The following is a 220,220-nucleotide window of genomic DNA, read 5'->3' as shown; positions in this document are numbered from 1 at the left end:
TTTAAATTTACAAACACGCGCGGCCAGCCAAAGACTGCGGAGTTTGATATGAGCGTATTTTACCCGATGACAGCTTGACGACGTTGACGTTGACCTTGTGGGAGGGTTATGAGCTTTTATCTCTTCTATTGTATTTTAGTTTTGCTACTCTGTCAAATAGAATGTTTGAGCCAAAATTTAACTTCTCATTCAAAACATCATATGGAACAATAAAAGATATAAACAGCTGACACCTCTCTCCCAAGATCAATGTCATCAAGCCGTCATCGGCTACCTACGCTCACATCAAACCACCATCAAAGCACTTGGAGTACAGTTTTATCCTTGGCCGTCCTCGTGTGTTTTTAAATTTAAATGTTTTTTGTTTGTGTGTATTAGGGGTGTGCAAAGCAACAAAAGGTTTTCGATTTGAATCGATGCAACTCGATTTGAAGCAATGCGGCATTTTTCTATTCATACTTGTCAATGGAGTGAAGTAACAATTGGCTAATTAAAATTTACCACATTTGTGTAATGCAATTTTTTTTTATGTGGTACTAGGCCTATTCATACATATAAAATATATTTTAGATGAAAAAAACAAAAAAAATTTATTTTCAATCAAATTAGAAGAACATGTATTGCTGGAAATGTCAGTGAGCTGCTTTACTTGCCTATTTCATAAGTTTTACTTGCAGATTTATATTGCTAAGCATGTTACCTATTTTATAATATTGATTTTACAAATAAAGATATGTTTTTGTGTAAACAAATAAAAACATTTGCAAGATTTATATTGAAACTTTCAATTGGTTCAAATTGAAAAATGAGAGGATAGAATCAGACCTACAAACTACAAGGAATACATAGCAGACAAGAAAAATACCAAATTTATCAGTCTAAAACATCAAGTATCAAATAACAATTTTTCAGACCTGTATTTATTTTTAGAATGATTTTGGAGTGACTTGTTTTAGCTATTACAGTAGTAAAACATGTCTCACACTGCTTACACTAAACAAAACTTCTCATCATTTGCAATATAAAAAAAAAATTATAAAACAATTAAAGCAATATTTTAAAGCAACAAATTAATTAAATAAGAACGCCTTCGTAAAGGAAACGCAACATCAACGCGCTCCTGTATTGCGGGTATTGCGTTGACTTTCTGCAGACGTTTTTCGTATATGGATACTGAATCCCTCATGAATCGAATCGTTTTTTGATCACCACTAAATTGAATCGAATCGGAATTTCGATGCATCGCACACCTCTAGTGTGTATGTTATGTATAAAGAAAGTAGGTATTTGTTGACAACTGCAAGTGCTGAAAGATTATTTTTGACGATGAATAGGGTTTCAAAATAGGACTGAAAACTTGAAATTAGTCAAATCAAAATAAATTTTATTTCCAACAAAAAGTAATACAATAAAAATCATGAACATCCACTTCCAGTGAACAAAAAATAGAAACTTACTTACTAATGCAAAAAAGTAAAAATGTACTTATAAACTAGAAATAATTCACCGAAAGCAATGTTCAATACAAAACATTGGGAAATAAGCCTACATGGGCTGGAAGCCTGTGTATATGATTAGTCGCTATCAGTGGAAAATTATCAGTCATCCACGATAAATATGATTGATTAATAAGAGGTCAGCAACCTTATTTATGTCATTTAATCAATCCTGGAGATGAATGGAATATTTTTTTACAAAAGGAGGTTTGATGTAGTTGTGTTACTATACTTTAATTAGGAATAGGTCAGTTTCAAAAACTGGTTCTGAATTCTGAGCCTAGAAACCAGAAATTAGAATCGATCAATACGGTTAATTCCTACATAAATTGTCTGAAACCCCCTCTCTTTTTTAGCTAGAATAATCGACAGAATTATTTTGTGTTTTTATTCCTTTAGTCAACAAAAAAATTAATTTTTAGTGTGGACTATATTTGATGTTTGTGCAAATTATTATTTGAATTCAAAGGAATACATGTAAGGCTATAAATAACAATTTATACATAAGTGACATTAGTGTGTCATAATGATCATCTGTTAAGCAGAGTTCTACTAGTCATCAATTTCATCAGTTGGTACTACTGCTGACAACACAATAGTTTGCAGATGTTGGTAACAATACCTCTGATACTGCAGAATACTGTAACTTAATTACTGGCAATAGCTTCATGAGAAAAATTCTAATATTCATATATGGTCAATTTCATTGTTTATGCCAAAGCTCTTCATAAAATCTATCTATATATTAATAGGCAAGCATGTTTCTTTAAAAACTTTTTTCTCAGCTCGTGTGCATCACAGGGAAAAACTATGCATACTGTTGAAAAGATATTTTCCTGTAGATGTGCAGAATCCCTTTAAAAATTAAAATAGGCTCAAATATAAGCACGAAAAATTAATTTGAAATTTAAAAAATATAACATGGTCTTTATATAAGCGTCTAGGCAGCCAGTGCAACTCCGAGGATCATGGATCAGATCGGAAACCCCCCACCACCGCTCCGTGCCGATGGCGTGACGTCAACCATTACCGCAACGATACGGAGCCAAGTCATGAGCCTTGGTGGTGTAGTGGATAGCGTGTCGGGCTGATAATCGAAAGGTGCCGGGTTCGAATCCCGCTGGTAGCACTAACTTTTTGTCCGACATGGGTGGTGGGGGATGTTCTGATCCACGATCCTCGGAGTTGCACTGGCTGCCTAGACGCTTGTGGGCTTTATGGGTTGCCATGCTAGTGACGAAAATTACAAGGAAATATAAACAGAAAATCAAAACAAATGGAAGAAATTAGAATCACATGTTTTATTTACGGTGTGGGATAAAAAAAGAGAAGCCTGTACCTTTGTATTACAACTAGACGTTTATCCCCATGTTAAAGTTGTCGCCAGTTTTTTTTTATTAAATCATTGACTATTGGATACAGAAGATTAAATTCATCGTAGTTGATGTGAGCCACCAACAGATTGCGCTGATCTAAATGACTATTTTTTGTCAAATAAACAATGTTTTTACCAAGTCAAATTTTGGAATGACTTATTATGATCATGGCAACTCTTATGACCCATCAACTTTTTCAGCAACAAAAAAATAAGGTAGAAAATATAATTTTAGACATGCATTCTGTTATTAGCTCACATAACTGCAGGTTTTTTTGTATAAAAAAATGCGACAGCTGGTCCATATAGATGGGTATTTACTCAGGGGAGGTATAGAAGAGGCTACGATGACAGCTGTGGGCTTCTTATTAGCTGACGGAACGCCATTACCGTAACAAAACGGTCGGTAGCCATCGGCCTCGGTGGCCTAGTGGTTAGCGTGCCGGGCTGAAATACTGTAGGTCCCGGGTTCGGATCCTGCTGGTAACATTAACTTTTTGTCCAAGATTTTTTTATTATCAGCAAGTTTGGTTGGTTTGGTTCGGTTATTACAGTTTAATTTTATTATAAAGTCATTACAAAATTTTAATTGAGCAAATTCTAGTTTTATTTAATAAACAGAATTATTTTTCCGATTACTAAACTTTTGTTATATTATTTCTTTATCAGCAAGTTTGGTTAGTTCGGTTAGGTTATGATAGTTTAATTTTATAATTAAAAAATATTAAAATTGAATTTGAGACATTTATAATTTTATTTTATGAACAGAACTATTTTTGCGATTAGTAAACCTTCATTGCCAAAGTGCTCTCTACTACAGCGCTGTTCACGGAGGAATTTTGAACTAAATGCCTCATTCGTACCTCCCCTAAGTCAGACCCATATAGATGGGATGTCTACTTCAGTATACAATAGTCAATGTGTGTACATTACATATTTTTGGTCGATTTTCGACCACTGGACACTGGACAGTTTCAATGGTAATAATAACTAGTAATACAGTAACTAGTAATAATAAATCAATCCAATGTTAATTTTGTATTTTGTTTTGTTGTTGTTTGTTTTAAAATGCTGGAAAAACCTTTATTATTGTAAAGTTTTAATAAAGCAAGCCTGAACATGTAATGTGTACCATTTAAATATTTTAATGGTAGGCCAACTTAATTTTTCGGAATGGGTGGAACTCAAATGGAATTGATTTGTTATGGTTAAATTGAAACTGACCCATATCTAATTTATTATTATAATTCTGCAAATAATAATTAAGTTAATTTGTCTACATGGTATGGAATATTGTGTGAACGTGCAGGTGGCTATTTACCTTTAAAATTCCAAATTAGATTAAAGAAGCTTGTCTTTTAGCAAACTCCATTCAGGCTCTTGATACTCTACTGTTATTAACTATGAATTGATAAGTTATTTATGCTATGCCATTGACATGTATTTAAACTCAAACCTACATACAAAGCATAGTGATAAAAATCTATGTATACATTCTTTAATTTGTCTTACATGTGTGTACATTTAAACTGTAAAAATGTTTTGTGGCTTTGTATAGTATTTCTTATGTGTTGAAGTGCAACAAATTGTTAAAACAATTTTTTTCTATAAAGATTTATTTTTGACATACTTAAAATGATTGCGAGTAGGTTAAACTATTATTTTAACATTGTATGTTTTTATTTTAGTTAATATATTTTAAGTGGTCATGCCAAGTCATCAAACTTTGATTTTTCATTATACAAAATAAATACCTATTATATAGGCATTAAAGTGTTCCTCATTTACTTCTTTGTTGAAAAAAAAAACATTCTATAGTAAAAAAGAATTAAGATATTTGTTTTCTTTTTGGAACCCAGTATATGTCTTGTTCATAGATTAGTAAATAAATATTGGTTTATTGTAGTTGAGGATAGAGCACACAGCACAAGAGCCTAGGTTATTAGGATTTTTGGAAACTCATTGCATTTAAGGCATCTCGAACCATGGGTTTATAATGTGGAGGGGCTCAATACTGCTGAGCCAATGAATACAAATGAAGAAGGTTTGCATTTCCATTCCATCAAGTTGAGGTAAACAGAGGTGCCTAGGAACAACCTTCCCTGCCAATTGCAAACTTTTACGACATAGTGACGTCAGCTTTGCCCAGGGGGGTAAAATTCAGGCGACCCTATAGAACACCTGAAGCCAATTTTATTATTATTTCTGTCCAGTGCACTGTAGATGGCTGTTTGGTTTGCAATTTGTTTCTTTTCAGTCATTTAAAACCTTGTTTAACCAAATACAATGATCTAGTCATAAACAATAACTCGTCCCCTAGTTATATAACCAAACAGTAAAGCACAAATAATTAATTTAACCCTAAAATAATATAAACAAAATTTCGTCTACACTAGCTGTGTCACCAGACATGAAAAACCACAATGGGATGAGAAGAGAAGTCTAGTGTTGGTTTGTTTGTCTATGATATTGATATTATCAGGCAAGTGCTTTGCTGTATAAAATTTAGCAAAATTTTTTACATGTAACCTTACTCATTCTGAAAAAAATTAAAAAATGTTTTCATCACTTGTCAAATAATACCCCCGTCGCAGCAAACCTACAGACTAAGCGAATTTCCATTTAACTGGCTGGATTGCTACTACAATATTCCCTTAAAATTGTTAGATTTATATCCTATTTAAATATTAACATTAATTTTAATATGAGCACTTAGGTTTGCTGCTACAGGGAAGGTATTTTTTTATTGAAATGTTGATAGCTTGGTATGAAATAAATAAAATGGTCGAATTTGATTAAAATATATCCATAAACAAGTGAACTAACATTTGATTTATTCTCCAAAAGAATAGCATTTGGATTTTAGATTTAATTTTTTTTAATTATCTCCGTAATTGTTAGGCATACAACAACGCTCCAATATACAACATTATTTCTTTTTTTAAGCTCTACAAAATGGTGTGGAAAGAAATTATTTTTAAAATTTTGTATTTTTAGGGTAAAAAAATGGGGAAAACCAATTTTCACCCCTTAAACCCACGTTCCTACAGTCCGATCATGCTGGTTCACGAACACGTTCGAATAAACGTATGTTTTCATGTTTGTACCAAATTTCATCAAAATTGGATAATTTTTTCTCGAGCTATCGCCCTAACGGACACATATATAAATATGATAAATATATATGAATTTGAACGGATGGTGTTTTGGCTTATTGGGACCTCAAAACGGAAAAGTAAATTTGTCCCGGGCCAGCTTACCATGAGACCTACGGTAATAGCTTATTATATAATATTATTTATATAGTACTAGCTGTAACCCACGGGCTTTGCCCCGTTTAACTTCTTAATTTTCAAGATGATCTCGTTCGCATGGCTCAATCACGTCCTGGTTGAAGTTCGTTCGATACGCTCACTTGCCTTCAGGTTAGCTCGTTCACTACGCTAACTCGCCTCCAGGTTGAAGTTCGTTCGCTATGCTCACTCACCTTTTGGTTGCAAATTAGCTGTTGTCATAAATTAAAAGAAATAATAGTGCTGCACCCTGTTGGTAATCCTTGTAACCTTAATGCTATTGAACATCATAGAACAGAACCAACTTGTTTAATTGAAACAGCTGTTAAGATTCATTAATTCCATTTCTCATAAGGTTAACATGGGAAACTCCAGAGCCACTGGGGCGGAGCCGATTGGACGGATCACGAAATTGATGGTGTATAAACCTATTCCATGAAATTCTACACTTATGTACCAAGTTTCGTGGCAATCGGAGCGGTGTCTGAGTTTATCACTGCCAAAATATATACAAACATCCTCTTTTATACTTAGATGGGAAATTCGCTAAAATGTAGAATTTTTTTTTTTTAAAGAGGAGGGGAAATGCTCTTACGCACACAGGTAGCCAGCCTGTAGTGTGAGACTCCTGAAAATTGTCAGACTACTCACTAAAAAACCCCCTCTACTCTTTTGGACACAGACCTGGAATTGTTTGTCACATTACTTCAAGTCAGGCCAACATGTGACCTAAGCCCTCAGGGCTCGCACCGTTTCTGGCATTTCGATTCTTAATGACCTACAACCGCATCCCGGTCAAGGTCGATCTTCTTGGCGCGGAGAATACCCTGGATATAATGTGACACACAGGTCCAATTGTCCTCACCCTCCGTCATAATCGGTATGACCGTGTCCACCGACAGCAGTCCTATTAATTGTTGAGCCTCCAGGCGGGGCCTTTCCCAGCGCTGGCAGTGGAAAAATGTATGTTCCACGTCATCGAGAATGCCTGGGCAGTATATGCAGTCGGGTGACACGGCTTTGCCCATCCTGAACAGGTACGACCGGAAAAAGCCGTGTCCCGTCAGAAATTGGGTGAGGTAGAAGTCCACCTCTCCGTACCGCCGATCAACCCAAGGTTGGACTTGCTGTATCAGTCGCCTGGTCCAGAGTCCCCGTGTCTCCTGTTCCCAGCCCTCCTGCCACAGCTGGTAGGTGCGGGTGCGTTCCTCTGTTCGTGCCTCGTCCTCCCCACGGCGCCGGTAAATTGCCTTTCTCTCCGCCGCCAAAAGTTTGACGGGGATGACTCCAGCAATCACCAGGACGGCGGGCTCGGACACTGTTCGGTAGGCAGATGCTACCCTCAGTGCTGCCTGACGCTGCACTCGGGCGAGCCGCATCCTGTATGCCTCCTTATTTAGTGCGTCTGCCCACACCTCCGCACCGTACAAGAGTACGGACTGGACCGAAGACATTAACAGCCTTCTACGACTGGACCGAGGCCCTCCGACATTGGCCATCAACCGGCTAAGAGAAGAAACCACCCTAGCGGCCTTGTCCGCTGTACGGAAGATCTGATCCCGCCAGCTAAGCTTGCTGTCTACCATGACCCCAAGATACTTGGCAGAACGAACAGTTTGAACCTCGACGGCTCCCACCCTCAACGGCACGATGGTGTCAATCCGTTTTTTTGTCAAAATCACGATCTCGGTTTTGCTCAGAGCAAGCGAGAGACCGTGGTCTGCCATCCATGCGTTTATGGTACGCATAACTCGGTTTAGCTTTAGCTGAGCCAGCTCAACGCTACGTGCAGCTATCAAAGCTGCAACGTCGTCTGCGTACCCAACCAAGACTGTTTCCTCAGGCATTTCAGACCTCAGAAGGCTGTCATAAGCGACGTTCCAGAGGTCTGGGCCGAGTATGGAACCTTGGGCAGCACCAGAAGTGACACTCATCGTCCGCGGGCCCTCCGCAGTGTCATACGTTAGGAGGCGAAACCGGAGATAATCCTCTATGATGCGCATGAGGTATGCCGGCACGTGGAAGGTGTTCTCCAGAGCATCCAGCATATCGCACCACCTCGCCGAATTAAATGCATTTCGCACATCGAGCGTTACGAGCAGCACAACCCTGCGAGAGTAGTGGGTAAAATCCTCAGCTCTCATCACGGCTTGCTTCACCTCCTCAATCGCATCAATCGTTGATCGCCCCATCCTGAATCCATACTGACGAGGGGAGAGGTCCCCCGCAGCGACAACGGCTGAATTTAGCCGGGAACGGATCAATTTCTCGAGGACTTTGCCAGCCGTATCCAACATACACAGAGGTCTGTAAGAGGATGGCAGATCTGGGTCTCCCTTGCCCTTCCCAACAAGCACAAGCCTAGCTGTCTTCCAGCACAAGGGGAAAACCCCTTCAACCAGGCAGGCGTTATACATGCTCAAAAGGATCAAGGGGTTGGTAGTCAAAACCTTCTTGAGGACTTCACCGGGCACCCCATCGGGACCAGGAGCCTTGTTGTTCTTCAGGGATATGACGGCCGCCACCAGCTCTTCAGGGCTGAAAAGTGGGACGTCGTCCACCCTTCCATAATCCCGCAGTGGGCGCAACGCGTGAGCCGGGAAAAGGGACTCGACTATCCTCTCCATAGTGACCCTGTCCATGACGGAAGGTGGAGAGCGGGTTCCAAGTTTCTTGGTTACAAGTTTGTAACCCAGGCCCCACGGGTTGGAATCAACATATCGTCCCTTAATTTATCCCAGCAACTGCGTTTACTCCGATTGATGGCTCGACGAAGATACCTCCTAGCCACCCTATAAGCATCCGACTTACGCCGTCTGTCTAGGGGTTCTCTAGCCCTGGTAGCAAGTCTTCTGGCCCTCAATGCCGCTCGACGCAATTCCGCAATCTCGGCAGTCCACCAGTACACAGGACGCTTATTGCACCGGTATCTCCTGCGAGGCATAGACTCATCGCAGGCCGAGACAATCAGTTTCATCGTGGATGTAACTAACGCCTCTGCGTGAGGCACGCCAGTTGCAGGATGAACCACCGGCGTTCTTCGTAGGATTGCTCCATTGAATTTTGCCACGTCCAGTTTTTTAATGTTCCATCGAACGGGAACTTGACGAAACGCTGCCACTTGTCTCTGATGACCATCCAGGACGTCAAAAATTATGTACTGGTGGTCACTGGCCGTGTAATCCTCCAGGACTCTCCAGGCTCTGATCCTTGGCAAAAGAGACTCAGATGCAAGGGTAATGTCTGGGATCGTTCCCCGCATCCCAGGGCGCCGGAAAGTTGGCGTGTTGCCCTCGTTGACGACAACGAGTCCAACGACAACGACAACGAGTGCTGGGATTGTGTCGTCTGATTTGGCTCTGGCAGCAAAGTCCAGAATGTAGAATGCTCCTTCGACATACTTAACTTAAATGATCAGGTGAACCCAATAACTCCTCCTACATTTCCGTCTCTTAAATCTCAAAAACCGTACAACAAATACAATCGTCTGTTATATTCAGCCATCTCTACAGTGGTGTCATTTCACAAAATCCTTGGAAAAAAGAGGGGTGTCTAAAGCTTATTTTAATTGTTAAAAGCACTTTGAATAAAAACAAAATTAGGTCTACTAGTAAAATTTATTTAAGTTTAGGCAGAAAATTAATGAAACTACTAACAATTAAGTAGTAGCCTAAGGTCACTCCTATCGCACCACCTGTCAGGGCAGGTGGGGTGAATTAATTGAGTTTAAAGCCCATCAGGCGGAAATGGTTGCTTCCGGTGCTACGTCACTTTGTGACGTCATAGGTGATGTGTAATGGTAACAGGATACAGGTGGTAGGAGCTGGTGGTAATGGATAGGGGATGAAACAGCTGTCTGTACAGTAGTGTGTTTAAATAGCTAATACTTGTTCGTTTGCAATTGTCTTAAATGTATTGGGAATATCAACCAACAGCTACACCAAGGTTTTAAACCAAAACACAGCTTACATGTAGACAATAAATTGAGTTAAAATCATATTGTCGACGGTAACATTTAACAGTAGCCTACAGTATTGTACTAGTGCCCGCGGCGGCGTGGTGCAAGGTTGTGTCGTTGTGTCACCGGCCGCCGTGAATTAGGCTGAGGCCGCGAAGGGAAAGTGAGTGGGCAGTGGAACAAGGTCAAATGCCCCTACTCAACCTCCATGTGGATTTGTATCCACAGTTCTACAGTTTGCTTTCGGACATAGCGGCGGAGTGTTGTACGGTCCTGGGTCTATCGTTTGCATCAACGATGCCATCGTAATACTACACCTCGATTGACTCAACAACACAAGGTATTGTAAAAACCAATTTTAATTTATATCTTATGTTAGATAGTCGCAGGTTAGCTGTTTGTGGTTAAAAGATGTTTATACAGAAATACGTTCCAAAAAGTAGATATATTTTCCCCATATTAGTAAATATTTGTTGGTCTTAAAAAAAACCTTAAGTAGTGGTGTATTACGGGTACTGGAGACCGTGACGTAAAAAATTAAGTAAAATTAAATATCGTTTATATTTTGTTAAACAGTTTGACAGATCAGACTTTGTGGTCAAAATATGTTTATATAATGGAGTCTTTAGAAAGACTGTTTTTTTTTAAGTGAATTATACCCAATTCCATGTGTCCTGACTTGTGCGAATCAAATAAATTAGTTTGCCATCTTCAACGTCAGGAGGCTTTGGCACATTTAATCGTGTCGGAAAGCAAACCTCTAAAAACTTGTTGTCATAAAAGAAAATAAACGTTTTACCATTTTCGTTTTGTCTTTGTTCTACTAATTGATAATGTTTGTTTTGTAACACATATTTAAATGTTACTTTTTCTGTTTCTATTGGACTTACTAGTTGAGGAAGCTTCATTTCTTGACATATGGCTTCGGGTGATAATTGATTAGAATAATTTGATCCTGATGCATTCCAATGTAGTGGTAATTTAATTTGCTTCTGAAACTTTAGACGTAGTGACATTGACTTGCGAAAATTGCTAGTTTTAGTAGTAGTAGATTTCTTTAAATCTTCTTTTATTCTCTTTAGTTTATCTTGTGTGATTGTACTTGGCTTATCCATAGTTAACATCAGAACAGAGCTAGCATATGTGAACAGTCTTCGTTGAAGGTTCGACACTGAATGATGTGATGTTGGAGGTTTGGAGACTTCCTTACTTGGTAGGTAGAATTACCCGACAGTAGGGAAATTTACCCGCGAAGCAGGGTAAACCTCCCAACCGACCCCCTCCCAACTGGCTCGCGGATAAAAGTAGCGGCAGCGAACGGACTGTAGTCAGTCTCACCCAACTGGCACAGCTGACTGGTTGAGTGTAGACTGACTGACTTTTGATTAAAACCTTTCGTTAGATTTGGCCAATCTAACTTAATGTTTTAGTCAATAGCATGTGCTGCATGTTGTTTTTTTAGCTTGTATCTTAGATGGTTTTACTTTATGGAGTGCATCGTGTCTTTAGTACTTGAATTGCGCAGAGTGTTGTATTTTTCTAATCATGTGATATTTCAGCTAACAAAGGATAAAGAAGTCCCCCATTAAAATGAACAATCTTTTGTGACTGTAAATATTCTATATTTAAAATTTAAGTTGACCATTTTGTAATTAGTTGAGAGGTCCAACGGCCTGCATACTATTCTGCATTTGGTTAAATTAAATTTTAAACTTTTGTTGTCATTGGTAGTTTACTTATGTCAGCTAACAATGAACACTTCCTTGTGACTGTAAATATTCTATATTTTAAAATTTAAGTTGACCATATTGTAATTAGTTGAGAGGTCCAACGGCCTGCATACTATTCTGCATTTGGTTAAATTAAATTTTAAACTTTTCGTTGTCATTGGTAGTTTACTTATGTCAGCTAACAATGAACACTTTCTTGTGACTGTAAATATTCTATATTTTAAAATTTAAGTTGACCATTTTGTAATTAGTTGAGAGGTCCAACGGCCTGCATACTATTCTGCATTTGGTTAAATTAAATTTTAAACTTTTCGTTGTCATTGGTAGTTTACTTATGTCAGCTAACAATGAACACTTTCTTGTGACTGTAAATATTCTATATTTTAAAATTTAAGTTGACCATTTTGTAATTAGTTGAGAGGTCCAACGGCCTGCATACTATTCTGCATTTGGTTAAATTAAATTTTAAACTTTTCGTTGTCATTGGTAGTTTACTTATGTCAGCTAACAATGAACACTTTCTTGTGACTGTAAATATTCTATATTTTAAAATTTAAGTTGACCATTTTGTAATTAGTTGAGAGGTCCAACGGCCTGCATACTATTCTGCATTTGGTTAAATTAAATTTTAAACCTTTGTTGTCATTGGTAGTTTACTTATGTCAGCTAACAATGAACACTTTCTTGTGACTGTAAATATTCTATATTTTAAAATTTAAGTTGACCATTTTGTAATTAGTTGAGAGGTCCAACGGCCTGCATACTATTCTGCATTTGGTTAAATTAAATTTTAAACTTTTCGTTGTCATTGGTAGTTTACTTATGTCAGCTAACAATGAACACTTTCTTGTGACTGTAAATATTCTATATTTTAAAATTTAAGTTGACCATTTTGTAATTAGTTGAGAGGTCCAACGGCCTGCATACTATTCTGCATTTGGTTAAATTAAATTTTAAACCTTTGTTGTCATTGGTAGTTTACTTATGTCAGCTAACAATGAACAATTTCTTGTGACTGTAAATATTCTATATTTTAAAATTTAAGTTGACCATTTTGTAATTAGTTGAGAGGTCCAACGGCCTGCATACTATTCTGCATTTGGTTAAATTAAATTTTAAACTTTTCGTTGTCATTGGTAGTTTACTTATGTCAGCTAACAATGAAAACTTTCTTGTGACAGTAAATATTCTATATTTAAAATTTAAGTTGACCACTTTGTAATTAGTTGAGAGGTCCAACGGCCTGCATACTATTCTGCATTTGGTTAAATTAAATTTTAAACTTTTCGTTGTCATTGGTAGTTTACTTATGTCAGCTAACAATGAACACTTTTAAGCTTTTGTTGTTATACCTAAACACAGACTCTTTCCTCACTACAACAGAAGGAGAGATAGAGCATGTTTGCTCCATCTCTTCTTTTGGTATTATTTTAAATGACCTTGACCTACTTACAGGACTTTGAAAATATTTTGGAAAAAATATAAAAACGGTAGTAATGGATCTTGTATATGTTTGAATCCGACCGGGCATATATTCTAGCTAGGGACCTACTATCGCTAGTTAATTTACATAAGCAGGTGCAGCGTTGTTCTACCCCCACCACTCAACCCGAGCGTATAAAAGGGCTGCGAGCAGACGGATGATTGTCAGTCTTGCACAACCGGTGAAGCTGACCGGATGGGCAAACTGGCTAAAGATGAGACCCTTAGTTTAGAGTTGGTACCACTCTAACCTAAGGTTCTTGTCACTTAGTAGTTATATTAGAAGCATGTTGATTGTAGTATTTGTTGGCTTGTAGTTAGAGGGTGTTTTGCGTATTTGTATCTTTGGTAAGGGTGTTGTATTTCTTAATTATGTGATGTTCTATTTCAGGTATCAAAATAATAAAGTCCCTATTAGTAATTTTATTTTCAATTTGAGTTGATCATTGTATGTTACAAAGTTCTAAGTGACATTAGTAAGTTGAAAACGTTCACACAAAACAAAAACATGAAACCAATAGTAAATTCATGACATAGAGTTCTCTTTGACATACACACATTTTTATGGGGACAGTTCGTTGACTGCGCTGCTCCGGCTATTGCTAATGAGTCTTTGATCAATACCATGAGGACAGTCCTTTGGCTGCGCTGCCTCTGATCAAAAAGACTGATACATTGGTCTTTAGCCAATTCAGACTTACACACAAACATGAAAATAAAACAAACACTAAGTTCCCCCACTACAACAAAATGAGATAGATGACATTCACACATTTTTATGGGGACAGTTCGTTGACTGCGCTGCTCCGGCTATTGCTAATGAGTCTTTGATCAATAACATGAGGACAGTCCTTTGGCTGCGCTGCCTCTGATCAAAAAGACTGATACATTGGTCTTTAGCCAATTCAGACTTACACACAAACACGAAAATAAAACAAACACTAAGTTCCCCCACTACAACAAAAGGAGAGATGGAGCTTATTTTTGCTCCATCTCTCCTTTTGGCATTATTTTGAAATGACCTTGACCTACTTACAGGACTTAGAAAGCTTCCCTTAAAATACATAACAAACACTAAGTTCCCCTATTACAACAAAAGGAGAGATGGAGCCAATTTTTGCTCCATCTCTCCTTTTGGCAATATTTTTAAATGACCTTGACCTACTTACAGGACTTAGAAAGCTTCCTTATAGTACATTATTGGGAACCGAGAACAGTTCTTTTAAGTTAACACCAACGGACACAACATTTCCCCTCCAACCACAAGCTTCTCCCCTCCACCCACAAGCTTTCCCCTCCACTTGAGTTTTGCTATAAAAGGAGGTTTGCTTCGCAGGCAATCATCATTCAATGGTCTGAAGTAGTCCTAGCTAGCTGAGTCAGCTCCAGTTACTATTCACTGTTTCATTTGCTATCATGGCTTACCTTAGAATTCCCACTAGACCCTCGAAAGTAGTTTCTTCATCTTCAAAGTCTCTTCCTCGATCTATTTTAATTTCATCACATGCGTCAGATCCAAAATCGGTTCTTCGAGAAATACTGCAGTCAGAAGGTGCAAGTCCTGGAGCAGAAGAACAATACACCTTCCGAGCCATTGGTGATCAATCTCCTCCACTGATTGAAATATTGTCTTCATCTTCATCTTCACAATCAAGTTCGTCTTGTTCATCTTCTTCGGAGTTAACCTCATCTGATTCATCTACAAGCTCTTCCTCGTCCTCTGACTGCACTGTTGCTGATATTCTATCAACACCTACTGCTACTAGAACTGCATCTCCACCTCCAACTTCTACACCATGTATTTCTCCCTCGACAACTCCACCTTTACAATTCACTATTCCACCACCCATCATATCTCCTCTAAAAGACTCCCTACCAGCCACTTCCAAATCCTTTGACCACCTTCACACTTCTCCTTCAGATAAGTGTAAACAATTAATTGCTGACAGGAGAAGAAAATTTGCACACACCCTCTCTAAGTGTCGATATGTTTTTAAAAAGGGTGCTAGTAAGGGGGAACACTGTGAAAAGGTTTGTGTTTTGAATAGTGATATGTGCTCCATTCATTCAAAACACAATAAAACCACAGAGTCTTCCAATAAAATTAAAGAACTTCCCAAAGCAATCCGGGTAAGAAGGATGAAAAGGTGTACGAAATATTTCTTTGTCAGATGTGTATGGTTTAATAACATCATTATAAAACGTAACGATACAGGAGAGCATTTTTCAATTAGATTACCAAGAGATGTTGTAAACCCTGAACATCCGAAAAGAACTGACTACCTTATCCGGGATGCTAAAGGAAGATTGTCTTGGAAATCTTCAATTTCCAAGATCAAAAAGACACGGTAATTTTTTTCCTTTTAACATTTTACATTACCAAAGATAACACAGTAAATTCAATTTTTCCAAATTCTTAAAAAAAATGTGTGAGCAATTTGTTTAATTCTGATACATCATGTGTAAAAACATGCTGCAGAATTAAATGAATTGTTCACACATTTTTTTTATTATCTTGCAATGACCTTGACCCACTTCTTAAACTTAGAAATTTCTGCAAAATTTTAAAATAATGATAATATCAATTTCTACCACTACTAAAATTAAGGTGGTTTGTTTAACCCCACCCCCCTTTACCCCCACCAGTACATAAAGGTATAAATGACGCTTGATATTGCACACGATTCATTCTTAGATTGGAGCTAGCAGAGGCAAGTTTAACTATGAATTCCCCAGCTACAATAATAATTAAAAGAAACTTAAAAAACCTTCAAGAAGCATTTGCATTCAGGGGAAGTTTAGAAAAATATTTAAATCATAGTGTGACATGTCATTTTACTTTGTGGAAGGAAGAGAGAAACATCTGGAACTCAGAAGCAAACGGGTTGAAACTAGAATTAACTGATGTACGATTTAATAAAATAATTCGAAGGCTAGTGGAAATGTTAGAAAAAGGGTATATTGTGACTGCCACATTCTACATAAAACCAGACCGCAATAACTAAAAACAAAATGGAGTAAAGGTTAAGGGTGGGGGTAAAGGTAAATGGTGGGGGTTTGTCTATATAACATGTTTGCTGAGGTACAATCAGTTACTTCAGATTTACCACTCTTGTACATTATGTCTCCTGTGGACAATATTTTCCCGACAACTTCTTTTTTAAAAACCTTATTGGAAAACATTGTTTTTGAAGCTGGTTCAGAGGAAGAAGACATAGACTTGGAGGAAGAATCTTTATCCGAAGAAGAGTTGGAATCGGATGGTGACGAAAATTTGGAAGTATTGACTGATGAAGAGTTAGATGAAGAAGATAGAAGTTTTCTACTTGTTGAAGATTCATCATCTACTGAAGAGATGGTATGCTCGGAGAAACTTGTTGAGCTAAGGGAAACACCTACAACAAGTCATATAATGTTTAGTGCAATGTTTAGAAGTAGAAGACGATTGTTTGACTCTGACTCCGACTCTGACTCTGACTCTGATAGTGTACAAAAATTAAAATGAGAGGGTGGGTTGGGAGTTTGTTTTGCAAATCATCAATTTCCAAAACAAATACAGTAAATTTTCTATTTCTAAATTTTTAATCTTTGAAATATTTAATTTCTTTTAAATCCTGATAATCATAAAATCATATAAGACACAGTAAATCGGCTTTTTCAAAATTTTGAAAAAAATGTCTGAGCAATTTGTTTAATTCTGGTATATCATGTTTAAGAAAACATGTTGCTGGGTTAAATAAATTGTTCACACATTTTTTTATTATTTGACAATGACCTTGACCTACTTAAAGAATTTAAAAATTCCATGGTTCAACAATAAAAGAAAATGTTACCCATTTCCCCCACTACTATAAAGTAAAGTGGGGAGTGGTCTACCCCCCACCACTATATGGAGGTATAAAAGAGGTTTGACATCCTGCATTAAACATTCTTATTTTTGGAACTCGCAAACGCAAGCTTAGTCAAGATGGATAAACAAAAGATTAGACATAATGAAAGAGAAAGAAGGAGGGTGATGAAGCTAAATGAAACATTTGAGGTATTGAGAACCATACTCAAAGCTAAAAAAGGAACATCTAAACTTCAAATTATAAATTTATCAATTGAAAGAATAAGGTTTTTAGAAAAGGAAGTTGAAGAAGCAAGAATGAGGACTGTGGGAGAAATGAAAGAAGCTAGTGCTATAATTGATAACCACGTTGAAAAATTAAAAGAAGATGATGATGAAAAAATGCTGTCGGACATGATACAATTAATGAATGGTGAAATGGAAGAGCGAATTCTGTCGGAAATGATGGATTTATTGGATAGTGAAATTGATGAAGAGTACTAACAAATAAAAAAAAATGGGACGTGGGTAGGTTGGGTTTGTCTTGGAAATCTTCAATTTCCAAGACTATAACACAGTAAATTGGGGCTTTTCCAAGTTTTGAACAGTAAATAACTTTTTCCAAATTTTGAATAAAAAAATGTCTGACCAATTTATTTAGTTCTGGTATAACATGTGTAAAAACGTGTTTCAGAACTAAACGAATTGTTCACACATTTTTTTATTATCCTGCAATGACCTTGACCTACTAAACCGGAATAGTTAGTAAAAAATAAAATACCTTGTTTTTCTATAAATATGTTTGAAAGTTGAAGAATAGCCTGTATTTACGTTAGATTATAAAGAAATTGGGAAATGGGGTGATGTCATTAATTTAATAGTAGTAGTAGAGGGGAGAGAGGGGAGGGAATGGTATAAATAGGGGTGGATGTTCACATCTTTCATCAGTATGCTGCTGCTTCTTGAATAGAGAACATCTACAACATGCTACGCTGCGCCATTTGTCAAGCCACATTCGAGGATGAAATAGATCTTCTACTTCATGAAATAGTCGATCATCCTACAAATGAAGAGGAATTGGAAGGATATCAAGACTTGATTGAAGAATTGAATAAAATAGGACAAGGAGAAGAAGAAGAACCGACACCATCTACTTCAAGAGATCGAGGAGAAGAAGAACCAAAACCATATACTTCCATGCTACGCTGTGCCATTTGTCAAGCCACGTTTGAGGATGAAATAGATCTTCTACTTCATGAAATAGTCGATCATCCTACAAATTATGAGGAATTGGAAGGATATCAAGACTTAATTGAAGAATTGTATAAAATAGGACAAGAAGAAGAAGAAGAACCCAAACCATCTACCTCAAGAAATACAGAAGAAAAAGAACCAAGACCATCGACTTCAAGAGGCCAAGAAGAAAAAGACCCGAAATCATCCACTTCAAGACCAAGTGTTATCCATTACGCACCTAAACTTTCAACTTCACCTTCAACTGCTACATCTTCAACAAATGTGGAACTACACGCTCATGCTCTACCAGGTAAAGTGGTAACACATTTCAAAATTGACAATGCCGCATTAAAACTGGAAGAATTTATGTTTAGTGCAAAAAGACTAGTTATTAAAACGTTGCAAAGTGAATTACAAAGATTAAATTTTATAAAGTTTGGACTATTGCTGGATGTTATGTTTACCAACATACAAAATGAAACATCACCTAGAGGATTTTTAACAAAAAACAGAACCATTATGTTTGCCTCAGATATTGAATCAATAGTAGATGAATGTTTTGAAGAACTTTTGACGAAATTGCAAGAACATGAAGGCAGAGGATCAGGATGGACTGTATTGAACATATCGGGCTTGGATGTAAGAGTGCATAAACACGGATATGGAATGAGAGGTAGTAGCTATATTCCTCTACCCAAGAAAATTGCTAATACTAAATCTTGTGTAAATGTACAAAATAATGATACTGAATGTTTTAAATATTCAATGTTGGTAAAATATGTCAAAAATAATGATCCGCAAAGGGTAGGAAGAGAATATGAAGAAGTACAGCACAATTATAATTTTCAAGGAATGAGCTACCCTGTAAAAATCAAAGATATCACCAAGTTTGAAAAAAAGAACCCAAATGCTTCTGTAAATATATTCGGTTTAGATTCATCAAACAATGTATATCCACTACGTATAAGTGCACAAGAACTAATTAATCACACAGACTTGTTATTAATCACCAAAGGTGAAATATCGCACTATGTATATATTAAGAACTTTAACAAACTTGTTAATTCACAAATTTCAAAGAAAAGAAAATGTAAGACAATTTGTAAAAGATGTTTCTGTCATGTGAATAAACCTTTGAGAAAAGGAGGTTCTGAATGGTTGTTAGAACATAAAAGGTTATGCAATGGAAATGAAGAAGTTAAGATTAACCTACCACCAGCTGATAGAGCATTTGTACAGTTTAATAATGTAGTTCATCAATATAGAATTCCTATTGTCGTGTATGCTGATTTTGAATCTACTCTACTACCGTTAGAACATCAAGAGGAGGACACATCAAGAAGAAACAAGTACCAACTACATTCACCCAACAGTTTTTGTCTACTCATCAAGTCAACGCTTTCCGAAGAATATTTACAAGATTATGGACTGACAGCTGAACCAAAAGTGTATCGTGGTGAAGATGCAGCTAAACACTTTGTTGACGAGCTGTATAATATAGCTGAAAAAGTAGAGGCAATTTATACACAGGTAAAACCTATGACACCTATGTCACCCGATGAAGTTCAAGAATACGATTTATCAACATCATGTTATTTGTGCAAGAAAACATTTACAGAATATAATCATAAAGTGCATGACCACGACCATCTGACTGGAAGCTACAGAGGTGCTGCGTGTAACGCTTGCAACTTAAACTATAAAATTCCTAACTATATTCCAATTGTAATGCACAACTTAAGCGGCTATGATGGACATTTTATAATACCTGAATTAGGGAGGGACAATGGTAAAATTGATGTATTAGCCGTAACGATGGAAAGGTTTATTAGTTTTTCAAAAAAGGTTGATAAAATGAAACTCAGATTTCTTGACTCCTACAGATTTATGCCTTCTAGCCTTATGAAACTATCAGAAAATTTGACAAGAGAAAATTTAATAGAAACAAGTAAAATAGTAGACAACAACAAATTGGATTTAGTTCTTCGAAAAGGAGTCTTCCCCTATGATTACATCGATGGATTGCACAGATTTGACGAGACATCACTTCCTCCACCAGAAGCCTTTACCAACAAGCTGAACAATTCAGAAATATCACCAGAAGATTACCAACATGCATGCAGAGTTTGGAACGAACTTGATATGGAAACATTAGGGGATTATTCAGATTTTTATGTTAAACTCGATGTAACTCTGCTTTGTGATGTAATGGAGGAATTCAGAAACACCTGTTTGGGAGCATACGGATTAGACCCTCTTCATTCTTACACCTCTCCAGGATTAGCTTGGCAGGCGATGTTAAAAGAAACCAATTGCAAACTTCAACTTTTAACAGATATTGATATGGTGCTGATGGTTGAGTCCGGTGTCAGAGGAGGATTGACTCAAAGCGTTGTAAGACATGTAAAAGCCAACAATAAAGATCTGCCAAACTACAACCAGCAAGAGCCATCAGTTTATCTTGGGTATTTTGATGCAAACAATTTGTATGGATGGGCAATGTCCAACCCCCTTCCATATGATAACTTTAAATGGATCGACCCAGAGTCAATTGGAGATATTGTTCAAATTCCAAAACATGGTGACACAGGATATATATTAGACTGCGATTTCGAATACCCAGAACATCTACACGACCTTCACTACGATCTTCCTCTTTTACCAAAAACAGAAATTTCACCAACTGGAAAACATCCTAAATTAATGATGAATTTAAATAACAAGCAAAGATATGTAGCGCACTTTTGGACTGTACAACAAGCACTTGAATTAGGACTTCGTCTAACCAAAGTACACAGAGTTTTGGAATTTTCTCAATCTTGCTGGCTGAAACCCTACATAGATTCCAACACTACAAGAAGAGCAGCAGCAACGTCAGCCTTCCAAAAGGACTTTTTTAAATTAATGAACAATGCGATATTTGGTAAAACTCTGGAAAATAAAAGGAAACACAAAAATGTAAAACTTATAACAGATGCTAGGAAATTGGAGAAACTTGTACAGAAGCCCAACTTTGGATCATCAGTAATCATTAATGAAAACCTTGTTGCCGTATCTATGAAGAAAACTAGTATAAAAATGGATCGACCTTTGTATATAGGAATGTCAATATTAGATATATCAAAAACGCACATGTATGATTTTCACTACAACAAGATGGTTGCACATTATGGAAGAGAGAACATAGTTATAACTTACATGGATACAGATGCTTTTATTTACAAGATAATTACTCAAGATATGTATAGAGATCTTCGCACATTTGTATATAAAGATGAATTTGATTTTTCTGACTATCCTAAAGATCATCCGAACTACGATCAGGACAGAAACAAGAAAGTATTAGGGAAATTTAAAGATGAGGCTAACGGAGTGTTACTTGAAGAAATCGTAGCACTTATATCAAAATTGTATGCTGTGAAACTACATGATGACAACATTATAAAAAAGGCAAAAGGCGTAAAGAATTTGTATTTGAAGAAAAATGTACTTTTTGAAGACTACAAGCAAGTGTTGTATGAAGATAAAGTTATAACTGCACACTTCAACACAATCAGGAGTTATAATCATCAACTGTACAGCGTGACAGAAGTTAAGAAGGCGCTCTCCTGCAACGATGACAAACGACACATCCTACCAGACCGGATCCACACACTTCCATTTGGTCACTATTCCCTTAACCCTATCGACTAATTACCTTTTCATCGTCCTACACCACTTATCCTTTCTCCTTTCCGTAAAATTGGGGGAACACAGCATTGTCCGCTGTGTTCCCCCTTTTTTACACAAGGTTAGAATGACCTTGACCTATATATAAGGAGATGCAAGAAAAAATGAAAATCATTACTTTGCCAACATTGACAGTGAAAACAACATAATGGCTTTTAAAGAAAACATTGTAAATGAGCTACACAAACCTGCAAGAGTAAACTTTCCAAGAAGAAATACAACTGTTAAAGGAATAAATGATTTGTATCAAGCAGATTTGATTGAAATGCGACCATATAGTAAAATAAATAAAGGACATCATTATATACTTACAGTGATTAACTGTTTTACCAAAGTTGCAGATGCATTACCATTAAAGGATAAAACTGGTAAAAGCGTAACACAAGCCATGGAAATCGCTATAAAGAGAGATAAAAACAAAATGAAACATTTACAAACTGATGATGGCAAAGAATACTTTAATAAAAGTTTTTCAAAGTTAATGGAAAAATACAACATAAACCACTACTCAACCAAATCTGAAAAAAAAGCGGCTATAATTGAAAGATTTAATAGAACGTTAAAAGGAGCGATGTATAAAATGTTTTCAAACAGAGGAACCTACTTATGGATTGATATTTTACCAAAGTTAATAAGTGATTACAACAACAGGTTTCACAGAACTATTGGGATGACACCAAATGAAGTAAACAGTAAAAATGCTAAACTTGTATTAAAAAGAATAAAGCACAATACAAAACCTAAGGTTGAAATAAAGAAGCCTAGAAAATTCAATGTAAATGATAAAGTTCGAATAAGTAAGTATAAAACGATATTTACTAAAAAATATCTACCTAATTGGACAAATGAAGTATTTACCATATACAAAGTGCAACCAACTATACCAGAAACATACATATTAAAGGATAATAAAGGCAATTTGTTACAAGGTGCGTTCTACGGACATGAACTATTAAAATCTACAGTAGGTGATGTATATCTTGTTGAAAAAGTGTTGCAAAGGAAAAAAGACCAAGTTAAAGTACGATGGTTAGGTTTTAACAAAACAGAAGATTCTTGGATACCTATAAAAGACCTAATTTAACGGGAACAGCTCATTGTACTATTGGATTTCGAATAAGATGGAGATTGTTTGTCATAAAGATCAATTCAACATTAGTAATATTGATGATTACACTGTTGATAACGACACAATCAACACTGGCAAACATGGAAGTTTACTTCCAAACACAGTCAGATGTATTATAAGTGGTCCTTCAAACTGTGGAAAAACTAATGTCGTATTTAATTTGATTACAAATCCTAAAGGATTGAGGTTTAATAACTTATATATTTTTTCAAAGTCACTACATCAGCCAAAGTATCAATTGTTGGAGAAAATCATATCGAAGGTGTCAGGTGTTAACCTTTATAAATTTAACGCCAGTGATAAAGTTTTGCAACCAAACCAAGCTAAACCATATTCAGTATTTCTATTTGATGACGTTTCGTGTGAAAATCATGATACTATTAGGAACTATTTCGCCATGGGAAGACATAATAATATCGACAGCATATATATAGGACAAACATACAGTAAAATTCCAAAGCAGCTTATCAGAGATAATGCAAATGTTATAATTTTGTTCAAACAAGATGAAACCAACCTGAAACACGTATATAACGATCATGTAAATGCTGATATGTCATTTGATAAGTTTAAACAAATTTGTGGAAAAGCATGGGCAGAAAAGTATGGATTTTTGGTCATTATGAAAGAACAAGCCATAAAAGACGGACGATATAGAATAGGGTTTGATAAATACGTTCTGCTTCACTAAATATCACTATTTCAAATCAACACTTCGTACTGTAAACATGGCAAGTCAAGAAAAGCTCTTAAAAGAAATAAAATCACTTAGTGATTCTATTAGACATAAAAACAGAGCTCTGAAGTTAGGTATAAGTGAAAGAGAAAAGTTTATAGAATCAACGTTTAAACCCGTTACTGATCCTTTAAACAGATTAGTTAAAAATATTGAAAAACCTTTCGAAGGAGATGCTATTCTACCGATTTCTAAGTATGAAAAAGAATCAAGAGATTATGAACAATACAAACAATTTCAATCAACTGAAGAAAGTGGTGAAAGTGAAGAAAGTGAAGAAACAGAAGAAACTGAAGAAACTGAAGATTCAAGAGAAAAAGAAGGATTTTCCGCAGGTCAAGAAGAAGGATCTACTAATCCTACAAATCTAAGTACATTAAGCACAAACATAGCATTCAAAGGGAATTTGGGCAGAAAATATTTATTAAAGATGTTACATTCAACACAGGCTAATCGAAGATATCATATTTATGGAGCTAGACTAGAAGACAATGGTATTATGATTGGAGACAGTAATTTGGATATTGATGAAAACGATAACATCCTTATTGGTAACCAAAAATATAAAGGTACAACAGGACTGTTTGAACTTATTTTTAAAAACAAACCTGGTAAATATACCAAAAAAGACCTATCAGTGTTTAAAAATATACTAAATGATACAAATGCACATAAAAAGCAGTATTCCAAAGATTTGCCCATTTATCGAAATCGATCAATAAAATACACAAGTGTCATAGCTGATCTTTTTCCAACACAAGTGAAAAAATCTCAACTTAAAAGAAGAGCTATATCTACAGCTGAATTAAATGTGTTACACAAAAGACCAAGAACCAACGAACCTACATCTTCAGGGAAAGGATTATTAAAAAGTCTATACAATACCAACATAATATATTATAATGATGTCAATAAGCTGGTTGATCGAATGAGATTATTATATGAAGCCATGGAAGCCGGTCATACCGGATTGGACAATGAATGGGTAGCTTTAATCGATGAACTACGAAATCGAAGGATTATTGCTTAATCATCGCATATAAAAGGAGGACAAGAATCGAGGGAACTCAGTTGAATCATGAGCGTGGACAAGTTTGGAAGGTATTCCAATTTTGGAGAAAAACCAAAACCCAATGGTAAAAGATATAGTTTACCATTAACAGCTGAAGGAGATTATAACATAAGCAGCAAACGATTGAAGTTTGTAAAAGATCCAGAAGATGATAATGATGCAATAAATTTGAAAACTTTAAAAAGTGAAAAATTGTTGAGCTTACAACTTCAAAACGACTCTTATAATGCCAAGTCTCATAGAATAACAAATGTTGGTGAACCAATAGAAAACTCCGATTCCGTCACCAAAGATTATTTACTTTCAAAACTGTCAAATACTTTACAAGTTAATAATGAAGTTTACGATGTTAAAAACAGAAGAGTTACAAACTTAGCTGATCCTGTCGATAGTCAAGATTCAGTCAATAAAGGATATTTACATTCTATAATCCCTGAAAGAAAAGAAGATAGATTCTCTTTTTATAACTTTGTTATAAATGATATAGGATACCCTAAAGAAGATTCGGACGCAGTTAACCTCAAATATGTTAAAGATAATTGTATTATTCACGATAGTGAACAAATTGATTGCAAAGGTAAAATATTACATAAGGTTAAAGAAGGATTAAAACCAACAGATGCTGCCACTGTAAGTCAAATCATGTTACAAAAGAATGGAAATTGGCATGCTGAGAACAAAAAGATAACTAATGTAAAAGGTGGAGTAAATCCTGAAGATGTGGTAGTTTTTAAACAAGTTCCTGTAATAACCGATGAATATAAACATAATAATATAAAGACCACCACTTTTGATTGTAAAAACTTACCATTAGCAAATGTTCATAATGCAGTTTTACCTCACGAAGCGGTAACTTTGGATCAGATGAAAGATCATATAAAAAGCCAGTGTATAATAAAAGATGAACAAAATGAAGAAATATACACATGTAATAATAAAAGAATTACAAATCTTGAAGATCCACAACAAATGGATAATGCTGTCAATGTAAACTATCTTGCTAGACTTTTGGGTACTGTAATGTTTGATTTTCACAATATGATACCAGCATATCCAGGACATAACAAAGTGCATCCAGATCAAAGAGATCAATGGATTGATAGGGTTATTATGAAGCAATATTTTATGTCTAGCAGAACAAAGATGCTTAGAACTAAACCTGTAGAAAGATTTCACCATTAGAAAAATGTTTACAATGCAGTTTTACCTCACGAAGCGGTGACTTTGGATTAGATGAAAGATAATATAAAAAAGCAAGTGTTAATAAAAGATGAACAAAATGAAGAAGTACACACATGACGTAATGATACAACATATTCAAAATATAACAAAGAAGATGAAAATACAAAAAAGTATAATATGGATTGATAAAGGTACATAATAAGAAATCAATTCGTAAATGAAACATTCATTGTCAAACACTTGAGGAGTGAAGCCGATGTGGGTACATTCCCCTATAAATAGAGATGTTAAAGGTTAAGCACATCAGTCGTGATATAGAGAGCTTGAAGAGAGGAAGAGGATTGACATCATCAGCAGTTTCTCTATTATCTAAACCAATTGGAGCAATTGTTAACAAAACAATAGATTTACTACCAGTAGAACTGCATTTGCCTGGAGGATATCAATACTGTGGACCTGGAACAAAATTGAAAAAACGTCTGGAAAGAGGAGATTCTGGAATAAATAAACTAGATCAAGCTTGCAAACAGCACGATATAGCATATTCAAAGTTTGCAGATACAAAAAATAGATCCATAGCGGATAGAGCGCTTGCTGAAAAGGCTTGGCAAAGAGTAAAATCTAGTGACGCAAGTTTTGGTGAAAAAGCAGCAGCTTTGGCAGTAACAGCAGCAATGAAGACAAAAACTACGTTTGGAGGAGGAAAGAGGAGGAAAGGCCGAAAACGAACGGTTAAAAAGCAAGGAGGTAGTATTAAAAGGAAAAGAAGGAATAATCAAAATAAAAAAAACAAGAAACCAACAATATGGTCAATGATAAAAAAAGGAGGAGGATTATACTTAAGACCATACCGTGTGTATTAAACAAGAAAAAACAAATACTAATTCCAAACAAAGAGTTGACAAATAAAGAATTAATTATATACGCTTCTTGTATGAAAATACCATTTTTTAGAGGAGTGTTTATGAAAGATGCATTGCCCGGTAAAATATGGAAAAATGAGACTGGAATAGTTAATTTAGAAAACAGTGAAGGTCCTGGCACTCATTGGATATGTTATAAAAAACTTGATCGAATTATTTATTATTTCGATAGTTACGGTAATATGCCACCACCTAAAGAGCTTCAACGTTACTTTCGCACAGCAAAACAAGTATTTTACAACTATAACAGAGAACAACCTGACAATACAACAATTTGCGGACACTTATGTTTAGATTTTTTAGCTAGAAGCGTTAGTCAACTTTAAGATGTCTTCCTATACGGTCTCATTGACCGGCACTTCATCAACTCTGCGCAGTATTCTATTTCCAGCTCTACGATTGCAAAAAGGAAGATTATGGGAAGCTGCATTATTGGATTTAACAACATACAATTCTATTCCAAATATTTCTGAAGGAGTCAATAACAAATTACACTATTACAAAAGCAAAAATAATTTGGGAGAATTAACACCAATGAAAGAAATTAGTTTACCGACAGGATCTTACGAAATAGACCATATTAACGAATTTATACAAAAACAAATGAAAAACGAAGAACTTAACGAACTTGTTCAAAAGGAATCAGAAAAAGAATATATAACAATAAGAGGAAATAACAATACCATGAAAGCTGAAATAACTTCTTCCTATTATATTGATTTTACTCAAAAACATTCAATTGGAGGATTATTGGGATTTTCTGAAACAACTCCAATACTAGAACCTAAAAAGACCTATTCTGGTGATAAAACTGTAACAATACTGAAAGTTAATACGATAGACATTACATGTAACATTATACAAGGATCATACAGAGATGGAGAGAATAGTCATATATTGCACACATTCTATCCGACAGTCGCCCCAGGTTTTAAGATTGTGGAAAAGCCACAAAACTTGGTGTACCTTCCCTTAAACACCAGTGTGGTTTCAGACATCGTGTTGAACATACTAGATCAAGACGGAAACCTCATAGACTTCAGAGAAGAACGTATTACGATCAGGATTCACATAAAAGCATCAACCTAAACCATGGGATTGTCATTCAAGAAGAGAGAGTTGTCGGGTAAACACCTAACTAGCTCATCATCTGCAAAAGGATTAACTACTGAAAACATTCGGTTTTTACAGGATATTGGATTAAAACTCATTGAAAATGGAAATACTGGATATAGCACAAGGACCGACATTCGACGAGACTTTATGGGAAAAGGAGTATCACACGCACAACCCCTACGCTTCGTCAAAATTGAATAATAATGATGAAATTAGAATTCCTATACAACAACAGGATATTTACACTCTTCCGTGCGAAAGTTATCTATATATTGAAGGAAGAGTAACAAAAAAAGATGGAACAGCTGGAACCACCGTTCCTTTTATCAATAATCCAATGGCATTTTTATTTGATGAAATTAGATATGAAATATCTGGAGTAACTGTGGATTCTACAAAGAAAGTAGGTTTAACAAGCACATTAAAAGGATTAGCATCTTTGACACAAAACGAGAAGAATTTGTTAAGAATTGGAGGATGGGTTGCACCCGATAACGACACAATCACCCCTGATTCTGCAGGGAACTTTGATTTCTACATACCATTGAAATTATTTCTAGGCTTTGCTGAAGATTACAGAAGAGTAATAATAAATGTGAAACAGGAATTAGTGTTATTAAGATCATCAAATGATAAGGATACTATTTGCGCAGCAACTGGAACCACTGATGCAAATTTAGACTGGAATTTAACTTTGGACAAAATCGTTTGGAGAGTACCACATGTGCGATTAAATGACGAACATAGAATAACACTGTTGAGACAACTGAAATCAGATAGAGATATTGTAATACCATTCAGAAGTTGGGAATTTCATGAATATCCAGTTTTACCTAAAACACAAAGACATACATGGACTGTAAAAACATCTACTCATTTGGAAAAAGCAAGATATGTAATATTTGCACTACAAACAAAAAAAAGGAATAATATACTAGCTAATGCCGGTCATTTCGATCATTGCAAACTAACAAATTGTAAAGTGTTTCTTAATTCACAATTTTTCCCTTACGACAACTTTAATATTTCTTTCACTAAGAAGAGGTACACTGTTTTGTATGATATGTACGCTAGATTCCAAAGTTCATACTACGGGAAAACAAACACCCCGATACTGTCTCCCGAGCAGTACGAATCAAAAGCTCCAATAATTGTAATAGATTGTTCAAAACAAAACGAATCTGTAAAGTCATCAAGTGTGGATATAAAAATAGAAATGGAGTTTGAAGAGAACGTTCCTGATGCAACATCTGCATATTGTTTAATTTTGCATGATAAAATTGTAACGTACACACCATTGACGGGATTAGTCAAAACAGTGTTGTAAATGAGTTTCACCACAACCACCAGTCGGCTATAAAAGGAGGAGCTTCGCACACCACCAATCAGTCTTTGCTCGTTCGTTGAATGGGTAACATCCTACACTACATCATGAGTAAAATGAGTTCTCCATCAGTCGTACAAAAGGATGCAGAGGAAGCAGCATTATTGGATCAAGAAAACCATCAAGAAATCGTCAATGAAATAGAAGAGTTTTTAAAGTTTCGAAAACAAGAAGACAAGGAGGACAAGGAAGAAAAAGAAGAAAAAACTAAAAAAAATGGCACTAAAAGGAAGCGGAAAGATGAAGATACAATCCCAATTAATATTTTGAAAGAAGTTTTCCTACGCATTTACTATCCTATCTCACTATGTTTGGGTAAAAGTGTAACAGCTGGACTAATGAAATCTTCGGAATATACACCTACAGTAATCTTGCAGCATGGTACAAAAATGGTTATATTTTCTGAAACGGCATGGGAATCTTTTCTAAAACATTTAAATCTAATTGAATGTTACTTAAATACTAATGTTTGCGGAAGGAAAACTAATATTCGACTTTTGGATTCTGACAATGAAATTGACATAGTAAAGAATCGTGGAACACTACAAGTACGATTTAGAGATTTAACTCAACATGAAAGTAAAATTTTACTCTCACGTGAAGAATTCTACATTTTAATGCATGCAACGTCTCCTATCTCTAGATATATGAAACAACTTGTATTCTCAAGTTCAATCATCAAAGAGTATTTAATTGATACACTGGAAAAACAACCGGAAAGCACCATATTATACGGACACGTGGATACATCTATTTTTAATAGATTGCCTCATGAAGTTGGTATGTGGAGACAGTTAAGGAACTTCGAATCAATTGATGAAGAAGCGATAGAAGCGATAGAAGCTGTTGAAGAATATGAAACTATAAACCAAGAAGAACCAGCAACCCAAGAAGTGTAATTAAAGAAAAACAGTATAAAAGAGTGACCAAGGCGCGGTGTGAATTCAGTTGAACACTATACGTGGTGGTGTGTAGATAGGGTTAAACATTATGGATATAAAACCCTGTGTAATAGAATTTCAAGCATTTCGTGATAACAAAGATGAATTTGTGATAAAAGAATTAGTGATTTTAGATTTGATTACACATGTCGTATACCCGTTTATATTTGAAGCTCCATTTTCAGTAAACCAATTGAATGACAAAGCAAGAAGAACAAACAAATGGATAACCAAACATTTTCACCATATTCAGTGGAACGAAGGATTGATAAGCTATAAGCACTTGAACAATATCATGTATCATTTTTCTAACAAGTTTTCCCATATTTATACAAGAGGATCGGAAAAAAGACAATGGATACAACAATATACATATCACGATGTTTTCGACATAAGAATGGACAAGGATCATCAAATTAATTATGGACCTATTTGTACTTTAACAGATCACTCTTATCGCACAGTAACACAATGTGCACTACAAAACGCATACCGATTAGCTAATTTTCTAGTTCTTCACTATTGGGACAAAAATAAATTCAAACAGCAACAGTGGAAGTATTACGAAGGAAATAGCAGTGGAGGGGGGAACGTGTGCTATAAATACAGTGGACAGTCTCAGGATCCTCATCAGTATTACTCCAGACATCGCAGAGGCAACATCTCACAGGGTAGTCCTAATCAAGAAAATGGCTTCACAACAGTTTCTCCAGTCTTTGGTGGATCAGTTCAACACCCAGTCCAAATCCAGCATTCTAAGTACTAAGAAATGTCACGAATTGAAGGAACACAAACACTACATCGTTCACGAGCTGAAGAAGACAGAAACTTCACATGGAGACGCAATTTTAGCATCACTGAGCGAGGCACCGTTTTCACCAGGTGATGAACCGAAATTTCAAGTTTATCTTCCAAGACGATTTGTACAGCAACTACAAAACGAAGACCTGCGAGGTATTCAACCAGGATCCCTCTATTTGGTATCACACGGAGTTTGCGGAAACAATTCCACTGAACTATCTCTACACATCACCCATCAATGTTAGTTTTAAGTTTTTTTCTGTAAATAACCATCTATGTACATATGTTTGTTAAATGTTTTTGTCATTAAAAAAATAAATAAAAAAATTAAAAGAGGAAACAACATATCAGCATATAATTAATTCTATATGCTGATATGTTGTTTCTTTTTTTAAAATTCAAACAAATGACCTTGAACTTTTTTACTATAAATAACAGGTCTTACACGCAGTTGCTCTCAGTCTTGTTTTAACAATTCACCGAGCATCATGTCACAGCGTAAATACAATTTACCTTTTGTTTACAAATCCAAATACGATTTGGATAACTATTGTTGTAATTTAAAATGTTTTAGAAAGCCTGAAAGTAAAGTTGATGGAAAAGCTTGTAAAAAATGTGAGTCTGTTGGCTATTGCAAATGTAGGTGTAAAACATATCAAGACAAGCATCAAAATTACATACACGATCTAACACAAATGGTTAACCTACTATGGAAAAATGTAGACTAACTTGTGACAGATGCATGAGAGCTGCTGACTCTTGCACTATAAATAGCAGCTCACAACACATTGCTTTTCATTCTTGTTTTAGAATTCAGTCGAGCAACATGTCACAGTGTAATTCCAATTCATCTTTTGATCCCAAATCGGAATACGATTTAAAATACTATTGTTGTAATCTAAAGTGTTTCAAAACACCTGAATGTCAAGTAGATGGAATGGCTTGTAAAAAATGTGAATCGTTCTCCTATTGTCAATGTAATTGTAAAACGTATCAAGAAAAACGGAAACATCACTCACAAGACAAGGGACGTAGAATCAAAATACTTTTAAAACGGATGGAATGATGCCCTCATGATGCTCTCCCCCACCTCTACTACTTTCCCCCACCTCTACTGCTTTAGCTCCGCCCACTTCGTCAGGGACCTGCACTTCTTTACACGCAACAGTCACTTCGCATCCAGCTCTTCACCAGTCAACTCAACCTTTCTCGTTTACTTTGCACAAGATGGCCAACCTACAACAACAACAACAACAACAACAACAGTGGACAAGTGATATTGAAGACTCTGACCTACACCAAGCATGCATCGAAGCAGAAGAGCAGGAGCGAAAACGAAAGGAAAAAAAACTACTTCAACTGCTAGAGGAGGAGAAAGAGATTCGACGCAAATTTGATCGTGTTTGGTGCGCTCAGCCTCGAGACAACATCGAATGGGCCGAGCACAATGCAGACATGGCAAGATGGAAAGAGCTCCATAATACAATAGAGGAGTTGAAGAAGTAAACATCCAAGTACACAAGCGTCGCCGAACTACACAAAACGGCCTTTATAAAGGCCACCAATAAACTCATTCGTTTTACACTTTAGCAGACAATCACTCTAGATACGTACGTTCGCACATGTTTTCCTTATTAATTGTAATAGTATGTAAGTTATTGTCATCCCTCATGTTTTATACAAATAAACAATAAACAAAACAAGGAAGCTATCCTACACTACAAGTGTAGAATAGCTTCCTTTTTTTAAAACACAAACCTATGACCTTGAAAACCATATGATCACCCTCATACACCCCCCCCCCCCCCCCCCCCAATTACACATCACCTATGACGTCACAAAGTGACGTAGCACCGGAAGCAACCATTTCCGCCTGATGGGCTTTAAACTCAATTAATTCACCCCACCTGCCCTGACAGGTGGTGCGATAGGAGTGACCTTAGGCTACTACTCAATTATTATCGACAACAGACAGAAACATAATATGTTGGTAAGTTAGTCATCTAAGAAACTTGATCAATAGTTCCATGATGTATTAATATTATGTTTGTTATTAGATTCATGACCAATTTCTCTTGTACAAAATTTAGACATGAGCAATGAATACGGTTGTATTCATAGCCTGTAGTTTATTTTGGTTTTTAAATAAAACACAAAGTATTTAAGTACTTAAAAGCAAACCAAATTGTATTTATTAACAATAAAATAATTTGACACAAAAGTACAAAAGGTGTTCTATTTAACTATATTAAACTGGTAGTCTAAGATGTTCAAAATAAATTACGTAAAATTGATACACGTGTATAATTTTAATGCTTGAATAATTCATAAAAATAAATGACAATGCAATGCTTCTAAAATCTGCATGTTTATGTAAGAATATAAACTAGAAGTAAGTGATTGATCATACAGAACCGAACAGAAAAAGTAAATGAATAACAAAACTACTAATTTATGTAAACTCAAAATGTGCTACTGAGACACTAAAAAATAATATTTTTATTTCAAATTACCGTACAAGAATGGGCAGATTTTTGTCTTCCGTGCTTTTTAGGTTTTGACAGGAGAAAATATTTGTATATTAGGTAGTAGTACAGCATATTTTTTCTATAGCCCAGGAACCAGGGGGGGGGCGAACGCCCCCCCCCGAATGACGCCCCTGCATCTCTACAAAGCACAGTCACGGCCACCTTTAGCTACAGGCCGCGGCCTGGTAGAATTGGCAACGTCACAAGTGGTGTTGTTTAGTGACATTCCATAAGATATAGCAGACAGGTGACATCAGCTCATTAATTAGCACTTTATTGATTTAAACTTAAATTTATGAACATAAATGTATTAAAATATTGAAAATAAAACATACAGAATTGAAAACCAAAACAATATGGATTGAAAATCAACTATATCTGTACATTTTAAGCGGGGTCTATATTTTTATAGTCCAGTAACCAATCGTTCGTAAATACACAAATACCATAGCTGCTTCCAAACAAAACAGCTGTTACAACACCACTTGCGACGTTGCCACTTCGAAGGCCGCGGCCTGGAGTTAGAAGCGGCCGTGGCACAGTGCAGCCACAGACAGCTTTGTCGCCTATCTGCCACCGACTGTCGCCCTTATATATGTGAAAGCAAATCCCATTTTATCGGGTCGATGTGGTGTCGGCTAGGGTGAAAACGGCCATTGTTTTATCTATGGCCATGTTTTTCATACTCAATGACCGATTGATCTACTCGTAAATAAGTTGATTTTTTGTCCATGAAGCCAATATAAAACGTTAGTAAGGTTAGCCACGGCCACCTAGAGAAGTGTAAAGTCATACAAGTAGCAAACAGCTGACTTTTATCTACGTGTCGTCTGATTTGTGAAACGTCATCTAAATTCTATGAAACTTCTTCTTCTTCTAGCTACAATCGACCAATCCCCGTCGCTTTTATCATGTTTGCAGCATGCAGCATGCTTCATTTTCTTCTCCTCCTTATGAATGTTGTTGTGTTGAGTTGCTTGTTGTTGTTGTTGTTAACTGTTTTCCCAATTCCATTTAATCCAACAAAAGATAACCTCAACCTCAACGTTGGTTAACCAGTGTCGGAATCAGAGCAGATTGATATTACATTGTTTTAATTATGCGCTTATCTATTATTTTTGATTCTATTTCGTTGAATATTAATTGTTAATCAAAGTAAGTAAGCACTGCTAATAATTGTGTCATTAGAAAACCAGGATACCAAAGTGATTTTGAGAGTGGCTAGTGAGCGATATTTAACAATTAGCCTAATTACAAATTCTTAATTGACTGACTAAAATGGTTTTAATGGAAAATGATGCGGTGAGTAAAGGTTTATATTTTAGCCTAGGTTTATTTAGCGTAATGGCGAAACTTTGATTTCCAACTCCACATTTGAACATAAAAGTATTGATTCGATCTAACTTAAAAAAAAAAAACTTTGCGGCATCAAAAACCAAACTTCTATACCATTTGCAAATATTGTAACAAGCGATAAGTACGATGGAGTTGAAAAGTTCTGCCGACTATTTAACATTTGGCTACGGTACCTACTAACTTCTAAGGCCTAGGCCTATATCATTCAAGCCCTAAAGTAGGCCAAACTCAATCAGTTAGTTTTGCCACTGCTGGAGACACATAAGATTAAGTGTTAATTATTTAATGTATCTACATTAGGATATGATGTGATTTATAGATATCTACTTACAGTATTTTTCACGCTGAATCCAAAAATGCAATAAGTTTTTGTCGGAGAGATTCCTAAGTGGCCATACAGTGTAATCATGAATATTAAGCTTCAGTTTTGTTGAGTCATTCACATGGTACCTATTTGTGGTTTGGACGAGTCCAAGTTCTAGTGGCGACTAACACTGAAAGGGGAGGAAAGTTTGTGGGGTGGAAACAGCTGTCAGTTGTTTACATTCTATACCAAACAGACAAAACCTTACACAACGACAAGAGAGAAAAATCAGAATTACAATAAACTTATGCAATAATTATTCGATTTGTAAAAGCAAATGGACTTTGGTGCTGTTTAGAAAATACAATACGGTAAATCAACTGCGATACATAAACTATTAATCACATCAACATAAATTATCAAAAAAATTTAATTTAAACCTTGTAAAATACCAGTAATAGAAGCTAGGCCACTGCCGACATGATAGTCCTCATTCCAACCCTCAACGTCGTCTGTTAATGAACGTAGTGAAAAATGGAAAATAGTGCATAATCCCATAGTACATATCAATTATTAATTATCAATCATTGAGATGGGGACGCCACCTAGGTGCGTATTTTAACCCAAATATGAGTGAAGGATGAGTGTAGAATGGTGTGTGATGACCTGTGTAGCTTTGTTACTGACTAAGATCAGCGGTTTCATTAGTCAGGATCATTTATTTAAAGCCCAATGATCAGGAACAGCTGGGTCCAGTTTCGAACCATCAAAAAGCTACTGACTTTTCTCAGGATCAAACCGGCGACCTTTTGATTACTAGGCAAGCACTATCACTTAGCTACCCAGATAATCCCAATGTGCCTAAAAGTGAAAACGTGCCACAGTGCATAAATTCATGTAGGCCTATCAGCAACTAATAAAAACCGCCTAATAATTCGCCTATTGGGTCTGATGATAATTGGAGTGTCCAATCAAAATCGATCACCACCTACCATCTTTTTTGTATATTTACCGTCTTGTGAGTAACAGTATAAGCGTAAATATATGTTTTAAGTGTTATAAGACGTTTCTTTTGTTTACTTTCCGTAAAAGAATATAGTTAAACACTAATAATACTTTATGTTTCAGTTTCTTTCAGAGTTGACCAAGTTATTTCAGAGCAAGCGTGGTACTGGAGCAGTCACAGTTACAATGAAGAAATGTGAGTACAGTATATCTATTGGTTGACAAAAATACCTAAGGTAAGGTAAAGGCATTAGTTGGACCTCAAGGAAACTCAAGGGGGACATTTTTGTTAACTGCATTTATGCGTGTAAGAAAATGTAATTTTTCTAAAACAAAACATTTAACCCTTTGAGTGACAACGTCCGGGGAACCGGACGTTTTTAAAACGAGCCAAAAGTGCCGACGTCCGGCCGACCGGACGTTTTTAGAACGAGCCAAAAGTGCCAACGTCCGGCTGACCGGACGTTTCGTAATGATCGAACAGTTGTCATAACAACCGAATGGATACTCGGATTCTTTCAACCCATATATTAACATTGAGTCGAAAGTTACTAGATGCGATACATCGATTTTCGTTGGTCGAAATATCGAAAATTCGATGTTTACGAAATTTTAACCTAAAAATCGCCAGATCGCGCTCGGCATTTTTAGCGCGACCTTCGGGAAAAATCATCGGCATTTTTTGAGCGTTACTTTTATTTCTCGCCTGGCACTCTAAGGGTTAATTTTAATTTTTTAACAAACCATAACACATAATCTATGAATAAATAAATTTCATTATGCTTAGTGGCCCAGGATCACTTATAGAATAAAAATGGTTTATATTACCTGTCCGTCAACCTTAATACTAAATAAATAATGAGAAATTAATGGGTGCTATGAAATAAACTGTTCTTACAACATCTTCCCTTTTAACATAGGTAGTTCATCAACCAGCTTGGTTTGTGTATATTTCTCTTTGGACGGTTGTATGGTTCTTTTTGACATGTATTCTCAGACCAATTTTATTCACTGTTTTCCTCTTTTAAAGGGGCCAGTTTGAGATGGAACCAATTTTCCCTCACATTTATTTTATCAGTTTCAACAATATACGAATGAGGGCTGTCAAGGATTTTCACAATTTTACCATGTCTTCTAAGGTCCACAATCCAAACTAGGTCTTCTATCTGAAGAGGATTGAGAGTTTGCGCTTTATGTTTTCTTTCATAATTGCATTTATACTGCAAGATCCTTAAGACCTGGTGACGGTGTACCACAAATCAAATGTCCGGCCTGAGGCAGTGTGCTCCTTAATCGTCTGTTCATGAGAAGCTGAGAGGGGCTGTACCAATTCCAGAGGGGTGTCGTTCAATAGCCTGCATAGGGGTATCGTTAAAGTGCTACATTTTGTAAATTTTGAAAGTTGTCTTTTACATTTTTCTAAGAATAATGTTGGCAATTTTTACTGCCGGCTCTATATATATGTGTCCGTGAATGCGATAACTTGAGTAATTTTTGTTTGATTTTGATGGAATCTAGTTTGAAGGTGTAAGGCGGGATAAACTTAAATGAGCTCGCATGAACCAGCATGATCGGACGAGGGGAACGGGGTTTTACAGGGGGTTTTAGGGGTGAAAATTAGTTTTTCTCATTTTTAACCATCAAAACACAAAATTTCCCAATTTATATCAAGACCATTTTAAAGGGCTTAAAAAGACAATAATTAGGTATATTTTAGTGATTTTGTGCAGTTATTAATTATGAAGAAAATTCAAAAAATTGTAAATTTAAAATTCCCATGTCATTCTTATGGAGAATATTTTAAAGTGTTGTAGTTTGCTAGTTTATGGATATATTTTGATCAAACTTGGCAAATTTACTTATTTTATACTAAGTTATAATTATCATACTAAAAAAACACACTTTATTAGCCTCCCTGTAGCAGCAAACCTAAGTACCGGTACTCGTTTAACCTAGTCTTATTTAAATAGATTAATTGTATATCAATTCAGGCAAATGGAAATTCACTTAGTCTGCAGGTTTGCTGCGGCGGGGGTATTTTTTACGATAGATCCCGTTTACCTAAAATTGTTAACCTACCTGAGAATTTATTTTGCTGGAAGCTGTTTTATTTCATCTTAGATGAGAGGGAGGTAAAAAAGTCGCTACGCTGCCACTCATCATAGGCAAAAATAGATACTTAAGTTATAAATATAATTTCAGATGATGGTCGAACGAAACCTCAACCAAGAGATGCCAGTAAATCTCCAACAGAACCCTCAGAATACATGTGTCTTCTGAGAGCAAAGACTAATAATAAGAAACTAGCCACCATAGTAAGTATATTTTTTCAGTTTTTATGCTCATAACTTGTTTTAAGTTAACTTACTTCCTAGTTAAAAGTATGATATTACATTACGGTAGTAATTTTGTGTATGTTTAAAGCGGTGTAGTTGAATTTTTTTTCTAAAATCTATTCTGGGTTTAGTTACAAATTTCATTTGATGAACTTGAAGAACAATTTTTAAATGTTCTGCGTGCTCTCCTCATTGCAAAGCAGGGGTATACTGGCTAGTTTTAAATATTTGAAGACACAACTCACCCTGCCAGGTAGGCTCTGGGAGTGTCCCTAGGGGTTCGAATGTGTGCCTCACTCTATCACACATTGGTATGTCATAAACAAATTCATTTTACTGCCTAGTTTGATAAAATTGTCACTCATTAAATTCTGGTAAAGTGTTTAAATTCCCTATGCTACCTATTGTTGTATATAAGTGGTGCTGATGCGTGTTTAAAATACAGTAGAACCTCAATTACTCGAACCTCAATATCTCGAATTCCTCAATATCTCGATTTTTTTTAAATCCCCTTGAAATCCACATTAATCATAATGTTAAAAGTACCTTTATAAGTCGAAGTTTCTAAATATTTAACCTCAATATGTTGAATTTTAACAACTTTTGAACAGTAACATTCTACCTCTATAACTCGAATTTTCCCGTCATCGAGCCTCAGTAACTCGAAGTTTACCTTTATAAGTCGAAGTTTGCATGAATGTGCCTCAATACTTCAAAGTTTTGCCTTAACAGTGCAAGTCAGTTGTGTCTTGATTCCTGTCGAGACGTGAAAATCGAACTAACTTCCTGTGTTTGCTTCCCGTGTTTGTTTGGCTAGGCACTGATGTAGTCAGTGTAGTTTGCCCGTTTTGCCAAAGTAGATTCAGTAAATAACTACATTACGATGCATTTTGTTTAGTATTTCAATCACACTAGAATTTTCCCTTTAAATATTACTCTCTACAGTCCAAATACTTTTTGTATGTACAGTATTGTACCTATTCAGTATTTTTGTTGTTACAGTAGCTTGTTTTTACAGTACATATAAAGAGTTTGACTAACGTTTGCTTTAAACAAACATTATACAGAGTAAATGTAGTTCCGTGTATGGATGATATATACTGTATTATTGTTTTGTACAGTATTTAAACTATTTTTTTGTCATTTAACATGTTTTTATGTACTTTATCAAACATATTGCCAAATAATAAATACAGTACTTTATGTGCATTAAAACAGTTTTATTTTGCTTCCACAGTTACTCCACAGTACGTATAAATACGTTTAGAGTTCGATTATAAAGGTTTAACACATATAAGTCGAGTTACAAAGGCCATGACGTAACATCACTGTCAGACCCCAACACCTCAGTATCTCGAACTTTTTCAAATGGAACCTTCATAACTCGAACCTCACTAACTTGAAAAACTTGATAACTCGAATTTTTATCATAACCCCTTCAGATTCGAGATATTAAGGTCCTACTGTACTTTTTTTATAATCACTACATTTTGGGAATAGCGTGCTGGTTAGTAAAATCCTGTTCACTTCCAGGGAGACCCAAGTTGTTGAGTAATTTTATATCTAATAAACATTACCGTAATTTCAATATCAAAAGTAAAAATATTACTAAACCTCTTGCTCACAATTTACAAATACTTCAGTTATTGCCTCAAATATGTCCTCTCAAAGTTTGCATGATTGAAAATTTACAATGTTTCGCAAGAGATGGTTGAAAAATAAGTTATACAATTTTTCAAGAATTGATGATTCCTCGATATCAAAGATTTTAAGTAAAAGAGACATGTGAACCGGGCAAACCATTTTTAAGGTTCAACCACAACACTCATGGCCCAAACTAGTTTTTCCCACTTCACAAAATTACAGCTTCAAATTTTTCATAATTGTTGTAAATTAGCTAGTCTACTATCTTTTTACCCGGCTGGGGATTGATACTATTCCCCACTTGGCTAAAAATTATACCAGTTTTGTGCGGTTTTAGCCAAATTCTAAAAAAATTCTTTTTTTTAGTTTTTTTTATCAATAGTACACAGTTGCTTTGATTTGTATTCATTTGTGTTGTTTGTCACCTGTGCAGGAAAAAGTACCCACCATTTTCAAAGTTATTTGTTGTTTCAATTAATTACCCTACTTTTTACAGGTTCATTCAAGAGATGTGAATAAATTTCAATTGGCCTACTGCAACCTACTCAAAGGAAATTTTGATGGACTGAAAAAATTGAAAAAGACAAAATCAAAATCATCAAAGGCAACAACTTATCAGTGATGGTTAAAGTGGATATGTGTTTTCGTTTTTAAGTTTTAACAAGATCTTTATAACATTTTTATTAAAAAGGTTTTATTATGATTACATTTTTAGACTGAAAACATTGAAAAGGCAAAAGCAAAATCATCAAAGGCTCGGTGATATTTAAAGTGGATATGTGTTTCTGTTTTAAAAGTGTTTATTTAGCATGATCATTTATCAACCAATTTGTATTATTGAGGTTTTATTTTCATTACATTTGTTGCATGAGGTGTTAAAAAGTCTTTCTTTATGCTTTAAGTATCCTGTGTCATTTACACTACTAATTTACCAAGGTGTCTAAAATTATAAAATGCCAATCCAATAGCATTGCAATAAAAAATTATTCTTTCTAAACAAAATACTTTGGTGTGTTGTGTTTTGTTGTGGTTAGTGTCTCAGTCATGGAGGGACAGGTTCAACTAGAGCCGTAATTCCATAACGGCGGACACGGCGGTTGCCGGGGGCCTCACTTGGGACCTCAATTTTGTTTTTGATAAATTTGATAATGTGTTTTTCTGCGATCACAGAAAACGTTGATGAAATCTGCACTTAAGATCTTCACTATTTCGCCTGTTAACATAGGAATTGTTACTACTATTCATCTGCGATCTCGGAAGATGTCCAGGATTTTATGGCCGCAGGAGTCGAAGTTCATGTCCCCGCAAACTCGGAAGATCTACACGACGTCTCCAGGCACGCGCAAGGTTAACTATTTCTCCGCGGCCAGATCCGCCGCGATCAGTGGAGACAAAACTGACGTCTACGCGCTTGCGCAAGATGCTAACTATTTCTACGCAGCCAATCCGCCACAATCTGAGGAGACGAAGATGATGTCCACGCGCTAGCCCAAGATGGTAACTATTTCTCCGCGTCCACAGGAGACATTCATCATTCCAATGTGATCGGTCCCCGCAAGATTGCTGAGATGATGTCCCCGCGTTTGCGCAAGATGTCCACTGTTTTCCACAACCACAGGAGGCATTCATGATTTCGCCACAATCGGAGGAGACAAAGATGATTTATCTGTGATCGCGCATTATGTTCACTATTTTGCCATGAACGTAGAATATGTACTCGATCCCTCCGCGACCGCGGCAGATGTCGTAAGATTTTACTGTGACCACAGAAGACCCTTATGATTTGGCCGCGATTTCAAATTTTGTGTAAACCAATTATAGTATATCAATATATTTTTAATTATATTTACAGAACCACCCGATTTTGATCCGATGCTCTAAGTTCAACATGTTTTGCACAACCCGAAAGAAATTAAGAATATCTGGCCTCTACCTAAGACCCCCAATATTATTATAAAAAAATAATAATAGACTTATTTATCAGCCAATCTCCTAGGTATTTTTGCCTATCAGATTTTTGGAAACTAAATCGAGTTGAAGCAATACCAAAAGTATTTCTAAACCCTTAAGTTCCAACCTTTGAAGAATCAGAATGTAGAGGGGCCTCTAGTGAGAGCCGCCGGGGGCCTCATCGATTATAAATATGGCCCTGGGTTCAACCCCTAAAAACTGTGAGGGATTTTAAACACTTTTACCTTTTAAAGCATTCTACTTTCACATAAATGCCACTGACGTAGGCGTAGAAAAAAAACATTTTAAGTGTGTTCAAAACAAGTAAACTAATGGGTAACACAAAATTAATTTGTATTTTCTCATTTTTTCTTTTGATTGCTAACTGTTTTAAATTTATTTCTCACTTTGGTTTTGTAAATCACAAAACAAAAAATAAGGCAACATGAGTAACAAAAATGAATGAGTCCTATTGCAATTGTTTTAGTAAAAAAACATAGAATCCTGTGGTCAGTTTCAATGTCTCAAAGCATAGAAAATGAATAAATAGAGATTCAATGTAACTCTCAGGTTACAATAAATTTCAAGGCAATGCTGTAAAGAAGCTCAAAATGTTGGTTGATGGTAACATTTGTTTTTTTATAAAACCCACCACTGCAAGCACCATATGTTGTGGTCGAATTCACTGTTTTCCTCTGCTGCAATAAGGCAATAGCAGTTAAAAAATTAAATTAGTCCTATTGCAATTGTTTTATAAAAAAAAAAAAAAAAAAAAAAAAAAAAAAAAAAAAAAAAAAAAAAACAGAATTCCGTGGCAAGTTTTAATGTCCCAAAGCATAGAAAATGAATAAATAGAAATTCAATGCAACTCTCAGGTTACAATTTACAATAAATTTCAAGCCAATGCTGTAAACAAGCCAACATTTTTCTTGATGGTAAAATTTGTTTCTTCATAAAAACCATCACTTCTAGCACCGTTTGCTGTGGTCGAATTCACTGTTTTCCTTTTGTATTTTTATTGTTACTACCTCAAAAATAATAAGTTACCTTTCAACTTTTCAAAAACAAAATTTCTTTTTTTCTTATTTTATCTTCTACACTTAAAAACTACTTTCTAAATATATTTTTACTATTTTCAAACTTTTCATTAAGTTCACAACCAAAAATATATGGTTCAATAGGTTTGCTCTATTGGTTGAATTTTATATTAATTTCCAATAATATTTTTGTGGCCGCAAAAATTGCCTTGCCACTACAGAGGTTATTATGCTCGAGTTGGAGGGTTAATCCTTGAGCACGTAAGTTATTGAAAAGGATATTATTTATTTAAATAGTTTACTAATAATAATAACTATCTTGAGTAAAATGTTTCAATAATACTGTTGAGTGTTGAGATTTGTTGGTCTGGGCAGTAAACTTCAATTTTATAAATAATTTATAAAACAGTGAAATAGTAATTATTACTATTTAACTGTTGTACTTATCTCTCCTACATATAATATTGTTACCTTTTACAAACAATTTATGTTGAATGCAATAATTTTAAATAGTTTTATATCTCCACTTTGAATTATTTCCCAGAGGAGAAAACAGGATAGTAAATAAATGTAAAGTAAAAACAGCCATGGAACAAATAAATCAAACGTTAAAGTGGTAATTTATTTCCCCTCAAGATACATTAACATCATGATTTATTTGCACCAGCTATCTGTACAAGTAGCTGTATGAGAGTGCGTGTTGGCCGACCTGTCATTCCTTTCTGTAGATAGCTCATACCTCCGTAATCATCCGCAAACATGGTCCCTGCGATATCCAGGTGCATCCAGTCTCCTGGAGGGGCAAACTCCTGCAAAATAAGAATAAACTTGGTCATCGGGCTATTCAACCCAAAGAACAGGGTTTGGAACATCCACTTAACAAAACATATAAAATTACATGAAAACAAACAAAATAAAAATTATTTTTTAATCATGTTAACAGACCCAGTGTGTGTGGGACCCATTTAACATCAGGGTAGAGATGGTTTCATGGGCGTGCAGATGTCGGACGGTTAGTGTGTTGGTCTTATAACTTACAAAAACTTTAGAAGTTAGTGTCACTTTTACTTTACTTGTATATGGAAATAGGATATTAACTATCATATGTTACTAAAACATTATCCTTACCTTAAGAAATGCAGCTGCTGTACAAGATCCACCACCTTTCCCTTTTCCTACGTTGTTGACATCGACGGAAGCAAAATCTAAAATGCCAAAAAGAGTTCTAAACATTGTTTGTAAATATTAGATAAAATAATTAATCAACACTACAGTTCAGGACAAGGAGACTCTAGCATTATTAGTCTTGCCAAGTAATCCAAGGTTCAGAGGGTGGCTAGTTTCATCCCAATGTCATTCGATTTTTGATAGATCAAAATGAATGGGTAAATGAAACAAGAATAGGCCGAACTCAGAATGAAACGCCTTTTGATAGCTTTATCAGTATTTTCAGCCATAAATTCAATTCTATCTTTCCTACCAAAAATTTCAAACTAAAGTCAAATAGGCCTCATAAAACCAGGAGTGGATGTGCGCAGCAGAATAAATCTTGGCTTTAGGTCATCGATAATTTGATTGCCGAAGGTTAGCTATAATAGTTAATTCCATTTCCACGATTTTCGTTTGATTTACCTTTCATACACGTCTTCCTGTTCTACGACAATTTTCATTTAAGAATTTGATTTTAAACCTCTAAATTTAAATATAATAACTTAAATTTCACCGACTTGGTTCCAGACCCGCCAGTTCCTGCCTGCCAGTGACCAGCGGTGGCTGTATTTCAGTTTGTTTTTAAATCAATTATCAATTAGCTACAAATTTACAGTTGTTCCGTTCGCTTAACAAATAATTATTATGTACGTTTATTTTAGTTAATTCGTCGTTTTAATACCCTGAGACATTTTAGAACTTCTGGGACTCTTATTATTAGATGTTCAGCAACTCTCATTTTATAAATATTTATTTACAAAATATATGTTGTGTGCCCAAGGTCTAAATCCCACAAGGCCTAAAACAGTATCAGTGGGTGAGTTTTCTGCATTGACTGTACTTTTAGACCTTCGGAATACTGCCCGTTTAGACCCTCAGCAACAAGTACTAAATGCAAAATGTGTGCCAAAGGTCTAATTATCCTACTCATCCTACACTCATCCTTCACTCATATTTGGGTTAAAATACGCTCATAGTGGCGTCCCCATCTTAAATAATTGATAATTGATTGATAATTAGACCTTCTGGGATTTAGACCTTCAGCAACTGATCCCTTTCAATGTCTCGGCATCCTGATTGTTTATGGACAATATGTCTTCAACTGTGTGATACACGTACGCCAGATCATCTCTATGTATGGAAGAAGACAGGATATCCATCAGCATAACCCCAGGAACGCTAGAAACCTCGACACTCCTCAATGCAGACTGTCCAAATCCCTGAATAGCTTCCCATTGACCACAATTAAACTCTTCAATACCTTCTACCTGAAGGTAGTATAGACTTCTACCTGAAGGTAGTATAGACTTCTACCTGAAGAAGTCTGAAGTATGTATGTGGCTGGGTTTAAAACCTCAGTGAGGGAAAAACTTCAAAATAGGCCTATCTACTCATTCAAAGAATTAGATGACGTGCTACTTTTTTACTTGCCGCCATCTCAGTACAGTTTTTAAATTAGTTTGACGCAGTCCATCTGGGATTCCATTCCAGTCAGAGATAAAGCCTCCTAGTACTGTATTCAAGTAAAACTGGACCCAGCTGTCCTTAATCATTGGACTATTAATAACTGGCTCTGGAAATAACAAAGCTATAAAAGGCATCTCACTCCATTCTACATGTCTTGTTGCTCATTCATATTTGGGGAAAAATACGACCAAGTTCCATAATGATTACACTAAAGTAGGATAACACATCAATATTTCTAGTAGTGTTAACCCTTCCCGGACGGGTGACGGATATATCCGTTTATGGTTTTTGATGTTCCAGACGGGAAGCGGATATATCCGCCATCTCTTCAGACAGACTGGCAGGTGCTTGAGCAGTAACCAGATGTTTCGTGGTACCAAGGCGCCACTTTCCTGCTCTCTCCATGGCTGCGCTCTCTCCCGCACTCCCCCCTCTTTCACGCGCCTACCCTCGCCCGCTCCTCACCTTCTCCCCTCGCACCACCCACCTCTCCTACGCTCCCCCCTCGACGTTTCGCGCTCAACACTACGTTGTCTTTATTTATTGTTTACATATTGTTCTTTATTTATTGCCTAACGTTGTCATGGTCATCTTCAAAGACGGGTGGCAGATATATCCGTTGCTTTTCTACTCATCCGCGGACGGGTAGCGGATATATCCGCATATTTAAAAACAAGTAAAAAATTATTTTGACACTATGAAGTGTTCTTTTGTGTTTATTTTACGAATGTATAACAAAACACAAATAAGGAAAATTAATTTTTATTTTTTCCTATAATTTTTTCCCGTCCTATATCACGATTTTGCCCGTCCGGGAAGGGTTAATAGTAGTAAAAATTAAGTACCAAGTAATTAAGTTTGTGTTCAGAATCACTTTTTTTCTTCAACACAGGATGTGTTACGAATTGAATACGTACATAGTGTAAAATAAAATACCATTTAATTTATAATAGTAAACAATATGAATTGTTGCTTTACCTGTCATCCGCTTCGAGTATTGCTCCCAAAGAGGGAAGCGCCACACCCTGTCCCCTGTAACGGCTCCTGCTTGCTGCAACTGTTGCCACAGAGCAGTGGAGTTGCTGAACACTCCAGTAGCAACTGCTCCCAGGGCTACTTTCATTGCTCCTGTACAGTGTACACTCACATGTTAGAGACATTCTCTGACGACATCATACATACACCCTGTCCCCTGTAATGGCTCTAGGTTGCTGCACTATAAGACAGTTCGGGTTTGAGGCATTGTATTTTACTTACGGAGACCTTAAATTTGATACCAAACTCGACCTATGCTACTAATTAAGAATTTGGTCTGACTTCTTGTGGACCGTCCCCCAAAGGGGTTATCCAGTTGATAATTGGGCAGATGTGTGCGTTACTATTACCAGTAAGCATATGTGAACTTTTTTTTCTATTCTGGTTTAAAAATTAAAAAAGATTTTCCAGACTTAATTGTCACCTTGTAAATATATGTATATGAATCTGAAAGGTTGGCGTTTTTGGCTTTCAGGGACCGGGTCCTGGTCTTACCATGAATACTACAGTAATAGCTTATTCCCTACAGTAGACTCCCTCTTATCCGGACTCCTCGGGACCAAGGCCAGTCCGGATAACGGTTTTTCCGGTTAAACCGACGTCCCTGAAAACTTGTTAAAACGGACCGTTTACTGTGATATTCGACTTAAATTTAGGAGAGCATTGTATTTAGACACGTGATCACTGGTTTCAAATCTTTCCCACAAGAACAGTTGTTTCAGTACCGCCCACTTACAGCCAATCTAGTCCGGTTAAACCAATGTGCTGATAAAAATTTTTTAGTTAAAGTGATGTCATTTCCGCTGAGTGTAGTCCGGTTAAACCGATGTTCGGTTAAGAGGTGTCCGGATAAGAGGGAGTCTACTGTATATGGGAAATTTGCTAATAACCATCCTAGGCTAAAGCCTTTCCTTGAAGAAAACAAAATATTCAATTGATTAGAACTCCATTGTTCGGTTAAGACAATTCCTGCAAAAGGATTACTGCACAGTTATCTCTATCGGCATACATCTACTAGCATCTGCATGTGACACTGAGCCAAATGAGAGCACTTTGCAATATTTTTTTGTTGAAAGATTGTTGCAATCTAGCATCCGACTTTGCCTAAATGGCTTTAAAGAAGGTACAAAGTTATTTAAACATGGCATTACTTAGCAGTTTGCTCTCAATATAAATATAAGCATCATTCAAAGTTGCAAGAAGTCAGATAAACAAAAATAGCAGTACCCTTACAAAAATAATTTTAAGGATAAATTGTAAATGACTGAAAGGCTAAACCAGCTAACTTTTATAATATATAACATTATCTCATCCCGGGTAACACTTAAATAAATAAGTAAATGCTAGTATAACCAAAAAGGTCCTACATGTTTTTCATAGTTGACAAAGGCAGAGCACAAGTTATAGTGGCACGCAGGAAAGGATCATTAATAAATAAGTAAATAACTGGTTAACCACTAATTTGTTTGAGGGAATTCCAGATTAAAGAATTATTGATTGAATAATCTACAGATAATAGTCCAAAGTAAGATTTACATTGTTGTAAACAATACCTGTCAAAGTTGCAATGTCCAGAGTGAACCTTGGGCTGAACTGTGCGGCATAACACAACGCATCAGCCAGAATGAGACGACCCTCAGCATCAGTGTTGTCCACCTGAATGGTTTTGCCGTTCATCGCCACAACCACGTCTCCAGGCTTAGTGGCTCGTCCACCAGGCATGTTCTCACACAGAGGAGTCAGACCTACACAATGCATCAGCCAGTATGAGACGACCCTCAGCATCAGTGTTGTCCACCTGAATGGTCTTGCCGTTCATCGCCACAACCACGTCTCCAGGCTTGGTGGCTCAACCACCAGGCATGTTCTCACACAGAGGAGTCAGACCTACACAATGCATCAGCCAGTATGAGACGACCCTCAGCATCAGTGTTGTCCACCTGAATGGTCTTGCCGTTCATCGCCACAACCACGTCTCCAGGCTTGGTGGCTCAACCACCAGGCATGTTCTCACACAGAGGAGTCAGACCTACACAATACATCAGCCAGTATGAGACGACCCTCAGCATCAGTGTTGTCCACCTGAATGGTCTTGCCGTTCATCGCCAAAACCACGTCTCCAGGCTTGGTGGCTCGTCCACCAGGCATGTTCTCACACAGAGGAGTCAGACCTAAACAATACATCAGCCAGTATGAGACGACCCACCAGCATCAGTGTTGTCCACCTGAATGGTCTTGCCGTTCATCGCCAAAACCACGTCTCCAGGCTTGGTGGGTCGTCCACTAGGCATGTTCTCACACAGAGGAGTCAGACCTACACAATACATCAGCCAGTATGAGACGACCCTCAGCATCAGTGTTGTCCACCTGAATGGTCTAGCCGTTCATCGCCACAACCACGTCTCCAGGCTTGGTGGCTCGTCCATTAGGCATGTTCTCACATATAGGAGTCAGACCTACACAATACGTCAGCCAGTATGAGATGACCCTCAGCATCAGTGTTGTCCACCTGAAGGGTTTTGCCATTCATCCACGTCTCCAGGCGTAGTGGCTCGTTCACTGGGCATGTTCTCACATAGAGAAGTCAGACCTACACATATTTTGACCAACCATCTGTCTCATTTGTGTTTTTTTTTCTTAAAGAAACATCATAAAATATTCTAAAAACACATTGAGTTATCAAATAAATCATAGTCTTATAAACACCCACAGTTGTAACAGATCTTAAACAGTGTTATTTTGTATATTTTGATAAAACAAACTTGATTTACAGGTTATTTGTCAGTTTTAAAACCAAGACAAAAAAACAAAGTACGTTTAAGATTTAAACTCACAAATGAAATAATAAAAAATACGGTACTGAAAATGATTTATAGTTGGGTTAATATGTTAATAATGATTTAAATTGTTCAGAATTCAATTTAAAAGACTTTGGTTTAATTAACTACTGTACTGTATTAGGTTTTGTCTGGAAAAATTGAATTTAAGTATTGAATTTATCAAATCAAAACCCAAGATACTGCGAGAAACCTTACGAAACTTAGAGTATCAAAATTGGTGTAAACTTCCATACAAAGGGAATGGGGTGGTTCTTTTCAAAGAATGTAACAAGATCAATAAAAATTTGGCTAGAGGTTGTGGCCTCACAGAAGCTGAGTTCAAACAATACTTGAAAATGGTCGGAGACGTTATTCCTCTTAGAAGTCTTCATGGGAGATCCAGGGACGGTAACCAGTGCAGGCATTGTCCTGTATCTGAGAAATTTACTCTTGAAACTCTTGCCCACGTTCTTGGAAAGTGCCCATTTAGTAGTCTTGTACGAAATACCCGCCACCATACCATCAGAAAAATCATAGCTGATCAATTCAGAAAGAAAAGTTACGAGGTCTATGAAGAGGTCACGGCTATAGAAGAAGAGGGCTCTGTGAGACGGAGTGACATCATTGTTATAGACAAGGAGAAAGATTTCGGTCTCATTATAGACCCAACAGTTCGTCTTGAGACAAATGAAAATCAGCCACAGGAATTCCATGAAGAAAAAGTAAATATTTATAAGAAAACTATCCCATATTATTCAGAGAAATACAAAATATCAAAATTCGAAGTATATGGACTACTCATTGGATCAAGAGGAACAATTCCTCAACAAGTTGAGAAATTTTGGAAGAAATTCAATTTGGAAAATCAAGTGTTATATTTAATATCTTTAACAGCCATAAAATTTTCTATTAATATTATAAGAAACCATCCATATAACAATTATCATAATTAGGTTTAAACAAACTTGCAAAATTTAATGTAATATTTTTCTTTGTTCTACAGCAGACTACAGTGTGTAGTAAGATTTCAATTTTTAAAATAAATTTGAATTTATATAGTCTCCAAACTGACCACATAAGATTTGCTATTCCAGTTAATCCTGAACCAATTAGGACTGGATCCTGTTGGGATTCTCAATTTGTTTGGATTAGCTGAAAATGCAAAAGGCCACTCAAAACAATTAAAATAATGTATTTTTATAACCCAGAAGCATACTTAGTAGCCCTAAGTAGTTTTTATATGACAATGACAATACATAGCCTACTTGGTATATTTTTGTCAAAATATAATTGGCTTTCCAGTACAGTATAACTCCAAATTAAAAAGCCCAAAACAACAAAGAATTGTTAAAAGGCAGAAGCTGTGATCGCGGCAATTCCTGAGTATTTCCTGCGGTCATGTATTGTTGGTCATCATTGTTTCCCGCGGTCACGGAATATGATCACTGTCTTCTGTGATCACAGTAAAATCTTGGGTACTTCACACCTTGCTTGCCGGACAAAGTGTGGTCGCTATAACAGAAACAAGGTGTGGCGGGTAGTGATGTGGGCCGGGTAAATACCCAGTGGGTAGGTAAATATAAATTGGGTATTTACCCGGGTACCCGAGTTTTAAATACCCGAGTATTTTACATCACTAGATGCGGGATAACAGAAAATTGATGTGTGGTTGGTATAACAGAAAATCGAAGTGTGGTCGGTATAACAGAAAAGTATCAAACATTTTTTATCTCATTTTTTATCATCGTATTCTGCAATCACGGTTAAATCTTGAACATTGTACGGGGTTGTGCATCCCTATCATCATCCACGGCCACTGAAAATCATCATTGTCTCTTGCAGTCACAAAAACATTATCAACGTCCTCCGTGATTGTGGCGAAAGCGTAAACTTTTAGATCTTTTTTTTGTTTATGCAATCGATATAATATTCGGTACGTTACAAATTTATTTTACTAATTGGAGTTCTCCTATATTGTGGACATGGGAAATAAGCCTTAACAATGCCAATTCCTCCCATGTCTGCGCTCATCTCATCCATGCTGAGCAAAGATTAGTGGGACTCTGGTGTAGTGAACTTACCGATGATGTTGAGAGGCAACTTGAGACGGGCTGCAGCATGTAAGGTGGCAACTACACAGGCAGCTCCTCCCATGTCTGCTCTCATCGCATCCATACTGAGAGAAGGTTTAAGACTGATACCTCCAGAGTCAAAAGTCACCCCCTTACCTGTACATACAACATGTCATTCACATACGTTTGGTAATATTGTAAGTTTTAATTTTCTATGCTGAATTTACAGAGTCTGAATAAAATAAAAATCTGAATATGGGGTGGCTGCTATAAAAGTATTATAGAACCTTTAAATGTTGCCCAAAAAACCATAATAAAAATAGGATTTGGGAAATGCAGACGATACCCGTCAGTCGCTTTATTTGAGGAAACGTCCCTTTTTTCTATTCGCCAACTTTACATTAAATATATATCAATTCATATTTTCAAAAATTACAATAACATTTTCCATGAAATTGCACATTCACACAACACAAGGTATTCTTCAAGAGTTGGTATCACTACATTACAAAAACATTATTCCTTTTCTACAACTAACTCCTTTTACATTTCTCATATTCTGTTTCGTAACATCGGCTCTTATTTCAATAACTTAGGCATCTTTGATTCACCTTCTCTCAACTTATTTAAAATCAGGGTTAAAGAATTCCTTCTAAATCTAGGAACGGACGAGGCCGAAGTTATCATCTCAGCTGATTACCGGCGTCTTTGACCTGACCCTTGTGCTGTGCTGTCCCTCCCCCACCAACCCCCCAGCCGACAGCCGTGCGCACAGCTCCTGGCCGACACAACTGTATGGACACAACACAGCTGAATTTGCTCCCACTGTAATTATCTATCACCCATTTCATGTCAATTACATATCATTCATCCTCAAGAAACATTCAAAAAATCTTTTTTCCATTTTTTATTCAATCTCCGTTTGAATCTTCAATCAAACATGTTTAGGTCATTAAAGATTATATGCAACCCAGCAGACGCACAGGCAGAGTTCGTCTGTCTGCTGATTCCACAAGACCATTCAATTATAACTAGCTACAAAATTATAAGTTTATTATGTTCGTTTTGCTAGTTTTAGTATAATTCAACATTAAGTTCACAACTTTGTTATTTTTTTTTTGTTTTTGATTGTTTCATGTTGTAAACTTAATATTATAGTAAAAAGGTAATATTGTACTTTGTAGCAAATTTGACGGAATAAATCATTCATTCATTCATTCATTCATTCAAAAGTTCCATTGATTGATACAGCAGAATCTTGATAACAAGTCTCTCTTTGGGAATATCAAATAGGCTTTTTTATACTTATTCTAACATACAAACCATCAAAGACAAGATACTTGGTCGTCTGCCCACTAGACCGTCTTTTTTAATTAAATAGATAAATATGGAAACCTGTACGTCGACAACTTATTTAATCATCAGTCCCGTTGACCGGCCTGTAAAACTAAATTATTAAATACAAGAATCCAACTGGTCGACAATTGATATGCCTGACAACTCACTTGGTCGTCTTTTAGGTGGGGATGTGTGGAGCAACGGCGCGCGCAGCTGTGGAGGCCGCTGCAGGCGTACCAACTACTGTATCTTGTAGTAGCGGTTTTTATTCCAACAATTTTCACCTTTTACAATGCAGCAGACTTGTGAGGAGTTCTCATTTTTTATGACGTGTAATTCTTTGTTTCTCAATCAATATTTTTTTATATACAGATAAGTGAATATAAATTTGCTTCTTAATGTATCTTAACTGTATGGAATATGAGAACAAAGAACACACAACTGAAAGTAGAAAAATATTAAATATATTAGGCCTATATTTATTTCCTTCAATGAAATAAATGATTTATTTAGCTACTACATGTAAATGATTGAAGAATTACATGAAATGTTCTAATAAAAACTCACTTTGACTTTGAACATTTCATTACAAGTAAGGAAATGGTGTTAATAGGATAGGCTAGTTAAATCAGAATTCCCTCTCTCTGTGAAGAAAGATCAATTGCTCAGATCATTTGAAGAATTAATTAACTAAATTTCAATTGAGAAATAAATAAGAATTGATAATACCGGTTATTTAATAGCTCGTTGTCTTTATTTCTCTCTCTTAAAAAATCAAATGAAGAAAGACTTTTTCATTTTTGGTGACATTAATTTGTACTATTTCTCCTTAAATGACACTGCTGTCCTAGTAAGCAATGGTTATCTTGTTATCCATATCCTTATATATAATACGTGGAGACGATTTCTACAAAACACTACTCCTCTATTAATAATGGATGGATTATTACAAACGATGTGTCAAAATTAAGTATTTTTTGTGTAGACGCCCCACATCACCAATTCGTGTAATAAAAGTCCTCGGTCTTTGCCCCACAGGCCATCAAAATATGTATATCTTATGAAGAAAAGATTTTGTTTACATAAACAGACGAATGATTTGTATTAGTTGCACACTAAAACAGCTGTTCATAGTAAACACATGATAGGCCTACACACAAGAGCGTTCATTTTCAGAGTGAGTGATTCAATGCCTCTCCACTTCCGATGCAGATTTAATAATACAATGGCAGAGGAATGCGCGAGACCAAGGACAAGGTCACGGCACGGTTGCTATAGAAACAATGTAACTATCCGTTACAATCGCGTGCCAACATTAACTAGAACGGTCTTAGCATGGGAGACTGCATAAATACGCCACGTGTGTAGTGCTGGATGGAGCTAGTACTTTCAGTTGGCAATACTGGCTTCTAGCCTCGAGCGACGTGGTTCAACCATGGGAAGCGCCTCAAACTCCTGGGTAATCCCGGTTAGCTCCTCCCACTCTGCCCCCCTGTCCCCATCTAAAAGACGATCAAGTGAGTTGTCGGTCGCGTCAAATTTTGACCAAGGGGGGTATTAAATAATTTAGTTTTACAGGCCGGTCAACTGGACTGATGATGAAATAACTTGTCGACGTACAGGTTTTCCGTATTTATCTATTTAATTAAAAAAGACGGTCTAGTGGCCAGACGACCAAGTATCTTGTCGGTCTACTGGTGGCCCCCCTCAAAAAGATACTGTAAATATGTGGTTTCCCTGGACACTAAATTAAAATACCTAGCTCAATAAAATAAAAGGGCAAACTGAATTATTAAACTCAACACTTTTAATTGAACCAACTAAAGAAGACATAGATTAAAACTATTATTGTTTTTAACAACACATTTAACAATTTAACCATCTGGTATTCATCATTGAAGTATAACATTAAAAACAGACATGTGGCAAATATTAAATTGCACTCAACACCCCTCCTCAATTTAATAATTTTACATTTGACACAATTAACAAACAAACAATCCTAACATCTTTCTCAAATTGCCAAACCGAGGTGCAGGCAGACTTTTTGTAAAAATGTCTGCAATCTGATTTTCCGAACATATATATTCTGCAGACATGATTCTCCGCTGGTGAAGTTCCCGCACAAAATTGTATTTAACATTCACATGTCTCAATCGGCGATGCTCCCACTTCTGTAGAAGTCGTATGCAAGATTGATTATCTTCCAGGATGCGGATTGGTAACTTAAGCAAAATTTGAAAATCTTCTATCAGATACTTCATCCAGAGTAATTCGGCTGCTGCTGTTGCCAAAGCTACATATTCCGCCTCTGTAGATGATAACGCAACACTAGATTGCTTCTTTGTTGCCCAACTTACAGTACTTCCAAACACTTGTATGAGATAACCTGAGGTCGATCTTGAATCTCCACTTTTATTCCAGTTTGCATCAGCGTAAGCCAGAATAATGTCATCTTGTTTGCTCTTTCGATAACATAATTTTAAGTCGATTGTTCCTTTTATATATCTTAGGACTCTCTTCAAACATTTCCAGAGTTCTTCTGTTGGGTCACTTTGATGCCTGCTTAGGAAATTTACTACAGCACTCAAATCTGGCCTTGTACCTAGCATTGCATACATTAAGCATCCGATTACTTCTCTGCACGGCTTATCAGTCCAACTTGGACTTACACTGAACTACCACCTGGAAGGAAAGCTATCTCCAGTAAATGGGTTTTCAAATTGAAGAAAGACATGGACGGAAATATTGAACGATACAAGGCAAGACTTGTTATCAAAGGATGTTCACAGAGAAAGGGTTTTGACTATGAAGAAACATATGCTCCAGTGGTTCGTCTTGCAACAGTTAGGGTGTTGCTGGCTGTAGCAAACGAACGTGGATTAATTCTTGAACAATTAGACGTCAACAATGCTTTTCTTCATGGTGAACTGAAGGAGGAAATATATATGTCCATTCCTGAAGGAGTTGAAGGAACACCCGGCTCCGTTTGCAAATTGCAAAAGGCGCTATATGGCTTGAAACAGGCACCATTAGCATGGAATCAAGCTATTCATTCATTTCTCATTTCAGTTGGTTTCCAGAAATTCAACTTTGGTAACATAAGATTCCTTTACAAAAGATAATAATTCTAATTCCTCCAGCAGAGTTTCAATTCTAAATTTCCAATTGCTGAAATTGGTTCCATCCAACAATGGTATTCGATACTTTTCATGTTCAGTTGCCATATTAATTCAATTTCATTAGCCAGGTAAAAAAATATTAACAAATTCCGTATTTAAACAGCCCTGGGCCCATAACCTGTAAATATGTGGTTTCCCTGGACACTAAATTAAAATACCTAGCTCAATAAAATAAAAGGGCAAACTGAATTATTAAACTCAACACTTTTAATTGAACCAACTAAAGAAGACATAGATTAAAACTATTATTGTTTTTAACAACACATTTAACAATTTAACCATCTGGTATTCATCATTGAAGTATAACATTAAAAACAGACATGTGGCAAATATTAAATTGCACTCAACAGATACAGAAAAATAAAAAAAGATGGATAGGCTAGTTAGCCTAAGATATAAACACATATAATACAACAATTAATAGCAATAATGTGAGTATGACAAGAAAAGAATATTTATGAAGAGAAGACAAAACAAATTAATAGGTAGTGAAAATAAATAACAAAAGATCATTCACGACAAACAACTATAATATTTGTTATCAACGTTGACTTGTTATCAAGGTTTTCAATAACATGTAATTAAAAGCAGTACTTAATTACAGCTTAAAGTATTGAACTAGAACTCTACATCAGCCCCCAATGAAGTTGTAACTTTTAACACTCAAACTAAATCATCAGTTGTATTAACTAATTATACCCATAACAATAAGGTTCTTTGCATTTTATAGACATAAGAACGGTAGCGTTTATAAACAACGATCAAGATTTTAGGTCTCAAACCGCAGTAGGTAAATAATAGAAAATTACAGTGTATTTAACACTAGGAAAATATCCTTATACAAAAATTTTGATTTATTCAGGAAACCATAAAACATTTTAATAGTTCCAGAATAAACCAGCTTATAACGCCCATACTGTTTATCAGATAAACGTTCACAGTCATTGAAGTTTTCTGGGATTTTGTTACAGAGAATATGAATAATTAAACTCAACTTCAAGCAAAATATTTATCTTTACCAACGAGAACGACTGGCTGGTCACCGGGATTCCCTCCCTTGTACGCCATTTCAAGGAACACTGGAGGTTCTTCCGACCCTCTTGTCACACTCAGAAATGAACCCATTTTCTTATCTTCGGCCCACTTGGCATTGTGTGCAATAACATCCACACCATGGCTGCTTAGGGCTTCTGTTGCATTCTGGAATGCAAACTTATTAATATCAAAGCTTTCTCAATATAAGTTGATCACTTTAACACATTTCTCTAGTAGGAAAACCTAGTTTTCCGGTTTGCCAAGCGAAGCTTAAAAAGGGTTATGTGGGCCACCGATGTTTTCCCCGTTTTCGGATCAGGGTGGTCAATTGGCCCAAGGGATCGATATGAGCAAAAAATGATTAAATCCGGCCAAGAAAAAACAAGGATCGAGTCGAGCCTAGCACATGTTCCTGTGATCACAGATAGCGTTTCTGAGGATGCAAGATTGATAAATGACAATTTGGCCGAGATCGTAGGGTCGATGATGTTGCCGTGACGACTGAAGATAATCATGATTTTGATGCAATTGCGGATAAAAAATTACGTTGTTTTCATGACCGCGGGAGACGATGATGTCTGCAAGACAGCGGATTTTGAACAAGATATTGTCAAGATCACAGAAATTGATGACGAGTTTCAATAACCCCGGGAGACCATGATCATGTCTACATAAACACAGGAGATATTTAAAATGTGGTCGCAGTCTCGGAAAAAGATTATGATGTTTACGATGATGACTGAGGGAGGAGATTAAAAAACTACTGCTAATGTTTTTGTATTTTGAAGCAATCATGGCTTTTGCTGAGAAAAACCAATAAAATATAAGTTGTATAAATATTTTGGTGAAGGGAGGCAGTGCCAGTATTTAGAATCTATGAGGCCCCCGGCAGCTCTTACCAGAGAGGTCCCTCACTACATTCAGTATACAATACATTCAGTATATATTCACTATATTCAGTATATATACATTCAGTATATTCTTCGATGGTTGAAACTCAAGGGTTTAGAAATACACGTGGTATTGCTTCAACTCAATGAATTGACCTTTTGTTTCCAATTATCTGATCAACAAAAAGGCCTAAGAGTCTAGCTAATAAATAAGTCTATTAATTTCTTGCACGAGCGCTGAGACGATGTCTTAGTCCCCTCCGATCACGGCGTAACCATGAATGACTCATGCGACCGCGGAGAAATTAAGAACATCTTACACGATCGCTGAGACATCTTTGTCTCCTCCGATCGTGGCGGATTCATGAACAACTCATGGGGCCGTGGAGAAATGGAGAACATCTTGTGTAATCGCGGATACATCATCTCCATATCCTCCGATTACGGTGAAATCAATAACGTGATGGCAGCGGAGAAATAGTCAGCATCTTGCATGGGCGCTGAGACGTCATCTTCATCACCTCTGATCGTGGCGAAATCATAAAACAGCAAAATTTCACCTTTTTTAGAATCAGGGCCAGGTAAAAATAACGACTTATGTGGCCGTGGAGAAATGGTTAACATCTTGCGCAGCCGTGTAGACATCCTCATCATCGTCTCCTACGGTCACGAAAACATGATTGTCGTCTTTCCAATGTGGTTGGTACAAAGCAGTTATTGTTTTATTATGTTAAAACATGGATAAGAAAGTCTTACAAAATTTACATACAATTTTAAGGCCTGATGCCAAATTATTGTGATACATTTTGAGCTACATATTTAATAATAGTTTATCTTATCTTGGTTTGTACCAATGTTATCCATTACTGTGTACAGTTCTAATATAAAATGGTGAGTGGTGAATTAGTATGTCAGATTATAATTTGATCTATATTGGTATTGAACTGGGGAACTGGGGCGTTCATAGAAGCGTGGCTAATGGAAAGAGGCCGGCCATTAATGAGCGTGCAAGTCAGTGCCTCAACAAACTTAGGTTGGTGAGGCCTATAGAATGCTGAAAATTTTAATTTTACTCAATATTTGGTTTCAAAAGTTGATTAAGTATACGGAAATAAAATGAGGCCTTATCATCCAAGAATAAATATTTCCTCAATGAATGCAGCCCCTACCATATCATTCATAAAACATGGGGCTATTTTTATTGACAAAGTAATCTTATATATAAAGTAATTAATTACACTAGAATCTAGTTAATTGTTCCAGACTGAATACCTTAGCAAAAATTGTGGGAGTCATTAAATTGGCAGGTGTATCACTTAGTTTTCTTGCGAGGTTTTGTGATTCTCCCTTGACTACTCCTTTTAGCCATGTCTCTCTGAAAATATAGGCAGTGTTGTCTGTATAAAGTGCTATAAAGCAAAAGTAAATAACCAATACTATATTACATTTTAGAGATCCAGCAACACACCGATGTGCGTTTTTAAGGTGAAGATGAGCTTTGTTACATACTAAGTTTAGCTGGTTTTTTTTAAACCATTAAAAAGATTTTGACTTCGCTAAAGACCCAACTGTTTGTATAAAAACAACATGCTAAATCGATAAAAGAAAATTCTAAGATCTTGTTGAATTAATTGTGATACAATTTTCTAAAACCAGCTTCCTTACAGGTCGTAATACTCATATAATGATGTTTATTAGCACAGAAAATAAAGAGCTTACAAAGCTTTATTTATAAGCAATTGACAATAGCCACATGTATAAATGTCCGGATACCTACTGTTCAGTAGAGCAGTCCAGACAATGTACTACAGGGATCTTCTTCTGCTTGGACAGATTCTTATGTTCCTGGTAGAGCCACAGTCCGAGGGTAGCTCCTTCAGCAGCAGCCTCTGGGTTGCCAAACCCCTCTACCCAAACCTCTGTCTTCTCTATGTCTTGCAAACTACGGCAACCCGCTTAAAAAGACCAAAAATATTACAAATATATATATGATATTGAAGCGTGGGCCTATTACAACATCTTACGGATAAATTTTGTTGCTCTCTTTGGTTTTTAGTGTTCCATAACCACTAAATAATGGTCAAACAATTTAAACTCTTGATATGACACTATGGTGTCCTGAGAAATCAGGATATAGTTACAGACAATGAAACTTGATTATCATCTGCAGACTTTTCCACCTTTAGAAGGCAACATGAGATTGTGGATAGAAACACCCCAGTACATCAATCATCTTAAAATGGCCAAGAATAAAACAACCATAAATACAAACCAATGTGTGGAAATACAAACAAAAAAAGATACAAATGGTCATGAGCTTAGTAATCCTGGAAGCATTGCTAAAGTCTTTAAAAAATTTAAATACAGTAAGTAACTTAAATGTACAAAAAGCTGCTGTCAATGGAGTCCATGCTTCAGTGAAACATATCTGTAATGATAGTGGGATATCCTTGTGCAGCCTCAGGCTAACTAATGTGGAGGAAATCAAAAAGATTGTTCTGTCACTAAAAAACAAATCATCCGTTGGCTGGGATGAGATCCCAATTAAATTTATAAAAGCCACTGTTAATGTCATTGCTGTTCCTTTATTTCAAATTATTAACCAGTGTTTAATACACGGCATTTTTCCGGATAAACTAAAACTTTCCCAAATCTCACCAATATTTAAAATATTTATTACCGTCAAATCTCTGTACTGAGTAATTTTTCTAAAATATTTTAGAAAGTCGAAAGTCATAAATTTTAGATTGGTTAGTTATTTTAAAAGCAATCATCTATTTTACAACAAACAATTTGGATTCAGGAAAAATTTAAGCACGAGTTGTGCACTCACACAGTTTATAAATAAGTTTACCCAGACGGGTCTCAGGCTACAGCTGGTGATTTCTGTGACCTGACCAAAGCTTTTTACTGTGTTGATTATGGTATTAGGGGAAGTTGTCACTCTCTATTGAGCTCTTGCCTTTCTAATAGAAAACAAAGAACTGTAATAACACTGGATAAGATCAAGTACTATTCGCCATGGGAAAACCTATCGGCAGGTATGCCCCAAAGGTTCAATTTTAGGTCCTCTATTCTTTCTAATTTACATTACAGTAGACCCCCTCTTAACACGTTGAGTGCGGGCATCATCAATAGATGATGTCCGACACTAGCACTGGTGGCGGACATCAGCTAAAGCTGACGTCATGCCACTCTCTCCACATTAGTTTAGTGTGAGCTCAGCCTTTGCCGGGGAACGTTATAATCGTTGCCAGCCTGTAGCTTAGATTATGTAGCTTTAGTCTGGTGTAGGTTGGTACTAAATTTTCCCGTAAAATCCCGTCTAGCAATACTTTTGTCCCGGTTCCGGCAATTTTCTCTTTTCGAGCCACTTTACAAAGACACTGGCTACGAATCCAGGCAGTGCTGCTGCCTTTGGGTGTTTCAGTGAACTACGTCCACTCTCGGGCTAACACAGCACAATCACCGCTGCTCTTTTTTTATTCGTCAGACTGAAATATTTGAATGCCAATTGCGTTCACCGATTCAGTTGCGCTGCGGGGCTTCGCCCGGGCCTCGCCGCCATTATCGAGCGCCTGTTTGGAGGTATTCGGCACTGAACGTGTTACCTCGTATTAACCGATAATCGGATTATCCGCCTTCGATTGTAAAATAATAGTTTGTTTTAACCGACCTTGCTTTGAGAGCAGTTCGGTTTAACCGCCGCCTTCTAGGAATCTCGGCATTTCCTCCCCCACGCTGGGCGATGAGAACTGAACCATACGCTTATCTCAACAGGATATGACTAAGATTAAGTTATTTTGTATTGATCACAAAAAATATAGCATATTTTAGTTTGTTATCTTTGCGGAAAATTTATAACATCGTAAAGTGTGTTACAATTTTGAGAACTGATTATCTTATCGCTGAAGTAAACAAACAACGCAACTTGTAGGGAGGGCAGGGAAGGGGGGTTAACAACTGTGAGGCTATAAACATTCTGTCTTGTAACAAAATGGTTGCTTGTATCTTTAATTTTGACAAAAGGTTCTGTACTGTATGGATTTGGAAAGCATCAATTAATACATTACAGTACTAAAGTTATTAAAATGGGAATTTTTATTGACTCTTGCCTAGTACTATAATATATTCCACTGAAAGTAGGCCTATTTGGCTTAATTGTGTTTTGTATTTATTTTTTTACTTTTCTATCAATACAAAAAAGGAGATAAGAGTAGTTTATTTTATAAATAATGCAAGTATGACTTCAAAATCATGATTATATAATTCCAAATGAATAGCACTTCATTATGTTATGATTTTGGGGATTGCCCGTTTTAACCGACCTTTTGAGTTATCCGACTTAGGTCCGGTCCCATTAGGGTCGGTTAAGAGGGGGTCTACTGTAATGACCTCCCTAAAGCTATTGATCAGGAAGTAATTTTTTTTTCAGATGATACAACAGCCTTGATAAAAAATAATAGTACTTCTGAAATGCTATCTTCTCTTGAAAATGTGGTTCATGACATGGAGGGTTGGTTCTTGAACAATGGATTAAAACTTAATCTTGAAAAAACGCAAACAATAAAATTTTCTGTCAGAAACAATGGTAATAAAATTCAATCCCTTAAATTGGCAACGTCTCATAAATTTCTAAGTGTTTACATAGATGAATCACTTAAATGGGACGTACATCTGAATCAGTTAAAAAGTAAACTTAGATCCATGTCAATTGTATTTCTGCACTAATAGGGACTGTGTTCCTAACGAAACTCTGAAAATGGCTTATCATGCTTATGAAGAATCAGTATTGAGGTATGGTATAATCTTATGGGGTCAGGCTACCGGAGGCAAATCAATATTCAGGCTACAAAAACGCATTATCCGTATTATGACCAACTCTCATCCACGTAGTTCATGCAAAAACCATTTTCGAAATTTAAAAATCCACACCCTAACAGGACTGTACATTTTGGAATCACTAAACTACATTCATTCAGCTAAAAACGACCTCCCAGAATCAATTCAAATCAACCATAGATACAATACTTGAAATGAAAACATTTTTGGATTTCCAAGGCACCGTTTACCCCTTTATGTAAAAAGTCCGCTATATGCTGGGATGAGGCTGTACAATGTGCTGCCTGCAAACAGCACACACACAACACATGTAAATGTCTATAAATAACATAGTTTTTGACATTATACTAACCTGCAGCAGCAGCTCTGACCGACTCTCTATCTTCAAAGATCTCCTCCGCTTCATTGTAGCCGAGGCCAGGTTTGCCCAGACCCACTACAGCTACGGCTCCGAACTCTGGACAGAGGTCATGGAATACTCGTACCTTGCCTTTCTTCAGACCTGGGCCTGCTCTAAATATACAAACAAGTTTTAAAACTCTCTAAGATCATCAATCAATCAATCAAGTTTATAACTATAGTAACAATTATCCATCCATCTTTTATATTAGCCTATAAAGAAGAACTATTATCTGTTTATTCCTCGTAAATATAAAAATGGTAAAAAGACTGGACTAAGATTTTGTGTAACAATGTGTCTGTATCCTTCTAACATATAGGTCCATTCATGTCATTAAAATCCCCTTAGTCTACACCCTGTGGTCTTGCAAAGCTTGGATTTGGAGCTTGTTAACATTGATTAGTCTCCAACATAGCAAGTAGAAAGCCCACAATGTTTGCATCTGCATGGATTGAATTTACTTTGTTCACATTTTGATAAAATTTATTTTACTCTGCAACATAGTCGACTGAATTAAACTAATGAGCGTTATATAAAATTAATTTGTTGATTGGACTTCTTTTAATCTACTGTATAAGCAAAGGTAAGTGTATGATGGTTTTATGCAGAAAATAGACAGAGCTTGATAAATTAGATTAGCAATATAAGCCGAAATTGTATCCCCTGTCCATATAACTAGGACTTAGGCAACTGTAGATATACAGCCCGAAATTTCAGTCCCCAGAACTTTACCCCCTGATCAGATATAGACATTTATGAGAATAATTAATTTTGTGTATAATGGGTGTTTTAAGAGAAAGCGGAACAAAACAAATTAAAGTAAACACTAGTGGCTTATAGGGACATAAGTCCCTAAAAGGTCAAATGTAAAACAAATTATTGTAATATTGAAACAAACTCAGAATTAAAATGTCTATGTGTCAGAATAGATATCCCAGTACAACAAATCTTTTGTGTAAACAGTTTCTTATTTGTCTTTGTTTGCTTTTGTTCACGTTATTTTCAATAAATAATATGAATGACTCCAGAGGTTTAAACTGCTAAAGGCAGCAAACATATTAATTGTTTGAGAATAAATACAGGTTTGCTAAGGTAGCTTTGGTGTTTGGTCTTGTAGTTAATGATAGTAAAAGAGGCTTCACTAAATGGAATTTAAAAAAATATCTTCGTCAAATATGAAAAAGCAAGTAAAGGCGTGTTGAGATAAGCTTAGTTCTTGGTCAAAACCGCTAATGCATCACAACCCAGTTATTAGTTATACGTTTATACTCCTTTTGAAAAGGTTTAACAAAAAAATGTAAAGTAAAGGCATCCCATTGATCAAACTAAACCCTAGATTTGTTTCTGATCAACGTAAAAAACTACAATTAGTGTAAGTTTATGTGGTGATATTCCTCCGAAAGGTGTGATTGACTTTACATATTCTATCAAAATAGGCCTAATCATCGGCTGATTCATAAATCTTTTGCGACTGGTTAGGGTTCCATTACACAGTTATCAAAACCAATAACAAAATTACTTTTCATTAGCATTGAAACGTAAAGAAGTGGAAACTATCTCTAGGTTTTACTGTCAAATACGAATGCTCTCTTTACTGTACATACCATACATGCTAGGGTATATTATTTGATCCTTTTTTCTTTGAGAAACAGACAATACCTGTTTAAAATCTCCTCCAAACAATTGTTTTTCCGCCCAATGGAACCTATCATAGTATTTACTTAATAATTAACAAATATATTGCTTGCTTGTATGAACCTATTTCATCTTTATTCCCAGGTTATTTTTTAAGAGTAGCCGTTGAGGTTATCCCACTTCATACAAAATATTGATTAATCACTACAATAAACCTCAAATGAAAAATGTTAGTAAATTTACAAAGAAAGAGTAGATTAAACAATGAATACAAAAATTTGTATTCATTGCCTCTATTGGAATAAGTCTTGAACATATGTTTTGAAACAAAGCAGAAGTTCTCCATTTAATCTTGAATCGTTAATTATTTAGTCAAATGTGGTTATTTCATGTTAAACATTCCTTCAACCCAACAATAACCTTTAAATTAGAAGAAAAACCTCATAGTTTATTCAGACATTCTAAGTTCAACTCTTTTTATTTGAGCCAGCTCCATGATTCTACTACTTATCATACGCTTTAAAATACACAAATTTCAAAGGTTCCACAGTAAAACAATTTATTTCAACATTCTAAGACGTAACTAAAAACTCTTAATTATTATAGGAAACGTTATCCCTGGTTTTATATAGTACTAGCTGTACCCGCGGGCTTTGCCCCGTTTAACTTCATATGTGAGCTCGTTCGCATGGCTCAATCACGTCCTGGTTGAAGTTCGTTCGCTACGCTCACTCACCTTTAGGTTGGAGCTCGTTCGCTGCGCTCACACGTCCTGGTTGAAGTTCATTCGCTACGCTCACTCACCTTTACGGTTGGAGCTCGTTCGCTGCGCTCACTTGCCTTCAGGTTCAGGTTAGCTCGTTCGCTACGCTAACTCGCCTCCGGGTTGAAGTTCGTTCGCTGCGCTCACTCACCTTTTGGTTGCAAATTAGCTGTTGTCATAAATAAAAAAAAATAATAGTGCTGCACTCTGTTGGTAATCCTAGTAACTTTAATGTTATTGAACATCACAGAACAGAACCAACTTGTTTAATTGAAACAGCTGTTATGATTCATTAATTCCATTTAAATATGAGTACTCATTAGGTTAACATGGGAAACTCCAGAGCCACTGGGGCGGAGCCCGAGAGTCCGATCAGAATAAAAACCACTCAGTTTTCCTATTTGATGCCTAAAGAATCAGTGTGCCAAATTTCAGCCTTCTAGGTAAGTGGGAAGTGGGAGAATTAGTGATGAGTGAGTGAGTGAGTCAGTCAGTCAGTCAGTCAGTCAGTCAGTCAGTGAGGGCTTTGCCTTTTATATATATAGATACCATAGATTTCAGAATTAACCAGCAAATACGTAATCCAAATGTAATATTGCTTACTGGTTTGATGATAAATCACGATCAGCTGTATTAATTGAAGTAAACAAAAATCAGCAGTAAATGGCTTCTAATGCTATTCTTATGGAGAACATTTCACGTTATATCTAGCTTTGTGTTAAAATTGAGGGAATTTCACTATTTTTCCCGCCATCACGGGATCGAGACCTTTAATTTGAGCCATCTCCCATCTTTCTACGACTTCCCAGTCTCCCACAATTTTGACGCAAAGAATCGGCTTACGTAATTAATATATAGGTAGATTAGGAACAATTATGTGGTAGTTTTGATTTATTTTTAGCGAATTTCCTATGAAGGGATTAAGCTATTACCGCAGGTCTCATGGTAAGACCTGGACCCTGGACCGATTTACTTTTTTGTTTTGAGGTCCCCAGAGGCCAAAAAAACCATCTGCTCCAAATTCATATATATTTATACAGGGTGATTATAAATTATTGTTACACTTTTGAAACTCTTAACCCTTCCCGAACGGGTGACGGATACATCCGCCTAAGTCTTTGGCGATAAAGGACGGGTGGCGGATGTATCCGTTTATGGTTTTTGATGTTCCGGCTGGGAAGCGGAAATATCCGCCTTCTCTTCAGACAGACTGGCAGGTGCTTGAGCATTAACCAGATATTTCGCATTACCAAGGCGCCACTTTCCTGCTCTCTCCATGGCTGCGCTCACTCCCGCACTCCCCCCTCTCTCCCGTGCATACCCCTCTCCCGCGCCTACCCCTCTCCCGTGCACCCCCAACCTCTTCTACGCTCCCTTCGACGTTTCGCGCTCAACACTACGTTCTATTTATTTATTGTTTACGTCATATTGTTCTTTATTTATTGCCTACCGTTGTCATGGTCATATCTTTAAAGACGGGTGACGGATATATCAGCTGCTTTTCTACTCATACGCGGACGGGTAGCAGATATATCAGCATAGTTAAAAACGAGTAAAAAATTATTTTGACAGTATGAAGTGTTCCATTGTGTTTATTTCATGTATACTTGTATAAAAAAACACAAATAAAGAAAATTAATTTTTATTTTTTTCCTATAATTTTTTCCCGTTCTATGTCGCGATTTCGCCCGTCCGGGAAGGGTTAAATGAAAAACTATACAACCTATCATCACAGGGTGAGAATAAATTGAAAGAGAAGATCCTGAAGTTTTGTTTGTCATCACTTTGGTAATAGTTGCCATATTAGCCTCTACAGGCATTTTTAGATTTTAACTACAATTTTAAATTAATTACACCTCTCAGAATCTCAAAACTTAATTTCGCAACTATGTTTACCAAAGTGGTTTCAAACAAAACTTTAGAATCTCCTCTTTCAATTAATTCTCATCCCGTGATAATAGGTTATATAGTTTTTCATTTGTAAAGTTTAAAATGTATAACAATAATTTAGAATCACCCTGTATTTATATATGTGTCTTTTAGGAATCACTACTAAAAAATATGAAAATTATAAAAAGTTTTTGTGATGAAGGAGAGGTAAAAATACATTGATCACTTAAGCAAAAATGAACCGATTTTGATGAAATTTGGTATAAACGAGTAAACCTACATTTATTTGAACCAGTATGATCGGACTATTAGAAGGGGAGTTTAAGGAAGGGGGGGTTTATGTAGTAAAAATAGGTTTTTCCAAATTTTTATCCTAAAAACAAAAATGTTGCAATTAATTTCCAAGCCATTTTGTAGTGCTCAAAAAAACAAATAATATAATTTATTGAACCGCTGTTGTATGCCTAACGGTTACGGGAAAAAATTGTGTTTTTGGCCTCTGGGGACCTCAAAACAAAAAAGTCAATTGGTCCCGGGTCCAGGTCTCTACCATGAGTACTACGGTAATAGCTTATTCCCTATATGAGAAATTTCCTAAAAATATGAACAACCAAAACAATTCAAAATCGTATACAGAAAAAATATTATAGGCTAAGCAGACAACTCCTTAGTCCGGGGACACTATCATTTTACCTCGTTGGATTTTTTTGTACCCATGGATTTGAGCGATACATTACGCTACATGCTTGGGTAGAGTAAAAACATTTGTGAACTGTAATCCAGTCTAGTAAGTCTTTCCAATGAAGTAAGGTGAACGGAATAGCACGTGTATTCTCCACTAACATTCCACATACAATACAATGCCCGTGGAACTAGTATCAGGATATTACGGCTTATGGGATTGAACACACACACCTTACTTTGTAAGATTTGTTTCACCACCTGTATATTGATGCAGTTTTAATTAATATTGTCGTGTTATAGTACCGGTAGTTAGTGCAAAGATTGTGTAGAGATAGTCTTTTCGACACAATTAGAAATATAAAGCACGGGCTTTGGCGAATGCCTTTAAAACACTTCTTTACATATGGCTGTTTTTTTTATTTTTTATTTTGTTTGAAAGACTTCATTAAAAAAATAAAATAAAATAAATAATCAAAAAATTATAATCTTTCTTAGCTTCTTTTACTATTGTCAGGGAATATGTACTGCTAGCAGCATTCTTGCCACAAATACTGTTTCAGGTACTGTACAGTATACAAAATTTACTGACTTAGCAATACTGAACTAATCAATGTATTAAAATAGTTGAATTACAAAATTTTAAGCAAAACAAATCAAATAAAAAGTAGTTTTAGAGTTATCATTATCAGTGAAGGATAATCAATAAAAAGTTTTGCACACATCAGCAGATCAAGAATTGAAAAAATAAAAAAAAACCTACCTTGTAAGGCGAGTGTGGCATGGTCAAACCAATTTTTTTTATTTAATATTAAGTTTTCACAAGACAAGGCTAGTGCAACGTTGCCATATCGCCCGTTGACGACACTAATTAAAATACTAAACTATGTTTTCAAATCAGCTGGTATTATTAGAATTTGGCAACACCGCACTGTCCTCATTGGCTCCTTCGAAGTCACATGGTAAATAGCTCAACTGCAAACCCTCGTGGTCCCGACTGTAGCTACTTGTTAAACCTAATGTTATTTAAACAGATTTAATTGAAAATCAAATCAGGAAAATGGAAATTCGCTTAATCTGCAGGTTTGCTCTGGCAGGGGTATTTTTTTTTCTTGTTGGCGCTCAATTTATCAAAATTGTTTGTTTATTTGTGCACCATCCAAAACTTCTTCCTTTGCCAAAAATGTTATCAAGGATGACCTGTTTGTTAGCAAACTCCATGTTTTTAAATTACGAATGTTTTTAAACTCCTATACTTTTTTTCATCGTACTGACCATAAAGTAGCCGTTTTTAGTTCTTTAAATTGTCTGCAAAATCTTCGTTTTCGGGTAACTTCAAATAGGGAACCGAAAAAAAAACACATGGTACTTTTTTTTGCTGACCTCAAAATGTGTTTATAGCACATTATAAATGTTGTTTACAATTTGAAACACATAAATTACAAACATAAAACAACATGGAAGAAGTTATGTTTGTAAACATTGATGTCGACTTTGTATAACCTCAAATTATGTGGTCTAATTTTTGTATCGACCAGAAGGCTGTTTCTACAGAATGATGAAAATTATTGTTCATCACACCGAGCGAAAGTGTCTTTTTGGTTCTAAATCTTATTTCCAAGCTCAGCTGTGCCTCGCTTGTAAAACACAATTGCGTACCAAAAAGAGCCATTTTCGCTCCTAGTGATGAAAAGAAAACTACTATTACAGAGAAAACTCTGAGTGGCATAGTTTGCTTGACTATGGAAATAATTTGATTAAATTAGGCAAGTTATCAATTTTACATGAGCTATTTACATTGCACTAGTAAATACACTAAGCAACATTTGAATAGGGGAAAAATTCAATAGCCATTTGTGGCTCAGAGATGTTGCTACTATCGTCGATTTTGGAGACTGAATGTGGCTTGCATGCTCCACGGCCTTGCTGTCTTATTTTTTTGTCTATAGTTGAAACCTGCTGAATTTATATGTTGACCTGTTACTGTATAGGCCTACTATACAACTGAAATCAACTTTCATTACAATTTTAATTTTTACTCATGAACAACTTAAAATTTAGTTTTGCTTGGCAGTGACATGAATATGTACATCTAAACTAAGAAATTTAAACAATTCTGCACAAAATGTGATTTACTTCCCATCCCGGTTGAATTATGGAAAGTTATCATAGCAGTAGAGTTTATTTTGACAGCCTCTTTTCCAGCTACAAAAAAGAAGAACTTTTTGAAGTTTTGTCAGGGCGCCAGCATAGAACACTAGAACTCTTGTCAAAAAGACAACTTGTTATGTCCATACAGGATGAAAAGGTATGCATATGACCTTGCCCCATAAAAAGTGACTCTACAAACTAGTAACCAAATGTACTATTCAAGAGCTTTTACACCAATTTTCACAATAAAAACATCACAAATTGTTGCTGTATCACTTTATTTTATTTTCTCTCACTATACAATTTCTACAAGATTTAGAATCTATTTATTGCCTAACAAATAGAATTGAATATAGATAACTGGGATGTATGGTAGTAGTGACTTATAAAAACAAATTTTACTGACAGATATCCTTTTGGGGATCTAATTAACACCTTATCATGCTAGGTAGTAAGGTAGTGCATAAAAATGTTTGTCTAGACAATTTGATGTTTTAGTTGTCTCTATAATATCTTAAATGCTTTTAGATTACTTTTTATAACTCCAATCAACACTGATATCAAAATAAATTCTATTAGGCTACTACTAGAACCAAAGACGTTCTTTATAAGCTCAAGTTAAAGAGATTAATTTGGTCAGGAAATGGTTTCAGCAGAAAAAATAACTTTGGGTTTTATTATGGTACTATATTTATTAGGCATGTAGCACAAAATTGTGAACTAAAAGTTTTACAATGAGAACTTAAATACCAGTACCTATGCAGGATTTTTATTCAGCAAACAAGTGTTAGACCAGGAGTGGGATTACGAGATTTTAGACTTTGACCTCTGATTACTCTGGATATATCAACCATATCCCAATAACAAGCCCTTTTTAAGTACATTATGTAATAAAATCACGTTGGATAATACAATACTTTTATTTAATAACATTCATGCAGGATAAAACAGAATTGTTCTAAATACTCATGCACATTTTATTAGTTACGTGGAAGGACAGTTTACAACAGGTGCACTTTTCAAAGTTTTTATTTTCCACTAGAACTATCATAGATATTGATTGTTCTTGCTATTTCAAATAGCTTTAATGAGATATGTTTATATATTTTATCTCTTTTTAACATTTTAGTATGAAATTTAAATGTTAGAATGTTGACGTTGCACATAGAGATATTTCGCCAGTTTTGTATTTTTAAGACACATTCAAATTTTAAACGGACCATGACATTAGGTTCAGAGCCACGACCTGAAGATATTTCTTTAGCCAAGACCATATACTAAACTCCAATGAATTAAAACCTACTTTTCTCAGGATTGGACTAGTTACCTTCGGTTGGGTAAGTACAACAACCAATCAGCTGTCTTCTGGCTCAATGACAAATCGGAAATGCTGCGGATTAACTGGATTAGTTATGACTAGATTATCTTAGTATTCTTCTGTTATACCGACCACAAAAGGTATTTTCTGTTGTTTCCACCACAGCAGGTTAGTTTACAGTTGAACTCCAACTATTAGAATCAATTAGGACCGTAACCCATTCGTATAATTTGATTTTTATCGAAATTCAGGATAGTTTTGTAACAGAAAATAGGCAGATTTTTTACTATTTAACATTGCATAACGCGCCTGCGAATATTTCACAATTGAAACTCATGCTTTCGCCGCCATCGCGAAGGACGAGAAGATTCTCCTAGACCGCGGGAGTCCATGAACATGTCTACATAACCGCATAAGATATTCAAGATTTTGTCACGATCATGAAAAACGATGACGAGTTTCCATGATGGCAGGAGAGGAGGATACGATGAACATGTCTACACGACCACAGAAGATTTTCAAGATTTTGCCGTATTCACGGAAAAATATAACTAGTTTACATATTCTTAAATATAGTTTACATATTCTTTGAATTGATAGTTACTAGTTGACAGAAGATATTACGATGATCAAAATGGGCAAAAATCAAAATGCAGGATAAAATCATTCAGGACCAATTCTGCATAATAAGAAGTGGTATCGAGTTCATAAAATTAAACTGCACAGGCTTTCAACTTTACTGATTTATTGTAAACTAGTTCAGTACAAAACTTGTTAAGCCTTGAATAATTAGTAGTTTTTAGTCATGTACCAAAAGCGGGTATCCATTTTAGTCTAGGACCGTTACCAGTACTGGACTTCAAAACGTTAGTTGTGATTTGATTTAATTCCTTTTTATTACAAATAGGAAGTTTTCCAATTTTTAGATTAGGTACAGATAATTACTGTTTATTAAGGAGTGTTTTGTGCTGCACAGAGCATTATAAAACACACTACCACATGCTCGGTGCCACAGATTGGAACAACCCAACTAACTTCAGAGATAGCCTACAAGTAATTGCTATATATATACATATTCACATAAAATATACAAAACTTACTACTAAAATACAGTAAAAATAATCTTGTTTTTTTCTTCTATCAACAAATAGTGCTATGAACAATTTAAATTTTAAGAACTTCTAACAACAGTTTGTAAATTGACATTTTCAACCAAAAAAAATCCTTTTTTGAATACAAATAAGTTTGAAAACTACTGTAATTTGAAATGACTATTAAGGCTGCGTTTACATTGGAATCACGCTTGGGCAAGTTAAATGGTGGCGCACGCTTACGCAAGCGTGCAGTTGCCGATTGTGTGGTTATACTAGAGCACAGCAACCAAGAACAAGTGGTCACCCCCACTAGTCACAGTAGGCCTACATCAAATATCAGTCAAAATTGAGATATCAGATGATGCAGACATTTTGCTTGAAAATGGAGTTAAAATTGTATTATTAGACTCCGAACGTGTTGGGGGGAATGGGAAACTGTATGAGTCGATGTAATGTTAATAATTAATTATTTTATAAAAAACATAACTATACCGACTTAAACAGTAGGCCTATCATTTTAATAAGCCTGGAGGAGCTTAATTTTTTTTTTCATCATAACATTATTACAGGTCTATTTTGATAGAAAAATAAAATTCGATATATTTTGATTAACAAGTTAAAAGTCATTTGCAAATAGCGTACAGCAATGATAATGCTGTAACTATAAACAATTATAAAAAAGAACTGTATCAATCAACGCCTCGGTATCCATTTTGAACAATTAAACAACTTATAACACACAAATATAACACTCAAATAAAAAAAACAACAGTTATCAGATACACAACCTATGCTACTTTGTCAGTGAACCACAACAAACTGAGGCACGCTTGCTTCAAAAACAAATTTGTTACGTGATTTGAGAAGCGCAAGCTTGTCCCAGCGTCCGCTTGCTAGTGGTGAGCACTGTAACCATGACTGGTCAAGTCGCCACCAGTTTCCAGTAATCTGCCACAATTTTGTTTCAAAAGGCAAGCTTGGCCAAGCGTGCGCCACCATTTTACTTGCCCAAGCGTGTCTCCAATGTAAACGCAACCTAAAAAAACATGAACAGCACGAAACTAGAAACATGTTTATGATGACCGATAATAAAAATATTATTTAAATTGTTAGGGCTTTAAAATGTGGAAGAAACATATTTGGTAAAACTCCAGTTGGAACAAAGAAGTATTATGTCACCTAAAATATCTGAATCATCTAGTGCAGATAACCTCGCTAGCTTTGGTGTGTACACCGTTTTAAATAACTTTTCCACCTTTACTTACAAAACTTTTATATTAACATTTTACTAGCTATTTTAATAGCTTGTTAAAACTAAAACATGTTAAACGATAACTAAACAAAAAAGGTAGATTGTAAAATTGAATCACAACACAATTACTTGAGCATACAAATATGGTAATTATTACTTTTGATAGAAAATTTTCAAAGCTCACTAATATAATACTTCAAACAAAGCTGCCTAAGACTATGCAGTGAGCATAATCATATTTAACTCTCGTCCAAGATAGTTACAGTCTATATTTCACACATGCTAAACAACTTGGTATTCACATTCAATTAATGGTTTTAATGATGTGATTTGTACTCTAGATAGGTAGTCATTTTATGATCCATAGATGTTGGGATGCTCAGACAAATATTATAAAATAATTTAACATAGTATAATAACAGTTTGAAATATTCACAATAATAACACATTGAAGGCTTTTGGTTCGAACACATCAATAGTCACATATTGGGATTTCAGAATACTTTAAAGTTCAAACTAAAAGAAAATCAGGTGAAAGAATGTACAGTATATACCTATATATAGCATTTACAATGGGTGTTTATTTAAGTAAGGGTTGTCTTTGCGGATAGCTCCGTAGTTCATGTGTATGCCACTTACTGGCATCATTGATGAATAGAAGGATGCCGTTTGCAGCTTTGTAGCTGATGTGTACGCTTTGCTGTGTTCTTAGAACATTTTCAAAATTATTGATGAATCTCCCACTGCATGCAAGTTAGGGTCAGTTAAATGTTTTTTTGACCTCTAGAAATGTATCCAATGCCGACATTGATCGCCAGATGACTGAAGGTTACGGGCCTAATGCAATGAGTACGAGAGTAAAGTGCGGGAATGGGATATGAATAGTAAAAATGGCTATGAAAACTTTGTTATTTGTGTTCTTAACTGAGAGGAGTCTGGGTACCCACTCTAAGTCTCCCCATTTTAAAACACCCTAACCCATTTGCAGATCAATAAAAACGTAAAATGCAGATTTTACCCTCTATAATTGTATTTGGACCATAAACTTCATTCATCTGGTGATGAATGTCTGCAGCAGATATATTTCTTCAAGTATCAAATCAAATCACTTTCCTTATCTCGCATGTGGCAGGAGATTCAATAATTAACACATTCGATGCGGCGGGTCCACCGGTGAACCCCCCGCGTCTCAGCTGAGGAGCGGGGGGTCCACGGGTGGGGGAGCGCGCATTGCATTGTTTGCCGGATCAGTGTGGTTCAGCCATTTGTCGGGGAACGTTGTAATCTTTACCAGCCTGTAGCTTATAATGCGAGCTTTATTCTGGTGTAGGTTGGTACAAAAATTGCCCGTAAAATCCCGTCTGGCAATGCTTTTGTCCCGTTTCGGGGATTTTCTCAGTTCGAGCCGTATTACAAAGACTCGAGTTATTGATCCAGGCAGTGCTGCTACCTTTGGGTGTTTCAGTGAACTACGTCCACTTTCGGAGTAACGCAGAACAATCACCACTGCTCTTTTGTGATTCGTCTTACTGAGATATTTCAATACCAATAGCGATCGCTGATTCAGTTAGCGCGTCGGGGCTCCGCCCGGGCCTCGCCGCCATTGGCGAGCGCCTGTTTAAAGGTTTGCCGCAGCGAATGTGTTAAAAAAAAATTCTAGACACACAGCCCAGCCAAGTGTACAACATGTCAGCTACAGACGTTCAACTGGCACCGTTCTGTTCACAAATTATGTTAGTAAGCGGGGAGGAGCCTTGTTGTGGTGTACACGCCAACTAAGAAGCTATACACACAAATGCCCCTTACTTAAAAACAACCCTCTTAAAACAACTTATTTAAATTAATCATTCACATTGAACAAATCCATACATAAATTAAACTAATTCTAAAATTTTAATTATACCTTGGCTATTTGCAGCAACAACCACATTTGAGTGTTGCCGCCAGCATACTGCCGATACAAACTCATTTACGTCATCTTCTTTCCTACTATTTTCTAACACACTCCTAACAGCATCAAATTTGAAGCTAAATAGTTGTTTGGTTAGACCTTTATAATAAACATAAAGTGCATTGTTTTCTGAACCACATGCAATATAATCACCATCAGTTGCTAGCCCAACAAAGTTTTTCTCATTAGTGTGGCCAACAAATGAGCGTAAACAGTGATTACTGTTAACATTCCACATTTTAAGTTGACTGTCAGTTGAAGCAGAAACAATATCTTCTCTGTTCAAGAACTTAACATACGACACAGCCTTTCTATGACCTTTGAATATGGATAGAGCTTCTTTCATATTCCTTAAATCGTAGTAATGAACACAATGATCTGCGGATCCGAATGCGAGGTGGCAGGAGCTGCGAGGATTGAACTTAACACAACAAACATTGGCTTTAGCTTCAAGAGAGGCTACGGAATGATCTAAGTTAAGAGACCAAAGTTTGACTCTTGCATCATCAGAACCAGATGCGATCAATCTAGTGTCAACATCATTAAAATCCACACTCCAACAACGTTTCTCGTGTTCCTGAAAGGTTTTGGTTTTTTGACCAGTTGAAGCATCCCACACAGTCACAGTACCCTCATAGTCACTGCTTGCTAAAGTACCTTTGTGGTAGGAATTCCAACTAATACAAGATATTTTGGAATTTGAAACCATTTCTATACAAGGATAATGAATATCAACAGTATCTCTAATAACAGCCCCATAATCAAAGACTTTGATACGTTTTGTAACTCCGGCTATAGCGAAGAGTTCATTATCTTTATCAAACTCGATACTTGAAACAATTGTTGAGTTGTTAAAAATGTCACTGGAATAGTTGAGAGTTGCAAGAGGCCGCAATGTGTTGTAACGAGAGAATTTCACTAAGTTTTCACGAAACAGATCCAAACCCACAGCAGTAGAGACATTTCCTTCAGTACACTTCTCACTTTTGCCAAACATCAACTCTTTTGCCCTTGTCGCTATGTAACATTGAACAAAATCGTCAAAATGAGAATGCATACGTTTTCTCCGCAAGGAAAAAGATGAAATAGTTGAGTCAATGCTTTTTTGACTACCACTAAAATTTTCTTGGAGAGGAACATCTTTTGCATCGGATGATTCTTCTTTACAGCCAGTATCTGACATGACAACATCAGAGCTATCGGTACCACTATCTGCCTCAAACTGGGAACGTTTAGTAGAAACTTCTTTCAAGATTCCTTCAACTTCTTCCATATCCTTCTTAATAACTGCCACTTCTTTTTGAAGCTGATTTAACTGAGTTTCTTTTTGCTTTAATAGATGTTTTAAAAACTCTTGAAGTAGTTTATTTTGAGCAGCACAAGATTCTGCCTCTAGTAAATGTTTTCGCTGAGTTAGTACTTGCAGCATTACATTTACATCAGGCAGAGATAGATTGTTTGACTCTGTAGCCACAAATTCTCTCAACAATCCATCAGAGGACCTGACATCCAGATCTCTACTCGTTCCCATCTCTCCCATAGTCTTCATCCGTGTCTTGTACTTTGATACCAGCTCGTTTAATATAAAGTTTGGAAATATATGATCCTGTCCAGATAGGGAAAAACTGCATTTTGGACATCTTCCACTATTTTCAAGGGATTTCGATATACAACGATGACAAAATGTATGACCGCACCTGGTTATATACGCCTCTTCAATGAGCTCAAAGCAAATGGGACAGAGAAAATCGTTGGTTTTATCTTCAAACGAGCCACCGATGCCATTAAACACAGCTGGGTGTTGTCTTTTCATTGGCCTCACTCGCTGAGGAGTTGCTATGTGACTCAGGTTGAACGAAGCACTGCCTCGACCACTTGCCATTATTATTAGTTTAACTTAACAGAGGGAACCCCAGCCTCGCCTGAAACATTCAACAGTTTTGTCACTTTTTGTTAATCCAACTGATTTATATATATACAGGGTGTTTCAGAATTTGTGTTGGATATTTTAGGGTATAGAAACAAACCTGAGTAAGAAACAAATCCAAATATCATATTTAAATTGACCGGAAGTCCTTAGTTACTCACACAGCCGCCATTTTGTTTTTTCGCTGTTTAATTTTTTTCTAAAACGTGGTAAGAGATACGAAATTGAAACTTTGCAAAACCATTTATAACAACTAGACAATACTACGAAAAAATTATGAACATTTTTAAAATTCATAAAACAAAATGGCGGCCATTTAAAATTTTGTTTCTTAAATAACTCAAAACCCGTTGAGTTTACAAAAAAATTACAAGAATAACTTTTTTAAGAAAATTTAATTACAAATCGATTGACACCTTAAACTTTAAGATTGGATGAATATTAACTGATATATGGCAGCTTTAGTAATACGTGACCGCTGGAGGTTAGATGTAGTGCATGCCAAGGCATGCGGACTAAGTCTGCCACAACAATGCAACAATCTCCGTCCCCTTGCAAGTTATTTTTAAACGATTTTAGATTATTTCAAACCATAACAAAATATTACATTACCCTAAAAGTGTTTTTTTTTTCAATTATCAATCATTAGTATGGCTTAAAAATTGCACACCATTTTACTGTCTTTAAAATTCATACTAAACCTTTTACAGTAAGAGTACACGTTAAAAGTGAATGTAAAAGTTAGAGGAACTGACTACATTGAATATTCAATAATATCTTCAGACAACGATACAATCAGCTGATTATTTTGTAAACAAGTATTTTGACTTTCAACACAGCTGATTTTTTAAAAGGTTTGGGATGGGTGTTTAGTGTGAATTTGAAAGACAGTAAAAAGGTGTGCAATTTTTAAGCCATACTAATGATTGATAATTGTTAAAAAAAACACTTTTGGGGTGATGTAATATTTTGTTATTGTTTGAAATAATCTAAAATCGTTTAAAAATAACTTGCAAAGCGGACGGAGATTGTTGCATTGTTGTGGCAGACTTAGGCCGCATGCCTTGGCATGCACTACATCTAACCTCCAGCGGTCACATATTACTAAAGCTGCCATATCTCAGTTAATATTCATCCAATCTTAAAGTTTAAGGAGTCAATCGATTTGTAATTAAATTTTCTTAAAAAAGTTATTCTTGTAAATTTTTTGTAAACTCAACGGGTTTTGAGTTATTTAAGAAACAAAATTTTAAATGGCCGCCATTTTGTTTTATGAATTTTAAAAATGTTCATAATTTTTTCATAGTTTTGTCTAGTTGTCATAAATGTTTTTGCAAAGTTTCAATTTTGTATCTCTTACCACTTTTTAGAAAACAATTAATAAGCACAAAAAAAAAAATGGCGGCTGTGTGAGTAACTAAGGACTGTCGGTCAATTTAAATATGATATTTGGATTTGTTTCTTACCCAGGACCAATACCCTAAAATATCCGACACAAATTCTGAAACACCCTGTATATGTACCAAACTTTAATGAAAATTATCGTGTGATCGTAATAACAAATCAACACATATTTATAATGAAAATTAAAAAAATAATAACATCTGAAATAAAACCATTGGATGTTTCAAGGCAGGCAAGTATAACAAATAAGTAATATTTATAAATAAATATAAAATATAACTAATCAAATCCCAAGTTCAATTTACAGAGAAACATAAATATTGTACAAACCATTGATACAAAGTCATGGTTACGTTTATTTTATGGCCTTATTATTGTTACCAGCTGAGTTATGAAGTTATGAATCATCTGCTATTTGGTTTGTTTACATTATTGTTTAGTTTTTGTAAATAAATAGTTTTTGGTTGAGTTTACTTAAAATGAGTTTTAATAATTAATCAGTTTAATTTTATTTAATGACAGGTTAGTTATAGTTTTATCAATAGCAACACAAATTTGTTTGCCATCTACCGGATTATCAAGTCAACTGTTATACTTGCACCTTATTTTTGTTATTGGATGACAAACAATTGAATAGGTAACTGTTAATTTTAAAAAGTTAGCTGACCCAAGCGAATCGTTCACACTGTATCCTCCACAAATCCCACTTAATAGAACACACAGCATTACCGTCTTGTTTGTGCACCTTTATTTAAGGTATAAGTTGTAGTAAGAAATAAGGTGTGTGTTTACATTTTTAGATTATTTATTTCTTTTCAAAACATAATGTGATAGTATATTACGTTACTAGTAAATGGTGTTTTACCATACGAGAACGACATTTATATGGGACATAACATAAAAATATTTGTATATTCCAGAAAATAAAATAGGCTGTTGCAATTAGCTGTTTATTTTGTCAGCTGACTAAGTGCATGTTTAAAGTACATTACGTTACTTTTCCAAGTGTAGGCACGGCAAAGGGCAACTTTCCAGCCCATCAACACAGATGGAAAAGTACCTGTTTCTGTGTAGTATGATGTAAATGTATATATAGGTTTATAGGACCCCTTTTTAACACTATGTTTGAAGTGATGATATGGTCATCCGTTATTGGCTTTGTTTTATACCTAAACGTAGTTGTCACCGTGAGATCGAACTCTTGAAAACGCCAATCACCCTTACAACAGACCATTTGAAAAAAACAGGGTCTGGCACGTAAATCCTTCCTTTGATGGTGTCCATCCCTTTGCCTTATTGTTATGCAAAGACAGCTTTATGGAAAATTGTTTCTTAATCCTCTTGAAAGGATTAGGTGTACGTCATATTGCGTAGTTTGATGATAGTCTGACCAGAGTCAGTGAATTATGCTATGAGAGTGTGGTTGCCCAAGTGAGCCAAATCCACCAGTGACCAATCTTAAGCCATTAATTACGCCCTGCTTGCCATCTATGTTCTTACATTTTAAACTTGATAACAGTGTTCTTTTTAGCATGGGTTTATGAGGTGACGAATGTGAATGGCTTAATGGGTTCAACAATTCCAATGGATTGGATGTGATGTTCCAATCGATCAGTTTTAGTCTTTCCATAGATAACCGAATCCGAACTAAGATGAACCATTTTCTGTACAGGAAATTAATTAAAAAAAACCACAATCATGCATTGTGCTACAATCATAAATTGTTTACCACAATACAGCTCTTGAATAAAATTAGTTGATAGATAATTCATTCCATTTCTGTAAAGTTTACGATAGAAATGACGTCGTAGTCACAGTGGAAATATTTCGGAATTTCAATCAATAAGTTGGGGTATTCTGGTAAAATATCAAAACCACCGTTTCCTAATTCTATCAAAAATTCCATGAAATCTGGAATTCACATTTGTTTTCACTATTTTTTAGTTGGGACTTTTTTAATTATCTGTGAATTTGCAAGTCCTCTGTGTGAGTGAGACGTAAGATAGTCTAAGATAGTGCTCCATTGTTGTGGAGCTATTTAAACCCTACATATAACTTTTTCTTTTCTTAGATATAGATTTTTGTGTTTTGTGATAGGTTTGTATCACCACTTGACTGCTATACAGTGCATACTTGACTGTTACTCTCTGTTTTGTAATCCAACCCAGGTTGGGTGTTGTGTATTGTTCAATCAATCAATCAATCAATCAAAATAACTATAATAATTGTTGTGTTAGTTGTAATGTGTTAGTTAGGTTTTTTCACCTGAGGACAGGATCAGATTTCGGATCCCGAAACGTTGTTTGTATTGCATGTTACGTTTGTGATGGAAAATGTCTGCAATAAACCTTAAAACAACAGTTCTTTATATTGTAACAATTCAAGCATTTGGCTTGCAACATCGCCAAAAGTTGTAAACTTGAATAGAGAACAAGAAAGTATGAGTTCTCTATTCAACGTAAGGAAGTGAGTACAGGTCCTTTTGTGGGGATTATTTTTTTCAAATCCAAAATACTGTAAAGTATAAAATATGTACCTAGTAATTAAATTAGGTGAAATAAACAAAAATGTACGTTTAGCTTTTTTTAAATCTTAACCCTTCCTGAGCATTGGCCGTATATATACGCAACTCAATCTGAAGGTCACGAGCATATACATGCCAAAACATGGAGCCGTCATTCAGGTATTTTAAAGTTGTTTCTTGGCTGTCATATATAAGCGGTATTAAAGTGCTGCAAGGTATTGAACATTATGATGAAGACCATATGGATATACATTATGAGAAAAGTAGCTTTCATGCTAGTACACCTTATGCTGTAAATAAATGTTATGAAAACTATAGACAGGGTTGGTACTAATTTGGTAAATAAAATTCCCTGACTTTTCCAGGTTTTCCAGACTGATGTTATACTTTTTCCAGGTATAACGTAAGTCGATATCGACTAGGCCTAATCAAAATCAAGAAATATTAGAAAAAATGTAAATATTTAACTTATTTAATCACTCCCAAATACAAAACTTGTTTCAAACTATATACATATCGATTCCTCCCGTGTACTGATAACTAACTATCAATATAAAAATACGCATCAGTGCTTATGTTGTTCTTTTTGCCATTAGTCATCACCCTGACACATGTTTAGAGCAAAACGTAGCATATCTGTAAAAAAGGTAGTCTTTCAGGAGAAATTCCAGATTTTTTTCATAATTCCCTGACTTTTCCAGGTTTTCCCTGACCGTACCAACCCTGATACAGTTAACGATAGGCCTGGGCCTTCTGGCAATAGCTTTACTCAGAAGACAGGGGAGTGTAACAAACCTAAGGAACTGAATGTAATTTTTCAATGAAGTGGCGACCATACAAAGTAGGTATTTTAAGCCAAGTATGAATGGAGATGAGTGGCGCCATCTTGTAGTCTTGTTAGTGACTAAGGCCGACTTATTCCTTAGACACAGCTGTTAATTAATAGCCCATACAGCTAATGGCAACTAAGGGGCCTACAGTTTATAGTGGAATCCGAACCACATTTTTGCCTTGGTATATACGAATTGGTCTAATTTTCAGGATAGTACTGCAGAGTAACTGCAGAGGGAGGGTAGTACTCCCTCGTGCGGACGTTAATCCACACCAGGGAGTATCGCATCCACAGTGCATTCCTATAAATATCCACAATTCGTAACCTCCTAGTAGCTGGATTACAGGACGACGCCACTCGTCCCAGTTAACTAACTCATGGGTAAGATGTTAGTATTGTTGGTTGTGGTAGGCCTACAACAATGTCTGATGACGAAAATGCTTTTTGAATTAAACAATGAAGTTAGGGATAGGCCTATGCATTCACATCAGGACGAAACACAGAAAAGAAGGACTATAACGAATCTAAGGAAAAGATTTGAGTAGGTCTAATGTACCAAATGTTAGTAGTGTTCATTCTGGTGAGCCTATATCACAAGATGAAGATGAACTAATCGATGAATTTGAAGAAATTCCAAGGGGACAGACAAAAAAAGGAGAGTAAGAAATCTGAGGGACAGGGTGATGACTAAACCAATAAATGTTCTAGGTCTATTTCTAATCCAAGAATATTAACACACATCTTGTTTCAACAAACTCTATTTCAAAACTAAACCAATGTTTACAAAAATCATCTGTTAACAAAACATATTTAAACACAAATAAATCATATGACTAAAAGAACAGACTTAATACAACGTCCCGCCTCAAGATGTCTACTTCTTCAACTTCAGTCAAGAAGTGAAAATCTCGACTGACCGAGATCTAAAAATAAGGTTTTTAGTCAATCATATGAAAGATATTTGTCAGGCCTTTTAAAACCCGAGCTCAAACATAACCGTTGATGAGAGTACCATATCATTCAAGGGGGTGATTAAGTTTAAAGTCTACAATCCAGACAAGCCTAAGTTTGGCTTGACTAGTCTTAAGTTTGTAATCTCTGACTCTGAGAATACAATTATAACTTTAGCGCTAATTGCGGTAAAGTTGACGGAAACAACTCTGATGCAGAAAACCCCGATACAGAACTTCTGAAAACTATTTACTCAAACTGTAGTAAAATTGTGTGACTCGTAAGTGAAAGATCCTACCAATCCCCCACTGGCCACCATTGTCTTCGTAGACAGATACTACTACTACAGCCCAGAGCTTGCAGAAGAACGTCAAAAATGAAAAATGTTTGGAACAGGCACTGCGATGGCTAGTGCATTACTTAGCAAGCATTACTACTTGGGACGTATAAATATGCCGCAACAATTTTAGTCCTAAAACTTGTAAAAAAATTATTTGGAATTTTAAAAAGTGTCCATAATTTTATTATATTATTATTATTTATGTTATTACTATTACCATTTAATATTATTATATTGTATTTTACATGAGATTTTTAGACGTATTTATAATTTAGTTTCTTAAATGATTTACACAAATTTGTCTAACCTCTTTGATTGCTTGACAAAAAAAATTGAACAAATTTTTGTTTGTATTTAATTACTGTTGTTGGAATTTAACTATTCCTAATTAATATTATTTCTTTTTTTCCTTTTTTTCCCTTCATTTTAAGAAATTTACTAAGCTCTTAAATGTTTTTATGTTTTATTAATAGATAGCGTAAAAGAAAAAAAAGTTAAGTTAATTTATCATTTTAGTTTTTACATCTTCTAGATACTTAATTCTATACTATATTGTATTGTAGATGTGTAGTATGTATGTATATAACGTAGGCCTATACATAGGCTGATGTGTTGACTTTGTCAATGATTTGTGAAAATCCAAAAGACAAATAAATGATATGATTGATTGATTGATTGATCATAATCAACTTAAACCATCAGATAGAAGTGGGAAAACATAAAAATTTCTAAATAACTTTTTGGGCTCCAACCAAAAATTATTGATCGCAGAGTGAGTAGGGCTTCGCCCTGCAGCTGCCGCTCGGGAAGGGTTAGTAAAAGTTTGTATATTAGTTCTCCACAAAAAATTGTGATTTTAAACATTGAGACCAACCGAATTGTCATCATAAAATCCCTATACCTATACAATTTCCCATAAGCTTTAGAAGAAATGGTTGTGCACAAAAACAATAATGAACTGAAACTTAACTTAGATTACATAAATTCGGATTTCCGTGGATGTAACAACCTATATAACCGCTGGAGTCTTCAATTAAACCTCCAGCACTTTGAAGAACAATTTTTTACCGCATACAAGAATATTATCTCTGCCCCATTATTATTCATTATTATTCCATTATAATGTGGAAATTGATTCAAAACTACAAGCTTATTCCTACTTTCTGATCAGACTAGCTTTTTGTAGTACACATCAATAAGTCACAAGGCCAAACCTTCCAAATAGGCCTAGCTGGGTAATAGCCTACTTAGGTAAACTAGTATTTAGCCTACTCATTTAAAGGTAATTGATTGATTGATTTAGCAGCTAGTTTAAACTCCAGAAGAGAACCAATTGATAAAAATAACAATCCAAAAGAATGTTCGTCCTAAATAAAAAAATTTGGGTACAGCTAAGTTATATTATGAAACATAGATAATTTGTTTATTAGTTTGTTTTATTTATGATATGACAATAATTTAATTTTATATCTGGGTTTTTGGGGGCTTGGAAAAAATTACAAGCTTTGCTCGAAATGTGGAATTTTTTTATGACAATAAAGTGATATTGGTTATAATTATCTGGTCCAACACATAGGCTACAGCATACTCAAGCTCAATAATTCAAAATTGGAGGGTCCAGCAAATAATTGAATTATGAAGAGGTTTGATTTATTGGGGGAAAAAGAAACCATTTGAATTATTAAGAGTACTTTTTATAATGAAAAAGGTTCCTTTTGCAACTATGTATGATGTCTTGGTCAAGTGACAGCTTGTTTTTGGAAGAAAAATTTGAAGTTTCTTGATAGCATATTCAGATAAAAATTGAAGGAGCGTTTTAGAGTAGACTGTACTTACATTTGAATTAATCTGCTCAAGTTTCCACCCTGTTCTTCATTAAACTTTTGACCAGCAGGAGTCAACTCAACAGCTGAATCATTCTCGCTATCATAATAAGCTCCAAGCACTAACCCTTTCTGAAAAAGAAAACAAATTTTTGTTTTGCAGTGTTACCATAATGACACTGAGCTTCTTTCTTCCAAATGACATGTTATATAGCCTTCAGGCTATTTAAACAGTATTATTTTAACATATAATCCCACACATTGCTTTAAAAAAAAAGACTACCTGTATGCTGCCAAGGCTTGAATGCAAAAGAGATCTTTTTATGAAATGACAATTACAACAGTAGAAGAGCAACCCACGGCCACCTTAAGGAAGGTTCCCAAAAGGGGTCAGTTGCGGGGACACCATTTGGGGCTTTGTGGGAAAAACGCCACAAAGGATTGGAGCACCTGAATTGAAAATATTAGAAAATATTATTGGTATACTCTACGAGAAAAATGTGGCAGTGAAGGCACAGACAACTGGTGTGGCTTAAGCTGGACCCGTCACGGCCCCCGCTTCCAAAGCCAAGGACGAAGGCAATCTTGGTGAAGCCCTCAGGGGGGGGGGAGATTATTTGGTGCAGTCTTGGGTGTAATCAAGGCCAAAGCTAAGCTGGAGCAGATCAATACAATTATACAGTAGACCTATAACTTAATCTACTGTACAATTGCATCAGTACAAAAACAAACCCGGAACAAGGAATTCCTCTTTGAACTGGGTAAGTCAAAATACGTACACAAGTGTCATTTCTGGGGCCGCTCTAGGTTTCGTAAGTAGCCCAGAATACAAGTTAAATATATTATAGAACCATACTTGGGAATAACGAATAGAAATTCTAACGAATAGCGCTATTCGTTCGTTTTTTTGGCTAACTTCTATTTTATTCGTTAGTTTTTAAAAAGAGCTGGAAATAACTTCTACTCAGTTAGTTTAATAGACAACGAATAGATAATATATTCGCTAGTTTTAAATCGTTAGCTTTTCTGGTCAGGCGAAAGTATTTCCAGTACGGGTTATTTATTTTACGTGTTCAGTGAGGGTTGCGTACTTGAGAGGTCAGCACCCTTGTGACAAACAACATGGGGGGAGGGGAAAGAGAAAGTCAAAGTCCAGTCGCTTTGGTATGCAGCGTACCCGGGGGTGGAGCCAATGGCAGCCAATAACAATACCCCAAGCACCGAAGGGTGGGAAGGGGGAATGTTTGTTTGGCGATTGATATGTACTGTAATCTCAAGTGTCAAAACAATGTCTTCACTTCAGTCGATGTTCAATATCTGACCGTGACAGGTGTTAATTTTTTGTTAGTTTCTTAGTTGTCTTGTTGTTATATATATTTTAGTGATAGTTAAATATTTTAAATACATAAGTTATTAAGGTGAACAGTTTTAGTTAAGTAGGAGTAGATTAATAATATTTGTTTGCAATGGCGGGCGAGTGTGATATCAGGTGACCAATCTTAAGTGACATATTTCAACAAGTTGAAACAATGAAAAGGGTGGAAACGCGTTAAAATGTTTATTGTGTTTGTACCCAAAACAAAAATGATTAAAGCATCTGTCACAAGTGCTTTGAGGTAAGTGGAGAAAAAGTATGATGATCTCGTTTTTAACTTGAAGTGGAATAGGCCTATATATTTTTTTAATTAATATAATTTTTATTTTTTAGTACAGTTATAGTGTATTTCTCAATGTGTTTCCCATGCTCTTTTAAACTTTATCTCGCCACAAATAGGCCACTTTTAAATTTAGTAGTAAACTGTACTTTTATCACACTGGAAAAACTACTTCAACAGACTTTAAAATATCAACTGATATTTTGTAATCCATTAATTACTGTCCATTAATTGTTGTACAATAAATTTTAGAGTAAAATCTCAGCTAGGCCTAATTGAACATCAAAAAACTGTGTTTTACCTAACCGGGAACTTCAGTTGTAACTTATGTTTGTGTATCGAAAGTAATGTTTATGTCAGGAAAGGTGAGATGATCACTATTTGTTTTTGTCTTTTGAACTATTGAAAACAGAGTGATGACAAGTTTTTGTATCACCTTTGTCGGGGAAATAAATATGTGCACTCGAGTTTGAGCCTAAATATATCTGAGATGAATTATCCGATTTTGTTGAAACAAAAATTAAATATAAGCTGGTTTAAATACATTTTACGTGGTGTCAATTTAAAAAATTTCCGTTTACCAGAAAAATTTATATAGGCCTAGTTAAAAGATCCTAAAATGTACCGGTTTTTAAGAAACTCTGCACCAACACTGAAGTTTAAAATTTATTTGTAAACAAACCACTGAGCCAATCTTTCTGAAATTTGTATGGCTTATTGGTAGGTTCATTGTTAACATTTCCATGCATTTTAAAAATGTTATTCACAATAGCTTTTATGCTGCTGTTAATTTTTAAAACGTATGCTAACATCGTTAATAAGACACTGAAAATTTTGTTCAAAATACCATCGTGTTTGCCGTGACACAAGTACCTGGGTGTGGTATTGCACCGAAATCTGCAATGGGGGCCACAACTCCAAAAGGTCATTGATCGAGGTAAGTGGTCACTCATGGCTTGCAGACGGATGGTGGGAGGAACCTGGGGGCTCAAGCCGGTGCTCATGCACTGGCTATTTGTCTCCGTGGTAAGGCCCGCCATGACATATGGCTCACTCGTGTGGTGGCCCAAGATGGACTCGGTGTCGGCGGTGAGAGATCTGGCTGCCGTCCAAAGACTCGCCTGTCTCATCATCACTGGTGCAATGAGCAGCTGTCCGGGAGTCTCACTGGACTGCCATCTCAACCTCACTCCGATTGACCTGCATGTCAAGGTCACTGCGAGGAGGACCGCCTACAGACTCCAGTGTGAAAACCTTTGGTTGGATGTTGGAGGATCCCGAGGTCACTCTCGGATCACTCAGCAGGTAAGAGGGGAGGTAATGGACATGCCCTCGGACCACATGCCGACTCGATTCTACTTCGCCAGACCATTCACTGTCCTTCTTCCGTCCAGGGATGAGTGGATGTACGGTGGGAATCCTCTTCCACAAGGCGACCTTGAATGGTATACTGATGGTTCAAAGGTAAGAAGTGGGACTGGGACTGGAATTCATGGAGTGCAGAACGGGGTGGACATTTTTCTTCCTATGGGCACTCACCCAACTGTGTTCCAGGCCGAAATGACTGCGATAATGGTATGTGCTAAGGAAAACCTGAGGCTAGGCTTCAGGGACATCAACATTTCCATTTTTACAGACAGCCGAGGCTGCGCCTGCGCTCAAAGCGCTCGACTCCTATGAATTCAATTCTAAGGTGGTCTGGGACTGCCTTTCTGCGGTATGTGACCTGGGCAGGCGCAACAAGGTAACACTCTGTTGAGTTCCTGGGCACTCAGGGATAGAAGGGAATGAGGTGGCTCATCCAGGCGAGGCTGAGATGGTATCTCAGCTGACGTTCTTAAAATGGGTCAATATTTTGTGTGACCCATAAGCCTATACCGGTAATTTTCAAACAAACATCATCCATAAATAAGCAAACTTTTGCCTACAGCAGTTTACTTAAATATTTGCCCTCAATAAGGATAACTTGGGTACACTTCCATATCTGTTGGCACAAACGAATGTAATATTGATTATTTGATTGTCTCATTTGATATATCAATGGATATTTTCATTCGATTGTTTGTGCCAACAGATATGGAAGTGTACCCGATAACTTAACATGGGATTTTAACAGTTGTTTGCTTATTTTTCCAGAACTAGGCCTACTTAGGCACAACCTAGGAAATTAAAAGGCTAAATGAAATAATTATTAGCCTACTATAAACATTGGCCTATTCTACCTACAGCTTTAAGTTGAAGTTAATTTATATTTGATTTTTTAGCTTTGACTTACTGAGTTATAAGTCAGAATAAAAATAAGTAGGCTGCCTACAAACCGTTAGCAAAAACAGTCTGGAAGTTGCATAAATTAATGAGTCGGTTCATTATAAGTTATAACCTAACCTTTACCTTCCTAATCTAAGTAACCTCACTTCAAAACACTTAATACAGTCACGAATCCGCATAAAACCCGACCTACCTTCCTCACATGCCTAAATAATAACTGATTATTTGGTTTCAAAACGAATTGATTTGATTTCATTCCGCATTAGATCAAGTATAAACAGTTGTTTGCTCTTCTCACTCAGTCCTCACTCCTCACTAAGTACGGACCCGTCCAGACCATATATTACCATTACCTTCAGTACCGCTCAATTATCCTTAAATTTGTAATCCTAACCTTCGTTTTACGGCCACTAAGGAATCTCTCCGACAAAAACTGATTGCATTCGTGGATTCAGCGTTTAAAATGTACTGTAAGTAGACATATAAAAATTGCATCATATCCCAGTGTAAGTACAGTAAATATTTGCCGGCCTATTTAATGGAGAGGATTGGATTACTGGAACTTGATTTCGTCAAATCCATCCATACCGCCGCCACTAACCATTTCACTTAGGCTAATAATAGTAGTTGCATACAGCTTAGCTAAGTTATCTTGTTTCCCGAACGTTCATTATGCTGAAATTAATAAGTTTGCGTTAGGCCTACCTAAATAACCTATTGATTGTTAGTGTGAGTCTAATAACTTAAAATCACTTACAATTTACATAAATTTAATAGTTATAAGTTATCAACATCATGTACCTGGGGAGTAATATAGGGGGGGAAACCAGCAATAAGTTGTGCGTGCGCCCTTTCAAATCCTTTCAAATCTTTTTCCCCAATACGGCCAGCAATAGATTTTATCGGGCGCGCGCACTACTTATTGCTGGTTTTACCCCCCCTAAATTACTCCCCAGGTACATGATATTGATACTGTCGTGTCCGTTGAAGTGTCCTCTATCTGTTGGCATCGTCGTTATTATTGCTCGCGGACGTTTTTTTCCGCAATACGGCCAGCAATAGATTTTAAAGGGCGCGCGCACAACTTATTGCTGGTTTTACCCCCCCCCCCCCTATATTACTCCCGAGGTACATTATATTGATACTGTCGTGTCCGTTGAAGTGTCCTCTATCTGTTGGCATCATCGTTAATATTGCTTGCGGACGTATTTTTCCGCAATACGGCCAGCAATAGATTTTAAAGGGCGTGCGCACAACTTATTGCTGGTTTTACCCCCCCTATATTACTCCCCAGGTACATGATGTTGATACTGTCGTGTCCGTTGATGTGTCCTCTATCTGTTGGCACTGTCGTTATTATTGCTCGCAGACGTATTTTTCCGCAATACGGCCAGCAATAGATTTTAAAGGGCGCGCGCACAACTTATTGCTGGTTTTACCCCCCCCCCCCTATATTACTCCCGAGGTATATGAGGTTGATACTTTTGTGTCCGTTGAAGTGTCCTCTATCTTTTGGCATCATCGTCAATATTGCTTGCGGACGTATTTTTCCGCAATACGCGTGCACTAGTTATTGCCAGGTTCACACAAGTGACCAACGATACAATAATACCTACTTAGGTAGGTAATAAACTTAGGTCTTGCTAGGAATTAGCTATAACCTTAGATTGAACCCCTCAAGACCAACTAGGCTGGCTTTAAAAATTCATAAATATCAGTCCATTTAAGGCAAAGGAGCCTACCTTGAAATTTCCTTCTACTTGACTGGATATATTTCTTAAGTTGGATATAGTTTTCAATATTGTTCGGTTCCCGTTAAGACAAGCAGCCATTTTCAATTTTCTTCACTTTTTATTTTCCTGCCTGCCTAGTGCCTAGGAGCCTCAGCCAGCCAGCCAGACCCAGAGCCAGCCCTTTCTGAACGAACAATCTGATCCTGATCTGAACTGAACGAACTGACTGAATCTAAGCACTAGAGTGGTGGGAGGGAGAGTAGTGATGTGACGAGTCGGGTACTTTCCTGACTCGAGTGACTCGACTCGCCAACTGCCGTGAACTCGAGTTACGAGTCGAGTCAGACTCAACTCGAGACGTTCCGAGTTCGTGTGAGTTCGGCATTCTCCGTACGAGTTCGTTAGTTTTGCGAGTCGGCCGACTCGGTACCGGCCAATAGCGTGTCAGCTTTACGAGTCGACTCGACTCGACTCGAGACGTTCCGAGTTCGTGTGAGTTCGGCATTCTCCGTACGAGTTCGTTAGTTTTGCGAGTCGGCCGACTCGGTACCGGCCAATAGCGTGTCAGCTTTACGAGTCGACTCGACTCGACTCGAGACGTTCCGAGTTCGTGTGAGTTCGGCATTCTCCGTACGAGTTCGTTAAGCACGGGTCACACTAGGCTTCTTGACAGCCGCTGGTGATAAGCGGCTGGCACCAGCACCAGCAAGCATCGGCTTTTGCACGGGTCACTCTAGGCTGCTTGTCAGCCGCTGGTGATCAGCGTCCGTGGGACCTCTTGTAACGATTTCTTAATCGATTAAGAGCTTAAAAAACTAATAATTTATTATATGTTGAAGTGTTTTTGTACATTTATTGGTTATACGGAGGAAATAAATAAATAAATTCTAAATTCCCATGTTATTTATAAATAGGCCTATAATAAATAGCGGTTATTATAATATAATATACTATATTATAAATATACTATATTATAGTAGTTATAACAGTTATATATATATATATATTTTTATATTTGGCCTCTGGGACCATTAAAACGAAAAAGTAAATCGGTCTCGGGTTCAGGTCATGGGAAATTCGCTAAAAATGATATAGGCACTTCCTTATGTGTAAAACCAGGTTGAAAATTACCTTTGATCGCCACTGGCACGCTTCTAGAGGTGGTCAGACTACGCTGCTCGCTGGTGTCAGCGAGTGCGAGTGGTCACGTGACCTCTAGTCGCCGCTGCCTCGCTACCAAAAGTTGAACATGTCCAACTTCGCCAGCCGCTGACAAATACTCGCCGGCTAGCGATGCCAACTGCGAATTTTGTGGTCACATCAAGCTGACAGTAGCGGCTTCTTTCAATTCGCCGCTGATACCAGCCTAGTGTGACCCGTGCTTTAGTTTTGCGAGTCGGCCGACTCGGTACCGGCCAATAGCGTTGAATCTATGCGAGTTGACTCGTAAAGCTGTGACGCTATTGGCCGAAAGCGAGTGCGAGTAAACTCGAGTCAACTCGTTACGTCCCGAGTTCGTTAAGGTTCGGCTTTCTCCGTATGAGTTCGGTTTCTTGACTCTGCTTTTGCGAGTCAGACTCGTAACGTTACGAGTTCGTGTAGCTTCGGCAATCTCCGTACGAGTTCGTAAAAGAACTCGAGTTGGAATTGAGTTGACTCGAGTTGACTCGACTCGGGTCTTGACTCGAGTCAACTCGACTCGCCAACTCAACTCGTCACATCACTAAGGGAGAGCCCCTCACGTCAATTAATTTAAGAAAATCTTTTAATTTATTTTATAATTTTGTAGTTAGAACTGTCATAACCTAACCGAACCAACCAAACTTGCAGATGATATAAATAATTTATAAAATAAAGATCAAATGAAGGTATACTAATAATTAAAAAATAAAGTTAAAAGTGAAAAAAATAATCTTGGACAAAGCCACCGGTGAGATTCGAACCAGAGACCCTTTGATCACCAGCCATAGCGATTCGTGTTTTCCTCGTCCTCGTCACGAACGGATGGGAACATCTTTAGAGAATGAGTGGGGGGCATGACGTCACTCTTCTCTTGAAGGAACACCATTACCACGGCCTCCCCATTGGCCACCGTCTGTAGACGTTATGATTCTATCGGCGTTCATGGCGTAGTTGATAGCGTTTTAGGCTGGTGTTCTGGAGGTCTCCAGTTGAGTGACACTTAACTTTTTGTCAAAGATTTTGCTTAGAATGCGAATACTTCTCAACTATACATCTTTTGTTAGAATTTGCAGGCATTTATAATTTTATTTATGAACAGAACTCTTTTTTAAAATTATTATACCTTTATTCGTTTTTTATCTTACCGGTATATATTTTTTATATTATCATCAAGTTTTGTTGGTAAGGTTAGGTTATGACAGTAATTTTATAATTAAAAATTTTATTTTATAACCAAAAAGCTATAAAATAAATTTAAAGTTTTTCTTAAATTGACGTGAGGGACTCTCTTACAATCCCACACTGGCCACACTCCTTCGCAGAAAAGGTTCTCATCCTTCCACCATGGTTCTCATCAGTTCCGGACAAAGGAAAATTAGACGCTAGTAGCGCCAGAGCACGGCCACCTTTAACTACGGTACGACCATCGATGTATAAAAACTTATAATGGATGGTGCGTTCAGGTTGAAGTAGGGCTCAAAAAACGGGCCGTCGCTACCTCGCTCTGTCTGCCAGGACACAGAAAACATACTAAGGAGTAGGGATAAAGGCATGAATCGCCCTAGTGACAAGTGTCGCGCCCGCTCTCGCCGTGTATTGCTATGTTAGTTTTGCGCCCCATACACTCTAGGTTTTTAAAATTATATGTGTTCTGATCAAATTCACAACCGTGAAAATATACATTTAATTTCACCTTTAGTCTATCGAACTCATGTTGTGCATCTCAAAAGTTCGTGGCCGGAATTTAACCCCCTGGTTTGTGGCGTCAGTTTTGCCAAGGGGTAAAATTACAGGGGGATAAAAATCCGCTAACTCCCAAAAAATAATTATTGTGGTATATTTTGTTCTGGCCAATGTTAAAATGTAAATAAATCCAACTCTTTCATAACATCACTAAATTTCTTATGAGATTTACTTTTGACACATAGTCTGTAAAGTACGAGCAAGTACGTAGATTAATTATAAAGTTCGTTACAATCAATTATCTTCGGACTATTTCCACAAAACTAACATACCAAATACACGGCGAGAGCGGGCGCGACACTTGGCACTAGGTCGATTCATGCTTTTATCCCTACTCCTTAGTGTGTTTTCTCTGTCCTGGCAGACAGAGCGAGGTAGCGACGGCCCGTTTTTCGAGCCCTACTTCAACCTGAGCGCGCAATCTATTATGAGTTATTATACATCGATGGTCGTACCGTAGTGTAGGCAGGCGGAGGCTCTGGCGCTACTAGCGTCTCGTGCCCGCTCTCGCCGTGTATTGCTATGTTAGTTTTGTGGAAATAATCCGAGGATAATTAATTGATTGTAATGAACTTTATAATTAATAATCTACGTACTTCCTCGCACTTAACATACCATCTGTCAAAAGTCAATATCATAAGAAATTTATGTTATGTTATGAAAGAGTTAGATTTATTTACATTTGAACATAGGCCAGAGCAAAATATATCACAATAATTATTTTATCGGGGTAGTGGATTTTTATCCCACTGTATTTTTTCCCCTGGGCAAAACTGACACCACAAACCAGGGGCTAAAATTCCGGCCGTGAACTTTTTGAGTTGCACAACGTCAGTTCGATAGATTAAAGGTAAAATTAAATGTATATTTTCACGGTTGTAAATTTAATCAGAACACATCTAATTTTAAAAACCTAGAGTGTACGGAGTGCAATTTTACCCCCGGACTTTTACCCCCTTCATGAGGTCAGCTCAAAATGTATAGTCCGGATTTTTACCCTTGGAATTATACCCCCTGGCTAGTTATAGAAGTAAGTGAGAATGATTAATTTTATTCTTCAGTTTTGAATTTTATAGTAAACATTTACTATTAAGTAGCGTATCTTAATTTATTTCTAACCTTAACTAATCAAACAGGTTTTGAATTTTATTTGTAATATTCGAGTTTTGGGATTCGATTTTTGGGGCCAACTGTTGGATAATATGTATTACAAACATTTGGGTTTCCTTGTAGTAGTCAAACACAACAATTGGTCTAATACTTTTTACCGGATGCCTACAACTACATTTTACAGCAGGAATTTCGATTAACTTTCTGCCTTTCTCAGTTCAAACCATAAATAGCTCATGGTTTGTGCCTGAAGAAACAAAAATGCGTGTTAGTGTAAAAACAACAGAAACAAAATACACTTTTTTCCACTGCGGTATAATAATTTGTTAAATAAATGTTCATCATATTATCATTTAAATTAGATAAGTTACTCAGTTTATTATATATAATTACTTATTATCAACAGTTGGCCCCAAACCCAAATCCCGAATATAGAAATAAAACGGCGAAACCTGTTTACTTAGTTGAGATTACAAAATATATTATAATAGACTACTTAACAATAAAATGTTTACTATTCAATTAAAACTGAAAGAAGAAAATGAATCAATCTCAATAATTTCTCTATCTGGCCAGAGGCCAGAGGTTAATCTAACTACTGTAATTTCTCTATCTGGCCAGAGAAAAGGGTACCCGGTACAAAATCCGGGCCGTACATCTACAGTTGTCTAAATGCTAGTTATGTGTTATGCTTAGTATCATCCCTTTTACTTCAAGTAGAGAAAGAAAATACCTTTAGTATTAACTAGCAGAGTACCCGTCCTTCGTACGGGGTTGGCATATAGGAATAAATGCTTATTGCAGATATACTCAAGCTATGCGTTTTCAATGGGGAAGGACACAGTTTGATAAAATTTGCTTCTTAAAAATTAACGGTATACATAGTATTACAAATCTACCATAGCCATAATGTTCTACCACTTCACCTAAACCACATAAACAATAGAGAAAAAATTGATCATAAAAAATCGCAAAATATCAAAAATTATTCATTTAATTTACAATCTGTTCAACAAAAATAGAAAAATAAGCATATGATAAAATATTTATCAATGAAATCTATCCACTAGTGTGACGTCATGAATCCTGCCGCATGGCCTGTTTTTGTATCACAGGATACACAGGATCAAGCTCAATTCGCAAACTGCAAACATTTCAAAATAAAGTTTTAAGGATAATTCTAAAATGTCCCTGGTATTTTCGAACCCGTCAAATACATTTAGATGAACTGGGAATAAAACCTATAGAAGATTTTATCAAGAAAGCGACTTCAAAATTGTTTACAAAACTTCCATTAACCAGCAGCATTGGATTTTATAACACAGGCCAACCTTCTGAAATCCAGAGACTCCGACTAAAACCCAGATTGCCTCAAGATGTTTTATTGTAACCATTTTTTTTTCATTGATTTGTGTTTCATTGGTGGACAGTGCCCTTACAGTCCGACCCGCTAAAACAGTGGCAATAAGTGCCTGAGGGGCTAAGCTGACCTCTATTATTATTATTATTATTATTATTATTATCAATTAGCTAAGATGGGGACGCCACTTTGTGCGTATTTTAACCCAAATATGAGTGAAGGATGAGTGTAGGATGAGTGGCGCGATCTTGTAGTCTTGTTAGTGACTAAGGCCGACATGTTCCTTAGACACAGCTGTTAATTAATAGCCCATACAGCTAATGGCAACTAAGGGACCTACAGTTTATAGTGGTATCCGAACCACATTTTTCCTTGTAATTTACGAATTGGTCTAATTATCAGGATAGTACTGCGGATAGTCTATCCATGTTGATGTAATTAATAATGTTATTTTTGTCTTTCTTATATTATACCCAACCTGTATAGCAATGAAATGCTGATCGGTTAATAAAATCTAAAAAAAAAGGATACTAAGGATACTTGTAGTAGGTCAAGTAGGTTATAGTAGTATGACATGCGGCAGTATAAATATAGAGAGTAGTATGTTTTCTGTGCTTGTATTCAGAAAGGTATCTACCCACAGTATACTAGCAAAGTTCAAAATACAGTACAAAAGGAAAAACATCACTTGTTACTATATTGAGCAAAGATTATACTGAAGATTATTGTAGTAAAGGCTACTAGTGCGGGGTGTGGGATCTATGAAGATTAGATTAAGGTATCTGTAATCCTAAAATGCTATGGGAAGGTAAGGAAACAGATCCACGACGGAGGAAATGGTGAAGTTAGTAGTAAAGGCGAGCTGTCCGGAGTGTGGGATTTGTTTATGACCATTAGTTTAAGGTATTTGCAATCCTAAAATGATATGGGAAGGGAAGGAAACAGGTCCGTGACCTAGGAAGTGGTGGAGGTAGTAGTTAAGGTGAGCTGTCCGGAGTGTGGGAACTGTTTATGATGATTAGATTAAGGTATCTGCAATCCTAAAATGCTAAGGGATGGGAGGAAATCAGGTCCGTGACGTAGGAAGTGGCGAAGGAAGTAGAAAAGGCGAGCTGTCCGGAGTGTGAATGGGATTTTTTCATGACCATTAGATTAAGATATTTGCAATCCTAAAATGATATGGGAAGGGAGGGAAACAGGTCCGTGACGTAGGAAGTGGTAAAGGAAGTAGTAAAGGCGAGCTGTCCGGAGTGTGGGATATGTTTATTACGATTAGATTAAGGTGTCTGCAATCCTAAAATGGTATGGGAAGGGAGGAAAACAGGTCTGCGACTGAGGAAGTGGTGAAAGAAGTAGTGAAGGCGAGCAATCGGTGTATGTGAACTGTTGATGACGATTAGAATAAGTGTATCTGCAATCGTAAATTGCTATGGGAAGGGAGGGAAACAGACCTGTGATATAGGAAGTGGTGAAGGAAGTAGTAAAGGCACGTAGTCTGGAGGGTAAGAACTGTTTATGACGATTAGATTAAGGTATCTGCAATCCTAAATTGCTATGGAAAGGGAGGAAAACAGGTCCCCGACGTAGGAGGTGGTGAAGAAAATAGTCAAGGCGAGCTGTCTGGAGTGTGGGAACTGTTAATGACGATTAGGTTATAAGGTATCTTCAATCTTTAAATGCTATGGGAAGGGAGGGAAACAGGTCCGCGACGTAGGAAGAGTTGAAGGAAGTAGTAAAGACGAGAGTAGTGTGGAGTGTTTTGGAACTATAAACCGTTTGTAGTAGTGAGATTAATGTATCTGCAATACTGAAATGCTATGAAAAGAGACAAAAATAGGTCAACGACGTAGGAAGTAGTTCTGTTTAACATTGCAGAGTGTGGGAACCGTCTGTGGCAGTTAGATTGTAACTTCAATCCTAAAAATGCAATGAGAAGGGAAGGAAACAGCCCACGACGTAGGAAGTAATGAAGGAAGTTGTAAAGCCTGGCATTGCAGAGTGGGGGATCCGTTTGTGGCAGTTAGATTAATACATCTGTAATACTTAAATGCTAAGAGAAGGAAAGGAAACATGTCCATGACGTCGGGAATGGTGAAGGAAGTAGTAAATGCGAGCAGTGTGGAGTTTGAGAACGGATTAATGTATCTGCAATACTAAGACTGCTTTCAGAGTAAACTAAGAATTTCCCTGAGCAAAGCTTGGTCCCCGGGTACTCACAATGAATCCAATGAATACAGTACTCGCAATTATTTGTAGTCAAGAAATCAAGTCGCCGCACGTTGGAAGTGGATGGGAAGGAAAAAGAAGAAGAATGCTCATTTCACTTCAACTTCACTTCACTTCACTTCTCTGTTCTCTGTTCCCTCCGTTCTCTCTGGCTGGACTCGCCTCAGTCGCCTCTGCCTCTGTTCTTTTCTTTCTCTTTAAGTTTGAATTGAATCGAGTCTTTCCTTTCCATCTCTCGAATGAATGGTTAGGTGATGGTGTAACAACAAGAATAAGACAGCGTTGTTTTGGCAATAGAAGTTAACTTAGTAACTATCTGGTTGGTAAGTTACCCTCATTTAATCCCCAGGGGTTTCATAAATATTTACCACGAATTCACTTAGTTAACTAACCTATGAGGGTGCCAAGATATGAATTCAGGAATGGATACGAAATCAAACGAACATTAAGTGAATTTGCAGCCCAAACCTTTAGCCTGGAAATTTGAACGGTGGGCTTAGTTTGATATGTTAAGTTTAGCTGAACAATACTCGCATAACTTATTACCTACTGATGTCAAGATCTTGCCTGCTAGGCCGGTTATGAAAGTAGGACGCAGGCTAGGGCCTAGGCATAGGCCTGGTTCTGGCTGCACTTTACTTTAGTCCTACACTCATTCTAATGAAAATATCGGTTATTTGATGTTTCATTCGATATAGGCCTATCGTTAGGTTAGGTTAACCTTACTTAACTAACCAAACGATTTAACTTATTGAATAATCGAAATATCGATCGATATTTTCATTCGAATGAGTGTAGGACGTAAAGTAAAGTGCAGCCCTGGTTCTTTCTTAAAAAAGTAGTCAGGCCTAGTAGGATTTATTAATTGCCATTTCATAACCCTTTCTCTGCCACAATTTTTAAGTGGTTGCATGCCAAAATCGTCAAGGCAATTGTTTTGGTCAAGCCCAAGGTTTTGATTAACAAACCCTAACTTATCTCTTGTTTCTTTGTTGTTGGCATAGTCTAGAACAATAATTATTTTTTTGTTAGATTAATATAAATTTGTCTTTAAATTAATATAGGTAACTTACAATTTATTGGGTTGGATTTGTTTTTTTATTTCTAGTACGATAACTTAAAAACATGTTTTGCAATAAAAAAAATACATCAAATTAAATTCATTACATTAGCCAGCAACAACACCAGAAAAAAATATTTCTTATAAGTAACGGTAAGTTAAGTGATAGATAAGTTTATTAGTTCTACATATATTTGTTAAGTTAGTAGGCCCAAACTGGCAAAAATTTGAACGTCTTAAGATACCTTAAAAAATCAGCTCGCAGTGGTGCTTTTTTGAAAAAGGCTTTATAGGCCTAAGCACATAGGCCTACTCTTATCACTTAGTCCTAATTATTGACTTTCAAATAACTAAATATATTTACTTTATAATCCATAAGTTAATTACCAAACAAATCAGAAATAATTATCATACAGTAACTTAACTCATTTTCAGAAACAAAATCACTCAATAAACACAATAAAAATTATAGAAACACACGACAGTTAACTTCCAATAACACTCTTATGGATACAAACACAGATTATGCAATGCTAAGTTACTTTTTCCAACAAAGTCGTACCAAACACGAAACTCGAAATAAAACAAAAACGGGTTTCTACATGTAGGCTATTCTAATTCATGACAAATCGTCTAATAGGTTATATGTCCCATTTGGATGATCAGCTGGCAGTAAACAAACATTTAGCAGATGTCCGATATATTGTATCGTGGCGGTTTTCGCAATAGTCCCGCTGTCTGATATATCGGACTGTGGTGGCACAAGGGTTAAAGAAACTGCTGCTCTCGAAGTTACCAGAGAGCCTCACTTAGTCAAACTCTACTAGGCCTATACTTCTATACCGGTATCTGTTGGCACAAACAACCGAAAGACTGTAGGCTAACCTATATTTCTCAGCCTGATATTAATGGTTTGGAGGATAACCCGCCCAGGTTGTACAGGGACTTTTAAGTTAGAGCTAACTTAATTTATAGTAGGACACAAAATTAAAGTCCCATGTCTGCAGGTAGACTGAACCCGTCCTAATCCTGCTTGTCAAAACAACGCTATTGTTGGGAGCTCGGTGATTCAGGCGGGCCGGGAATACCGCCCTCCTCTCCCTGTTCCTCTGAGAAATTCTGTGTCCTAATACAATTTATTTGCATCAATTGAACCATAAGACTTGGAGGATCATGCGAAGGCTCATTTTGTTCGTCTGAGAAAGAGGAATAAAAACAATTTTTAGTGAACGCTCTATAATCTCCCATTACTGAGTTATCAGGTCAAAAGAGAAAACAAAGAAAACAACAAAAAAGGAACGGATTTTCCCAATGCGCCCGGCCAGAACAGGTTCATACAAGGAGACAAACTCCTCGACCTGATAACTCGGTAACGGGAAATCGTAGAGCGTTCACTCAGCATTGTTTTTATTCCTCTTTCTCTGACGAACAAAATGAGCCTTCACATGATGCTCCAAGTCTTATGGTTAAATTTATGCAAATTGTAGTAGGAAGCGGAATTTCTAGGAACAGCGAGGGCAGGGCGGTATTCCCGGCGCGCCGTAATCGCCGAGCTTCCAAGAATAGTGTTGTTTTGACAAGTAGGATTAGGACGGGTCCACTCTACCTGCTGACATGGGACTTCAATTTTGTGTCTTCTATACTTAGTTCCACAGTCATGAGAGCTGTAAGTTAAGTTGCAATTGAGGCTCAATATTGTTGGGGTAGAGAGTTGAAATAACATATTATTTTCCTTGGGGTGGATAACTTAACTATCTGGTTGGCTTAAACGGCTCCAGGCATATTCTTAAGTCAGTGGTTAGTGGGCTAACTTATATGTGCGAGTTCCCAAATTCCTTAAATTAGGGTTAAGTTAATAAGATGCTCTCTTGGGCCATTTAGGATACAAGATCTAAGTTATTAACTTGCACACAGACACACACACAGATTTTTCTGAAACAACATTTAGGTCTTATGTCTCGTGATTCCGAGCTTCCAGAGCACTTCCCCATACGCCACATGGCCAAAGGTGTGGTAGGCATATGGTTCACATATAGTTGTGATTTCCTTGGAAGGCAAATTAAGTGACTACCATGACTAACACATGACTACCAACTCAACGTAACCGCAATGATGGTATCATTGTGTTTACTAACAAATCACTATCAGCGACTGCACAACAAATCACTCTGGGGGACGTTCATGGGTTATCACTGGACTTTGTGTACTGCAACAAGAACTTCAATTTACTTGCACTCTACAGAACATTCGACAGCAATCCAGTACAATTCACTAGTGAACTTGAGACTTACTATCAGAACATAGATAGAAACAAAATGTGCATTTTTATGGGTGACATGAATTTAAACCTTTTGAACAAGGATATACTAATTGATCTCTACTTAAACAGTTTACTTGGTTCTGGACTTGTACAGTGTGTGGACAGACCGACTAGAGTTACACAGGACACTGCCTCCTGCATTGATCACATATTTGTGCGTTACTGTGACATGGCTGCTGTGCGCGCTGCTGTACTGCACACTAGCCTCACCGACCACTATGCCACCGCCCTCACTATACATGACACTGCATACACTTACGCACACACACTTAACATTCACACTGCAACCGGACCTTCTCAAACTTACCTTGATCACACCCTTCTCACTCAAAATCTCTCTCAGACCGACTGGGGACCTGTCCTAAACTGTATAGATATCAATATGTGCTGTGAAATGTTTTACAAAAATCTAGATTTTGCTTTACAAAATGCAAAAAAAACCTATAACTTCAAGATCATCTAGACGTAAAAGAATTAAACCATGGATTACTGACAGTTTGGTCAAATCAATACGTACTAGAGACAAATTAAGTAAAGCCGCTCGTCGTGAACCATTTAATGATTATCTACAAACTTATTATAGGAATTATAGACAAAGCCTATGCAATCTATTAAAAAGAGCCAAACGAGATTTTTACAGGGAAAGATTGTACCAGAACAATAGGAATCCAAAACTGTTTTGGGGACTGATCAATGAGCTTGCTGGCAGACCACGTAATAAAAATTCATTTCCAATTGATAAATTTATTCCCAGCACGTCTCATGATACTCAAGCCGCAAAACACGAGATAGCAGATGATTTTAATAACTTCTTTGCTTCTGTTGGAGTAAATCTATCGAAGCAGATAGATGCGGGTGGGACCCCAGTGGTTGTTGACTCTGACTACAGACTGGACTCTACTTTCACATTGCAAACTGTTTCTGCACAAGACGTACTACGACACATCTCCGAGCTGCGCGGTGGCTCAGCTCCGGGTCTGGACGAAGTTTCGGCTGATTTGCTTAAACAAAACGCACTCATAATTTACATTCCGCTGCTACACATAATTAATCTATCTCTACTGACTGTTATATTCCCGGCTCAATTCAAAACTGCAAAAGTAATTCCTTTATTTAAAACAGGTGATCCAAAAGACTGTAACAACTTTAGACCAATCTCATTGTTAAGCGTGTTTTCCAAGGTTTTAGAGCGTATTGTCAAGGAGCAGTTGGTGGAGTACCTTCATAATAACAATATATTATCTAATTCACAATTTGGGTTTAGAAAAGATAAAAACATCTCTGATGCACTTTTTGAAGTATGTAAATCTATAAATAACTCAATGGCAAATAACAATCGTTCTATGTTAATTTTCTTAGATTTAAAAAAACATTCGACTCAATTAACAGAAACTTGTTGATAGCAAAATTGGAACAGATCGGTGTCAGAGGCACTGCTCTCGCCTGGTTCAAAAACTATTTATCTGACAGACATCAAGTAGTTTCCATTTGTGGTGTGAATAGTGATGCAAATTCAATTGAGTATGGGGTTATTCAGGGAAGTACTCTGGGGCCTATACTTTTCCTAATCTATATAAATAACATTTCAAAACTGAACCTGGATGGTGAACTATTTTTATTTGCTGACGACACATTAGTTTTGTTAAAGGGTCGTTCTTGGGAGGATGTCAGGTCTAAAGCTCTCCGTGACCTCTCACTTCTAAAAAAATGGCTAGATCAAAATGTGCTCTCACTTAATGTGAACAAGACTAAATTTCTTCCGATATCACTCAGTACAAGCACTGATTATAGTCTAGACAATTTGAAGATTCATTGTTGCGGCGACCATAACAGTATATCTTGTAATTGTGAATACATTGAAAAAGTAGATTATTACAAATATTTAGGTGTTCATTTTGACTACCGAATGAGGTGGTCAGAGCATGTAGATTTCTTAAAGAAAAGGATTCGTAAATACATATATGCTTTTAATCAACTGAGTGTCATTTTGGACAAAGAGGACGTAAAGAGAGCTTATTTCGCTTATGTACAATCCTTGATTTCATTTGGTATTATCTGCTGGGGAGCATGCTATCACACCACCTTGGAACCCTTGAATGTGGTCCAAAGATCAATTTTAAAAGTAGCTTTTAGAAAAAATAAAAGGTACTCTACTGATGCGCTATTCCGTGAGACGGGAGTATTACCAGTCAGACATATTTTCATTCAGTTTCTTCTTAGTCACACATTCAAAAACTCAAACACAATCCTTACAGCAGTCACACATCAACACTACACAAGATATTCACACAATGTTGGAATATCTGTCCCTCAGCTACATAAGTCAGTTCTAACTACCAACTGTTTTTATGTTGCTCAGATTCTATATCGAAATCTAATTCAAAAATATAATATTCAACTTATTTTTAGTTTACCCTCAATACAGAAATTCAAAAAACAGATGCTTGTTTTACTGCACACAATTACCAATGAAGAGGCCGAAACTTTGATCAGACCTAACCTTACTTGATCCTGACAAACAATCCTTGACCCTTCGACCCCCTCGCCATCACAATGTCTCTTGTCTTAGATTGCACTGGCTTTGGTTGTCGTCGCCGACATTCTCTTATCCGCTAAACGATCAAGTTAAATTAACAAGGCTTAAAAACCTTCCCAATTTTAGTGTGTGCCCTCAATTTGCTTAGACTGATAACAGCCAGGCCTACGCACAGGCACCTACCCATGTAGGCCTATCCCATAAGTAAGGCAAATTTTATTTTATTTTAGAAATATTGTACCGTACTGTTAGTTGTATAGCTACTCTCTGTTTTAGTTTATATTCTTGGGATAAATAAACGTTTTTCATTTCATTTCATTTTCATTTAATTTCATTTCAAGTTAACTTTTTTGATACAGTAACACATTTAACATAGGCTACCTTGGCAATGAGGTTGGTCCAGTTTATCCCCCCGAGTCCTTCCAATACCCAAATAAATTGCCTGCTTTTCCTTGTAAGAATACACGACAGTAACTGGATCTAATTTTTTACTAAAACAGAGGTGTCCAACTTACGGCCAGTAAGCCATGTCCGGCCCGTGAATAACTTAGGTTTTATCTGGCCCGCAAAGGACTACTGGGAAATATTTATATTTATATAGGCTAATTGGTAGTCTATAAATCCATGATTGTCAAAGTTGCGGCAACCCAAGTAACTTAAATGTTTAGTCTCTGTGATCTTGTGATCGTCATTTACGATCGCGGCAACTTGGCAATATTATAGTCGTCACTTAGGGTCTCGGTGATTAGACTAGTGATCGTTTTTTTATCGATCATGGCAACACTTGCGAGCATATTTTGCGGTCTCGGTGATATTGGGTAGCGACTGCGCTATGAACATCTCCTGTGGTATCAGTAAAATTTTTGTGTTGAACTCCAGTGATCGTGACTTATTGGCTATTGGTGATCATTGTAGTCCTTGGTCAATACCGAATTCAAGTACAATTCTCAGTGCCCAGGTTGATTTGATACCCAGATACCCTGTTTGAATATGTGTATTTATAGTACACCTCTCTCACACTTTCCATGTTTTTCATATAAAAAAAAAAATAGCTGTAAGCATGTGCCTAGTGATCAAGCTATCTTAATACAGCTATCTTCCAAGCTAAGTGAATCTTTGAATTGAAAACAATCCTAAGGATCAGAACGACAAACGTTAGCCCTGATTTGGCTGACATCAATACAAGATTCTCCTTAAAAATTGCTGTTAACTTAAGCTTTATACTCCTTGTAAACTAATTGTCAATTATTCTTTCTTATCGCCATTATAATAAAATGTTCAATCAAGTTTAAACTTGAGGTTGGCACTACAGGGTGCGGTTTTAAAAATATGTCCGTTGCATCTGCTCCCGAATTTTACTACGTTATTGCTATTTATAGTGCTTGTTTGTGACAATTCTCTTATAAAATAAGTATTTCAACCAATTCGGTATGTGATTATATTATGCCATAACATTGAATGTTGGTGCTTAAAACTGGTTAGCTCTAACATTGATAACAGCGGGGCTCGACGTTTATCAGTCCACGCTTGACCGTGTTCAAAGGTTATTCTCAGATCTCGATTAATGTTGTGCCGTGTTCTGTGACTAGTTAGTAGGGCCTAACGTTTTTTAACTACCTATTAGTGCATCCTAGTCAGATTCCTATGTTAAAGACAATTGAACAGTTTTTCATGCCAGCTTCGAGAAAACCTAAACAGCATTGTGGTTTGAGCTCTCTAGGTGATCTCAACCTACAATCAGACGACATGGACCACGGGTTAGTTGGACAGCTTAAATCAGTTGCAGGTTTGATTCAATTATTGTAAGAAAAACTCGCTAGTTTAGCAACCAAACATGACTTGAGTGTACTTTCAACTCAAATTAATCTGCTGAAAGAAGAAAACGTTAGTTTACGTGAGGAGGTTATGCCTCTGAGATTAAGCGAGAAAAAATCATGGACAAGCTCACTGATCTAGAATCAAGGTCCCGTAGGAATTAATCTAATTTTGAAAGGCTTAAAAGTTTCTTCACAAACCAAGGACTATAGGCAGTTAATTACTAAATTCTGCAATGACAAGTTTGGAATACGTTTAATATATTATGGTTTACCAGGGCTCATCCACTAGGCAAGGACAGAAATTTAATAATCGCACACTTTCCCATGATCATGACATACTATATCTTCTATCTTCTTCTTCTATACTGTATATATAAAATCCAATGTATGTTTGTTTGTCCTTTATGGACTCCGAAACCGCTCAACAGATTTTAATGAAAAATGAAAGAAATATTTTATCCTAACCTATAAACAGAAGTAACCAAGAATGATTCCTGCACAATATTTTACAATCTTCAAGGTTGAAAAAGATGGAAACTGCTTATTTCGTGCTCAATTATCCTTCAAAGAGACAAAATGATTAAAAAAGCTAAGGATATAAGAAGATTAATTGAAAGAAGACTAGATGAATGGCAGAATAATCAATTTGACAAACTCATCAATGAGGCCATTCGATGTGATAAATCTTTAAAGAAAACAAAATATGAGCTTGACTCTGACGAATATGAACAGTTAAAAGACTCTTATTTTAATAAATTAGTTCAAAAAGGTAAAATAAAGGAAGCCTCAAGACAGATAAATAAAAAGAATATAGGTGGTTTACTTAATCCAGAAGAAACTATTGATAATACCTCGTACACTGTTTATGATGTATTGAAAGAAAAACACCCAAATGCTATAATTCCTGACATTAATTTGCTTAAATTACCAGATGGCATGGACCAAATTCCAAAGCTTGAAAATGCAGAAATAACAGCAGAACATGTAGAAAAGATAGCAAGAAAACTTCATGGTAGTGGAGGTCCAGGAGGAAGTTCATCCGAAAATTGGACAGATTTCTTATTGCGTCATGGACAAAAGAGTACTTATTTAAGAACAGCCATAGCCACCTTGGCGATGAAATTAAATGGAGAAGTAGTACCATGGCACACTATAAGAGCTCTGATGGCAAATAGACTTATTGCAATTGACAAATGTCCAGGTGTGAGGCCCATTGGAATAGGAGAATGTCTCAGACGCATTCTGGCCAAATGCATTATTTTAGCTTTTGGCGATGATGCAAAACAAGCATTAGGTACAGATCAACTTTGTGGAGGTCTCAAATCTGGTATAGAGGGAGGAATACATTTCATGCGAAAGCAATATAGTGAACATAGTAATACCAACAAAGAATGGTGTATGATCCTGGTAGACGCAGATAATGCCTTCAACAAAATAAACAGAATTCATGCTTTATGGCAAGCAAGAGTCCAATGGCCAAGGGCTGCAAGATTCATTTATAATACTTACCAATGTAGCTCAGATTTAATTTTACAAGGAAGTAATCAAAGATTGTATAGTCAAGAAGGAGTTACCCAAGGAGATCCACTATCAATGATATTATACGGTCTGGCAACACTTCCATTAATACAAGAACTAAAAAGAATGCCAAACACATCTCAAGTTTGGTATGCAGATGACTCTTCTTGTCAAGGCTCCCTTGATGATGTTGTGGAATGGTGGGAAAAGCTCTCAAAATTAGGTCCAAAATATGGGTACTTTCCTCAAGTTAATAAAACAAAATTAATTTTTAATCATGATAATATTTCCAAACAATTTAAAAGGAAAATATCAGGTATGAAAATTTGTAAGGGTAGCCAATTTCTTGGTGGATATATAGGTTCTGAAGAGGAAAAAAATAAACACATTTCTGAAAAAATTGGTTTATGGACCCAAAACATTGACAATCTGGCAAATATTGCAAAGAAATAACCACAATCTGCCTACACTGTAGTGACTAAATCTTCACAAATGGAATGGACTTTTTTTCAAAGGGTAGTTGAAACTAAATCTGAAACGTATTTACCTATACAACAAGCAATTAGGACATCTTTTTTTCCAAATCTATTTTGTTCAGAAGTAAGCAATGAGGAATGTGAGATTCTACATTTACCAGTAAAAAAGGGAGGAATAGGAATAATAGACCCAACAAAGCAGTCAAATTATATGTTTAAATCATCTCAAGATGGATGCAAAATTCTTACATCTTGTTTAAAAGAGAAAACTAAATTTTGTTTTGATTCACATGAATATGCCCTAAATTTATCGATTAAGTCATGTAAAGAAGTAAAGAAATCCATGGAAGAAGAATTATTCAGTCAGCATTTGGAAACTTTCTCAGAAAAACGGCAGAAAATTATTATGCGCAATGCAGGACCTAGAGCAAAACATGGATGCTGGCTATCATGCTTGCCTCTGAAGAAACTTAATCTGGACATGTCCCCACAAGAATTTAGAGATGCTCTTGCTCTACGTTATGGGAAAACACCAATAAACCTCCCATTAAAATGTGAAGGATGCGGAAACGAGTTCAATACAGAGCATGCTCTAAAATGTCGAAATGGAGGTCTGATAATAAAAAGACACAATGAAGTAAGAGACACAATAGGTAGCATGATGGAACAAGCTTGGGGAAACTGCATTAAAGAGCCCTTGATAGCAGAAGGCAGTCATCTCAACGAACCTGCACTAAAAGCTGATCTAGCTTGTAGAGGCGTATGGGAGACTCAGATGGAGGCATTGTTTGATGTTCGTGTCGTTGACACTGATGCTCCATCTTATGTCTCCATCCTTCATCAACAAGTTATTAAGAAAGCTGAAGATGAAAAAAAACCAAAATATACTAAAGCTTGTGAACAACGACATGCATCGTTTACTCCTCTTGTTACAAGTGTCGATGGAATTTTTGGGAATGAGTTCCAAATGTTTTTAAGGGTTATGGCTGAAAAACTATCAGAGAAGTGGAAAAAACCATACAGTTTAGTAATAAGTTGGATAAGATCAAGAACAATTTGTGCTGTTTTAAGGTCAACCAGTATGTGTTTGAGGAGAACAAGAAAGAAATGGCGGTCAGCGAGAGAATTTGAAGATGGAGCTGGGATTCCAAATTTTTTTGTTTAAAAATTAATTGTTAATTTCTAATTTTACAGTCCTCTACTCTTTTTTGTAAAATTTCTATTGTAATAAAATGAAAAACTGTAAAAAAAAAAGTATTAATAAAACTATTGATTGGTTAAGTAAAGCTGAAATAAACAAAGCAGAATACATTAATGGTAATACAAACAAATAATAACAGCTGAGGTATTTTTAACATTAGGTAAATGGAAAGTTCCCTTTGGAAAGCAATTACGACCTTATAGGGCAATTTATGAAATAATTGATAATTTTGCGCAAGGTTTCTCGTCATGACGAACATTTTAGGTATATGGTTTATGGGGGTGTGACTTGTAGTTTTCTCAAAAGTTCATGGGTACTTTTGGTTTTATATATAGACAAGCTGCTATACCCGTGCTTTGCAACGGGGAGAAAATGTGATCTAGAGAGCTATTGAAGTAGTGCTGATGCGTGTTTTAAAATACAACAACTCTAATCTTTAACAGAGCTGGTTCATCCAAACAATTTGATTCTGTTATGTTCAATGGCATTAAAAAGTTAATAGGTTTACCAATAGGGTGCAGCACTATTATTTTTTTATATTTATGACAACAGCTAATTTGCAACCAAAAGGTAAGTAAGGTAGCCTACTGTTGATAAATCCAATTTAAAGTACTAAAAGTTTAAAAGTATTTCAGAACAAATTTTAATAATGAACTTATAATCATAACATCTTGAAAAATCTAAATAAAAACATAATCACATGTAATGAAGAATGATATGATACAGTAGTTGTACAATTCTTTGCAATGAGAGTAGTTTCAATAATATATTGCCTGTAAACAGTTTAAATATTTCGATTTTTGAAATGTTCTTTTGCTGATGCATCATACTCTAACTTAAGCATGATCCTGATTGCTCGTTTTTGCTGTTTTAATATTTTTTCCAAATTTAACTTTTTTGTTGAACCATACAGCGCTATGCAGAACAATATATGAGAGTGAACATGGGCAAAATAAATAGTTTTTAATGTTTTCAGATCACAGTAATAAGACATTTTAGATAATGCGTGAATTCCTGAATTAATTTTGACCAAAATTTTATGCACATGTTTGTTCCAATTCAGATTTTGATCTACTGTCAGACCCAAAAAATTTATACTTTTTTCGTGTTCAATGTTATGGTTATCATGTATTAGGCCTATTAAAGGTTCTAGTAGTAGTTTACTTTGAGCTGTCTTGAACATTACAAATTTAGTTTTTTGTGGATTTAAAAGTAAATTGTGATTTCTCAAATAGTTTCCAAGGTTTTCCAATTCAATGTAAAAACACACTTCAGTTTCTTCTTGTGGGCAGTTGATAAAACGAGATTTGAATCATCAGCGTAAAGACACAACTTACTATTCAGCTTATAGATCAATGCACTGTTTAACTTCCCTCTTAACTACTTTTCCTTCAACCAAGGGTTCATTTTCCAGCTGAGGTCTTTGTTTTACCTCAACATCTTGGCCAGTTTTTAAAGGGGAAAATTCCTTTGTTCCTCGATCATACTGGTTCTTATAGCCTATTGCCATTTTTTATGATCCCATTTTGCGACAAAACTGTTGGGTACTTCAGGTAAAAGCATGCTTGGATTGATTGGTAGCTGTGATTGTGTTCTCCTATTCATTAGCAGTTGGGCTGGACTATACCCTATGCCTTGCAGTAGGTGTGTTCCTTATCTCCAGAAGTGCCTGATAAAAATCCAACCCATCATCTCGAGATTTTCTCAATAGATTTAAAAAAAAATCTTAACTGCCGATTCGGCTTTCCCATTTGCTTGATGATGATATGGTGGTGATAATACAATCTTGAACTTCTAGTCTTATGCAAAATTATTGAAACCTTGAGCTTTGAGTGGTGTGCCACTGTCTGCAACCCCTACTTCAGGAATCCCATATCTTGCAAACAGCTCGTTGCAGAAGCTAATCAGAGTTTCACTAGCACATCTTGTAGTTTTCTTTACTTCAAAGAAAGATGAATAATAATCACTTATAGGCCTAATCAAATAATGGGCTGAGCCCTCCTGAGCAAAGTCAATGGCAATTTTCTGCCACGGCCTTCATGGAGTTGAATCTTGCAGGAGAGGCTCTCTTTTTTGGTTTGGAGCATATTTGTTACGTATTTTACAGGAGCTTATAGCATTTCTCACATCTTGACTTAAGCACGGCCAGAAGAAAACATCCCTTGCTCTCCTAATGCATGAGTCTGATCCCTGGTGAGATGAATATATTACTTGGATTAAATCTTGTCTTAAACTGTATGGAATTACAATTCACTCTCCTTTGAGAATTATACCCTCCTCAACTGCTAACTCATCACGGAATGGCCAAAATGCTTTCAGATCATCTGATAACTGTTTTTGTGAAAAAGGCCACCCTTTCTGAATAACATCCATTATCTTCACCATTGTAGGGTCTGATGCTGTATTATTTCTGATCTGTGACAGTCTTCTATCCGTAACATTAAGGTATTGGATTGAACCTGTTTTTTCCAGAGCTCTCAAGATATCAAAGGAGAATATCTCTACATTTTTATCTTGATGATGCTTGTTTCCCATCATAGGAGCATGTGACAAAAAAATCTGCTATCAAGCATGCTTTTTCCTGGTTTGGAAATTACATTGAATGTAAACCTTTGCAAGCGAAGAAGCATGCGTTGTAATCGTTTTGGAGCTGATGTCAAAGGCTTCTTAAAAATTGTTTCTAAGGGCTGGTGGTCTGTTTCAACCGTAATGTCAAGTTTTCCAAAAAGTTATTGCTCAAATATTTCCAAAGCATAAACAACCGCCAAGCATTCCTTTTCAATCTGTGCATAAAAAGATTCTGTTTTAGTGTTCTGGATATGTACGCAACTGGCTTACCCCCCTGCAAGAGATAGGCCCCTAAACCAAACTGGCTTGCATTGCATTGTACAGTTACAGGTTTGTCCATATCAAAATACTGCAAAGTTGGAGCTGATGTAACCATTTGGACCTTAACATGGAATGTATCATCATGTAACTTTTCCCACAACCAAACAGAGTCATCTTTCAAGAGTAATCTCAGTGGTGCTGAGATTTCAGTTAACCTAGGCATAAACTTTCCTAGATAATTTACAAAACCTAGAAATCGCTGAAGTTCATTTTTATTCTGAGGAGGATTCATGTTGACAATAGTTTTATATTTTCTCAGGATCTGGTTTAAGGCCATCAGAACTGATTATTATGGCCCATGTATTTGATTTCTCTCATGCCAATCATGCATTTCTTTAAATTGAATTTAATATTTTTTTCGTGAGCTCTTTGCAGAAGTGCCTTCAAATTATTGTTAAGATCTCTCAGAGCTTCTTCCTCCGAGTCTCCGCTTCCAAACACAACAACATCATCAGCTATTACAATTATGCCTTCAAGACCTTCAAATTGATCATTAACACGTCACTGGAATTCCTCTAGAGCCGAACATATACCGAACGGCAATCTCAACCACCGATATCTCCCATAAGGCGTCCAGAATGTTGTTAGTTTACTTGCTTCATCTGTAAGCTGAACATGCCAAAAACCGTCCTTCAGATCAATTTTGCTGAATATCTTAGCTTTCTTTAGCTGATGTACAACTTCTTCAATAGTAGGTGCCTGGTAGTGTGAGCGTTTGATCGCTTTATTCAGTTGATGTGGATCAATGCAAATGCGGAGCTTATTTGGCTTTTTAACCACTACCATTGCGCTGATCCAATCAGTGGGTTCTGTTTCCTTTTTAATAACTCCAAGGTCTTCCAATCGCTTGATTTCTGCCTTTATTTCTTCCTTTAGTACTACAGGAAATCTCCTGGGTGGGACTACTACAGGTTGCACAGATCTATCTAGCTCGAAATCATACAGTCCATCAAAACATCCTAGGCCTTTTCCGATATCTGGATATGTACACAGCATTTCATTGGGATTTTGATCTGATACACCATCTCATCAAATGAAATAAGTCCCAGCTTTATACAATCTTGGACACCTAGTAACGGATTATGGGGAGTTTCAATTACCTCAAAGGTCAGCCTGTGTCTCCGGTTCTTCCACCAGACATGAATTTGAATTTTCCCAAGCGAATTTTGAGACTCACCTCCATAAAACGTTAGTCTAGTGTTGCTTTCTCTTAGTTTGGGACTCCCAACTAATCCCTGCAAAGTACCAATCCCAATAACATTGCATGACGCAACACTATCTAGGCCTATTTGACATTTCAGTTGCTTGTTTTGCCCCTTAACACACATAGGAAGGTTAACATATAACCGCTTTTTAGGGAAATCGTCATCAACATTGTAAACATCATCATCACCACTATCAAAACTTGGTTGATCGTTACATCCGGGAGTTGTCCTAAAATGCCTTACTTTACGATTGTTATGCTTGCATACTTTGGAAAAGTGATTTTTCTTTTGACACTTATTGCAAACTTTTCCGAATGCTGGACAGTTTTTTGCACTCCAAACATGATTAGTTCCACTTTTTGCACTCCAAACATGATTAGTTCCACAGTATTTACAAAGCTGAATGTTATTATTGCACACTTTAAAGCTTGTTTCACACTTCTCATCTATAGGACTTTCATGGTATCTCATTTGGGATGCAAAAGTCTATTATGTTTTACTCCAGCCACCAAACGATCACAGATTAATCTCTCTTCTAATTCATTTTTTTGTAAATTTACCAAGGAGTTAAAATCACACTTCCCTGCTAGCACATGTAATCGGTTGATAAAATCTTTGCATGTTTCACCTGCTTCTTGTATAGCACTGTTGAATACAAATCTATCATAAGTTACATTTCTTGCATTTTTGAAATAGTCATCCAATCTAGATATGACTTCTTCAACATCTGATGGCTCATTACACAGTTTATTTATTAATTTTACAGCTTTTCCACCAATAACTGTAAGAAATAATGTAAGCTGTGTCTTACGATTAGTCAGATTCATACTTTTTGAGCTGCATGCTTGTGCTAAGGTGATGTAGTTCTCCCACTGACATTTAAAAAGCTCCCAATTTTCTGCTGATGATTGCTTATCCGTGAAGTCAAATTTATCTGGCACTGGTATATTATTCATTTCTCTTAATTCAAAAACCTGACACCATGCTGATAAATCCAATTTAAAGTATTACAAATTTAAAAGTATTTCAGAACACATAATCATAACATCTTGAAAAATCAAAATAAAAACATAATCACATGTAATGAAGAATCATATGACTTTAAATTAAATTCTAACACCATTGCCAACACCTACCATAAAAAAAAGTACTTTACACTACCCTAAGGTGTATCAATGCTCGTTTGAAAATATGCAGCCGTTCAAAAATTAACCAGGGTGAAGGAGGGGGACTATTATGGGACACCCGGTATATAAAAATATGCAGAGCCCTCCCACTACCTATGAACACCAGCCGCTACTGTATCTTTCACTGACCTCAGTCCTGTGGTTACCAGAGTGGTCAGTTACTGCAACCACCAGATCTGTGTACGACAAGTTTTAACACATTCACCACGACAATAGTACAACATTTTTCATTCATATGGACCAGCGACGCATATGCAAAGGCTAGTCACATTAAAATAGACTGCGGTCACATAAACATCACATATCCGTACCGGTACATCAGCCATTAAATTTGAAAATTAGATTTTTTCAAAAAATGTATCATTTATATATATATATATATAGCCTACATATTATATATAGGCTATATGATTATATAATACCTAAATTTGTTCATCAAAATATTATTTTCCTTAAATAATTAATTGATAAATACATAATACAGGCAGGTATGGACCTATTTTTTGAGAAGTATAAAAATAGTGTAAACATATCCTAAATACATTATTATATATACATACATTTTATTATTATTTTCAGCTATAAAATCTATATTTATATAATTTATTTTTGTAAAAAAATACAACCGACTTCAAATGCTCTAAAAAGAATGAAATAATTTCAATAAAGTAAACTTTGGTATTAGTCAAGCTCACGTATTTTAAGTCGGCGCGGCTCTATGATGATTTTTGATACAAAATTTAAAGAGGATGTCCACATTGCAGGTGACTATCTATAACTAAAGGTGATTATAATCTTATAGTGGTATTAATGAGTATCTTTAAAAAGATTATAATGTATTTACATATTTCTAACTTGGAAAAGTAACGTTTCAATTTTAAACTAGCTTCTTTCCCCTATCATAATATCAAAATAAATAATTTTCCTATTCATATAGAACATTTGTGTGTGTTATTTTCATATGCAATCATTCTGAAGTAAACATAAAATACAAGAAAATACTTCCTTTGTCTGATATATATAAACAAAACAGTTCAGTATGTTTTTTTATATATTTATGTTATCCAGCGACAATTTATTGATTTTCAAAATACACTCTCAATATCTTTTATTTTATTCATATTTTTGCAGTTAGACTTGAAATACGTGAGCTTGACTAATACAAAAGTTTACTAATGTAATGGACAACTCATTGTTTTTTTTTGGAAAATCCAAAAATGTTAATTTTTAATACCCATTGATTATATAACCTGTACAGGTGACTCAAGCAGTTTAAAAATAATGATTGTTCTGTGGAACTTTTGATTGTTTCAAACAGTTTTGCTTATCAAAAAACTTCAAGTAATTAATATATAACAAATTATACAGTCACTAAAAATCATAAAATAATTTATTTTTGTAAAAAAATACAACCGACTTCAAATGCTCTAAAAAGAATGAAATAACATTATAAAACGAAATACACTAAGGTCCCAAGCCTTTTGGAACAATAAGAAAGTTATTCCTCAACCACCAGCACTAAAAAATCTCTTAAAAGTAGAAAATTGGTTGTTATCACGTACAGTATATTACGTTTGAAAAATACGTATATGATTGGTTCAGCTAAAAGTGGTGTAAGGGGTAGGTGGTTTTGTTTGCTCAAGATGTAGTCGAAATTGCAAATCAGCTCCCCATTTCCGAAGCAGGCATAATATTATTGACAGTGAAGAATATTAATAAACATTCCACATCTTCAAATGCATGTTTAGTAATTAAAATATTTAACACTTTTAAGATGATTGACGATTATGCAATCTCACACCTCTTTTGTCGTTTAAGGAATAATTGTATCTAATTTATATTTGGACCTCTTTTACGAATGCTTTGGTTTTCACAATACACCTTAAATTGTCAATATCATACAGCTATTCACTATGTTTTTATAAGTCAGAACATTCAATACTCAAAACAGAATCATACACAAATCAGGTCAAACGTTGAAATACCTTTTTTAGTCCGGTGGCTTAGTGGAATTACCGTTACATGGCGGATAAAAGCATCAAATTTGGTATGAAGGTACCTTAGGGTATACTAATAAATTTTAGCCTAGGAGCCCTTTTGAAATTTTACATATTTCCATACACGGCCCCAAAATCCAAAATGGCCGACAAATACGACAAAAAATTCCTTTTAAACAATCCTTTCCACTGTTAACTCTAAATTATAACTTTAATACAACCAAGACTATACAAAACAAACCAAAGATACACTAAATTATATGTAAGAAATCTTAGGTGTGTGTGGGTGCACGTGTGTGTGAGTATTTTATTATGTAACAAAACATGTACTGTACTGGACATTGCGCAAAAAAGGTAAATGAAAACCAATTGACTTTAAATTTGGTGTGGACTTTGTTAGTATCATACGTCAACATTTAGATCGATTTGCATCTATTTTTATCCATATATTTTTAAATTTATACTTGAATTATTTTTATATTCCATATTTATTTTTTATATTTTAAATATATTTTCCGAAATTCCTGTAGGTCCCTTTATTGTTCTTCCAATTTCCAATGTAATTCTTGTATAATAAAGTTTTGTTTTGAAAACACATTTTACTAAATGACATTTTTATTTTGGTATTTACTTAATCATACGTTTACGATCACACATCACATATCACACATCGGTCCCATTTAACATCCATGTTAAGTTATTCTGAAAAAAATCTAGTAATTTTGTCTATGATAAACACGACACCCTTGACATGGAAATTTACTTTGATTATGAAGGATTTTTGCAGTCATATTTTTTCAATTGTATACCTATTGGTTAGTATTACATTTTGGAATCTGATTAAGAAAAAGCTTGATATTTGATCGTATTATTTAATACCAGCTATGTATGTCTGTCTGTAATATATATCTTAAAATCCAGCGGAAGGATTTTAAATAAATTTTGTAACTATGGACATATAGTCCTGAAAACGTGATTGGTGACACCCACTACCTCAGGAAAATTTTTATTTTGCTACACAACTCATTTGTCACTACTCACATATGTGTATATAACAAGCCATCCACAGTATACAAGTAAATTACAAAATACAGTAAGAAGGGAGAAAATATCGGTTGTAACTATTGAGCAAATATTACACTGAATATTACTCGATATAGTGGAAATAGTTCCGATCAAAAACTGATTATTTTAATTAGCCCTCACCCACCAAAACTTAATCCCTGAAGTACCGAGGCATTCTGAGTAAACTAATTACATCTGGGGTTTTTTTAATTGGCATAAAACTATTACCGTAGGTATGCTAAATCCCAATGAAAAGAACAGACCGAATCTAAATTTCTTTAGAAGAAGTATCGAAAAAACATAGAACTGTTGTCACAAGTCACTCTAAAACCAATATCATTTTGTTTGTATCATTTTGTATATGCTGTCTTTAGTGAGAGTAAAAGTCTAACAACGGGTTTCAATGACTATAGGGGAGAAACATTCTGTGCGAGTACCATTTAAACTTAACTAATACTCTTTGGTTTGTAACAAAAAGGTTTTTTTTTCAAATTATACAATGTTTGTTTAAAAATATTGTTTTTTTTTTACTATTGCACCCAATTAACTACAACCAAGCAAGGCTTGGTCAACTGGACTTTGCTTACTTATTTAACATAAAAACATTTTAATGCCGTAATAATTATAAATATACACTGTCTTGTGTCTAGGGAAAATTCGAAAAATAATGCTAAAGCTCATTTTTGGTAAAAAAGCACAATAACATAATTTTAACTTTTTTAAGCTAAATGAAGTTTGCATTAACACCAAAACATTTAATTTATTTAATAACACTGTAACACTGCACAATGTTAATAACTAAAAATCTATGCATTTAACAGTCTGGGGTTTTTAAAGACTAGTAAAAGAAAACTAATAAAACCAAGATAAAATCATTGCTTTCCATGAAAACAACCAATATATAGGTGGTCCCGTTACCACTATGATAAATTTTACGAAGTGTTAGCATGTTATAGCTAACTTCGGAAGTCCAAAACAAGCAACAAATTATGTTATGTTAAAATATAACATGTTTACTTTCTTGAACCGTTTTTGGTCTATCTATCTGTGTGTGTTTTTTACTAAATACATCGCATTTAACAACCTATATAATATGTGTATTCTTATGACTGTTAAATATTAAGCTTGAAAAAACAAACGACCGCTGTGTTAAAATGGTACAAAGTAGAAACGTGATATTCCATAAAGAGGTCTTATTAAATGTAATACATGTGCCAAGTTTGAAGTTTATATATTTAAAGGGTGTTGAGATATAACGGTTTGAGATAGGAAACATGATATGTTAAAATTTTTGGCTCTTTGGGTTCTTGAATGACCTGGTAAAATTTGTCATAGTTAATTATTTTTTTAATGGAATGCAATTTTCTCAATACAAACAAGCAGTGAATACAGATTGCAATCACACCATCTCTGATGGGTTGTACCGATTCGTTAACATTAATAAGATAAAAACTGCTATGTTACATGAATTATTTAATATACTTTTTTCCACAATGTCATATGAAATAGAATAAAGAATATTGTATATACAAATCAACAATATTAGCTGAAAATGGTAGTAAACACATCAGTATACCGCAAAACATAACACATAGCATCAACAAACTGCAACAATACAACGCAACATCAACTGCGTCTCAAAAAATGAAAACAGCTGTTTACAGTTATGACGTTTAATGCGTATGTGGTACAAATATTGATCAATACGGTTCAACTATTTAATCAACATCAACATCACAATAATCTAGTGCATTTTTGTTATTTGTAATAGTAGTCTCTCATAAATATATATTCCCACGTGATTTTTGAACGTATTTGTCGGTCATTTTGGATTTTGGTGCCGTGTATGGAAATTGTTAGAAATCAAAAGGGCTCCTAGGCTAAAATTGATAAGTATACCCTAAGGTACCTTCATGCCAAATTTGGTGCTTTTATCCGCCACGTAACGGTATTCGTAAACTAAAGCCCTAAGCCACCGGACTATTTATAGTAACCAAAACAAAATGCATTTTTTCAATGTAACTTATTTAGGCTCCATGGTAAGAAATAGTTTATTAATCAATATGAAGCAACTGTTTCATGAAGAAACTGTCTGTAGCTTCATTTAAATGGTTTTAACTAACAGCTGTAGGAATGTTATTATTATTTATTGCCTTCTCTGCAAAAAAATAAACAAAATAAATGTTGAATATTTGAGGTTTCCAGCATTTTTCACCATACAAATATTTTTCTTAAACATAATGCTACATATGGTACCAAATAGAAATTCTCCCGGTTATTTTGGTGGTGGAACCACACTGATCGGTAAAAGAATCACAGAGAAATTGGTGAACAAACATAAAAAAAACAAACATCGCCACAGACAAATTGAGAACCTCCTCCTTTTGTTGGTAGTGGGGAAGTCGGTTAAAAAGAGGAACTATGTATGTATATATGTATATATAGCCTATGTATGTACATTATGGACTACGAAACTGCTCAACAGATTGTAATGAAACTTTCAGGCATTATTTTCCTGTAGATGTGCAGAATCCCTTTAAAAATTAAAATAGGCTCAAAAATAAGCACACAAAAATTAATTTGAAATTTCAACAAATTAACATGGGCTTTATGTGTTACCATGCTGGTGACGAAATAACAATGCAACATAAACAGAATATCAAAACAAATCAAAGAAATTCCAATCACATGTATACTTATAAAATGTGTATTGTATTAAATGCACTGAAAACCACGTTGGCGTGTGTGACTGTGTACATTAATAATTTTTTGTATGTGGTATTTTCACCAGCTGTAAAGCAATCATCATCAATATATATATAACATCAAATATAACATCAAAATTATAACATAAAAAATGTAGTTCTCAGTGGTGGTGAGTCTGATTTTGCACTGATTGTGTGTTGTGTGTTATGTCCGATTATTATATACTTACTTTTTGTTAGATGAAATTTTTATAATTTTACTGTATTTGTTTATTATTTAAACTTGAGTGACTTGAATGTAGTGTGCCATTCTGAAATGCCTCTAAGGCGAACATTAACTGGCCGGGTAGAAAGAAGAAAGCGTAACCGTCTCTATAATATGAGAGTTAATCAACAAGAAGTAGTTATTATACAGAATTTGATAGATAGTTTTAAATGTGCGTTAAGATAAGTGCGTCAGGAGTTTTGTGGCTTAGACATTAGACTTCTTAACTTAAAATGCAGCTTTTGCTATGGGAAACTCTTCCGGTCCGAAGCCACACAATTTGATACGACGGCATTCACATTATGTTGCCTCATAGGAAAAATTGTTTTACGGCCCTTGATAATGCTTTTTTCAAGACACTTTCAAAAGAAATCCCCATTTCATGTTTTATTTACAGCGTGGGGTGAAAATAGAGAAGTCTGTACTAGTGATGTGTCAAAACCGAATCTCAAATCTCAAAACCATCAAAACTCAGGAAAAGTTTCGGTTTCGAGATTCGATCACCAAGTTTCGAGATTCAAAAGTTTTGAAATTGAAGATTTTGACAGTTTTATTTTTGAAACTGCTGACGTTTTTTTGTGCTATTGTAATGGTTTTTAACACTGTTTCCAAACAAGCTGGTGCAACAGAGCAAACCATTAACAGTAATGAAACAAGTAAATTTGATTCTGAACTTCAAAAGGTATCTTAAATACTATAACTTGTACAACTCAGTTTCACATCAATATTTACTAAACACAAAGAAATATTGACCACTAAATGTTCTAATTAATCTAATATTCATGTTTATGTTGGTGTTAGAAGTTTAATTAATTTTTTTTGTTGGTTGTTTATGAACAATTATGTTGTATTGGGTTTTAAGATTATCAGTCATATTCACATATTTATGTTATGTCACGGTCAGGAGTCTATCTCTTTCAGTTTTGATTGCATACAACATTTTATGATTATGTGTATTTTTTGTAACCTTGACCTTTGTAACCAGCTAAGTAAAAAAGTTTCGCGTTTAGGTTTCGAGATTTGAGATTCGGGATTCGATTTTTTAAAGTTTCGGTTTTGGTTTTGAGATTCGGAATTTCTGGTTTTGACCATCACTAGTCTGTACATTACATATTTTTGGTAGAGTTTTCGCTAATGGCTAACCTCTAGTATAATTTAAAAGCAGATGTTTACTTTCAAATAATCACAATATTCTGTATTAGGTAGCTTGAAATAGTGCCACAATGTTTACACAGAGTGCCGCTAAGAAAACTATTTTACTTTTGAATAAGTCCAAATCTATTAAATCCCAATCACAGCACACCTTAGGTGCACTCAACAACGTTTAAATTCTTCAATGTTAATATGTAACAATAAAAACCTTTATCAAAGTATTATAAACAATAAAAGGGATGGCAATGCCTTAATATTTGTATCTTTTGTTCTATACCCACACAATCTAACATAAATTATTAAGTGAATAATAATCGTGCTTGCTATCTCAGGTATTCAAATGCCTCTAAATTTCCCATTAACCCACCACATTACTGTCATTAAGAGAAGGAACTCCAATAATACTAATGCTAAACTTAAATCCACCAAAGCTGTGCGTTACCAGACTTGACGTTTAAAAAAATGACACCAAAATTGATTGAAGCAAAACTTATCAGTGGTAAGTTTAAAGGATAAATAGTCTGAAGCAAAACTTATCAGTGGTAAGTTTAAAGGATAAATAGTCTTAATCCCAAGAATACAGATGCTTTCATCCGAATTACACTCTGAATTTAAACAACTACAATCTCCATTGTGTCTTGCTTTCACAATCACCATTATAAGGGCACTAGGGCAATCCCTGACTATCGTCGGTTTAATTTAGAAAATACATGCTTTTCATATGGATAGCTGTAGGCTATTTTGCGTGCTCTCGTGGTGGTAGGTACGCCTAGAAACTTATATATTTATACACCTAATGAAAAAACAAAAACCATTGTTGATCTACTGGCAATTAAGTAAAATATTCTATTTTAATTTTTAGTATACACTTTTATTATTCATCGTAAAGAACAAATTACAATTTAAAATAATAGTTGTTAAGCTATATAAAACATCATAATAAAATTGTCTAGTATATTTTTTTCTTTTTATTGTTTCAGTGATACTTGGGTTTTGGTAAATAAATAAGACGATGCAAATGGGTTAAATGCATTTTTAAGTGGAAATTGGGAGGGTTTAGTGGTATTATTATTATTTGATTTTAATTTTTTACTATTTAGATTTAAGTAATATACCTACTGTATTGACAAAATGTTCTGTTATTTTATGATGTAATGGCGCTTGTTGCAGGATATGTATCAGCCTCAATACACTAGACCCTCTGGGAGAGGGCGGGGTCTACCACCAGATTTGATGTTCCTTGATAACCATGCTGACTTTCTAGGAAGACCAAGAAAACAATATGTGTAAGTTTGTTATACGTCTAAGTTACTGTAGTGTAATTCGTTATAGGAAATCAAGTGTAAACGGAGCAGACGAATGTTAGTGCAAGCGTTGACGTCACCTTTCCATTCCATTTGCTGAAGAAACTGATTTTTCAAAAACAATATCGGGGGTATGGAATTTGTTGTATCGAGGGAGAGATGCAGACAATTCGTTAAGTAGGCCTAGAGGTTAAATTCGTTATGCAGAGTTTCTGACAATGATAAATTCGTTGTTATTGAGGTGTCTTATTTTAGCCGGGATCATGACAAATTTGTTAAATCAAGATTGTTGATATGGTTTGTTCATTATGTAGAGGTAAAATGTACATTGTGTCTTATGGAGAGTTCTAGGGGATTTAAAAAAAATTGTTATATCAAGGAATTTGTTATATCGAGGTTCATTATATCAAGGTTAGACTGTATATGATGTGTCTGTGAACACGATAACTTGAGTATTTTTTGTCCAATTTTGATGAAATTTGGTTTAAATGGTGCAAGACAGAATAAACTTGAATGAGTTCGGGAACCAGCATGATCGGACCATGGGAATGGGTTTTTTGGGGTAAAAATGGGGTTTTCTCATTTTCATCCTCAACACACAACATTTTCCAATTCCAGACCTTTTTAAATAGCTTAAAAAAAACAACCCTATATAAAAGTGTTTTTGTACGGTTATTGGCTACACAGAAAATTCAAAAAAATTTTCAATTCCCATGAATGCGTTTTTCTTATGGAGAATATTGTAAAATGTTGTAGTTTGCTTGTTAATGGATATATTTTGATTAAACGTTGTCAAATTTGTTTATCTTAAACTAAGCTATTAATATTTTACAAATACCCCCCGCTGCAGCAAACCTGCAGACTAAGCGAATTCCCATTTGCCTGATTGGATTTACACTAAAATGTCTCCTTAAAAATATCACATTGATTCCTTAATTAAATATAATTTCTGTACTTTAACGAGTACTAATGTTTGCTGCGACAGGGAGGGTAAAAGTGTTTTTTTTATGTTAATAGTTTAGTAAGAAATAAATGCATTTTCTAAATTTGATCAAAATATGTTCATAAACATGCAAACTAGCCTACAACAGTTTACTTATTCTCCATAAGAATAAATTAAATGATACATTTTAAAGCATTGCTTCATTACTCAATAGTAAAGGAGAAATGTAAATGAATACTGTGTAGTGAGTATACATTTTGTATGTTATTTTAAAAGAGAATAAGTAAACAGCTGTGTCTTATGGTATCGTTTGATAAAATTTGACAAATTGATTTCTTTCATACTAAGCAATTACTGTAACATATCACTAAAAATACAGTGAAATGAAGTGAAAATCCCATCTGGAAAAGTAAAGTAAGTATACCTGATCATAATATAATTATATTCATCTAATTATGTTAATACCTTTTGTCTGCATTGGTTTTACTGAAATTATAATAGGCCTATTGAAATAAATATGGAAATAATATCAAGACAAGATTTCCAACAAATCTGGGGCTTAGTTCCCAGTGATAAACTTAAACTAGGAACAGTTTTATATTTTTTGGTTATACTAACCATTTGGTAATAACTTACTTTATCTTTGGGAAATCCCCAAGTAAGAGATAATTCTCATGGAATTTGAGCATGATTAAGCAAACTTTAAACTTGTCAAGTTTTGTACTGTTTCTTGTCCGTTGCAAATCTTTCTCTTTATCTATCTTGTATCAGTGCAATACATTAAACTCTGAACTACAGTAGCACCTGTATAACCAATTGGAGGAAGCTTGTTTAGTTGTATTTTGAGTGAATATGGACTGGTAAGATAAATTATACTTCCCACTTCATCAGATCTTTTAGTTTAAATATTAAATTTGTACTATAAAACCATTTTGCTTCATTTATTAAAATTAGGTAATTGATGGGAATTTTCACTGTTCAGTCAATAGTTTTAAAAACCCAACTGCTGGCAGGTAGGCCTAGGTACAAAACCTATTTAGTCAATCATTACTTAACTACTATTATGAAGTATATTTTTAAAGGCACAACAGAGATTAATAAAGAATGATCACAGTATTATTTAAAGTTTTAAAGAGAGGGATTGCACTAGTGAATGACCCCCCCCCCCCTCTCTACAAGCATGTTTGGTTGTATTTGTGACGGATGGTTCATTTGGTGATGGTACTTTAATTATTAACCCTCCGAGCGTCACTTGTCGAAAAATCGACTCACGACACACTTTGTGTAGTGTCACTTGTCGATTTTTCGACACACGAACATCGTTTACGGCGAAGGCTCTATGACTGACTGAATCGGATTGAACTGGATCGAGTTAGGTATCGTTCTTTTTGTTAGATTCAGAGCTTTCTCCGGAGGTCTGTCTCTAAGCCCTATTCATTTTAGTTCCGAAAATATTGTAGCAGACAGCTGACGTGCGTATTTGTAAACAGCTAGGTTAACCTCGGACCGATGACTGATGTGTTTTATTACGTTTATCATTGTTTTAGTGTTAAAAATCAAAAGTATACGTGGTGCATTATAAGAGATTTAAGTGATTTTGAAGGGCTGGTTGATGATCCTGAAGAAGTAGGTAGTGATATTGATGTAAATTATCAGCCAGATTCCTAGCTATGGTTAGGCTATGCATTCTTAGCTAAACGCTATGTACTGAAATTGTTTTTTGCCCATAACTTATTTATTTGCAAATCTACTTCCTTATATTATTATATATTTGTAATCCTCACAAAATTTAGAACAAAGTGGCTATTTTCAAATATTTATAGGCCTATAATTTATACAATTTCATTGAGCGCGAACTTATTTTTTTTTTTAAATTTTCCAAAATATTTTTTTTTTTACCTAAAAATTTTTTTGAAACAAATGTTCCTTATGTTTTATGTATAATATTGAAGCCCATGATTTTCCAAACAAAATGGTATATAGAACAGTAGAATTAACATTGTTTTAAGCTTCTCAGATCCGTTTTAATATAACCTTGCAAATGCGCCAAAAATAGGCGGACATTAAGGCCTAAACTATGGACACTCGGAGGGTTAATGGAAACTGTAATTTAATTTTCGCAACACTACTGTGAAATTACCTGTTTTCGTTACATGTTTCGCCTGCGAAAATTCATCATTACATTGTTTACTACGGCAAAAGAATGTTTATGCTGCAAAAGTAATGTTTACTATCTTTTTGGATTTTACCGACGTAAACAAACAAAAAGATTTGTTATTGTTTTGTCAACTGTTTTAATTTTCATCAAGCAAAACTGTAAAACCAAAGTAAATGTTAACTGTTTGTTTGATATTGATGTTATAACCTGAAAAATACTATTAGTTTTGTAGTGTTCAAGAAAACAATTAGTCCATGTAGTGTAGCGAAAAGTAATGTTCAAAACACGAGTGAAAGAGGGTCTATACATATTCTCGACCATTTGAAGTGCTTGATAAAACTCGCACTTTAAAAATGGTCTCAAATTTGTAATGACTCACTTTCTACTCTTGTTATGAAATATACTAATATGCAATTCACAGTAAACATTTTTAGGTACGGTTCTGTAGCCTACTGATTTTATAATAAAAATTCTAACCAACAATTATTTATTAAGCAGTTGGTCATATACTGTATTACAATTTTCGGTATCACCAGTGAATGACCATTTTGTTCAATAACTAGATATGGATCAGTTTTAGCGAATTTCCCAATGGGGAAGTAGCTAGTAGGCTTACCGTAGGTGGCAAGGTAGACCTAGACACGAGACCAATATAAATTTCATTTTAATTACACTAAAGGCCCAAAACACTATTCGCTCTATTAAAAAAAAAATATATAATATAATAAAATTCCCTTATTTGCTATATGTGCAGCTCATTTCTAAACTATTAATCATTAATCTACAACTAACAACTAAACAACTAAACAACTTTGGTTCGAATATATACTGCACTATATTTTTACCTCTAATTATTATTGGCACTTATACAGTATGTTTATTGTATTGTGTGGTATCCTAAAAATAATATCCATGAAAATGGCTTCCTCAGGGCTAATGATATTTGATTTTAAATAGATCAGCCCAATCAAAGAGTGAAAAAAAAAACATTTCACACAATCCCACTAGCCTACTTAAATATACTGCTTACCTTAATCTACTTAAGTAACTAATTTTTGTTTGTTTGCAGGAAACGTGATCCAATCACCAACAACTTCAAACTTCACGTCAGCTCAATACCAGCAAATTGGACATGGGTATGTATATTTATATTTTACCTATATTAATATCACCTATATTTATACTATTTGCCATGTTTTAGCAAATTTCCTCCATAGCTGAGAAACTATAGATGCAATTGAGGCTGTAGGTAGGTGCTATAGATAGGTGCTAAAAATTATATATTGAAATACCTAATTGGGTACGAACGGTATTACAAACAACTAGAGAACCCGTGCAGCTCAATGAGCCGCATAGTACAGTATGAAACATAACGCAGAGGAAAACTTTATGCTTAAATTAGAGTAATTTTAGTTACATCTTAAGTACATCTTAAGTGAGTTGTTTAAACACTTGTTAGAAACTAATTTTAAATATCTCTGTTTGCACGTCGTCAAGGTTCACCTACATTATTTCTGTTAATTTTTAATTGATAACTTCTAATGAATGCTAAACGATCTGCCTCAATTCGAGTTAACATGTTGCAACAAAGTTTTTCCAGCATTGAGAATTGAAGAATACTGTTGCCTTACTGATATAGACCTACCTGTGTTTAGTAATTTGCGTTTTTTTCTCAATTTATTGAAGTAGAGCAAGTACCTAAAACAAAAATTTACAATAAAAACAAAAGGTCCGCCAAGATTCAGTATAATCTTACTACTTGAACTTATCATAGTCAAGGCATTATTATAGTTTCTACTAAATGTTTTGAAATATCTCGATCTGTCAGTGTCAGAAGTAAACATTTCTTGCAAGCATTTATTTGATCTGACATTAGGCGAGTTTACTTTACCACCGGGACAACACTATGTGCTTCGTATATTTTTTCACTTCCAAAGTGAGTTGCATAGCAGAACCATCGATGTATATCAGAACTGTCAAATATTATTCATCTCACCAAGTGAATGTGTATCTGGGTCTTTTAGACCAGGCCTCTCTATTTCTACTCTCCTCATTAAGATATCTTATTATTAATTGTCTCCTACTCCCGTTTTCAATATTTCTTCTTTGAACTTGAGACATTTTCTGTTCTTCCTACAAAACTGATTAACTTTTTAACTTGGTCTTAACCCAAAACCAACTAAATATTACAAACATTATTATTAACTCCCAAAAAGCTAATGAATGAGTTTCTTTTTATAAACAGCTGTTTTTGTTTTTAAATTTGTTCTGTGTATTTCTTATGGAAAAAACTCGACCTTTGAGAGGGTCTCACGCCCTTTAGAGTAAGAATTTCAAAATTCTAAAACCTTATTGCAAAACTACACATTGAGACGAATCTTTTGACACCTTAAACGTTGGAAATGGTCCACAAATAAGGGAGGAGTTGCGTTAACAAAAAACGGCTTCACGTATTATATATATAGATAGATAGATAGATATTGCATGGGGAAAACATGTTTTTAGTTAATAACTAAAAAACAAAAAGAGATAAAGATAAAGTTTGAATTTGAAAGTATTTTATTCATAATATATTTATCAGTGTGAAGCAATCTATTTAACCAAGCTAGTAGTAACATGTTCCTAAAAAAATCTTTTTTATTACTTTCCCTGTAACAGTAGACCTGAGTACTCTGTTATTGAAATAGGGAATACATCTGACATGTAGCCTAACTTGTTCAGGTGGTGGAGTGATCAGTGAACAAGCTGAGAATGTAAAATGGGTGAAAAACCTACTACTACTGTAAAAATCTTTGAATTTTGTTCCAAAATGCCTTAAGTAACGTACTGAATTTCAACAAAATAATGTCTGCGGGTTAGTCAACTCTCTAGGAACCAATCGAATTGTTCACATGCAAATGCACACTTTGAACCAACGTCGCCAAAACGTGACCCTTGTAGTTTTTCACTAAAACCGCTACGTTTCCAGCGCACTTTATCACGATCAGCCGAACGCTTGCTTTTCTGAGGCCAGTTCTGAGGTGAAGCCTGCTTTGTGTATTGTGTATACAATGCACGCGGAAGGAAAGTTTGTTATTGGAGTGAGCAGATTATGAAAATAGAGTTTTTAAAAAGCCTGCTTGGGATTGCTTATATCTGCAGATTTATTGTAATGAATAAATATTTTTAATTTTACATCGAGTTTTCTTTTGGCAAAATCGCATCCCTTACTACATAGGGACCGCACTGGAGTAGTAGACTCATTCAACTAATGCCGCATCTAGCACTGTCATGTTTACGGTTTCATATTTAATAACACGTTGTCTAACGTCCTCATGTGTAGGCCTACAGGGTGTTAGCCTATTACTAAGGAATTTACCTAATCTTAAGGGGACACAAAAACAAATTTCTTATAAAATGTGGGCTAATGTTTCTCATGATTGTAATGTTACAATCACATTGTTTTACTTAAGGGCTTTTGTTTTCATTTTTTAACCAAGGGCCGGTTGTGCCTGTAGCTTCTATGTTCGTTTTTACGCCTAAGTAAACAGAACGGTGCCATTTGCGGCTCTGTACCTGACAAGTACACTTTGCTCTGTGCCTTGACATTTTTTAAATTATTGAATCTCCCTCCGCATGAGAGATAAGGTCAGTGATACGTTTTTGACCAGAAGCATTGCTAGAAGAAGACTGAAGGTTTTGGCCCTAATGTAATGACTGAGGGAAAGTACGGAAATTGTTTAGGGAGTGCTAAATATATATATAAAGACAGTCAAGACAAAATGCTATTTAACAAGGGTCAATTTCATATGGACAAGTCAACAAGAATAATAGTAGACATGTGTTAAACAGAGAACATAAATAAAATAAAACACAACATTTGTCAATTAATATTAACCATTGGTTATATTACATAGTCTCTCCCGCCTTACATATAAAACTTAGAAAACGTAGAGTCATCAGGTTGAAGTTCTAAAATTTGACTAAAATTAACTTTATTTTTCTAGAGTTTATTAACTAGTTGAATTGGCACATATCTTGAATGTATCATTGTATCTTCCACGCATGCTACCACTCAAGTAAATGTTTCCCAAAAAGAAAACTTCTCGACACCAACATTTTTGCCTTGCTTTTGTACTCTCACAAATTTCTTTTTATAGTTTCTCCACTTTTATCTGCTTGTCGTGTCAAAGGTTCCTAAGGGGAATGATCTGGTCCTCCAGTTAAATAGAGGGGTCATATATCCAGTAAATTTTGAGTGCTTGGTGTAAGCTTCCTATCACTTCATGTGGCGATAGCAGGATTTAGCTTTGAAGGGACCAATCTCTATTCATTAGTAGTTTATAATTCTTGAACTTCACAGATTCTATTTGAGACGTATTGCTTTAACGTTCTAGCATCTGATTTAATCTAAAGTAAAACTGCCATACTGTAGAATGCGACAAAAATGTTCTTTTAAAATATTTGTATCAATATCTTGTTCAATGCTATGAGCTAGCCTGCATCCAAGTACAGCTGCCTGTAATTCTAATGGTGGAATTGTGTTAGGTTTCAGAGGTGCTGCTTTAGCTTGTGATACAATTAGCATTCTTTTATACAAGTCTTCAAAGTTGATGGAAGTATGCAACTGCAGCATAAGCTTCTTCACTGGCATTGACAAAGATGTGAAGTTTATCCCACAAACATTTATTTTAAATGTTTTTAGCTGCTGACACTGAAATCAGAATCATTTCGGCAATCATCTTTCATCTCTGATCTGCTTTCCTGAAAACCCTACATCTCTCATTTTCATGATTCTCTGAACAAAATACAGAACTTGTGAAAACCACTTTCATGTAATTTGTCTTCCTCACCATTCGGTCTTCTGGCGACTAATGTCTGCAGCCGTTAAATTTCTTGCAGTAAAAAAAATAGCACTGACCTCATCCTGCATGTGGTGGGAGATTCAACCAAAAAAAATAATAAAATAAGACACATAAAAGTATACTTCTCAGCTACCTGCAAATGGTGCTGTTCTGTTCGCCAACATGATAAGAGGTGAAGAGTCATGTTGGGGTGTAAACACGAAGTAAGAAGCTATACGCACAAACGGCCCGTGCTTAAAAAACGACCCTCATATTTCTTTTATATCTGGTTGACTTCCACACTAGGTGGGTTCTTATGTTTTTCTAGCTTCAGTTGGGTTTATGTACTATTCTTGTCACTTAATTCCTAATTTCTCATCTGAGGACTGAAGTTTGAGACAAAGTCGAGAACTTAGTCAAGAACTTAAAGGGAATGAGAGCTGCAAAACCCTTTTGGCCTGTGGTACAAACATAATTTTTCACCACACTATTCTACCCCATTTTATAACTAAAAATCGTAATATTTCAGCTATTTCTTATTTGATCTTTTGAACTTGGTATTGTTTGGTAGTTACATAAAAGTGTACTAGACATTGTTTCATAAAATTAGCTGTTTTTTAGTTATTTTAAGTTAAAAAAATTAAAATGGTCGCCATTTTGACTTTCTAAGTTGAATCAAGATGATTTTTTTTATAACATGGTATCTTTACCTCATATACAATACCAAGTTTCATAAAGATAGGTTGTAATAATCCACAGATAAAAATGCTAAATGTAAAAAAATTCAAAATGGCAGATATCTGGTTAACGAAGCAATTTTGAAAAAAAAAATGATATTCATGATTTTCTCTCTATTTTGACCAAAGAAATCTCACTATGTAAATTATCTCCTCATCTTTTTTGAACACCCTACAGATACATTAAATGTTTTAAATATGTAAGCGAACAGCTGAATTTCGGCCCTAGGGCCGCAAAAACCTGCTCGGTCCCCAAATGAAGATGACAGCTGCCATGGACAGCAATACGTAACTTTCAGCCTCCGATTAACATTTGTAAAATGGCTAAAACATCGTAGTGTGGTAAAACATTGTTTTAGAGAATTTTCCATCATATAGGGTATATAGGTTATTATGGTAGGTCTTATGGTAAGACCTAGACCCGGGACCGATTTACTTTTTAGTTTTGAGGTCCCCAGAGGCCAAAAACGCCATCCGTTCAAATTCATATATATATATATAGGCCTATTAAATTATAGTAGTAAATAAAGTACAACTAAGCACCCTTAATATTATATTTTTAGTAGAAGTTACATGTTTCGGACATGAGTCCATTTTCAAACTTCCAATAACATTAAAAACTTAACTTTTGTTTACATTGTTTGTTTATACAAAATTAACTGCACTGATTGTAAACACTTCTACATTGGTCAGACAGGATGGTCTTTTAAATTTAGATTCAAAGAGCACATTCAAGCTCTTAAGAGTAACAACAAAACATCCATGAAATCAAACTTTGCTGAGCACCTTTTATCAACTAACTACAGTACACAAATTTGAAAAACAAAATGAAAATTCTAAAAGTTTTAAACAAAGGAAATTAAATGGATTCAACTGAAGAATTATTTCATATACGAAGAAAATCTATAAAATCCAAATTATATTTTAAATAGCCAAATTCCTTCAAGAACTCAATCTTTGACCAAAATTTAGAATTAAATAATCAGTAACAAAAAAGTTTTCCTAATCCTGTCTAATTCTATGAATCATCCGTAATCTAAATTATCTACCGGTATTATATTATTAAAGTGATACAATAAAATTTTATGTAAACGGTTAAGGCCATTTACCAAATAAAAATATAGGCATATGGCATATCAAAATGAAGCTTAGAGTGTGTAGATTTGCCGAAAAGTATTGATATGGACGAACTCCCTTAGGGCTCTGCCCCACAGGCTGATTTTCAAAGGGCTACGCCTTGCATGTTTTGGAAGTTAACGTTATTAGATTAATTAAGTGAACAACAGCTGGCCAATACTAATAAGTTATTGTTTGTTTGTTTACATTTTCGTTTACTTATTTTCTTATTTACTTTTTTGTTCTTAAAAGGGTGCGGTGAATGGACTCTGAAGCTATTTCTAACTGTTTGATACAAGTGAGTTGTTAAAGGCGTTCTAAACACGATGAATGTGAGATTAACAAACCATGTATGTTGTTCGTGCCAAGAGGTTTTCACCGATTTTTAACAGGTCACCAATTTATTAAAAAGTATTAAAGACGTCGTGAAAGATAGCGTCGTTTTCGTGTACAACCGTACCCACCTCGGTCACCTTAGTCCGTAGGGTATGAAGGTTCCGCTGCTTTAACATCCTTTTAGACGACAATTTCTCGAACTTGGGCCCTTTAAATTAAATATAAAATCGAAGTTGATTTAATTAATTTAATGGTGGTTTCAGTACACCCGTGAATTCGCGGGTACAACCTCTTGTATTTATTTATATACAAACAAACAATGTAAACAAAAGTTAAGTATTTAATGTTATTTGAAGTTTTGAAAATGGACTTATGTCAGAAACATGTAACTTTTACTAAAAATATAATATTCAGGGTGCTCAGTTTTACTTTATTTATACTATACAGCCCGCCCTCCCTAGTCCGACAGGTATGGGACTGACGTAGTGTCGGATTACCAAAAACGTCGGATTATCGAAAATGGCTATTCTGTAATGCATTTGATTGCCAAAAAGATATAACTAGGCCTATCATTTTAAACAATGTATTAATCACCATTAAATTCTTGGGAAGAAATAAAAACACAAAATAAAGGAAACACAAAATTGCCCCCAAATTGCAACAGGGAACTGGGCAATTTTATTCTGTGATAGGAAGAGGGCTTGGGTGTTCTAGTAGCTGTCTTCAGTGTTACCAAACGAATGAGGTTGTCAGGTCCGGGATTTTTAGTTTACTAGAATTTTTGATAAATAAAATCTCAGTGATAGATTCAAGCAGTTCTGTTTTGATATGCTGTTGATCCGGCTCGATTTAGGACCAATAATGTTAATGATAGATAATAAAATTGATGCAATAAAAAAGATAAAATTCAAGAGATGGTTTAATGAACATGATTTTCTAAGAACTGACAAAATGTAAACAAAAATGTAAAAGAGTATTAATAATATAATAAAACATATGCAATTCAATTTTTAATACTATTTTTAAAGATTCTTCCACAAGCATTATTTATATTATATTCATCAAAAAGAAGATAAACCAGTTTTTAACATAGGAACAATAACTCCTATGACGGACGGTATAAGAAATATGTCATTCATTGAATGGTCGACCATATTTTGTAACTAACGCAATAGTCATTGTTGTTTCTATACCTATTTATTACTCACCAAACGATGCTGAATGCTCACATTTTTTATAATTTCACTCTTTTTGTTGCAGTTAGACGAATCGTCGTAAGCCTCTAAAGCAACCGTCAATTTCGACGGGTTTCACCTAGTATTTTAATATTAATCATAAAATTGATGTTATGATATGTTGCTTTGCACATTTTCAAATATGTATAAAATGGTTTTCTTTTTTGCAGAAAACATTGGTAAACTTATTTGGCATGTGTGGTGAACCATTAAATGTTTACATGAATCCACACACACAACCTAATGGACTTAAATGGGGATTTGTGGAGTTTATGACATATCCGTAAGTAAAATGTGCATGTTTTATGAATAATAGTACAGTAGAACCTCGATAGATCGCACTTGGTGGACTTAACGGTTGTCATACTATCGAAAGTTAAACTATAGAGAGTAAATGGAGTTTAATATACAGGAAAGTAAAAACACAAGTCTTAAATAGAAATCACCCATATTTTTTATTAAATACTAAAAAGCTTAACAATATCACTGTTTATTAGTTAAGTCTTAAGTCAACAATAATTGACAAATTAATGTTCAAGTCAGCTTAAATCACAACTAGAGTACCTGTTGCTCGAATTCGAGCAATTGCGAAGCATTACAGGTGACTCAAAGATTATGGAAATACTCACGATCTACACAACAGTTAGATATAATCAAAATCTTTTGTAAATATCTTACCTTTTTTCAAAAATCTGATATTGTGTTTTTAGAGTTTTTAGTGTAAAAAAACCATATTATTTCTATTTCTTCTACTTGGTTGTGTTCTATGACTTTTTCTAAGTTTCCATTGTTTGCAAATCGGTTATTTCAATGATTGGTCAAGAAATGTAGCACAGTGTTAATTCAGTTTCATTTTTAGCCTATATCAAATTGTCCAGGATTTCTCGCTCTTGTCCATTGTAATAATTACATTAACCCAAGTTTCGTCTACAGATGCAATATGCCAAAGAATATCACCTACGTACAATCTCCAAGAAGTGGTAAAAAAGGCAGACACCAACCCATACAATAGATATAAGTTAACTCCATAAGAAATAATTTTAAAAGTTACCGTGATATTAGGATTTTCCACTGATTTGGTAATAGAACATTATATTGCAAAACATGACACGATGCAGAAGAAAAATCCATTGCAAATACTGTACTTCATTTTGCCAAATTCAATAAATCACAATTTAAATATTAACAGCTGTTACATTAAAAAGTAGTGTAGAATTATGCATATGGTCGTAATGTAAACAAATCTGAAGAGGCAACTTTAAAGGCTTCTGGGGCAGAGCCCCAAGGGAATTTACCTCTTTCCTCTTTTGATGGCTCATCTACAGACCAAGACCTTTCTTTAGAGACCCCGACTAAGTTTCTACGCCCAGCCGTTCTCTCAAATTAGCTGTGACAAAAACCCCGTTTTCCTCCATAAGAATAACATGGGATGGGAATTTAAAGGCCACGGGGGCAGAGCCCCAAGGGAATACACCATGTTTCTCTTTTGATGGCTCATCTACAGACCAAGACCTTTCTTTAGACACCTCTACCGAGTTTCTACGCCCAGCCGTTCTCTCAAAATAGCTGTGACAAAGAAAAACAGTTTCAAATTAATATATAGATAGTAACCATTAAACATCACTTGACAAAATAGCTCAGCCCATGTGTAGCTTAGCTACAAGGAGTGTCGAACTATCGAGTGTTGAACTATCTAAGGTTTGCTGTAACACATTCTCCAGATAGTATAATTTTTATAAAAGTTAAATTTAAATTACACCTTGTCTAGTATTTATGATATTAGTCATACATCTATATATCTAATTCCGTAAGCCCAAAATTTTACAATGAAATTGTGAGCGAACGGGAGGCTGTAGAAAGCTGGGAGAGGTCTCATTTTAAAGGTCTCGGCATGAAATTTTGGGGAAAAATATTCATTTTTCTTAATTAAGCACCAAAAGGTTGTTACGGAATAAAATAATTCACATTTAAATAACATGGGAATCTAGGTCATGTCTGCTCTGTTTACTTTAAAACATGTGGTTTAACTTTATTTAAAGCATATGGTGATATGTAATATCATTAATAGTCGAAGGTAATATGTACTGTAATGTGTATACTATTATAAAGCTGAAATAGACTTTTCCCAATTTTAACACGTTCGCTGCTGGCGTTGTATTTTTACAACGTGCCTACCCGGCGCCAGGAGCTAGCGTTGTACATATACAACGCTGTGTCATTGTTGTTTAACGTTTCCATGGATCAGCCAGCTTGTCACGAGCGTCCTATATTTCTTTGCAGCTCGTGGGGACGTACTTTTCTGACAATAAAAAGTATAGTTTCCCAAAATCCCCACCAGGGTCGTTTAGAACAGGGCTTTGTCCCCACCTCTTTTCTGCTAGATAGCGACACTACTTTACCGACTGCAACCTGGGTAACGCTACTATCTATCAGAATCGCTTGGTACTATGTCCAAAGCCAGTTTTATTGCAGAACATTGCCATCCAGTATAACTACTGTTGTTTTTACTGTAAATCAGTGTGTCGGCAGCAATGTTTATGCAGCGACAAGCGTTAGTTCAGCTCCTGGCGCCGTCCCGGCATCTAGCTGTCAGCAGCGAACGTGTTAAGGGTCTGGATTAGTTAATGGAGTACGATTGGTTGTGTTAGGTGTGTCTGAAAAAAGTGTAAAGCTAGAAGTAATTGCTGGAGTAGGAAAATGGAACATATTTTCATGCCAAAATAAAACTAATATCTACAGATCATAATATGCTGTTTACAAGGATTCAATTCCTATTGCGATTAGCTTTCGCCATTCCTATAATTAAAGCGCAAGGCCATACCTTCATAAAAGTTGGCATCTATTTGGAAAAAAAACCCATGGACAAGTTTATGTTGCTTTTAGCTGGGTTAAGCGGCCAGATGATGATGTTAAAATAGTACTAGAACCAAATAAAGACCAAGGAATCCACCAAAATGAATACTATACAATAAACGTTATTTTCAGAGAGATTTTGTTATAGAATTAGCATTTTACAATTTGGAGGATGACATTATCTTTATGTGTTTTATCGAAGTAAATTTATCTACATTCAAAGAAATATATATATATTTATATTTAATTAATTGTCATGAAGATTATTATTGAAAATGTTCCTTGGTGGTATTATAATTAGAAGGTTCAAGTTCATATTGTAAACACACTGCATGGACAGTCCTTTGGAATTTTTATTTTAAACAGAGCAGACATAAAAATGCATTATGCAGGTATGTAATAACTATTATAATATACAAAAATGTTTAACGATAATTCAAGGTAGGGTAACCCATGAGACTAATAATTTGTACAAAATAATTACTAGAATATATACCTATAGGGGCTATTGCCCCTAAAAGCCACTAGTAATATTGTATATCTGCATACGAAAGTATTATTTCTAGTCATAACTGCAACCAACATTATGATCATAAATATTACCCTATTTTCAGGGGGCTACAGACCGGGAACTAAAACAAAACTGGGAATTATGCCTAAAAATTGAAATTTCACTTAAACTTGAAATCCTGATTTTAGTGCCATTCCCATGCCATACTGTTTGCTTGCTTATTAAACCCACACAAAACACCTTAAACATGGAAAAAAACCTACTGTTAAAACATTACATACAGTTTAAGAAAATGTTGAGTATTTCACAACAGACAATTGAATGACCAGTGTGTGTCTTGCCAACATGAAGTTATTCTGTATGTATGTCATTGCAATTGCTCTTACTGAGTCAGGCAACCAGCTTTTTATTGCCTGCACGTAAAAATTGTGCTGATGCTGGTATCAATTTTGTAATTTTTTTTTATAAATGGATCAGTAAATGGAGAGAAGATTATATTTTAAACTTATGTTTAGTATATTATTTTTTCTATACAAAATACAAAAAATGATCTCAGGTCAAAATAAATAAACTTGTGTCAAAATTTGAAAACTCCCTACTCATTTTCTTGGATTTGGATATGGCATCATGGAGATGAGTAGAACTTAATGATTAAGTTGTGGCAAAAAAAAAAACAAAAAACAAAAACTAAACTAATTAATATTTTTTATTTAATGTTGTTCGATAGCCAGAAGGACAGGCAAGGTTATGTATGTTGTTCTAGGTTTTTTGGATTCTTTTGATGAGTTTTCCATCTCTCATCAATAGAAATAGTATTTTTATTTTATGTATTTTGATACTATTTACTGTACCACCATCAATGTGCATGGGTTATGATGAATAAAGATGTTTGAAGATAAATATTAATTGTTGAAATGTGGTATTTACACAGAATAATGTAAAGTTTTGTTTTAAAAGTATTTTCAGGATATTTTGGTATTACATGTATTAGCTTGTTGTATATTTTAATGAAATTATAATATGGCTTTTGAGAATTTAAGATAGGCCGAATCTAAAAAATCTAGGGATGCAACTTGTAGTACTTAGAAAAATTAATAAGGTTGTTCATTTTTTATAATCATGGCATTAAAAATACTAATGTTATGTTGTAAATTTTTTTTCAGGGAGGCCATTGGAGCTATTCAAAAACTCAACAACAGTGAATATTTAGATATACGGGTTGCATTTGCAAAGGAAAAACCTCATGAAGAGGAAGTTGACCCTATGTAAGTTGATATGTGTGATAATTTAAAGCATTCAAAAACATAACCTTTCCAATTTCTGTTCAAAGACGAGTCAAAAATGCTTTCTTACTCTTATGTGTTATACAATCAATATACATTTCTAATTAGTGTAGGCTGTTAAAAATAAATGTTAATTTGTTAATATAGCCCTTTAAACGTAAATTGTTAATATGTAGCTTATTTTAGTTACCAAATTAAAAAATATACCATGATCTATTGTCCTCATTTTACTTTCAGACTTCAATTTCTGGCTAGCCAACCAGAAGATGGATTCAAATCTACTGAGACATTGGTCGATCCTCGGATGCTGAAGAAATCAGTAAAGGATAATGGATTTTGGTAAGACAAAAATTTAAAGTTTCCCCTGAAAGAGAAGTAGTAACAACATCTGGTGGCTATTTAGATAAGTCAACTTATCCACCAGTACTTCATAAATCCAGGTTTTTAAAATATGTTCAGTGTTGTAATCAATTGGATTTCTTATTGCAATCCATGTCAAGATCCCATGAGTATTTGAGTATTGGGTACCGGCAACTAATTTCAACAGGAGCGTTTCATAAACTCCAAATTTCACAAACTCCAAAGCTTAAAATATTAAATGAACAGAGCGTTTCATAATGTCCAAATTCCATAAGCTCCAAGTCTATAACATTCAAATAATCACCGTTTCACAATGTCCAAATTTCACAAACTCCAACGTTGAAATACTAAATAAACAGCGCAGTTCATAATGTCCAAATTTCATAATCTCCAACGGTACAGTCTGGGCCAGAAGTCTACAGTGGTTGCCACGGTCAGATAGCAGGCATTATACATGCATTTTAATGATAGAAGAACACTTAGCTGTGTGACTCAACTATGTGTTAACACATAACGTGCAAATCAAATTTAAATTTTTATATTTTTAATAGCTTTAATTCAAGCTTTCAGCTGAGTTTCGTAACTGTTACTGCTTATTTTAAGCCGGTTACTTAATAATTTAGCTGCCTTACATACAGATTTAAATATTTTCTTATAATTTTTTACATAATCCAATAAAGAACGGATCCACGGATATTTTTGCTAACTGATGTAGTTTTCTCTCACGTATACTAGATGTTATAATACTCACAGTTTTCCAATCATTTTTATTTTTACTACCACTCCTTTATTTTTGTCGTATATTTTTAAGGGAAAAGCTTCATTAAACACTCCAACAAATTTAGCATAAAAATTATTGAAATTCTCATGGAATGTTTCATTACTGACAAGAGTGTCTAAATAAACTGCAGTTTCTATTTGAAAATCATTTCAGACAAATGGAAATTCGCTTAGTCGGCAGGTTTGCTGCGGTGGGGGTATATGATACACCCTGTTGTTTGGACAGGAAAAGCCCATAGGTGTTTAGATACTTTGACCTAAACCACTGTATTTATGTTTATTTCATTTACACGTAGAAATTAGTCTGTTTTGAAAATTTTACCTGTAACTGTTATTATTGTTACCTATTTTTTTATCATAATTAATTCTTTTATATACGCTAATCTCTATTTAATTGTTAAAGTAATCTGGTTCTGCCGACCTTGGCTTAAATGTAATTTTCTTCATAGTATTTTATTAAATAACTTTAGTTCTTGTATTTTATTGCATTTTGTGTGACTAGATCCATTGCACTGATAATCAATAAGAAATCTGAATCTGACTTTGTAATTTTTTTTGTTGTGCTTTGGCTCAAATATTTGTCTGAAGGAAAAATAACAGATCCTTTATAAAAAGTGGTTTTCTTCCTAATTTGGTGTCATGATTGTTTCAGTTCTGAAGTCCCCATTGAAGACATTTTAAAGGAAATGGTGGATACAGATACACTTGGAGAAGTACTATTTCACAAGAGACTTGAACTTTACAAAGAAAGCAAAGAGGTATAGTTTTTCAATAATTGACTACTAGCTGCTACTAACCTGACATTAGAAGAAAAAAGGTGTTTTCAATAGCAGCAAACCTTAGTACTGTAAAACCTCGATTAACCAGGGTAATGGAGAGGAGGGAGGCCAGGGTCTATTCAACATGATAAAAAGATAGACAGAAAATCTATAAAAAACAGAAACACTTTATTTACATTAAATGAAACGAGATATTAATGACATTAGTTGCATTTTCACTCACAAAATCAAACACGGATTGCAAAACAAGCAAATGGTGTACCCGGACCGGAAAGAATGTCGATGAAGAGAATGAGTTGTAAAAAACGCATTTTACGCCGAACAAGTTTGTCACAAATGACGCTATAGTCTTGACCCTCCAGATACTCCAACAAGCAGTGCAAATGATTAGGTGTTACGCCGTGGGTTATTTTGGGAGCTGGTGTTTGTTCTTCTATCTCCTCTTCTTCTCCTTCTTTCTCCACCGTTTCTCCTAAGGGTTGCCTCAACAAGTCGTCGTCCCTGACTATTTCGAATGCCAACAAGTCCACGTCACACTCAAACTAAAGCATTAAAGAACCATTCTCTTGCGTTTTCTTCATCCACTTTCTCTCCGGGTACACCATTTCCTTGTCTTGCAATCTGTTCTGCTGTCACCTCTTCTTCTGAGAAGCCACAAAATTCTTCATCCTCCTCATCTAAGATATCCGGTAAAATCTTTATCCATGATCGTATAAGTGTTTTTTTTCACTCTCTCCCAGGCGAAGCAACACTTGTAAATGGCATCGAGGAGTGTAAATGACTTAAAAACATCCTTAAGTCGTTTTCTTCCTCAATGAATTTATTAAAGACTGCAATTCTATACATTTTTTACAGTACTTGACAGGCTGTTTGCAGTGGTTCCAAGTGTAACACTTGTGAGGCTAGCTGTTCCTCTAGCTGCTCCTCAGCCTTGCTCAGGCTGCAACACTGTTTACTAGTGTCAATTAGTGTTTTTTGTATTTGACAGGCTGTTTGGAGTGGTTCCAAGTGTAACACTTGTGAGGCTACCTGTTCCTCTACCTGCTCCGTAGCCTTCTTATGCTGTTACACTGTACCCTAGTATGAAGTGTTTTTTTGTGTTTTGACAGGCAGTTTGCAGTGGTTCCAAGTGTAGCACTTGTGAGGCTAGCTGTTCCTATACCTGCTCCGTAGCCTTCTTAGGCTGTTACACTGTACCCTAGTGTGAAGTGTTTTTTTGTGTTTTGACAGGCAGTTTGCAGTGGTTCCAAGTGTAGCACTTGTGAGGCTAGCTGATCCTCTACCTGCTCTGTAGCCTTCTTATGCTGTTACACTGTACCCTAGTGTGAAGTGTTTTTTTGTGTTTTGATAGGCAGTTTGCAGTGGTTCCAAGTGTAGCACTTGTGAGGCTAGCTGTTCCTCTACCTGCTCCGTAGCCTTCTTAGGCTGTTACACTGTACTCTAGTGTGAAGTGTTTTTTTGTGTTTTGACAGGCAGTTTGCAGTGGTTCCAAGTGTAGCACTTGTGAGGCTAGCTGTTCCTCTACCTGCTCCGTAGCCTTCTTAGGCTGTTACACTGTACCCTAGTGTGAAGTGTTTTTTTGTGTTTTGACAGGCAGTTTGGAGTGGTTCCAAGTGTAACACTTGTGAGGCTACCTGTTCCTCTACCTGCTCCGTAGCCTTCTTAGGCTGTTACACTGTACCCTAGTGTGAAGTGTTTTTTTGTGTTTTGACAGGCAGTTTGGAGTGGTTCCAAGTGTAACACTTGTGAGGCTACCTGTTCCTCTACCTGCTCCGTAGCCTTCTTAGGCTGTTACACTGTACCCTAGTGTGAAGTGTTTTTTTGTGTTTTGATAGGCAGTTTGCAGTGGTTCCAAGTGTAGCACTTGTGAGGCTAGCTGTTCCTCTACCTGCTCCGTAGCCTTCTTAGGCTGTTACACTGTACTCTAGTGTGAAGTGTTTTTTTGTGTTTTGACAGGCAGTTTGCAGTGGTTCCAAGTGTAGCACTTGTGAGGCTAGCTGTTCCTCTACCTGCTCCGTAGCCTTCTTAGGCTGTTACACTGTACCCTAGTGTGAAGTGTTTTTTTGTGTTTTGACAGGCAGTTTGCAGTGGTTCCAAGTGTAGCACTTGTGAGGCTAGCTGTTCCTCTACCTGCTCCGTAGCCTTCTTAGGCTGTTACACTGTACCCTAGTGTGAAGTGTTTTTTGTGTTTTGACAGGCAGTTTGCAGTGGTTCCAAGTGTAGCACTTGTGAGGCTAGCTGATCCTCTACCTGCTCTGTAGCCTTCTTATGCTGTTACACTGTACCCTAGTGTGAAGTGTTTTTTTGTGTTTTGACAGGCAGTTTGCAGTGGTTCCAAGTGTAGCACTTGTGAGGCTAGCTGTTCCTCTACCTGCTCCGTAGCCTTCTTAGGCTGTTACACTGTACCCTAGTGTGAAGTGTTTTTTGTGTTTTGACAGGCAGTTTGCAGTGGTTCCAAGTGTAGCACTTGTGAGGCTAGCTGTTCCTCTACCTGCTCCGTAGCCTTCTTAGGCTGTTACACTGTACTCTAGTGTGAAGTGTTTTTTTGTGTTTTGACAGGCAGTTTGCAGTGGTTCCAAGTGTAACACTTGTGAGGCTAGCTGTTCTTTATCCTGCTCAGGCTGCTACACTGTGTATTATTGCTCTGAGACATGTCAGGAAAAAGATTGGAGTTCCCATTCACATCGCTGCCAAGGGTAATGTGAAACATGTTATATTGAAATAAATATTCTATTTCAATTCTGAGATACAATGTTTTTATATATTCACGGAAAGTAAATAAAAGAAATATCTTATAACACTTAAAAAATATATTTACGCTTATACTGTTACTCACAAGATAGTAAATATACAAAAAAGATGGCAAGTGGTGATTGATTTTGATTGGACACTCCAGTCATCACCCACTTAACACATAGTCCTATTGACATCCTCAAACTGGGCTCCACCCCAGTGGCTCTGGAGTTTCCCATGTTAACTTTATTCATATTTCATCTTATTAATTTCTTATTCATATTTAAAAGTAATTAAGTATTTTGTCAGCTGGCTCAACTACACTAGTTGGTTCTATGATATTCAATAGCATTAAAAACTTATAAGGTTTGCCAAAAGGGTGTACATTATTATTTTATTTGCATTTATGACAGCGGCTGATTTTAACCAAGCAACAACAAAAATCTGCGAAACACTGTGAAAACTTTAGTTTTTTTCTATTGTTTAGGTGCAGTGGTAGAACATTAATTAGTTATTTTTTTTAACATCTTTGTTTTTAGCGAATTTCCCTATAGGGAAGTAGCTATTACCGTAGGTGGCACGGTAAGACCTAGACCCGGGACCGATTTACTTTTTCATTTTGATGTCCCCAGAGGCCAAAAACACCATTCTTTCAAATTTTTATATATATATATATATATATATATATAGACTTATATATATATATATATATATACGTCCGTGAACGCGATAACTTGAGTAATTTTTGTCCGATTTTGATGAAATTTGGTTTAAAGGTGTAAAGCGGGATAAACTTGAATGAGTTCGCAAAGCAGCGTGATCGGACCATGGGAACGGGGCTTTACGGGTTTTATGGGGTAAAAATAGGTTTTTCTCACTTTTGACCCTCAAAACACAAAATTTCCCGATTTCTCTTTAGACCTTTTTAACCCTAGCAGTGGCCAACCATCGTCTGGTGACGGTATGACGTTGATGCTTAGAATGGCCAATGTCGTCTGGTTACGGTATGGGCCGAAATTTTTTTAATGGTAAACAAAACACTTACAATCAACTCAGATGAGAATAATATATATACCATTCGAAAGATCACATTCTGAACTTTCATTTGATTACATAAACAAACCCTGTAGCAGGTATATAACAATGTCATGATTTTTGGCGCGGCACGACTTTTGCAGCCGACACTTGCGAACTGGCAAAACACGTCTTGTTTGGCATTACCCTGCTCGGATAATTTTCGTCTTGGGATGTTGCGGGTGGTACCACTGGGTAGCCATTGATTTTATCTTCATTGTGGTAGTGATATTTATAACTAAATATTGATTGCACAATCGGTACGATTTTATGAAAACAGCTGTTTTCGAAATTTCTAACAAATGGCCAACAGTCGTCTGGTGACAGTATGGAAATACAAATTATATACAGTGAAAGTTATTATTACTAGTCATATAGTATATCATTTTGAAGAGGAAGAAATTTAGATTCAGAGAGTGGCAGCCCTGCACTCAGGGTTATTTCTGTATGCTCGCATGTAGACGACGAAGTGAGTCATTACTGCTGCAGTCTGTCAGCTGTCTTGTATTGCCATTGTTTGTTTGTGTTGTTGCCGGTAATAGTTTTATCCGCGATTTATTACTAAATATGTTATTAGTTCGTAGTGTTAGTGTTAGTGAAGTGTTGTGTGTGTGTATAACAGCAATCTTCATGCATAAATATTACTGAATTGTGTGAAATAGTGTTCATAAAAGGTTGTATTTTGTTAGCATCATGTCCTAAAATGACGATTCTGACATTCAGAGATTGTTGTACCTATATAATGATATACCCAAGGTGTTATACATTTTTATAAAGGTAAATGAATAGGTACACTACAACATGTTTATAATGGTTTGGGGGTAAAAAACTTTCTAAAAAAGTTATAGCCTAGGCTATACTAAATAGGCCTACTACAGTATTTTGTTAGCATCATGTCCAAAAATGACGATTCTGACATTCAGAGGTGCTTTATATGCTATATAATGATTTACCCAAGGTGTTATACATTTTTATAAAGGTAAATGAATACACTACAACATGTTTATATTGGTTTGGGTGTAAAAAATTGGGTAAAAAAATTATATAGGCTACTAAATACTGTACACTCCATTTTCTCGAAATGCGCAAAAAATTCAAAACGTTCTCAAATTGATACATAATCATAGGTGAAAATAACTTTTTACCATCATACTATGACTTTTTTGGATTCCTTACTTCATTAGCTTTACAAATAAGTAGGCTACATATCATCAGCCTACATAATGTTTCACAACACAAGCAAACACTGTAGGCTATAGTTTACACTTATTTGCGGTTATTGTATTATTATTTCCCTATTGCGTACCTACAAAAAAAATATTTCTAACATGTTATACATTTGTATGTAGGTAATTGAATACACTACAAGATTATTATGTTGGTTTGAAGTAAAAAAATTTGATACAAAAGTTGTATACTAAGTACTGTGAATTTTTTTCTCGAGAAATCGCTAAAATATAAAAACATTATTTTATATACGTATGTTTATAGGTAAAAAATTATTTTTACCATAAACTTTATGACTTTTTTTTGATTCCTTACTTCATTAGCTTTACAAACATGTATGTATATATCATTATTAGTATACACATATATTATAGAACTTTTTACAACATAAACTAACACTGTACGGTTTTCAATTTTTTCGGTTCTCCGTTTGTCATTATATTTTGCCCCAAAAACTTATAAAAAAAAAATATTTTCCTAACATGTTATACAGGGTGAATTTTAAATGAGTTCCCCCCCTACTTTTTTCTACATTTCTTAAGATATCAACTTCGGACCACGTCAGATCATTTTAGTGTAGTAAGTACTTCATTTTGACTGAATAAACATTTTTGGCCGCCATCTGTGATCCGCCATATTGGATACAAATTTTTTATTTCAAATGTAAAGGTAGGATTGTGACCCATTGTTTCAAACTAGAATTTTACGCTGATTACAATGCCGCACTTAGTTTAAAAAAATCTTGATCCGTTCTAAAGTTATGAGGACTTTTTATAACTTTATTTTTAGCCCATTTTAACATTGTGCATTTACAAAATATAACCATAATCTCAAAATAGTGCTAGATAAAGATAAGTATACACCACCATTCATTGTCGATCTATTATCACTTGGTTATGACGGATTAATTTTTTCGGCCGCCATCTTGGATCTGCCATTTTGAGATGTGATAAATTAATTTAAATATGAAGGTGGTGTTGTGACCCTTCATTTTGAACTACTTTTTTATGCTGAACTAAATGCCGCAATCCGTTTTTGTTTTTCAGGCTTTCTTGATGAAATATTAAAATTATCTTACTTAAATTTCCAATATTTCAAAAAACAAATATGAAAATGCAAAACGGATTGCGGCATTAAATTCAGCATAAAAAAGTAGTCTGAAATGATGGGTCACAACACCACCTTCATATTTAAATTAATTTATCTCATTTCAAAATGGCAGATCCAAGATGGCGGCCAAAAAATACATCCGTCATAGCCAAGTGATAATAGGTTGACAATGAATGGTGGTGTATACTTATCTTTATCTAGCACTATTTTGAGATTATGGTCTTAGTTTGTAAATGCTCAATGTTAAAATGGGCTAAAAATAAAGTTATAAAAAGTCCTCATAACTTTTGAACGAATCAAGATTTTTTTATTAACTAATTGCGGCATTGTAATCAGCGTAAAATTCTAGTTTGAAACAATGGGTCACAACCCTACCTTTACATTTGAAATAAAAAATTTGTATCCAATATGGCGGATCCAAGATGGCGGCCAAAAATGTTTATTCAGTCAAAATGAAGTACTTACTACACTACAATGATCTGACGTGGTCCGAAGTTGATATCTTAAGAAATGTAGAAAAAAGTAGGGGGGGAACTCATTTAAAATTCACCCTGTATATTTCTATGTAGGGAATTAGATTGTCTACAAAATGTATATAATGAATTTCCCATAAAAAAATCCGTAGAAAAAAAATACCGAGGCCGCTTTTGAAATTTCAAAAAAAATCAAATTTTTTTTATTTTTTTCACTTTACCGATAAAATACACTGTCTAAATCATTATGATATTACTATTTATAGATTCTCCTGTTCTTTCCGAACAAAATGAATATGAGGTTGGCTAGGTTTACTTGTACGGTTGAATTTTTACGAATTTTCAAAAAAAGGTCTGCAAAATCGCCAAAATGGGTTGGCCATTCCCCACTTCTAACATTGGCCACTCCTAGGGTTAAAGAGCTTAAAAAAAATTTAGTATATAAAAGTATTTTTGTTCGATTATTAGTAACGGAGAAAATTAAAAAAATTGTAAATTTAAAATTCCCATGTTATTCTTATGGAGAATATTGTCAAATGTTGTAGTTTGCTTGTTTATGGATATATTTTGATCAAACTTGGCAAATTTATTTATTTTGTACTAAGCTATTAATATTTTACTAAAAATACACTATTAGTTAGTTTCCTTGTAGCAGCAAACCTAGGTACTCATTAATCCTAATGTTTTTAAAATAGATTTAATTAAAATTTTAATTCAGACGAATGGAAATTCGCTTAGTCGGCAGGTTTGCTGCGGCGGGGGTATTATTCATATTACACCTTGGTCTAGATCTGGATGGTGTCTGTTGACTTACAGGGTGAAATTGATTTTGCCTTTACCACCTGGTCTCACCCAACTCTTATTAAAATCCTAAAAGATTAAATACAAGGTTAGTAAAAAGTCTGGAGACCCCCTGTTATTTTTTTAATGGCCCATACTAGAAAAACTAAACTCGGCACACCATTATGGCATGTTATGAAGTACTTTTTGGGCATAACCGTCACTTGGTGTACATCCCCGAAATGGGGGATTTTGGGGGAAACTCAAAAATTTCAAATACAAAGACCCATCGAGTGACCCCTCATTTTGAAGATCCTAGTAAAAGAAAACCAACAACGCAAATTAGAGGTCTCTATCTTAGTTCAGTACAAAATGGCAGCCAATTGAAATTCTCATAAGTTCCCAAACCCAAAATGGGGGATTTTGGGGGAAACTAAAAAATTTTAAATGATAAGACCCATCGAGTGACCCCTCATTTTGAAGGTCATAAGAAAATAAAACGAACAACGCAAACTATAGGTATCTATCTTAACACAGTAAAATATGGAAGCCAATTGAATATAAAATTGCAAGTTATTTCCGATTTCTAAAGATTTCAATCAGCTTCCATTTTTTACTGGATTGAGATAGAAACCTCTAGTTTTCGTTGTTAGTTTTCTTTTACCAGGACCTTCAAAATGAGGGGTCACTCGATGGGGCTTATCATTCAAAACTTTTGAGTTTCCCCCAAAATCCCTCATTTTGGGTTTGGTAAGCAAGTGGCTATTAGGCTTAAAAATTACTTCATAACATGCCAAAAAGGTGTGTAGAGTTTAGTTACCCTATAGTGAGCCGCTACAAAATTTACAGCGGGTCTCCAGACTTGGAAAGCTGTAAGTTAAATTTAACTTCTGAGAATTTCAATCAGCTGCCATTTTTTACTGGATTGAGATAAAGACCTCTAGTTTGCGTTGTTGGTTTTATTTTATTATGAACTTCAAAATGAGGGGTCACTCGATGGGTCTTTGTATTTGAAATTTTTGAGTTTCCCCCAAAATCCCCCATTTTGGGGATGTACACCAAGTGACGGTTATGCCCAAAAAGTACTTCATAACATGTCATAAAGGTGTGCCGAGTTTAGTTTTTCTAGTATGGGCCGTTAAAAAAATAACAGGGGGTCTCCACACTTTTTACTAACCCTGTATATAAGTATGACTGAAAACCCCTAAATATATTGTTCTCAAGTTTGAGTGGAGACCTTGTGTGTAGTTAAGACAAGAGCAGATTAAGATTCAATGTCTCATCCTCACAGTATGTTTGTATTGCAGGGCTGTCTCAAGAACAGTTGAAGATACAATGTCTCAGTCTCAAGGAGGTAATTACAGGCAGGGAAATGGCTTCGGGTCATTCGATAATAGGGATAGACAGAATAATAGGGACAACAGATTTGGAGATAGAAGAACTAATAGAGATGAGAACAGGGATAGCAGTAACCAACAGGGAAAGAAGACTTTGTTCGAAGAACGTAGAAACAAGATGATGTCTTCTGGTAGACAGTTTGATAATGACAGGGGACCTCAGAATCGTTCAGGACAGAACAGCCAGAGGTTCTCGAATGGTCCAGAAAAAAGGACATCGTTTGTGCCTCAGGTGAAAACTGGCCAAGATGAAGATGACTGGGGTTCAACATCTGATAAAAATAAGGTAGATCTAAAGCTGTTTATTTTAATGACTCAATTTCCATATTTTTATTAATGTATCCAATTTAATGTTTTTCAGGAGACTTTGTTAGGATGTCATTAAGAATCTAAAAACAACAAACACTTAGGCTTAATAATAATTTTTGAGCAAATTCTGCTTTCAAATCATTCTTTGTTAACGTGACTGATACAGGGTGTCCACCGACTAGGAAAACTGGGAATTATGCGTGAATTTCGTCTTTTACCGGGAATTTTAAATTTGCCGCGAACCCGCAAATAGATTACGTTTCCGTGACCGCGCGCGGGAGACGATGGTGATGGTATAACGGCCATGGAATTTGTTAGTGATTTCGCCGCAATCGCGCATGACGACAATGACGTATCCCTTCTGCGGGAGACCATGATGATGTGGAAACTCCAAACGGCCGCAGGATTTTTTAATGATTTGGCCGCGATCGCGCATGAGGATAGCGTTTTTCATGACCGCGGGAGACAACGATGGTGTTTCCGTGATGTGGCCCAGGAGACGATGATGATGTTCAAACTGTAAACGGCCCCAGGATTTGTAAGTGATTTTTCCGCAATCGTGCATGCCGACATATTTTTTTTAATATCTTTATTATTATCTGTAATCCTTACAGAAAATTAGATAAAATTAAAACTATCAGTATTAAGTATCTAATTTTTTAGGTTTCCGTACGGAGATATGATAAATGTTTAAGATGTTATTGATAAATTGCAGGTTTAAGGATTAGTTTTGATTTTTCTGATTATTTAATCAGTATTATATAAAAATTGCATACTTGTGTCTGAAGGCAATATTACAGTAATCATAAATTTTTATTCTTTAACTGAAAATGCTTCCAATAACTAACTAAAATAGCGAACTGTGCTAGCGCTAAAACAGCATTGCGAGAGTTGGCGTCAAAACGAGTTGGAAAGTTTAGTATGAAAAATACGACCTATACTACCTGCAAATACTCATGAATTTTTCCTTCTTGGCCTGGTGGAACCCTGTACATACAATATGGTGAAATTATTGTTTTTGTCAAAACCTTTTGAGTTTCGGTTTTTAATCATCGTTACAAAATCTGTTGAGCCGAATTGGTCGATGGCCACTTCTCAATCACTTATGATCCGACCGATACGGTCAGTTGGCCACTCGGAGGGTTAAATATAAAAGAATATTTTAAAGTAAACAACCAAAGACAAGGTACAAAAAAATGGAATGGGGTGATTTGAAAATGAAGACATATTATTTTACATTGATAGTTTAGTGAATAAAAACAACGTGAAATTTTATATGAAAAGCTTGTTGTCTTAATTGAAAGAATACACATCAATAAACACATATTTTAATCTACAACTAGACTGCAGATCAGTTGCAGTTTAGCGGCAGTAAATTTAAATTCATGCTAATTAAGAATGAGCCATCATAAATTATTATTATCATGATAAAATGTTGAATGGGGTTGGAATTGCATGATTACTCCAGTGATAAATGTAAGAAGGTAATCAAACATCTAATAAACCTTTAATGAGCTCTTAACCACATTCTCATTGTCACTCAATTTCTCTGGGCCAAGATTAGTGTTTGTGAGGTTGATATCTGATACGGTACCTCACTACCTCTTCCTTGTCATTTGAAATAACCTGGCTAAATTCAAATGACATTTTAAATAAATTTATTTTGTTGTTAGGGGGACCTTAGGTGAAAGTTTGTAAGTTTGTTAGTTTTTTTGTTTTTACTTTCTCCCCCCATTAGTATATGGAGAAAGTATCGTTTTGGTCAAAATTTTCGAGTTTGGGTTTTAAGTGGATGTATCCGTTTTGGGTCCCCAAAAAGTGGTTTTCAAAGTGATGTCTGTGTGTGTGTATGTGTGGATCTGTACAGAGCTACAGACCACACCTGTGGTCCAATTTTGATGAAATTTGGTATATAGGTACTAATTTATGGTATCACCAGGCGTTTTTTACTTCATTTTTTTTTTAAATTTTGATTTTTAATTGTAATTTTCCCATAAAAACCCATAGTAAACAGAAAAAATAGAATTTTCTCAAAAATTGCCCCAACAGTTTTAAAAGAAATTTAGTCTGTTATAGCCCTTTAAATCCCAGACAAAATGGTACAACTCCCATTGCTGTAAAAATTATGGTTCAAAAGTTATTGTAACTTTTATTATTTTACCATAAAAACCCCATGAAATGATGGAAATTAGATTTTTTTTATGCCGATTATTAAATAAAATTTGTATGTTATGGTCCTTATTATTCAAAACAATTAAGTGCAACCCACCATTGCTGTAAAAATTATGGTTCAAAAGTTATTGCATCTTTTGTGATTTTCCCTATAAAATATCATTTTCCCTTATGATGACAAGCTAATGGGAGGAAGTATGTGTCAGACTGCTGATACCATTTATTTATTTTGTTTGGGCTCCGCCCCAGGTGCTCTGGAGTTTCCCATGTTCACCTTAGGGGTAAACATGACAGGGTTTTTTTATTTTAGGATCCTGAATCAACCACTTGACGACGGATTTTCATGATTTTTGTATGTTGTTTGTATGTTATTTGTTTATGAAATATTTACATTGATGACATGTGTGTAGTAATAACAATAGGATCATGTTTTGCAAACGATTACTTGTAAAAATTAAAAATTGGAATAATAATTGTTCTTTTTGCTTACTGTGAAATTGTCTCTATGAGCTGCAGATTAAAGAGGCCTTACTAAAACCAAAGCATTAAGGTAGGCTAATATGATTTATGTGACATTAATTATACAATTTTTTATTGCTTAACTACAACAGTGCCCTATGTGTAGTAGATTCGTTTGACCTATTAATTGATTAGTTGACTTCAAATAATTAGGTTTAAAAATAATACACTTATAAATATGTGTATATATATTTATACATTAAATTATACAGTACCTAATTTCATAGTTGTATCAGCACCACTTTTATTTCGTAGCATGTAGCCTAGGGTTAACTTAACAGAAACATACTTATACCAAACTATACAGTTAAATTTTGTTTCTTAATTAAATGGTTGGTGTGTAACAATTTTATTCAAAATTTTTAAACAACCCAAATTTTCTTTTCCACATCATCACCTCAAAGCAAAACACGGTAATAGCAGCTAGTCTTATATTATGTTTAGCTCCTTTCAAACAGCTGTTAATGTGTACAATTTTAATTGTTGCATCTCAAGTTTGCTGGTGCCGATGACTTTTTTAACAAAGAAGAGGAAATATTACTTCAAGTAAGTTTAATTTAAGTTATCAGTCATTTATATTATAAATTAATCATTTTAGCATCATTTTAATCATTTAATCATCAAATTGTGATATATTTGTTTATTTTAAATTGTGATCTGATCTGATTTGGAACTTTGGATTAGAAAAATGTATGTTAAGTTAACTATTTTACTGACAATAATAGTGGTTTTTCTAAAATAATTTCAGAACTATTTAATTTTCTTCTTTTGAACCAAAAACAAATGTGGAGATATGGTTCACACCCTTCATGATATTAAAAAAAATTCTAAAATTGATCATTTGCTTAGAAATATTTTTGTGCTCTTAATTTTTTAATAGGGGATGAGACGGTCCTCGCTTTTACTGGTTTTTCCCAAAAGAATTGAAACCGAGAATTGACTTGGTTTCCGTTAATAGGTTATTGTGCAATCATTTTGCCAACCATCGCTAGTTGGTTAGGAGTTCATAAAAGGTTTATCAGATGTTTGTTTAAGACTTCCATGTTTTTTTTTTTCTATGTTACCAATACAATTACAAACTTAATAGCAGTCCCAAACAAACTCACTAATATATTATCTAGACAATAATCATTTTGTCAGTACTCATGTTTAGGGGTGTGCGAAGCAGCAAAAAATTTTTGATTCGAAACAACAATTCAATTTAAAAGATTTTCGATTCAATTCTAAGCAATACGGCATTTTTCTACTCTTACTTGTCAATGGATTGAAATAACAATAATTAAAATTTACAACATTTGTGTGGTAAAAGTTTTTGTTGATGTGGTATTAGATCTAATAATACATAATAGGTATATGAATTTTAAGTGAAAAAATATTTATTTTTTTATTTTGCAATATTTTATTGCTGGAAATGTTAGTGAGCTACTTTACTTGCCTATTTCATAATTTTTACTTGCAGAATTATATTGTTAAGCATGTTACCTATTTATTTTATAATATTGATTTTACAAATAAATAAAGATATGTTTTGGTGTAAACAAATAAAAACATTTGCAAGATTTATACTGAAACTTTCAATTGTTTATATTGATAAAATTAGAGGATGAATCAGATTTACAAACTACAAGGTATACATAGCAGACCTACAAAAATACTAAAATTATCAGTCTAAAACATCAGTCTTACTACAGGGTGTCCACCGACTGGTAAAACCTGGAACTATGCGTGAATTTTGTATTTTACCGGGAATTTTCAATTTGCCGCGATCGCGCATGAAGATGACGTTTCAGTGACTGCGGGAGACGACGGTGACATTTTCGTGACCGCAGGTGACGACGATGAAGTTTCCGTGACCGCGGGTGACGACAAAATTGTTTCCGTGACCGCGGGAGACGATGATGACGTGCTCGTGACCATGGGAGAGGACGATGACATTTCCCTGACCGCATGATACGATGATGATGTCCAAACGCTGTGGGATATGTTAGTGATTTTGCCACGATCACTATAATAGCATGCGGACTATGACGTTTCCGTGACTGCGGGAAACGTTGATGATGTCCAAAAAATATTGCTTGACGATGATGACCGCGGGAAATTATTTGAATTACGATCGAGAAAGATGATAACTTTCCTGTGATCGCGGGAAACGATTATAATGTTTCTGTTACCGCTGAACAATATCAGGATTTTGTCACGACCACGGAAGACAGTGGTGATGTTTCTGTTACTGAGTGAGATATTTAGGATTTTTCAGTTATCGCAGAAAAAGATGATAGTGTCTCTACAACTGTGTTAGATGATCACAAGATACGTGGTATTTATTTAATGTGTTTAGAAGGGTTTAAAACTTAAATTGGCTACGTGCAATTTTTGTAATTTCTGCATTGTTATTTCTGTAGGCTACATGAAAAACAACCCATAACTCCAAAATTACATACTATATGAAAGCACATAAAGACCAGGATCTGTGTAGTAATCCTTCAGAAAATTTTGTAAAATTGAAATGATCAGTATTAAGAATTATATTTTTCAGGTGTCTGTACAGAGATTCGATAAATTTTGGTATCAATATATCACTATTTTTAAGAAGCTTTTAATAAATTGCAGGTTTAAGGATTAGTTTTTAATTTTCGGATTATTTAATCAGTAATATATAAAAATTGATAACTATAGCAAGCTGTGTTAGCGCTAAAACAGCATTGCGGGAGTTGGCGCAAAAAACGTTAAAAATTTTAGTATAAAAAGTACAACCTAAACTACCTGGAATTTGTTTTTACTCATGATTATTTCTGGTTGGCCTGGTGGACACCCTTTACTAGTTAAGTATCAAGTAACAATTTTTTAGACTAGTGTTAAAATGATTTTGGAGTGACTTGTTTCGGCTATGTTTACAGTAAAACAAGTCTCTCATCATTTGCAATGTCGAAACAACAAATTATAAAACAATTAAAGCAATATTTACATGCAAAGAATCAATTAAATAAGAACGCTTTCGCAAAGGAAACACAACAACAAAATGCTCCTGTATTGCGGGTATTGCATTGACTTTCTGCATGCGTTTTTCTATATGGATACTGACTCCCCCATGAATCGAATAATTTTTTGATCATCACTGAATCGAAAAAAAATACGATATATCAAATCTAATTAGATCAAAATTTGTATGTATCAAGTCAAGTACTTCAATGAACTCGAGTTAGTAGTTAAGCTCATTGAAGATTTTATCTATTAATTTAACTTATATTCTTTTAAAGCTTCCATTATTTATCACTAGGGTAGTAATTATTAAAACCTAAACACATTTTATCATGGAAATAATAGTTTTATGATAACTATTTTTCAATTGAAAATAACAATAACCTCAATCAAGCATTGTTATTTACATTTTTATTGTTGTGCAGGCCTACTAGGTCTCTAAAAATGTCATTGGATTTTCTGCATCTTTGTCTGATATTGTTGGTTGTTGAATTAAGTTTTTACTAGTGTACCTGTTGCTCGAATTCGAGCAATTTCTAGTTTTTAAACGAATAACAGTCATAATTTCTGACGATTTTAAAAGATTCCACTCAAAGATGATGGAAATACTCATGATGTACATAACAGTTCAATATAATTAATAAACATTTCTAGTAAATGTTTTATCATTTTTCAAAAGTTGATCTTGTTTTTTAGTGTTTTCTACAGATAGCCATATTCATAGCCGCATTAAGTTGTCCATAATAACGATTATGAATTCTAAAAAAAAAAAAAATTTCTATTTCTTCTCCTTGGTGGTGTTCTACGACTTTCCTATGTTTCCATAGTTTGCAAATCGGCTCCTTCAATGATTACTAAGAAATGCAGCACAGTGTTAGTTCAGTTTTCTTTTTAGTATATCAAATTATCCAGGATCACGGTTTTTCCCTTTGTAATATTCACGCCAACCCAAATTCAAATAGCAAACATTTCATTTCAACCAAGTCAGTAAATGTTTGTAGCAAACTGTTAAATTAGCAAACTTATTGACTGTTTACAATTAACTTATGTTCTTCTTCTCACTTTTAATTTCTAGCCACAGCTAGAGTTTCATAACAATGTTTCCCATGTCAATCTTATGGAGAAATACAAAACTTTAAAGGGCCCCAGGCCCTTACTCTTTAATTATTTCCCTAAAAAGAAAGTATCCTGCACAACTTCACGATACGCTCTTTCCAATGACACCAAAAACTAAAATATTGTCAATCGGTTCAGTAGTTTTGGAGGAGTAATTGTTACAAAAAACTTGCTTGCGTATTAAATAAGTATAGATTGTTTAATGAAACTTAATCTAATGAACCAGAACGATGACAGTGACTTTGCTACTTTTTGACAATTTACATGGGCCCCACTAAATAATTAGGACTAGGCCTGGATCTTTTAGTTCTTTATAAGAGCTGTAAAATATACTAGGACAATTTAATTGAGCCTAAAATAAACTAACGGTTGATATGTTTTGATGTTACCTTTGCAACTGAAAATATGTAAGGGAATTTTACCCTCAAAGAAAAAATTGATTACTAAAATGTCTCCAGACAGTGTTTATCAGGGGTCTAAAGCAAGTATAAATTAAATCTCCATTCCCCTATACATCTCAAGCTCTAAGCTCAGTCCGCAGCAACAAAACATCGCCCACCTCTAGATATCAAATTTGGACTTTGGTATTAACAATAGAATTAATGCGGTACGAACTATTGTTTACCATCAAATATAATTTTTTTCATGAAAATTAAAATGGTTGACAGAAATTGCAATAATTCTAAAAAACAATTTGATGATTCCCACATAGGCAAAGCCTGTGCGTGAGTAACAAGTTTACATCAGTCCATATTCTATAATCTAAACATTGTTATACTAGTTACATTTATAAAAGGAGAACAAAACAATTTTAGCAGGAAGCCACAGCAGATAACGTTAACATTATGAAAATGACTAACAAGTGTAAAGAAGAAGAAAAATCTACTAAAAAGAAAATATGAATATTTAATAAATAAATAGTATATATCAAATTAAGAAAGTATTTAATAATGATGTCAAACATCACTGGGACTTGGAAACCATTCATACATCTTCTACACACACACACACGGGTCCGCGGAATTGGTTAACTCTGGAACTCGCTAACCCCATGTTAAATGCCCTATCTTCAAATTTGGTCGATGAGAGGAACTCGCTAACTTGTTCGGTTTCGGAATTGGCTAACTCCGGAACCCGCTAACCCGCTCTAGAGCCAGGTTAGCGAATTCCGTCCTCGTACGGAAGTCGCTAACTCGGTCCCTCGGCGGAACTCGCTAACTCCCAATCAGAAGCCTCGCACGCCGTCCAATGGGAGCCAAGCATGAAGATTTTTGGCCAGTGTTGCCGAAAGTAGTACCATAATGTCGTATCCTACGAATAATTAGGAGTTAGAGCAACGTAGTCGATAAAATAAATATATTTAGAAGTATATGTTTAATATTATTCTTATGATTATTAGAGTGGAAAATGCATTATAGTATTACCATAGACTAATCAACACAATTAAACTTTACATCCCATTGTAAACTTTGAAGCTTGTTTTTCGTGTCTAGTTCATGTCCGGTGACACTGATCGCTAGTGTCGACGAATTTGTGTTTCTAATATTTTATAGTTTAACTTCATGATTTGTTCTTTGCTGTTTGGTTATATAACTAGGGGACGTGTTATTAGTTATGATTAGAACGTTTTATTTGGTTTAACGAGGTATTAAATAACTGAAAACAAGAAACAGTTGTAAACAAAACACGACCTCTAAAGACAGTGTACCGGACAGAACTAACGATAAAACTGTCTTCAGCTGATCCATAAAGATGAGAAATGTACTAATATAAGGGAGTATGTTTTATATATATATGGGTTTCTTTAAATAGTAGTTTATTGGGATGCAAAAAGATAGTACTGTACATTTAATTTGGATCTTTTACATGTTATGAAATATCTATTTTCGTAGTCCGCCATTTGCTTCTTTTATTCGAATAAATACAATTTTGTGAACTTCTGCAAATAAAATGATTAAGGTCGTATTTTTATACTAGACTTGTGACCTTCAATGCTTGTCTTTGATAGATTATAATATTTGATTCTTTAAAGGCCTATTATATCAGTCGTGCAAGTGTTAACAATAGTTTGGTTCTTCTTAATATTTATGTATTATTACCGAAATAATTCCGAATCATAGGATTAGTAAACAAATAAAAATAGTTTAGATTTTTTCTATAGCAGGCACATGATTTACCTAGGTACATTAATTAATAATGGAAATCAAAAACGTTAACAATGTATTACAATATTGCGTCTTTACTTTAGCCAAAAAGGGAATTTAAATGTTCTTACTTTATATTGTTAGGAAACATATAGGGCCTAATCTCTTTACAAAAATTGAAGCAGTTTTGTAATAGTCTATTCTATTCGAGGCAGCCAACAAAACCTTTTTTAAAAAGCTCCAGTAATCGCCGTAGACTTTATGCCTATAATTTTGAAGATTACCTTCCCGATAAAATATACTTGTTAAACGTCATTACAGAAATACATTGTAGTGGTAATATATTTTTAAATAGAGCTATTGAATTTAAATAAATATTGATCAATACATTATAAAGTGGTAATGTATTCATGGATTGCATTAAAAATTTGTCTGTGCATAAATACAATTTTTAAATTTCTAATAAATCTTATCTAATCTAATTTCTAATTTCTTAATAAATTAAAACATGTAACATTATTACTAAAAAATTCAACACATATTAGAATTATTCAACTATTTACTAGTAGGCCTACAATGCTTTGGTTTAAACTATTAGGCATAGATTTAGGCCTACAGCTATTCTATGAATTGATTAAACGTAGACTATGTCATATTTTTACACGTAAGTCGGACGATTCAACGACATACCTTTAATTTTAAATCTATAAATTAGTATGAAAGTTACGATGGTTGATGACTGTATTAATTAATAGTTTTGGTTTATTACAACATTACGATTAAATTTGTTTTCCGTGTTCGAGAACTTGCGTGTATTTTAGCTTAATTTCGTAGAGGTTTAATTGTTTAGTACCAATTAAACTGAATGTTCAATATTTTTCATATTCTATTATTGTCCTATAATATTGATAGCATTTATATTTAAGATCGAAATCATAAACATTTAATTGGCCAGTGTACAATTAAATTAAAAACACTTTTTCATGATTTTTTTACCCCCTTTTAATTACTTTGGGCTAGTTAGCTGTTAAAAGTGGAATTGGATAACAAGAAAACAATAACATTTTACTGTATCTTCATTGACACTGACATTTTGAAATACGGCAGTGTACGATTATTTTGTCGTACAAGGTTGGCAACGCTCCGTGCAGTGGGCGCGCCCGGGTTAGCGACTTCCAGAGTTAGCGACTTCCAGAGTTAGCGAATTCCACCGCTAGACAAAATCGAGTTAGCGGGTTCCGGAGTTAGCCAATTCCTGACTGAGATGGTTAGCCAGTTCCAGAGTTAGCCAGTTCCGATTCACGACCGAGTTAGCGAGTTCCTGAGTTAGCCAATTCCTACGTCTCCACACACACACAATACACGCATGCAACAACTCACTACAGGCCTGTACAGGCGGCCGGTAGCCCAAATTACACTACCAAATGATTTTAGGTTACTGCAACCATCCATTACACTAACTTGTGTGTTTTGTGCCACAATTTATCCAAATTTCATTAGAAGTTTTTAATTAATTTGGCCTAGTACTACAGCTCTTCCAAAGAACCAAAGACCCAGGCCTCGACCTAATTGCTTAGGAGGGCCGAGGTCCTAGGATAGCTCTGAAAATAGCATGCCATTAATCAGAGTCATTATTTAGTATATCCAAATTGTTTTACTTCTTCCTTTAGGAAATTGCAGTAAAAAAAGAAATTTTGTCTCCTGAAGCTAAGAAAGAAACCCAACCCATTGATGTACAAAAAGGATTGCAAACCCCAGCAATAAAGAAAGAAATAGAAACTAATTCAGCAGCGTCCAAAGAGGTAAGGATGTCAGTTATCTAGGTTACTTACCTTAACATTTCTAGCAAAATATCTTTTGAATGTGTAACATTTTTACTGGCAGTAAGTTTTGGAATAGGTTTGTTCTGTATCCAGGATTAGGTATTTTAAGTAATATACTCCATTCTAATAAAACCTGAATTTTTTATCTCTAAACAGAATCCGTAGTTAAAAAAATCAAATCCCGATTCACTAAACCTTCAGACTTATTTACTAGCATGTAAAAGTTACAAAAAATACAGGTGATAATATAATGTTTCTTATGCAATCAAAACGGAAGAAGTTGGACTCCTGACCCTGTCATTAGAATATTATTAATTTGCTACTAATAGGCCTACACTTTGAACCTAAAAAACTATTGTTGATAAACAACATACACTTAAACAAATTAAATTCCCAATACTTACATAATACTATGAATAAGACCAATTCAAACCTTAAGTGATCAATAAATATTGTATGCCCAACTGTATGTACAGTAACCCTCATATCCAACCATGACGGGACCAAGCCAAAAAGTCAGATATCGAGAGGAGAATAACCTGCAGTTTCCGCAAAATCGGTAATTGTCACCCCCGACCGTGACAACGCTCGTGAGCGTAACTCTGCGACTTCGGTAATCATCTCCCACGGCGGCGGCAACACCCATTGTCGGTGACAGTGGTGATCGTCTGCCGTGATTACGGCAGTATCCACAGTCAGCCTTTCGGTAAACCGATCGCGCTCGGCGTTATCGCCCCAGACAGGAAACAAGTAGACGGGCGGACACTAGCTCAGATATTCCGAGGAATCGGTTATTCCGAGGTCGGATATGAGGGGTTCTACTCTATGTTGTTGAATTAGTAGTTTAATACATGTTGGTTATAGTTTAGAATATAATTTCTAAATTTTTTCATCTGTGTGATAAAAAATAGCAATTTTTTGTGTAATTTGGTAATCTGTTTGATCTAACTCTGGCAACATGTGCATAAATGTGAGCCATTGCCAGAACATTTACATGATTTCTTTGTTCTAACTTCTCACAGAACCAACAAAACATTTCAATAGCCGGTATTTAAAAATTGTTTTGAAAATCTAATCATGCAAATGGAAATTTATCTTAACAATTTGTGTTGAATAAAATACCACACAGATTTGATTAGTTTACTTGTAAGGACATTGATGGATATTGCACAATATTTTGAGAGTAGACAAGGGAAAAGGAAATGATTGAAACCCTTTTTTTTTAAGGATGGCGTTTTGGCCTCTGGAAACAACTTACTATTAGACCTACATTAATAGTTTATTTAATACATGGGAAGTTTGCTGAAAGGCCCAATGTTACAATTTTTAGTCATTAAACCACCTGTACATATTAATCAAATCAAATCATTTATCGAGCCAGAATTAACAACATATACAAGTTGTATTGGCTAGGTCATCATATACTTCAATTATCAATTATCAATCATTGAGATGGGAACGCCACCTAGGTGCGTATTTTAACCGAAATATGAGTGAAGGACGAGTATAGAATGGTGTATGATGACCTGTGTAGCTTTGTTACTGACTAAGATCAGAGGTTTCATTAGTCAGGATCATTTATTTAAAGCTCAATGATCAGGAACAGCTGGATATAAGATATAACATCATATACTTATCATAAACATGTCTTTAAGAACTATTTACAGAAGTATTATATAATACTTACAAATTATACAGTTTTACAGTAGACTTTCTCGTATCCGGACTCCTCGGGACCGAAGCCAGTCCGGATGACGGGTTTTCCGGTTAAACCGACGTCCCCAAAAATTCGTCAAAAAGGACTGTTTACTGTGATATTCGACTTAAATTTAGGAGAGCATTGTATTAGGCACGTGAACACTGGTCTCAAATCTTTCCCTCGAGAACAGACGTTTCAATACTGCCCACTTCCTGCCAATCTAGTCCGGTTAAACCAATGAGTTGATAAAAATTGTCCAGTTAAAAAGATGTAATTCCCGCCGAGTGTAGTCCGGTTAAAAGGTGTCCGGATAAGAGGGAGTCTACTGTATGTGAGTAAAAGTAATTGTATGTTCAAGGTATTAGTTGTTTGTTATTGGTTGCTTGTCTGTTGCAGGCTACTCCAGCACCAGTAGGCTCCAAGTATCCTCACATGCTGGACTCGTCCAAGTTTTCCACCGTAGTGATTGTAGTATGTTCTCAACCTTTACTAATCAAATATTTCATTCATTTAGTGTTTGGTAACTGTAAATAGTGTATTTTTATCACTGTAAATGAGTTTATTGTTTTATCCCATAGGGAGGGAGATGGTATGAAGGGGTTCGCTAGATATCAGTTTTTACAAATTGTACCTGTAACACTCCTTACATAACTTGTTATTGAGTGCTGACATATCCAAAACAATAAGTAGGCATAAATTACTGGCTTTCACTTAAACTTAATTTATTTGAAATATAGAATAAACAAAGTTTTTTTAAAATCTTTTTCATGGTCTATTTTCACATCTTGTTTAAATGTTTGCTCTCAATACAGGGGATTTGACGGGTTTCTAATACTGTATGGCTTGGCATATAGAGTTTTATTTGATTTTCGTTTTTGAATCTATCATTGATCATTAACTCTTATCTGTTACCATTTTTGTTTATCATTAAAAAGGTGTTTAGATTATTATTGAACTAATAAGTCAAGTTTGATTTTATTTCATGTAAATTATTATATTGGTTACTTTTACGCTTTATGAAGTAATCAATCTTTTGCGAGAGAGAAGGAATCAATTGTGCTCATTACCAATACCAGGTAATCAATCTTATTCTGCCCAATATTGTTTTAGTTGCCTGACAAAAATGATACCTTCTATGTGGCTGAACCAAACTTTGCTTCGACCATGCAGGAAATGCTTGAACATTTCAAGAAAGTCATTGATCAATGTCAAGTGATAACTCCAACAGTTGGTGCAAAAGGACTGGCTTCATTTTACAACGAATGGTTAGTAATTGTAGGCTACAACATGAAGGATGATTATACTAAAACAGTGTAAATAAATATTGTGTACTTTTAGCTTGTAGCAGAGTGGTAGAGGGCCTGTACAGTTAGAGACTATTACTGGTAATAGTATAGGCCCATGTTAATAGTCCAGAAATAGGTGTTTACCGGATAAGTATAATTTAGTTTGGGGATTACCATATGAGTATGGTTAACACATTTTGGACAATCAGCTGGAGTCCGGTAAACTCATTTCAGTACAGTTGTACGTAATAAAACCCCATTTTATTAAGCAGGTGACAAACAGCTGATTTCCGAACTAATTTCATGCCTGGAAAGTACAGTAAAACCTCGCTAATCCATCACCTACGGGACCGGGAGCATGGTCAGACCAGCAAAAAGGTCGGATTATCAGAGGAACAAGTTTACTGTCATAAAAACGTAGTAAAACTGTATTTTGAACAGACCACAGATAACTGATAACCACAGTTAATCCAACATGACATAAAACAGTTATTTCCAACTCATAAACAACGCCTGTGGTTAGAGTAGCCTCCGGATTGTGAATAATAACTAATGATAGTGGTTTGAATAACTTATTCTGGCAATCCAAATTGTCCAACTAGTATTCCACAACTAGTTTCTACCTGCTAAGAGCTGTGATAGATACTTGTGAAAAATACCTGACCAGCTGTGTATCCTATAGTATAGACGTAACTTCCGCAATATCAACACGTGTCCGCTCGTCTAGTTTAAGGTTTTATTTTATCGATCGTATGTGTGTGCACGCTATGTATTTGTTTGTGTGTATGTGTGAGTGTAAAAAACTGTTAATCCTGACGACCTTCATTTGAAGTAATCATCTTTGTACGCACTTGATGATGACCTCTTAGCAGGTTGAAACTAGTTGTGGAATACAACAATTTATATTGCCAGAATAAGGTATTTAAACTACTATCATTTGCCAAACATTGTACAGCAAAATAAAGAACAGAACAATAGAAATTCTAGTAAGCTACTGCTAGTCATAGGCTACTGATACGCTGTTTCAGGACAGAAGAATGTCGATAAAAACAAAAACATTAAATAACACATAAAAGAATATAAAATAATAGTAGCCTACTTATAGGGTAACAACAGTCGTAAAATACACCGATTAAAGGTGACAATGACATCGCTTATTCTTTCTCTTTGTTCTTCTATTCTTTCTTGAGTTTCTCTTCATCCACCCATTCAACAAGTTGCCATGGTTACTAATCACCCAATCACAGGCTACTAAAGTTGTCATGATTACCAAATACCCAATCAAAAAATGGTGTGACATAGCAAGCGCACAGCAGACAGATGTGTCATGTGTAGGCCTTAGGAGCAGACGATTGTCAGTGCAAACGGATAGCTTGACATTGAAGCTTTGATCGACATTCCTTTGTTTTTTTATTTTTGTCAAATGAACTGATTTTTCAAAAACAATAACGTGGGAGCATACTTAATAATAATAATGGGCAGAAATAGTTAAATATACAACAAATTTCAACACATTAGACTAAAAAAAAACTATTTATAAAGTTTTCTAGGTATTTTTTTCTTGGACAATGGGTTAGGAAGCCTATTTTGTTGGCGACGTGGTCAGATCAAGCGAGTAGTCGGACCATCGGAGGTTGGATTAGCGAGGTTCTACTGTAATTATATTGTGGCGATAAAGATATTGTTTTCAGAATTTTTTGTTATCCAGGGTGTGAATTTCAAGGGGCAAGAGAAAGTTTCTTAACTGTACATAAATTTTATATAGGACTTGAAATATTAATTATTCAATAACCGCCAAATAAATCAGCCAATAAATCCAAAATTCTACTGTCAAATTAAAAAACAATCAAGATTGGGAAAGGGATTGCAGATGATTTTGCAATCAGCAGACATGATCCCGGATGTTTCCACGATCATCGGAGATGACGATGAGGTTGTTGCAATTTTTGAGTTAATTTCCTAATAAATTCTTGTACTCACTTAAAGCAGAACGTTTTTAAACAACTGACTTGGAAAAATTCAAAAATTTTCTGCGGGCTTATGCCGTCAAAGTTGCATGTAAATGTATCGTGTGTGTTATAGTTTTAATGAATACTTAGAAATAAATAAGTTAATAATAAGTAAATATTAAGCCTACTGTTATTACATTGAATCGCTTTGGTAATTCGGTTATTCTATGCATTCTTCCTCATGATTGATGCACCGAATATTGACTTCGCAGCTTTTGTTTATGTAATGCATGACGTTTTGTTGCGTTACTGTTTGTAGAACAATGAATTTTACTGCAGAAAATAAAGTTGTCGACTTTCCACAGAAATATTTGTTGCAAAAAAACAATTTTGTTAACTTTTTTGTGTAGCATTTTCTGCAGAAACTTATACAGGTTTAAAAGTTTAAGAAAGAACCATGTGACCCTAACTTTGCCTGTAAAATAAATAATTTTTCATTAAAAAATCTGATTTAACATCCAGTTGGGTAGGCTGGGCTTTCTGCAGCCCTCGCTGCCTGTAGTTCTGCTTTGTCTATAAATTCTTTCGGTTAAGACCTTATTCCAACAATGTAAATAACTTTGAGGAACTATTTTTAGAGTACTTTCTAAGTTGTATCATTCAATAACTAACAGTATTTAAAATTATCAGCTGTTCTAATTAATTCTAAACAGGCTAAAGAAAAAATATTAGGTGAAAGAACTGAACAGTATGCACATTTTACGGATGGGGATCTTGTAGTCAGTTGAAACTTCTTTTTTATACTCAGCTGAAACCTTATTTCTTAGATCAGCAGTTTTTTTTTATATCAAGTTGGTATTTTTCCTGATATTCAGGCAAAACTATTTACAAATAACCGTCACAAACATCTGACAATTTTTAGCCAAAAGAAATGTCAACCGGATATCAATTTTTTTAAGTCTGAATTTTCCATATAAGCTATTGTGGGTATCATGGTAAGACATGAACCCAGGACCATGACTTGGACCTGTATAATTTTGTTAGGCCTATGTCTCATTTTGCTCACAAATAGAATTATGTGTATATGAATTGCTGTGTGAGGAGACTGTGTATTATGTTGATTACTAAAATCACTGATACCAATATGAATCTTACTTATTTCTACAATCAACTTGAATTGCTTTGTATACCACATTGACATTAAGTTGAATTATTTTGATACACTGGAAAATTATTTTTTTTGTCCTCTCTAACAGGTACCGGGTGGAGATTGTCTCAGTGACCCCAACCATCCAAGCTCATTACATTGACTACGGAAATACAGAAGAAATAGTACCTAAGGATTTTAAAAAGTGTCCAGACAGCCATAAGGATATCCCAAATCTCGTAAGTTTGTTTTATTTTGAGGCCACTAGATTCAATTCTCTTGTTTGCTACTCAACAGATTTCTTAGCGTATCTCGTTTCAAATTTAATTATGTTAATTGTAAATTTCTCGAGATGAAAGAAACCCTGGACACCCCTATTTGCTGGGGGGTAATCCATACCACCCAGGCCCCCCGGTGTTGGGGCTCCTCCACCCCCCACCCCCCACCCCCTCCAAAGCCATATTCTAGCTACGCCACTGTGCTTAAGGTTTGCACTTTTATTACATTTGAGGAGTTATTGCTCATGTTGTTACTTCCGAAATACTAGCCAAATGAAACCCACATAAGCTATAAAAAATTGGATGTTTCTCTTCTTAAATCTTTTTAGCTATAACCGTGGGTCTCATGGTAAGACCTGGACCTGGGACTGATGTACTTTTTGGCTTTGATCTCCCCAGAGGCCAAAAACACCATCCGTTCAAATTTATATGTGTATTAGGAGTGTGCGAACAGCAAAAAACTTTCAATTCTATGCATAAATTCAATTTAGTTTTCTATTCAAATTGATGCATTTAGACTCGAACCAACACGCCATTTTTCTATTCCCATAATATTCCCATTATGTAGTTGGTTAGTGAAGGTCTAAAATGTTAAAGGTAATAAAGTAAAGTAAATTATTTACTTATTTATTTTTATTTATTTTCAATGCTACAAAACAGCACATGCCTATTAATTTATAGCATGAATCATGTAACAAGAATGTTAACAAGATATATAAATAAACACAACTAGGGAAAAAATGTTTGTCCTCTATGGTGATAGTTTCACTCAAAATATAAATATAAAATATAAATATAAGAATATAAAATATAAATAAGAATGACAATATAATATTTAAATATACAGTAACAAGAGAATTTATACTAACTGAAATAATACTGATGGTCATGAATCAAATATAATAAATATGCAATAAATGGGGGCTTATGGGTTAAATATAACAAGTAAAGAGCAAAATATATAACACCCAAATATATGATTTTAAATTGAAACGGATGGTGTTTTTGGCTTTTGGTGACATCAAAACAAAAATTGGTCCCGGATTAAGATCCGTAGGTTTTACCATGAGACCTACGGTAATAGCTTATTCCCTACCGGTATATGGAAAATTTCTAATACATAACAACTAAAATTATAATTTAGTAGGCCTATGACTATTATTATATTATTTTTTCTTTAATAATTAGTTAACATTACATTAAAAATGCTGACATTTTCTAATTTTCATCTCAATTGTTTCAGGTTCAAAAAATTAAGTTTGCTCAGGGAACTGATAAGAAGTACTTCGATCTACCAGAGCTGTCAGAAATAAGTGTAAAGCCTGTTGAATTGGTAAGATCAAAGGAATTGTAAGATGGTTTTTGAAAATAAAATTATGTTTAATTTCAGGTCATTTCAAGGTTAAACTTAACCATCATAATGTAGACAATGTAGACATAGACATAGACATATTTTATTGACACAAAACATTCTTTATGTAAAATAAACAATCTAGATCGTCTGACTTGTAATTTAAAAAATTAAACTTTTATTTCAGCTTGCTGATGGTACAGTCTTGGTGGAAGTAGAAGGTGAAAACTATACTGAGCAAAAAACTAGTGACGCTGCATTAAATCAACCCTCGATTGCTTTGATGCCAGGCCTTGAATCAAAAAGTACACCTGACCCAGCACCTACCCCTGTTCCTACACCTGACTCAGCACCTACGCCTGTAACTACCCCTGTTCCTAGACCTGACCCAGCACCTACCCCTGTTCCTACACCTGACTCAGCACCTACACCTGTTCCTAGACCTGACCCAGCACCTACCCATGTTCCTACACCTGACTCAGCACCTACGCCTGTGCTCACACCAACCTCCACATCCGTTAAATCTGTGCCCTCATCAGATGTTTCTCAAGTGACAAATACAACCACAAGCTTACCTTTGACACAAAACCTCTCCAGGTATGTTACCATGTCAATGTTGTGATACATTTGGGTTCAATGTATTAAATATGAAAAATGTATTTATCTCAGCAGTGATCATGCTCCATTCATAGTAAATGTAAAAGCAATAAGCTTAATTTTAGAACTGAGACTAGACTAGCTTTTAGCCTCAGGAGATAGAGCATTAATTCAGAAATTCCTGCTCAATCCAAGCTTTTAAAATTGTAATGACATTTGCAAAGATCTTGCGATAAAAAAATTCATGATTGTGTCAAAATGGTGAATAACAACAAAAACGTTTCTGTGATTGCGAGAAACTACATGGTGATACATGACTGCAAAGGTATTCATTCAGGATTTTGCCGCAATCATAGAAGACTATAATGACATTTGTGAGACTGGGGTATCTATTCTGTATTTGTGGGTCTATCAGTCTGTGTGTGTTTGTTTTTACAAATCATTCATAACTTCTTAACAATTTGAGCTACAGCGTCGAGGTTCTGCTAAATAAATTTATCTATAATAAAATGGGAATTACTTAAAAAAAATTTAATTTTGATGTAAAGATTCCTGAAATAAGAGAAGAGTTTATGATATGTGTTAGTGGTTTCTACATAATGTGTATTGGTTTTTTAACTATGGTGATTATGATTTCATCAAAACCTACAGAGTACTTGTTTTCAAAGGAAAGGACAACTTTAGTGAGGTGTTCTTCCGTTATTGTGTGAAACTTAAATTACTTATCTGTAGGAAAAATATTTTTCTGGATATCTGTTTTTTGTGTAAGTGAATGAGAAATGTGTGGCAAGATAAGCTTTTCCACAGCTAACACAAAGAAATTATTTAAGTTGTTACTGACAGCTACTGGATGTTTAAGGAGTTTCCCATTTTGCTCTATACATATCGGTATGTTGCTGTTAAAATCACTTTTTGAGCTAAGCCTTATTTCATTTTTAATTATGTTCCACGTTGCTTTAGTTTTATTAGAAGAGTGTTTTATTTTCTCATTATAAAATGTTTGTTTGGCTTGGTGTATTGACTCTTTTCGTTCCTTTTTCTGAACCTTTATCTTTTTATATGTATCAACATTTTTTCTCGTCCTACCTAGCTTTTCCAGTTCAGTTATCTCACTCCTTTTTTAAATAACTTCTTTGAATTCCATTTACATTTACTATATCCACTATCTGGACTTAAAAAAAAAACAGAAACTTAATTTTCCATCAGCTTTAGGAAAATTAACATAAAAAATGTAACTAAAAATTTAAAAAAATGCATCATACTTTTTATCTACAGATGACTGGTAAACATCATACCAAGTCTCATCGCCTAAATCACTGAGAAAGGTTTTTAAGATATTTTCTGTGCCTTTTCTTTGTTTTCTTTTTATTCTTACTTTAAATCCACAATTTCAAGAAGTTGTGCATTGTGATCAGACACTTGAATATGATTCCGGTTGCAATTAATTACACATGATCTATAATATTAGTGATAATATTGTATAATTGCTTCGATTCAGTTTTCAAACCCTAGTAGGAAAATTTACTTTGTACAACATATTGTACATATTCAAAATGCTCAAAAATCTATAATGGGCTACAATGAATTATGATTAAAAATATCTATGTTTACATCTCCAGTAGTGATGGGTCGGTACCGGTACCGGTTCCTAGCCAAAATTGGTTCTTGTACCATCGGTACCTTATTTTCATTTTTTAGGATAGGCTACTTAATTTTAAAGTATTTTGCATTAGTATTAGGTTGGTACAAAACTTGAGGGATTGAAAAAATAAAACTTATTTGTAAAAAAAGAAACACATCATTCACTCCCGCAGTCACGGAAACTTCATCGTGTAGGTACAGACAAAAGGTACCTCTTGTCGCTCAATGTCATTTTGCCATAACAACAAGAGGTCCCATTTCTAATATTCACTTTATAAACAGAATTTGCAAATCTACGTGATCGGAATATGAGAACAAGAATTTGACAAATTTATCTTTTTTATATTAAGCTATATCATTTCAATCAAATACACGTAGCACTAGGATAATATGTTATATACCGAGTTGTGAGAGTTTATTTAAAGACCAGATACCTAATACCTTAAAAATACAATCGCCTTCCCTGTAGCAGCAAACCTAAGAACTCATAACACTTAATGTCATCTAATTGTGAATAAATCTGACAATTTTAAGTTTGAGTAAATATATTATAGTGAAAATCCAACTAGACGAAATAAAACATTTGCTTGGTCTGCAGGTTTGCTTAAGAAAGGCTAACTGCTTTATGAGTTTTTTAAGCTGTAAAAATTTATAATCTGCCTTTTTTTGCAGGAACTCTGAAAGTACAGTCGCTTTACTCCAAGAAAAATGGAAAGTTTCATTTGTTCCATGTAAAGTAGATTATTGGAAGAAGTCACTGATGGGACAACTATTCACTGAACACGTCGCTTCAACATTACATTTTACTTTAGAGAATGATACATATCAAAAGTATCTGTCATCTCAACAGTTTGATCCTGACTTCAAGTAAGTAATAATAATTATATTATCGTGTACAGCCCATTCATATTTCTGATGTATAAGCTTTTGTATCATGTCTTATCTGTAAGGCCTAGCCTACACATTTACCATCTCCTGCTATTAGTAATCAGTACAACCAACCCTAATCTAGTTAAGGTATGTTACTTACTATGTTATTAGGACTAGGCATTGCAAAGTGTGTCATAATGCAAGTCTCATCACAACAATTGCATTTTTTTATAGCTAAGCTATACATGCTACAGTAGCTAGTAATTTGGCATTTCAGCATTCATTAAAAGTAATTATTAATTAGTTAGTATCTTCACTTGTGGGACTTTGGGAAAATGCCCATTGTAACCCTTTGGAAATTATTTCATTGAATTTTCACCTTTGAACATTATGATACTTAGACCATATGCAACACATATTATTGGATTAACGCGTTCAGTGTCACGCCACGAGCGCTCCTATCGGCCTACATCAATTGATGTAGTTGCGCAATTCCCACTAAATTAGTTCAGTATGAGCTCAGCCATTGCCGGAGAACGTTAAAATTGTTGCTAGCCTGTAGCTTATTAGAATGTGAGCTTTATATTGGTGTAGGTTGGTACTAAAATTTCCCGTAAAATCCAGTCTGATAATGCTTTTGTCCCGGTTTTGGGGATTTTCTTCATTACCTAAAAGGGAAGGACATCAAGACAAAGTTTGCTGTAGTATAACCAATCCATACAGAAAATTTGGTAAAGTAAAAATAGTGGTATTGGTATCGAGAATAGATTTTTTAGGTATCAGTATCAAGAATCAAGGAAACAAAGGATATGATAAGCAGGCTGACATTCTTTAAACATTCTTAATACAATTTCTAACCTGGTATCAAAAATCAATCAATTTTGGTAGAAATACATCACTAGATGCAACATTGTTTGCAACTACAGTGCATTGATCCGAAAAACAAAGATAAGCAAGTGAAAAAAAGGCAACGAGAAATAGTTTGAGAAGAAATAAGACACCACCATACTTTTTTATGTTTAAACCCATCCCTACAGATATTCATAATTGATTTTAGAACTTAGGTCATAATTAAGGTTGTTGAGGCCTACAGTATAAAGCTGTGCTTTAGATCAATAGATTTAATCAAATTATGTGTTCAATAAACATTGCTTTTCTGATAAATATGCCTAAACCGATAAATTTGAATGTCCAAGTCATGGAGTTCATAATAAGGCTTCATTGGTCGAACCTCAGTTGTTAGCTAATCTGACATCCTTGTTGTGTAGGCCAATTGTGGGTGAGATAGTGGGCTTGAGGAGCTCCGCAGACTGGGAGCGAGGCAGAGTGTTGCCTACCCCAGGCATTGTAGAACTGTGTGACGTTGGAGGTGTCGTCCGCTCCTCCCAGCTGTTTAAGCTTCCTGTGGACTATGTCAACATTCCTCCTATGGCAGCTACACTCACTTTGCACAAGGATGACCCAAAATTACTTGACAGCATGTTGGTGAGTATGAACTAAAGTAATGAAATAAACTTTTAGAACAACATAGCTTGTTTGAATTATGGTTTTAATCAAGCCGCTTGCACACTTCTACAACAACATATTGGTTTTCAAGGTAATAAATTAATAATCTTACATTCCGTTTGTGTGTAGATATAGAGCAATTAGGATTGCTTTGTTGTTTAAAATACACTCCTGTCGCAGCAAACCTGCAGGCTAAGCGAATTTCAATTTGTCTTATTGGATTCATACTAAACTATTTCAATAAACAAGACAAATTTATTTCCTGTTTGAATAGCATTAGATTTAACAAGTACTTAGTTATGTTGCTATGGGGAAGAGGAAAAGTGATCCCTCTAGTCTCGACCCAAACAGATTTTATCTGGCCCCAAAAAATCAGTTATAATAAGCATAAACAATGAAAAGAAAGGTAAATTATTATCTTAATAAATAAAACTTGCAAAGAAAGCAGATGATAATTTTGTTTCAGTTGTGCAAAAAAAAAACCAAATTCTTCCAGTTGCTAAAATAGAACGTTTTGCCTTTAATTTAATTTAAATTTTGTTAAAGTCTTTGTCATGTAAAAAGTCAAAAAATTAATTTAATTGTGTAAGTGTTGGCTTCCCTCTAAACAATAGTAATTTTGAAATGATTACTTTTCACCATCATTGATGAATTTCCCAAATATATGTGTGACAATAATTAGCTATCTAATTACATTTTATTGTTGTATGTAGAAGTATTGAGTTGGTGTGGAATATATATAAAAACCAATATATATATATATACTAGCTGACCCGGCGAACTTCGTATCGCCTAAGTTATAGGTTTCCCCTAAGACAGACCGATGGAAAGAAAGTACCGTTACGTTTAATTTTCAAGATGATCTCGTTCGCATCGCTCAATCACGTCCTGGTTGAAGTTCGTTCGCTACGCTCACTCAACTTTGGGTTGGAGCTCGTTCGCTACGCTCACTCACCTTTAGGTTGCAGCTCGTTCGCTGCGCTCACTTGCCTTCAGGTTAGCTCGTTCGCTACGCTAACTCGCCTCCAGGTTGAAGTTCGTTCGCTACGCTCACTCACCTTTTGGTTGCAAATTAGCTGTTGTCATAAATGTAAAAGAAATAATAGTGCTGCACCCTGTTGGTAATCCTTGTAACTTTAATGCTATTGAACATCATAGAACAGAACCAACTTGTTTAATTGAAACAGCTGTTAAGATTCATTAATTCCATTTCTCATAAGGTTAACATGGGAAACTCCAGAGCCACTGGGGCGGAGCCCTTTTAAGAATTTCGAAACAGGAAATAGTTTACGTCCGATTCGCATACCTACAGAATTTACACACAAAATTTCATAACGATCGGTGAAGTCGTTCCGGAGGAGTTTGCAGACAAACACTGTGACACGAGAATTTTATATATTAGATATATATTCCTTTGTGTTTAAGAGTGACAAAGATTATTACAGTTTGTAATAGAGTATCAACTGGTTTTTCAGGAAGAAGAGGTCATAATATTCCAAGTAGTTAAAGTGAGGAATGTGAATGGATGCAGAGTCGTTGATGTCACCTGTGGTGACTCGATAGAAGGAGAGATGAGGACTTGGGACTATGAACCGCTGAGCACTCCTGACCCATTGACTGTTGGAGAGAAAGTCAACATCATTAAGATCATAGATTCAAACACTCTGATAGTTGCACTAGCCAATGATCTTGAGTTTCTAAACATGTATCAAATAGACTGTGGGAAATCAAGTAAGTACAACATAACTTTATACAGGGTGAGGCAATGAAAGCACCCCAATTTATAAATAGTACGAATTCAATACTATTTACCCTATACATATAAATAGCACGTCAACACGCTTATCTTTTGCCATTTTAACTAAACAAAGTCATTTTTCCATTTCTTGAAAACCAAATCCTTTAAGTGACGTCCTTGTCCTACTTTACATTCCTTTTCAGTCACTTGAAGATGTCATTGAATACTCCTTCCAGCATTTCTTCAGGAATCACTTTAGTTTCTTGGAAATGCAATAAAATCCCTAGGACAACTTTGAAAACCCTTAAATTTCAAGAAACTTATAAGGAGAACCCCAAAGAAAGCAAAGAGCCAACGTTAAGTTTCCTACAATGAAAGCATTCTGGCAAACCTCTTTGGACTTTGAGTTACTGCGACTCACTTTTTTCAACACTTGCTGGTGTACAAAGAGTTTTGTGGCACCCACCAATTATTTTTATGGTTTAAGCTGTTATCCTAAATAATTTTATCCAGTTCCCCATTGTTTTCCAATCCGGGACAGCACCATATTGGCCAAGTATGGAATGTGGTCCAAACAATCTCTGGGTGTTTGTACAAGAATCAATATTTTAAAAATCGGTTCCTACATCAAAATCTCAGTGTTACAAGCCTCAGGCACAATGTTTACTAAAATGGAATAGTTTGATTGCTGTTATAAGCACAGCTGTTAATTCATTGTTGCTTTACTTATGTGACAACGAAAGAAAATCGGGTGCTCTCACTGCCCCACCCTGTACTAACCTACAGCATATTCCTTGATAATATTCCTATTATTCCTTGAGTTGGGACTATATTTATGGTAGAGAAGAACATGTTTTGATTCTTGGCTACCTAAATACACATGGTGTGGGACTGATAAATACCCAGTGTGTAGGGTATGTATACCAGACCTGAGGTGTCTGGGAAAAAGGTTTACACTTGCAGTTTCATTCTATGGTTCATTGGATCAAAATCAGCAAAATGACACAATACCTTCTCTCATTAGCTTGAATCTGTATAGTCCTTTAATTCCTTTTTTACGATGAAAGTTCCTTGTTTACGGTTTGCCAAATAAATATTATCCAAACCATTGAAGAATGTTACCTTTTATTCCAATTCCACTTTTTCTTGCAGAGTTTCTGAATTAAAAGTTCATGATTTACACAGTCAAATGCCTTGGCAAAATCACCGAAAACACCAGCTGTATTTTTTCATTCATCCAAGGCCGACAAGGTTTCATTAACAAAACTTGTAAGAGTAGTTTCAGTGTTCATGTTTTCTTCTAAAACCAAATTGGTAATTGTGGAAGAAAGAATTATTTTTCAAGAAATTACTTTTGAGAAGTTTTGTTACTGTAAGCAGTGTGAGACATGTTTTATTACTGTAAACATAGCCAAAATAAGTCACTCCAAAATGGTTCTAAAAATAACACAAGACTTGTTTCCTATGCCGAAAGGGTTATTTTTAAGTTAGGCCTTATTAATATTTTAAAAATATTTTTGTATATTATTTGCCAAGTTTTTAAAACTTGTAAATATTTCTGAACGTAAAGTAGATAATAATTTTTTTATAACTTTTCATTAAATCTCGTCCTGAAAAAAAATCCCGTCCCGCCGGAATTGAAAAATCTCGTCTCGAAGTGAAAAATCTAGTCTTGTCCATCACTATGTGACCGATTTGCAGGTCTGAATATCATAAGGGTGTATGGGTGTGATTGTTGAGTCTGATTCAAATTGTCAGATTGTTTATCTTATTATTATTAAATTTGTTTATTTACCTTACCCTTTTTTTCAGATGAAAAGTTTCAATGTCCTCCAAAAGAAGGTGATTACGTTTCCTTCTTAGACCCAAAAAGTGAAGGATATTTAAGATGTAAAATTGAGAAAATCGATGGAGCCAATTACATACTTGAAGAGGTAGATAATATCAACACATATCAGGCAAGACTTGAAGATCTTCATCCTCTTCCTGAACATTATCGAAATGTAAGCATAAGACTTGTCTTGTAATTTTTTTATAGTTCGATGCGTTTTGTTTTGTTGAAGATAAATTTTTGCCTTATAACTTTGTGTCTTAATTTACAGTATTATGATAACTATTTGTTTTAGGTACCATGTCGAAGATCACAAATTGAGTTGAAAGATGTTGGTAAAGTCAAAGAGACTGAAGGCTCCCATTCGTATCTATTGGACATTTATAAAGAAGAGAAATCCCTCACAGTAATTGTAAGTTTTAACCTTACCACATATTGCTAAATGTAGGTAAGGGTGATGCGGTGGTGAGCCTATTTCTCACACACCTTGTACCACTCATCAAATATCAAATAATATACTAGGCACTATCTGTGAATAAACCTTATTGGTGTTGAAGTTCTAATTATTTTGCATTCATTCTTCGTAAAAGATACAAATTAATGATTACCAAGAAAGTTGTTTATTTGAGAAACAGAGTAGGCCTAAATAAAGAGATTTATTAAGCGAATTATAAACATTTTTTGTAAAAATTTCTTTGGTTAACCCTTTCCAATCCAATTACGGGAGGCCTATTTTCTCACCAGCTCCATTCAATTTTAGCCAAATTTGCATATTTCATTTGTTTACAAAAGAAATATCGTCTTGATTTATAGAAGGCTGGTAATCTTTTTCCAAATACTTATACAAAATCCCCCCCCCCAAAAAAAAACAAAACAAAAATTAAAATACAAGCATAGTAGGCCTACGTTGTCATAGCGACGGGCGGGCCCGGATCTGTGCGGCCATGACAAACGGCAGGGCTCCCCCGCCAATTGAGCGGAAATGGACGTCCTTTACACATAACAGCCCACTAAACGGTTGATTTTTTTTCCAGGAAATTGATAACGGCAAAGTAGTTTTGACTGTTGAAGGGGGAGAAGGCACTTTGAACAGTAATCTAAAAGAACTTCTGAACCCCCCCGTTGTGCTTAACAAGCAAGGTAAGTTTGTTATTGTCTTGAACCAGACAAGCCATCAACAGTGATAGAACACAAAAGGACTCTGCTGAGTCTGATGTTAAAAGCTCATATTTGTCATTTTTTTAGTGATGTTAATTTTTTAACAACATTTCATTTGGGAAGCTGGGGTTTATACAGTTTACTAGTTGTTCTGCCTATGCATCCTAACAGGGCAAGAATACTCAAAAGAATTATGTGGGTCACTAAATCTACTATAACTATTGAGGAGAAAGAAAGGATACACAACTAACTCAACTAAATAAAGAAGTCTCAGGAGGTCAATAGAATACATAAAAAATACACATTAAAGATATTTCACTCCTTCCAGGGGCTTCTTCAAAGGTAGAAGGTAAAATGGCAGTTACAGTTCTGCCACTGTTTTAAATGTCTGACAGGCTTGCCAACACTTAACTTGTATAAACTAAAAATTATAAACTGTATATACACATATATATTTACACCATTGATTTTACTGTACTAGTGTATTTAGTTGTGTGGGTAAGGAATATTTTGGAAGGAATTTGGGTTTATCTTATGTTTAAGTTGGGTGGAGCTTGTGAATTTGTAACAAATTGATAGGCCAATTCCCATCTTCTAAGCATGGAGCTATTGCATTGGTTCTTTGGTAGGGATTTCACAGCTTTTGTGGTGTATAACTGTCAAATTGGAGGTTGCGGGTTAGGGCATATTATGCTATGGGTTTTCCTTGTTGTTTTTAACGTCATGATGGTGTCCATTCATCCTTTTTCGTAAAGTTTCTGTTAGGCCAATTTATTGGGCAGGGCATTGGGTGCATTTCCTTGTCTATGAAATTAATATTTGATTTACTTTGAATTAATAGAAATGTTTGAAATGGGCCTAATACAAATTTTGCAAAATATTGAGCATGCCTATGAATGAAATATAAGAATTTAATTAAAATATAAATATGTTTACACTAATTTACTTCTCTGTTCTTAGGAAAATTAAATATATTGAGCCTACCTGTAGTCAAGGTTCCACTAGACCAAGAGTTTCAATTTTCGGTAACACAAACTGATCCATTGTATGTGCAACTGGCATCCTCGACGCTGGAATACATAACCACACTCCACGAAAAACTGCAAGAGCACGGTCAAGCAAATAACAAACCTTACAACCCTTGTGCAGGAGAGCTCTGTGTTGCTCTATACTGTAAGTATCCCTAGAACCATGCATGCTTTCCAAGCTTTTATTTTTAACTACCCTAATTTTTAGTCATCTTCACTATCTCTCAATTTAATTTTTATTCTGCAAGAAAATTATATTTTCCTACAGTCACCCGACAAAGTGGGCTTCCTTGCACAGATTATAGTGGAGCACACCAGTATTCCAACCAAACAACACAAAACAGCGTGCTTTTATTATGCACGTAATCCGTGTACGTTTGAAAATAAGTTGGCAACACTTAAAGATTATGACTACTATCAGCTGGTGCAGAGTTTCCCGTTTCGTTCAATGTTTGTATTTAACCTAACCTAAAAACGTGTTGTTTATGATTTATAGTCTTTGTAGGAATAATATAATGTGTAAGTGCAAATAGCTTTTACTGTACTCGATAAACTTTCCACACTCGCCTACGGCTCAAGCGTAAACAATTCTCTCAAGTTGTGAAGCCAAGTGCCACTTTGCCCACTAGTTGCGCAAATAACTATTGAATTTTCTACTGAAATTAGGGGGTGGTTTATTAATGGTTTAGCAGGTGATCAATGGATTGTCGCTCTTTCGGGTTATTATGACTTCTTGGATTTTTAAAATTTATAATAAACCTACATGAAAACTTTATCTTCAAAATTATTTGAGATTTTATTAACTTCTTTACTTTAATTAACATAAACTGTGTTCACACAAACATTTTTTGGTTACACACATTCACTTTCAGTTATTCTGAAACCCCCACATTGGGAGGCATCCCCGTAAATGATTACAGTATTTATCTTCACAATTATCTTAAATAATTTTTCTTTTGTGATGCCTAAGACGCCAAATTCCAAACAATTATATAAAAACCGCAACTTTGTATGCTTTTAATCCATTATAAGATATGATTAAGCTTTACGAGTAATGAATAGAAATTGGAATAATCACTGTAAACAGCTATTTATACAGGAAGTTTTTTTTTTCAAACGCAACCCAGATTACAAGTAGTACCTTACTGTGAGACACTGTTTGATGACAAAACGTTCTTATTTAATAAATTCTTTTCATATGTAAATTTTGCTTTAATTATGGTCTTTATTTATGTTAAAGCAGAACCTTTGCGCATAAATTACCAAAATAACGAGGTTTTAATTATAGTATTAATGTGACATTCGTAATAATCTTTTTTTTTATAATCATGTCTCAAAAAAGTCTTGGAGCAAAGTCAATCTCGATCAAACGAACGAGATTTTTTAAATCTCGCAAATTTCCCGAAAGTTTGAGACACCCTTTCCTAATTATAGCTCTATAATTTCTACAAATTCAATTTCCTAAAATGTTTGGCTAGTAAATGATTGATTTATTAAGTACTGTCTGGAAATATAATTTCAAACCTTTTTTTTAGTAAAACCAATTATTTACTTCTGACTTTTTCTTTTCACTCAAAAACCACAGTTACAATACACAAAACAAAAATAAAACAACGCTGTTTTAAAATCACACCATTTAAATAAAAAAAAAACCTTAAACAGCCACATAATCTTATCCATTAAAGTGTAAAATGTTTTACAAAAGCTAATTGCAAACAGGCCATTAAAAATTTTTAAAAATAAACTTTATTTTTATGACAAAATAAGTATTTATTTATTTACATAACACTAGGTACTCTTGCACAACATTATTCACATTGAAAAAAATAATTAAATTTCTCATGCTTTTTCTTGGGATCAATTCCTTCCCCTATTGTTGTCGCCTGCTCCTATAATATAACAAGTGCTACCATATTACATCAAATTTGAACCCAACTACATGAAAAAATACTTTCTCATAATTAAACCAATTCTTTCAAGAAAAATACCACATACTAGAACTATTTGTGGTGCCTAATAAATATTTCCAGTTTATTTTAATTTATGTCAAAATTTTGCAGTTGGAGATTGGTACCGATGCCGCTGTATACGAGAGACCTCTCCAGAAACAGGACTGTCAGTGCTCATGCTGGTGGACTACGGCAACATCTTTCAAGCAAAGACAAGTGAAATCCGCCAGATCCTGCCTGATATGGTGACAATGCCCAGCATTGCAATCTCTTGCAAAATTCATGGTTAGTTTGTTGTACATTCAGAGGAAATAATTAAAACATTATCTGCACTTTTTAAGAGCTTTGTTCAGATTTAGTACATTTCAGTTCTAAATAAACCAAGATTTATCCAGCCTGTGGAACCATCTATTGTATTTTGCTCTGCACCTTAATACTTAGGCAAGTCAAATAAATACAAAGCAAGATCATTTTTTGTCTTTAATGTACTCTTAGGTTCTGATAAAGGTTTTATCCAAAACCAAAATGTTTACCTGGAAGTTTTGAGTTCAACCTGGTAAATCTAGAATTGTTTTTGACTTTAGCAAATTTTCTATATAGGGAATAAGCTGTTCATGACTTTGCTGAACACTAGTTAATTTGAACAACTAGTGTAAAAAAATCTATTGGAAGAACGTTAAAGTTAGGGATATGTTGAATCCGAATATTGAATCCTAAGAAAATATCGCAGGGTGTCCACCAACTGGGAAATATGCATGAATTTTGCATTTTACCGGGAATTTTCAATTTGCTGCGATCACACACGAAGATGACGTTTCGGTGACCGCGGGAGACTATGATGATGTCCAATTATTTCTGTAGGTCACTTTGAAAGAACTTTAACACCTCATCCCGTTCTTTAGATTTTGACCACTTGTGAGGAATGTAGTATCATCAGCCAAAAGAGTGGTTTTACAGGGAATAAAACAAGGCAAATGATTAATAAAAACAATATTATTTTTTATTGACGTCGTAATACACAGTACTGTGACATTGCCTAAACATAGAGGTTATTGATGTCGTAATGTACAGTACTATGACATTGATTAACCATAGAGGTTATTGTCGTTGTGGTGGTTATAAGTGTTAAATGGTTCCTATCCTATTCCATTCTCGCTTTTTAATCACCATAATCCCATTTGTAATTATTTTTGGGACTCGAAATTCGATTTTTTAAAGATTCGGATTCGAGATTCCAAATTCCTGGATTTAACATTAGTTGAAATCCTATAAAAATGTACCTAAAATTTCCTTAAAACATCCTTAGTGTTAATACTAATAATTTGGGCACTTATGTTTGTCCTTTGAAATTCCCGTGATTGTAATTCATGTTTCCGGGTGATAAGAAAATAATCGGTGAATAGGAAATATGTCAAGACAACGGGTCTGCTGAGACTTGTAGACCTATATTATTTTGTGGCAACAATCTACATTTATCTATTGTTTAACTCAAGGTCTGTTATTGTGTCATTTATAAACACTTTGGTTTCAGGTTTGTCTGAACCCGTTCCATCCACCTTGAAGGATAAATTGAATGAGCTTCTTCATGTAGATTCTGTGCACAGCGGTGTGTTTGTGGCGGAACAAGACGACTGTTATGAAGTTGTTATTGAATCTGTGAAAAAAACCATGCAAGATGTGTAGTGATAAAGATACACAGTGGCATCACTGACTTTGGATTAAGAGTGTTAAATAAAAGTATTTTTTATACCTCGATACATAACGTGTTATATTTTGTTAACATTAGTAATAAGTAAAACGAGTGATTTTGTTATGTTTTATGTAGAGAAAATATCTGATTTTACCTACAGCTATAATGTTGATTTGTTACAACTTTTATCAAAGTTTTGTCACTGACCTTTTTGAACTAGGTAGTAGGTTTGAATAGTTTTCATATTTAGTAAGATGCAACTATCATTTTATATTACTTTTATTGAGATGTAACCTTAAAATCTACACTGGACAAAGTTGATTTTATTTCTGTTAAATGATCAAGGACTATGCAAACTCATCTGCAATAATACATTTCTATATAAGTACTGTAAATGTAAGATTTGTTAGTAGTAATTTCAAACCAATATATTTTATCTTTACTATGAATAAAACTTTTCTCTACCATTGATCCAATTTTTCTACCTGTGTAAATAGAAATTGTAATATCCAATATTTATGATACTTTTTATCTGCCACGATTGCGGGAGGCATTGATGTTTTTCTTGTCTCCAGAGATTTTTTTGTAAGTAAGCCTATTTATTCAGTTGTAATCTTAGTCTACGAGATCACTGAGATCTTACTCGTATGACACCCACTACCTTAAAAAAATGTTACAGTTAAACTAAGTTTCTTGTCTTATAGTCTATTTTTAACTCTACGGTAAACGTTAGTATTGACAAGTAACATTTCATATGTTTAACCTATTGGTATAGCCAATTTTGACCACCTGATTACCCACAGAAAATCCTATTTTTTTTGGCTCTTTTAGTGAATTCAAAATTTTTTTCTTAAATTACAGTACTATCTAATAATTGCAGAAAACATTATATAATCACTACAATATTGCCTACCTCAAGAACTAAGTATTTATTTGCAACTCCGGCCATTTAAACTTCCATAGAGTAACAGTTAGCTTTATGTGTCTTTGTAAAAGAAGAAAAACAGAGAAAAGCAATAATTTTTTCTAGTATTAAGTTGTTTGCTAGATAACCGAAACTTTTTTTTCAATTTTGTAGCCTAATAAGTTTCTAAAATTAACTCAAACTAATATTTTAGTTCAGTTCACAGCTGCAAATTTTCTTACAGGGTAGTCAGAGAGTTATTCCAAAGTCGGTATTGGAAAAATATTTTATTTACAGTTATTATAGGCTATATCTGGTTACTATCTGTTATCCTGTAGACTTTTTACTGTGGTAGAAGCTGGGCTTTGTAAGACCTTCCTTGATAAACGCATCAGACCTGAAACAGGATCTCTTCCAAAGTATTTGACTTGAATCTCTTGACCTTCTTCTAGACCAAGAGCACTTGGATGGTTAACCTGAAACATTAAAAAAAATACCAATTTATTTAATTTAAATAGTTAGTTTTCTCAAAAATATTTCAAAATTCAAATAAGGATCAGGTCTGCATTGTGCTTGAAAAGTGCTTGGAATGCTTTTGTAGATTTGTTCCTTGGATCAAAACAATAAAAAACATTGTATAAACCTGGGTCTAAAAGGCCTGGTTATATGTCCGTCTGTATGTAATTTTTACAAATCAAATGCCATTACTGGCATTAAAAGAAGGAACTCCATTAATACTAATGCGAAACTTAAATCCACTTAAAAGGAGAAATAGTCTTAATCCCAAGAATACTGATGACTTCATCCAAATTACCCTCTGAATTGAAGCAACTACAATTTCCTTTTTTTGTCTTTCTTTCCCAATCACCATTATAAGGCGCTAGGGCAAACCCTGACTATCGTCGGTTTAAATTTTGAAAATGCATGCTTTTCACACGGACAGCTGTATGTTGCGTGCTCACGTGGTGGTAGGTACGTCTAAAAACTTATAGAAAAAACAAAAAAAATTGTTTAGGCCCTATTCACTGGCAATTAAATAAAATATTCTATTTTTATTTTTGGTACACACTTTTATTATTCATCGTAAAGAACAAATTACCATTTACAATAATAGTTGTTAAGCGCAGCAACGTGCGCCGGGTAACTGCTAGTAGATATATATATATATGTATATAAGTTATGGACTCCGAAACCGCGAAACTTTCAGGCATTATTAAGCATCTTTCAAGGATGGTTTGTGTGAAGTTTGGTACAGATCCGTCAAAAGGGCTCCGCCCCAGAGGGTTTTAAGTGGGAGGTAGGAAACCATGCTGTTGAGAGGAGATCTGACTTTTTATACTGGTATAAATTAAGCGATAAGAGTAAAACTTTGAAAGGGATTTATCAAGGAAAAGGATATATATTGGACGATAATTCTCAGTATTATCAATTTCACCTGATTTGTGTATTGGACCGACCTCGGCTTCTTTTCATTTTTTGGGGAAAGCACCAGATGACATTGATAAATTAAATAAATAGCAAAGTGGTTGAGAGAGGCCTTCCGCACATGTACTGGTGAGCACGTCAGCACACCCTTTGACAACGTATGAGGCGATATTATCAGGACCCGATGACTCTTTTGATTTCAACTGCTTGATTGCCAACTTAACTTCAGAAATAGAAAAATGAATGTGTTTACTACCTTTAATGGATCTTAAAATAATAAAATAATAACTATGACTATCAGCAGTACTATCCTGATAATTAGACCAATTCGTAAATTACAAGGAAAAAATGTGGTTCGGATTCCACTACAAACTGTAGGTCCCTTAGTTGCCATTAGCTGTATGGGCTATTAATTAACAGCTGTGTCTAAGGAACATGTCCGCCTTAGTCACTAACAAATCTACAAGATCGCGCCACTCATCCTTCACTCATATTTGGATTAAAATACGCACATAGTGGCGTCCCCATCTTAAATAATTGATAATTGATAAAGTTAGAATAATCAGGTTGTCTTCTATCACATACTGAGCCAAAATGAGTTGCAAATATTTCAGCTACCTTGTGCACAGGAACATTTAGTTCATGGCAGAAGACCCTAATTCAAAACTAGATACATGTTTCTTGGAATTGACATAGTTCCAAAAAGAAGTAGTATAAGGTAACATTTATGCAACCCCCCATTGCTGTAAAAATGATGGTTCAAAGTTATTGTAACCTATGTTATTTTCCCATATAGGCTAAACCCATTTAAAAAACGGACATTTTTTTAAACCGATTCTGATTTTAATTCTTCTGTTATGGTCCTTACCATTACCCATAATAAAGGTTCAAGCTAATAGGAGAAAGTATGTGTCAGATTGCTGATACCGTTAATTTTATAATGCATGTGAGCAAGAGGAAAATCAGTGTAATGGCATAAGTTGGTGGGGAATCTATTGAGACAGTCGTCTGTTACTCACCTTGCGCTGGTCAAGCTGAGAGTTATGTAGTAAAGCAGGTACCATACTGGGATACAGGCTGACCATCACACCTATTTCCCTCACTTCCACTATTTTGGCCTTGTAGATTCCCCCAAACTCGAGTTGTGGTTCTTTGTCTGCTTTTAGCAATGACTGGATTACTTCCTTAGCTTCATCCATCGCCTCTCGGTTTGGTGCGAAAATTCGGAAACCGTTCTCTTCATCAGGGATTATCTAAAAGTCAATTAAAATATATAAAATAACACACAACACATGAGACGAGCATTATTAAAAATAGTTCCAGCTTTTTGAGATTAAGAGTATTCTTCACCCCTGCGAAAACGACAAAAAACATGCCTTGGACGTCCCTCGCTCCGGATGGAATGTGTGAAGATATAATGTAAAAACTTTTTCCCTTACAGATTAATGTTGGTTCTAGGGCCCTCGTACATGATATATCCAAGAAAATCAATAGTATAAGTACAAAAAAATCTTAAAGTAACGTAAATTGAGTCACTTGTAAACACTAATAAAACTAATTATTTTTTTTTCATTTTCAACATTTTGAGGTATAAGAGCTCTAATATATTCAACTACATTGGTACCAAATTTCAAGAACATCTGTTGAAAAACGGGGGACGAAAGTAACATGTTTTGTCGGAGGCTACTTCGCTACTAGCCTTTTACAAAACTTGGCTCAGGCGGCAGATGTATCACCGATGTGTCTATTTAGTAGTTGTGTGTTTACGATGTTTTCATAATAGCACGCATAATGACCCCGCGCTACCCTCCTGTCTACAACACCTTCCCCCAAGGCCATATCCCCAAAACGCAGGGTGATGAAGACTCTTAATACTGAGTTTCGTAAGGATACAGCAGAGTCTCGATCATTTGATCTTTGATTCAAGCTTCTGTGTTATCCGACCCTACGCGTGGACAACCAAACATCGTAAAATTGTATTTTACTTCCATGTTCTATTAATGTACTGCATTCACATTCTAGGACAATAGTTTTGGCCTGGAACCGTTTTACTCATTACTTCACAGGAATGTTGAGGAACTGCTTTTTTTACCCCTGTCTACTGTAGTGTATTTCATATAGTACACCTTGCTGTATATAACTATTGTCAATGTATGTATCATGATGGCAGTGTTGAGTGAATAAACCGTTGCCGTGGTCCAATCATCACGCCACCCTCAACCGACCAATCACAACACAGCCTGACCACGCTCCTATTTTCCCGGCTTTTCCTCACAGTCTTCCAGCAGCTCCCGATATGTAACCATCTCCGTGTTAGTCCCGCCCGTATCGGCCGCGGCAGTTTATTACTGTAAAATGTGTATTTATTGACTACATCTACATTCTTACACCATGGACATTCCATCTACTTGAAAGTATCAGCCTTACCCTGGACTGAACTTTCTGATTGTTTTTAGCCTGTTGCATACCATGCACACGTTTGTGCCAACTTCTAGTACTTGTACACTTCTCTACTACCCCTAACATCTTAACTGTGCAAACAGATGCCTGTGGCTGAGTGGACAAGTATTGCTTCATCTTATATTCAAATATATTACAGTGACGGTATTGTTTTGTTGGTTATTATTATGTTGTAAGAATAAGCCACATTCTTAACATAGGTAATCTGTTTCAGGTACAAGGGACATTACAGTACATTTTTAACCCTACTGAATGTATTAAAATGTTTTTTTTTTACAACATTTAAATAAAAACCAACATGATTAAAGTAGTTTTTTAATTATAATTACTATCAGTAAAGGATAATCAATGAAAATTTTAGTTAAAAAAAGAATGTGAGTTTCCAGCTGATGTCGGCAGATCAACAAGTGTCTGGTGCTGGTCATTGCCAGCTGATAAGTTGGCGTATGAAGCATTAGAATTTTATATTACTTCTATTCTCTCAATCCTTGAACTCCATTGGTCATGTAAAGTAAGTAAACAATGTGGTATAATGAATCCTTTTGAATCTAAAAAAATTAAAAGGCTATTTAAAAAACGTTTTAGGTCAAACCTATACATCAAGCACTGTACAGTAGTGCTTAATTAAATCCCGTTCAACTAAGCAGGCGTCCAATATCTGTTTTCCGGACTGTTATGGAAAGTCCATTGACATAGAGTAATAAATAACAGACCCACTTTTATAAACGGGCAGGTTTGGGGGCGCCCACCGTGTGTCCCCCAACCACCGTCCGCCCGCACTAGGAAAAAAGGGGGCGCTGCTTTTGGGTTTGCCCAGGGCTCTACTGACCCTTAACGCGGCCCTGATAAATAAGCGACATTTTTGTTTTCAGAGTTTTACTACAGTATGCTTTTTATTACCTATGCTTCTTTTGGATTATGTTAACAACAATGTAACTTTCATGATAATTGCTGCATACAATTTAATTGTAGGATTTTGAAGACGATAATGTAAATTACCTGAGCACCAGTTTCAATCATGATTTTCTTCAAATTGCAGCCTCCTGGTCCAATTAATTTACTTCTTTTATGGATTGGGACATCTAAAATTTCTGTAATTGGCCAATTTTCTTTTTTTGGCTGCCTGTGGGGAAAAAAGACCAGTATTGCGTCAATCAATATCATTGCATTGCAGGTGTAAATTGCATACAATTCCTTGAGAGAAGAGTTTCAGCCAAGCAAGCTTTTATATATATGGGAATCTTAACACTTAACGACACAAATACCCTCCAAGAAATACACTTGTATACAACAGCCAAAATTATAAATTTCAAAAAATCCATTATTAACATAAATATTAGGAAAATTCCAAGCGGTAATGAAAGAGGTAAAATACGAGGGCAGTTTTTTTAAGTAAGGGCCAGTTTTTGCTCATAACCCCGTAGTTCTCTTGTACGCTACAACGGGGCTCATCACCAATTACTGGCATTATTTGTGAACAGAATGACACAAATTTCAGCTCTTTAGCTGTAGTGTACACTTCACTTTGTGTTTAAAAAATGGTTAAACAATCAAATCTCCTGTCTGTGTCCGGGGTAAGGTCAGTGATAAGTTTTTTGATTACATATCCGATGCTGATATATTGCCAGATGACTGGATATTATTACCCTGATGCAAAGATACGTGGAAAGTGCAGAATTGATGAGCCTTGTGGCGTACAAGCGAACTACTTACTTATACCCAAAACCGGCACTTACTTAATACCCTCATAGAAATACATTTTGAAGAGAACTAAAAAAACTCTTTATTTGACTATATTAAACTCATATATCTTATTTGAATTTTGTTTTTATTGTTGTGATTTTTATTGTGAGTTCTACATCAACAGCCACTTCAATATCCCGTCAAAAGATGTGAATAGTTTTTAAGTCAAGCCCTTGACCAACCCAAGACGTGGCTCTCGCGCATGCGCTGGAGCATATCACGTGGATCACGGAACAGAGTCTGAGTCAGTGATCAACTGCAAAACAGACAAAATGGCTGACTAGACTCATGGGATAGGCGGGGTAAGGCCCTGTTGAGATATGGTGGTTTCATCATAATTTATTCCAAGTATTTCATAGGCTCAATAAGTTAATGTTAATTTTAACTTCAGTGTCAACATTTAGATATCAATATTGCATAAATTAATCCTTCACGTTGTGTCGGGTCAACTTTGTTCTGTTAGTTAATGTCTTGATTGAAAGTTAATAATTCCACAGTAACAATGATTTAATTTAATTTTTGCATTTATCAAAGCTGGCTTCTTGGGGCTGTGGTTCACGGTTGGCTGTGTTGTCCGATTTTTTTAAGAGGTTGGCGGCCTCTTTTAACCTTGCATTTGCCCGTCCACATAGACTACAGATCTGTGCGTGGAACGTATCCAGCAAAGCAAGGGGTAAGCCGGTACAGTATGAAGGTGAACTGTACAGATAAATTTTAGTGGCAGTGACCAGGATCCGAACCCACGTTTAAAGTTCAATGCTCGTTTCCTTGAATGTAATTGCGTCCATCAAACGGCCAGACGGCCACATTGTTAGTTGACTATGTTCATGTTCAATGTACATGTGCATATTATGAATAAAGTATATTTTGACTTGACTTGACTTTAGATTAGTCTTTTCCTTTTGAACTTGATAAGCCACTGGTTTCCTTTCTCTGTGTAGCTTCTCCCCACCAGCTTGGATTTATTTTAGTTTCGTTTTGTTGCTCACTAGGTAAAAACAAGATAAAAAAGCCAATAATAATTTGTGTAAAAATATGTGTGTGTGTTTAGCCACTGCTACTTGCCTTCCAATTTTGTTCAAGTGTTTTTAAATTGGTCAGTTCAGTATCCAATAGTCAATGGTACTACTAACCATTTGAGTTTGTCAAAGAAGCTGCTAGGCAAAAGGTTCCAGTCTGTACAGCTGGTACCCTAAGTAAAACAGATTTTTAAATTTATAAACCAGGTTTTGGGAATGCATTAATTTGAAATCTAATAACATTAAACCAATTCTGAGGCAGTATAAATATTGACCTAAATTTTTTTATTTATTTTGTAATACTATCTCTCCCCAAGTTTAAAGTAGGCTAGTTATAACTTTTTTAAACAATGTGTCATTAACAACTTACACAGCATGAATAAATTTTGTTCTAGTATAAAGTAGGGGTGTGCGAGTACACAATTAGTTGAGTATTTTGAGCAAGTATCTCAGTACTTGGCTCGACTAGAGCTTTTAACCCTCCGAGTGTTATGTGTCGTAAAAAGGACTCATAACACATCCGCTGTAGTGTTATGTGTCGCTTTTGCGACTCACAAACACTGTTTACGGCGACGGCTCTGGGACTGACTGAATCGGATTGAACTGGATCGAGTTAGGTATCGTTTTTTCAGCAGATTCAGAGCTTTCTCCTGATGTCTGTTTCTATACGCTTTTCATTTTAGTTCCGAAAATATTGTAGCAGACAGCTGACGTGCGTATTTGTAAACAGCTTGGTTAACCTCGCACCGATGACTGATGTGTTTTATTACGTTTATCATTGTTTTAGTGTTAAAAATCAAAAGTAGTGATATACGTGGTGCATTATAAGAAGATTTAAGTGATTTTGAAGGGCTGGTTGATGATCCTGAAGAAGTAGGTAGTGATATTGATGTAAATTATCAGCCAGATTCCTAGCTATGGTTAGGCTATGCATTCTTAGCTAAACGCTATGTACCGAAATCTGTTTTTTGCCCATAACTTTTTTATTTGCAAACCTATTTCCTTACATTACTATATTTTTGGAATCCTCATAAAATTCTGAACAAAGTGGCTATTTTAAAATATTTGTAGACCTATAAATTATAACAATTTAATGAGCGCAAACATAAATTTTTTTTATTTATTTTATAATTTTTGAGAAATGTTAACCCCACAAAAATTGTTGAACATTTTTTTTGTAATGTTATATATGTTACATTGAAGCCCATAATTTTCCAAACAAAATGATATATAAAACAGTATACTTTACATTGTTTTTAAGTTTCTAAGATACATTTTAATAAAACCCTGCGATTGCGCAATAAATGGGCGAACATTAAGACCAAAACTAGAGACACTTGGAGGGTTAAAAAGCTGAGGAGCTATCAGGTTTTTTGTAATCTTGACTTGACTCAAATCATAAATCCATTACTTGCACACCCCTTGTATAAAGTAATAGTAAGTATATATTCGCTAGCAAAGCGAAATCATACACATTTTCATATGGTTAATTTGTTTAGGTGCAATTATTTTAAATACCCCCGCCGCAGCAAACCTGCAGACTAAGCGAATTCCCATTTACCTGGCTGGATTTTTACTCAAATATTCCCTGAAACTTGTGAGATTTATTTCCTATTTAAATAACATCTTCTATATATTAATAGGCAAGCATGTTTCTTTCAAACCTTTTTGCATCACAGGAAAAGTCTACGCATACTGTTGGAAAGATATTTTTCCGAAGGTGTGCAGAATCCCTTTAAAAATTAAAATAGGCTCAGAAATAAGCACAAAAAATGAATTTGAAATTTGAAAAATATTAACATGGGCTTTATGGGTTTCCATGCTGGTAACGAAATATAAACAGAAAATCAAAACAAATAGTAGAAATGCCAATCACGTGTTTTATTTACAGTATGGGGTGAAAAATAGAGTCTGTACAGTGCAATTGGATTTTTTAGCTTAAAGCGGTTAAGGTGTGGTGGAATATCTTTGAAGCCTTTTTAGTGTGATCATGTGTACCTACGTGTCAAATTTTTAGGTTAAATCAAAACACATAAACTGGCATAATATATTCTTTTAATTAAAAATATTTAAATATACTTACTCTACTTTAAATAAATCACTTGGCCATTCGAGGATATTTACTGTGAAATAGAGACGTGATTCCTAATTCCAAATCAACTAAAGAATATATTGTTATTTAATTATTGTCCTCAAATTAAGTTATGGTTACTGTAAAAAAATTATTTAAATGAGCAAATATTAAAAAATTGTATCTTCTTGCAACATAAATGTTGATCATAATATTAATAGAATAAAGTAGTTGCTTTGACTGGGATACACATGATAAACTGTTGGGACATAATGATGATTTACGTTTTGTTTGGAAATTCTTATGACCAAACCCACCTTTTAAGGGTTTCAAGTTAGGGGTCAGAATTATATACTCTTGAGCTGACGAGATAAGCCTTTATAGACTAACGTTTTGAGTTTTGACCCATTTAAATTATAATTAATTAACAGCTAAATTATATTGTTGATAATTCACTTATGCAATACGTTTACCAAGTACCCAACAGGAAAACGTTATACGATAGGCCAAGGAAGCAAGATTCGAGTTTGGTTTATAAAATGCAGTAGCCAAAATACTGAATGTTTTCTAAATCAGACAGTGACATATACTAAATTAATTTATTTTGATGAATCTTTTTTCGTAAGTAATACAACAATTGTCCCTAATTGACAACATGCCAGTTTGTTTGTTTTTATTTAACCTAAAAAATTTATATGTGAACATTGAACACATGATCACACTCACTACAGCCAAAAAGGTACGTCCTCAAAGATATTCCAACATACCTCAACCACTTCTATCTAAAAAATCCAAAATAGGCCTACATATTTTTGGTCGAGTTTCGACCACTGGACGACCACTAGTTAATTTTAATGAGTACCTAGGTTTGCTGCTACAGGGAAGGTATTGAGGTGTGTTTTTTATTGAAATGTTGATAGCTTAATATAAAATAAACAAAATTGCCAAATTTGATTAAAATATATCTATAAACAAGCAAACTACAACGCTTATTTATTCTCCATAAGAATAACATGAGAATTTAATTTTTTTATTTTTTATTTCCGTAACCGTTGGGCAAACAACGTAGGGTGTTTATGGCCTCTAGGGACTTCAAAACGAAAAAGAAAATCGGTGTCGGGTCCAGGTCTTACCATGAGTACTACGGTAATTGCTTATTCCCTATATGGGAAATTCGCTAAAAGAGGCTTAAAATGTATTATTCACAATGTTGAGTGCCTAACTAATGAAACTGGAACTGAATGGAAACTGGACTAAAAATGAAAGAAGGCTAAACAACTAACTATATTGAAATTTGTAAAAGAATATTGTTAAGTAGCACTATTTACCTGGGCTTGCTGATGGCCTGATTCATGATATCTATGATTTTGGATTTAGCCTCAGTGGCCGCCTGTACAGCTTCCATGACTACTTTAAGAGGCAACCCAGGGATCTTCACATCCACTTGTAAAGCTGTAATCCCTTTCTTTGTACCAGCAAGCTTGAAGTCCATATCCCCCATGTAATCTTCTATTCCCTAAGACAAGGTGTTTTTCATATATGCTTTGGAATATTGATGTTTGATTTTTCATAAGTTATTAGTGGATAGTCAGAAACTAATCAAGAGACCTGAGAAGCCAGGATCAAGACCACTGGAAGAACTGAAACTTTTACTGGACTTTTTTGGACTGGAAGAAGACCACTTAGGAGACCGAATTGAGTTGGAAGGACTAGGTAAGTTAAAAAAACAATACCAGACTTAGCACTGCACTTCAAGCTACAGAAGACAGAACATAGTGGAGAGGACAAAAACTTAATTACTAAGCAGGTAAGGTAAGGTATGAATATAGCTTACTATTTATGTTTGATGAGTATTGTTGGCTTCTAGTGTAATCAAAATGGAAAAGTAAATTGGTCTAAGGTCTAGAGGTCTTACCATGCCACCTACAGTAATAGCTTCTATAGGGGCAATTAGCTAAAACTACGAATCAAAGGGTGAAAATAGAATTTTAGACTGTAGCTCATTCTGTGAGTGACTCATTTAACCATGTTCTTTTTTAATACAAAAAATAGCTATACCTGGTCCATATAGATGGGGAACATTGTAGCCTATACATCAATGAAACCAATGTTGTTATATATTATATAATTCTTATATATTAAAAAAATTTGGTTTTTCTTTTCCGAGTTCGTTTGGCTCTTCTACTCGACCGATTTTCATGATTGAGGTCTCAAATTGAAGGTATGCACGCTCAGATTTGCCATCAAGCATCGGCATATATTTATCTATAATCCTACTCGGCTTATACGTAAAAGAAATTTGCTCCCCATGTTATTCTTATGGGAGTTAAATTTGGTTTATCTTTGCCGAGTTCGATTGGCTCTTCTACCCGACCGATTTTCATGATTGAGGTCTCAAATTGAAGGTATGCACGCACAGATTTGCCATCAAGCATCGGAATATAGTTATCTATAATACTACTCGGCTTATACGTAAAAGAAATTTGCTCCCCATGTTATTCTTATGGGTGTTAAATTTGGTTTATCTTTGCCGAGTTCGATTGGCTCTTCTACCTGACCGATTTTCATGATTGAGGTCTCAAATTGAAGGTATGCACGCACAGATTTGCCATCAAGCATCGGGATATTTTTATCTATAATCCTACTCGGCTTATAAGTAAAAGAAATTTGCTCCCCATGTTATTCTTATGGGAGTTAAATTTGGTTTATCTTTGCCGAGTTCGATTGGCTCTTCTACCCGACCGATTTTCATGATTGAGGTCTCAAATTGAAGTTATGCACGCACAGATTTGCCATCAAGCATCGGCATAAATGTATCTTTAATCCCACGCGGATTATACGTAAACGAAATTTGTTCCCCATGTATTTCTTATGGGAGTTAAATTTGGGGTTTCTTTGCCGAGTTCGTTTGGCTCTTCTACCCGATCGATTTTCATGATTGAGGTCTCGAATTGAAGGTATGCACGTACAGATTTGCCATCAAGCATCGGCATCAATGTATCTATAATTCCACGCGATTTCTACGTAAACGAAATTTGCTCCCCATGTATTTCTTATGGGAGTTAAATTTTGTTTCTCTTTGCCGAGTTCATTTTAATACTATTTAAAGGTTCTTCCAAAGGAAGAGATACCATATAACATACTAATAATAACTCCGATGAAGTAGGCCTACGTATGGGGAATATTTTATTCATTGAATGATCAACTAAATGTGTCAACTAACGCAATTAAAATCATGATTGTTTTTACACTTATTACTCTTTAAACAATGCTAAATGCTCAAAATATGTATATTTCACCCAATTTATCGCAGTTAGATGATTTAGAAGCCTTGAAAGTAACCGTCGATTTCGACGGGTTTCACCTAGTTTTTAATTAATTAAATTCATAATAGTTTTAATTTATCTATTAAAGCAAATAGTTTTACTTAGTTTGTTAGAGTTTATAGTGGTAAAGAAGACCTGCCGGTCCAATTATAATCTCTATGTCTTGATTGTCCACTGAGTAGGCCTACACACCAGTATATCAGTGAGTATACGGTAGTCAGTCATATGTTTGGTATCGTCTGCGTTGTACCGACTGACCAGACCAATAGCCACCCCAGCAGCAGGTGCCGACACGTTCACTCCAGCGTCCATCAGGGCCAAGCTGCCTCCACATACGGACGCCATTGAAGAGGAACCTAACCAAACAATAACCCAGGATATGTTATTATGTGCTTGGGGGTCTGTGCAGCACAATGTGCTCCAATAGTCTATCAAAGATATACTTTAAATCAACCATTCACATGTTAGAGCATAGTTTTGTGTGGACGCACCTCCTCTTTTATTAATTGTTCAACTTCAATTTTTAAGGTATCAAACATTGACTTTTCAAATCATATCTAATTGTATTTGTACACATTGCTTTTGACTTCAATTGTTAAACTGTGAAGATAGATAAAACATCATTGTATTTAGAATTGAATTTGATTTAATCCAAATTCGGGTTGAAGAAGTCAGGGTTTCCTAGTTGACAGTCAATAACCATTGCACCTAAGTAATTTCTATGTGTAGATTGCACAAACTACCTTGAAAAGAGTTAGGTAAAAGTACCTGGCAATCAATAGATGCAACTTTGTTTCCTGCTCGAGTTCTTCTTGCATCATGGAATTTCATGTAAAATTACGCACTGAGTTTTGATTGTTGTTTTGTTTGTTGTTGTTGGAATTCTAGCCGTTTTCCTTTGAACCTTGTTAACATATTAACAATGCATTGAAGCATGTATGATTGTTATAAGGATTCTTGTTTGATAGTAGAGAATATTTTGCTTCTGCGAACTGCAACTGCTTTACTACCGTATGTCCATGTTAATCTTGTGCACAAAAAACCAACTTTATCGGCCGCTTGTGCCTTTTGGAACAGATTTATATAAAATCTAAAGCATTATTGTAAAACTATAAACCGAGGACAGTTTATTGACACCTTAAATATTAAATTAAAAAATAAGGGAGGAGTTGCGTTCACAAAAATTGCATTACATATTGTATGAGGATGTTGATGACTTCATGGTGTAGTTTATTAATATTCATTCAGCCAACAAAATTGTAAGCTCTAAGTTATCATGTGTTGTGCTCCATAATATCAACAGATGTTTTAGTATGCAATTATTAATCCTTACTAGAGGCCGAAAACCAGTGGTCAAAAACTCGACCAAAAAAATGTAATGTACAGACTTCTCTATTTTCACCCAACGCTGTAAAAAAAACACGAGATTGCAATTTCTTTCATTTGTTTTGATTCTCTCTCTCTCTGTTTATATTTCGTCACCAGCATTGCAACCCATTTCATAACGCCTACACTAATTGTTTTTAATATATAAAATTAATTCGTTGTGCTTATTTTTGAGTCTATTTTAATTTATAAAAGGATTCTGCATATATACAGGAAAATATATTTCTAACAGTATGCGTAGATTTTCCCTACAATGCACACAAGCTGAGAAAACAGGTTTTAAAGAAATATGCTTGCCCATTAATACATAGATAATAAATCTGTTCAAGATAATATAATATTTCTCTCTAAGGAATGCAGTATAACTTTGAAGGCCTGTGGGTAAAGCCTGAGTACTTTTATTACATGAATCAGTGAAAGAGGGATTCAACATTTTAAAAGCTTTTAATTTTGACACATTTTTTTTTAATCCGTGCACTATTAACGGAGGAGTAGTGTTGACAAGGAATCGCCTTTTGGTATGAATAGCAGGGAACCGAGCATACATATTATGATTTCCTTGAGAAAAGTAAGGTAGCCCTGAAAACGCTGCAAGTTGGCAATAGTACGGCAAAACGTCGGAAATAGACAACTTAAGTTTTTTTTTGTTTTTTATTTGTGATTGTGTGGGAAGTGGACATATTGTGAGAAGGACTCCTTTTTCAACAAGGTTAGTGATGCCTAAAAATAAGATCTAACAATTGGGTGATAGTTTTGATTTTTGATATTAGTGCTGTTACTGCTGTTGAAGTAGATAAGGCTCAACCACTCAGCTACTCAACCCTTGTAACCAAATTTTTTACAGTAACACTTTTAATACGTTTTAATACTTTTCATTGAAATAGCGACCATACAAAGTAGGTATTTAAGCCAAGTATGAATGGACATGAGTGTAGGATGAGTGGCGCGATCTTGTAGTCTTGTTAGTGACTAAGGCCGACATATTCCTTAGACACAGATGTTAATTAATAGCCCAAGCCCATATAGCTAATGGCAACTACAGTTTATAGTGGAATCCAAACCACATTTTTGACTTGGTATTAACGACTTGGTTTAATTATCATGATAGTACTGCAGTTAGTCATAGTACTCACTAGTGTGGACGTTAATCCACACCAGGGAGTATCACATCCACAGTGCATGCCTATAAATATCCACAATTCGTGACCTCCTAGTAGCTAGATTACAGGACGCCGTCACCGTCCCAGTCAAGTAAGAAGACTAAGATTTCCCTGACAAATAGTTTTAAGGTTAAAACAAAAAAATGTTGAGTACCGTATGTCAGATTAAATTATTGTCCCTTTTTTTCAGAGAACCCGTATTTTCTCAAACCAATCCACCTTCTGGTCCTGATTGCACCGAGTTTGTGGGACTGAACATTTTATAACAGAGACACGATGGCTGTATGTGTATCTATCTTGCTAAAACCATTGACTATACACAAAATAGACTTCCCAAGTATTTGAACAAATTTTAAGCAAAAAAAGCGTGGTGCAATCTGTAGAGATGGTCTACCAATTGGCAATATTCTATGACAAGTGATTAATCGATCACCTGTTTGCAATGATACTGCATTGATTTTAATTCATATTTAACCCAATACACTAGCACCCTCTGGTGAGATGGTCCCAAACTTCATCTATTTTCTTGGCTTCAAATTGTAAGATTACATGGGAAGTCTATTCTGTGTATAGTCAATGCTACAACCAATGGGATGAAAAAAAAAATGAAATGAGCAAACTTTTTGTATAAATTTGTATTCAAGATTTACATGTACCGTTTCTTATTATAATATTTTGACCAAAGGCTAAGTTGCGTTCTTTAACCGTAGATCTGGCGATGGTCGATTATCAACCATTAAAACGAGTCCTCAGTGGTGGTGGTGGTTTTGGTGGTGCTGGTCGATTAATTGGCCAAGACCACATGGGTCGGATTTTTCTATTATTAAATTATGAAAACCGTTTTAAATCACAATGAATTTTATATCATTATAAAGATGATATTCTGAGGACTAATTTTCATGTATAAAACATTATTGAGCGAGTATTATCAAAGACAAAAATAATTAAATCCTACAGATCGTCAGACGTTCTGCGGTTACCATGGGTTCTGACGCACACCGCTTGGAGCGCCATGTAGTTACGGCATACTTGCTACGTAACTACACAGCGCTCCCAGCGGTGTGCACCAGAACATATGGTAACTGCAGCACGGCTGACAGTCTATATTTAATTCTTTTTGTCTATGGTATTATGTAGCGAGTAACATAGTTTGAAAAACTAGAGAGTTCAAAACAGATTTTGGCGGTGGAAAGTTTTGGTCACTTGACTACAAAAACAGCTGTTAAATTTGTCGACAACTAAATTGTATACAATATTATTACATATTCTGAAACTACAATAAATTCCCTACAATTCCCTCTGAATCTATGAGGTTGATTGCAAAAAAATTATTTGGCTTTAAAAATGTCATAAAAATTATGTATTTGTAAAAAATCTTCAAAATTTTACATTTTGACGTAAATAACTCAGAAATGTTAGAATTCAACTACATATAACTTATATTTTCACAAAGATCTTTTTTTCTACTATGCAGTAGCCTATCATATTATTTATTTTCTGTTGATGCATTCAATTATTTCCTACATGACAACAAAAATTTTGGTTGTTTTTCAAAAAAGAAAATATGTATGTAGAATTTATTTTTTATGACTATTTCAAAAACACTGATATTTCTACGTAGGGAATCATATTTCACACAACCTTTACATTTAGATAAAATGTGTAAAAAAATATTTTGTGGTTTTCTTGTGGGTTGCTTACTTGCCTTTAAAAGGATTTATTAATTAACTGTACTAATTGGAGTTTATTCTAGGGTTATGGCATTGTTTATAGAAAATATATAACATTCCATAATCATTAGTAATATACTTGTATGTGCAACATCTATAAGGACTTATTAATATAATGTAGGTAGCCTATGTATTTTGTTCGAACCCTGTTGAAAAGCAGAATCAGAGCTACTAGTATTTTAAGCTTCTTGACATGTAAGTTTCTAAAGTGAGACAATATTATTGCAATCTAAAGGTCAGGGAAGTGTGGAGATTTCTGCCTCTTTGTTATTAGACATAAGTAATTAATTGATAACTAATATCCAGTCTTACACTCTATGAATCAGTGAGATCATTTTTTTTTTAAACCTTAACCAAGTCCACAATTTGTCCAGTCCCTGAGGGTTCAGCAATAATCAATTTAAACAGTATTAGTTACCATTTGATTCCAGCACCTCTGATGTTAGCCTGATGGTAAAAGGGAAGTCTTTGGGTATTATTGGCCTGATTCCCTTCTCTGCCAGAGCTCCATGTCCAAGCTCTCTGCGCTGAAAAGGTCCCGTCCGGCCAATCTCATTGGTGGCAAACGGAGGGAACTCGTAATGTAGGAAGAAATTCTTCTCTTTTATCCCACTGCAAATTAAACATAAAAAATCATAAAAATTAAACTTTAAACATATGTCTTCATCATGTTTTACTATATTTAGTTCTGATCTTACATATTTTCTGACAAAATAGATCAAGTGACTTTTTTTGCAGAGAAGAAACACAGAAGAAAAAAGTCTAGTACCGGTACTGTACTTCCAATAATGTCACATTAATTTTCAATTAATGTAAATAATTGTATACATATCCTTTAAAAAATTAACATAATACAACTTATATAATATGAGGAGTTTTAATGAAGACCACAAAGATATGTGATATCAATGATATCATATTTACAAAAATAAGGTAAGAAACTTGAAGTTTGACAATAATTCAATTTTTAAAGGGTTATCACTATAGTTAAATAAATTCATTTTGTATTTCTATCATTACCACTGTCTTTGGTATTTCTAAGACATTGCATTAATTTTCAGAATAATTCTACTTCCTCACCCTTTGCTTAATTCATCATACATACATGATTATTGTTTTCTGTGCAAAACCAAGTGATTACATTTAAATCTGTAATGCATTGGGACAGCTGTTGAACTAAATAACTCAATATTAAAACTTTGTTTGGTTTGGATTTAATATTGTTGTTTAAAACAAAACAAAAAATGCAAACTTTACTTATTCTTTGCATAATATGGGTTGGAACCAGAGGAGCACAAGTTGAAACAAATGATGCAAGTTATGAATCTGTTGATGGAAATGCAGATTATGAACAATCTCAGGAGAGTTTGCCAAGTATAGATCACAATTTGAAAGATCCAAATGAGCTGGACTCCTTAGAAAATGAAAATGAAGTAGGAGGAGAAAATGAAGATTACAACGATGACAGAGAAAAATATGAAGAATCGTTTGGAGAAAGATTTGATGAGAATGCGCCTTATAAACGAGTAAAGCGCTACGAAGTGAACGCTGAGTATGATAATGAAGCTGCAAAGTATAAGGGTGTCTTTGGAGGTTATCCTCAAGAAATTGGCCAAGCAAAACGAGTTAAGAGAAATCAATAAAACTGTTATAATGGCTCCAGTACCATTTTTAAAGTTATAAATTTGCCATAGCTATTATTTGCTTTTATAAGGATATTGTCACTGTCTCGATGACACCAAGGGTTTTTTTCAATAGGCCTACTTCAAACTTTTGAAATACTGTATTTTGTATTGTATCAAAATATTACTTAAATTGTCAATAAATATTTCTGATATAGGCCCCAACTGAGTTTTCAAAGTATTATATGTACATATGTAGACTTAAGATTTCCAACCCTGGGGTTTAGATTAGAACATAGGTGGGTTTTGTTTCTAGGGCCGCTTTTGTGTCTTTGTTATCTAATTACCATATGGAGAAACCACTCCAAGTATCGCCAGCCTTAGCATTATGTCTCTTTGAGGATGATGTTATTTTCAAAATACCGTTAGTTTGTCAAATGACTTAGAAATTTCCAAGTCAAAAAAATCCACAAAAATAAAAGATAATTTTAACAGGGTTAAAGCTAAGTTAAAATAATAACTAGTAGAACTCGCTTTTTATTCAGTTGAGGTCAATATCCTCAATGTCTTCATTTATTTCATTACTGACTTTAAATAACATTTCATTTTTTCATGACACTATTAAATGTACCATATTTAGGTACTGGCTTTTAAATTAATAAAGAATGCTTGTCTATTGTCTATCCTTTATCCAAAATTTGATAGTCCGGCCCACTTGGAAATGTACTTTGCTAACTGAAGTATCGGATAAACAAAATTAGAAAAGTAATTTTTGTTTTCAAACACATAAGAGAAGTTTTGACAGTAAAGGAATTAAAAATGGATTACTTTGCTTTTGTTCAGTCATTACTCTCGTTCAGTATTATAGCTTTGGATGGGTTTATCTTTGAACAGTTGTAGGCAATGTTTTTTACGAATAAACTGTATATTAAATCATATTTATTCGACTTCATAATAATTCATCCATTCTTTCAATGATGCGTTTTCAGTGTATGGCCTATGAAGAAGATACTTTGTAGGAGACTCCCCCTAGATATTGACACATTCCACACTCCCTACATTAATAAGTCTAATGTCCTATATTATATAATAGACTATTGGATAATAGGCTATTATTAGTTGAGAGAACATATACCTATACTCAGCCAAAACCTTATGACTTACCTCATAAGCATAGAAACAGGATCTGGTTTTAAGGCAGATTCAATAGAGTCCAAAGCAACTGTGCATAACACTTGTGTCTGTCCTCTTTGAAATAAAGCTGAGCCATGTAGAGGCTTGTAGAGATTAACCTCACAAGAGATGTCCCTTAACTGGTCCATATCTCGCCCGTCACACCTTCACTCAAAACAAAGACACTTGATTGATCTATTGTCTGGGCAGATTATATTGCACAGTTGAATAATGTAATAGCTGAATCTGTTGAAAATAATGAAGCATTGAATATATAATATAGTTATTAATCTCTATAATACAAAATTAATTAATGAGAAGGACAATAAAATTTAGTGTTTTCCCCAAAAGGGAAGTATTAATGCAGTGACAGACTTGGTCCAAGATAACAAGAAACCTACATCTCTTGTAAGAGTCAAGGGAATGTTTGAAAACATCTATATAAATAAAATTAGAGTTTTGTCTGTACATTGCTTAGAATAATGAACTTTTTGGTTATTTTTACATTTCATAGGTCAGAGAAACCGAATCAAACCTTATCTCAATTTCTGTCTGTCTGTCTGTCTGTCTGTCTGTCTGTCTATCTGTCATTCTCTTGGTAACGCTAAAATACGCACTTTATTACAACTACTCCTCAATAACTATAGCACTGTCCCGCCTGAAACTTATTTTCCAAATACTATACATATATGAGATGGTTTTAGACGTATTTCATCGAATATGAGACAGTTAGATATTTAACAGTAAACCCTTGAAAATCAAGTTTTTGTCGATTTTTGACGTGGAATTTCTGGAAGCCCATGTTAACCTTATGAGAAATGAAATTATTGAATCTTAACAGCTGTTTCAATTAAACAAGTTGGTTCTGTTCTGTGATGTTCAATAGCATTAAAGTTACAAGGATTACCAACAGGGTGCAGCACTAGCACTATTATTTCTTTTACATTTATGACAACAGCTAATTTGCAACCTGGAGGCGAGTGAGCGTAGCGAACGAGCTAACCTGAAGGCAAGTGAGCGTAGCGAACGAGCTAACCTGAAGGAAAGTGAGCGCAGCGAACGAGCTCCAACATACAGGTGAGTGAGCGTAGCGAACGAACTTCAACCAGGACGTGATTGAGCCATGCAAACGAGATCAGATAGTAAAAATAAAAGTAAGCCTACCGTTATAGGATCGACCGGCAGACACAGAGGTAATTTAACCTTTTATTGATTGTCATACCGATCCGGAACAACAAAAAACAACATAAAATGAAGCTATGTATAATAGTTTGGCCAGCATATCTTAAAATATGCAAACCAACTGCTGTTCGTTATATAAGAAGGTTTCAACTGAATATTATAAGATCCCCGTGCGTAGAACGGGTACACAGCTAGTTATTAAATATACTTAACTCATCAAATGTTAATTCTTTAAAGTCTTAGGGTGGTTTCAGACAAGGTGGGTACTATTAGTGAGTACTGTCTGTCCTGTCTACTCTAAGACTTTCCATGCAGTTGAAAATTTTAAGGAAGTTAAATGGTTAATACCTCTAAAGAAACAGAAAATAAACTTAAAGTAGTTAGTGGGTAGTGTTGTGAGATAGTTTTTAGCGAATTTCCCTATAGGGAAGTAGCTATTACCGTAGGTCTCATGGTAAGACTTAGGCCCGGGACCGATTTACTTTTTCATTTTGATGTCCCCAGAGGCCAAAAACACCATTCGTTCAAATTTTTATATATGTATATATATATGTGTCTGTGAACACGATAACTTGAGTAATTTGTATCCGATTTTGATGAAATTTGGTTTGAAGGTGTAAGGCGGGATAAACTTGAATGAGTTTGCGATCCAGCATGATCGGACCATGGAAACAGGATTTTATGGGGGGTTTTATGGGGTAAAAATTGGTTTTTCTCACTTTTGACCCTCAAAACACAAAATTTCCTAATTTTTCTCTAAACCTTCTTAAAGAGCTTAAAAAAACAAACAATTCAGTATATCAAAGTGTTTTTGTACGGTTATTGGTTACGGAGAAAACTAAAAAAATGGTAAGTTTAAAATTCCCATGTTATTCTTATGGAGAATATTGTAAAATGTTGTAGTTTGCTTGTTTATGGATATCTTTTGATCAAATAACTTGGCAAATATATTCATTTTATACTAAGCAATAATTATTTTACTTAAAACGCACACTTTATTAGTTTCCTAGTAGCAGCAAACCTAGGTACTCGTTAAACAAGAATCAAGAATCAAGAATTTATTACAACAAATTACAAAAAGAACATTTTGTATAGTTGAGGTCAATAAGAGAGTAACTTAGGCTAAGAAGTCTCAGTAATCTGCAAGGATAAAATGTCCAGTGGTTAGCATTAGGGCCTATAACATTAAACCTAATGTTATTTAAATAGATCAATTAAAAATCAATACAGCCAAATGGAAATTCGCTTAGACGGCAGGTTTGCTGCGGCGGGGGTATTTCTCCTATCTATAACACTACACTACAGGGTAAGTACCCTTGCAAATTTTTAATTAGGATTGGTAAATAATATGAGCCTTACCTCCTGTTGCTCTCAAAAATTAAATCACGAAAAATGCCTTTGGTTATGTTGTTAAATACTCTGGATAACGTTTCTTGATCTGGAGGTGACTCCATGCCTTCCTTTAGTTTTTCTAGCACATCAGTTTGAATATTTCTTACAGCTTCATCTCTTGATAATTTGTCATGTTTATAGTTTTGAAATACTTCACGGAGACGCAATTCACACAATGTTTTAACTGCCTCTATTACAACATCCGATTCTGTCTTTGTTTCAAAAGTTCGTTTTGGTTTTCCACAAGTGTTTTGCAAATGTGAAATTGATTGGATGATTTTTTGACACTCTTTCACTCCGACTTTTATTGCTTTTAAGAAATCTTGTTGAAGAACATTGTTTGCAGAAGCTTCAAGCATTACCACTAAGTTTTGTGATGTGGCAGAAACTACCAAGTTGAGACTGCTATTGGCTTGCTCTCTTCGTGTAGGATTGATTACTATTTCATCGTTACAAAGTCCCACTCGAACGGCACCGACAGGACCATTCCATGGAATGTCAGACAAACTTAGAGCTGCAGAGGCAGCATTTATACACAACACGTCAGGATCGTGTATACTGTCAACTGCTAGTAAATTACACATTATTTGAGTATCAAAGTAAAACTTATTTGGAAACAATGGTCTTAATGATCTATCAATCAGACGACTGACTAATATCTCGTGTTCAGATGGTCCTAGTTCACGCTTAAAATAGTTTGTAGGAATACGGCCAGCAGCAGCAGCTTTTTGACGATAGTCAACAACCAGAGGTAGAAATGCTGAGGGAGTTGGCTTAGTTTTGCAAACGGCTGTCACCATCACTGAGGTCTCTCCGAGTTGTGCTACTGCACACCCATCGGCAAATCTAGCATACTTTCCTGTAGATAGTTTTAAAGATGCCCTGAAAAAGTTTAAAATTACATCAGCAGTTTTCTTTTCATAAAATACATTCTGTTCCCCCCTTTTCTTGCAATATTTTACATAATTCATTACCAAGACAAATAGCTGTTCCTACCTATTCTTTACCACACTACAAAACACATAAAAGTCAAATTGTTAGTTATTGTATAGCTTATTAGCTGAGTGGATATAGAGCTCGCCTAGTTAGAAGATTGCTGGTTCGTTTCTAGGAAAGAGTAAAAAATATTTGAAGTTTCAAATGTGGACAGCTTATTGATAAAGAACCAGCTGATCTTGGTTAGTTCAGTGCGGTAACAAAGCTGTCATCTCATTCACTCAACACCCATTGTTCACTCATCTTCGTTTAGAAGAGAGAGATCCCCTGAAATGTGGACGATTGAGGTGGTCCTAAAAAATTGGGGCCTAAGTGCTAATTGTGATGACGAGACCTCCCTATTTCAAGATTTTCTGACGTATAAAGGTTCCGAACTTATGACGTCATGGCTGGCCACCCCAAGCTCAGAGTGGAGGGGGTAGAGATGTTGATTCAAAACCATAGACCTTTGTCCTCAGTGAATTTTTAGCTAGATTGTCTGTAACAAACCAATCTTGCCGCATTTCCGTTAGTTGATGATATATATTTCTCTATCAATACTCTTCTTTAAAATTTTGAACTATTATAGGCCTAGTTGGATTTGGTGGAAAATGTATTTTTTTTTAGTTTCAAACATTTGTTTTGCTTTGTCTTGTACTTAGCCTACAGCTATTGTAATGTTGGCGAGTTGACTAAATGGAAATTAAGAGTAACGATCTGAAACTCTTGAAGACTTTTTTATGCCCCTAGGCCCTTGGTTTGTTTCCACTCTTATTTGTACCTTCAAGGAAAAAAGGGAGTTCATAAAAAGCTCTTTATGAAAGTAATTTTTTAGAATTATAATTTATCAAATCATGAACTAAAAAAAATTGAGGGATTCGACTGTTTTTAAATTCAGTAGGGTAAGTTTTGCAAACAATATTGAAATAGGCAAACAAAATATAAAAATAGGTTTGAACCATTTAATATTTAGGCCCATTATGCAGCATAGGCCTATGTATTAGCCTACATAAACCCACAGGCCTACATGCAATTAACCAAACTACAATTTAGATACAAAATCTAAAAGTGGAATTATAATTGATCCAACTATAAGGTTTGAAATATCAACAAATCAACCCTTGGAAGTAGATGAAGAAAAGGGAAAAATGTATAGTAAATGTGAAAACTATTTAAGAAACAAATATAATCTCAATTCTATATCAGTAATTGGCATAATGATTGGTACAAGAGGGACTATTACACAATTTTTTGACAAATTAAATATAATCTTTCATCAAAATTTAAAAAATGAAATAGCCATAAAAGTGTTAAAAGGATCATGTAAAATCATTCAAAATCATATGGACAACATTAATCTAAGTTACTTATTATTTATATCATAAATTTAAGTTTGTTGTTACTGTGTCCAATAGGCAAAGTGTATTATAATAAACTCAGTTTACTAAATAAAATAAGTTAATTAAGGCATTAATGAATTATTAAAATTGAATTGATACAGATTACAGGACAGACATGTCCTCTTAACAAAGCTTATCCAACATTGTCAGAAGCTACACCAGAGAAGCACTTCATTCCAAAATTTTAATCGATCACATTTTCACAAACTGTATTAGCCTTGAAAGTGATGTAGCCATCTCAACACTATCGGATTACTACGCGCATACTGTTAAAATACCTTTCCCTAAACGTAGGAAACCTCCAGGTGGGAAAACTTTAGTCTACAGGCAATTTAATGACTCTAAGAAGATGGTCTTCAGACATCACCTTTCTAAGGAAGCATGGACAGATATGCTGGCTACAGATGATCTTGATGAAAAATTTAAGGGCTTCTACGATAAACTAAAATACCTGTTTGATATATCCTTTCAAAAAATAACAAAACAGATAAAAGAACCTTGTAAAAAGAAACTCCCCTTGAGCAACGATCTGATGATGATCAAGGGTGATCATCTCTTTGATCTGTACAAGACGACTAAGAGTTTTGATTCTGAACATCCTTAAAGATTTTTTCCTTTAATTGTATTTATTGTAAAAGGGTTGCTGATTTGTATTCAGTGTATTGTATTGAATTGTATTGACATAGCTAATGCAAATTGTATTTGTTAATTTGGCAAATAAATTACTTATTAATTTAAAACTACTACAGTCAACTACTGGTATTCAATGTAGAAAGATGTTGAAAATGCCTGCCTTTTTTAATTATTTGTAATAGTCATGCAGATGATGTGAATGTTGTTTTTACTATCAGCTGTCTGTTTTGTTGTCCAATATTGTTCCTTGTCATAAAAACATTATTGAAAAAATACATTTGATTATTTTATAGTTTAAATTTGTTTTTTCGTCGTAGTTATAATTAGATTATCTCTAAACACTTTTACTTGGGAGAATAATTCAAGAGGTTATGGTCGCCAGCATTGTTTTAAGTACATAACAGTGTTGGGAAATCTAGTCTACTACGCAAACGGTGAGAACAATTTATTCTGACGGAATTTTCTGTCTCAAGAGTATTATTTCTTTGGTATATCTTTCGATCGAGTTCGTCCAGCTCTACAAATGGAGTACGTGAAAGGTATAAAACCATTGAAAGGAGCAGAAGATTGGCCAACGTGGAAAGATCAAGTGTTGGATGTTCTAGAGTTGTTCGACGCGGTTGATATCGTCGAGGGAAAAAAAGAAAAGCCTCTCTGAGCCTCCGACTAATGCCGAAAAGGAAGAACTTCATAAATTCAACAAATCCACGACTCAGGCAAAAATAGTCATTTCTCAGTGCGTTAGTGATGATCTACTTAACGTATTTCCGGAAGATTATCAGCTAAGGAAGCGTGGGACATTTTGGTAGAGCAGTTTGATAGCAAGGCAGAAGACCAGTTGTTTCGTCAGTGTTTGAATTTCTTCAGTATGGAATGGGATAATACCGAGGATGCCCCTAACGTGCTTTCAAGATTGAAGAATCAAAACCGTGAATTTGCAGCTGGCCTCAAAACGCGTAACATCCAAACAGTCGAAGATTTTCTTGAGCTCCTGTTTGTGTCAAAAGTGTTACACATTTTGCCAAAGCGTTTTGAATCGTTCAAGTCTAGCTACCTACTTATGAAGGCAAACGAGAGCAAGAAACTTGAAGATGTTTCATCTGCATTGATCCTTCATGAGCGTAATGTTGCTCCTACTTCAAAAGCTGGTGACATTCTTAGTGCCACAAACAGTGGTGGTCAGAAGAATAGGAAACCAAAAGGTGACACTTCGTGCAAATACTGTTCGGGGAAAGGTCATTGGATTCGTCAGTGTTCTACGCGGCACATTACGTCAAATCTGAGTTGGTTCACGGAGTACAAACCTTTTCCTGCAAACTCGAACGCAACAGTAAAGGCGGCGGGATAGGAAGTTATAAAAGCTCTTGGCAGTGGAGTAGTTGAAGTAGCGAACTATGAAAATGGAAAACTGGAAACGTTCACACTCTACGATGTCTGGTATGTTCCTGACGTTTCTCGGAACTTGTCCATTCTCGCAGCTCATGATCAAAATCCTAATAGCAGGTTTGAATCGACTAATACCAAGTGTCAGTTCACTATTAACGAACAAACTGTATTCAAAGGTACTCGAAAACTGTGGTGGAACTTTGTATCGTGCCTCATTTCACACAGTTCAACCATCTGAGGTTTGCGCTAATGCAGCAGAAGACAATCGCATTCTGCAGTTATATCATGAGCGCTGGGGTCACATGGATAAACGCTACGTCCGATCGAAGCTCGAATCCGAAATGGGTATCAAAGTGCCAGCCAACTACGAGATCTGCGAACCGTGTCAGTTTGGGAAGGCACACCGTCTACCATTTGGAACACGAGAATGCCCCTCAGCCCCAGGTGAGTTGTTATCCGGTGATGTTTGCAGCCCGTTTGACCCATCCTTCGGAGGTCGCCGATACTTGATCGTCATAAAAGACCACTTTTCAAGGTACCGATACTGTTTAGGGAAAAATCTGCTGTGAAGGAAGCATTGCGTGAAGTGTTGGCTAAAGCACGCACAATTGGTCATCACGTCAAGAGAGTTTCTCAGCGACAACGGTGGTGAGTTTGACAACGCTGAAGTTCGTCAAATTCTAAGAGAATATGGTGTTAACCAACGTCTGACAGCACCGTATAGGCCTACACCCGAACAAAATGGTGCTGTGGAGAGAGAGAACAGAACAATCGTCGAAATGGCCCGGACCTTCAAGTATGCCAATCCAAATGTAACATTTCCTGCATCGATCTGGGCGGAACTTGTCATCACTGCTGGCTACGTTTTGAACCGAGTGGGAAAGTCAGCAGTTGCCAAAAAATCACCCTTTGAGCTCTGGTTTGGTCAAAAGCCGAGGATCAAACATCTGCGAGTGGTCAGCTCAAAGTGCTATGTCCATGTTCCTGTTCAGAGGAGGCGGAAAATGGACAGGAAAGCTGTGGTTGGTTACCTGGTTGGATACGATGGCGAAGAACGATATCGAATCTATGTTCCAGAGAGAAGAGATATCGTAGTTTCTCGTGACGTCGTTTTTCAAGAAATTGTTGGAGATTGTGACAAGAAAGTTGAGTGGCCCATCAAGATTGAGAAAACCAATGACGTCAAAGTAGATTGGCAAGAAGTTGAAGAGACTATTGACGAGCCTAGTTCTCCAGTGAAGGGTAATGATGAGCCTATACTGACTGAGAACCCGTCAAGTAGCAGTGATAGTGAAGATGCAGAGTTATCCAACGATCCTGCAACTCGGCACTTGACTCGGGAAAGAAGGCAACCCGAGTGGGTAAACGATTACGTCTCGGCTAACTTTGCCGAAGTTCTTCTTGTTGACGATGAACCTAAGTCTTACACTGAAGCCATCAGAGTTCAGAAGATAGTGCTGAATGGAAAATAGCAATGGACAAAGAAATTGCATCAATGCATACACACGGTGCATGGGAATTGACCGAACTCCCTCCGGGAAAGAAGAATATCAACAACAAGTGGGTCTACCGAATAAAGCGCAATCCTGGTGGAAGTGTTAACAAATATCGAGCGAGATTGGTCATCAAAGGATGTGCGCAAAGACCTAGTATTGATTATGCGGAAACCTTCAGTCCGGTTGCTCGTCTGGAGGTCGTTCGATCAATATTGTCCATCACAGTTGTTGAGAAGATGGTTCTACGGCAGTTTGACGTCTCAACTGCGTTCTTGTACGTAGACGTTGAAGAAGAGATTTTTATGAAGCAGCCTGAAGGATATTCACATGGGACAAATCGTGTTTGTTGTCTCAAACGCAGCTTATACGGCCTGAAACAGGCACCGCGATGCTGGAATAAACGGTTTGACGACTTCATGAAAGGCTTAGGATTTCGACAGAGCCGTGAAGATCCCTGCGTCTACATTTTGTCCTACCCCTGCTGGAAAAATCATTGTTGCACTCTATGTTGATGACGGATTAGTCGCAGCGACTAGTCAGACTGCAAATCTTGGACTCTCGGTATGACTATGCAAACAAGGGAAAGTTTTGAAAATGCCTGCCTTTTTTAATTATTTGTAATAGTCATGCAGATGATGTGATTGTTATTTTTACCATCAGCTGTCTGTTTTGTTGTCCAATATTGTTCCTAGTCATGAAAACATTAGGCCTATTGAGAAATACATTTCATAATTTTATAGTTTAAATTCGTTTTTTCGTCGTAGTTATAATTAGATTATCCCTAAACACTTTCACTTGGGAGAATAATTCAAGAAAAGACAACAACGAATTCTTGGTAAATGGCCTGGCAAAAGCAAGCAGTGCCACACTAGTTGATAGCCTAGCATGTGATTCACCTGTTCGAAGTCACTAATCCAAGGTAAGTTAGGAGAACGGATCTGAGGATCTAGGATGTTGATGTAGGCTATAAGACTAGATCAAGTATATGACGTAGGCTATTCAAGTCTATGTGTGTATGTATGGTGTGTGTCTGTGGTCTATGGTGTTATCAAGTCTAGATGACTATTTTATTTCAATGATTTAGACCTAACTTATAGTGTATATGCTGCAAAGCAGTTGAAAATCCCTGATGATTTGTGTGATGATTTGCTGGGAATACAAGCAGTCGCCATCAGAGACCCTAGCATCAAAATATTGATAAGTTAGAGAAGATTTTATAGAGATTTCCTAAAATTAAATTGTGGATAGCCTATATTTAGGCCCCAGGCTAAGGATTATGGAGACTATTAATTTATCCACCTTTTTTGGGTAAAAAAACAAAAACAACTTAGGCTTGCATATTTTTACATCCCTAGGGTTAATAATACAAACAAATTAAACTAGATTACAAAGTATCCATGACATTTGACCAGCTTAGCTGTATTGATTGTAATATAGTGTCATACAATGGCCAAGAATTTGATTTTGTAGCTTACCTCCCATGATGTTCAATGTCAATTTGATTTGTTTTACTACTGTAGTACCGGTAAGCTCTTGTCCCGACCGAATAATTAGTCCTATTTGAAGGTAACAAACGTAAAATACTCACTGACTTATAGGAGGACATATTTTGTACTTCTAAGATGATAAATTAACAGGCCTAACTAAATTACTATCCGTTCCATAGATTTCTCATAGTTTCACCGTGTTTGTTATAATATTAATATTGGTCCCTGTCCCTGTCCCTGCCAAAGAACAGTTTTGGACTTTGGAGGTAAAGGTTAGGTTAACCTCCAAATTATTGTATGTACCTTCACACAGCAAAAGCAGACAGTTCGAGTTCACCTTCTTCTTCTTCTTCTGTTCTAGTTTGTTTTTAAACAAGCTGGCTTGGTTGAATTAGCACGTAGCCACACTATTTCACCTTTAAAAAATGGCTGTTCTATAAATTTGTCTCGAGCTTGTTCGAAATAGGAAATGATTTTTTGGCTTAAGGCTATGTATGTGCTTGCTCTTTTAGCAGGCTTAATTAATTGTCATTTAAATCGACATTCGATGTTCTATTATGAACGCTCCATAGCTTCGAATGGAAAGGCTCCAACCACATTAAATTAATAATAACTCCCAATAATTTCAACCTCCAAAAGCTAACGTAAAAATGTTGCATCAGGCCCAAAGATAACAGTACTCACTCAGATCTGAAAGCATTTAGTAAAAGTTACACGTATCCGAAGGAATTTAAAAATATTTATAGGTTCAAAAGAAGCTAACACGTACTTAAGGAGCCAAACTTTAACGATATAAATGCATTGAATGACCATGCATTGTTGAAGATTCCATGCACGTAAACGAGTAAAAAGGCAATCCATTTTTTAATTAGAACTCTTCGATGCTAGTAAATTCCTAGTTTACGGACATATGGGATTTTTAAGTAATATTGTCATGAGGTTGTGCAAAATTACATGACATCTAGATCACCACTGTAATGTTTTTCCGTCACTCTTGAGGAAAATACGTTTTGGTGAATTTACCTATTAAAGTGAAGTAGCTATTGGGTAAGACTTAGGCCCGGGACCGATTTACTTTTTCATTTTGATGTCTCCATAGAGGCAAAAAAATACCCCCGCCACAGCAAACCTGCCGACTAAGCGAATTTCCATTTGTCTGAATTGATTTTCAGTTAAATATATTTTAATAACATTAGGTTTAACGAGTACCTAGGTTTGCTGCTACAAGGAAACTAATAAAGTAGTGTGTTTTTAGTAAAATATTTATAGCTTACTATAAAATAAATAAATTTGCCAAGTTTGATCAAAATATATCCATAAACAAGCAAACTACAACATTTTACAATATTCTCCATAAGAATAACATGGGAATTTTAAATTTACCATTTTTTTAGTTTTCTCCGTAACCAATAACCGTACAAAAACACTTTGATATACTGAATTGTTTGTTTTTTTAAGCTCTTTAAGAAGGTTTAGAGAAAAATTGGGAAATTTTGTGTTTTGAGGGTAAGAAGTGAGAAAAACCAATTTTTACCCCATAAAACCCCCCATAAAACCCTGTTCCCATAGTCCGATCATGCTGGATCGCGAACTCATTCAAGTTTATCCCGCCTTACACCTTCAAACCAAATTTCATCAAAATCGGATAAAAATTACTCAAGTTATCGTGTTCACGGACACATATATATATAAATCTATATATATATATATATATATATATATATACATATATAAAAATTTGAACGAATGGTGTTTTTGGCCTCTGGGGACATTAAAATGAAAAAGTAAATCGGTCCCGGGCCTAAGTCTTACCATGACACCTACGGTAATAGCTACTTCCCTATAGGGAAATTCGCTAACACATTTAGTTCAAATTTGTATAATATGTGTACGCCCGTGAACACGTTAACTTGAGTAATTTTTATACGATTTTCATCAAATTTAGCTTAAAGGTGTAATGCCGCATAATCTTGAATGAGTTCGAGAACCAGCATGATCAGGCTATGGGAGCGGGGTGTTATGGGGGTTGTACCATGGTTTTACGAAGTAAATTTTGGGTTTTCTCATTTAGACGCTTAAAAAAATTAAATTTCCCAATTTGCCTTTTAAATTTTTTTGACAGCTTAAAAACAAAATAATTTAGTATATTGAAGTGTGTTTTTTTTACTGTTTATTGGTAACTGAAAAAATTTAAAAATTGTAAATTCAAAATTCACATGTTATTCTCATGGAGGAAATTGTTTTCTGTTGTAGTGTGCTTTGTTCATGGATATATTTTGATCAAGCTTGGCAAATTGATTTATTTTATACTAAGCTAAAAATGTTTTACCAAAAACACACTTAATTAGTTTCCTTGTAGCAGCAAACCTAGGTACTCGTTAAACCTAATGTTATTTAATTAGATTTAATTGAAATTCAATCCAGACAAATGGAAATTCGCTTAGTAGGTAGGTTTGCTGCGGCGGGGGTATTTTTTACATTTTTTGTATAAGATTTCATTATTACATTTGCCATGTTTGACAGATATGGAACTGTTTACATTTGCAATGTTTGACAGATAGATCCTATACGAAGTGCACTCTAGTGGACAAGTATACAACCAACCGGAATAGGCAAGGCTGTTCTAATTATTAAATTGCCTCCTTTTTTTTAGCTCAACACATTTTACCTCAACATATTATGTTTCCAATCTTCTATATATTAATAGGCAAGCATGTTTCTTTAAAACCTTTTTTCTCAGCTCGTGTGCATCGCAGGGAAAATCTACGCATACCGTTAGAAAGATATTTTCCTGTAGATGTGTAGAATCCATTTAAAAGTTAAAATAGGCCCGAGTATAAGCAAAAAAATGAATTTGAAATAAAAAATAACATGGGCTTTATGGGTTGCCTTGCTGGTGACAAAATAACAACGAAATATACCCCCGCCGCAGCAAACCTGCAGACTAAGCGAATTTCCATTTGCCTGATTGGATTCACACTAAAATGTCTCCTTAAAAATATCACATTTATTCCCTATTTAAATAGCATTAGTTTAACAAGTACTTAGGTTTGCTGCAACAGGGAGGGTAAAAAAAGTGTTTTTTGTTGTAAAAATCTTAATAGTTTAGTAAGAAATTATTGTATTTTAAAAAATTGGATCAAAATATGTCACAAGCAAACTACAACGGTTTATTTATTCTCCATAAGAATAACATGGGAATTTTAAATTTACAGTTTTCTTTTTAAATTTTATCCGTAACCATTAGGCGCACAATAATGCTTCAATATACTAAATTATTTTTTTTTTAAGCTCTACAAAATGGTTTGGAAAGAAATTGCTAAATTTTAAGTTTTTAGGGTCAAAAATGGGAAAAACCAATTTTTACCCCATAAAATCCCCCATAGACCCCTGTTCCCATAGTCCGATCATGCTGGTTCGCGAACTCGTTCGAATAAACGTAGGTTTACATGTTTGTACCAAATTTCATCAAAATCGGATGATTTTTGCTTGAGTTATCGCGCTAACGGACATATATATATATATATATATATATATATATATATATATATGTGTGTGTGTGTGTGTGTGTCCGTTAGCGCGATAACTCAAGCAAAAATCATCCGATTTTGATGAAATTTGGTATATATATGAATTTGAACGGATGGTGTTTTTGGTCTCTAGGGACCTCAAAACGAAAAAGTAAATCGGTCCCGGGTCCAGGTCTTACCATGAGTACTACGGTAATTGCTTATTCCCTATTTGGGAAATTTGCTAATAAACAGAAAATCAAAACAAATGGAAGAAATTACAATCACATGTTTTATTTACAGGGAGGGGTGAAAATATAGAGAAGCATGTACCTTTGAATTACAACTAGACATATTCCATCCCAATGTTAAAGTTGTTGCCAGTTTTAATTACATTTGTCGTAGTTGGATGTGAGCCACCAGCAATAGATTGCACTGATTTCTGTGAATACACGAGGTTTTTTACCGAGTCAAACTTATGGAAAGACTAATTATGAGCTATAGCAAAGCAACTGTCAAGACCCATCAACTTTGTCATAAACAATAATTAGTTATAAAATATAATTTTAGACACGCATTCTTTGACTAGCTCACACAACTACATGTTTTATAATTAAAAAATAGCAACAGCTGGTCCATAAAGATGGGATCTGCTTCCGTATCCAATAGTCAATATGCGTGTACATTATTTTTGGTCGAGTTTTCGACCACTGGACGACCCATCATATTATTCTTCCGGCATTAAAAAATTATAAATTATGCATTACATATCTTTATTTGATCTTTTACATCAAATATTACTCGAATTAAAGGCTCGTGTTAAAGTACGGTACCTCCTAGATAGGGGGAATCTTGCCCATTGTCCTCATCAAGAACGACGCCAAAGAAGTGACTCGGCCGCGAAATTCGTGCATGATGAGCCTTGATATTTTATTTTTTATTTATTTATTACATGCACTGTTTATTAGCTTGCCTATTTATTACAAGCTAACGTATGTCGTCGATTTCAACTCCCGTGTAGCGAAGACCCATCTTGACTCTAATCAGTCTCAAAAAACGGGTTTGGACTTTTTCTAGCTAGTACATTAATCAATCCCAGTTGGTAAGGGGACCACACAGTTGAGTTGTATTCCAGAATTGAGCGAACGAGAGTCATGAAAGAGAGTTTTAATGGTGGTAAGAGAAAAGGGTCCTCTGGTGGCTCTGAAACCAAGCACGGAGTAGGCCTTGGAGCTGATGCGAGATATATGAGCGCCAGGGTGAAGGTTGGATGTGAAGAAAATCCCCAAGTCGCGGACCTCATTGACAGACTGCAGAACTTGAATACCAAATATGGCAATTGAAACAGTTCATCTATGAAGAGTGTGTGAACTGCATGACTACACACTTTTTCTCATTCAGTTCCATAGAGTTGATTCGGCACCAATGAATAACATTGTCAAGGTTTCTCTGAAAGTGAACATTGTTGAGGAAATCTCACAGAAGAGTTTCAGGTCGTATATAAAGAGGAGAAACCTAACGTCCAGGATATCTGCTATGTCGTTTATGAAGATCTTAAATAAAAAGGGCCAAACAGAGACCCTTGATGGACGCCAGAAGTGACACTAATCGGATCCGATAAGGCCAACGATGCCTTTACTACCAAAAGGAGCGATTGGTCAGATACGATTTGAAGTACGTATTTTAGACAAGTACTTTTTGGTACGTACTAAAGGGTTGATTTGGTGGTATATACGGAACAGGTTAAGTAGAATATTGATGCCATGACATAGTTAGCTTTAAAACAACGCTTTCGAGAAAAATTTAGGGATGTAGGTCATTCAACTAATCTCCTCAACTGATCTAAAAAAAAAACTGATCTCAAGTGGGATTACAATGACGAGGCAAAACGTACCATAGATTAAAGATACCCCCATCCTTGTTTTGATTAGTCTATGATTGATGTTTTGTCTATGGATTGTACCATTGACTATACACAGAATAGATATTCTGTGTATAGTCAATGATTTCATCATGTTTGCCATGTCTAATTTATAACTACCCATAATGGAAAAAAGGAAAATACCTCGTGTCGAATCAACTGACAACGTGGGCTACAGTAGTTGCAAAAAAATTCACGGGAATGCCTCCAAAGCGTTTAAAAACCTACAATTTTAGCGAATTTCCCTATAGGGAAGTAGCTATTACCGTAGGTCTCATGGTAAGACTTAGGCCCGGGACCGATTTACTTTTTCATTTTAATGTCCCCAGAGGCCAAAAACACCATTCGTTCAAATTTTTATATATGTGTTTATATATATATATATAGATTTATATATATATATATATATGTCCGTGAACACGATAACTTGAGTAATTTTTATCCGATTTTGATGAAATTTGGTTTGAAGGTGTAAGGCAGGATAAACTTGAATGAGTTCGCAATCCAGCATGATCGGACCATGGGAACAGGGTTTTATGGGGTAAAAATTGGTTTTTCCTACAGTCACCCGATAAAGTTGGCTTCCTTGTACTGTTTATAGTACAGAAAGCTGCTAATTGCTGCATATTTATACTTTGCCGTACGGTTTATACTTTGCCGTACGGTTTATACTTTGCCGCACATCAGGATTCCAACGAAACAACACAAAACAGCGTGGTTCCATTATGCACGTAATCCGTGTACGCTTGGAAATAGGTTGGCAACACTTAAAGATAATTATACTATGAGCAGCTGATTGACTATTATAACTACGATTTAACCTGTCATTTCGTGTTTATAGTTTCAGTATTTCTGAACTTTCTGGACTTTTCTTTTAAACGTTTTTAAAACCTTCCTACGATCTTAATAAACAAGAAAATACCTTTTAAGCATTTTTTTAGGCGCGGAAACCACTTCAAAT

General features: G+C 35.2%; 4 protein-coding genes across 12 annotated transcripts; 2 read left to right on the top strand and 2 right to left on the bottom strand.

Moving 5' to 3' along the window:
- The first annotated feature begins 34,945 nt into the window (after window positions 1-34,945).
- Window positions 34,946-41,470, top strand: LOC128983009 (signal recognition particle 14 kDa protein-like). The gene is made up of 4 exons (XM_054402127.1): window positions 34,946-35,242; window positions 36,729-36,801; window positions 38,808-38,920; window positions 41,082-41,470. Exons 1-4 carry the CDS (start codon window positions 35,219-35,221, stop codon window positions 41,205-41,207), a joined length of 336 nt encoding a protein of 111 aa, XP_054258102.1. The 5' UTR covers window positions 34,946-35,218; the 3' UTR covers window positions 41,208-41,470.
- Window positions 41,471-44,162: 2,692 nt separating this feature from the next.
- LOC128987511 (E3 ubiquitin-protein ligase COP1-like) lies at window positions 44,163-92,195 on the bottom strand. 2 transcript variants are annotated; one of them, XM_054408405.1, is made up of 11 exons: window positions 92,063-92,195; window positions 86,411-86,529; window positions 63,814-63,974; window positions 60,397-60,574; window positions 59,892-59,994; window positions 57,714-57,894; window positions 52,184-52,330; window positions 48,837-49,028; window positions 47,227-47,376; window positions 44,701-44,777; window positions 44,163-44,381 (listed from the first exon to the last, which is right to left on the bottom strand). In XM_054408405.1, the coding sequence occupies exons 1-11, from the start codon at window positions 92,150-92,152 to the stop codon at window positions 44,220-44,222; spliced, it is 1,560 nt and encodes a 519-aa protein (XP_054264380.1). In that variant the 5' UTR covers window positions 92,153-92,195; the 3' UTR covers window positions 44,163-44,219. The 2 variants fall into 2 exon arrangements, with proteins under 2 accessions (XP_054264380.1, XP_054264370.1); XM_054408395.1 differs by lacking the exons at window positions 44,163-44,381; window positions 44,701-44,777; window positions 47,227-47,376; ... (5 more) ...; window positions 63,814-63,974; window positions 92,063-92,195 and adding an exon at window positions 71,243-78,518 and having other exon boundaries at window positions 86,411-86,525.
- A 7,632-nt stretch (window positions 92,196-99,827) lies between these two features.
- LOC128987459 (uncharacterized) lies at window positions 99,828-184,326 on the top strand. 8 transcript variants are annotated; one of them, XM_054408346.1, is made up of 26 exons: window positions 99,828-99,993; window positions 124,238-124,353; window positions 128,542-128,608; window positions 135,890-136,002; window positions 140,247-140,348; window positions 140,604-140,705; window positions 142,159-142,264; window positions 144,845-144,981; window positions 150,990-151,365; window positions 154,575-154,625; window positions 161,989-162,120; window positions 164,237-164,311; window positions 164,951-165,105; window positions 168,332-168,461; window positions 169,744-169,833; window positions 170,039-170,192; window positions 170,235-170,448; window positions 172,762-172,956; window positions 174,228-174,444; window positions 175,941-176,196; window positions 178,016-178,206; window positions 178,330-178,446; window positions 179,069-179,174; window positions 180,153-180,365; window positions 182,281-182,454; window positions 183,701-184,326. In XM_054408346.1, exons 2-26 carry the CDS (start codon window positions 124,241-124,243, stop codon window positions 183,850-183,852), a joined length of 3,738 nt encoding a protein of 1,245 aa, XP_054264321.1. In that variant the 5' UTR covers window positions 99,828-99,993; window positions 124,238-124,240; the 3' UTR covers window positions 183,853-184,326. The 8 variants fall into 8 exon arrangements, with proteins under 8 accessions (XP_054264321.1, XP_054264314.1, XP_054264348.1 ...); XM_054408339.1 differs by having other exon boundaries at window positions 170,039-170,204; window positions 170,247-170,448; XM_054408373.1 differs by having other exon boundaries at window positions 170,039-170,246; window positions 170,307-170,448.
- A 702-nt stretch (window positions 184,327-185,028) lies between these two features.
- LOC128987502 (polyribonucleotide nucleotidyltransferase 1, mitochondrial) lies at window positions 185,029-214,051 on the bottom strand. Its single transcript, XM_054408385.1, has 9 exons — window positions 213,818-214,051; window positions 206,420-207,334; window positions 203,870-204,043; window positions 201,502-201,695; window positions 197,000-197,163; window positions 194,810-194,997; window positions 189,648-189,771; window positions 187,208-187,441; window positions 185,029-185,239 (listed from the first exon to the last, which is right to left on the bottom strand). Exons 1-9 carry the CDS (start codon window positions 213,946-213,948, stop codon window positions 185,084-185,086), a joined length of 2,280 nt encoding a protein of 759 aa, XP_054264360.1. The 5' UTR covers window positions 213,949-214,051; the 3' UTR covers window positions 185,029-185,083.
- Window positions 214,052-220,220: the final 6,169 nt, after the last annotated feature.

The sequence above is a fragment of the Macrosteles quadrilineatus genome, unplaced genomic scaffold, assembly GCF_028750875.1.
Source record: "Macrosteles quadrilineatus isolate MER2022 unplaced genomic scaffold, UCM_ALF_1.0 Scaffold_1__1_contigs__length_201487025, whole genome shotgun sequence".
NCBI classification, from domain to species: domain Eukaryota; kingdom Metazoa; phylum Arthropoda; class Insecta; order Hemiptera; family Cicadellidae; genus Macrosteles; species Macrosteles quadrilineatus.
Note: the sequence above shows the minus strand (reverse complement) of the source record. Positions and strands in the feature narration are given on the sequence as shown.

Excerpts from the sequence above, each read along its gene's own strand:
- LOC128987511 (XM_054408395.1), bottom strand. The coding sequence starts at position 78,478 with ATGGCAAGTGGTCGAGGCAGTGCTTCGTTCAACCTGAGTCACATAGCA.
- LOC128987459 (XM_054408314.1), top strand. The coding sequence starts at position 124,241 with ATGTATCAGCCTCAATACACTAGACCCTCTGGGAGAGGGCGGGGTCTA. Across the intron at positions 176,197-178,015 it reads AATAGACTGTGGGAAATCAA|ATGAAAAGTTTCAATGTCCT; the intron begins GTAAGTACAACA and ends CCTTTTTTTCAG. Across the intron at positions 180,366-182,280 it reads GCTCTGTGTTGCTCTATACT|TTGGAGATTGGTACCGATGC; the intron begins GTAAGTATCCCT and ends AAAATTTTGCAG.
- LOC128987502 (XM_054408385.1), bottom strand. The coding sequence starts at position 213,948 with ATGTCCTCCTATAAGTCAGTGAGTATTTTACGTTTGTTACCTTCAAAT. Across the intron at positions 207,335-213,817 it reads GACATTGAACATCATGGGAG|GGCATCTTTAAAACTATCTA; the intron begins GTAAGCTACAAA and ends AAACTTTTTCAG. Across the intron at positions 204,044-206,419 it reads ATTTTTGAGAGCAACAGGAG|GTGTGACGGGCGAGATATGG; the intron begins GTAAGGCTCATA and ends TTTTGAGTGAAG.
- LOC128983009 (XM_054402127.1), top strand. The coding sequence starts at position 35,219 with ATGGTTTTAATGGAAAATGATGCG. Across the intron at positions 35,243-36,728 it reads TTTTAATGGAAAATGATGCG|TTTCTTTCAGAGTTGACCAA; the intron begins GTGAGTAAAGGT and ends TTTATGTTTCAG. Across the intron at positions 38,921-41,081 it reads ATAAGAAACTAGCCACCATA|GTTCATTCAAGAGATGTGAA; the intron begins GTAAGTATATTT and ends TACTTTTTACAG.